Source organism: Martes martes (assembly GCF_963455335.1).
Source record: "Martes martes genome assembly, chromosome: 9".
In the NCBI taxonomy this organism is placed as follows: domain Eukaryota; kingdom Metazoa; phylum Chordata; class Mammalia; order Carnivora; family Mustelidae; genus Martes; species Martes martes.
Window position 1 is genome coordinate 114,597,732 of NC_137896.1, and position 287,683 is coordinate 114,885,414.

General features: G+C 48.5%; 1 protein-coding gene across 1 annotated transcript; it reads left to right on the top strand.

Moving 5' to 3' along the window:
• Nucleotides 1-14,518: 14,518 nt before the first annotated feature.
• On the top strand, nt 14,519-222,867 carry GALNT14 (polypeptide N-acetylgalactosaminyltransferase 14). The gene is made up of 15 exons (XM_080814691.1): nt 14,519-14,676; nt 149,957-150,126; nt 177,139-177,237; nt 184,689-184,756; nt 185,917-185,982; nt 186,137-186,258; nt 194,702-194,789; nt 195,496-195,580; nt 198,240-198,343; nt 205,605-205,731; nt 207,721-207,813; nt 211,352-211,435; nt 211,869-212,013; nt 221,010-221,129; nt 222,296-222,867. Exons 1-15 carry the CDS (start codon nt 14,548-14,550, stop codon nt 222,452-222,454), a joined length of 1,659 nt encoding a protein of 552 aa, XP_080670817.1. The 5' UTR covers nt 14,519-14,547; the 3' UTR covers nt 222,455-222,867.
• The last annotated feature ends 64,816 nt before the right edge of the window (nt 222,868-287,683 follow it).

The window sequence follows — 287,683 nt, forward strand, 5'->3', positions numbered from 1 at the left end:
GAGATTTGGCTGTCCTTATCGTCCTTACTGTCCTTCTGTTAGCTACTCAGCTACATATCCAATGAATTCTTCCTTTTTGCTTAAGCCAGTATGAGTGGTTTTCCTTTCTTGCAGTTAACAAATTTCAAAGTCATCTACAAATCCACAAGGTGAGTCTACAACAGTGATAAGCTCTCTAGAATTTCTGTTAAGGCTCCCTGGTCAGAGCACAGGCTCTTTATCACCACTGATGATGGCCGTAAAGGGCAGGGGCCTTAACCAAGGGGCAAAAACCAACCAGTCTGTGAGTAAAAGAGGTGTCAAGAGGTAATAACTCTGCAACCGTTTTTTTTTAATGCCAGTTCAGCAAATCTTAAAAATGCAAGGAATTAGAGTCTCGAAAGCATTAAAAGAATATTTGTACTAGGATCATCCCATTTCATCTGGGGGACTTGGGGAAACTTAGATATATTAGCTGTGTTTTTCTTTTTTTTTTAATGAGGGCCACTGTTGGTCCTCAGCCTGGGTGCATCTCATACAGATCGCTGTTGATGGCTCCAAGTGATGCGACATAGAAATGCGTATGGTTTATTTGACGTACAAATGTGTACGTGGTATGATTTATTCTTGGCCTCATGACCTCACTCTAGCTAGAGAACCAACTGACAAGATGGGATCCCTCTACAACTATGTGGACCCCCAGGGTACACCAATACCCCAAAGTCAAAAAAGGAACACAAGGCAATTTTGTGGCTGCCTCCGGAGTTACGCTATAGGAAAATAATATTTATTGAGCCCTCTGGTGCCGGACACTTGGCATATGGAGTATTATGCCTCCATCAGAAAGGACGAATACCCAACTTTTGTAGCAACATGGACAGGACTGGAAGAGATTATGCTGAGTGAAATAAGTCAAACAGAGAAAGTCAAGTATCATATGGTTTCACTTATTGGTGGAGCATAACAAATAATATAGAGGACAAGGGTAGATGGAGAGGAGAAGGGAGTTGAGGGAAATTGGAAGGGGAGGTGAACCATGAGAGACTATGGACTCTGAAAAACAACCTGAGGGTTTTGAAGGGACGGGGTGGGAGGGTGGGGGAACCAGGTGGTGGGTATTAGGGAGGGCACAGATTGCATGGAGCACTGGGTGTGGTGAAAAAACAATGAATACTGTTACGCTGAAAATAAATTAAAAAAAAAAAAAAAAGATTTCCTCTTCCTGTCCCTAAGGCATGAACCTCCTTCTAAAGATGAGGAAACTGAACTGCAGAGATTCTGTCCCTTGTTAGATCTGTCAAGTTTGGGGTTGGCAGCTACAGGAGATTACTGTGACTGGTAGAGCAGAAACAGAATATTGAGAGGAGTTGGGGTGAAGCTTCCAGGGTTCGCCGAGCATCGCACTGCAGAGCTGGTCCACAGAGCAAAGCTACTGCTGCCCTGACAGAACCGGGTGCCAGTGTGCGCCTGCTGCCACGTCCGGCAGGCATGCGGCCACCACTGCTCCGGCCACCGCTGCCACCACCATGCCTCTTTTGCCCCCTGAAATTCAACCTTCCTGCTCTCACGACTCCCACCGTTCTCTTGTCTTATCGGCTCCCACGGAAAACTTTGGCAAACTGGTTTCTGGTTTTGAGATTGTAAATGTGGACTCTCATTGCAAGGGAGGCTAGGAAGGGAAGTGGCTGGTCTTTTCGACTCCCAAGGCAGACCGGTTCAGTCCCTCATGGAGGTGGGGGAATTCCTCTGAAATAGAAAGTGGTTCAGATGTAGGTAGCCTGACACAAGTCACATGCCTACCAGAGTTGTCAATATGGCTTATCCCCCGAGGGGTGGAGTGGGTGCTCCATTTCCAGAACCTACCACTTCCCATTCCCTCCTGTAGGGCTGTCAATGGGGTAGAAGGAGATGCTCACTTTAAAAAAAATGTATTGAACAGGAGTGCCTGGGTGGCTCAGTCGGTTAAGCATCGGCTTTCGGCTCAGTTCATGAACCCCGGGGTCCTGGGATCAAGCCCCGTATCGGGCTCCCTGCTCAGCAGTGAATCTGTTTCTCCCTCTCCCTCTGTCCCTCCACCTGCTTGTGCTCTCTCTTTTTCTGTCAAATGAATAAACAAAATCTTTTAAAAAAATGTATTGAACAAACAGTGTGCTGAGTATTTTCATTGTGTCACTACGTGGCGAGGGATGCAAAGGTGCAGAAGACATGGTCCTTGTCCTCAGGATGCCAGCCCCTCTAGCCAGCCTCACATGGTCCTGAGCAGCAATGACGGGTGATGAACGTATTGATTACCTTCTGTACCAGGGACGTCATATCCACTGTCTCTAAACCCTGACAACAACCTACCAGGAGACATTCTGAATGCCATTTTGTTTTTCAGATGGCGACACTGACACGCAGAGAGGCTACGTAACATGCCCACATCACACAGATAAGCAACAGCAAGTCCCAGACGAGAACCAGAGGTTCTGTCCGACCAACTCCAACCTGGGGACCCTGGGGGACAGAGAGATCAGTAGTCACAGCTGCTGGCTGAGCTGGGATTTGAACACAGGCCTCTGACTCCAGCACCCGCAAGCTAAACCACTAAGTAAGACTGACTCCACAGGTCAGTGGTCTGCCCCTTTTGCCTTTGTTGGTCTGGATGCCTTTTTTTCAGTCTTGAGGTTATAGAACTTGTCCTTTCCAGTTCCATCTTTTTGAGAGATGGTGAGCACCTCAGCTGATTCTAGGATGGGGGGTGTCACTAAACCAGACCACCCAACGCTCCTCTGAAGGCAGGCTAGAAAGAATCAGGGCACCGGCCAGCTGACCTTGAAGGTCACTTCCCTGTCTGACTCTCCGTGAAGAGGGCTCATTCCTGGAGTGTGTGGCTTCTCTAGGACAGAAAGGTCTAGATTTAACTCTCATCTGTGAGACTGTAGGCTTTCCGATCTCAGGCCAGTCACCCTGACCACTGGCAAGTTCCATCCCTAAAGGCTGAGGACAGGCTGCTAGTGGTGACAAAGTTTGTAATGAGGGAAAAGAATTGTGAAGAAGGAACATGCTCAGCGCCTCTGGTGGGTTTGTCGAGAGCGACGTGAGGGCCCGGCTCCCAGCTGGACAGGCCTGGCTGTGCTGAGGGTAAGAAGAGCGGATAGTCTACGAGAGGTCATGAGAGGTTGAGAGACAGAGACAGAGACCCAGAGAATCAGGCAGCCTTGGTCCTTTAGTCCACATCTTTTCTCCCATCTTGCACGGCTGGTCCAGGGTCCGCCATTGTTGTGCAGCCTCAGTTCTCCTGTTGCTCCTCACGTGCACCGATGTGGTCTGCATACGCGCACTTAAGCACTTCCGTTGTCCTGTTAGCACTACCCGTTCCTGTAAGCCGGAGCCCACACCACCCCCCACCCCCAGCGTACACACACAGGTGCACACACACACACCACCCCACACCTCCTACACATACTCCCACACCACACACACCACATCATCACACCATACTGCCCTACATCCCCCCACACATCCCCACACACACCCCACATCCCCCCCACACTACACCCCCACGTACACCCGCCCACACCACACACACGTCATCCACCACACACATCACATCCCCTTGCCACACATATCACATCCCCCGAACCGCCCCACCACATGCACACACACCACACACATGCTACTAACCACACCACACACATCATACCCCACCCACTGTACCCACCAAAACCACATACATATCCCTCACCACACCACACACAACATACCCACCATGGCACATACACACACTGCACACCCCCCACACCCCCCCACAGATACCCCCCATCACACCCCCACCCCCCCAACACACACACACACACACACACACACACACCCCTGCTCGCCACCCCCAACCACACATCCTACCCGTAAAAAACTCGGAGCCATGGCTGTACCCTGGAGATTGCTTTGTCTTTGAAGAGTCTGAAAAGAAAAACCTATCAGCCATCAAAGATTTTAATTATTTATTTTTAATTACACAAGCAATGCATGAATATGTTCGACTTGTAAAAAATTCACACAATACATATAAAATCAAAGTCTCCCTCAAGTGAAGAATTTTAAGTAGTTGCGGTCCTCACTTGTCAGACAGCAGTCTGCTGCAGAGCAGCTCTGGGGAACACTGGGGAGCTTGGCAGGGGGTTAAGGAAACACGGAGCCCTTGTCAGACAGGCAAGGGTGAGGACACTGGGGTCTCTCATAAAATAGAATGGGGGTCTCAAGCTAACTAGCTCCTTTCTGCTTAGAAGCTGCTGACTCTGCCAGGAACATGCTCTTAGATTTTTTTGAGTTTGCTTTTTAAAGAACGAGGAAAAGGAGGCTCGGACTCCACAGAGATGTGCCCTTTTCTCTTACACTTGTGGCCTCAGGCCGGCCAGCACCACAAGGAAAGGCCCAGCCTCCCGGCCTCCTGCCTTCTGCTCTGCGAGGCTGCCTTCCCAGCCTGGGCAGATGAGAGAGAATCTTCCTCAGGCTCACCCTGTCCCACCTAACTTACTGAAATGTTTCTCAGTATTGGCTCACACCCTCCTTGAGCTTAAGGGACCCGGCTATATTTGGCCATCGCAAGTGGGAGAAATTTTGTCAACTCCACCCCTTTCTTCACAACATTCTATTAGTGGGTGTTTCCTGATGACTCAATAAACCCGTGTATACATTTGCTATGGAACTGAGTGGAGATGGATCAAGGGTTTTGAAAGAGGACTCAGAGATACGTTGAATTGAAGGAAGGTGGAAGCAGAAAGAATCTTAGAGACCATCGGTTTAGTTCTTCCGTTTACTGCTAAAGACTCCAGAGAAGGGCGGAGGCGGGGGGGGGGGGGTCCGATGCCCTGCGTCCCATAGGCAGAGTGAGAACTAGGCTTCCCGGGGTCAGACCCTCCGCTCGGTGCTCTCTGTCCACCACACCAGAGTAGGAATCCACGCGGCCGCTGTGATCTACCTGCAATGATTCTTGTCCCCGCCTGCTTCATCACTTCTATCCACCTTAGAGTAGCTTGGCAAAGAGATCACATGAAATAAGGACTGTTGAGTGCCATACAAATCGCCCAGCAATTTCCCAGTATAAACAGTGAACCGCAGCTCAGCTATTAGAAAGACAAGCGTTCTTAATTAGTCACCTTACAATAGTGTCTCTCAGAGCACGGTTGTCACCTCCCTGGATAAACATTTTTGGGAATTTGGACAGGAAACTTCGTTGTTTTGTTTTGGTCTGTCTTTTTAAGTCCCCCAGAAATTTGCTTACGGAAGAAATGTCCAATTATCTTAGGAAACCATTTTTAATTCAGTTAGGCGTGATAATGGTGTTGTGGTTCTGCCCAGGATGTCACTAATTTTCAAAACTGTGTGAAGTATTTGGGGGTGATTCAGGGTTATTGTTTTAGTGTTGTGTATCCTGATGTCTGTAATTTATTTTTTAAGGGTTCAGGAACTGTGGGTGCACGCGTGTACAGGCCCACGTGCATATGGCCAAACGTTAACCACTTCTGAATCTTGGTGGTGGGTATGTTACAGGTGTGGCTGTTGAGAGGATATAATCTATCTGTGTGTTTGAGAACTTCTATAGTAAAATGACTAGTAAAACTTTCTCCAGATGATTCTGATTCGCTCTGCTGGTTCGAGAACCATTATGGAGCTTCACTTATCAATGACAGTGTGTGAGTGGAAAAGTCTTTTTAATTCCCTCCTTGGTGTCTCATTAGAATTGGATCCACTTTTCCCCAGCAATACTGGCAAGGTTCTATTTCCTTTTTCTTTGTTTTGCCTGTCTGAGTCATCAGCAGAGCCAAAATATTGATCTAATAGGCCATCTTTCTCAATTCCAGGCAGGGCTAGAAGGGTAATGAACTCAATTAGAACCTAGGGACTAGGCCAGTAGTTCCCAAACTTGGGAGCCTAGAAACATCACCCAGGGAATTTCAGCAGGCTTAGGGGGAGACACAGCTATCTGATTTGACAGCCATCAGAGGTAATTCTAACAATGTGCATCTGGGTTTGAGACCCATATTTTTGATAATAATGACCACAAAGCCAAGGTCACGGGTTTGATTTCCAACTTAAGAGGTACTGAACTTTGCATGAAGAAAAGTTCCATTCCTTAATGACGTCTTGCACACCTTACCTTATTCTACCATTTTTACTATTTATTTTTATTTTTTAAAGATTTTATTTATTTGACAGAGAGAGAGACAGTGAGAGAGGAACACAAGCAGGGTGAGTGGGAGAGAGAGAAGCAGGCTTCCCACCAAGAAGGGAGCCCGATGCGTGGCTCCATCCCAGAACCCTGGGATCATGACCTGAGCCAAAGGCAGACACTTAATGACTGAGCCTCCCAGGTTCTCCTGTTCTACCATTTTTAAATGAAGGTTTTGGTGGAAGAAATTTTTAAAAAATGAACCAGGATAAAGAAGATAAATGATCAGGGGCGCCTGGGTGGCTCAGTGGGTTAAGCCTCTGCTTTCTGATCAGGTCATGATCCCAGGGTCCTGGGATCGAGCCCCGCATCGGGCTCTCTGCTCAGCAGGGAGCCTGCTTCCCCCCTCTCTCTTTGCCTGCTTCGCTGCCTACTTGTGATCTCTGTCTGTCAAATAAATAAATAAAATCTTAAAAAAAAAAGAAGATAAATGATCAGAGCAATTTACTGTTGCAAATACATATACAGTTTTCATTCTTCTTCTGAGGACCTGCTACATTCTATTGTAGAGGGGGCTATATTTTATTGTTGGGTGAAAAGAGACCTTTATTCATCATTCTCGGATTACCCTACGTATCAACTACTTCAGGAATTTTGGATGGAAAGGTGAAAAGTTTTGTCAGCATCAGTGAATTGTAATCAAAATGAATGAGGCTTTTAATGAAATACACCTGATAAAAAGTCCCCCCCGCAAGACTGAAAGGAGAAATTGAATGTCAGGAGACAGAAAAATGAACCACTCCCCCACCTCCCCCAACCACCTTTACGGTGAACACTTTCTGGGGCTCCTTCTTCCATGAAGGAAGGTGGGAGCAGCCCTTCAGTGGAGCCCTGATTCCTGCGGCACAAGGCAGCTTCCCTTGTTCTTACGTAATACGTCTTTGCAGCTTAAACCTTTAATTAACCAGAGATGTCATCAAGAAAAGTTTGCCAAGGAAGAGGATGCCTGGTTTAATTAAAAAGATCTTTAATAGTTATTAAGGAAATCAATTTGGAAGTCAGGCCTGGAGAGCCGTGATGGGGGCAGAAATCGGTGAGAGGAACTTGGCCATCTCTCGGGGTAATGGATTTTAACCCTTGGATCCTCGTGGCCTCAGAGTCCCTGGGGCAGTGGTGCAGGGATGGAGAGGAAATCTTATCAGCTCTCATCGCTTTAGAATTTACATTCAGGATGCAAGAGGCAGGTCTGCCTTACGGACTCGAAGCCTAACCTTTCTGGAACGCAGTTATCCTGGCAATTGAAGGAAATAGGAAACCTTTATAAATTGAAAATCTCCTACCTCATAAGTATAAGCTATTTTTTTTTCAAAGAGATGCATTATTTCTCCCTGGGGATTTGTGCTTGGACTGTACATCAGGCTTCTTTCCATTACCGTGCAATCCCGCCTTCTTCAGATCAAGCTAGAAAAAGGGATTTGGCTCTTTGGAGCACAAGAGAAATATTATTTTCACTTGTCTCATGAAAATGATGACACAAAAGGTGAAATAGCCAGAGGATGGGCAAAATAAATTGTCTGTGTGGAGGAAAACTGCAAAAGGAAAGGAGTTTTTCTTTTTAAAAAATAGCATTTTGCCAACAGGGGGATGATATTAATACCATCCTCTGATGCAACCCAGTTGAGTTCAAATGCTAAAAGCACTTTTCAAATAGTCTATGTTTAATTAATATTTGTACAGCACTTAGAGAGAGAAACTGAAGACAGGTGCAGAGTATGGCTACAAAAATAATTTTTCCTGTTGCAATGTAGCTATTTCTCTGGTGGGCCTAAGAGCCTGTCCCTGAGACTCCTGTTCTCACTCACTGGAAACTCAACAGAGAGGAGGTACAAGGTCTTTGAACCCTCAAGCCTGCTCCCTAATGGCAGTTTCCACTTTCTCGAGAGCTGGATACAGTCCTCATATTTCTATTCCTTGCAGCAAATTGTCCAGAATCTGCACTCCCGATGGATTTGTTGATTGCTCTACTCATTACCTGGAAATCTCTGGGCTTAGCAGTGCCCCCCTGCAAAGTGCCTTAGCTCCCTGTTTCACTCGAAGGACATGGCTTGGGGAATTTGGGGGGGGTGGGGTGGGGTGGATCTGGCTAGATACATGATAACCCAAGCTTTAGTAACAAACTTGTTTTCTTGCTGTAGCTAGATCATGTAGCTTCTCAGGCTCCACTTTTCTTAATTACAAAGCAAGGAGCATTGAACTAGATGTTCTCCAAGGCCCCTTCTGACCCTAACATAGTGCAATCCATTATTTCCCCTTGGCCTGAACGGCTTATATCTGTTCTAAGTCAATAGAATGACGGTGCATGGGAAATATCAGGGCTTATTAAAACATTGACGGCTGAAGGATGGGTTGTAAACCGGCCAGCAGCGGGCTGGCTCTGGACTGGACATCTGTTTAACTTAGCCTACCTGACTGTCTTCCCCCTCCCCAAGGGTGGGAATTGAATTAGTTACCAATAGTTAAAATCCAGGAGATGTCTCATAGTTGTCTGGACTTCTGTTTCTGTTGAGAAGTTAGAAAACTCTGGCAATGATCAGTTGGAACTGCCTCCCTGTGTGGCTTGCACTCCCCCTGCCCCCAAATCTGTGTCCTCAGCACGAAGGTTGAATGTCAGCTCCATTGCTCCCACTTTATTTTTTTATTTTTTTAAGATTTTTATTTATTTATTTGACAGAGATCACAAGTAGGCAGAGAGGCATGCAGAGAGAGAGAGAGGGAAGCAGGCTCCCTGCTGAGCAGAGAGCCCGATGCGGGGCTCGATCCCAGGACCCTGAGATCATGACCTGAGCCGAAGGCAGAGGCTTAATCCACTGAGCCACCCAGGCGCCCCGTTGTTCCCACTTTACTTATGCTCTTGTGTCCCTGACCCTATCCTATTGTACTCGTTCATGTTTCTTTCGTGGCCTGTGGAGGTACAGGGGTGACAGGAAGAGGTGGTTGGAGGGGTAATTAGGGTCTGATGTCAGGAAGCCCTGCCCTCTGAAGGGACACCTGGCTGCTTTCTGGGATGTGTGAGCGGCTAGGTGCGTAAAATGCCTTTAGACGGTAAACGGGATCGGACCCTGATGTGGGCCATAGAATTGTTTCCTATTTAAAGCTCGCTCAGTTTGTCCACATTGCCTCCTCTTTGGAGAAACGTCTTGAATATCATTTACTCCTAGAAGTGCCCCACGTGAACATTTAGATTGCCTTGAGCTCAGCACCCACACAAAAGAACTTTTAACAGCAAAGACTCCCATGTTCAGTCACCTAAGAAAAGCAATCTTGTGTTTGGCAACATCATCAGAAGCCCTCCTGTCCATTAGCGTGGCCATCGAATGTATTGTCTAAAATAGCAATTTCTTATCAGTCAAAGGGGGCACTGTTAATAATCACTCCGGGGAAATAGGAATAAACCAGGATTTTCTCATGCAACCTGAGACATGTGGTCACCATGCTCGACATCTGACATCCACTAATGACCTGGTTACAGAATCTGCCATTGACCCCTGGAAGTTGTCCTGGGAAGGCAGTTTGTCCCCTTTCTCCCCCTGGGGCATGCTGGGTTCCTCTCACTGTTGATGTTCCTGCCAGATTGGAAAGAACCCAAACAGTTCTGTTCCTTCTGGGCCTCCAGCCCTTCTACCTTTCGCAGGTGCCTCTAAGCATAAGCCTCCGAAGAACTGTCTTTGACAGTCAGAGATGATGCAGATGGCCGTCAGAGCTGGCCATCTGAAATTCTGGGGACCTGGGGAGTAAATGACAGCTGTCTTCGAATCCCTCCATTTCTTCTGCTTGTGCTCGCCTCTTTCAGAGACCTTTCTAGGTAATTCAGGTTAAAGAATTTTCCTCTACTTTTCTTCAAGTTAATTGGGTCACCCCTTCATGTAACTAGAACTTCGCACTTCCTTGGGGGTAGGAGGGTGGTGGTGGTTCATGGCTCAGGTCACGGCAGGACACTACCACTGGAGACCGAATCACTTTCTACAACCGGTGAAGACCTATCACTGTGGCAATGGTAAGTTCTCTGCTTGGTATTTGGGGAAGAAGCAGAAAGTTTGGGGGCATTTCAAATAATGAAAGAAGAAGCAGGCTTTTGAAATGCAAAGATATAAATCCCTTTCTAGGAAGCAAATTACACCTAGGGAACAAAAGGGAGGAGGGGTGGAAGGTAGTGGGATGGTGAAGAGTTGTTTAATGGATAGAGAAAGATCCAGAAAGGTGATTCTCAGATGTCTTAGATAAAGCCACCCATCTACTCATCAAAGATGAGAGGAAAAGCCAGTGGCTTTATTCTTCTGACAAAGATGCACCGATGTGGCAGAGAGAGGAGGGAGGAAGGTTGGCAATGGCTCACGCTCATTTCCCATGCAGCTGAAACTATTCTCTCACTCACTTTATCAAAAGGCCTTGCAGGAGACTCGGGGCATGTGGTTGTGACAGAATTTGCAGTGGCAGGGAAAAGGGAGAGGAACACAGAGGAAAAGGGGCTGATGTATTATTTACAGTTGGAGAACTCGAACAGAGCAGACTGCAGGGGTCGGCCCAAAGACCTATGTCTGTACGACTGTGGAATAAAGACAAGACATCTCTGAATTCTTGGTGTGCTCCTTCTGCTGCCAGGGCCCCCTGCCAGGGCTGGGCCAGTAGGCGCACATCCCCTCTCTCCACTGTGCCACAGTCTGCCCTTCCCATTTACCTCTCCCCATGGCCCAAAAGGGGGAAAGACCTCAACAGAAAGCCGCCCAGGGCCTCGGTGGGTAAAAATCTCATTAGGTTGGCACAGAGGGCATCTCGCTGGTGGTGACAGGTCTAATAAGCATGCAGATGGGAGACCCGCGTGCACGCACACTCTCTCCCTTAAGTGACACAGTGGGCAGAGAGGAAGGATGCAGGAAACCGGATCTGAAAGGAACAAAAGGCTGCAGGCTCTGCAGCGAGCTCAGCGAGAATGACGGGAGGACGGCTCAAGGAAACCAGAAGGAAAAGTGTGAAAGCCCAAAGCCAAAGCCACTGGAGAGCATGTGCCCTGGACTTCCCAGCTTCTTCCTGTTTCCAGCTTACATTTGCTCCATATGCTGCTTTACACAGCTTTCCGGGGCCATAATGGGTTTTATTCCATAGTTTTTATACGAACATGAATGACTCACATCTGCTCCAATACCCAATTTCCTCTCTAATGTCTTCGGCTGTGAGGAGAGAACAGCTTACACGGAACTTGCCAACGACAGGAGTAGCAGAAAAGTCCTGATCCAGGGGCGAGGAAGGTTAGGACCCTCCATGTGTGGCTGGAAGGGCCTTTGAGAGGGTATGATGTTATGGATGGGGAAACTGAGACCCAGAGAAATGAGGAACTGGCTCAGGAACGTCAGGACCAGGGAGGCAGATCTGTTTTAGGGCAGGGGAATCTTCCTAATTCCTTATTCCTAATGAGTGTACTTGTTTAATTCATCTTATTTCCTGCTATGTTAAATCTTTTGCTAGGAGCTTTTCCTCCCCGTATAAACTGTGATGAGAAAAAAAGTAACTTGGATTAATCACCAATGATAGCTAATCCCCCACTGCGATCAACTGTGCTCTGCATTACCTAAGCTAGTTATTAAAGTTTTAAATATCTGCCAGAGCGCGGGGGACCCGGTGCTGGGTCCTGGAAGAGACCTATGGGGCTGGGTCCTGTGCGGGGACTCACCTGACTTCCAGATGTTTCAAGTCCCATCTGAAGTGGATTTCAATCCTGATGACAGTTATTGGTATGACAACCCAGACTAATGTGGCTTTTGGCTGGATCAGGTAATGACACTTGGCAAAACTGGATTCCCTTGACAGCTTCCACAGGCCCAGGGAATCGTCTCCACTCGAGTAGAGGACAAAATAATGATTCAAGAAGTAGGTGCCTCGGAAGGCACTCTCTGCTCTCCCAGACATTGTAGTCCCTGTGTGGAGCTGCTGCAGGAAATCTGGGGCCTCAGTTTCCCCAGATGCCCAACACAGTGATGCACCTCAGCCCCTCGCAGCAGGCACCATCTCTAAAGCTTGGCGGTTGTGTAACTGTCGACCATCTGTTACCCAGAAGCAGCGTCACAAAGCGCTGAGCAATGGACTACGGGCCGGTGCGGCAGCTCCCGCCTGGAGCCAAGAGCATCTCCGTGGCTTGCCTGGGGGTCCCCTGCAGAGCCCGCGGAGCACACTGCGCCAGCCTGAGCCTGCAGGGCCTGAGGTGAGGCCCCTGGAAGAGATGCAGAGAGCTCGAGATGCTGCAGGGATGGGTTCTCCTTCTGCCCCCCTCACCCCTCCCATTACAGTGATCAACCTGGATTTTCGCCCAGCCAGAGCGGCGGCTGGGGAGCCTACCCCAACACTTCAGTGTGCAGAGTTCTAATAAAGTTGAGTCCTGGAACCCCCCTCCCTGCCCCCACCCTTCCCCCTGCCCCACACCCCACCCGGCCCCCAGGTTCTATGTGATGGTCTGAGAGTTCAGCCAGACCTTAGGACAGGCTGCCAAGAGTGTTCAGCTTTTGTGGGCTCTTTGATTTCCACCTCTGTTCCCAACCCAAAATTTGTATCCACAGCCTGGCCAAGGACTCGTTGGGGCCGTGAGACAGGACTGCCCTGTGGTTGGATGAGCAGGTACCAAGCACAGGGTGCTTTCGGCAGATTCCTCCATATCTGACTCCACTTCTTGGGGGGCTCTATTTTACTGGAGAATGATTTCCACAGTCCTGCTCCACACCTGCCCCACCTCCAGACAGGGTATGGGGCTCCCCCTCTGCCAAGCTCTGCAGGGAGAGGCAGGTGGTGGGGGCTAGACAGTGCTAGTTACATCATCCGCGCCTGTCCATCAGTCAGCTCTCCTCCAACTCTGGCTGGGGACATGAAAATGGCACTGGCATTTTCTGGCAGCCGCTGTCCCCCAGGCAGGACAGAGTTTTTCATACCCCTCTTTGAGGGATCAGATGATCAGAATAACACCAGCACCTCGAATTCAGCTTTCACAACTATTCCCTCATTGTCAGAAGTATTACCATCCCCACCACTGTATAGGTGAAGAATCCAAGGCTGGGGAAAGGTAAAGGACTTGCCCAATATTCACACGTCTGGCTCTTAAGTCTGACCCAGTCCAGGAACCCCTCGTCCAGTGATAGCACCATGATTCCAGCCCAGCGGAGGCCTACACGGGAATCCAATCCCTAATTTGCTCTGCATCTAGACCCAAATAGTTTGCATCTGCAAAAAGGAGGAACGCACTTTCCAAGGGCGTTTGGGAAAAGGGGGCTTTCCCAGGGTCATTTTCCAGGTACACCAAGAGTTGGCGCAACTTTGGACCCCTGCTTCCTTACAGGCACAGAGCCCTGATGCTTACAGGGAGAGAAAACTAAGGGAGATAATTGCGCCTTAATTTTAAAACAGATTTCTTTAAAGTTAATTTTAGACCTGCTCAGCGTTCCATCGTTCCATTAAGCGGAAAAAGTTGCCAGGCACCTGCAGGCAGGCGTAGAAACACCCTGGGGAGCCGGCCGAACTCGGCCTCGGGCCTGAGCGGCCCAGGACAGCGAACCACGGTTGGGGGAGCAGCTCCTCCAGCGCCCGCGTCCCACGGTCCCACGGTCCCACGGTCCCACGCCGGCTCCCGGAAGGCAGGTGCATTGGGGGCGGGCCCCGGGAGTGAGCGCCACGTGCAGCCCCCGCGGCGAGCGGGAAAGTCCTCCCAGGCCCCGCTCTGCCCGGCGCGGGCAGGCCCCGAGGTCCCAGCTCGCTGCTGGGGTGGCGGGGCTGCGGGGGCGCCTTTCCTGCCCGGCCCCGCCCCAACCCAGGCCGGCCTGCGAGCTGCGTCCGGGGCTTGGCTCGGGCGGCCCCAGAGCAGCACGGTGCGCCTCGGTCGGCGGGCGGCGGTAGCGCCCCCTTGCAGAGCCCCGCTCGCTCCCGCCCGGGCTTCCTCGGAGTAGCTCTGTCGGGCCCACGCTCTCCCTTCGCTCCCTCTCCTCCCTCCTCCCTTGTGTTCCTCCCGGGGTGCCGGGCACAGCCTCGGATTCCTCCCTCCCCGCAGCTCCAGTCCGTTTCCCTCGCGGCGGCGGTGGCGGGCGAGGCTGCGGCGGCGGCGGCGGCGGCTCGGGGAGCATCTCGGCTGCCACTGCGCTTCTCCGGCGGGAGCGGGTGTCCAGCTTGGCTGCCCTTCGGTCCTTCCCTGCCGCTCTGCGCCGCGAGACCCCTGCCCCTGCTCCGTTTTCTCCGAAGCGGGCGGGGCCCCTGCCTAGCAGCTTCCCGCCGGCCCTGCACCGGGATCCCGGGGCCGCGGCTCTCGCGGACTCCTGCCCCTCCGACCCTGACCGCCAGGGGGTGCCCCAGGGGCGTAGCGCCGCTGAGAAGCCGAGGCAAACCGGACCATGCGGCGCCTGACTCGCCGCCTGGCGCTGCCGATCTTCGGGGTGCTCTGGATCACCGTGCTGCTGTTCTTCTGGGTAACCAAGAAGAAGTTGGAGGTGCCGCCGGGACCTGAAGTGCCGACCCCCAAGGTACGGGCTTGGACGGCGTGGTGGGCGCGGGGCACTGGTTTGCAGGAGTGCGCGCAGCCCGCGCGCCGGGCTCGCGGGCTCCCGGGAAGCCGGGGAGAGGGTCTGGGTGCCGCGAGCAGGTAACGGGGCGCCGGATGCGGCCACAGGGCGATATTTCTGGATTTTAAGAAGCTCTGGGCACCTCGGGACCCGCGGAGCGTGGGAGTGGGTGTGGGTCGCGGGCGCGCGCTCGCGGACAGAGAGGGGCGCCGAACTTGGGCAGCGCGCGGGGGTCCCGGGGCGGAGGGGGCGCTGCAGACCAGCCGCCCAGGGGTGGCGGTCCGTGGACGACGCGGCGAGTCGCGGGCGGTCGGCTCGGGGGGCAGGGCAGGCGGGTGCTGGCGCCCGCGAGAAGTCTGGCCGCGGCGCTGACCTCCTTCTTTCCCGCGGCTGCCAGGCCCGACCAGGGGAGGCTGGAGGCCCAGGGTGCGCCGTGCGCGCGTGTGCATCGCGGGCGAGCGCGTGCAGCCTCCCGCAAGCTTGCTGCCGGGGCCCGCCGGCCTGTCGCCACCCGGCTTTCTAATTGTCCCCGAGCTCTCCAGCTGCGTGGGAAGTTGAATGTGCCCTGAACGCCACTGAGGAGCCTGTAAAAGCAGACGCCTTGGTGTTGGTGGGGAATTGGGGAAATGAGGATCGAAGTGGCTTTTCCAACTCCTGCCCAGCCCGTTCCTCCCAGCGCAGGCAGAAGGTTCTCCCTTCGGGCTCACTCGTACCTGTCGTTCCGAGCCCCCATTCCTCCTGCTCCTCTTTCACAGACCTCGCCACGGGACACAGAAGGAGGCCTGGGGGTTCATCATTTATGAAAGGGGTCCAGAGCAGCCCTCCAGGGACTGGGAAAAAGCCCTTGGAGGAGATTATGGTCTAAAGCAGGGAGCTAGCTAATAAAAGGGGAGAGGGAGAGAGAGGGGAGTCTCCCCAGTAAGTTTGGTAAGTAAGTAAGTAAGTAAGTAAGAGGACCCACTCTGTGTCTGGTACACTGTGGGTGCTTCTTCGTAAGTCATTGTGTAAGTTGGGTGGTATCCTAATTTCATAGATTAAGAAGCAAGTTCAGTCTTTGTACCTTGCCTTAGTCACTCTGATTCGAACTCAGACCTCAGAAATTCAGAATCTTTCCACTATATCAAGCTGTGTCAGATCCCCTTTTAGCTAAGTGTTCTGGCATGTAGGTTTTGGGATCTCGCTAATGTCTAGTTTGTTGGTAGTGTGCTGTGTGCCAAATAGTGTGTTAGGGGTTATGGGTACAGAGATGCAGAACTTCCTCTCTGGGCATAGGAGATTTGCTCAGAAAGGGCCCAGGACCCTCCAGTTTGCAGAGGGCCAGCAGGGTTCATGTCTCTGGGTGTCATGGGAGCCTGGGGCCTTCCTGGAGGAGGAGGATGTAACAGAACTGAGTTGAGAAGGATGAACAGTAGGTTTGCCAGGAGGTAGGGAGGGCATTCCAGGTAGAGGTTAACTGTACCCAACAGGCTCAGAGGAATGACACAGCAGGTTGTGTGAGTTTGGCATAATTTGAGCATAGACCACGTGGCTGATGGCACGAATGAGACTGAGGGCAGGTGGATAAGGGTCGGATTGAGTAGGACCTTGTGGGTGCTAGGGGCCCTTCCTTGGAGGGGTAGCAAGCAGGGGAGTGACGAGATCAGACTGGTGATTTCAAGCAGCCTTTGGAGCACTGGATCAATTTTCTCACCTCAGTCCTGCCTGTAGATCTGGAGAGCTTTTCTTCTTTTTCCCCCGGGGTGGGTCTGCTCCTTGTGATGCGGTTAATGAAGCCTGCAGGGACATGAACTCTCTCCTGTTTTGCGTTGAACCTCATTACCTTAAGCTTACTTATTCTTAGTTTACACCAGGGAGCTGGGACAAGAAATCTCTATCCCTCTTTGTGCACTCTGTCTTTCGTCCTTACCCGCCTCTCCTTCTCGTGTGCACTAAACACACAATTATCGAATGCAGCTGTGTGCCCGGCTCTGTGCTAGGTTTGAAGGTTGCTGGGATGAGGTCACTGGGTCCCCGCCCCTTTGCAGGGAGGTGGGAAGCTTCACACATTCCTGGTTGAGGCAGAATTACAAACAAATGAGTAGTGGGTGGGGTGGAGGGAGTAGTCTGATATTGGAATTCTGGGCACAGTGCTGTGCAGGCATGGAAGAGGGGGGTCTTCTGGCTTTGACCCCTTGCTTTTTGTCTTTATTGCTTATTTCTGTTTTCCCCCCATTTTCTGTGTTCTTTAGAAACACAAATTCTATAGACTTCTAAAATCGTGATTCCTTGTATTATCCGGCACCCTGATTAGTCTATTTCACCTGTTTGTCTGACTTCACATGTCCACATATATTTGTTGTGTGTATTTGTGTCTGGTACACGGATCTGGAGAAAGAGACGGAGAGACAAAGAGTCCTTGGCGCCAGAACGATTTTATTGCCGTGACGGATCTATTTCTGAAATTTGCACATCTTGCCCAGAGGAGTGTGGTTGGTTCCCAGACCCGAGTGCGTGTCAGAATCCCCCGGAGAGCTCGTTGAACACACGAGCTTTGGGGGTTATTGCCGTGATTAGGATTCTGTGGGTCTGGGAGAAGGTCCCAGAATCACTGTCTTTACAAGTGTTCCATGTAAGTCAGAAGCCGCCTATTGATGGATAACATTTGGAGCTAGAAGAGGAATAGGAAGTATATTGATTTTTTTCTTTTCTTTACTTTTTTTTTGGAGTTTATCTGGCCCCATGTAAATATGGCCAAGTGAGTTCCTTCTTCTGGAGCTCCTCAAGGACCGTGCTGGCGTGAGCGTACGCACACATGTGAAATAACAGTAGCTGGAATTTGTGTAGGGTTTCACACGTTCACAAACTCTAGTTCATGCATATTAGCTCATTTAATCTCCACAACAACTGCATGGGGAGGAAAATACTTTTATGCAGTTAAGACTGGATGATGAAATTTTACAATCAGCCCAAGCTAACAAGATTATTATTAAGTGGCCATATCAGAGCTCAGAATGGAACCTGGATCCCTTAGGGAACTGCCCACTCAAAGCCTCAGTCCATGGTGCTCACTATGCTGTGTGGACTGCCCGGGTCTACACTGGTGGGTGATGGGGGGAGGCTGGGGTATTTATAGCATGTGCTTCCCGACCTACTGTCTAGCATTTCCATGGCTCAGCCCTAGATGCTTGCCTTTGGAAAGCTCCAGGGAAGGCAGAGGGTGTTGGTGTACTTTGTGGGGGAACCACCTTGGAGGGAAGTCTGGCTCTGCCCTTAGAGGAGACCTGCTGGGGCAGAGGAGGCTTCTCCGACTGGACTCACTGTGGCGGGGAGGGTCCCCTGGGAGGCTGCATCCGATGGTTGGAGCACCCCTGGTTTAGGAATCATTGCCAAGATAGAGATTGTTTCCTCAACAGCAGAGACTCTGATGGGACATTTGTCTATTGTAGGGAAAAAACTCAGTTTTGAGCGAGTGCAGTACCCTGGCCTTTCCTAAGAAATAGTCCTGGGGAAGCTCTTGCCTTGGGTGTGTGGAAGCCTTCAGGAACTTTTCGTCTTGCCTGGGCACCTTCCCACTGTGGGAGAGGGTGTCAGCTTATTTTCCAAAGTGCAAGCAGTGGGCTCCCTTCCTTTAAACAATTTAGAGAGGTCAGGGGATTGGTGGAGGGACCAGAGACTGTGGCCGGGGCTTCTGGGCCTGGGTCCCCTCTGTGTAGCTTCCGTGTAGCAAGCTGCCTTCCCTGGGGTCTGGGACAGTCTCTTATTCCCAGGCCCTTCCTTGCCTTCCCTCCCAGCTTTGGGAAGCATCCTTATTCACCTAGTGATGGGATCTCTAAAGTGGGCCTGATAATAAAATAAAACCCATGCCCTGTCACAATCCAGCTGATGTAGAGAAGGCATGCTGCACTCCTAGTTTAAGGAAATTAATTGGATTTCTTTCTTTCTTTCTTTCTTTTTTTTTTTAGTTCCAAGAAGGGCTGGTTCTATTAATAGCTCAAGTAAAGATTTCTTGAAGTTTGACTTTTTAATGTTGATTTGATTCTTTTACTGGCCCCCCCACCAAATTCTGCAGAGCTCTAATTCTTAATTGAAAATCATAGAACAAGTTGGATGTCTTAATTCAAGCTATATTTCAGTGATAAATACTGTACCACTAAAAATATGTGAAACATGTTTTTATTTCTTCTCTCCCCTATCATTTGTTTGCCATTTGGAGAATTATACAATAACCGACAGAATTTAAAAAAAAAAAAAGGCAGCAAATTTGTCTCTGACTTCCAAGAAACTAAATTTAGTCCAGGGGCTTAGGGCTTAGTAAAAGCAAAAGAATTTGAGGCCTGAGGGTACTTTTTGAGGAAGGTACTGGAAATGTGAAGGCTTTGAATAAAGTGCCTCGGGCCCATGTAGATGTATTTGTGCTCTACTAGAAATAGAGCAAACACTATTAGAAAGGAGCTTGTCTCTCTGTAATATTTGCATACCACAAATGCCTAGAGTATGTGACACTGTTATTTTATTCCCCATTTAGTAGATCATTTTTCCCGTTTAAAAAAGAATTATGAATTTTAGAAAGAGCGACCCTATTAATCTGCGGATACTCAGTGCATGCATGTTGGACTCTGTCCAGGGAATTTTGACTCTGGCACGACCAGAAGTAGCCCACTTGTCAGAGGAATGTTCATCCTTTCATTCATTCCTCTGTGTGGGTGCCTGTGCCCTGTGCTGGGCTGTTTTCCCCCCACTGTGGAGTTTCCTAGAGCAGGTGGAGGGTGCTTCGGGGTCCAGCAGGGGTCGCTATAAGAGGATGGGAAATAAGAAAGGAGCAGGTTGGACTGTCAGGTGTCCAAAAATGGCATATCTTTGCTTTGCAGATATGAACAAGCTGCTTTTTTTTTAAACCCTGCCCTCTCCCCCAGTCCCCCAAATCCAGGCCATTAGGCTGGTAAGAATCTCTTCACCCTGGGTTGTTTTTGGCCTGCCCAGGTTGTACCTGTGTCCCAGCTTGCTTTCCCAGCCGGCAGCCCCCCGCCAAACCCCCCCACCCCGCCCGGACCCGGCAAGAGGCCCTGTCCTAGGGACCGATGGATCTGTTCTGAGGGACCCTCTTTGAGTCAGTCTGGGGAGCTCTCTGTTTCCCTAAACCCTGTTCCCCTGAGTGGCCTCATGCCTTTGGAAACAAAGACCAGGAATCCCTGTCTCAAATGTTCCTGTTGGCGTAGAATGATGCCAGCTCAAATCAGAGAAGACAAGGGGGCAAAACCAAGAAGAGACATTAATGTCCCTGTCACAAGCCTCCCCAGCCTGTCTAGAGACGGACCCTTTTTCCAGGTTGCTCATGTGTTCGTATCATTTTAAAGTGTTAATTTCCACTCATCAGAGGTCATTTGTAAACTAAACAGGGACAGAATGAGGCTGCTGGTGCTGGTGCCCGAGGCCCAGGGTTTCCGCACGGCCTGCTTCGCAGCCGTCTCGTCTACCTCCCTTGCCTGCATCCTCTCCCACAGCTTTCCATCCCAAATTTCCTAAGCAATCTTAGCCATTTCCAGGCATGTGGGAAGGAATGTGTTGCCATGCCCTTGTTGAGGGTCTAATGTGTACGGTTCTGTCACTCTTCCAGAGCATCTCCAAGTCCCCATTGCATTTCTGGAAAAGCATCTGAATTAGAGAGCGGGGACCTGTCCCCTCCCCGCTCCTCTCTTCAGGGCAGTCTGTGAACCCTGCCATGGCTTTGCACATTCCGCCCCAGAGACCAACACTCTAGATCCACCATCTGCTGGGGAAGTGAGCGTGGCCGTGCCCGCTGCCCGCACCGGCTGGCTGCTGACTCTTGCCACGGGCTGTAGCGCCCCGAGAGGGTGATTGGCCTCCTGCTCCCCAGCAGCCTCAGAGACACGCATGGCTCGCTGGAGTCGGGAGACAGAGTCCCCATCCTCTCCTGGGAGCTCCCGTCCCGTAATCACGTGCGGTTTCACCTTCTGGCTTTTCTTTTATGTGTGGCAGCCCGTCGGCAGGTGCAAGGGGTAACTCAGGTCCTTTCTCCCGGGCTCAGTCTCCCCAGCTGTGAAATGGGGGTGGCGTGCCATGGCCCGGGGCCCGTCTGCTACTTGCTCCACCAGCAGTCTCTGTCGATTCGGGTGACTTGCGAATAACTCCAAAGTGAGACCTCATGGCTATAAATAATTATGCCACAGATACTCCGTGTCTATTACTTATCTTTTAATTATTTTACCAGAAACGCTAGATTAACCAAAAAAATAAATCAGTCTCCGAGTCCTCAGATGTTGAGCTGATTAAGAAAGAACCCCTTTGGGATATGCGAGAACACACGTGCGTACTCGGGTGCCCTGGGGAATTCTGCAGAAGCTCTGGAAATCTGCTGGCTCTGGTATTTTGGTATTTCAGAATAAATGGCCTGATGTGACCTTCTAGGGCAGCAGCCTTTGCATTTGGCAGCAGCTGCTGCCATCATAGGACCTAATGAACGCGAGGAAGCCGAGACGGGGGAGAGAGGAAGAGGTCTCTGTGGTGTGAGCAGGGGGTCCTCCGTCCTCCTGCTGTCTTCCCTGCACCATGTTCTCCCTCCTCTTATTTGCATCTCCTGAAGAGCTGGTGGGGTCCAGAGCACAGAGCCCTGGGATACTTGGCTGGGAGCCCCAGGAAGAAGTCTGGAGGGACAGGAGCCTGGGACTTCCCTTGCAAGGCTCTAGCCAAGGTCAGGAGCAGCCTGCGTCCCTGCCACTCTGGGTGAAAAAGCAGTTCTTCATGAAGGAGGGTAGTGGCTGCCTTGCCCTGGGCCACCCTGGACCATTCCGCTTGGATACCCTGAGAGGGGCACCAGCCCTCCCCCGGGGGAAACGGGGAGCCCGCTGACCCCGCTGCCTCCTGGACACTGCCGCTTCCGAGTAGCACGTCTCTTCCTCGTACCACTCCCAGAGACAAGATTAGGCACTTAAAAAAATAATTAAATTCTCCTCATGTCACTTGTCTTCTTAACTGTAAGCACTACAGAGATCTTTCAAGGAAATGCAGGGGAGAGCGGCACACTCACATGTTCCTGCCATTGGGTTTGAATTCCCAGATGAAGAGAACAGCCACCCAGCTGCCTCCTTCCTAATGATCCCGGCTGTTCAAAGCCAATTTGCATCTCATTCCGGCCCAGGAGAGAGAGGGAAGCATCTACAGACCGGGTAGGACCACCCTGTCTCGACAGGATCTCTCCGAAAGAGGCCCGCTGTCTCTTTCTCTTGTCTCACTCACTAAGGTTTAGAAATTAGGATTTTCTTCCCTGTGTCAGGACTGGCGATTTATGTAGCTTCTCTTGTTCCTCAGAGAACAAGGTAGTCATTCATTACTTCCCTAACCTCCCCCCTGCCACCCCGAGCCACAGAGAGACTGGTCCAATCAATATTTATGCGCCCATCGCTCGCAGCTGCGACATGCAGGCATCGAGGACGCCGTATTCCTTGATGGCCCTGGAAGAATTAGCGGGTGCCTGTAGATCAGGCTCATTGTTTTCCGGGATCTCGGGGAGATCAGAGCACGTGGTGCACAGATCAATTAAGCTGCCCAGATAATTGGCTGCTAATAGATGGCCAATTGATGGCTGCCAGCTGGGAGCTGAGTGACTGGCGTCCTTACGGTGGGACTGGGGTCTTCATCGGCAGAGGAACGGGCTCAAAGCCTTGATTAATTAACGGTGAATCAGGAACAGGACGTTAGCTGAGTGGGAGCTTCTTTCCCATACCACGTCCTGTGATGTTTTATGGTTTACACAGTGTTTGCATTTGCAGATGCCTCATTTGATCTTTCCTGCCGCCCCATGGGGTGGACGTTATTATTACTCTCCCTTTCTGAAGTGTGATGAAGCCACAGTTGTAAGGGGCAGGAGGCTCTGGCAAGCACCCCCAACCAGTAAGCGGACTTGAACTCACTCTTTTGACTCTAAAGCTTGCGCTCGCTCTCTCTATTATGGCCATGCTCAACTTCTGGTTAGCTCCCTGCTCCGGGGGAAATGAAACCTGTTTTATGTATGTGTATATCGTATGTATGTTTTCTTGTGGACGAGAAGTTAATGCTCTTCCTAAGATATGACTCCCGACCTCTCAAACACCAGCATTACTTTTCTGCATGCAGAAGGGAACTGAGAAGTGGATTTTAGGCGCACCAAGGAGCCCATCTCAGGAGGGCCACTGGAGGGCCAAGAGGACTTTGGGTTTTCTTCCAGGATGGGCCAAGTGTAACTTGCCCATAGGCCCTACAGAACCGTTCCATAGGATGTGGGAAGATGCTCGGCCTGAGTGGCTCTGTCCTCGTGCAGGTGAGCCCATGCTCCCCACCCGGGTCCCTTCTGGGTTGGCGGGGGGGTTGACAGCAGGAAATGAAGCTCTGCCGTCATTCACAAGTCAACAGGACTGTGCAATTAAGACAGACACCGTTGCTCTGAATCCCTTTCGTGATGAATGTAGTCCTTAAACAATCAGAAGCAATTCCCCTCTAAGAGGAAAAATGTCATTTGAAAGAACCTCATAGGTCCTGTTGGAGGTGCAAGGCAGGCGAATGGGGGATGACTCTGGGGAAGGGTCTTTAGGAGACGGGACACATCACCTGAGCCTCTTTCTGGACAACGGAGGGCGCTCTGCCTGTGTCGTGCTCTTGGGCTGTGAGGACCCTGATGACTGACTGCTTCCTTCTGCACTGTAGTTGGGCTGCTGGCTGGACCTAGCACGGGACTCAGCTGCTTTGTGGCTGCTTGAGAGGACCGGCGTGAGTTACAGTTGCTGCCCTGTGTGCGTGGTTCAGGGGCCGAAAGCATAAAATCAGGAGCTGCTAATGTCTTCCTGGATATTTTGTCTGCAATTGTGATGAACTACCGGAGGGCTCCTGGTGGTGCTTTTCTTATGTGGCCTGAATGACAAAGTCAGTGTCTGCTCCGAGATCCCAAGCAGAAACACGACTTTTCCACTCCTGTCAATTTCCGCTGAGCGCGGCAACATTAAAGGGAACTGCATTTTTAAAGCGCCTGCGTGGAGTAAGAAGGAAAAAATGGAAACCTCGTGCCTGATATTTTCCCCTCTGCACTCGTAGGTCCCCATGATTTTCTAAGCATATTTGCTCAATTCTGGATAAGATAACTTGCTGTAATTCTCCCTGCCTCTTTTAAAACTGACATTACGATTTCTGCTCCAGGTTTTAGCTTTTCCCTTAAAACCGAGGAATATTTTTGGAAAGCTTCTTGGTAGCGTCTGCGAAAGCCTAGCATATGTAGACACCTCTATCCTTGCAGTGTCACTCCTAGTTGTGAGCCCAAGAGAAGCACATTCGTATTTCAGTGAATGTCACGCACCTGAGTAGGAGTTGGCGGGCTTTTTCTGGAAAGGGCCAGATAGTAAGTATTTTTGGTTTTTTAGGTTATACAGCTTCTGCTGTATCCACTCCACAGTGCTCTATCTACTCAACAGTGCTCTTGTAGAGCAACAGTATGTAAACAAATGGGTGTGGCTGTGTCCCCAAAAACTTTATTTATGGACACTGAAATTTGAATTCCATAGCTCTTCCACATCTCATGAAGTATTCTCCTTTTAGGATTACGTATTTTCAAATATTTGTGCATGTAAGCTGCTGTCTTGGTTTGCAGGATGTGCTCAAACAGGTCGGGGGCAGGCCAGGCTTGACACTGTGGTTCTCTTTCTAGTCAGTATGGAAACAGGCAAAACTCATCTGTGATGTTAGAAGTCAGTTTCCCAGGGACCTTTGGTTGGAGTCGGTGACAGGAAGGAGGCAGGGGAGGGATGCCTGGGTGGCACAGTCAGTGAAGCATCTGCCTTCTCCTCAGGTCATGATCTCAAGGTCCGGAAATCGAGCCCCCCGTTGGGCTCCCTGCTCGGGGCGGGGGAGTCTCTTTCCTCACTCTGCCTCCCCCCATCCCACTCATGTTCTCTCTCTCTCTCTCAAATAAATAAATAAATAAGATCTTTAAAAAAAAAAAGGGCAGGGGACATTTGGGGAGAACTGGTTCTATTCAGTTTCTTCATCTGGGTACTGGTTACTCAGGGGTGTTTACTTTGTGAAAATCCATCCAATGCGTGTCCTTTTCTGTGTGGATTTCACTTCAGTGAAAAGTTAAAAAAAAATCTGGACTGCATGTGTGGCTTCTGACTCAGATTTTAGCACCTTCTCTGGGGTCAGAGCATAGTGGTTGTTATTCTTTTGGCAGCTCTTGGTTCCTGTTTCCTGGATGAGACCATCTCTGGAGAAAGGTCTTGGTATGTCTTTCCGGTTTCCCAAATCTCATTCCCTTTTATAATCAGGGAGATGTTTAACAGCTGGTGTGGTCCAGCCAACCAACATTTTTCTTGATCCCAACTTATTCCCAACATATACGTTCCATTTCCTCAGTAATTTGAATTACTGGTTCAGCAGGAACCAGGAAGAACAATAACTTTGTAGTCAGAATGTCATCCAACTCTGTATTGTTTACTTTAGTGTAAATACTGGTCCACAGGGGTCAATCATATAGTTTTATATTCCTTAAAGAAGAACAACCAAAATATGTGCTGAGTGTTAATCCCTTCATTGCTGGATCATAAGAAGATGGGGAGGAGCCCAGGAGGGTTGGTGTGGCTAGAAGGCTTTCAGGGCTGTGGGAACTGTGAGTAGGACGTTGGCTGGTGTCACTGTCCCATACTGAATCCATAGCGCTTCTGGGAATGAGACACATCTTGTTTCGACCAGAAGCTATTGGATGCAGTGGTTTTATGTCGGAAGCCAGCTCTTCTAGGACAAGTCATTTTATAACAATATTCAAGGAAGAAACTTTACAACATTTTCAAAAGAGAAATATATTGCGCTTTCGGTACCGTTTGACAGCCTTATGAGCACTTCGCTCCTGTGGATGACTGGGAATGTTTCTGGTCCCAGGGTTGAACTTGAAAAAAGGACGTCTGCAAGTATCGTGTTCTTGTGAGCACGGAGGCGTGCTTTAGGACTGATCGGAGAGGGGGCAGTGAGAATTGATCCACAGATAGGAAAATGCACAGGCCGCTGTAGATGGTTAGCCGCTCCCAACATCATCTCTCGGAGAGGAGGAGTCCCTCATCCCGCATAATAGCACCAATTATTCCGTTGTTTGTGCTAAGGAGTTGAAAGCTATCATGTGCCGGGGAAAATACTCAGCACAGAGCAGTAATTACGGATCAGCTGATGATAAAAGATGCATTGGATTGACTGCTAATTAGATTATTAGCACCAAAAACAAATATCTGCTATTAATACCATAAATAAGCGACGTTTACGATATTTTCTGCTGCAAGTGCATATTCCTTTTTATAATGTGCAATTGCCTTTCTTCTCTTTCTGGGCCACGACTTCCAGTTTTCTCCAGCCATACTAAGCACATTTGTTCATTGAGCTGTAATCTGGTCATCTTCTTGTTTTCTTCCAGTCTCAAGGAGCGGGGTCGAGAGAGCTGGTAAGTGTAGTCAGTGCCACACATCAGGCCCTGAAGTGTGTTAGATCCTTCCAGGGAAAAAGCATCCAGGTCTTTCCCACCGGGCACCGCATCATTGTGAAGGGTAAGGAAGGAATTGTAGACTTTTCCCTGTGACATCAGGGCTGGAGTTCACTGCCAAAGAAATGACCCAGTTGTTTTTTTGGTGGCATTTTAAGATTTGGTCCTTTTTATCTTGGGCTCGAGGTGGATGGGACAGACACTTGGGTGTTTCAGTTGCCAGCACCCCCCTCCCCCCCACTGAGTTGGCCGTCTTTCTACAAGTAGGTTGATGGTGTGTGCCCAGCAGTGTGAGACTCCAGCTGTCTTCCCATCTTGGGTGGCTTTGAGTTTCGAGGGTAGGACCATTGGAAAGAGCCCTCGGGAGCTTCTTGGGTTGCCTGGAGAGAGAGGCCCACTCCGGCAAGAGCCAAGGGGCAGCTCTGGCCATGACCTTGGTAAGCGGTACAAGTGACTGTCAAGTGTCCTGCGTGAAATTGTAGAGATGGATTTGGTTCGAGACCACCATTATGTGCCAGGAGTCTTTGCAGGAAGGAGAGTTTTCTGTGGGGAGGGGTGCATGACTGCCTGTTGGGAGAAATGCTAGATGCTTATCTGAGGTAAGACATTCATTCTTAAAACCATCCTAGGAGGTGGGCAGGCTCATCGGCACAGTCACACTGGGTGTTGAAGGCTGGTGCCCTTCTTATTCCACGGTGTCTGAACCATACAGGTTGTTCAGATGTTCTCTGGATGATACTGATTAGCCTTATTTTACCGATGAAGAACTTGAGGTTCAAGTTCCAATAACTTGAACTTCCAAAATTAGTAGAGCTGGTAAGTGGCGGAGCTGAGACGGGTCTGGGTGATTCTGGAGCCCATACTGGGGCACCATCAGGATGGTTCACAAGGTGGGCAGTGAGCTCCTTGAAGGAGTTCTCTCTTGTGAGTGCCTCGCCAGTGTGGAGTGACAGAGTGAGCAAATGCCCCTGTCCCTGGGTCACACTCGTCAGTTCATCCTGCAAGCCCCTGTGGGGTGAGTGTGAAGCCCACTGCAGGCGGTGTCCCAGCTGAGTGCTGCCCTCCTTGCCCAGGGCAGATTTGGGTCAATCGTGGAGTATGGAGCTGTGGCTGTCTTCTGGCTCCTGGCCGCCCTTCTAGAACTGTCTCCCTCCTGGATTTTATATCATGTTGTGTATTATTGGAAGGATACAGCTGTGTCTCTAGGATGGCTTTTTCACAGTGAAAGGGACTGCAAGAATCTTTTCTCTCTTTTGAGTCAAAGTGGAACGTGAGGCCAAGGGGAGAGAGAGAAACCTTATTCGACTTCACGGGATAAAGGTTTGAGAAGATTGCCTTTGAATTTACTAGTTGTCTTTGCAAGGTTGACTTTCTTCCCTTGATCATGTCCCTCTTCTGTTAGCTCAGAAAACTCTAGTTGAAGGTCAGTTTCATCCTGAAAAGCTGTTTCACTGAAACAGGAACCTGTTATTCCACAAGGCCTCTTATTAGAAGCTGCAGCATTTAGGGGATGGTCTTTTAAAGTCATTTCAGTGATTTTTGAAGAAGTACATTTGCTTGGATCTACTCATCCCCAAAGTGTTTGCTGTTTGAAAAGCATAGGGGCATCTAGGTGGCTCATTTGATTAAGCGTCTGCTTTCGGCTGGGGTCATGATCCCAGTGTACTGGGATCGAGCCCCACATCAGGCTCCCTGCTTCTCCCTCTCCCACGCCCCTTGCTTGTGTTGTCTGTCTCACTCTCTTTCTCTCTGTCAAATAAATAAATAAAATCTTAAAAAAAAAAAAAGGAAAGCATAACACTAGTTTCAGGAGGACAGGAAAGGAAAACCAACTTCAGGATAGAAAATAGGGTGACGGAGCAACCCAGTTTGATTGAATTTGTCAGGCATGCCTGTTGGGGTTCTCTACTTTTGGGGCACCCAAGACGTGGACCACAGCCAGTCCCTTCTTCCTGTTGTTTATGGATGGCCTTGGAAGTAAGAATGGCTTTTTTTTAAAATAAATATTTTTTAATGGTTGGAAAAAAACTTGGAAGAAAAACAATATTTTGTGACACATGAAAGCTATATGAGATTCAAATTCCAGTGTCCATAAATACAGTTTTATGGGAACACAGTCATGCTGGCTCCTTTATGTGGCAGCCTTCGTGCTAGTGTGGCAGAGCTGAGTGGTGAGGGAGGCTGGATGGGTTACAAAGCCAACGGTTTAAGGGGCCCTTGAGAGGAAACGTTCGCTAACCCCTGCCCCAGACCTTTGCTTCTTCAAGTATGACTTCTGGGCAGGGACGTTGGTTCCCCTGGAAGTTGGTTAGAAATGCCAAATCTCAGGCCACCCCTACTGATTTTACACCTGCATTGAGGCACAGCCCCCACGTGGTTTCTGTACAATTAAAGTTTGAGAAACGCTGGGTTAGAGGTCAACTAACTCTTCCAGAAAGCTTGTGTGGGACAAACTGAGGTCTAGAGTCGGTGCCATTATTTCCCTATTTATTGTGAATTCCACCGGATTGGATTATTCAGGACTAAACTCCTATCCTTCTCCCCTCCCCCACGTTGGACTGGGGATTCTTCTGCTACTTTTAGCTGCACAAAGAGCCAGGAGGTTTCCTCCGTGCCCTGAAACAGGATAGGAGCCTTGAATCTTCTAGGCATTGTGGTCATAGCAGGAACATCATTGATCAAGCCTTCATCGTTGTGCTGCTCCTGGGCTGGTGGGTTCTGTGTGACGTCAGAGGCCCCCACACTCAGGGTCCTGCCTCCTTAGGGGCAGCAGCGAGCCATTCTTCTTGGATCTTGTGACACTTTGGGCACCCCCCCCCCCAGCTTTTAGGACTGGCTGCCTTCATTGTCTTTCCAAGTTGGAGGAATTCCCTTTTCCCATTACACCCTGGGATACTTATTCATTCGAGGACTTTGGCTTTTACATACCACCTCCATGGAAGCAAGGGAGCATCAAGCCCTGGTTATGTGCTGAGATGGGGGGGTTAGGGTAGGGCTAGGGTGGGAGAAAGTGGGTAGAATGCAGTGGAGAAGAAATATAGTGAATATCCCAATATAGTATCCTACCACAACTGCAGTATATTATGATACAGTTGATGGGACAACCCATGGCATCTAAGACAGTAGTAAACAGATTGTCTTCCTGTAGAAAAAGAGGTGACTCCTACGGGAATTTAGAGAGAGGGAGACTGTGTGGGTAGCAGGGGCAAGGGAAGTCTTCTGAGGTGCTGGGACTCCAACAAGAGTGACCAGAGGTCAGTGGAAACCAGAAGGCCAGGTGTGGAAGAGTTTGGAAATAAAGTCATTTGCTTATTTTTGTCTAAGATGCATGTTATGTCTGAAGGTAAACAGTTATCCCCAGTTGAGAATATTATACCCTACCCACTGGCGACTTGGTTCAGTAAATGTTTTGGGTTTGAAAGTTTTAACTGCTCAGAGTATCCTCATTGCTTTTAAAGTAGCAATTTTGTGGAATTTGAACTTTTACGCTTTTGGCCTGAATGAGAGTGACTGTGTATGTTCTCCATTTCTCACCAGTGTCCATTCTGGTTTTTCCTGACCACCTGTTTTCATCTTTAATTCATGTGGCTGCTCTTAAAGAAATGCTCCCTGGAAAAATCTATCTCACCTGTCTACATTTCCTTGAGTGAAGGCTTGGCAGGGCTGTGGCCAAAAGTCACCTAGAACAGTCATGTCCTCTGAAGGGTATGCTTGGGGTCCTGAGTCCTGGAGACTTGAGTCCATGTACATTAGTTGGAGGCATGGAGGAATGATGACATCCTGGCTGGTTTCTGGGAGGACGGATCACAGTCAGGATCTAAAGCTTCCCTCCTTCTTGTATATACCAGGTAGCCCAAGGCTGATGACGCTTTTGTATTAACTGTGATGTGTGGCTGATCCACTGTGCCTCTCTCCATATTACCCTCTTGGGAAGGTAGATTAGGAAAGAACCTAATTCAGTGGACACACAAATAGGTTCATGATGTACCACGTTAAAAAAAAAAAAAAAGTAGGATTCAAAATTGTGTCCATAGTAGGACCTTATTTTGTTTAACACAAGATGTATATGGAGGAAAAAAAAAAAAACTTAGAACATCAAAAGGGGTGATTTACCTAAATGGGATATTGTCTAGGCTGTGTTTCTCATTGCTGCTAATTAATTAATTATTGGATTGATTGATTTTGACTTATCTGCTCCCCAGTTCCCTCCACTCCCACTTCCCCCCACTTTTACATAACAATGTAGGAACCTGGATATGTAAACTTCAGTGTCTTTCTCTGTGCACCTGTCATGGGTACAGAAACAGAGATAAGCCTTTACAGATCTGTTAATGGACATTAGTACAAAGGAGAGGAGAAATTGATCATGCTGTATATGTCTTTGCATTTTACTCAGCATTTAATCACATAGCCTAGAAATCCTCAGGTCAGCCAGCTTGTTTTTAATGACCGCCTAATAATCTGTGGTATGGATGTGCTTTATTTCATTCCGTTGTTTCCCTTTGGTGGGTATCTACTTTGTCTCTTAGCTTTGTCACCAAACACAGTGTTGCAGTAAATATCTCTGCACACACATTCTCCCATGTTGGGGCTTTTGTTTCTACGTGATGGATTTTGAGGAATGGGAATTCTGAGTCAAAGGGAATCTGATTTTTATGTTAATGGGCATATATTAAGATTGCTTTTAGAAGTGGTGTAATCATGCACATTTCCACCAGCAAAGTGTGAGTACTCTTTTCTCGGCATCCTCTTTAACATAAATGTTCTTCTTTTCCCTTTGCCATTTGAAAGGGTGGGAAACAGGATCCTATTTTAACGTTACATTCCTCTGACCACCAGGGAAGTTGGATATGTTCTCGGATGTTCATTGTCCTAAGGATCTGCACTTCTGTGACGGATCTGTTCATATCCTCTGCTCCTTTTCCCCTGGGCTGTTTAGCCTTTTCTTGTTAGTTACAAGAGCTCTTTGTATGTGGTAGACAGCTTTTTATAGGTCATATGTATTACAGATTTTTCAGATTTTTTTTTTCTAATCATTTGTTACACTGTTGATTTTGTTTATAGTATATATTGCCATATACTTTTTTTTGCTTGTTTTCATATAGTTAAATATGTCTTTTTAATAATAGCTAATGACCATTCTGTCTCACTAAAAAGATCTTCCTGATGTCTAGGTTGTATATAGAACATCCTAAATTTCCTCTTCTACATGACTTAAAATATTTTTAAATCTTAAGTCTATCTGGAATTAATGTTTATGTCTAGTTTGAGGTAGGGACTCAACTCTGTTTTCTCCTAAATGGGTATTCATTTGTGTCAATATCAGTAATTAAAGAAAATATCATTTCCTCCAGTGACTGACACACTACTTTTGTCATATGTTTGTTTCCCATAGATAATTGAGTTTTAGTTCTGGGAAATCCATTCTGTTCTGTTGACCTGTATATCTCTTACTATGCCAATATCCGACTTTTACTGGAATTTTTAAATTAAATCCAGTGGTTACTTGAATAATCCATTGGATTTCCTAGGTATAAAATCATATCATTATCAAAATGAATTAAGTGTATCTCTCTTTTGGAATATCTCTTGATTATTTCATTATCTTGTTTTGCATTAATGAGAACATTCAAAATGCCACATCTTGCTAATACAGGACTTTTTCTTGATTTTGATGCAAATGGCTCTAATGTTTCACTATTTACTATCCACTTTTCTGAAATACTCTTTATTGTATTTTAGTAATTTCCTTTTCCTGTTTTACCTCATTTTTTAAAAATTAGAAATGATTTTTTAATTTTTCCATATTTTGATTGAATTATATAACTTGAATTATATAACTTTTCTCTTTTTGATGCAGTGAATTATTTTGATTTCCTTATTTAAACCATCTTTGCATTCCTGGAATAAACTCTATGCAGTCATGGTTTATTTTTATTTATGCTGCTGGATTTTATTTGTTGGTGTTTATTTGGAATTTTAACATTTGCATTCATGACTTAGATTGATTTATGGTTTTTTGGTACTCTATCAGAATGTGTATTTAGGACTATACTGCTTCCATACAACGAATTAGGAAGACTTTTTCAAATATGTGGGGATAGTTAAATAATTCGGATGTTATCTGTTCTTTAATGGCCACATGAAACTCAGCTCTGAAATGATCTGGTCCTGATGACTTCTCCAGTGGTACCCCTTGACTACCTTAGGAACCTATTTTTTTTTAAAGATTTTATTTATTTATTTAAGAGAGAGAGAGAGAATGCACAAGCAGGGGGAAAAGCAGAGGGAGAAACAGACTCCTCCCTGAGCAGGGAACCTACAACGCAGGGCTTGATCCCAGGACCATGAGATCATGACCTGAGCTGAAGGCAGATGCTTAACCAACTGAGCCACTCAGGCACCCCTCCTGGCATGCCTATTTTTATTTTCAGTCCAGTATGGTAATGTTTGTATTTTAATAGGAATATTCAACATATCATAATTTGTGGACTAATTCATATATTGAAATTTACTATTTATTTTTATCTTTGTCCTTTATGTTATATTATTTTCACTAGTTCGGCCAATGGTCATTGGCCATTTCAATTCCTCTGTCCTTTTTCCATTGGGACATCTTACTGTGCCATCAACACTGACTGTTACCTTCCTTTTCAGGGCACTGAAATACCTATTTCTATGAAAACAAGATATCAGCGGGTCTTCCCTGCCAAGATGTTTTCCTCGCCCACTCATCATCAGCCTGAGGAGTTGAGCCTTGTGTGACAATTTTTACTTCCTTAGGCTTGCTTCTGCTGAAAGCAGGTGGAACTTCAGAAGGCTTTTACTCCCTTAATCTTCTACCACCCTAATTTCCAGGCTTTGCTGAGATAATTTAACACCTCTAGAACTAAATGTCAGGTTTTCTTTGCATAATCCCTCTTTTTCAAGTACTCTTATTTGTGACTTACATTACACGTTCCAAGCACTTTATTACTCTTTAGACATAACAACTCACAAGGTTCACCACTGTGTTCTCTTGACCTTGCCTATCTTGAGATTTCTGTAATTGCCTTGCATACCCATGAATATTCTGCAGCTTGAACAGGTGAGTAACATCTGGCTTGGCTACCTGCCAGTCGGTGGATGGCTTCCCACTGTCTTTCTGATTCCGGTTTTGCAAATGGCAGGTACATTTGAAGCCTGATTATTTTTCCTTTGTGAGTTACCTGTTCTTTCTGATTGGGGCCTGGGGAGATTTTCTGTTTCTCCTTGGAACTTAGGAACACACCTTGGGACATGTCCTTTTCCACAACTCTTACGAGCTCGGTACCATTTGTAGACTTGGGTCTTCCTTCAAGGGAAATTCTCTACTTTTATTAATTTAATTCTTGTCTATTCTTTTTCTGTTCATTTTTCTTTTACTGTTATCCACAGATTAGGTCTTTGGGGGTGGATCTGTTCTCCCGAAATCTTTTTGCGCCTGATTTTTAGGTCTTTGTGGTTCTGCTCTTGTGATATTTTTTCCCATTTGATCTTCCAGGACACTGATTCAGGTCTCTACAGCAACGATCCCTTTTGTCAACTCATCTGATGAACTTTTTAGTATGAAGATCATATTTTTGGTTCCAGGGAGTCTATCTGGATGTGTGTGTTGGGAATGAACATCGGGAAGTGCTGTTATTTTTGTTCTTTGGCCCCTCCAGCTGCTCTGTTTCAGCAGCAGCCTCCCCTTTCTAAATGTTTTGCTCCTTCTTCCCTCTGGCTTCTGGTCCCCTCTGTGGGTGGCTCTTTCCCTTTGTCTATTGGATGAGGCTTAGGACCAGCTGTCTGGCTATCTTCAGATAGGAACAGCAGGGAGTGGTGATGGTCTTGTCATCTTGACTTCTGTACTTTAGACTGTTTCCATTTGGTTGGTGTCATTTCCCTGAGACAACAGAAGGAACCTGCTGAATCGCTCTTACTCCAGGCTAGAGAGGCGTTGGTGGGCCTGTTCAGCTTCCAGCCCTACCTCTGGGCCAGGGAGATGGAAAGCCCTCTCCAGAGTGCTCGTGGCAGGGAGAGCTGCCTTCCTTCCCAGGCTCCATCTCACTCTTGGCTGAGCTGTCCATGGGATTTGGGGGCTCTGCCCTTGCTCTGCACCTCTGTGCTCTTGTTCCCTATGCTGTCTTTGCTGTCTGTGATGTCCTGCCTCAGCTTTCTCCATCCAGCTCTGCAGGACCCTCGCTCACCTCTCATAGGGGACTCTCACAGATGCCCCACCACCCCTGTGTGCTGGCCTCTGGGCCCGCCAGGCTCACGAGAGCACCCTGCAGTTGGACTGGAATTGAGAGAGATGAAAGCTCCGGATGTTAGCAGGCACACATTCAAGACTCTGCTGTCCCAAATGGCTTCCTCAGTTTCTGAATTTTCAGTTGTGAATTTTCAGAAACGTCCGTGGAAGTTCTGTTCTAAGATTTAGGTTTCTTTGAATGTAATTGAGTTCTGGTAGGAGGTAGAGTCTTTGCATCAACTTTCGTATCCTTCCACATTCTGGGAGAGGGGTTTTGCTTTGATTTTCACTGGGAAATGTTGCTGTGATTCTATCACTGCTGCATAGAGTAACACTACTGGATAGACCTCACTCATCTGGACTGAAATGGCTTTCTTATGGGGCCAGTTGGGAACTTCTAGGCTTCATCCATCACAAAGTAAGAGCTCCAGAAGGATATGAGGATGATATTCTATAACCAGAGAAAGAAGGATTTGGTGTAACATGGGCATCAAAGGCAAGAATGAGATTTGAAGTAAAATCAGGGGCAAACTCCATGGTGTTGTGGGCTGATGAGCATAGTATCAGATCTTTTTCCCTAGAGAGGACAGAATGCTGCGTGGACCCTGGATTGCTGGGAAATCAGTAGGCCAAGTTCTTACCAGATGTCCCTTCAAGTGAGGAGAACTGGGATGAATGGTCATGAATAGGTCATGAATGTTGGCCATTTTTCTTTGAAGACTGGGGCATATTCCAAAGATTAGCTCATGAAGAATTCAGGAGATCCTCCCCCCTTTCAAAATTTATTAAATAACTCTTGCATACAGAATAGTGTTCCCAGTGCTGTCCGATCTCATTTGATTTCCACCTGACACACTGAGGCAGCCTTTTCACACTTCATATGACTAAGAAGGGAGTGACTTATTCAAGGTCATGTGTCTGTAAATGCCTATGGCACGCCTTTGTGAGTGATTAGGGGGCCTGACTCAGATGGGGCAGTGTTGTTGAAAAGCATAGGTTTGGCTGTGCCTGGGTGGCTCAGTCAGTTAAGCATCCAACTTCAGCTCAGGTCCTGATCTCAGGGTCCTGGGATCCAGCCCCGTGTTGGGCTCCCTGCTCAGTGGGGAGTCTGCTTCTCTCTCTCCCTCTCCCCTCCCCCAGCTTGTGCTAGCTCTCACTCTCAAACAAATAAATAAATACAATCTTTAAAAGGAGAAAAAAAAAAAGAGCATTGGTTTTGGTTCAGGATTTGTTCAAACAGTGCTTAGAGTAAGAAAGCAAGGGTGGTGTGTTTGCTGTCCTGCTCGTTCCTCCCGGCAGGAGCATTTCAGGGAACACTTCTGCTGGTTGGGCAGAGTGTGACCATTGGCCTTCTCTAAAGGGTGGTCTCTTAGGGAATTTGAGACTAAAATGGGAGCTCAAGTCCCCTGTGGAACAGGAAGGGATACAAAGAAGGAGAAAGAAGCAAACACACAGAGCTCTAGGGAGAGGAGGCACCCAGCCCCCCAGCTGGAGGCAGCTACCGTCTGTGGCACTGGCCTGTTGCTAATGGTGCTTCTGGTGGCCTGTTTAACACATTGAAAGAGAAATAAGCTAGGAGAAAGAAGCAAAATAGATGGAGGAGGAGGGGGAGGAGGGGGGTGAAGGGGATGGGGAGGGAGAAAGGATCAAATGGAAACTCAGCTTACCTAGAAAAAGTGACCGTAACCAGGTGGGGACCTCCATTTGGACCAAGGCTGTAAGCAAGTCCCTGTTGACCTGTATCCTCTTGCTTCACGTGGAAAGATGAAGGGCGCTTGGGGTGCACTCATGCTCACAGGGACACAGCCGGGATTCTCTGGGGCCGGGCTCGGGGCTGAGCTTGGTGCAGCCGGTGGTATTTTGTTATGGTTTACTTGCTATTTGATGGGTTGTAGTTTGAAGTCCTGGATGAAAGCCACAAATGGAGTTCACACAAAAGATGTCCCAGACACATCCGTCTGGGGAACAATCAGACTGTCCTCCCTGACCCCCCTTCCCCCCGCCTTTGGTTTTCCTGCTGTGGATTCAATGAACAAATTGAATTCGACCCCTGTTTAGAGAATATCTGCCGTGTGACGAGCGCTGAACTCATGTTGTGGGAATAAAAGTACAAGCAGGCCCTTTGCCCTGGAGTCTTATGGCCTCTAGCAGGGTAGCCTTCCTGGGAGGCATTGTCCTGGTGTCCTCGGAGCTTGCTCATGTGGGCTTCCTGGATCTGCATGCTGGGCTGCTCAGCCGTGGCCTTTCCTCAACCGCAGTCCGGAAGGTTCCCTGGAGTTTCAGAGCTGAAGTGAGAGGCAGCGTTGTATTCTCAACCTTGCCTTGGTTTGTGGTCTTTGAGGCTCTGGAGTGCTCGCTGTTTAAAATTCTCAGGCTCTGCTGGAGAATACACCCTAAGAGTGAGGGGTAGTTTGGCCACCTGTCTTACAACTGGGGTACACCCCTCTCAGTTGGTCAAGGATGTGGTGTTCTGGTCCAGGCTCCCACCTTTTCCTTAATCCCCCTGAGTCCAGTTGAGTCATATCCTTGAAAATTGGACTAAGAAGATTTTTCTGCCTGAATCCAGCGCTTGTGGAAGTTGCTACAAGGCTCGCCAATTCAGTTTTTCCCACTCAGAGAAAAAGACCAATCAGCTTGACATTAATTCCCTGGAATTTGAGAACAGATGGTTTTCTGAGCACTTGGGAAAAAATGGGGTGGTTGCCAGAGCTAGCCTGCCCCCCCACCAAGAACATAGCATGCTTTCTTCCCTGTGGGAGGTCCACTGGGAGGTCAAGAGAAGGACATAGCAAGAGATGGCCAACACCTAGCCCAGGGGCCGTGGCTCCCTCCCCTGGCAGTCCAAGGAGCCATCTCCAGCTGTCCCGTGCCAGCATTCATCCACAGTTTTCATGGAAGCCAGCACATGCTTGGCATCTCCTGTTACACTGTGATTTTGCTTGTTAAAGATTGCCTTCTGGATTCAAAAAACAGGGTTCTTTTGTGACTTTTAAAATCCCTGGCCTGTTCCATCTCCAAGATGCCTCGTGTTTGAGAGACCTGTCCCCCAGAATCACTACGAGTGGGACACCCTTTGGCTTGACGAGCCAGTGAGTGGAGTGCCTAGAAATGGGAGGATCTGTGTGCTTCTTGCATTTATAGGGAATACAAGCATTTAGGAAGTAAGAAGGGGAGAAAGAAGGATCTCGTCTAGGTGTTCAGAGACCTGGAATATTGTTTCAGAGAAAGGCAATAGAGAAATTAAACCTTTTTTTTTTTTTTTGGAAAGATGGGACTCAAAGACAAGGAAAGAATGGATTTGTTTTTAACGATTTCAAGTAGAATTGAGGCTGTTCCTGCAATTGTTGGAAATAAAATTGGTTAGAAATGATGTCAGCAGAGAGTGGGGACTGTGAACCAGGAAAATAAATGAGCTCTGAAATCACCTTCTATTTTATAAATATTGTTTCTGGAGCTGAGAAAATTGAGACAGATTATTCCTCTTTCTCTCTCCCAAGCTATGGGTGGAAGAAGCCCTGAGTATCCCATTTGGACCTCGCAAGGAGCATCTCATCTTGTCCTGGCGCGCTAAGTAGCTTTGTCTGCATTTAGACACACTCCATTTCCCCTTCAAGGACCACTATCAGCAGTAGCCAATTACAAACACACCTCATAACACATTATTGAGACACACTGCACGCAAATAAGCTGGAGAGATGTTTAATGAATGTACTGCGTCGTGTCCGTGACAATCTGTCCGCACTGCCGTAGGACAGAGGGGCCGGGTCCTGCGTGCGTGCATCTCTGTGTCTATGTGCGTATGAGCGTTGCATTTTCAGTGCGTCCTAATTAGACATAATTCGAGCCAAAGCGGTTCACACTTTCAAGGAAGGAGAAAGGGCATCGTTTCCCATTCTGACAGGCTCCTTTGAAGCCTCCGATTCCTTGTCTTTGGTTTTCTAAAGCTATCAGCGCTATTAGCTGCCTGAATTCATCTCAGAATGAGGAACGATGCATTTTCAGACTCACTGGGTGGCTTCTTTCTTTTCGCTGTTTCTCATGGAGAGGCGAAAGGTGGGCAATTGCGAGAAATGTTATTTAGGCAGTCACTTCCTTCCCTTGTGCTGCTGCTGGCTTGGTTGTACAGTGCAAGTTTGCTGGGTTTTATTTTTCTTTGCCGTTTGCCGTTGCTGTTGGTCTTGGAGCGATGATGGCATTTTACCATGGTGACAGCTGCATTCCAAGCCGGGGTGGAGTGGCAGCTGATTCACAAAGGCTCCAGGCCTTCCCTTATGGTGTCGGGGGTCTTGGTTCTGGGGGTGACATTACAGTCAGGCTCAGGGGACAGACCAGAGTCTTCATTTGTTAAGGCAGGGAGCCTTTGAGTTTATCAGACCTGCTTGCTCCCTAGGTTTGAGGATGCGGACCCTGGGGAAAGGAAGTGACTTTCTCAGGAATACTCAGCAGGCTTATGGCAGAACTCACTTGGAACCTGGAACCTGGCCTTTTGGCCACTACTCCAAATTCTTTGCATTCTGTCTGTTCCAAGCTGACTGCTTTTGTATCTTGAAATGGGAAGCTGCTCCCTAGGTTTGAGGATGGGGATCCTGGGGAAAGGAAGTGACTTTCTCAGGAATACTCAGCTGGCTCATGGCAGAACTTACCTGGAGCCTGGCCTCTTGGCCCCTACTCCAAATTCTTTGCATTCTGGCTGTTCTAAGCTGCCTGCTTTTGTGTCTTGAAATGTGAAGCTCAGTAGGGAGCTGCCCGCAGGGATGCTGGGTGCCTGCTGGACCTTCCAGCTGTGAAACCCATCACATCTGTGAGAGAGCATGCAAATGATTAACACTTGTCTGGTGCTTATTCCCCCGGGAAGCCCTTCCCCTTCCAAAGAGCCTTCTGAAGGAGGACATGGGATTTCAAAGAACTGTTTTATCAAAGGATTGTTCTTGTCCTCATGCTTTTGGAAAAACTGAATGCCCAGTGTCCCCACCCGTGTTGCCTTTCTCGAGTTTCGCTCCTGTAGTTCTTTGAGGAGGTAGCAGAGGGAAGAGAGAGCTAGCCTTTGTGTTTGCCTTTAAGCCAGCCTGAAATGTTTTCAGCCAGATGGAAAACTAGGTTGGGTCTTCCAGAGTCTGTTTGTATAGTTGAGTGGGTGACGTGTCCAGCCTCCCAAACTTGGAAAAATTTACTGTTCACACTTCATTCATATGTTCCTTAGTCCTTGGCAAGCGAATTGCTTTTGAAGAATTTATGTTCCCATCTGCCACTTCTATTAGTAAGGGTGATATTTGTGACTGATGCAGGGATGGTGGAGCCCTGGGTCTCGGTGATTGAGTGCTGCCCATCTGCAGCCTGAAACCTTGGGGTTCACGGGGGGTCAGAGGCAGGAGTCTGGGTCTGGTATTTCCTGAAACACTGCCTGGCTGAGAGAGCCTGTGTTTGCTCACAGCCAAGCGGAGGGTGCCAAGTAGTGGCACATTCCTACTGTTACTTTTGCAGCCAGCAAGAGAAATGAGACAGGGCAGCCAGCAAATTGGTATTTTGAAGAAGCTGCTGTGTCTTTGGGTGTGAGTGGGGGTGTGGGTGGGGAGGTGGTGAGAGTCTGAGGCGTGGGGTACGCGTCTAGTCCTAAAGAACCAGCTGTTTCCTGGCTCATGGTTGGGGAAGAGCAGATGCTAAAGGAGTAAGAGGATGAGAGGTAAAATGATCAGCACCATGGAAAGCGCCGTGTTTCTTGCCTTGGAGGAAAGCCTTCCTAACAGCAGGGAGACTAGCCTTGTGTTCTCCGCGTTGATCATCCTCAGAAGGAGCGAGGAGAGGGGCAGCTGTTTCTTCTGGCAGTTCTGCTAATGGCGGACCGAGGCTTAAGGCACGACTGGTTTGGCATGTTGTGGTGATCCAGTAGAACCAGCAAATAGGACTTACAGCATGATACGGTTTGTGCGAGACAACCTCTTTTGCTTTCTTCTCTGGGATATCCTACAAGAACAACAAGAAGAACAATTAAAAAAAAAAACAACCTAAATGTCATTTTCAGTGAAATTAGAGAATAGATATAACCTCTGGAATCTGAAGTTGGTGTAAGGGCGACCCAAGCTGCTAGGTTTGGGAGGGACCACTGGATCGGGATAGGGTGGGGAATGTGTGTGTGGAGATGTAGGGAAGAGTGGTAGGAAGGCTTTGGGGCAGCAGGTGGCCGAGGGTGCCAGGGGAGTGTGTGACCTGGAGGTGCAAGGACATCCTGATGAACCCCAGCCATATCCCTTATTTGCAAACACTGGCGTGAGCAGGATTGAAGGAAGGTGCCTCCTGAGTCTCTTTTGCTTCAGAGAAGCAGAGGACGTGGGTCAATACAAAACATCCTCTGGAAAGGCCTAGTTGCAGGAAGTAAAGTTTGTGACAGTAGGGAAGAAAATCATCCTTCCCTCCCTTCTTTCCTTCCTGCTTTTTTTTTTTTAAATTTCTTTTTTATGTTTTTAAAATTATTTATTTATTTGACAGAGAGAGAGAGAGAGAGAGAGAGGGAGAGAGAGAGACCGGGAATACAGCAGAGGGAGAGGGAGTGGGAGAAGCAGACTTCCCACTGAGCAGGGAGCTCAATGTGGGGCTCAATCCCAGGACCCTGGGATCATGACCTGAGCCAAAGTCAAACACTCAATGACTGAGCCACTCAGGTGCCCCTCCTTACTATTTTTCTTGAGGTATAACATGCAGACAAAAAAGTATACAAATATTCTTTAGCTTTCCAGAATTTACACATGTGTGTCCTTGTCGAACCACCACCCAGATCAAGATGTAGAGCTTTTTTGGCGTCCCAGAGGTCTCCCTGGGCTTCCTCCCAGTCCTTACCCCTCCCACAAAGAGAATTTTCTTTTAATAATGAAATGCTGCCCTGGTCCTCCCTCCTATTCCACGGGAACTTCCTGCAAAAAACCAGACCAAGAAAGTCCACCTTGCAAAGTAAGAAAAGAGAAACTGAGAGCATTGGTAAAATAGAAGCAAAGATATTACAGTGAAAAAATGTCAACAGTAGCCACAAAAGTTAAGGAACTCTGAAATAATGAACACTCCTAGGAAAATGTTCTTAGGGAGCAGATGAAAATTGCAGTCAAGGATTTCACAAAGAATTTAAAGACCTCAATGAAGCAATCGTTTCTATGAAGAAAAACTACAAAGCAGAAAAAAGAATTCTGGAAGGGATGACAGGATGGCAAGAGGTAAGGAAACGTGAGCTGTCAGTGCTCGAGGAGGAAAAAGGCAAATCTATCTCAGAAATGAAGATCAAGTCTGAAGGGTCTCAAGGGAAAATAGACGCTGGAAAATACGGTGTGGAACACAGACAATAGAAATGAGAAAGGTGAATAAATGGAATTGAAATAAAGAAAGCCTTCATGAGGATTAGAAAGAACATAATAGATACAGAAGACAAGCAATGGAAATTCAGCATACGTGTAATTTCAGTCCCTGAAGGAAAACACAAAATGATTGAGTAGAACAAGTATTTGAACTATAAATTAGGAAAGCTTTCAGGATGTAAAAGAAGACTTAAATCTAAATGTTAAGGAACATAAATTTGGGTGTTGGGGAAAATGACCCAAAACAGTTAACACCAAGATATAGCCTTGCAGAGTTTTGACATTGAAGATAGGGAATAATTCTCTCCCCCCACCCTTTTCTCCCTTCCTTCTTTCTTTCTTTCCTCCCTCCCTTCCTCCCTTCCTTCTTTCTTCCCTTTCTTCTTTCCTTCCTCATTCTCGTCTTCCTTCCCCTTCCCTCCCTTCCCCTTCTTTTCCCAGCAGGGTAGAGGGTGGGCATGGAGTTAGCTTGCATAGAAGATGGCCAGAATGACTGGAAGGTTCGTTATGGGGGCAAATAGGTTAATTTGTTGAGCAAGTAAATAAATATAGAGAGGTTAGTAGGACCCATGTTTTTCACTGTTTGAGAAGAGATTTATAAACATGTAAAGAGGGAAGATTGGAAAGAACCGGGGATGCTGGACTGGAACTAGAAGCATCCGTATGTGTGAATATACATACATACATACATACATACATACATACATACATACATACATTTCCTTACTCATTGTGGTGAAATGGTCTAGAAGCAGGGGAACTGCAGTAGCCCTGAGTGCACACTGAGTACTCATGTCTTTCTAAATATCATCCCCCACTAAAAATTACTGGAGCTCCTCAGAGAGGTGGCTGGCTTGCAGGGTGGGGCAGAGAAAGGATAAAATGAACCTGCAATGTTCTGTTTTGCAGAAAGTCAGGAAGAGATTAGAACGTTCGAAGAGGACACAGAAGCCAGCTTGGAGTTTCCACAGGACACATTGAGGAATAAGAGCATGAGTGTCAGATTACGATCTATTGACTAAAGCAGGAATCCATGAGTTCATACTGTTATAAATGAATGAATGAACATATAGATAGATAAGTTAGTAAACACATACGCAGGAGAGAAGAAAAACTTCCTTAGAATGGAGTGGGAATACATTCTGATAAATGGAGCTGGTATATGTAGAAGGAACAGTGGAAATAGATACTCACCTCTTGGCAACTATCGTAATGGTAGTTGAAACAGGCAGGCGTTGTCAGTGGAAGCTAAATCATGTGGTGGAGGTGTCTGAGAAGGACCAGTCTATTGGCATAATATTGGAATAGCCTCCGACAAAATTTTAATCAAACACAATGGAAAGATGGTGAATTGTCGGTGGTAAAACCTGGCAGACAACACTGCTGCAAGTCAATGTCACTGGCCGTAGGATGGTTTGACCTGGCGTTCCCTGGGTGGGGTATGCTAATACAGCAACATTTCTGTAGTATTTCCACCAAGAATGCGTGGCTTCCATCTGGTCATGAGGAAATACAAGATGGGCCTGGACCCTACAGAATGAAAGGTCCGTAACTTGTTTGAGCTCTTTAAGGACTTAAGAAGCAGAGAAGGACTGAAGCAGAGAAGTGTTCCAGACGGGAGCAGACTGATGAGACATGACAGCTAACTGGAATGTGTGTTGATGGATAGGATCCTGGACCAAGAAGGAAAAAGAGACATTGTTCCAGCTGTTGGAGAAATCTGAGTGGGTTTGTGGGTGGGTCTGTGCTGGACCCATGTTGGTGTTATGGCTCAGAGGGCTGTATGGTGGTCATATGGGAGAAAGGTTCCTGTCTTTGGGGGGCATATACTGGACGATTTAGAGGTGATAGACATCCTGCCAAAAGAAGAATCCTTCTCCATCCAAAAATGAGGAAAATAGACTTAAACGTTATCATCTAGAGACTTGGCGTGGAGGAGGTGTAAACATTTGTATTGTTCTTGCAAAAAAATTTTTTTTAAGGTTTGGAATTCCTTCAAAAATTAACAAAAAGACCATAAAAAAGACATAGTAAATAAAAAGAAGGAATTCATTGGGAATCTGGGCAAAGAAATCAAATTACTTGTGGGGGGAAAAATATCAGGTTGGTCCCAGTTTCCTTAGCAGCAACATCCAATGCCCCAAAGACAGTGAAGCATCTGAAAGATAAGCAAAGAAAGAAAGTGTGAGCCAAAATTTATATCCATCTTAGCCATCTTTTAAGTATAAAGAGTTTTGAGCCTGAGATAACTCAGGGAATATTGTTCCCATGAGCCCTTCTTGAGCAAACTAGCAGAGGATGAACTTCAGCCAGCAAAGAGAAGACTGAGGGTGAATGCTGAATATTTCCAACCATACAATCTACACTAAAACTAAGACAAAAACAAATATAAGCATTAGAGCAAGAGAGGAGAATGTTCTGTGCCCTGTGATGATGAAATGACACAACCATCACATTTGGGAAGGCTGGGGGGAGGGAGAGTAAATTCTCTGAATGCCTCATTCTATAATAACAGGGACTCAAAGGATGTAATTTAGAGCTGACAAAAGGAGTAATGTGAGCATAATTATATTTAACAATAAATGGTAAACATTAAGAAAGATAATATTATTGCCCAAAATCAGGTGGTGGAAGAGAGAGGCAGCATAGCCAGAGTCAGTGGTACCCAGGGGCTATGTCATGTGTTTATTGTCTCTCTCCCCACGTGCAGCAGACACTGTGTTAACATCTCCATGGTCTTTCATAACTGCCACCCGGGGCATGTGTGTCTCTCTGTCCCTACTCCAACGATGCTTTTGCTTTGCCTCTACAGAAAGAGGTGAGGGGGGAGAAGAGAAAATAGACCAATTTTATCTTTGCTTGTAGTAAAAGATTAATCAGTTACGTCTAAAGACATAGGTTAAGATTATTAGCATTGCAGTTATGAATGCAACCGCTAGAAAAAAAACCATGAACACTCTCAGAAGACCCACAACAGGGGAAACAATCATAGGAAGACTAAAAATAATGCCAAGAAACCAGAAAACATGATATAAAATGAGAACCAGGAACAAACCTATTTGTCATGTTGCTAAATATAAATGAGTTTATTTTAAAAAGGTTTTCAGATCAGATCACAAATCACAACCCAATTGTATATTATCTGTAGAGACGCCCCTAAAGTAAAGTGATGCAGGAAGGTTGGAAATACAGGAAGGATAAGTAAAGGAATGCTAGGGAAATACGAAAATAAATAGTAATGATGAGCTTGCATCAAAGGAAGTAGAATTCAGTTTAGGGTGCATCTGATGAAATAAAGGAACTTCATAAGGCTAAAGTGTACATTTCACAATGAAAAAAAAATGTAGCAGCAATATTGAAAGGTCGGATTTCAGGAGATGCACGGAGAAATAGACCAAAGCACATTAGTAACAGATCACTTTAATTCACATGTTTCAATCTCCAGATAACTGGACAAAGAATAAAAATCAATATTGAAGACCTAGTTAACATAATAAAAGAAGATCCCATGGATAAATAGCAAACCCTGTAGACTAAATGAAGAGAACACATCTTTCAGGGGCCCATGGCACATTCACAAATATTGACCATCTATTAAGGAACAAAGATAACTTCAGCAAATCCCAAAAGATGGGAAAAAAATAGAAGCAGTATTCTTTGATACAATTAAGCTAGAAATTAATATGAAATCAGAAAAGCAAAAGACCATCACACTGAATGTAAAATCAAATCAAATAAAAAAAAACAAAGCACTTAACGCATGGCTTAAAGAGGAATATAAAAACTGAAATCACAGATTTTCTAGAAAACAATGATTAATGAAAATACCATCAGAACAGATGTGTGATAGCTAAAGCCGTACTCAGAGGAAAAATGATGGTCTTAAGTATTTACACAAAAGAATGATAACATATAAATTAATCATCTGAGTCAAGGAATTACAACAGAATAAAACAGATTATGGCAGAGGGAAAGCAGAAGGAAAACATAGATAAAAGTAAAATTAATGAGTTAGAAAGGAAACAGTTGAAATAAATTTCAAAGCTGATTTTGGGGAAAAGCAACAGTAAAATAGATAAACCACTAGTTAATCTAATCAAGAGAATGTGGAAGCAAGTACAGATACATAAAATAAGAAATGATATGTGGGAAATAATCATGTAAACAGGAAATTAAAGGAGTCCCAAGAGACTGACTCAGCTGTATGCAAATACATTTTTTTTTGAAAGAGTCCTTTTGTTTATTTATTTATTTATTTGACAGAGGGTTAGAGAGCCAGAGTGTACAAGCAGGGGGAGCAGCAGAGGGAAAAGGAGAAGCAAGCTTGCAGCTGAGCAGGGAGCCCAGTGCGGGGCTTGATCCCAGGATCCTGGGATCATGACTTGAGCTAAAGGCAGCAGCTTAACTGACTGAGCCAACCAGGTGCCCTATGCAAATACATCTGAAAGTCTAAGTGAACTAGATTTTCTTCCAGGAAAATAAAATTTACTCAACTGATCCCAGAAAGGAGTCCAGAATTTCCGAAGTGGACATTAAAATGCAAAAGTCAGGGCGCCGGGTGGCTTAGTCATTAAGCGTCTGCCTTCGGCTCAGGTCATGATCCCAGGGTCCTGGGATAGAGCCCTGCCTCGGGCTCCCTGCTTGGCAGGAAGCCTGCTTCTCCCTTTCCCACTCCCCCTGCTTGTGTTCCCTCTCTCGCTGTCTCTCTCTCTCTGTCAAATAAAATCTTCAATAAAATAAAATAAAATGCTAAAAACAAAACAAAACAAAACAAAAAAACAAAACCCAAACTTTCAAACAGGCATACCTACCCCAAAGAAGAAATCACCAGTCCAAATGATTTTACAGGGAAAATTTACCCAAAGAACAGACAGTTCTAATATGTTCCAGAGCACAGACAAAGAGAAACAGTTATAAGTTTGACAAAGAAGGCACAAAGAGAAAATCAAAGACTAATCCCATTATGAATATTAATTCAGAATTTCAAGAAAAAAACTTCAGCAAGACAACTTCAGCAATACATTTGAATACATATGTCATAATCAAGAGGGTTTTATTCCTAGAATGCAGATACAGTCATACACTAGTGAACATTAGCAGAAAAAATATTCATGGTTATCTTCATAGATTCTGAAAAGGCTTTTGAGAAATTTCAATGATCATGTTTTAATTAAAAAAAAAAAAACACCCAAGACAACAGAACAGCTGGGTACTTTCTTAACAGGCTAAAAATACATCCACCTCAGACTAAAAGCCAGCATCAGGCTTCATGGGGAAACGACAAAGGATTCCACTAAAGTAAAGAACAGGGATCTACACTATTAGTACGAGGATTCCTTTTGCACTAGTGATGCTTACCAATGCACTAGACAAGAGAAATCAATTCGGAGAGAGATGTGCAGAGGAGGTGAGGGTCAGTATATGTGCAGGTATTAGGATTGTATAGCTGGAGAACATAAGAGAAATCTTTGGAAAACTATTCCAAACAATAAAAGAATCCCATAAGGTAACTGTGCAAAAATTAGTAAAAAGAAATTAATACCTTCCATATATACAGACATCAGATAGAATATACATAGGAGGAAAAGCTCAGTTACAGTAACCTCAAAAAACATAAAATGGTGATGAGCTTGGCAGATATGTCAGACACGTAAGTTTATTTAAAAGCAAACTGAAAGATATGAAAGGAACCTTGAGCAAACGGAGGGATGTATCATGTTCATGGATAGAAAAACAATAGATGTCATTCTCTTTCATTTGTAAATATAATGCAATCTAAATAAAAGTACCAGATGCCCTTTTTTTCTTTAATCAGCTAAGTTTTAAAATTCACATGCACAGAAATGAGAATACTCCAAAAAAATTCTGAAAAAGAAAAGCAATATGGGAAGACTGACCCTTCTAGATGCTACTACTTATTTTTTAAAGACACAGTTCTTTTTCCCTAAGGTTTATTTATTATTTTAGAGAGAGACAGGGAACACAGACAGGGGGAGGAGTAGAGGGAGAGAGAGAATCTGAAGCAGACTCCCTGTGGAGTGTGGAGTCCAATGCAGGGCTTTTTCTCATGACCTTGAGATCATGACCTGAGCTGAAATTAGGAGGTGGACACTTAGCTGACTGAGCCATCCAGGTGCTATGATGCTAGAACTTATTATAGTGCCTTATGTATTGAAACAGAATGTTATAGGCACATGCACCAACCGTTAAAAAGGAACAGAGTGAATAATCTATAAAAAGATCTAATTGCATGTGATCATTTAGTATTTGGTAAAGGTGGCATCTCAAATCACTGGAGGAAAAGTTTAAATATGTGCTGTTAGGATAACTGGTTGCCCTGTGAGGGAGAAATAACACTGGATCCATACCTCACACCATACAGACACTGGGATGAAATTCAAAACAAAAATAAACTCTAAATGTTAAAACTATAAAAGTACTGAAAAAAAAAGTACCAGAAGATAGCACAGAGGAGGCCTTTTTAACCAAGATTTCAATCCAGAATCCATAAAAGAAAAAAACTGATATCTATGATAATATAAAGATGGAAAGAAAAAAAAAACCAACAAAATCATCTGACTGGTAAAAAAAATCAACATAAAGTAAACTGAAAAGACAAATGGCAAAGGACTAATCATCTTAATAAAGAACTCCAAAGAGTCAATTAGATAAAACCCTTCAATCTAATAGGAAAAAAAAAATAGGCAGAGTATATAACCAGATAGATCATGGAAAAGGAAATACAAAGTCCTAAATGTGGTAAGAGATATGCTCAACCTTACCTCAAAAAATCTATTTAAATTTATATCTAAATACCTTACTTTATGTATCGGATTGCCAGATGAAAAATAAGATGGAGAACAAGGTGTGTACAATACTAATTTTATATGAAAGATGATGGAGTGGGTGTGGGGCAGAATTAGAATGTATTTACATTTGCATCTATATGCATAAGAAATTCTGGAAAGATATACAACAAACTAACAATGGTTTGTTTGTCTTTAGGGGTGGTGATGTGAACTAGGGATGAACCAGTGTAGAAGGAAACTTTTAACTGTACACCTCTTTTTTTTTTTTAAATAAACCATGTAAATGCATTTTTTTTAAAGAAGAAGATTATCACACTCACAGGATTTTGACATAGTCACTGATACATTTGTCACAAGATGACGCATGCCCCCTTGGCTGCACGTACAGAAGAGGGTGTAAATGCTTCGAATCCAGCCAAATGTGATTTGCTCCAATCCTTTCCCCTCCCTAGTAAGCTGTGAAGGATAGAAGCAGAACTCTGAGCTCGGAGTTCGCCATGAGCATTGCAGGTAAAATCAGCATCATCTCGAAGCGCTAACTTTCACAGGCACTGGAGTGTTTGTTTGTAGAATGCATGTGCTGAGCGTGCAGTTTGCATCTTCCTTGACAATTTGGTATGGATCCGAATCGAATGTTAGTTGCTTGTTTTGCAGCTTTTTAATAGAAATGTAGGATGGTGATTGATACCGGCTTGAGATTACTCAGCTCCCTCTTAAGATGTACGTCTGAGCAGCTCCTACAAATGGAACATAGGACATAACGTGACGGAAGCGAATGGATCATAGGGATTGATGCAAGAAACTCCCCCAGTTCACTGGTGAGGAAATGCTCCGGGCCAGGTGGAAGGTACTCGGCTCATCAGTGGTGAGCTAGAGATTGAACCTGAGGTTCTGAGCTGGAACCTGCCAGTTCTGGGTTCTTTCCCGTCTGCCCATTCCCCATGATCATAGAGGTCTTGGCTGGGTCAGTGCGGGCTTACCACGGGGACAGCGCAGTACTGGGGTGGCGGGTGAGGGCCACTATGTTAGGAGGCTTGGGCTAGGACCAACAGGAATCCTGACCTAAACAGGCTTTTAGAAAGGAGAAAATCGCTAGTCAAGCTGCATAGCCGGTTAGCACCTTTGGTTTCTCTCTGTTACAAAAACCCTATTTTATTTTCTCATAGCCTGTAACACTCTTGAAAGGGTCTTCTTGGGTTTGCTTATTTGGTAGCTCCGTGACAGCGGGAGCCTTTTATGGCTCATCCAGTCTCGTGTCTCCCATTTTAGGTGCACATTTTAGGTGTTCCGTACTTGAATGCTTGTGGAAGGAGTTAATTCCCTGCCCTTGGGATGTAAGGTGAAGGAGGGTCTGGGTCAGAGAGAGACTGCTCTCAGAAAACGCTGATGTGACAGTTCACGCCAGGGGCCAAAAAACCAAAGTCCGCTGTACCTCAGAAACCGGGGCAGCCTTTAGCTCGCTTCTCTTTCCTTGTTCCCTAGAAAATATCTTCACTCTTCATGTTTTCCCTTCCACAGAAGCTCAGGGAGAAGCTTTTGTAACTGTGATTAGCGAACCTATCTTACAGGAGCAGCAGGGCCTCGAGACCTCTCAACTCCATAGAGAGGATGGCAGACTCTCCCCCAGTCCTGCCCCAGCTAGAGGCTCCTGATGGTTTCTCCTTGGGTTAGAACCAGGATTATGCTTGATGGTGTGCCATCTCATAGCATGAGAGGAGGAGTCTGGTTTGGGGAGGACACTTTCAATGGGACACAGACGGACAGAGGACAGGAATCCAAAGTGGGAGTCCTGACTTAGTGGTAGAGACTGGCGCCTGCCATCGCCATACCTCTCTAGTTAGGTCAGGTTGTGCTTTGGCTGAATGGCTGTAATGGTGGTTGTGGTGGTGGTGACCGTCTTCCCTGTGTGTGCATTTCCGTGGTGGTCACATAGGTTTTCACCTAGGGCAGGTGTAGTCAGCAGATTCTAACTTGAAAACGCAATTGTCATTTGCTAGTTGCATGACCTTGGGTGAATCATTTAACTTCCTAGTCTCAGATTACACACTTACAAAGTGGGCATCAGAGCCCTCTTTCCTGTGTGTTTCCCAGGATTGATGCAAGAGTTTAATGAGACAAAGCAGAGACAGAAGCTAGTCTTTCAGTGACCTTGTTTTATCCCCCCAAAGCAATAGATCTTGAAGATCTTCTTAGACTAAAGCCCTCGGTTTTAGAAGGAAACCAAAATGACAGGAGGTTTGGCCAGGGTCCTAGGCTTAGCTAGTAGAGGGAACTGTTTCTCAGCCTCCCTGAGAGTACCGTGGTAAGTAAAATAATGCCCTCTCTCCCCCATGCTCCCCCTGAAAAGATGTCCTCTCCCATTCTCCAGAAATTGTACAAGTCTGTTACACGACAAAGGGGACTTAAGTTGCTAATCAGTTCACCTTAAAATAAGGACAGGGTCCTGGATTACCCAGGTGAGTCCAGGGTACTCAGAAGTCTTTAAAATGGAAGAAGGATGGGGCTTTTGGCTGGCTAGATTGGTAGAGCACACAACTCTTGATCTCAGGGTTGTAAGTTTGAGCCCCATATTGGGTGTCGAGATTACTTAAAAATAAAATCTTAAAAAAAAGTGGAAGAAGGAAGCAGATGAAAGGATCAGAGTGATTCACTGTGAGGTCTCTACCCTCTGTTGCTGGCTTTGAAGGTGGAGAGGCAGGAAAGAGGCCAAGGAATGCAAGAAGCTTCTAGAAGCTGGATGAGGGAAGGAAACCAGTTCTCCCCCAGAGCCTCCAGAAGGAAGGCACCCTTGCCGACACCTTGATTTCAGCTTCACTGTGACTTGTGGGACTTCTAACCTAGGGAACTGTAGGTAAATCATTGGCATTGTTTTATGCTACTAAGCTTGAGGTATTTTGTTACAGCAGCCCTAGAAAATGGATACAGGTATGATTACAAATGAGAGAACTGAGCAGAGAAAGGTAGAGACTTTTTCTAAGTCATAAATCTCAGCTACTTCGGGAACTTTTTCTAGAGAAAGAAATTGATGTGTTGAGTGTATTTAATAATGGCTCTGAGAGATGGCCTGGAAGAGATTAGGATATTAAATAGATGGTCTTGGAAAGAAATCTTCCTCTCTTTCTGGCTAGCCAGCATTCCACCCATGGAGGGTCAAGAGTTTTAAAATCAATTATGTTTTCAGTGACCTGGTGTAATCATTACTTGTCCTGATGAGGAGGCGGTTTGCCTTTCTTTTTTTCCCCAAGACCAGAGAACATTTTAGTGGGAAGGTAAAAAATAAGAAGTTGGAGCAGAAACCATTTGTGTGTAATTGGAAGTAGAGACTTTGGTGTACATCCTTTTTCAGGATGATTTCCCCTGTGCCCAATTAGCCCTAGGTAGGAAGGAGTAGCTTAATGCAGAGCCCACGCTGTGCCAGAAACTTCTCTTGCTGTTGTTCTCTTGTTGGGGCTGATGCACGTTTGTGAGCGCATCTGAGCAACGTTGCCGTTCATAGACACCGAATGCTGGCTGGGATCCTGGTGGGCATTCTACCTAGTGGTATTTGTGTTGGTGGCATTAAGCTATTAAGGTGACAACATCTCTACCAAAATTAAGTCACTGCTGTGTTGTCTGGACTCTTCTATTTATACCTCTTTAACTCAGCACGTTGTCTGTACCCTTAGTGACTCAGCTAGGATGTGCTCATTGATCCCACTCCAGACTTGACATTTGCCTGGTGGTTCTTTTGCATCAGCTCTTGGCCTCTTCCTCATTTTGATCTCGCTAGTCCTGCCCCGTGGCTCTGACCTTGCTCCCGGGCCAGTCTGCTCCCTGGAAAGACAAGCTACTAAAGCCAGGAAGGAGAAATAGCCTGCCTGGGGCCCGGTATCTCCGGGACAGCAAAGGGGCCAGAGCTCAGCCTCTTGGACTCCCTTCCTTGCCCCTAAACCATATTCCCCTCCAGCCAGTCTGCGTGGGGACATCACCGCTGGACCGGGCACGGCCTATGCCTTCCAGTCTCCAAGCCAGCCTCATCGTTCTTCGGGGGAAACTAATCATGAATTTCTGTTCTCTCTGTGCTAAATGCTGAGCGCAGAGAATCTGAGACACCTGGGAGATGGTGACGTCTGGCATGTGGAATAAAATGGATCAAAGGAGACCCAAGGCCAGACAGTGACTGAGGGCACCTGACCACCTGGTACCAAAAGTCCAGTTCCGGTGGCTCCCTGATCACACAAATAGCCCGCAGCTGAGTGGATCTTACTGTACCAAAACAGATGTGAATTACCTACGTTCTGTGGGTTTCTGGCCAATCAATGTGCTTGAGAGAGGTTTCTCAAGTCCTGCTCAGGATAGTTGAACCCAGGGTCATGGACCAACCTGGCATCTTTACTGTTCTGTGCTCACGGATGGTTTTCTTTCTGAGCAGAGGCAAGCCTGCAGAAGTTTCTCAGGCCATTTGCATTCAACACCTGCTGGAGGCTATGGAAATAAAATGATGTATACATGATAGATAATAATAAGAGATGTAACACTTGTCATTTGCTAACAGTGCTATTCATTATTCTTTGCAGCAGCGGGATGTGATAGACTCACGTTATCCTCTTCCTGACGAGGAAAGACACAAGCACGGTGTGTGGGAATCACATTTTGTGTCTTTGCTCCCTGCTCGGGACGTGAAGTTGCAGAACCCCTCAGACACTGCTTGGAGAGGTGGCCTGGCCTCTCCTCTAGGTTGGCTGAAAAGATCTGAAGTCCTCAGTCCTGGCAGAGCCTGGCCAGGCCCTCAGGCTTCAACCTGGTCCCCTGAGCTGTGGCCGAAGCATGTTGCCCAAACACGGCATCCCAGGATGTCCTGCCCTGTGGATGCTTGTGGGGTAGTTAAGGAGGTCTTGGCGAGAGGAGTACTTTTCCGGTGGTCACCAATCACTAAGTTTCATACTTACGACATTGTGCATTCCCTACTGTGAATATGTGTAGTGTTAGGGAACTCAGGGCTTGAGACAGCTCAGACAGCCCGGGCACTTCTTGATACGGAGCTGGAATGGGTCTCCGGCCCCGTGTTTACTCCCTGCAGCCAGAGAGAAGGACCCTTATCTCCTTCCCTCGTGACACATCTTGGACAGTTGAAGGCACCCCCTTAATTAACTCTCTAACAGTTCTTCCTCTGACACACACATGTCTGAATCCCAACATATTCCTTTTTGCCCTCCTGAATAGGATCCGTTTCGTCTGTAATGTCTCTTAAACTGGAATTCCCAGCCCAGCATCAAATCCCAGCTCATTCTAGATCTTCTTCTAGGAGTAGCCTTGGGGCAGGTGGAAAAATGGTCTATATCAGGGTTTGGCGAACTTTCTAACTAAAGGGCCAATTAGTAAATAATTTGGCTTTACAGATCAAATTTACAGGCTTTGACAGGTCTTTGTTGCATCCTCTCCAGTAGCTTTCTCGTGTAGCATGAAGGCAGCCACAGACAGTATGTAAACAAGTGAGTGTGGCTGTATTTCAATCAGTCTTGATTCACGGATGCTCTAATTTGAATTTCATGTAACTTTCATGCGTCACGAAATACTCTTCTTTTGACTTTTTTTTCCATCCGCTTAAAAAAAAAATGTAAAGACTGCTCTTAGCTCATCTGTCATACAGAAACAGGTGGTAGGTTAGATTTGGGTGGTCGGCCGCATTTTGCTGACCTCTAGTCTGTGTACTGTCAGTAAGGTCCCTCAGTCGAAACAAAGACAGTTGCTTTCACCCAAGCCTGAAGTAACACCCCTGCTGAAAGAGGAAAACATGGCCCTCTGCGGAAGAGGAGAAGGGGAGGTCAGAGGGCCAGGTAATGTAGTCTTTATAACTTTAGTATGAATTAGCTCTAATGACTTCCCATTGTAAAAAAACACTTGCCAGTTTCTAAAACGTGGATTATTTGATTCTGTCCTCAGAGCATCTGTGTAGTGAATACTTTCATATCTACCTTCACGGGTGAGGAGAAAGTCCCTTAAAGCTTAAGTGACTATCTTGGGCTCCACAGTTCAGACAGATCTGAGGCTCGATTCACATTCTCTTCCTACCTGTGTTAGTGTATAACAGACCATTCCTTGGGCACCTGCTTGTGCCTGGAACACTGCCAGAGAAGGAAATACGGATGGGTAAGATACAGCCCCAGACACAGAGAGCTCAGAGCCTCATGGGTGAAATATCTGGTGACAGTTTAGCACTTGGTTAGAAGTTCCTGGAAGCTCAGAAAAGGGGACCCTCCCCTAGCCTGGCTATGGGCTAGAGCACTTCTTGAGGGCCATTTTGCTCTGACAGAGGACGTGGGGTGGGCAGGCTTGCGATTCTGGTGTCTGGAAATGATGACAACTTGGGGGGTTAGAATGGAAGTCTTGGGAGGGGGATGGAAAGTGAGTGCCTTTCCCCGCCTCATGAGCTTGCCTGTGGCAGCCCCGTTGTCAAGCAAGAGTTCTCTAGACCAAACCTGTTTTCTTCACGTATAACTGGTGGGTGTTGAAGAGGGCGGTGCGGGACCTTCTGAAACTGATGGGTTCCTGGAACGGAGGCTTCAGGGTGCACTCAGCCCCCCAGGCTCAGGCTGGGAAGGCCCTCGAGAGTGAGCTCCTTCTGTTCTCCCTCAGTTATAAATAAGATCCGCGTCGTTGGGATGGAGGGAGCATGCCGGCTGCTTGTTATTTCTGGGACCCCTTGCATGAAATACAGACTCCCTAGCATCACCTGTCAGATCTGGCAGTTTTTGTTTCATTAAAAATAAAACAGAAAGCCCTCTAAGCAGTGGCATTAAAGAACATCTGGAAAATAACCCTCTGCTTTCCCAGGGAAGATGTCAGTACGTCCAAGGCAGGATTGATGAAAGAATTTTTGAAGCAGTCAAGAAAAGAAAACGGCTCAGGCTTCAGGGAAGTTGGCATAAGAAGTGAGGGGAGGGGGAAAAAAACCCAACTGAATAGAAAACATGTCTGTCTTCAAAAACAGTAGTTCTGGTGGCTAACTCTTACCAGCTGATCTTGCTTGATTTGTTTTGGTCCAAGTTGGCTGTCCTAGCAGACAGTAACAGATACTTTTCCTTTGTGAGCCGGTTAACAAGTCATTAAGCCTCCTTGGCATGAACATCAGTGGCCATCGGTATGGTGGGGGGTTCAGAAGAAGCAGATGGCCTGACCCGCCCCTCCCCCCACCATGGCTCATTGAACTTAGTCCAGCAGAGGAAACGGGTGAGTTACGTCCTGCACCGGACAAGGGAAGGCTAACCAAGGATTGGGCCGAGGTGGAGATTCCAGATGCTGTAGGACAAGGGAAGGGTCGTGGTAGGCTAGAGTTGTTAGTGGAGGCCTTCGAGGAGAATGTGGGACTTGATAGAATTTACATCAGTGGAGAAAATCAAAAGGACATTTAAGCAAACAGTGCAACAAGATACCCTCTTCTCCCTGCCAGCCCCATTCCCCACCCATGACCTTGCCTCGTCATTCCTTGAGAAGACTGAGTCCATTCGATCTGAATTCATGTTTCCCCTCCCGGGCTTTAGAACCTTCTGGCATCTGCGTCCACCTCTCTCCCTCCTGTAACAAAGGAGGATGCAGGCCCCTGCTGGTCTAAGGCCTGCTCCTCCCCGTCTTGGGGTCCTCATCCCTTCTTGCTCTTTTCATCCACGTTGCCCTTCCAGAGCCAGCTCACCTCCCCCGGGCACTGAAATCCTCTTTCATTGCGATAGATCATTTTCCTGTTAGTATATAAATATATCTGCATCACCTATGTTAAAAATAACCCCATCTAACTACACATCCCCCCTTGCGTCAGTCAGCTCTGTCCTCCATAGTCCTGGGCAACAGATACCCGCAGCATCACGCGGGCGGGCAAGAAGGATGTGTGTTCTTGCTCCTCGGCCCGTGGGCTGGCTAGGGCTCCACAGATCCAGGCTGGGCTCCGTCCAAGCTGTGGGTTGTGTTCTAGTCTGTGCCACAGGTCATTCATCCTCCCTCGTCCAGAGGCTCCCCAAAGTATGTGCTGCTTGTGGAGGAGGACAGGAGCCCAAGAGAGCAAGCCCAAGCAGGCAAGCACATCTTAAGCCCTTGCTGAGGGCTTATCTGCACCTCTCATGGGCCAAGTCACATCCGATGTCCAAGCCCAGCATCAGTGGCCTGGGAATTACACTCCTCTCTTGGAGACCGAGAGAGGGAGCGAATGCTTGCTGAACGTAATAGACCATGTTCTTTCTTCTTCAGTGCCTTTGTTCTGGTTCTCTGGATAGCCAAACTTTTGGAAGGGGTTGCCTACGCACCATGTCCTCAATTCCTCCCGTCCCTTTTTCTCTTCCTCTCACTCCAGTGGTTCTGCCACAGCGACCCCTCCTGGGCCCATCCTGTCAAGGTCAGCAACATTGTCCCTACTGTCAAAGCCAATGCATGTGTTTCCATCCTTGTCTTATTTCCTCCACCTAGTGGGTCCCTCCCTCTTCCTCTTTCTCTAGAGCAGCTCCTGGTTTTTCTCCTCTTTCCCTGACTCCTCATCGGCCCCCAGCTCCGTGGTCGCATTTCTAATAAGTTGGCCTGGAGCTCCTCTTCTTTGCTTTCTCTAAACCCCATCGCTGTTCACAGAGTTTGAACACATTCTCTCTGTTGGTGACTCCTGAATGAATGTTTGTAATGCAGGAATCTGATTTCTAACCTCTTCCCCCATTCACCCATTGTGACATTGACATTTGGATGTCACAGTCACTCCTAAACTTAACACTTCCACACGGAATTGTTTCTTCCTCTATAATTTGCCACTCAGTGTCTTCACCCTCAGCTAAATGGACCACGATGGCACCTGCCTTAGAGCCTTTGTGAAGACTGTTTCTTAAGCCTGAAATGCCTTTTCCTCTTCTCCCGATCCCTGCTCTCCTCTCATGACTGGTGTCTGGTCCTTATCTGGGTCCTGAAGACACTTGTCATTACCCCAGAGAAGCCTTCCGTCTCCCTTCAGTCCCCCACCATGCTGCCTCATTTTTGTAGGTGTCCTCCCAGTTAGCATCATTGGTCTTTTTTTTTTTTTTTTGATGTTTTCTGTCTCTCTTTGAAGGATGTACACTTCTTAGTTAGCAGGCAGTCAGTAAATATTGGTTGAATTAATGAATTCGAAAGGCCCTTGGAGAGTGTCGAGCTCACCGTCTGCCAGCTTGCAGGCCGTGGGCCCCCGGAGGGCTCTGGAAATGTGACCCTGGGTCAGAGGAGCCACATAGAACACCAGTCCTTGCTTTGCTGTTGGATCACTAAGAAATAAATCTCCCTCAGAGGTGGATTATTGTTTTTCAAACGATGGCATTGTAACGAATAACGTCCAAATTCATTTGAAGGTGGTCCTAAATTCACAGGGCTATTTTATCCCACCTGTGAACATAATTTGTATAACTTCTATCTTTATAGCTCATAACCACAGCTGCAGAAGGAGGAAGGTACTTGCTCAAGGTCACATTCTTCTGCAGTAGAAAGGCCTGGAGGGGGTTGGAAAGGAAAGGTCAATGGACTGGGGAGCTGGAGAGCCTGGTGATTAAGAACGTGGCCGAGAGGCAGACACTCTGAAGGTACCTAGGTGAGCGGGGCGGTCCCCTGCCCGCGGGCCTGAGCTGGTGTGTGTGGTTGAAACAATGGGCCCGGGAGGGCGGTAGCAGGTGTCCAGGTCGAAGAGCTAGTGACTCCGTGTGCCTGAAAAGCAAGGTTAGCCTGGAATAGAGTGTGGTCCCAGTTCACTGAAGGCCTGACAGCCAGGGTAGCCTGCGGTGGTGGCTGAGCCGATGTCACCTGTGGGCGAGAACTGAGCGCGTCAGTGAGAAGAGCCTCCGGAAGCAGGAGAGAGCTGAGGGGTCACGGTCATGTATGGAGTGGGGAGGGCATGGCTGCTCACGAGCACAGGGCAAGGCAGAGGCGTGGCCAGGAGGGAGATCTGGCAGAGGTGGCAGCGTCTCGTGTGGGACTTGGGATTCCCTGGTGAGCACAGGGGTGCCCAGGCCAGGGTGTGGGAGAGACTGAGTTTCTGGCCTCGCTCTCTGTGCCTCCGGCTCCATCCCTGTTGCTGTCCCGTGGGTAAGGCTCCCTCATTGTCTTTTGGCTCAGGTTTGAACTCAACTGTGGCTATTCCCGGGGCATCTTTTTTTTTTTTTTTTAAGATTCTATTTATTTATTTGACATAGAGAGATCACAAGTAGGCAGAGAGGCAGGCAGAGAGAGGGGGAAGCAGGCTCCCCACCAAGCAGAGAGCCCCATGCGGGGCTCGATCCCAGGACCCTGAGATCATGACCTGAGCCCAAGACAGAGGCTTAACCCACTGGGCCACCCATGTGTCCAGGGGCATCTTTTTGAAGCACCGGCTCCGTCCTTTCTCTAGAAGTCTCTCTCTTGCTCCTGGACCGCTTCTCCGGATGCCTGGAAGATGGGGAGCGAGGAGTGGAGGAGACTCTGAGTCAGGCTCCTCGCCAGACAAGTCAGTCTGGTCTGGTTCAATGCCATCAATGGGGGCGCAGGCTCTCCTCTGTCTGTCTTGTGGGCCTGGCACCCTCGCCCGTTAGCAGATGTCTGCTTCAAGTGGCGTCCCCCGCGTGTGGAGGGCTGCACTGTACCCCCTGCAGGGCGGAGCGTGACACACGCGCTGTCTTGACCGCTCCCACTGGTGATGGCTGAGCCGGCTTGGAGAGAAGAGACTGAGGTGAAGCGAGGTTAAGTGACTTGCTTCAAGCACTAAGTTATCAAGGAGCAGAGCCATTATCCCGGTCCACATGCATGCTGCTCCTCTGCCGCCGCCTGAGCCCTGTTCCCAAGGAGGTCACCAGCCCCACGTCTGTGGTCTGTGACCCAGGCACGCCGAGCTTCGGCTCAGAACGTCGAAGCCCTTCATAAACGTGGAGGAGCTGGTCATGTCTCCTGCGGCGCTTCCAGTGCCACACTGGACGGCTGGCCCCGTGGTTTCTGCTTTCTTGCGTCAGCCATCATTAGTTCGGTGCACATTCTGGTCCCCCGTCCCTGTCCAGAGCCACACCTTCAGGGTTCCAGAATTGACTGTTTGAGCTTCAGCCAACACACCGAACCACCTGACAGCTTCCTTGTCCCAAACAGCCGTCCTCTGTTAGCCTTGTCTTCCACTTTTCTGAGACTCTCTCACCAAAAAAAAAAAAAAAAAAAAAAAAAGGAGGAAGGATAGTAATGCAAATTTTGGAATTTTGTGTTGAGGACTGAGGACGAGGGTGAGCTGAGGCTGAATTGGAGGTTTGGAACCCAGTGCACTTTCCCCTCTGCTGCGTGCTGCCTGCCGTCAGCCTGGAGAAACGGTGCACCTCAGTCCATCCCCAAGCCCCTCGGGGAGCTAAGGGGGTCCCTGGCTGCTTCCCCGGAAACAGCCTGTCACCAGGATTTTCCAGGCCTTCCGTGCTCCCCCTGTCTGAAGGGTCACACAGCAGCAAGGGAGGAAGCAGGCACCTACAGCCGGGTGACCACCCTTCCCTTGGGTCACCCAGGGGGCTTGGTGACAGGGTTGTGGGGAAGGTCTTGGCCCGCGGCTGCCTGACATGGGGGTGCAAGGCTGCCCGCAGAACCACGGTGTCCTGAGCCTGTTCCTGGCCAGGCGCCCAGGCCTTTCCACAGACGGACGGGCAGAGGCGAACACTCGGGGAAGGGTAGGGAGACCCGCTGAAAGTCCATGATCCCAGGCCCTGTCAGTCCCCACCTCCTCACTGTCCCCTCCTGCCTCCTGTTCTGTTTTCTTTAACCAGAACCGTCAGGAGGAAATGATCAGACTGATGTTAACAGTCATCAATTCACTGCGTTCCCTTCACCAGGTGCTGTGAAGGGACAAGCTAGATGCGGGCCTCAAACGAGAAAACCCTGCTTGGCCCCGGAGCAGATGCGTGCCTGGTTCCCTGACTCTACTGGCCTTTGATCCCCACAGCTACAGGCTCTTGGGGCCCCCTGCAGCTTCTGGCCCACCTCCAGGCTCTGTGATCCATCTGGGTCCTTCTCAGGAAGAGAAGGTCCCACCGCCCCAGTCTGCCTGGCTCTATCTGGCTTTGGCCCTGGATGCCCCACGTCTTGGGAATCCCATCAGTCGTGGGCAGGCTAGACAGTCGGTTACGCTAGCAGGAACACTTGATCACCATCATCACCAGTAATAATACATACCGAGCACTTCCTCATGCGCCAAGGTGACCCAGGCCACGTGTTCTAAAGCTTTGGGAGGCCAATCCATACTCCCTTTTAGGAAGCTGAGACAGAAGTTGCAGCTAATTTATCTGGCTAACCTACCATTTCCCTGAACCCCTAACTTGTGTATTGAGCATCTATCTGGTCAGGTTCCTGTGGGGCCCCCCCAGTCCTCTTGTCCTAAAAACGGGTCTCCTCCTAGCTTCTGCCTTGTCCTGGTCTGTGGCTGTCAGCCTCTCCTCTGGCTGAGGTCCAGTGAGTGCTACAGTCCAGTGTGACCAAGGTCAGCCTTGTTCCTGACCTCCATCCCGGAATTCTGTAAGAGCCTTGAGTGTCTCACATGAACTTCAGTCCCCAGGCTTGGCCTTGACACCTGCATTCTGGATCCTGCTGGCTGTTTTCACCTGTGCCTGCTCATTGACATCTCATGTAATTTATGGAATATTGACCTGACAGTGAAAAACAGAATGGTTGTTCAGGGGCGAGGTGGGGGGGAGTTCTAAGTCTGTGGGTGGTTCACCCTCGTGGTCGCGTGGCTGACCGGGAGCTGTGCTCACTGCCGCTGCCCAGCATCACGAGAGTATCGTACTGCATATTGCTAGCCTGAGAAAAGATCAAAGTTCAAAATGTAAAGTATGCTTTCTGTTGAATGCATATCGCTTCGCACCAGGGAAAAGTCAAAGGGGTGCCAGTGAACCCGCCGTACATCAGGGACTGTCCGTAGCTGGTGCTTGGTTGGCCTTCCCGGGATTATCTGCTCCTTGTCTTGTTGGCATGGTATGGGGGACAAGTTCTTTTCATATCAGCCTCAGCATCGCGTCACTAGGCCAGGAGACCACTGAAAATAACCTCATGCGCTCCAGAAGCCTGTATAAATGACTTTTGGGTAGGGTGGGCGCGATTAAAATCGAATTGATTCAGATCATGATTTGAATCACTAGTCAGGAAGAGTCGATTAAATCAATATTTTCCCTTCAAAAATGCATTCGTTTTTGATATAATTTTAATGCATAGTCTTCACAACTCTGACAGAGATAGATGTGGTTTTCATTTTTAGAAGTTACATACCATGCATTTTTAAGCCGTGATTTATTTTGACATTTCATTGAATCAATTTTGCAGCCACTTCTGAGTCTTGAGTGATGACTTGGTTATTTTATTTACCAAAGCTAATCAAACAAATGTGTATAATTTTCCCAACAAAATAAGCATGTGCACTTTTGAATGTTTTAACTATTTTTTTGCTGTACATGTAAAAATGTGTCTTTGCTGAGATAAATTAGACTGTTTTGGGGGCAGATCCAACCCAAAACACTTATCTGTTTTGGAGTTAACTCAGTCTTTACCTTTACTTTCTGCTTATTTACATATTAGAAGAGAAAGGCAAGCTTTCGTGGTTCCCAGATGATTTTTATTTTTATTTATTTTTATTTTTTCAAAGATTTTATTTACTAATTTGAGAGAGAGAGAGAGTACACACAAGTGGGAGGAAGGGGCAGAGGGAGAAGCACACTCCCCACTGAGCGGAGAGCCTGGTGTGGGGCTTGAACCCAGGATCCTGAGATCATGACCTGAGCCAAAGGCAGATGCTGAACTGACTGAGCCACCCAAGGCATCCCCCAAATGATTTTTAAATTTATAATGAATTCGTCTTCTCTGGAAGACATTCTTGGATGTGTAGAGAAGAGATAGTTGTGGTCACATGAACTTGATTGATACTCTTCTTCAACATTGTTGAGAATCCATGTGCTTGACGTCTGCGAGCCATTGGCATGGCCTTCTGGAAACCTTACCAGTATCTTTTGTGAATGAGCTTTACCCTATCTGAAACAAATTCTCTTTATGGCGACCAGTGGATTTTATTTTAAGAAAGTATTTTCACAGTAACAAATCATTTTTAGGGTACACATTTGGAGTCAGACACAGTCTTAGAGAAAACTGTCTTCTGGGAGGACTACTTCTCTTCTGTCAGCATTAGAATGTTTGGGATGCATACGGCTTTAGAGGCCCAGACGACGTACTTGGGTTTATGAGTTCATCTCTGTATTTTCTGATCCTGCTTATGGCATCATCTCTTAGAACTTGGTCGTATGCATTCTCTGCCTGCTGGAAAGTTAAGTGTCTGTTGTTACCTGAATGGATAAAGAAAATGTGATACAAATATACAATGGAATGTTATTTGGACGTAAAAAAGGAAATTCTGTCATTTGTGACAGTATGAATGAACCTTGAAGACGTTACACTCAGTGAAATATGCTAGACACAGAAAGAGAAATCTACGTGATCTTACTTGTGTGTGGAATCTAAAATAGTCAAAGTCACAGAGGCAGAGTAGAATGGTGGCAGCCAGGGAAAGGGAAATAGGGACATAGTGGCCAAGGGTACAAAGTTCCAGGTGTAAGGATGAATGAATTCTGGGCACCCAGTGTACAGTGTGATGACTGTACTTAATAATGCTTTATTTTTAATTAACATTATTATTATTATTATTTATTATGTTCAGTTAGCCAGCATATAGGCCTGGAATTTGCTGAGAGTAGACCTTAATTGTTCTCAACAGAAAAAAAAAAAAAAGGGAACTATGTGACATGATGGTATATTATGTTAACAAAAGAAAAAAAGGACCTGTATTTTCCAAGCTGTTTAGTTTTTTTTGTTTTTGTTTTTGTTTTAGGACTTGGAATATAAAAACATTTGTGTTTACCCTTTCCATATAGTCCTAATTGAATAGAATCATATTATTTTAGAGTTGGAAAGAACGCAGTGATTTCCTAGTCCCGTCCTCAAACTAACTCTTTAATGTAAAGATTCAGTGACTTACACAGGCGACAGGCCTGGGGTGGGAAACCATGTCCTCTGAGTCTCCTGGAAGAGGGTGTTTTCTGTAATAAATCATGCCTGGCCTTGGGTAATTTCCCCTCACAGTCTTCCTTTTCCGGAAAGAAATGATTCTTTAAAACTCTTCTGCATATACCAGCATCTAACTTTTATTCCTTTACAGCTGTCCTTTGCTGGACTTTGATGGTGCTGTGCGTTGAGTCTAAGCACGGAATGGTTTCTTAGCAGGGACGCCAGATTCAGCAAATAGGACTAGAAGACACCAGTTATAGTTGTATTTCAGATAAACAATGAATATGTTTTTAGCATAAGTATGTCCCAAATATGGCATGGGACATACTTTTACTAAAAACTGAACAGGGTGCCCTGTATTTTATCTTGTGATCCTATTCTCCCTGTTATTCGGGGTATTGTCTTTTGTTTGGTTTCCCGTGATGTCTGTAAGGTGTCAGGTAACGTACAGAATCCACCTTCCAGGTGGCCAGACATCTTGAGTTGTACTTTCAAAATATACTCTACTCTTCTTTGTTGTTTCATTAAAAAACAAAACAAAACCACTTACTTTGGTCCACTCTGGTTTTGCCCCCTGTAACATTTTCATGAACATGCACCACTGGAGCCCTTCCAGAAGGGATCCTGATGCTTGCAGAGCCCATCCCTGCCCAATGCAGCCTTCGAGGCCCCAGACTGCAGGGGGCTGGCGCGATGCGGGACTGCCAGGGGCTGGAGCGGTACCTAGAGTGTACCGCCTGGGCCCTCCTGGGAGCAGCAGGAGGTTCGGTGATATGGGGGCTGAGTGACCTGAACCTTACTGGGCCCAGAATGGGAGACCGAGACCCCTGTGACCCAAGAAGCCTGCGGAAAGCTCGTGCTGACACACTCCGTCAGCTGGTGGATGGGAACCTCACCGGGAGGCTGATTATTGTGAGATGCGTAGCTTTCTCAATAGAGGGGCTCCTCTTGTCTGTCTGTCTTCCCTCCTGAGGTGGGGGCCTGGGCAGGGCTCCGGGTTCAGAAAAGCTGTTTTCCCGGAGGTGTGGTCCCCTCAGCCATAGGTCTTGGTATGCATTTCCATTTCTTGTCTGTTTCCTTGAGTTGAAAATGCTCTGCACCTGAGGCCTGGGCCCAGCCATCTTGCTCAGAAGCCACCCCCAGCCCCCCTGGTGTAGCTCCCCTGCTCTCCCTCCAAGGCCTGAATTTGCAGACTCATGCTCCTCTGCTCTGTGAGCTCCCTGTTCTCTCTCCAAGCCCAGTGCTCCCAGATATAGATCCTGTTCCTGGCCTTGATATTAGGTGCTGGTGCCACTCCCTGCTGCTTTATCCTGATGGTCTCTCCACATTGTCCAGCTTCTAGACCATGGCCATGGGTGAAAAGCCTGCCTTGAGTGCAGAGCATGGCCCCCAGGAGCTGGGGCCTATGACCTCCCTGGTCAGGGCGCTCTGCAGGACTGGGCAGGGCAGGGTATGTGGGACTGATCTGAAGGGGGTCTGCCAGATCCTTCCAGGATGGCTTTGATAAGAACTTCAGACATAGGCCTTTAATTCTAAAGTCATCTAGTTGGCGTTGATGCTGGACACAATTTTCGGGGAACCTTTAAAATGATAGGGTTTCTTTACCAGTCTGTGTTCCTTTAATGAGAGAAGGGCTGATTGAGACTGGAGTTAGGCAGCAGACCCAGTGAGCTTCTGATTGATTCATGTTATCAAACCTAATTACTATTTTCAAAGCCTTGCCGAACCTCAGAACGTCATCGAGGAGGATCATTACTGATCGAGTTTTCTCAAACGGAGCCTCAGCTGGGCTTTCCAGAGCCAGCGCCTGGCATGTTCCACCTGTTGCCACTGTTGACTGCAGCATGGAATTGGTCCTGGCCTTTGTCAAGCCTCCGCATTCCAGACCCAACCCAGTCTCCCCTGCAGCCAGGCTCCTCCACATTACCCCGCCCCTTCCCACTTCCCTTCTGGTCACTTTCGCTGGGACAGAGCAGCACTCCTAGCTCCTTGAGGGCTACCCCAGCCTCTGGGTGTGCGCTGACCTGTCCCAGACCCAGGGCCCCCATGGGCCTGGAGTGACCAAACCTGGTTGCGTTCCTTGGCCAGGGCACTGCAGCCTCTCCCTCTGGCCTGTCCTTGGACTGCGTGTGGATGGGAGGCCATGGTGCAGCTGCCCTGCCCATTATGCGTTGAAACCCAGAAGTGAGGAAATGGAGTGAGACATGTGTGTGGTGTGGGGTGTGTGTGTGTGTGTTTTGCCAATACTTAGGAAAAGCCAGTTTAATTAAAGGCAGATCAGGAGGTAAATAAGGATTTCTGGGGATCGTGGAAGGGGACTTCTGGGCACCTTTGATGTCATTATTGGATGACAGAACTGTTTATTATTTTAAAGTTTATTTTACAACTTAAGCTTTCATTTGCCTTCATAGAGGAACTCTTAGACATCAAATGAGATTAGCTGGTGTCTTTGGAGGTTTGTAACAGGAATAGAAATGGGGAAAGAAATATTTAGAGAGAAGGAAGAAGTCTATCCTGAGATAATTGAGGGGAGAAGCGGGACAGATGTTGCAAAGGGAAGCAGATGTTAAAATGGAGAGAAAGAAACCACTGGAGATGCCAGGAGCTGAGCTATGGATCGTAAGAGATGGGTGTGGATATTGGATTTCAGAGCCTCCTTGAGGAATACAGGAGAAACTAACAGGGCCCCCACAGCTTGCAATTAAGGCCCTTTAAATTCAGACAGTTCCTGGGGCATCTGGATGGCTCAGTTGGTTGTGACTGCCTTCAGCTCATGTCACAATCTCAGGGTCCTGGGTTGGGGTCCCACATCAGGCTCCTTGCTTAGCAGAGAGCCTGCTTCTTCCTCGTCTACTCACCCTGCTTGTGCTCTCTCTCTTTGTGTCAAATAAATACAATCTTTAAATAAAATGCAGACAGTTCTTGAGGACTCAATTTTGTGACCATTGGCATGTTACTTAACCTAAACTCTGCACCTGCTTTGACTGTCTGTAAAATGGGTTTCATTATGCCCACCCCTCATCATTGCAACAATCAAATGAGATGATGCTTGTAATGGCTCAGCACAGTACTTGGCGTATCGAAGGAAGAGAAGCTGTAGTTATTAAAGGGCCATTGCTATAACAGTACAAATAAGAGTGATCGTTAGTGCTTTTGTCATAAGGGATACGGTGTCATTGTGCAGAATTCACATTTGCCTAGGACCCCTGAAACCTGGGTTTACATAAGTTGCTGGAGCTCAGATGGTCTAGTTACCCTAGGTGACCTAATGTCTTGGCTCACTTGGCCAGTCCCATTTATATGTGTTGTCCCAGTGTACTTGTTAGCAATGGCTCCTTTCATTCTTTTTTAAAATTTTTTTATTTTTATTTTTTTAAGATTTTTAAAAATTTATTTATCTGACAAAGAGCAGCATAGTGAGAGAGGGAATGCAAGCAGGAGGAGTGGGAGAGGGAGAAGCAGGCTTCCCGCTGAGAAGGGAGCCTGATGCGGGGCTCTATCCAAGGACCCTGGGATCATGACCTGAGCCAAAGGCAGACGCTTAATGACTGAGCCACCCAGGTGCCCCTCATTCTTTTTTTTTTTTTTTAAGATTTTATTTCTTTATTTTATTTTATTTTTTTAAAAGATTTTATTTATTTGACAGACAGATCACAAGTAGGCAGAGAGGCAGGCAGAGAGAGAGAGAGGGAGGAGGAAGCAGGCTCCCCGCCGGGCAGAGAGCCCGATGCGGGACTTGATCCCAGGACCCTGGGATCATGACCTGAGCTGAAGGCAGAGGCTTTAATCCACTGAGCCACCCAGGAGCCCCTATTTCTTTATTTTAGCGAGAGAGCATTCAGGGACACGAGAAGGGGAGAGGCCAGAGGGGGAGGGAGGAGCAGACCCTTCAATGAGCAGGACCTGAGCTGAAGGTAGATGCTTAACTGAGTGAGCTACCCAGGTGCCCCCCTTTCATTCTGAAATGTTCCAGTTGGATGACAAGTCACGGAGTTACTCTATGTATGGCTCTTACTGTCTAAATCGGTAAGACAGTGTTTTTGCATTATTCATGGTTTCCTATTTTCTCAAAGAGATTTTGAGTTTCTTGAGGCCACTATATACGTGTGTGTGTGGGTTTATATACATACATACGTGGATCTGTGAATGTGTACACACACATACACACACACTATTTCCACATCTGCATTGGTGTTTCGACAGTGCGTGTCCCATAGCGGTGTTGGTGACCTCATCCTTCGGGGGTCATCTCTGCAGGACCCCCTTTTGCCCCTCTATGGGCCTCTCACAGAGAGGGGTCATTAGAAGATGGGGGGGTGCTGAGAGGAGAGCTGGAGAGAGGGTGTTCATAGGAACAGAGCTGGTTCTAAAGCGTGAAGCTGGTTTGCTTCCTTCCTTCCTACCTCAGAACTGCAGGCTCCTGGGCGGTCTGAACTTTCGGAGGCTCTGTTTGTTCAGAAAGAAACTGGGGGTCACAAATGAGATCCTGAAGGCTTGTTAGAAAGGCGACCTGGCATGGTTCCTGACTGGGTGCCCAGCGGACAGGAACCTTGAGCAGGGCAGATCTCTGTGGGTACGTGGGCAGCCTTGCATCCCTGCCTGTTCCTGGTCCGCTCCTTTCTCCTGTTCTTCTAGCTGATGGTTACACACCAGTTCGCAGGCTCGTGGGTGACCTGAGCATTCGCAAGTTCAGGCAGCTTCTGGCCAGGTGGATGGATGGGTCAGTTCCTTCGTGCAGTAAGTATTTACAGAAGGGGCCTGTGGGCGTTGTCCTGGGCATGGGGAATTCTCTGGCTGATTGCTGGATGCAGTCTCTTGTCTTCCAGAACTCATAACTGCCAGAGTTTTTCATAGGGTGCTTTAGGAAGGTTGCTTTCCCTAACTCATGAATGCATAGAATTTTCCAGAGTCGCAGAGCCCAACCTCTGGGAGGAGTTTTCCTACCACAGGCTTTGAACTTCTTGCCTGCCTGGAAGTTGAATCATGTTATTCAAATGGGATATTTGTGATTCAATAATCAATTCAACAGTGAAAGGAAAAAGAGCAGCTTGCCAGTCCCGGCAGAGTAAATCCTCCCGTAAGCATATGAGGAACAGCGGCCCCTAATAGCTCTTGTAAACATGCTGTCACTCTCGGGGCTGGGCCGAGTCCAGCCAAACCTCTCCTTGCCACGCGTCTCCGTTTCCCAGAAGCACTGTGAGAGCCTGCTGTGACACTCTGTGTCCATCAGGAAGCCCTTCTCAGACCTGCGTCTCCAGGCCCCAGAGATGGTTTCTGATTGTTTCCAGAGCAGTCCACCAGCCTTTTTGGATGGCGCATCTTCTGGATGGGCGAAAGGTAGAGGCTCAGAGAAGCGTGAGACACATTTGCATGTGGCAGATGTGTGGGGACCGTGGGACCCCTATTGTGTGCCAAGCCCCCGTTTTACTGTCCCGCATGCTCACGGCAGCTGTCCCTTGTTAGCTTCATTTCTCAGGCGAAGCAGCTCAGACTTGGGAGGTCAAGGGAATTCTCCAAGGTCATGGAGCTGAGATTTAGATCCAGATCTGTTTCTGCTGTGTTCTTTGCTCAGCGTATAGTGACCTGAACATCTCCGTTAGACCTGTCTCCATTCGATCTCACTGTGTGTAAACCCCAACTGATTATTATTATGCGCAGAGAGCTCAGGGCCCCTATAATACACAGGAAGGCGGGTAGTCTTAGGGACGGCAGAGGGCCCCAGGTGGCTATAGAAAGGCATTCCACCCCAGATGTTGCTCTTCTCTTCCTTTTGAGTCTCTGGATTTGCTTTATTTTTTTCACAGCAAAGGCAGTTTATCTGTGATTTGTCTATCTTCTGCCTAGAATGCAGACGCCAAGAGGGCAAAGGCTTTGTCGGTTTTCTTGAGCATTGTATCCCCTGTGCCTAAACAAACACCTGCATAGGGCCAGTGTGCAACAAATGTATCTGTGTTTAAAGAGTTTTTTATTAGAGAGAGTGAGTGAGCGGGTGCAGAGGAAGGAGAGGGCGAGGGGGAATCTCCAGCAGAACCCCCACTGAGCCCAGAGCCTGACTCGGGGCTCCATCTCACGACCCTGAGATCATGACATGAGCTGAAATCCAAGAGTCGGATGCTGAAGTGACAGAGCGACCCAGGTGCCCCGCTAATGTATTTTTCACGTCTCATCTTGATTTTGAACTTGTTCGGAGTGCATATAATATGCCAGGCACAGGGCAGAGTTATTTATGTTATCCAGATCTCCAAATCCCCACGGAGTGAGTCCTATAAATATCCCCATTGGGCAGACAAGGACTCTGGAGCACAAAGTGGTTAAACAGCTTGCCCAAGATCCTGCAGCTGCTTAGCCCAGGAGCCGGGCTGTTGACTCCGGATCAGATGCCCTCAGATGCCACCCCTGGGGGACCCCAGGCTCCCGGCACTGAAGCCGCTGGGGGAGGGGCGTGCCCAGCAGAGGTGGTCTGACCCCTGCGGTTCCTGCTGCTTCCTCTGAATGTGGTGTTTTTCTTACGTCTTCCGTGTACCCAGCACTTAGCTTTCCAGGGCAAAAGCCGGTATCTCATTGTGTGTTGAGAACATAGGGTTCAAATAAGACACATAGACTGTCAGCAAGCCCAGTGCGGGAAATGTGCGGTCATGGCAGGAGCCCTGGGCCAGAGTCTGGTGGCTTGTGTCACGCTGTCCTGCACATCTCTCGTGCGGTCCTAGGGTGCAGAGCTTCCCTCGTCCTCTTGCCCCATGGAGAGTGCTGAGGGGCAAGTCCCGCCATCCCGGTGCACTGAGGCGAGGGTTCCTGTAGTGGGAGCAGGTGTCCCCCGGGTCTCCTTCAGCTCCAAGAACCTGTGTCTGTGAGTCCAGTGAGGGGGAAGCAAAGGAAGGCAGAATCTCCCAGGGAACCCAGGGCAGGGGGGCGGGGACATGGGTAGGAGAAGAGAGAGAGCAGGAAGCAGGGTGGGATGAGGACAGAGAGGAGATAGGCCAGGAGCCCAGAGGAGGGTGAGGACGAGAGAGAGAGAGGAAGGCCACAAAGGGACAAAGAAGACAGAGAAGGGGAGCAGGAAAGGAAAGTATGTGTGTATGTGCTGTGTGTGTGTGTGTGTGTGCACACGCATGTGCATGAGAGAGAGAGAGAGAGAGAGAGAGAGAGACGGAGAGAGACACGGTGGAGGAAAGAGCCTGGAAGGAGGGAGGGGAGTGAGCTCCTGCCAGACTGAGCTCACCCCTTGCCCAGCGTCCGCATGCCCACCTCACAGCTCAGGTTCAAGGCCAGGCCTCCGTGCTTCTGTCCCGAGATGCTGGGTCTGCCCAGGTTCACCCGTTCTTCCATGTGTCTCTCTCATCCCTCCCTTCCTGGCCCCTTCCGATTCCCTCTCTCCTTTCTCCCACACAAGGGTGGTTCCCCCACGGCAGCCCTGGGTGTCTCCTGGTGATGTCTCCGCTGGGGTTGCTGATGGGCGCCTCTAGTTTGGATCTGCGTGTCGGGGCAGCCCCTAGATCACAGCTGGCCTCCCAGAGCGTGACGGGAGGGTGCACAGCGAGCTGTTGTCATCTTGTTATTTATAGTGAATTTTGAACCAGGAGCTAGCATTTTCATGTCGAGGTAGGCCTTACCAGTTTTGTTCCCCCAGAGCCCAGACACCCCCTGGGGGCCTGAAGGGACAGAGAGAGACACAGAGTTTGGAGTTAAGAGGAAGGGAGGCCGGGGCAGACCTCATCAGGTGAGGAGAGAGCAGCAAGGGAACAGCTGGGAAGCTTGGGGGGTGGGATTCCTGGACCCTGGGGGGCCAGGAGATCTTGTAACGCAGGAGGGGCCGGCTAGGGGCGCACAGAGTCAGAGCCTACAGAGCCTCCACCCCGAGGCCACGGTGCCACTTTAGGTTCGGCTGGGTGGGCAAAGAAGGAAGTTGGAATGGCCGTGATGAGGGAGGCGGTGTCACTCGATGCCAGTTTCAGAACCAAGCTGCTCTGTCTACCCTTGGTGTCACCTCCGAGATGGCTGCCCTCAGAGCTTTTGGCTCTCCACTGGGCTCTGCTGTCCTCTGGACTGTGTTCAAGAAATAGCTGCAGAAGGTCAAGTGCAGGGAGAACTCAGAGTCAGGATGGTCATCCTTGGTTGAGTCTGCGTCTGCTTTTATCCCAGTCCAAGGAGGTCATGAGATCTTTCTGCCAATAACGACAGCCCTCACTGCTCCCGCGAGCCCAGGATCCAGCCCCGAGGAGGGCCTGCCATTCTCCATCCCTCGAACAGCAAATCACCCCAACTTGCAAATCTGCATTTTTGCCATTGGACGAAGGGATTTTGGATTGTCCAACCAATGCAGTGCTTTGCGCATTTGCCTCCATGCTGGAATTTGAATGCACCTGAGAAAAAACATTGAGAATCAGGATGTAGGATTTCAAATTAAAATTAAAAGTGTGGCTGTGCTGGCTCATGGCTGTCAGCCGCCTCCCCGAGAGCACGCTTGATAAATCACTGCTGAGCCTTTCCTCAGGCCGGTAGAAAACAGATGAGTCACGGGCCTTTGAGAGCCTAACTACAAGCTTGTTTATGGTCATTGTCAAATGGGCAGGTGGAAGAAGATGACCTTTGACTAGGGCCCTCCTGGTGAAGGGGGGGCTATAAGCATCTCTGTTCCTAAAGACAAGACAGCCAGGGCAAGCCCAGCATGCTGTTGCCATTTCTGTGTTTCTTCTGTCATCAGAAGAACATGGGACCTAACCCCAAACTGACCTCCTGGATTTGTTATGAGATCCTAGGGACAAGTGCTGGGCCCCTACTGGATTTGTGACAGGTGCATGGTGAATAAGCATGTGTGCGGAGGGGTCCCTGGTTAACCCAGGGAAGAAGACCTTGAACGTGGGTCAGAGTGTGCGTCCTGCCGGATGGGGGCAGGGCCTGCCTGGACGTCACTCGGGCTGCGGCTCACAGTTTGTGTCTTTCCTCCCGGAGGTTCTTGGAGGATGCTCTGCGCATCCTGGAGGGGAGGTGCAGGTGGACGGAGGGACGACTGCGGCTCTGCTGTTGATTGACTGATTAAGCCAGCTCCCTTTCTTCACCCGGGTTTGGGCTAGCCTTGATGGATTTCTCTCCTCCCTGTCACAATGCCTGCTTCTCACCGAGCAAGGCAGTTCATCACCCCATTGGGATGGGGGGAGACAAATGACAGCAGTGATATGAACTGGGGAGGATTAGATAAAACCAAAGAGCTATCACACACAACAGTGGACAGTCATTTAAGAGGAAATCCATCTCGATGTTGCCTGAGGCCTCTTGGGAAGAAAAAGACATCTTTGTACTGCGAGTTCCGTTTTTACTGCTGGGGTCGGCCTCCGGGGAGTCCGGGCCCTGCTCCTGCGGTTGGGCATGACCCTGGATTAACAGGGAGAAGCCTTAACACTCTTTTTGAGGTACTGATCTTCCTCCTGCCCTTCTCCAAAAGGGCAGATTAAGTGGGGAGTCATTCTGGCATCTTATTTTTTTTTTTTTTAAAGAGCTCTATCGAGATGTAATTTACATACCATGAGATCCGCCCCTGTAATGTGCATAGCTCAATGGTTTTGGTGTGTTCATAGGGTTATACGACCATCACCGTAATATAATTTTAGTGCATCTTCCTCCTCAGAGAAGAAGCCATGTACCCATTAGCATTCCCTCCCCATGCCCCCCCCCACCCCCGCCAGCCCCTCGAGACCACTGGTCTGGTTTCTGTCTCGGTGGATTTGCCTGTTCTGGGTAGCACGTGCAAACGGAATCCTCCAATGGGGCCCCCTTTGTGACAGCCTTCTATCCCTTAGCATCCTGTCCTCCAGCTCCGTCTCCGTGAGTCAGTCCTTCAGTCTTTTTAGCGGGCAGATAGCATTTCCTTGTATGGATGTGCGTTTCGTTCACCCATTCATTAGCTGGCGGACGTCTGGATTGTTTTCACTTTATTATGAATAACCCAGCCTCGGCTTCGATGCTCCGGGGCCCCATTGCTGTCCTGGGCTGCCGGGGACTTGCTTCTGGTTTGGATCCTCAGGGGTTGGGAGGGGAACAGGGGTAACTCTGCATTTCTTGTTCCTACTTGGAGCCAAGTTTGCCGTCAGTCACAGACCTTTCTTGGGGTGTAGCCCTTTCTGTTCCTTCAGGAGCAACGATAATATAGGTACAGGGCTGGGTCCCTGGTGATGACCGGAGGTTCCTATTTGGGAAATGACTTGGGAATCCCTGTCTGGGTGGCAGGAGGGGCAGGGTGGGGGGCAGGATGGGAAGTGGAGGCTCCTGGGCTTTGATGCTGTTGCAGAATCCACACCCACACAAAGGAAGAGCAGACTTGGGGGGGGCACCCCTCACCTTTCTGTCTGCATCTCCCCCAGATGGTGACCCATGCAGATAGGAATTCTGTACCCGTCCGAACTGCCTGGGTTTGGCTCAGCCACAAGGTGACATTGAGCAGGTCACTGAGCACATGTGAGCCCCAGCCCTTGTCTGAAAAATGGGGTGAGGCATGCCCACTTCATAAAATGTTAATGAGAATTAAGGGAGCGGATGGTCCTGGAAGCAGAGCACGGCAGCGACATGAAAGGTCATCTTTATCGCATGAGTAGGCATGGACTCCTAAGCCCTCCCTCTGCAGTAGGGACAGGCTCCTCTGTCTTTGAAGCTGGTAAACTGAGGCAAGGGAAGCAACCTCAGTCTCAGAGCCACTGGGGACAGAGCTGGAGACCATGCCCGGTTTCACAACAGATCTGGTGTCCTGTGGCCACCCTGCCTTCCCAAGCCAATGTGGTATCTGTCTTCACAGAAGCCCCTGGAAGGAGGACTCTGGAGAATCTTTACTGTCTGTGCTTAGGATGTGGTACAGAAAGCCTAGGCCTTGGGTCTGTGCTGTCCCTCTGCGTCACTGCTGTTGCTGGGGTGGGTGTCCCAGCCCTGAGGGGATTAGATGTCCCTGCCCCGAGGGGGTTAGGGCTGGTGCCCCAGCACCTCAGCGGGGCCATGGGAGAGATAAGGGGTGGCCAGTGCCCCTCCTAGCCTCCCCCTTCTCAGCCTGACTGGACCTGGGAACTGGATTTCCACAGACCTGGGGCCTCCCGCTTGGACTTGATTTCTCTGCTGTTTCTGGAGAGTGGCCCAGCCTGGGAGGGCCGGCATGTTGTGTCATAGGGGTAGGCCGGCCTTTGGAAGGCCAGGCAGCTGGCGCAGGAGGTCCACGGTAGGGGAAACCTCCCACCTGCAGCCGAGCCCACAGGCCACTCTGTGCTCCGCCTCTGTGTGGAGACCCATTTTTGTAGCCAATTTTATCTTTCCGGCAGGATCATTGGGATGACGACGTTTGGGCCAAGATGTAGCTGCTGTCCAGCCTGTGTCAGCACTTCCGAGGTGAAGAGCTCTAATTAAAGGCTTCCCTGCACGGCCCCCTCCCTGCGTGCTCAGCAGAAGTGACATAAATAAGCCCCTTGTTTCTCTTTCACAAGCTAACTGAGACCCTTAAAGGTGGCTGGCCACCCCCCCAGCCGGGCCCCTGGCAGCTACCCGGAGTCCTCAGGTAGAGCAGGTGAATAATGGCCGTTGTCCAAGCCACAGCCTCGCTCCTCTGCTTCTGACAGGCTCCCCGGTACTTTACAGTGGGGGCGGGGGCTATGAATTCTTCCTCATCTCCCTCTGCCCATGCTGCTCTGGCCCCTAGGGGGGGTCTAAAAACGGCTTAGTTGAGGAGCGGCTGGAAAGCAGCTAACGGTAGGCACACACAGAATGGAACTTCCACAGACTGATGATAAGGGGAAACAGGGTCATGGGTAGGGAGTACAGTTCCCCCCACCAATGCAGTCAGATGCTGTGTGGTATCCAGCTCTGGGCTAGGCACCTGACAGCTATGAATTAATCTCGCCTACATGTCAATTGTGTGAGCAAGATAAAGTAAGTAAGGCCCAGAGAGGTTGAACCACTTGCCCTAGGTAACACAGCTAGGGAGAGCAGGGATTTGAGTCTTGCGTTGAAAGCCTGTGCTCTGGTCGTTGTGCTCTACTGCCTTCCCATGGGCTGCGTTTTCAGCAGTTTGTGGGGACATTTAGGTCAGTGATAAGGCACAAATGTGTCAGAGCTGGAGCTCAAATCCAGCTCAGCCTCTGGCCTTTGGTCCTGCTGTTCTGCTTTCCCTGGGCACCCAGGAACGGTTTGTTGGACACCCATGATTTATTGGGCATCTAGGGAGGAGACGCAGGAGGTTTGCTATAGTCATTCTCAAAGCAGGAGGCTCCCCAACGCGCTTGGAGGGTGATTCATTTCGCGATGCTTCGATTCACATAATTTTAAAAATCCGGTGTGGTGAGCAGGATCTGTAAATCTGAGACCCAGGAGGGGCCATTACCAAGTTGACGGGACTGGGAGGTATACAGCAGCATTCACTCATCCAGGGCCTTCCTCGTGGCCCCAGACGGGGTCTGGGTAAGCCAAGCCAGCACTCTGCTGGCGGTGCCTGTGTCTTGTTCCCTGGGATTTGCCAGGCACTGAGCTGAGTGTTTTACCTATGGTATCTGCTTTGCCTTAATTCTTACTCTGCTTCCAAATATTCTCCCTATTTTTGCTCTGCAGAAAACGGAGCTCAGAGAGTGTCAAAGATGCATCTAAGTTTACGCAGCTATTACATAGAAGGGAGGGATCTGGACTGATTCACAGAGGTCCTTTTCCCGTGATTGCGTTAGCCTCTTGTGGAGGGAGGGGAGAGGACCGGGGTGGGGAGGGCTGCGGCTTGAAGACAGAGTGTAGAACATCAGACACCCTCTCTGCCCTTAGGGCCCTGAGGACTTAGAGCATTCACGTAAAAATAGTCAAAATAATAAAACAGAAGAGAGGATGATAAAGGACCAGGAGGGACGCACAGACTGCAAATTTTGTGGGAGTCCAGAGCGGGGCGGTCTTCAGGGCTGATCTGGAAGGGAGAGGTCGTTGTGGGACTTGCTCCAGCCTCCTTCCTCGCCCCCACTTTTCATCCCTCGAGTTGAAGCATAGCCAGCCTGAAAGTGTGAGCGCTTAATCTGCCGGCAATGAAGGAGGAGATGAATCTCTTTAACCGTGCTCACAGTTTTTCACGGCTCTCTCTCTCCTCGTCCCTGTTTATTCTGGAGATCGATACAGACAAAGGCAAAGTTGTTCCCTGGGAGGGCCTGGCTGTGCGGTTTGAAAAAAAAATATCCTTCGTCCTTCTTACCCGGGCTCCTTGCCTGTCCCCCACAGCATTTATTTAGAGCAGAGCCATTTCCGGCCAGCGGTACCAGGTAGTGATGTTGAACTGGGAGCTGTAATGGCTGCAGCCTGGTCCGTGGCTGGGCTAGTGGAGGACCCGGACGCCCAGATGGCATGGACATCGGACACAAGGCACTCTCTTTCCTTTAGATAGGGATGTTTGCTTTCTGATCTGGAAACAGGAGAGGGCTGCCCTCTGGAGACAGAGGACCCCCTGGTGGGTAGAGGAGCAGATCCCCTGGTGGGTGGGGCAGAGGACCCCCTGGTGGGTAGAGGAGCAGACCCCCTGGTGGGTGGGGCAGAGGACCCCCTGGTGGGTGGGGCAGAGGACCCCCTGGTGGGTAGGTATTCTTCTGGCTTCAGGTCTCGGGGTGTGGGGGTGTCTGGCAAGATCCAAAGGACTATCTAAATTGTACCAATCCAACAGGAATCAGTATCCTCCGTATCACACATTTTGATGTGTGAACATAGCCTCTGCTGTTCTGTAAGCTGGTTGAATGATCTGGAGAATTAGAATAGACATTAACTTGCAACTCTTTTCCCTGGCGGAATCCTTTTAGTTGGCTGGAAGTCTATGCCAGGCTGCAAATGTGAACTGTATATTGGGGGGCTCTGCTTTGGGGGGACCGGGGTTTGGGGAGGTGCTACTGCCCCCCACTCCTCTCTGTGCTACCATGAGACCTGGGGCTCTGAGGGAGGTCAGGGAAGCATCAGAGGAGTCAGCCCCAGAGGTTGTTTTTCCAGTTCTGAGGTTCTAGAAATGGACGATCTCATGTTATTCTCCTCTTGGGTTTGTGCCCGTGTCTGCACTCTCCAGGGAGTCAGGGGAAGCCGCGGTGGCAGGGACTCTGTCTTGCCTTTGTTGTGTGTCCTCACACACCATAGGAACATAAAAGCAGATTTGTACCCAACTGAGTTGCAGTCTCCATTCTCCCTAACATCGGGTGTTTGCAGCAGGGGTTCCGGGGGGACAGAGCTGCTCCCCGCCCCCCCCCCAGTGTGGATGTGACATTGTTCTGAGCTCTGGAGGAGTTGGTCTGGGCCGTGCCGTTCCTCCCGCTGCCATTGGGAGAGAGAACACTCGGCCCGATTGGGAGAAAATGAGAATAAAACCTCAATAAAAGTAACACCCTCAGCCTGGGTGTTTCCTTCTGTCGAATTGTCTTTTCAAATCTTTTCCATCCAGGCAAAATTACTCTTAAGTACTATGAGGCAGGGATTCAGTTCATTCTCGAGATTTTATTGGAACCGTGTGGTTTGGGCACTGCGTTCAACGTTGGGGGTATGAGTCACTTCAGCTGTGATCCTGTTCCGGGACTGTTCAGTGTGGTTGGCGACAGGAGGCGCCTTGGGACAGAGGGGGGAGGTTAGGAGAGGTCGTGGTCAGTGCTCAGAAAAGAGTCAGGTATGGAGAAATTTGCAAGGCTTTCCTCTGAAAGGGCCCAGGGAACCAGGCTCAAAGTGTAAGGGGTAAGGGAAAGAGCCTTCTTCCTGGCCAGCGAGTGTGGGTCCCAAATGGAAAAAGGCCATATATGCTACAGGACGAAGAGTTTGTTTCCGGGAGGAGAAATCTATGGTCATCGCTGTTGTAGGTAGATTGCTCTGGTATTTTAGAGGAAGCACACTGGAGTGAGGAGGAAGGGGGACTCCGCTGTCCTTGGGGGTGTCGATGGGAGCCCAGACTGAGACGGGGAGCGTTCCTCTCAAGCGAGAGAGAGGGGAAGGCATGGATGCCAGAGATCTCTGGAAATAGATTTAATACCTCCATCAATGCACGTGAGGGTTGAGAAGACAAATTAAGAGGCCAGATGTTTGGCCTGAGACACTGGGCAGAGGAAGGAATTTGGTGGTTTCGTTGACTGGAGTCAGGTGCAGAAAGAGTGCTGTGGGAGTGGGAGGTGGTCGTGAGGCGGCCAGAGTGCACGGGGTAGGCAGGGCGTCCCCGTGGGGTGTCCTGGAGGGGGTCCGGGGGGCTCTGGGACCCTTGGCATAGGGATGAAGGCTGACTGGGTGTGGATGGGCCCTTAGCACTTGAAGGATGGGAAGAGAAACACCGACACTTAAAATGGAAAGGGAGAGGAGGCCGGGAAGAAAGGCCGAAGGAAAAAGTGGAGGAGGGGTCTCCTGTTTCTCAGAGACCCGGATTCCTGCTGGGGGCAGCCCAACATGGCGGGATGGCCTGGGGCTTCCCTGGAAAGGGACGTCGAGTCAGGACTCCAGCCGGAGCAGAGCCAGGGGACTCCGCAGAATTGTCTGCCTTCCGGGCTGCACTGGCTACCCTTGAAGAGAGGTGACCTGCTGGGCCCAGAGCACCGAGACTAATGGAGAGGGCTGTTTAACTTAAACACGTCACCCCCACTGAGCCCGTGGCTGGGCCCCCAGGGGGGGCACGGTGACAGCCACTGGCCCATTAAAGTTGCAGCTCCCCGGTGGGGTGGGGGGCACAGTTGCGAGGAGCTGCTCTTAACACCATTTAGTAGCAGGACTGTAGCTAATGGTGAGCAAATGTTTTATGAACAGGTTCCTCGTGCTCTGTGAAGGCAGATTCAATTTATTCGGAATGGATTTGCTTTCCCCTATTAAAGCTCAAGAGTGTATAATCAGTTTCTTCCCTCCACTGGAGGGCTTTCTCTCCGGCAGGAGTGGGACCTGTTTCAGTTAAATAGGGAGCCCTGGGGGGTAGGCGTGTGTGTCGGGGGGTCTCGTGTGCACTGCTGGCAGAGCGGGGACCCGAGTGACTGGTGTGCAGGGGGCAGAGAAAGACAACCTGAATGAGCTCTGGGGTCCTGATAGATGCTTCCCAGCCCCGGTGGAAAAAATCGTGACCTCCTTGATTCCAGTGCTGGCTGGAATACTGGCTTCCCTGTCACTCGTGGGCAAAGCCATTTAACCTTCCTGCCTCTGGTCTCTTCATCTGTGAAGTTCAGCTAATAACACCTCTCTTCCTCTCAAGTGTATTGTAGGAATTAATGGCCATGAAGCATTTCAAGGGTCGGGGCGAGGAAAGGCTCAGGATCGCGTCCACACTAAGCATTCAAGGAGAGTCGGGAATTCCCGGTGATGGGGAGGGGAAGTATAATTTGACTTTACCAATAAATCAGACATGAAGTTGGACTTCTGAGGGTATTTATTCAGAAAAAGTAACATTCTGGGTTAAGTACGTAAAGCGTTGAGCTGTTTCTGTTCAGGCTAGGAGCGGGCCATGGTTTCTGTTTTTAATTCGGAGGAAACGAGTGCTTTTCTCATGGATGCTGGACCACCAGGCTGGCTCACCTCCCCTTTAAAACGAAGGTTAAAAAAAAAAGTATCTGTCTTTTGGCAGATAAACAGGCCACGCTTTCCAGCCCTTCAACTTTTACTTAAACGTAAGATGTTTCTTTCATCTTTCTGCGTTTCCTGGAATTATTTTCTCTAAATTACACAATTAAACCAGAAACGCTCAATGACCAGTAGATGGATGACGTCCGGGCCATTTCTGTTCTTCCGTGAAGGGCCTGTCTTTCCAGACGATTGCTGGGTAGGAGGGGGGAGTTGTTGAGTCATTTATATCTGCTGTCTTAGGTCATTTTGTTGGGAAAGAAACGAAGACGCTTAGAAAATGGGAGAGCTAGGTCTGGTTCTGGTAGTTAGTGAACGTGAGACTTTGGACAAGTTTCTTAGTATCTCTGAACTCGGTCTCATCCAGCAAAGAAGTCATGTCCTCAGGCCCACTTGGTGATGGACAGATCAGATGGGACATCCTCCGTGAAAGCTGTGTGCTCTCAGCTGTGGGCATTTATTGCCAAGGGGAAAGAGGAAGGAAATGACGAGGACATCTGGAGGGGGTCTCCAGGTGTCTACCCCGGGTGACTCCCCTGGGGTCAGCCTGACCTCCTTCCTTGTCCCTCGAGGGTCGTCCCCCTGGCGGCTGATTCTTGGCCCCTGAGTCCTCTGTGCCACCAAAAAGATGCCCCCCACCCCTGCCCAGAGTGGTTTTGGCTGTTCTAGACGAGGGATATTCTTGATCTGCTCACCAAGGACAAGCTGCACATAACCTGTCCTTGGAGTTCATCGCTAGTTCTAAAATGGGAGGTGATTCCCCTGGCTTCCGTGGACCAGGCATCCTGCTATGTCTGTTATACACTGTCCCCCTGAACCCTCACGACCCCCGATGATGAGGCAGGTGTTGGGATTCCCCTTTCATGGACCAGTAGGCTCAGACTTGCTCAAAGTCATGGAGCTAGGGACGGGTTTTATCAGTGGGGCTCTTGCAAGACACAGCGGACACACTTGGAGACTATGGCTGAGGGGGCCTTGATGAAGGGGCTTCTGAAAGATCTGTGGGCAGGGCAAGGGAGCCAGCAGAGGGCAGAGCAGGCCTCAGGGACCAGCAAGAGTGGGAAGCAGTTACCCACTTGGGCAGGACAGGGGAGGGTCCGTGTTCCTGGAGCGGGTTAGGGTTAGGTTAGGGTTAGCGGCTGGGCAGGCCACAGAGCGGGATGGAAAATTTCAGAGATAATATATTTGGGGTCACAAATGGAGAATGACCAGGATGTAGACTCCAGACTCTGATGTCAAAATCAGGGCCCATTCCATTTCACTAAGCTGACCAGTATTTCCCACTCCTAGTGGAGTGCTATTGTCCTGTGATGTCCTAAACCTCCATGACAAAAAAGAGAAGCGCCTGGTGATCTTTCTGGCATTATAAAGAGGGCTGTTGCGGGGCCCTGGCTGACTCAGTTGGTGGAGCGTGCGGCTTGAGTTCAAGCCCCACATTGGGGGTAGAGTTCACTTAAAAAAAAAAAAAAAGAATGAAATTTATGTTAAAAAAAAAATAGGAGAGGCACCTGTGTGGCTCAGGAAGTTAAGCATCTGCCTTTGGCTCAGGTCATGATATCAGGGTCCTGAGATCAAGCCCTGTGTCAGGTTCCTTGCTCAGCTTGGAGTCTGCTTCTCCCTCTCCTTCTGCCCTCCCTCCCATGTGTGCTCTCTCTCTCTGAAATACATAAATAAAATCTTAAAAAAAAAAAAAAAGAAAAGAGGTCTGTTTCTTCTCCCTTGGTGTCCAAGCCAGGCCCGGTGCCCCTTTGGGCTGAGTTGGCTGTTCTGGGCCCCAACTTCACACGTACACAGTTACAGGTGTTTGGAATTGTTTTTTCCATCTTTGTTACTACCTCAAAATTACAGCAGTTATTAGACTACTGTAGGATCTTGTTGTTGAAAGCATTAATAAAGTAATACAAACATTACTCTATTAAGTTTTTTTAAATTTATTTTTTATTAACATTTCATGTATTATTAGCCCCAGGGGTACAGGTCTGTGACTCGTCAGGCTTACACACTTCACAGCACTCACCATAGCACATACCCTCCCCAGTGTCCATAACCCAACCACCCTCTCTATCTCCCTCTACCCAGCAACCCTCAGTTTGTTTTGTGAGATTAAGAGTCTCTTTTGGTTTGTCTCCCTCCCAATCCCATCTTGTTAAATTTTTTCTTTCTCTACCCTCCAAACCCCCCATGTTGCCTCTCAAATTCCTCATATCAGGGAGATCATATGATAATTGTATTTCTCTGATTGATTTATTTCACTCAGCATAATACCCTCTAGATCCATCCATGTCATTGCAAATGGCAAGATTTCATTTCCTTTGATGGCTGCATAATATTCCATTGTATCTATACCCAATATTCTTTATCCATTCATCTGTTGATGGACATCTAGGTTCTTTCCATAGTTTGGCTATTATGGATATTGATGCTATAAACATTCGGGTGCATGTACCCCTTCAGATCACTACATTTGTATCTTTGGGGTAAATACCCAGTAGTGTGATTGCTGGATCATAGGGTAGCTCTGTTTTCAACTTTTTGTGGAACCTCCATGCTGTTTTCCAGAGTGGTTGCACCAGCTTGCATTCCCACCAACAGTATAGGAGGGTTCCCCTTTCTCTGCATCCTTGCCAGCATCTGTCATTTCCGGACTTGTCAATTTTAGCCATTTTGACTGGTGTGAGGTGGTATCTCATTGTGGTTTTGATTTGTATTTCCCTGATGCCGAGTGATGTGGAGTACTTTTTCATGTATCTGTTGGCCATCTGGATGTCTTCTTTGCAGAAATGTCTGTTCATGTCTTCTGCTCATTTCTTGATTGGATTCTTTGTTCTTTGGGTGTTGAGTTTGGTAAGCTCTTTATAGATTTTGGATACTAGCCCTTTATCTGATATGTCATCTGCAAATATTTTCTCCCATTCTGTCAGTTGTCTTTTGGTTTTGTTGACTATTTCCTTTGCTGTGCGAAAGCTTTTGATCTTGACGAAGTCCCAATAGTTCATTTTTGCCCTGTTTCCCTTGCCTTTGACTGTGTTTCTAGGAAGAAGTTGCTGCAGCTGAGGTCGCAGAGGTTGCTGCCTATGTTCTCCTCAAGGATTTTGATGGATTCCTTTCTCACATTGAGGTCCTTCATCCATTTGGAGTCTGTTTTTGTGTGTGGTGTAAGGAAATGGTCCAGTTTCATTTTTCTGCATGTGGCTGTCCAATTTTCCCAACACCATTTGTTGACGAGACTGTCTTTTTTCCATTGGACATTCTTTCCCGGTTTGTCAAAGTTTAGTTGACCATAGAGTTGAGGGTCTATTTCTGGGCTCTCTACTCTGTTCCACTGATTTATATGTCTGTTTTTGTGCCAGTACCATACTGTCTTGATGATGACAGCTTTGTAATAGAGCTTGAAGTCTGGAATTGTGATGCCACCAACTTTGGTGTTCTTTTTCAACATTTCTCTGGCTATTCGAGGTCTTTTCTGGTTCCATATAAATTTTAAGATTATTTGTTCCATTTCTTTGAAAAAAATGGATGGTTTTGATCAGGATTGCATTAAATGTGTACATTGCTTTAGGTAGCATAGACATTTTCACAATATTTGTTCTAATCCATGAGCATGGAATATTTTTCCATTTCTTTGTGTCTTCCTCAATTTCTTTCATGAGTACTTTATAGTTTTCTGAGTACAGATTCTTTGCCTCTTTGGTTAGGTTTATTCCCAGGTATCTTATGGTTTTGGGTGTAATTGTAAATGGGATTGACTCCTTAATTTTTCTTTCTTCTGTCTTGCTGTTGGTGTATAGAAATGCAACTGATTTCTGTGCATTGATTTTATACCCTGACACTTTACTGAATTCCTGTACAAGTTCTAGCAGATTTGGAGTGGAGTCTTTTGGGTTTTCCACAAAAGTATCATATCATTTGCAAAGAGTGATAGTTTGACTTTTTCTTTGCCGATTTGGATGCCTTTAATTTCTTTTTGTTGTCTGATTGCTGAGGCTAGTACTTCTAGTACTATGTTGAATAGCAGTGGTGATAATGGACATACCTGCTGTGTTCCTGACCTTAGCAGAAAAGCTGTTTTTCTCCATTGAGAATGATAGTCACGGTGAGTTTTTCATAGATGGCTTTGATGATATTGAGATATGTACCCTCTATCCCTACACTTTGAAGAGTTTTGATCAAGAAAGGATGCTGTACTTTATCAAATGCTTTTTCAGCATCTGTTGAGAGTATCCTGTGGTTTTTGTTCTTTCTTTTATTAATGTATTGTATCACATCAATTGATTTGCAGATGTTGAACGAACCTTGCAGCCCAGGAATAAATCTCGCTTGGTCATGGTGAATAATCCTTTTAATGTACTGTTGAATCCTATTGGCTAGTATTTTGGTGAGAATTTTTGTACCCATGTTTATCAAGGATATTGGTCTGTAATTCTTCTTTTTGATGGGGTCTTTGTCTGGTTTTGGGATCAAGGTAATGCTGGCCTCATAAAGTGAGTTTGGCAGTTTTTCTTCCATTTATATTTTTTGGAACAGTTTCAGGAGAATAGGTATTAATTCTTCTTTAAATGTTTGGTAGAATTCCCCTGGGAAGCCGTCTGGGCCTGGGCTCTTGTTTGTTGGGAGATTTTTTATGACTGCTTCAATTTCCTTACTGGTTATGGGTCTGTTCAGGTTTTCTCTTCCTGGTTCAGTTTTGGTAGTTTATACATCTCTATGAATGCATCCATTTCTTCCAGATTGTCAAATTTGCTGGCATATTGTTTCTCATAATATGTTCTTATAATTATTTGTATTTTTTTGGTGCTGGTTGTGATCTCTCCTCTTTCATTCATGATTTTATTTATTTGGATCCTTTCTCTTTTCTTTTTGATAAGTCTGGCCAGGGGTTTATCAATCTTATTAATTCTTTCAAAGAACCATCTCCTAGTTTTGTTGATTTATTCTACTGTTTTTTTGGTTTCTATTTCATTGATTTCTGCTCTGATCTTTATTATTTCTCTTCTGCTGGGTTTAGGCTTTCTTTGCTGTTCTTTCTCCAGCTCCTTTAGGTATAGGGTTAGGTTGTGTAATTGAGACCTTTCTTGTTTCTTGAGAAAGGCTTGTATCACTATATATTTTCCTCTCAGGACTGCCTTTGCTGTGTCCCACAGATTTTGAACCGTTGTGTTTTCATTATCATTTGTTTCCATGAATTTTTTTCAATTCTTCTTTAATTTCCTGGTTGACCCATTCATTCATTCTTTAGTAGGATGCTTTTTAGCCTCCATGTATTTGGGTTTTTTCCAACTTCCCTCTTGTGATTGAGTTCTAGCTTCAGAGCACTGTGGTCTGAAAATATTCAGGGAATGATCCCAATCTTTTGGTACCAGTTGAGACCTGATTTGTGACCCAGGATGTGATATATTCTAGAGAATGTTCCCTGTGCACTAGAGAAGAATGTGTATTCTGTTGCTTTGGGATGGAATGTTCTGAATAGATCTGTGATGTCCATCTGGTCCAGTGTGTCATTTAAGGCCTTGATTTCCTTGTTGATCTTTTGCTTGGATGATCTGTCCATTTCAATGAGGTTGAACATCCCCTACTATTATTGTATTATTGTCAGTGTGTTTCTTTGATTTTGTTATTAATTGGTTTATATAGTTGGCTGCTCCCATGTTAGGGGCATAGATATTTAAAATTGTTAGATCTTCTTGTTGGACAGACCCTTTGATTATGATATATGTCCTTCCTCATCTCTTATTAGAGTCTTTGACTTAAAATCTAATTGATCTGATGTAAGGATTGCCACCCCAGCTTTCTTTTGATGTCCATTAGCATGGTAAATTTTTTCCACCCCCTCACTTTAAATCTGGAGGTGTCTTTGGGTCTAAAATGAGTTTCTTGTAGACAGCATATTGATGGATTTTGTTTTTTTATCCATACTGATACCCTGTATCTTTTGATTGGGGCATTTAGCCCATTTACATTCAGGGTAACTATTGAAAGATATGAATTTAGTGCCATTGTATTGCCTATAAGGCGACTTTTACTGTATATTGTCTCTGTTCCTTTCTGCTCTACTACTTTTAGGCCCTCTCTTTGCTTAGAGGGCCCCTTTCAATAATTCCTGTAGGGATGGTTTGGTGTTTACAGATTCTTTTAGTTTTTGTTTGTCCTGGAAGCTTTTTCTCTCTCCTTCTATTTTCAATGGTAGCCTCGCTAGATACACTATTCTTGGCTGCATGTTTTTCTCATTTAGTGCTCTGAATATATCACACCAGTTCTTTCTGGCTTGCCAGGTCTTTGTGGATAAGTCTGCTGCCAATCTAATATTTTTACCATTGTATATTACAGACTTGTCCTGGGCTGCTTTCAGGATTTTCTCTTTGTCAGTAAGACTTGTAAGTTTTACTAGTAGATAATGGGTTCTGGACCTAATTTTATCGATTTTGAGGGGGATTCTCTGTGCCTGCTGGATTTTGATGCTTGTTCCCTTTGCCATATTAGGGAAATTCTCTATTATAATTTGCTTCAATATACCTTCTGCCCCACTCTCTCTTTCTTCTTCTGGAATCCCAATAATTCTAATATTGTTTCATCTTATGGTATCACTTATCTCTCGAATTCTCCCCTTGTGGTCCAGGAGTTGTTTGTCTCTCTTTTGCTCAGCTTCTTTATTTGGTCTGCTATATCACTAATTCTCTCTTCTGCCTCATTTGTCATAGCAGTAAGAGCCTCCATTTTTGATTGTACCTCATTAATAGGTTTTTGATTTCAGCTTGGTTAGATTTTAGTTCTTTTATTTCTCCAGAAAGGGCTTTTCTTTCTCCAGACAGAGTTTCTTTAATATCTTCCATGCCTTTTTCAAGCCCAGCTAGCACCTTGAGAATTGTCATTCTGAACTCTAGATCTGACATATTTCCAATGTCTGTATTGATTAGGTCCCAAGCCTTCAGTACTGCCTCTTTTTTTGTGTGTGTGGTGATTTTTTCCACCTTATCATTTTATCCAGATAAGAATATATGAATGAGAGAATAAAATACTAATAGAGTGGCAAAGACTCCAGAAAAATGTATGCTAACCAAATCAGAAGAGACCCCCAAATTGGGGGGAGAAGAAAGGGAGTAAAAGGAAGTTTAAAAAAAGTTTAAAAAAATTAAAATATATATGTATATTAGACTGGTGAATAGAACAGAGCCACCCTCTTGATTTGGGGTGTATTTTGGTCTCTTAGAAGAAACTACCTCCTAAAATTTTAAAGAAGGAAAAACATATATATAGAAAAATAAGGGTAAACACAATGAAGGGATGGAATATGACTGTAAAGATGAAAATTAAAAAAAATTCTGAAAAAGGAATTGATAAGATAAGTTGGTTGGAAAAAGAAAGAAAAAGAAAGTGGAGAGAATTTGCTCAGGCTGGATACTAGAACAGAACTCTGTGCCAGATTTAGGGTATATTTTGATCTGTTAGAAGAAATTATATCCCAGAATTTTTTAGAAGAAATAACCCTACATGTATACAAAAAATAAAGTTGGATACAATGAAGGATAAGATATGACTGTAATAATGAAGGTTTAAAAAGTTTTTTTTTAGAAAGGTATTGTTAAGATAAACCAGTTAAAAAACTTTGAAAGAGGAAAAGTTTAAAAAATTAGAATAAGAAAAATATAAAATAAAAAAAAATTAATTAACTTTGCAAGACTAAAGAATCATGGGGAAAAAGCCTTGAATTCTATGCATTGCTTTCCCCTATCTCTGGAGTTCTGTGAGCTCCTTGATCTGTGAGCTTAGTCTTGGCTGGATGTTCTTGTTGATCTTCTGTGGGAGGGTCCTCCTGTCATGATTCTCAAACGTCTTTGCCCAAGGTGGAATTGCACCGCCCTTGCCAGGGGCTGGACTAAGTAATCTGCTCGGGTTCGCTATTGGGAGCTTTTGTTCCCTGAACGCTTTCCGTAGAGTTCCGGAGGACAGGAATGAAGATGGCGGCCTCCAATCTCCGGCCAGGAGGAGCTGAGAGCTCAAGGCCCCACTCCTCAGTGCGCCCTTGGAGAAAAGTGCTCAATCACTCCTGTCTCCCTGGTCTCTGGCCGAGCTCCAGGCTCACCCAGCCTGTGACCGAGCATTTCTGTCTCTGATGCACGGCCCCATTTGGAGTCTCCAAATCCAGCAGATTCCTGCCTCCAGAGAAGGAAGGTGAGTCTCCCCAGATCTGCCACTTGTGGGTTCTCTGCTCAAAGAGCAGTGGCCTGACTGTGCCTTAGATCATTGTTTAAGATAACCCTGAGCTGAGAGCTCACTCCTCAGCTCCATCTCTGTAGCCGGCTTCCCCACTCTGATACCTGCGAGCTCTGCCACACTCAGACACCCCCAATCCTTCTGTGACCCTGCGGGACCTGAGACCACGCTGTCCCCATGAGGGCTCCACCCCTGCTTAGCCTCTGGAGCGCTGGAGCAGACTTCTGAACATTTGGATTTTGTGCTCGTTGCTCCACCGCTTGCTGGCCCCTCCCCCCAAGGTCTATCTTCCCGTCTCTTCGGATTCACTTCTCCCACATCCTACCTTCCAGAAAGTGGTTGATTTTCTGTTTCAAGAATTGTTGCTCTTCTTCTCTTTGATCTTCTGTTGGATTTGTAGGTGTTTGGAATGGTTTGATACCTGTCTAGCTGAACTCCTGCAACCAGATGTCGTCTCAGTTTGCTACTCCTCCGCCACCTTGACTCCTCTCCTACTCTATTAAGTTTTAAAAAAACATTTTGGAAAACCACATTTGAATATGGTTTGTTTCCTTTGTATCAGTGTGCACTTTATTTTATGCATTTATAAGCATTATTTTGAGAAGGGTTTCCAGCAGTCCGCATACTCACAGAAGGTTCCAAAGGCCCCGGCCTGGAGGGTTGTGACCCTAAGCATGTTCCTCCCTGTGGAGGTACCAGACTGTGGTCGGTGATACCTCAAAGGTCTCAGTCATAGGACCTGACCAGTGATTCCCTGAGACCCAAGGCCAAGAGCCCTGGACAAATTCTGTGGTCATTCTGGTGCTTTCTGTCTCTGGATTCACTGACCTCAACACTGATCCTTACAGAGAATCAGGCTTCTGAGACAAGTGCTTCCTCAGAGTGTGAACTCTTCATCCCCTTCCTACCCCAGAACCACTAGGGGAACTTATTAAAATGTAGACTTCCAAGACCCCACCCCAGGGCTAAGGATTCAGAATTAGGGGAACAGGGCCTAGTAATTTGCGTTTGATATGTTTCTTGGGTGATTCGTGGGCGTATTGCTGTTTGAGATCCAGAACCATGGCTTTAGATGGCTTGTGCCCTGGGCTTCTAATTTGACCCAAATTTCAGAATCGTAAATTGAATTTTTAAGAACACATCTAACTTTTAAACCAGGCTACACTCTGTTTGAAGAAAAGCACACAGATGAGGAGACTCATGGCTTTTCACATTGTACATACATACCTCTCCGGGTCCCGTCCGGCATTGCTGAAGTTCTTCTGCTTAGGACAGGCTGTGGCTCTTTGCCGTCCTCTCTGGCTGGGCCACTCTTCATAGGAGAAATAAAGCAGCTAGCTGCTGTGCTATGGGGGTCTCTTCCCCTGCTGGAAGGTCGGAGATGTTATAGATCCACTGTCCAGTTCTTCAGGTGGCCAGTGGTGGTCAGGGGCTGGCCAGGTGGGAGCCTGTCCATTAGCCAAGTCCTTCTGTGATATGGGGAGCACCCCCCCACCTCATGACCCGGTGCTCTGCAGGCAAGTGACACAGACACTCGAGTAGCAGGGGTTGCGCCAGGGCTCTGAGAGCAGATAATGACACAGTGGCCCCTTTGGCCTCTAGCAGCTAGAGTATCAGCTGACCTGGGCTCTTCTGTTCCAACCCTGAAGTTTTGCATTGCAAAGGCCAGTCTGTGGATCAAGGGAAATGACAAGGTTGTGGCTTATCCAGCACCTTTAGCCCTGACATTTCAAGTGCTGCCCAAAGGTCAGCTTTCAAGGGATAACTGCCTGTGTCATTGACGCTCTTTGAAATATACTAGAATAAGTGGAAAGAAGTATGCTGGCACCTTGCTAATGGGGGTGCACTTTCCAAATTTTCATTAGCCCTTCTGAAGCTTGCCAGTGTTCCATGGATGGTCCCTTCGATAGCAGTGAGCCTGAAGACACATTGTATCTGTGCTGTGAATGATAATTTCAGCTTTCATTTAAATTACTCTGTTTCCAGAGCATGATTTCTTTTATGATCACTATTTTCATGGCTGAATCCCCCACTGCTCAGATGGTTTGGTGGACAGAACTCTGGCTCGGAGTTTCCTGCCTGTGGTTCTACAGGGGCCCACGCCTCAGACTTGCTGCCCAGAAAATATTCCACCCCAAGGACCTGTTAGTACTTCTGCTTTCTACGGTTTCCTGTCTTGAAGGACGTTATCCACTAAATAAGCAGCTCTGATGTTACGATGCTTTTGTTTTCCCACTTTCAGGAACCAAAATGTATTTACTAATTAGAGTTTCTGATTGGTATGGGAACCAGGAACACTAACGGCATTGGTATCATTCCAGTCAAAGGCAAAGAAATGTGACGTCTTATTTCTCCTATGGGGCTTTATCAAGCAGATGCAGTCTCCTAGGCTTTGGAATCTATGCGGATGGCTTGCGGTGCCCCATCACTACATTCAAGGGCCCCTGGAGGCTGGGAACCCCTGGGCGGTTGTTCTCTCTCTGTTCATTCATTCATTCATTCATTCACTGATGCAGCCCACTTCCATGGCGTGGGCATGGGCAGGGTACTTGTGCTGATGGGGTAGCATCGAGTGAGCCAGACCAGAGTCTGCTCTAGGCAGAGACAGAGAACAGGGAAGGAGAGGCCAGGCAGTGATAAATGCCATAATAGGGATAACATGGGGTGATGGGTGCAGAGTGGCATTTCAGGTCAGGCATATGGGAGAGCCTCTTGGAGGAGGGGCCCTCTGAGACAAGAGTGGGCTATACCAAGGCTGTCTTTGGTCACGTTGACATAATGGCCAGAGTAAGTCCACCCAAAAGTTATTGGGACTTCCATCTTATCTCTAACCACTAAAACAAAAAACAAAAAACAAACAAACAAACAAACAAGAATAGCCATTAAGTAGCGCATCCCAGGGAATCCAAGCATTTGTCACACTTCCTTGAATTGGCCGGTATATTTGTTTCTCTCCCTTAATCAGGCAGGACACTGACTTGCTCTGCTCAGATGCACAGAGCCTAATGCAGTGCCTGGCTCAGAGGGCGGCCTGCGCTAAATTCAGCAGGTGAGGGAAGGATGGAGAAATGAATGGTGTTCATTCGCACTCTCCTCGGACTTTGCCTAATGACCCCATGATGGGCTTCTTACTCAGCAGTGACAGGCTCTCCAAGGTGGGCAGGAACTAGTACGAGAGGTCTTCCTAGCCTCGATCGGATTTGCTAATCACTCGAACACTATGGTCTGAAGACCAGCATAAGAAGACAAAGATCAGTCCTTTGTAAAATAGGAATGCCCTGCCGTGTCTCTTGTTCTGCAAGCAAGGTAGCTAAGAAGCCAGTGTAATCAGAACAAAATTGTGTTTGGACTCAGGCCATCCATGGAACAGGTGCCTCAGGGGAAGTGATGGACGATCCCATGTGGGATGGTCCCTCGATGTATTTTGCGGGGGGGGGGGGTCTTCTTTTGAAGGGTGGTCCTGCTCCGGAACCACACCTGGCTAAGATCTGACCCATGGCTATCAGTGTTGGAGATGAGCAGACAGGAGAGCCTGACAAGGCTGGTGGGGACCGATGGGCCAAGAAGAGTCCCACTCCCCTGGTGGAGAGCTTACCCAGCTGTAGGTGCCGGTGGATGAGTTTCCACCTGCAGTCAGCACAGGGGTCAGGGCTGGAGGTGTCTTCAGTCACACGCCCACCAGGAAGGGTGTGGTACCCAAGGGCAAGTGGCTGGGATTTATGCTGGGATTTAGGCACTGGACCTGGGGATGTGCAAAGGTTCTCAGAAAGGTCCTGGGCAGAGCACTAGCCCAGGCCTGCAGGCACAGGAAGTGGGATGCAGGGCTCAAGCCTGGAGCCCAGTGGGGGGCTGGTCGGGACCTCTGAGGCTCTGCTTTTGTGTGCGTATCAGGCTCGGTCCCTCAGCTTCGGGTTGGGCCTGGGCTGAGTGAGGAACAGGAAGGTGAGGCCCAGAGGCTGGCAACCACCTCGGGCCTGATGTTGTAGCTCTCAGGCCTCTCCTCTCTTGGAAGTAGGGAGGCCAGGTAAGATCGAGGATTCCCGTTTAGAGGCTCTGAATTTCAGAGAAACAACAATTTTTTAAAACTATAAGCGTGTCCCAAATCCTGCATGAGATGCATTTGTAGTTGATCTGAAATTAAAATTTAATTGGGCATGCCGTATTTTTATTTGGTAAGTACGCCAATCCTAATTTGAAGGCCAAAGGCAGAAGCTCACAAAGAGGACCACATTTCTACAGCGTGTGCTACTCAGCTGTCCTCTGTGGGCGAGGTGGACGGAGTTGGGGTGTCTCCTCTGCCTCCCGAGCACACGCTCCTCTGAGCTGGTAGTAGATCTGGGGGAAGGGGCCCAGGTGGCTTGCGCTGATGCCAAGGGACGGGGTGTCTCGGCTAAGTGGAGGAAGGGTGTCCTATGTCTTCCAGGGGACCGGGCGTCTCCAGAGAGCAGTCAGCTGCCCTTTGCTACCCATCCTTGAACAAGTGAACCAGGTGAAATGCTCAGATTTCCACTCTGTTGTTTGACCTTGAGTGTGTCCTCTGGCAGCACGAAGGATGTGACCTCGAGATGTCATGCACCCAACGGTATGGGTCAGCGTTTCTGTCGGGTGAAGGTTCTCTGCTTCCCAGAGAGGGGGGCCTAAGGCTTATAGAGTACAGGAAGATAAGTGGCTCAGGGTCATGTGGGGGGCAGGGGATGCAGCCCAGGCCTGGGGTCTCTTGGGTCAGCTTAGTGCCCACAGGCCCTGGGCTGTCTCCCAGATGCCACTCCTTTCCTCAGCCCTGTGAGAACTGTGGGCCGGACAACGTACAAGGACCCGCGGCCTGCCCCCGGGAGGTGGCTAACTCAGCACACCTCTGAGCACCCCTCCTCTGGCAGACGGAGTATTTGTTCTTCTCACTGAGGAGAATCCGCCAGCCCAGGGGCGCACGTGAGTGAGGGAGGGGGGAGTAGGACGTTGACTGATGTGTTGTTATTTTGGAGCTGAAAATGAAAGGCGGGGGGGGGGGTGGGGAATGTCCACTGAGCTATTTTCTGAAATGTTTGTCATTTCCTGTCACTTCTGAGTTCAGGGAAAGACATCCTCTTTAAGACAGTCAATACGAACTCTTTATTTCGGTGACCGAACGCTGCAGCTGTGGAAGCGCCCATGGTGGGGTGTCACAGCCCCTAAACCGCAGAGGGACGTCGGCAGGATAATGAAGGCCGCGGGTGCCTCTGCCCCTGCCTCTGACGTTCTGGACTCCCTGCTTCCCGTGTATCAGTCAAGGCTTTCTAGAGAACCAGTGTTGGCCTATGTGTGTGTCTGTAGCTCTGCATCGACATCCATCTCTCTTTCTGAAAGAGATTAATTTTAAGGCATTGGCTCACATGATTGTGGGACTGGTGAGACTGAAATCTACAGGCCTGGAAATTCAGGGGAGAGCCGATGCTGCAGTCTTGGGTTTGAAATTCCTTGGGCAGGCCAGGCAGGATGGAAACGAGGGGAGGGTTTCTGGGTGGCCGTCTTAAGGAGAATTCCTTCATCTTTGGGAAGCCTCAGAACCTTGGTCTTTGTTCTTTAATTCATTAGGTGAGGCCCACCCATGTGAGCGAGGGCAATCTGCTAGACTCAGTCTGTTGAGCTAAGTGTGAATCTTCACTCAGAGTCTACTGATTTAAATGTTAATCACATGGTTAACATACTTTCTCAGCAACATTGAGACTGTTGGTGTTGGCCGGAAAACTGGGCCCCATAGCCTTGCCCAGCTGACTCAGAACAGATACATCACCATGAACTTGGCCAGACACGCTGAGTGTGCAGAGCCAGCCAGAGGTGCAGGGGGAATGTCGGCCACTTTCAGGAGAACATTTCTCTCTGGTAAGGGGCTGGGCCACTGGCTTTTCTAAAGGAGGTTTGCAAAGGTCAGAGTGTCCATCTTGATTTCCCCTTCTCTTCTTATTACTATGTCACAGTCTTTTTTGCTTGGGAGAGATCTCTCTGCGTTCTCTTAAGACCTTCAACTGATTGGACACAGCCCACCCACACGACAGAGGGTCATCCGCTTGACACAGTCTACTGATGGTAAATGTGAATCTCATGTAAAACGTACTTTCATGGCAACAGGCAACATCTAGGCTGGTGTTTGGCCAACTGGGCACCGTAGCCTAGCCTGGTTTAAACACAAAATTAACTGTATACCTTCCCTATGCCACATTCTGGAAATTGAGAGACTCTGCTGTTGCCTTTGGTAAGAAGGATATGACCACCTGTATTCAGAGCAGAGATTTGGCATGGTGGGAGCAGACCAGGAGCTGGAGAGACAGGGAGGGTACATACCTCAGTGGTCACCACCCCTGCCCAACAGAAGCTGGTACAAGATAGGAGACATTGGGAAAGCCCAAAGCCAATTTCAGCAGTGGGGGAGGTAAAGGGGGGTGGGGAATGACTGCCAGTTTTCCCCTCCCTGGTCAGGGATGTTACTGTTTCTTCATGGGCCCTGGTTGAGAATTCCAAACACAGCCAGCTGGGTGGAGGGTTTCTGGGACACCCCTAGAGGCAGGTTCAAAAGGATTCTGTTGATGGACTTCCTGATGGGAGTCCAGAGTATTCCATGTGGCTCAAGACTTTCTACCCAGTTCATTCTACCCTCCATCCAGAGGCCTTTTCTTGGGATGAAATGGTTTCTCTGTATTGTGTTCTTGTCTGATTCCTTGGGCTGCCCCCAGACCCCACTCCTGGGATATGGAAACCCTTTTATCTCTAGATATCTGCACACTTTTTCAAAAATTAAACTTTTTAGTTTAGAATCCTCGTAGATGCACAGGAAAGTTGCAAAGCGAGTACAGAGAGTCCCTGTACACCCCTCACCTAGTCCCCCGCTAACGTGATCATCTCACGTCCCGTGGAACATTTGTCACAATTCGGAAACCAACACAGGTGCGTCACTACTCACTCCAGACCTGATTTGGCTTTCACTCGTTTTTCGGTTCCAGGCTCTAGTGCAGGATGTCACATTGCCTTTAGTGCCTCGGCAGGCGTGGTCTGTGTGCCACTCACTCTGTTGGCCGGGCCCTGCTCTCCCCTCTTCCGCTCTCCAGCCCGCAAGTCTTTCCTGGTTGATCGTCACTGACCAGAAGCTCGTGGTGCTGTCTGTTGATCTTCATTCATTCAGAGGCCTGCCTGGAGCTTTCTTCGCTCTGGCATGCTGGGAGGAAGGAAGCCATCCTGGCCACCTGGTAAATATTTTACAACATCTAATGGAATCGAGTTGTTCAGTCTGCAGAAAATAGAAACGCATTAGTTAAAGAAAGTAACAAGCTGGCGGGTTGCTGAGTCTTCAGGTTTAGTGAGAGGTCTGGGAGCCTGAATGATTTCCATTTAAGGGGTTTTATTTATTTATTTATTTATTTTATTATTATTATTATTTTTTTTTTTAGATTTTATTTGTTTGACAGACAGAGATCACAAATAGGCAGAGAGGCAGGCAGAGAGAGAGGAAGGGAAGCAGGCTCCCCGCCGAGCAGAGAGCCCGATGTGGGGCTCCATCCCAGAACTCCGGGATCATGACCTGAGCCGAAGGCAGAGGCTTTAACCCACTGAGCCACCCAGGCGCCCCTCCATTTAAGGGGTTTTAGTGCTGACCTAGAACATCCCAGAAGCAATTGGCTTCTGTTGCTTCTCAGGGTGGTGCCCTTGCCAGGAGCCAGGCTCCTATAACCTCAAACTCATGAGGGACCTTGCTGGGGTCCTGCTCAGTTCTGTTCCTAGAATGTCCCCCACAAACCTCATTCCCAGGTAGTCCTCCCCTCAGCTTCTTCCTCCCCAGCTTGACTTTGGCCCATGCCCCTTGGACACATCTTATGGGGCTGTGGAGCCTATCCTGAGCCTGTCATGTCTGTGCGCTTCTGGAACGCTGGTGAGCTGGGCCCAGCCACCCAGCCCCTTGCCCACAGGACCCGGCCTGTGGCACTCAGTACTTGGCCCAGAGACAGAGCAAAACAGGGCCCCTGGTGGTGGCTAGCCAAGGGGATGGCCTACATCCCCACACGGCCACGTGCGACATTCATTTCCTGCTCCTTCGAGCAGCCCCCCCACCTCCTGGTCCCGCTCCTACTTTTTCACACTTTGCCCCCCAAGAGTTTCATTTCACAGAAGAGTGAGATAAAAATGTTTATTATTTAAACCAAGGCATATAAAGGCTGTAGTAAATTGTTTTGATGCCATTTACAAGCTGTGCATTGTAGTAAAGTTTAATGTGAAGTCAGAAGGGAATCAGTGAAGGAGGTCTGAGCAGAATCTCGAATGAGGGGGAATGGATTTCAGAGGCCCATGGGTCTGTGGTTTGCTCTCTTCCTGGTTCGCCATTCTTAGAGGAGCACTGTCTGCTTCGGTCCTCCCTGCTCTGCCCTGTGGCTTCCTCTGCCCCGCTCAGCCTGCAGACCTCCTCTGCCCTGGACCCCTTCACCCCCCTCACCCCTGCACCCCTCACATGCACATCACAGTTCAGGGCTTCTCCATGACCAAGGGCCAGAGACTGAGCCACCAGCGTGGTTCCAGGCCTCTACCCAGTGCCGTAAGGCCCCGCTAGCCCCTGGTCACTTGAGAGCCAGGGCCTGGAGCCAGCTCAGTCCTGGCCTGGAGCAGTAAGGAGCATTTGACTGGACTTTGGAGATTTCTGAGGAACCTCGGGTCATCTTTCTTGGTTCGATAATCATTCCCACTTTGAGCGTTTAATGAGTTTTGTGTGTGACACCTGAATGAGCTGAAGACACTGACCCTCACCTGAGATGGGGGGGTGGTCTGAGGCGGATGACACTGAAGTGGACAGTCAGATGCCCGAGTAGGGCAGACGAGGATTGTCAAGGAAGTAAGGAAGTGGGTATCTGTGTTCCATGATGGAGAGTGAGCTGGGTAAAATACACTTTATGAGATCACGCAGGGTTTGCAAGGACAGCGCAGGATCTCTGTAATGGCTGGGCTCCTCCTTTCTCATTTATGAGGGGGGGCTGGCTGGGCAGGGGGAAGGGGGAAGGGATAGGAGGGTAAGGAAGAAGGGAGACCTGTGGGCTGGAAGGAGCATTTGTCCAGTGAAGAGGTCCTGGCGGGAATGAGCAGGTCAGGGGAAGGGCCTTGACTTCTGAGGAGCAGTAGGGCTTGAGTTCAGTCTTGATCATGAGGGCAGGAGGGGCTTCTCTGGGGTCTGGGGCAGGGCATTGCCTGACCCAAGATCGAGAGAGGAACAGCAGCAGCACAGAGTGAAGGTGTCAGCTCAGAGCTCTTGGACCTTCAGTAAGGAGAGGATGAGACCGTGGTTCCTAGTGGGCCTTTCCGTGTGGAGGGTTGATGGCAGAGCTGCACGGGAGGATGCCGGTATTGGTGTCGGAGGAGAAACAAGGCAGGAGCTGGCCTGGGAGGCTGTTCCAGGGCCTGGTCAGCTCTGGCTCCTGAGGATCTGGCCATTCGCGGCTTCAGTGCCCACAGGCTGGTGAGTAGTCCCTGTTGAAATTGGATGGGGCGGGGAGAGGTCTTCCCTTATCCTTGGGCTTTCCAGAGCAGATTTTGCAGCCCAGGTCCCAGTAGGGGTTATCAGCTACCAGAGTAGAGCCCTGTCTTCCCGAGTCAGGATCCTCACAGGGGAGAAGTGGGTGGTTTGAGGCACATTGGGGCATTCCTGTGTCCCCTAGCCAAAAGCCACAGAGCCAATTGATTCTTGATAGAAATCAGGAAGAGCAGAGCATCATGGGTCTCCTGACCCCAGCCCTCCTGCCTGGTGTGGGCAGCACATACGCCCAGAAGTCCTCCTCGGGCATTGAGGAGGTTATCCCTGCCGCTGAGCATGCCTGTCTAGACCCTGGCCAGGTGGTTTCAGGGCCCCACGTGTCGGGGCGGTCTCTCCCAGAGGGCCGGGAGCCGGTTCTCGGATGTTTGGAGGCATCCCACATGCTCAGCAGCTTTGGATGAGAATGTTCTAAATCTACCTATTATAGACCCTAAGCCGGAACCCCGAGGGACTGGTGTTGGCTGCCAGCCTGCGCTCCCAGAATAGGTCGGGCGCTGGAACTGGAAACGAGCCTGGAGATGAGGTGGGTGGGCGAGCTCTGGCTCCCATAGCTCATCTGTGGCTGGATGTGCCCCTCTTTCCAGTCGTGGAGAGTAAGAAGTTTCTGGCACAACTTTGTCCCCTTACGGCATGTGACTCACCCTGCGGAGATGGCCAACACGTGGATTCCAGGGCCTACTGGCAGAGTTTATGAGCCGCTGGGGCCCGGGAATCTGCATTTTGGACGCACTCTCCTGGGCGATCGTGTCCTGCTGCCGGATTTGGGACCCCTGGCTCTGGTGCCCTCTCTGCTGGAGAAAGGAGCCCTTCAAGATCACTGGACTGGGCCCTCGAGAATTTGGATATGGAAGGGAGACTGGGGAATACCTCAGGCTCCTGGCCCTTGTTTTGAGTTATGCTGTGGTAAGACCTGTTACCTTGTTGGGTCTGATTGGGGGTGTGCTGGGGGTGGGGCAGCAAGGAGGGGCTCCTCCACGCTTCTCTGGGCAGCCTGAGGTCTGCAGCTCAGCCTTAGGCTGGGCAGACCCAGCCCTGTCCTCTCGTGGGGGAGTGTTCATTCCCCCCCGCTGATGGCGGGCACTGTGCACCCTGTGTTCGTCAGAGTTCTGCGGGGAGGGTGATCTGCGCTGCGGGATTAGCCGTGAACAGGGGGGAAGACCCGGATGGAGTCTGTTTCTGGCCACGCCGCCTCCTTGCATCTGACCCCAGGTGAGGGGCTCAGCCATCGTGATTGAGCTTCTCCATTTGCAGAAGATGATTTTGATGTTTGCCCTGCCTTCCTTCTAGAAAGATTTTAAAACGAGCTGAGAGATGGGGGAAGATCTTGAGAATTCTGAAGCAAGGCCTGTGAACTTGAAATGAGGGACATCCATGACTGGGCTGGGCAGTCATGAAGAATCCTGAGAGCAGCAAACTGGAGGGCAAAATTCGATTCAATTAGAAAAAATTGGTAGCGGAGTCTCCAAATTATGCAAATTTAAGGGCCAAATATGGCTCGTAAGCCAACAATGAATCCTACGGTAAAGCACCTTTCAAAAGCCAGGTGGCCGTCATGAATTTCCATACCACACATGTGACCTTTTCCAATCAGTGCCCTGCCTAGTTTATGCCTGTGTGTGTATGTGTGCAGGGGCTGTGAGAGTGTGGGCTCCTGGATCGGCCTCCTGAGATCCAAACCCATCTCTGGTGCTTGGCCACATTATTTCAACTTCCTCTGCTTTCTCTCTCTCTCTCTCGATCTTTCCATGTCAAATGTGGATGATAATAACACCTATTATCGGCAAGGATTAAATAGGATACCCATGAAAAGCTTAACCTAATGACAGTTTGTAACCTAACCTGCCCAATGAAAGTATCATACTTTTATTATTATTATTATTATTATTATCACTCTTGTAATATTATTCTCTGCTTTGTTGCACAAATGGTTGAGAGGCGCATACCGTAAGAGCGGCATGATGGTAATACAGAATAAGAGATGGAGGTAGAGGGTAGGAAGTTAAGAGCAGACAGAGGTCACCACGGAGGTCATTAGTGGTTCCTGCTGCAAGGTGTGACCTTCTACTTTCAGTTTCCAGATAACCACAGAGAACGGGAGAAATAGGCAGTTGCAAGCTTCTTATCGACACGGGGGAGGGATCACGAAAGTTCTTTCTGGATCTGGGCTTGTTTTTTGTTCAAGAAGTAGAAAAGACTTCCATCCTTGAATAATGGGCTGCCTGGGAAACCCAGGGACGTGGGGTTAGTTAACAGGCATCTCCTCGTTGGTGGACCTGAGCCCCGTTTGGCACCTCAAGTGTTGTTGAACCTCAGTTGGACAAGCTCCTAATCCTGGCTGGGGATGATGGCGATGCTTATGTCCCTGGGTGCTGGGATGTAGAAATGGCCCCCTCGTGGCTTACCACTTTAGAGTTCAAAGTTTGGGCTAGTTTTCTCATCTACCCACATGCTCCAGATCATGGGTGCTGTTCACAGATTTCGGCGGTCCCTTCCTCACCTGCACCTGTACCTGAGCCTCTGCCTGCACAGCCTCGTTATTCTTCTCGTCCCAGCATGCACATAGCTCCTGACGTCTGCCTCACCTCCCTTCCTGAAGCCTTTCTGAAGGTTTTCTAGATGGTGATTTTCTATGACCCTATTGGTTTGAATTTCCAGTGCCTTTGATGGATCAGACCCGCCATGCTTCTAACTACCCAAATGCACCTGAGATAGAGTGTAGTGAGGATGCCATTTCTAGAAGACTCCTTTCTGGTTTGTGCACTGCTAATGTAGAGTACTGAAGTAAAAGCTTCTAGAATACAGAGACTATGCCTCTGTTGTCTTGCTCTGAATTACATCCTGGGCCCAGAGGGACACTTAATAAATCAATGTCTCGATGAAAATGGGGGTGTTGTCAGTAGATGATAATAATCGGGAATGCGAGAGAGAAAACGTTACTTGATTTGAATGTGAACCTTGGGTTTTCAGGGGAAAGCAAGCTCTATGCAAGTTTCAAGGGGTGCATATTTTAAGGGGGCGGCGTGTTGAGTTTGCAAGCACAACGCCGTTGCTGGATGAAATGAGCCCTGTGCTATATTGCTGAGTCCTTGTGTTTCTGCAAACTCCGATGTGTCAGGACAAAAGGCCTGTCTTTTCACAACACCGTGTGGCTTTCAAGGGTTTACAAATGGGAACACCAAGAAATGATCCCATGCAAAAATTGATCTTTGAATGATTAAATGGTCTTCTAAGAAGTTGCTAATCCTTGGCTCTGTTGTTGTAGTGGATAGTGTATGAAATTGGCAGGCAGGAAACTTGACCGCATTCTCAGAGCGAGGTTCTCCTGGTGCTGCTCTCCAAGGTGCAGCGAGCCCCCCTACAGCCTGGAAGGCCCATCCCCTGGTCACCTTTTACCTTTGGCCTTCCCCCTATTATTTCATCATTGTTGTGGCTGTGATTCCACGACACCTTGTAGAGACGTCTGAAACCATATTCTGTTACCATTCTTTGTCTACATAGTGGTCTCTCTGGACTGTGGGAAGGGACTGGTGTGGTGTCTTACTAATCTTCATACACACAGGACCTCCCATGTAGTGGGTCCTCAATTTGTATCTGTGGAATGAATGAAATAATTTGGGGAACGCACCAAGAATAAAATCACGTGGTCCCTCCCTGGTAAGGTGGAGGGCCCCAGCAAGTTTTAAGCCCCCTTGTCTGGAGCCCCACGGGCCACGGGCAGATGTGGCCCTGCGGGTATTGGGTCCTTTGTCTTCCGTCTCCAAGGAAGTGTTTCTCGGGTTGGAATTATTGAACTGTGGTTTTTCTCCCCTTGTTTGTATGCATGGGTTTTGGTTTTTTTTTTTTCATCTTCATTCATCCATTCATTGACTCATTCCTATGTTTGTTTCTTGAACGGCTTACATTGAGTTAGGTACAAAACAACACAGATAAAGAACTCTAACAGAGCTTTTATTTTAGCAAGGGAAGATAGCCTGTAAATAATAAGCATGTTCGAGAAGGCAAGTATACGGTATGTCAGAAGGAAATAAGTGCTGTGTAAAAAGGAAACAGGAGAGCAAAGTGGGGGATTGGAAATACCGAGGCGGTAGGCTGCAGCATTTCAGGGGGTGAGAGTGACAAAGGTTTGAGGTTTGAACAAAGACTGGAAGGAGGTGAGGGATTCAGTCTTGCCAATACCTGGGGGAGAGTGTTCCAGGCAGAGGAAAGAACCAAGGCAATGGCTCTCGCATGAGAGTGCACAGGAAAGCTCAAAGAACAGCAATGGGTTGGCGTCATTGCTGTGGTGAGGCCAGGAGAGGGTAGGGGGGGAGCAGGTGGGGATGACATGAGACAGGTCACCAGAACCATGTCAGGTAAGGCCTTGTAAGCCAGAAGAAGGACTTTGGGTTAGATCCAGAAGAAAGGAGGAACCACTCACTGGTGGTTTGGAGGAAAGGAATGAGATAACCTGACTTATATTTGAGAAGGACCATCCTGACTTTTGCACTAAAATAGGCTTTAGGAGGGGAAGGTAGAAGCAGTGAGACCTATTAGGAGGCTGTTAGAAGAATCCAGGCCAAAGTGGTGGTGGCTTGGTTCAAGATGGCAGCCCCAGAGAAGTGGAGAGCTGGGCAGATGCTAGATATGCTTGTCAGGGAGAGCCAGTGGGGTTTCCCAATGGGTTGGATACAGAGTGCAAGAAAGAGGATGGGAGTGAAGGAGACTTCAAAGCTTCCACCTCAGTGGATAGGTAGATGGAGTTGCCCACCTCCCAGCACCCCCCCCAACTGGTTCCATGCCTGGGGTGGAAGAGAAGTGGGAGAGTATGGGAGGCTGTTCATCCCAGTGAGACTACGGTCCACCCCTGCTTTTTGAGCCCTCAGTCTTTCTTCTTCACCAATTCAAACACCACCTTTTTTGTAATCCCTTTAAGATCCATCACCTCCTTTATGACATCTACCTGGATTAATTTTACCTGGCTGAAGTCTCCCAGGTCATTCCATATTCATACATAGATTTGCTTTACTTAACACAGTAGATGAGTTTGTGAAAAGAGAGGTGCAAGTCACCTTTCCAAAAAAATATTGAAGCCTATTTTATATTCACCAGAGGAGCTAACTATTTAAAGTGCCCTATTATTAACGCTTTTGTAAGGTGACGAATCCCTTTGTTCAATGATTATGGATCTCCACTAATTTATCAGTTATGAAAGATCAGGGTATAAATGTATAAAACTGAGCACGCACTTGTATAATATGTCTCTACACATGAGGTACATGCTAAGCATCTCATCTGAGAGCCTCTTGGGACCTCAGGCTCAGTGCACTCTCACTTGAGCTCATCATGTTCCTTCTGAATCATCTTCCTCTTGTACTCCCTGTTTCACACAGGCCTGAAGCCCAGAGTCATCTCTTGACATCTGCCCTCCTTCTCTCCCTGCCCCCAGCTCACCTTCTCCACCTTTGCAAACTCTCTTGCATCTCCTGCATTCTCTCCATGACCCTCTATGCTTCTGTTATAGTTCAAGTGCCCAAGACATTTTGGTGGACTTCTCAACACTTCGCCCTGGAACTGCTTCATCCATGTTCTCCGAGGCATCATCCCACATTCAGCTATTCAAGTCAGCTGCTCCAAGCATCCTTCTTACCCTGAGCCTTCTCTGTTCAAACATCTGTCACCTCCCCATCACCTTGCCTGGAGCTTACAGCCTAAACCCCTGAGATGACGTCCAAACCCTGTCTGTGATCAACCTGCACATACCTTTCTGGTCTTCTCACTGCCACTTCTCCCATTCATCCTCGTGCACCATAAGGGGCATCCATGAATAAGCACTTCGCACACCCCTACAGCCCTGAGCATGAGCAGGTGGGGGCCCGCACCTTCACCACCCCTGGCCTGCGGTGCCCCTCCGGCCACCTTATTCTGCTCAGGTCCTTTCCATTTTCCAAGACCAGCCTGAACACACCTTCCTCTTTGATGCCTTCTCACTCTTCAGACAGAAATGACCCCTCCTTTCATAGTACTTAGCAAGTCACTTTTATAGCACATGTCACTCTTCTAGTGTTTTGTTATTCTACCTGTCATGCCTTCTTCACCAGCCTGCATCCCTCCTGCCCGCTGGGTGCTGTCTTAATCCTCACCTTTCTGTTTTGTGCCTTATGTGTAGTGAGCACGTAATAATAACGTGTAGCATGACACTAAGGCTGTCCTTGTTCTGACTGTGTTTTATGGTTGACATGGGAGGCCCACATTTAATCGTAAGGTTTGTGAAGTCTGGAACTATCTTTGGCTTTTTTTTGTGCCCTCATCCCTTACCATGCAGTCGCCACAGATGGCATTTATTGGGCTAATTCTCCATTAGCCTTTGTTTTTCAAGGTTGCGTGATCCTAACGGTAGAAACGCAGCAAATTGGGAATTCATCCCAGGGACTCTGGCCTCTGGTTTATTTATTTATTCATTCATTCATTTATATCTCACGTAGCAGGTGTAAATTCCAGGCCACAACAGTAGGGTGCAAGAAATGTCACATTTCTTTATTTCTCTAAATCAAATTTAATCGGTGCCAAGCTTCCACGTGCTGAGCTGGCAGGAAATTTAATCTGTCTTTTGAGAGACCCCTGCCCCCAACCGCTCCCTGAGGACTGTACAGAAGAAGCCTTAGGGCTCTCACTAGTTCTGAAGAGCTGCATGAAGGACCCTCTTGCTTGGGATCCATACTGGTCATGTCCTACCCGACGTGGCCTGCAGGCCAGTGTCTCCTCTGCTTCCATATAGAGAGAGCTTAAGGGCCCAGGCTGGAAGCACCAGGTTTTTGTTTTGTTTTGTTTTGTTTTTCTGAGAGCCACTCGCATAGTCCCAGGGCACTGCAGGGAGAAAAGCCCCAATGCCCACTCATCGTACCTTCACAAACCAGGCCCATCTCAGTTTCGAAGGACATTCTCATCTTCCTCCAGATGACAGGGAGAATACCTCTCATTCCTTTTAGCCTCTTTCAGGATGGTCAAAAAATTAATAGAACGATTTTCCTATCTTAGTAAATTGATTCAGGCCCAGTATACATCAGAAATCAGTGACAGTAGAGAAATAGAAAGAATTTGGGAGGAAATCAGGGAAAGAATGCAAGGTTTCAAATAAAAAACTCAATAACTATTATAGTTAGGCTTCACATATGACTCTAAGCTTCCTGGTTGCCAAAGTGAAAAGGGAAATGTGGTCTCATACCTGTTATCGGAAAGGGAAGAAAATTAGTTTCTCAAGAGAAGCAAAGCTTTTTATATTACTTGGTTCTAAAATAAATTTTTCATGTGATGAAACATTATAAAGGGATCATGACTCAGAGGTATTGCATACAGGCCTCTGTTTCTTGCAGCCTGTAGCTCTCGATAACCACTCCCAAGGATAAGTGTGCCTGTGGGCCTGCACATAGGAGCATTGACCACACACATTGATCTGTACTTTTGCTACTACCTTTATATCCTGTTCAGACTTTTAAATATGACCAGATATTACTGACATCACCAGCACACCACAGCCTAAGCAGAACAAAGATTGAAATAAACATCTACTGAAGATCGTAATCTAAGTGACAGAGAAGGATGATTGGTGTGATCAAGCAGGTTTTGCTCCTGATGTTTCCTTGGTCTGCTGATGGTTTTGGCCATTTCCTTCCCCTGTTAACATCTCTTTGAGCAAAGGGGCTAGGACTTTATATTCATCACTGAATTGCCAATGCCAGGCATGGTGTCTGATTTTCACGAGTGGTAAACAAATCATTGTTGAATTAATATGCTTGTTTATTGCCTCTCTTTCATATCTATAACATCATATTTTAAGTTACTCTCCTGTATTTCAAGAATAATATGGAGGGGCGCCTGGGTCACTCACTGGGTTAAACCTCTGCCTTCAGCTCAGGTCATGATCTCAGGGTCCTGGGATCGAGCCCCACGTCAAGCTCTCTCCTCAGTGGGGAGCCTGCTCCCCCCTCTCTCTCTGCCTGCCTCTCTGCCTACTTGTGATTTCTCTCTCTGTGTGTCAAATAAATAAAATCTTAAAAAATAATATGGAGCCAAATGAGAAAAGAGTTCCTCCAGGGTGGACCCTTCCCCACCTCATACATGACAGAACTAAGGAAATAGGCTTAATGATCCATCAGTGACTTAGGGGACATGGGAGGAAGAGCATATAATACTGTCAACGAGGACAGTGAAAACTGGTGGTCTGCTGGGTAGAAAACATGAAGTTGTGGTATATAAAGCAATAATTATGGTATTAGAAAGCACGAACCCTCATTCAAGTCTTAGAGTAATTCTTTACTTGCTGTGAGACCTTGGTCAGATCATTTCATTTCCTCATCTGTAAAATGAGGAGGGTAGCATCTATTTCAGTTGTTCTTTTCTGTAATAAAAAGTCTCCTTATAAACTAAGAATTCAACGGGGATGTTGCTTATTATCCTTGTAGTTGCCTGTTGTAAGTGAGGGGTAGGCATCTCAGGAAACAAAATTGTATGAGCAGAATCTTACTAACCAGAATGAACTTGATATATTCAAAAATCAGTGACTGTGTTAGAATAAATAAATCCAGCAAAGTTGCAGGATACAAAAGCAACACACAGAAATGAGTTGTGTTTCTGTACATTAACAATAAGCACTTTGAAGGAGAAATCAAGAAAACAATTTTATTTATAATAGCATCAAAAAGAATAAAAAATTTAGGATTAGACCTAACTGGGGTAAAGACTTGCACACTGAGAACTACAAAACATTCCTGCAAGAAATTAAGGAAGGCACAAGTAAATGGAAAGACATCCCCTGTTTGTGGACTGGAAGACTTAATATTGTTAAGATGTCAGTACTACCCAAAGTGGTCTGTGAATCTGTTGGGTCAGATTTTAAGATTTCCATCAAAATCCCCATGACATTGTTTGCAGAAACAGAAAAACCCATCTTAAAATTCATATGTAATCTCAAGGGACCCTTAATCCCCAATACACTCTTTTTTTCAAAATTTTCAAGAAAAACAGAATCGAATGACTCATGGTTCTTGAGTTCAAAACATATTATAAAGCACAATAATCCAGTGTGGTACTGGCATGAAAGGCACATATAGGCCAATGGAATAGAATAGTGGGTTCAAAAATATATCCTTTTGTATGTGGTCATAAGCTCTTCAACAGTGGTGCCAAGACCTCTCAATGCAGAAAGGACAATCTCTTCAACAGAGGGTGCTGGGAAAACTGTACACCTGCCCACAAAAGAATGCATATGGACTCTTACCTTATACCATAGACAACATTTAACTCAAAATGTGTTGAGGACATAAACATAGGATCCTAAACTATAAAACTCTTAGAAGAAAACAGGGGAAATCTTCATGACATTGGACTTGGCAGTGAGTTCTTGGATAGGACATGAAAAAAATAGGCAACAACAAAAAAATAGATGAATAAGACTACCTCAGCTTAAAAACCTGTACATCCAAGGCCACAACAGAGTGAAAAGAAAACCTATAGAATGGGAGGAAATATTTGCCATTCTTTTATCTCACAAGGATTTAATATCCAGCATATGCAAAGAACTCTTACAGCTTAACAATAAAAAGATCAAATAACCTGATTTAAAAATAGGCAAAAGGCTTGGATAAACACTGCTCCCAAATGATATGCAAGTGGCCAACAAGCATATGAAAAGATACTCAAAATCACTAATTATTAAAAAAATTAAAATAAAAACACAGTGAGATATCACCTCACACCTAGTGGGATGGCTACCATTAAAAAAAAAAAAAGAAGGCGCTCACAAAAGCAGAAAGTAACAAATATGGTTGAGGAAGAAGAAGTGCTGTGGGTGGAATTGTAAAACGGTGCAGTCACTATGGAAAACAGTATGGTAGTTACTAAAAAATTAAAAATAGATCATGTGGTAATGTGATTCAGCAATCTTTCTTCTGGATACATATCCAAAAGAATTGAAAGCAGGGTCTTGAAGAGATACTTGTGCACCCGTGCTCATGGCAGGCACTATTCGTGATAGCCAAGAGGTGGAAGCAACCGAAGCAATCTAATGTCCATTCACAGATGAATAGAAAAGCAAAATGTATACAATGGAGTATATATATTGGAGGGCTGTGCAGCCTTAAAAAGGAAAGAAATCCTATCACAAGCTCCAGTATGGTTGATCCTTGAAGATACTATGCTAAAGGAAATAAGCCATCATGAAAAGGAAAAATGACTTATGATTCTGCTTATGTGAGGTATTTAAAATAGTCAAATTCATAGAAATAGAAAGTAGAGGGGAGGGGAGTGTTGTTTAATGAGTATATGATACAGCATTTCAGTTCTGCAAGGTGAAAAAGTTCAAGCTGTGTTTCACAACAAGATACAAATTCTTAACACTATTGAACTGTGGACTTAAAATAGTTAAGCTGATTAAACTGTATATGCTCTTTATCATGATTAAAATAGCAATTAAAAAAAAAAAGCCAGCCATTGGAGCACTTTCAAAATGGCAGAGTAGTAATTTCAAAAAAAAACCAGCTTTGCCATAAAAACAATGAGAATGCTGGCAAAAATTGTCAAGACCAACTTTTCTAGAGTTCTAGAAATTAACTGAAGGCTTGCAACAATTTCAGGAACATTTTTTTTTTCCAAGAAAAGTAACTGAATATTAGTAAGGACAATGAATTTTGTGACATTTTAACTTGCCCTGTTCCCATTTGCTTCAGCTCTGCAATATTCTTAAAAACCAACAGCCTAGAAACTACAGTAGCTATGCAAACCAGCGGACTAGCTGCTCTGGAGGGAGCAGAATGCAGTTGGAGCTTCCCCCCACCTCCCCCTCGCCCCACCGTAGCCCCATCTCCTAAGAGTTATCACTATGTGACCTGTCTGGCAGCTCCTTGGAAATGCCCCATTCTTGGAGCTTGTCTTTATTTGGCCTGACTCAGGGAGCACTTAATGCAAACATCCCTATCACCATCTGTAAAAAAAAAAAAAAAAAAAAAAAAAAAAAGCATCAATTATTTAGCAACACTGTGGCATGAAACAGTGACACCAGTTGGGGAAAATAAGAAGCTAACCAAAATACTTAAAAGAAAAATCTGTGGAGTGAGATGTCAACAGGGGGCTGACATATTCTCGTTAACCTAGAAAGCCACACACATATGCAGACCTGTGTGCATGACCAAGAAATATCTGAGGAGACCTTAATTTCTCACCCTTGGCTGATTTTGAGACTTTGTGCAGGCAGAAAGTGAAGGAAGAGGCAGAGTTGTAATGTTGAAGGCATGCCCCAACACATACAGAGTCTCTCAGGAAAGGCTGGGACTTCATTGGTTGCACTGATTAAAAAAAAAAAAAATACAGATTTTATAGAATCAGTCCAGGAAAGTCACTAAACACACAAATAGCCACAACAGCAGCAACCACAAATCCTGAAGAACGAAGTTACCTGATTTCCAGAGTTGCCACATTATATAATTTAAATATCCAATTTTCAGTAACACCAAAAATTGTGAGGTGTTCAAAGAAATAGTGAAACATGGCTCATACACAGAGGCACGAAAGGAATCAATAGAAATTGCTGGCGAGGGACCTCAGATTTTAGACTTAACAGACAAAGACTTTAAATCAGCAGTTATAAATATGTTTAAAGAACTAAAGGAAACTGTGTCTAAATAATTAAAGGAAAGTATGCAAACATTTGTTCATTAAATACAGAATATCATAAAGAAGTAGAAATTTCTGGAGTTGGAAGATGTAAGAACTGAAAAATAAAATTCACTAGAGAAGCTCAACAATAGTTGGCAGAAGAAGGAATCAACAAGGGGCACCTGGGTGGCTCAATGTGTTAAGCCTCTGCCTTCAGCTCAGGTCATGATCTCAGGGTCCTGGGATCGAGCCCCACATCTGGCTCTCTGCTCAACGGGGACCATGCTTCCCCCCACCCCCCACTGCCTGCTGCTCTTCCTACTTATGATCTCTCTCTGTCTATCAAATAAATAAATAAAATTAAAAAAAAAGAAAGAAAGAACCAACACACTTAAAAGTAAACCAATCAAGACTATCCAGGCTGAGGAATAGGGTGAAAAAAGAATTAAGAAGAATAGACAAAATATGAGAGACCTGTGGGACACCGTAAAGCATACCAATATATGGACTATAGGAATCTCAGAAGAAGAGAAAAGAATGTGGCAGAAAGATTTCAAGAAGTGATGTGTAGAAATTCCAAATTTATGAAAAATATTAATCTGCACATCCAAGAAGCTCAACAAATCCAAGTAGAATAAACTCAGATCCACACCTAGACACATCGTAATTACACTGTCAAAAGACAGAGACAAAGCAAGCATCTTGAAGGCAGCAAGAGAGAAGAGACTTGTCACATGGAAGAGATCCTACTAAGATTAACAGCTGACTTCTCACAAGAAATCTTGGAGATTAGAAATCGGTGGTATGAAATATTCAAAATGCTGAAAGAGAAAGACTGTCACTCAAGCATTTTACATTCAGTAAAAGCTATCATTCAAAGGTGAAGGAGAAATTAAGATATTCTCAGATAGACAAAAACTGAGGGAGTTGGTAATTAGAAGACCTGCCCTATGAGAAATATTAAAAAGAGTCTTTCAGGCTGAAATGAAAGCACACTTGATGTAATTCAAATCCACATGAAAAAATAAAGAGTAGTAGTAAAAGCTACTACAGTGTAAATGTATTTTTATCTGTCACCCTTTTAATCTCCTATTTCCTTCAAAAGACAGCTGTACAAAGTAATTATAAAACCATGTTGAAAGGCTTATAATGCATTAAGATGTAATTTGTACTGCAAAACTAGAAGCAAAAGGGGGGGTTGGATGGAGCAATGTTGGAGCAAAGATTTTCTATCCTATTGAAAATAAGTTAGTATTAATCTGAATGAGGTTGTTAAAAATTAAGACATTAATTATAACCTATAGGGAACCCACCAGGAAAATAACTTTAAAAAAAAACTGGAAAAATGAAAGGAAGAGAGAATAAATATGGTGCACTAGAAACATCCATTTAACATAAAAGAAGGCAGAGATGCAAAAATAGAGGAATAAAGATATAAGATATATAGAAAACAAATAGCAAAATGGCAGTCATAAATCCTACCTTATTACTAATTACATTAAATTTAAATGGACTAAACACTCCAATAACATGGCAAGATGGATTTTTAAAAAATCCAACTATATGCTATGTACAAGAAGGCACTTTAGATTTAAAGACAAAAAGAGGTTGGAAGTAAAAGGATGGTTAAAAATAGAACATGCAATCAAGAACAAGAAGGTGGTATACTAATATCAGGCATAATAGACTTTAAAACAGCATTTTTTAATAGTGACCAAGAAGAACATTTTTTAAAAAAGATTTTATTTATTTATTTGACAGAGATCACAAGTAGGCAGAGAGGAAGGCAGAGAGAGAGAGGAGGAAGCAGTCTCCCCGCGGAGCACAGAGCCCGATGTGGGGCTCAATCCCAGGACCCTGGGATCATGACCTGAGCTGAAGTCAGAGGCTTTAACCCACTGAGCCACTCAGGCACCCCCAAGAAGAACATTTTATAATGATGGACGAGTCAATTTATCAGGAAGACGTAGCAGATGTAAGCATGTAATCACCTAACAGCAGAGCCCCCAAGATACGTGAAGCAATAACTAATGGAATTAAAAGAAAAAAGACAGTTTGACAATAATAGTTGGAGACTACTCCACTTTCAATAATGGATAAAGTCAGCACATGACCAAAAACGAGATAGAAGGTTTGAACACTCTAAGCTAGCTAGGTCTAACATATCTGTAGAACGCCTCACCCAACAATAGCAGAATACACATTCTTCTCAAATACACCTGAGACGTCCTCCAGGTAGACCAGATGCCAGGCCATGAAAGAACCTCAGTGCGTTTAAAACGGTTGAAATCATGCAAAGTAGTTGCTCCAACCACAGTGGAGTGAAATTGGAAATCAATGACAGAAAGGCATCTGGGAAATTATACTCCTGCATAACCAGCGGGTTAGAGAAGACATTCCAGGGAAGGTAGAAAATACTTTGGAAAGCATGAAAACAAATACACAACATATTTGGAGCAGCCACTCTGGAGAACAGTATGAGAACAGGTTCCTCAACAGTATGAGAACAGGTCCCTCAAGAAGTTAAAAATAGAGCTACCCTACAATCCAGCATTTGCAGTACTAGGTATTGACCCAAAGAATACAAAAATCTGAATTCAAGGGGATGCACGCACCCTGATGTTTATAGCAGCATAATCTATGATAGCCATATTATGTAAACAGCCCGTGTCCATCAACAGATGAATGGGTAAAGAAGAGATGAGGATAAAGAAGATAGGAGAGTATCTACCTATCTCTAAAGATAGATATAGATACAGGTATACATATATGGAGAGAGAGAATAGAATACTACTCAGCCATAAAAATGAGTGAAATTTTGCCAATTTGCAATGGCATGGATCAATCTAGAGAGTATTATGCTAGGCAAAACAAGTCAGAGAAAGACAAATACCATATGATTTCACCCATATGTGAAATTTAAGAAACAAAACAGATGAACAAAGGGAAAAAGTGAGAGAGGCAAACCAAGAAACAGACTCTTAACCATAGAGAACAAACTGCTGGTTACCAGAGGGGGCTTGGCTGGGGCGATGGGTTAAGAAGATGGTGGGGATAAAGGAAGGCACTTGTGCTGAGCACCAGGTGTTGTATGCAAGTGTTGAATCCCTACATTGTACACCTGAAACTATTAGAACACTGTACGTTCACTACTTGGGAATTTAAATAAAAACTTTTTAAAAATGTGTGAACCCCCCTAAAAAAAGAAAAGAAAAGACAACATACCAAAACTTAGGAGATGCTGCTAAACCATTGCTTAGACAGAAATTTCTGGCTGTACGGGCTTATATTTAAAAATAAGAAATATCTCGTCAATAACATAAACCTCTACCTTAAGAAAGTAGAAAAAAAATCAGACAAAAGGAGAGAAATTAGTAACGATTAGAGCAGAAATGAATCAGACAAACAATCACAAAGATCAAAAGTCAGTGGTTGGGCAAGCGGCAGGAGCTCTCCAGGAACTCTCCAGGCAAAGGTTCAGACAGTGGGGCCATTTTGCAAGGCCCTGGTACTGGACTAAAGCACTGTATTTTGACATATGGGCTGGGCAGAGTCCTTAAAACTTTCCCCTCGAAGAGTAGCAACATGAAATAAGTGTGCAAAAGGATTATTCGGTGTCAGTCTTCATTCCTGGGAGGCGGTGTTCAGTGCTTTATAACGGCTGAGGAATGAGATAGGCAAGGTGGAGAAGCAGCTACTGTGCTAATCCAGGGAGCTAGAGACAAAAGCCTAGAGCAGAGAAGGACGTGGAAGGACAGGTCCAGTATAAAAGGGTTTAGGGAGGAAAGTAGACTTCATAGTATTTTTTTCTATTTTTACGATTTTTAAGTAATCTCTAGTCGCAACATGGGGCTCGAACTCACAACCTGGAGATCAAAAGTCACGTGCTCTACTGACTGAGCCAGCCAGGCGTCCTGACTTCATAGGATTTGATAGCTGTTTGGGTCTTTGATCTGAGAAGTAGGAAAGGAGAAAAACTGAGTGAATCTTGGCTCCATAATTTACTAGCATTTTGATCTTAGGCAGGTCTTTAGAGTCCTGATCCCTTCATCTATGAAATAATAGCAATGCCTGCCTGGCCTACATTTTAGGGCTTTGTGTATGATTTAAATGGGATAATGGGTATAAAATAGGTGTAGAAGCCACTTGTGAATGCTCGATCTCTTGACAAGTATGAGGGCCTGTTTGCTATTATCATATAATGAGTTCAGTTTCTGACGTGCATTTTCAATAATGAGAACATCTCAGTGGAGACGTTGTGCGGATGGTTGGAAACGTGGGAGGGAATTCTGCAGAGAAATTAGTGCCAGAACTAACATTTGGGCATCACCTGCCTGTCTCAGGAGGGGAGGGGAGTGGGGGCGGCGTGGGCAAGAACTCAGCCAGTGGAGAAATCCAGACGGTTGGGGCAGAGGCAGGCTAGGGTAGAGCTGGAAAGGAAGTCCCAGGTGCCCCAAGGTGCAGCTTGTTATTACCCCTGAGGCGTGAAAGAGAGGCTAGCGGATCCTGGGATAAGCCGATGTCTGTGATCTGTACACGGGAGTTTCCTTAGGAAATCAAGCAGGCAAAACAGTATTGTCGGAATTTAGCTGGAGAATCCGGCGTAAGGAATGGTAGGCAACAGGGTAGCCTGTTCATTCTAAACCACTGGCTTTGGGGGATAGAATCGGGACAATTTCAGAGTCTTGTGTTGAAATCTCATGCTTTCTTATTTTAATAGAAACTCCGTTGTGGTTCTGTTGTTGGAGGTGTCAGGGTCCTGACAGAGGCCACCAAGGAAGACAGGGCACCCCCTCTAATCCCTGCCTCTGGTGCATTGCATTTTACAAGTAGGAACCGTGCTACACAGGATGGGTAGAGGGGAACCCTCTCCATGGAGGCAGGAAGGAAGGGCCTGGCAAATCGGAGATACCCCAAAGGCTCAGGAGCTCATCTCTTCCCCATGACTCAGCCCAAGCACCTGCAGAAGCAGCCCATCCAAGCCAGCAGAGCTCATTTCGGAGACCTGATTCTTTTATGGCCATCTGTCCCTTTACGTGCAGCACCAGCTAGATTACGCCCAGTCCTTTCCCCAACCCGAGGATGTCCTCGGTTGTGTGGCACTAAACTTGGGGGTGAGGTGTGACTCCGGGCCCCTCCCAGCTCAGGGCTGCTTTGGGGGTTGACTGATCCAGGAGTCCCTGAGAGGATGAGAGGCAGCCCGCCCCGGCACCCTCTCCCACAGAGCACAGCTGTTTTTCCAGCATGGGCTAAGTGCCGCTCAAGGCAGGGCTTCCTGGCTTCCAAGTGAGGGACACACCTTCTGCTCTTGACAGTAGATCTGTGGGAGGCTGATACGGCTTTAATCACTCAGCAGTGCTGCTGAGCTATGCCAAGGAGAGGCCTCCTGGCCTGGAAAGAGAGAAAATCTCAGGGCAGCAGCGGGAATATTCTCAACAGCTAACCCAGCAGGAAGATTGCAGAATCAAGTTGTGCACTTACTTGCACAGACCCTGGGCTGCTTCACTTTCTTCCTGGCCCCAAGATGCTTCTTAATATGCTTGACCTCAGAAGGCACTAGAAAAGTAAAAGCAGCAAAAGTCATCCAGCCCAGCTCCCCAGAACTGCCGACTTCATTGGTTTCTTGCAGCCTGGAATGAAAATCACCCTGCCTTTGGTTGCTATTCAGGATCTTCTGGAGCCCGGGGCTCCGGTCCTTGTGCCTGTGGTCACTCTTGTTCTCCCTGCATCCCATCCTGACTTTCTCATCTGCAACCCTGAGCCCTGGTGAGGATGGTCGTTCTGGGATGTCATGGCTTGGGGTTATCTCGAGTAGGTGAATCCTCAACCAGCCATCCCCACCAGTTCCCTGGGGACCACGAGCACAGAAGACTTTCTGAGAAAAATCACTCTTCTATGTGTGTGGGCTTGGGCCTGAGCCTCTGCTGGGTCACCCATCCTGGGGAGCTGGCCTGTTCACAATGGGCCTCGGGGACTCCTGTGTATCCATCAATCTGGCCCCTGGGTGTTCCTTCCAAAATCCCATATGACCTTCCCGAAGGACAAGGCTGCCTTGTTCCACATGAAGGAAGGTCCCTGGCAGGTTAGGATGGCAGCTACAAGGACCTCCTAAAGGTACAGGGAGAGGGAGCAGAGACAGAGCCCCAAACAGGAAGATGCTTACTGGAGAGAGAACATACTGTGTGTCTGTCTCATGCTCTGCTCCTCCGTGAGGGTGTGGAGAGAGGGGAGAAAGCCTCTGTCCTTCCCTACAAGTTGGAAGGTATAGCCAAGATCCTGCACCCAAAGCCACATTTCCTTATGGGGTTCTAAGGGTGCTGGCTCTTCCCAAGGCTTAGGCAGGGCATTCAAAGCCTTTTTCTCCACATGATAGTGTCTGGATGGAACCCAGTGTTGCAAATGTGTGCCAATAAGCCGATGTTGGTGGCCAAGGTGGCACAGGGACGTTGGTCTCTGTAAGAACCACAGAGCTTGTCTAACCCTTCGTTTTACAAATGGTGGGTTGGGTGGAGAGGAGAAAGCAATGAGCCCAGGTGGGGAGTCGTGGTGGCATTGGTAGATGAGCGGCTAATCAAAGAATCTGCAGCGCCATATGCAAAGGTAGACTGGGTCCAAGTAGGGTTCACTACTTTAGTGAGCCTGAAAAGAGTTTCCTCATTACAAGTTGTGATGATGATATCATACCTAAATCTAGTCGTTTGGAAACAATTGCTCTGGTGACCTCAGAACAAAAGTGTGTCTGAGTCATGTGCTTTATTTTGTTATTATTTAAACATCTTTATTTATCATTCGCGTGTGCTTGCTTTCATGAGCATTTCCAGTCACCTGTGGGAGGCAGTGGGAGGCAGGAAGTAATGGCACTTGCTCCCTAGCCCTGGGGCCACCTGATGGGACTCCTACAACCATGCAGGCATTCACCCCCGAAGGGATCTTCAGGTGTCCGGACCAGACTTGGATGTCTGGAGTTTTGAGAAAGGGCGGGCAGTCCCTTAAAGATTATGATGTTAAGTTCCCTGAACACAGAGTGATCTCCGTTAGAGAAAACTACATTCTCATGTGAGCACTACATAATTTGAGCTCTCTGGCTTGAGGTGTGAGGTTTTGCCAGTGTTTCGGGATGTCCTCCTAACGGTGACAGAAGTGTCCCCCCACTCTGCACTGTCGGCAGCAGAGACCATTGGTGGCGGTTTCTAGAATTCCTACATTTTCTGGTTTTCTGAACATCAACCGTGACTTTCTTAACTTTTGCTTTCTCAGCCTTTTCAACAATTTCGTGAGCTTCTAAATGCCTCTGTCAGATCGCTTTGGTTTCTAATACATGGTGTGGTCTCTGACTCACACCCTTTGTTTTCTCTTCTGTCCCACCCTGGTGCCCGGCCTGTGTGATTTCCAGGAGCGGGGGTGGACAAACGCTGCCCTGTCAGGGAGCCTCTCCTCCATGGGCCTCTAGGAACAGCCGCAGTCCCCACAAGTCTCGTTGGCTCCAGTCCCAGCACGGCAGGTGGGTGCTGGAGGCCCACTGCTTCCTCCCATGCTCTTCTGAAAACTCAGAGCGGGCAGGCCCGTCCCTCTGTAAGGGATTTCTGATATGCTTCTGCAGCGATGAGGGCCCTTGAAGTCGTCTGATGGAGACTTTATTCATTCATTTAGCTACTTTTCGGCTGCTCACCGTCCAGAAATCACACATGTAATAACCCAGGACGTTTGTACGAGAGGCTCTCACAGAGTGCTGTCCTACGGACGGCAAGCTGTGGCTACACAGCGATGGCCTCAAGCTGCGGCCTCTCCCTGGAAGGACTGTGGGAGGCGTGTTGCTTAGGTTGTGGACTGTGGTTCCACCAAGAGAGAAGCTCCTTTCCTCTCTCTATAATCCAAAGGTGGGCCGGGCTGGGGGGACTCTGTGGCATGAGGTCACATGGAGAGATGGGCTCTGCCTTCTCGCTCCCTCCTTCGTGTCTTAGAGTGTCACCCTTGTCGTTCCGTCCATGTCCCAGTCGAGGAGCGAGGGATACTCAGTATCCTTTTTGAAGGTCATGACCTATATGTGGCCCACAGAATGTCCATTCCCCTTCCATTCGTGATGTGGTTCCCTCTGGCTGTGGGGCCGACAAGGGAGAACAGTCGCTGGCCAAGCAGCCGTGCCTCGCTGGCACTCAGGGGGTCTGGTACCGAACGGACAATGTAGGGCAAGAGTCAAGGCCAGGGGGCTTCCCTGGGAGGGGACACAAGACCTGCTGCCGCCGGTGTGAGGCTGGCTTGGTGGAAGACCCGAGGCCGGTGCTGGTGGTGGAGGCCAGTGTTGGTGGCCAAGGTGACGCAGAGACGGTGGTCTCTAGAAGAACCACAGAGCTTGCCTGTCTCTTCATTTTACAAATGACAACACAGTTCCAGAGACTTGAAGTGACTTGCCCGGGTCCCCCTGCTAGTGAGTCGTTGACAAGAAGCCGAGCTTCAACTCTGCACCTGTCTGGGCCTATGGTCTTCACGGTGGGAATGTTGGCATTTTGCTGGGGTGGGGCAGCTTGGTGAATGGGGGCTCTGCATGAGAGCTGAGGGGGGCAGGAGCACGGGAGAACAGCTGACAGTCCCTCTGCCTTCTTTCTGGAAAGCAGTGTTTCTGATTTTGTTTTTGCTTTGTTTTTTAACCTGGCCAGTCTCTCTGCTCCGGGCTCCTCCCAGCCATGGCTGCTTAGCCTGCGAGCTGTCCTTCCCTCTCCCCACCTTCCCTTCCCCGCCAGAGATCCCAGCAATGAAATACCACCTTGGCCGAGGCGGGACATTCGTCATTTTTACATCTCTACGTCCTAGTGTCTTCTGCTCCCGGTGACAAATAAATCCCCGGGCTGATGGCTGGCCCCGGCCATTCATTAAGCAAATAAAGCCCCAGTGTGTGAGTCGGGGACTCGTAAATAATCCCTGGTGTTTTATCCCGTCGCCGGCTGCCTCCCCAGTTTTGCATATTTATAATATAGGAGCAGTAGTTCTGACGCAGACTATTATGTGTGGGAGACACTGGGGAGAAGGACGGGCAGCTGCCGGCTCTAACCTGGATGGAGCTGGCCTGTGGGCTCTGACCCTGAAACTCTGACTCTGTCGTGTTGGGCCCAGAGCTGGTCCCGGATGGACTGGGTTCTGGTCTGGCTCCGAGTCGAGGTGAGGAAGAGCAGGGAGACCTGAGGCAGGTGGCGGGTTCAGCCCATTCTGTCATGCGGGTAGAGGACCAGTGGAGGAGGGCAGTGGCTGGAGCACAGGGAGGCCTCCCTCGGCGATATTGGTGGTCGAATGTGTCCCCCTCAGAGAGGCCAAACACCCTCACGCCTGTCCCTCTGGGCAGCCTCCTGTGTGAGGGGTCAGTCTTCTGCCCCCGAGGAGCTGAAGGAAGATCAGGAAAAGTTCACACTAGCAACAGGGAGGATGGGGAGGATCACTAACCGGAAGATTTAACGTTAAAGAAGGGGTTCACTTGTCCAAGTGCACTGACATGTGTTATTCACCTGACTGCATATGTGCCTGAGCAGTGGACTCAGCAAGCCTTGCTCTCCTGTGCAAGATGCTACCGCTGCAGCCACCTTGCCCCCAGCACACATGCGTGAGCACCCGTGTGCATGTGTGTGCATGCACGCACGCACACACACACACAAATACCCATGGCTCTCTGCGTGTCATATCCCCCAGGCAGCCATGGTTGCCTAAAGCCTTCCAAAGTCAAAGATTATGGTTTATAGAGGTGTGTGGTCTTCGTGGGTTCGTAATGGTGGATGTGAATTTCATTTTAACTCCCATTTAACTACATAGGGTGGACCCGTGAGATTCTGGCGATAAACAGAAACAGAGGATGGGCATCTAATACCATATCCCTGTCCTGAACGGGAGGCTTGGGAATACCGTTAAGCTACTGGTATCCAGGTACCAGGTTTCTTCCTAAATTTGCCAAGGGTTGGCCGATCTCTCCTATCACCCCTTTTGTCTGGGGTCTGTGTGTACTGTGCTAGCACCCCCGAGGTTGAAGATTGGAGCTCTACCTGGGCCCGTGACGTCTCAGAGTAGGAAAGACTGAAAGCAGAGCCTGTCCGTTAGCCCCGGGGAGAGTACGTGGAAGTCCACTTTGCCATGGGGCCCAGGGACTGTCAGGTGGACCAAAGTGCTTTTCTTTAAATATGGATTATGGAGCATCAGTGAATTATACATTTTAAGGGGTGGGACAAAGTGAGAGGGCATTACAAGCAGAAAGGGAGAGTGTCATTCATAAAAGGTTAGTCTCTCTCATACTGGTCACTGTATGTGCTGTGTGGATGTTCTCCTCACAGTGCAAAATGCATTTCTCACCTTAGGCTGCACTCGAAAAGGTGGGTAGCATGGGGAAGACTGGAGAGGAAAGGGCTCTGGACTCAGAGTTGAGGGTCCTGGGTTGGCTTCCCAGCTGTGGCCTTAAGTTCTTGTGTACATATTTGCAAACCCTGCCTCGGGCCAGACCCCTGTATTTGTACATAAGCATGGTGGAAACGACCAGCCATGATGGCATAGGTGGGATGCTAGAGCCGGAAGACACCTCGAAAATTACCCAGGTCTTCGTGGGATCTCAAGGTTGGAGGTCGGAAAAGACCTGTGTACAGTCACCTGGCAGGTTAGCGACAGAGGCAGGACTGGAGCCCATTGTGATTTTGGGGGCAGGCCCCCTTCTGATAAGTGATAGGCACAGGGGCCTTGGCAATCTCCTTAGAAGCAAACGTCTTCATGTGGCAGCCAGGATCGGAGCCGGTGTCACCCCGTTCTAGGTCCCATTCATCTCTGAGCCAGGGCAGGATGGCCCCTTAGGCATCACAGGCCACACTCTGGCATCTGTCTGGGGAGAGAAGACAAGATACTCTGCACCCGATTAAAAGCAACAGGAGGGTGTCAGGGAGACAGAACGTAGCTTTCCGTCTTGGAAGCCAGCCAAGGCATCCTTGTGCCAAGATTAAGAAGGATAATAACAACAGCCATAATAGTGGGAAGGAAAACACTTCTACAAGGCCTCAGAGACCTGGCAAAGTAATAGGAGAAGGGAAATCAAGATGGACACTCTGACCTTAGCAAAGCTGTGGAAAAGCCAGTGGCCCAGCCCCTTACCGGAGAGAAGTGTCCTCTCGAAAGTGCCTGATACTCCACGTGGATCTCTGGCTGGCTCTGCATACACGGGACATCTAAGGATAAGCTCACAGCAATGGGGGAATCTGTGTGTCCAGTTGGGGGGAGGCTGTGGGCCCCAATTATTTGTTCAACACCGGTCTAGATGTTACTACGAAGGTATTTGAAACATGTGATAAACATTTAAATCAACAGATTTTCAGTCAAGCAGATTACTCTCCATCGCATGGTGGGCCTTGTCCAATCAGTTGAAGGCCTTCAGAGCAAAGAGTGAGGTTTACTGAAGAAGAAGGAATTCTCCTCAAGGTGGGAGCACAGAAACCCTGCCTGAGTTTCCAGTCTTCAGACTCAAGATGACAGCACCAACTCTTGCTGGAGCCAATTCCTTAAAATCTCCACCTCTCTCTCCATATTACAGAATGGTAGTGATGGGAGGGCCCCTTGCACATCCTGATGCCAGCCCCTCTGACAGACTAACAGAATGAGGTGGGGAGGGACTCAAGCTCTAGAATCAGACCTCCTGCATGAGGATCTAGGCTTGACAACTTCTTGGCATTATAATAAATCTTTCTGCCGTAGTTTTTTCACCTCTGAAATAGGTACAATAGTGAATTATGAGAAAGATTAAATGTAAAGTATTTAACCTAAGTGCTTAAGTCACTAGTGGCTAGTTTCATTATTATCACAGAATTTTAAAAAAAAAGAAGTTTCCCCAAATGGGTGAAGTGTGTGGCCTGCTGCATATGGAGTGTCTACGTGATAGCTGAATCACATGTTATATATTTTGACTTCCTGTCTCGGAACTGCTGTACAGCTCCACAAGCCTGCTGTCACCGCTGGGAAGATGGTCCCAGAGACTGCTATGTGGGATCACTCTCCTCAGAGGTTTTCAGTGGCTCCCCACTGCTTCTCCAAATAAAATCCTTACTTTCGGGCTTAGCAGTAACTCAGCAAGTGTTTATTGCAAAGGATCACATACGAAGCTCTAGACTGGGTGCCAGGGATACCCAGTGAAGCTTCTGCCCTCATGGGGTTCACATTCTAGTGAGAGAAGATAGAAAGCAAAGGGATACATAATCTGAATGAATTAATATGTAGAAAAACCGAACAGAATAAGGGGAAGGTGGTCCAGATGAGTCCTCTAAAGAGGTGAGGTAAGATCTGAGCAGAAGGGAGTGAGCTAGGCAGTTACCTGAGGGGAAGGCATTCCAGATGGAAGGAACAGCAAGTGCAAAGGTTCTGAGGTTCCCGGGAGCTTGGTGGGCAGCAGAAAGAAATAGTGAGGAGCCCAGGATGACTGGAGTAGAGTAAATAAGAGAGGAGAGAACATCGGAATCTTTGGACCAGTGTAAGGACTTTGTCCGTGAGTGAGGTGTGCAGCCAGGAGAAAGTTTTGGGCAGAAGTGCCGTGTAATCTGCCTTTTGTGCTTAAAGGATGACCCTTGTTGGTTTCTGTGTGGAGAAAGACCTCTAAGGAGAAAGAGAAGAAATGGGGAGACCGGTTAGAACTCAGGTGAGACAGGATGGTGTGGGCCAGGTGTAGTGGTGGGGGCACTGAATCATGTGGGTTATGTTACAAGTTTGACAGAAAGGATGTGAAGAGTGAGACAAGGAAGAGAATGGGGTGACCTGTACACTGAAGGCTGGAGAAGTGGGATAAACAGATTCGCTTCTTACTGAGTGGAGAAGGCTCAGAGGAGCAGGTTTGAAGAAGAAATCAAGACCTGGGTTGGAGACTTATGTCAGAAAATAAATTAGATCTTCCAGTGGAAGGTGCTGGGTAAGCAGTTGGACGTGAAGAGGGAGAGAGGTTGGAGGTAAAAATAGAAATTTAGGAGTCCTCTTTATGTTGAAATCCTTGGTTCTAGAGGAGATCATGAAAGGAGTATGTGTGGATACAGAGGAGAAGATGGCAGAGGGCTTCAGTGCTTAGCAGGGAGGAGACTGAGCAGGGGCAGCCACAGGTGGGAAGGAACCCAGGAGAAAGCGGTGTCCCAGAGGCAAAGGAGGAGAGCATCCCAGTGGAAGGGCTGAAGCTACCATGCAGTGAAGCTGCTGGGTCAAGAATGAAAGAACTAATGGGGCACCTGGGTGGCTCAGTGGGTTAAAGCCTCTGCCTTCGGCTCAGGTCATGATCTCAGGGTCCTGGGATCGAGCCCCACATCGGGCTCTCTGCTCTGCAGGGAGCCTGTTTCCTCCTCTCTCTATGCCTGCCTCTCTGCCTACTTGTGATCTCTGTCTGTCAAATAAATAAATAAAAATCTTAAAAAAAAAAAGAATGAAAGAACTAATAATTGTGGATTGTCTTCAACCATGTGGAAGTCATGGATGACCTCCATAAGGATCATTCGTAAATCATGGATGACCTCCATAAGGATCTTTCATAAATCATGCATGGCTTCCATAAGGATCATTCATAAATCATGCATGGCTTCCATAAGGATCATTCATAAATCATGGGTGACCTCCATAAAGATCATGTATAAATCATGGATGACCTCCATAAAGGCCATTTTGGTGGAGACATGGGGTGAGAGCCTGATGGGCTGGAGCTCAGCAGAGAAGAGGAAGAGAGAATGAAAGCAGGATTCTTTGTATAAAGGCAAGCCAAGAAAGGTGGTGTTTGCTGGAGAGGGATCTGGGGTCAAGGGAGCGTTTTTAAAAAATAATTTTATCACTTAAGTATAGTTGGCATACAATGTTATATTAGTTTCAGGTGTACAACATGGCGGTTCAACAGTTCTATACATTACGTATGTTCACATCATACTACAATAGTATTGACAATTCCCTATGCTGTACTTTTCAACTCTCTGTGACTTATCTTATAACCGGGAGTTTGTACCTCTTAATCCCCTTCACCTATTTCGTCCATCTCCCCACCCCCCTTCTCCCCTCTGGCAACCACCAGTTTGTTCTCTGTATTTATGAGTCTGTTTCTGTTTTTTCATTTGTTTTGCTTTTTAGATTCTGCATGTAAGTGAAATCGTACGGTATTTGTCTTTCTTTGTCTGACTTACTTCACTGAGCATTATACCCTCTGGGTCCATCCATGTTGTCGGCAAGGTCTCATTTTCCTAATGGCTGAGTAATATCCCATTCCATTCCACCACATCTTCTTTATCCATTCATCTACTGATGGACACTTGGGTTGCTTTGATATCTTGACTGTTGAAAATAGGCTGTAATAAACATGGGGGTGCATAGACCCTTTCAAATTAGCGCTTTCATTTTCTTTGGCTAAATACCCAGTAGCGTAATTGCTAGATCATATGGCACTTTTATTTTTAATTTTTTGAGGAAACCTCCATACTGTTTTCCACAATGGTTGCACCAATTTATGTTCCCACCAATAGTGTACGAGGGTTCCCTCACTCCGCATCCTCACCGACATCTATTATTTCTTGTCTTTTTGATACTGGCCATTCTCACAGGTGTGAGGTGGTGTCTCCTTGTCGTTTTGATTTGCATTTTCCTGATGATGAGTGATGTTGAGTGTCTTTCCATGTGTCTGTTGGCCACGGGTATGTCTTGTTTGGAAAAATGTCTGTTCAGGCCCCCTGCCCATTTTTAACCAGATTATCTGGTCTTATTTTTTGTTTTTTTTTGTTTTGTTTTGTTTTGTTTTTTGTTTTTTGGGGGTTTCTTTGGTGTTGAGTCGTAGAAGTTCATTACCTACTTTGGATATTAACCCCTTACTGGATATATCACTTGCAAATATCTTTTCCCATTCAGTAGGTTGCCTTTTGTTTTATGGATGGCAAAGGAGGGTTTTTGAAAGACAGTAAATATTGTTCCAGGATTGTGTGGTGATGGAGACAAATGATCCAGCAGAGAGGGGAAATGTGATGATGTAAGACAGAGAGGACAGTTACAGGAAAAAATTCCTTGAGGGGCCAAGAGGGAAGGAGATCTAAGTAATATTCCCATACTCTACCTCACTAGTGTTATTTTTCAGCCACCAGAACCTTTCCCAGACAAGATTTAGAATTTTACTATTCCTTCAAAGATGTCTTTTTTCCCCCCCCTCCATACTTTGGTCAGATCCTTAACTAAAAAACTGTCTCCTACATTTCAATCTGTTGAAATGTCCCTGTTCTTCAAGGCCCGCTGAAGCATCCACAAGTCCCCTTTCAGACGTGGTCCCTCTTGACCATCTGTGCCCTTTGCTGGGGAGGTCTAGAGCATGAGCATCAGGGTTGACTTCTCCGCTAAGCAGACAGCTGCACACCAGGGCCGCCGGTGGCTGGGGAGCGAACAGAAGAAGTCAACTCCCATGAGCTTACTCTGGCATCTGAAAAGATACAAAGGACCTCTGTCCATATCACGGTATCTGTAGGTCTTGGATGTCAATGTGTCATGTTTTAATTGAGAGTTACCTATGGGGAGGGGCACCATAATTTCTTCTCTGCTTAGATCCTAAAGATCCTTCAAGATCCTTCCTTACCTGGCCCTGCTTGCTCCCCTTTTGCACGGAGGAAGCCAGAAGCCCCTTGAACTATCATTGTGTCCCACCAGTCTTGGGACCGCTCAGTACTTCCTTGGCCCCTCAGGACTCATTGGCTAAGTGTGAGGACACTGTCTGGTACAAGCGTTATATGGCAACTGAAGGCCCATGCATTCTGACTTTCAGGAACATGGGGTGTTGCTAAAAGGGGGCCTCATTTGAGAACCGGGGTTGAGAGCACACTGCAAGGTGAGTACGGGTCAAGATCCATAATTCTCAGCCCAGGGGGAAACCGACCCAAGCCAGGTGGTACGACAGGGCTGGGGCCCAGCATCCTGTCCTCCCCCACTGAGGGGGCCCCTGGGGGCTCAGTGGCCATACTTTGGGTCTGGCAGCATCCGCATTAAAAAAGAAAGCAGGCTTTGATTCAGCTGCTTTATCAGTATTTCTCTTGGTCTAATCAAGTGGGTGACAAAGAATGGCTCTCCCGTCATCACTCCTTTCCTCCCCTTTCTGACCCACACCTAACATTTATACGCATATTTGCAAGAGCACACGCAGCGTCTCTGAAGCAAGTCCAGCTGTGAAGACAAAGGTTATTTCAGGACCACAGAGGAAGAACACCGACTTCCTCGTCTACGCACCTGCCTTTGAAGCCTTCACTGGACACACGGCTTGTCCAGGTTTTACTCATTGTGGCAACAGCCCTGTAAACGGTCTATCCCCATTTGATAGACGAGAAACTCAGCTGCTGATCCGCAGAGACATGAAAACCGCTCCCAGGGGCAGGCAGCAAGGGCAGGGCAGGGTACATGCTGTGTCTCCAGTCTGCCACTTCTAGGCTCGGGCTCCGGTGCCTTTCCGACGACACCAGGGGTTGGCAGGCTTTTTCTCCAAAGGGCCTGGTAGGTAGTAAATATTTTAGGTTTTGCAGGCCATATGGTCTCAGCTCTGCTGTTGTAGTGAGAGAGCCCTGGACAGCTCGCTAACGAGGGGATGTGGCCGTGTCTCCATAAAACTTTATTTATCAGAGCAGGTGGCCGGCTGGACCTGGCTCACAGGTCTGAGAGGGAGGCCCTCGGACCTCCTCCAAAGCCGCCCTCACCTTGACGCCCTTTTGTGATCACTGCTTCTCATGAACCCTGGAGGGTCCCTCTCTTGCTTGCAAACCCGCTCATCTGTGCCATGCCCGCGTGCATTTCCAGCTCTTGCGTGAATCTCTTTTGGCTCCAAGATGGGAATTCGTGCTCCTGCCTTCCCTCCAGGCCCATTGGCAGGTGATTAAGAGCCCAGCTAGACATTTCTGACAGCAGTGGCTGGTAGGAGGGACCGTGTGGCGGAGATAAGCGAGTGTGTGCTGGGGAAGGGGATGGCCATGTGGGACGTGGGTTTCATTCCTGGAGAGGAGTAATAAGCATGTAATTGCCTTTTCAGAAATGCTCAGGCTGCTGGAAAGCCTGTTTCTCCTACACGCTGTACGCTCTTCAGAGCAGCAGAGACTGGCTCACCCAGAACCGGGATGAGCCAGATGAGTTCTGGATCGGCAGGTGGGGCTGCCTTGTCCCAGATGATCACTATAAGCTGTGTGATGTTTGGGAGCCAAGAGGCCGAGTAGGACAAGACGGAGAATGTAGGCTGATCCCACCAGCAGCACGCTTCCCCTCCCGAGGGGGGCAGAAACACATCTCCGGGGCGCCAGTCCCAGACCCAGCGCAACTGTTGACGGGTAGAGAATTCAACAGGGGCCCCTGCCTGGCATCTATAGATGAGAGCATCTTTATGTCCTGCCGAGGCCACCTGGAAATCCAAACACAGGTGGGAATTGTCCAACCTTCAGCTTTGTCCTGTCCAGAGGGGTGGTCTGATGGTCTCCGAGGCAGGGAGACCAGGGGCTGCTGGGGGTCCCCTGCTTCTTCCTAAACCTCTCTGTTCCCTGCTATATTGTTGACCCATGTGGAGGTATGAACGTCAGTAGCCAGGTTTTAGATAGAACAGTTACAGAAAAATCAGCTTTTACTTTGAGTTCAGTCCCCTTTTGATGAGCACCATGCAAACGTACAGGTCTGTAGATGGAGTGTATTTTTCTGTCGTGGGAGAAGATCTAACACCGCTTTGCTGGGTTATAGTAGCAAAGCACATCCCTCCGGTGTGTGTGTTCCCTAATCCCTGGCCGTTTCCCTCGTCCGTTCTGCAGAGACGCTGTCTGCTGGGGGCACTGCCTGAGCACCTCTCCCCCCAGCTCCAGTCTGGTTCTGTACCGAGTCTCTGGTACACTTGCAATGCTGCTAGGTTGTCAGGGCACTTCGGCTCACATCCTTTTACTTCACTCCCATGATGACCCCGTGACCTAGGCGGCTCCGGTATCATGCTCTCCGTTTTACAGAGTGGGGGAACAGAGACGGCAAGCTCAGTATTTGGAGTCACCCAGGATGCCAGCTCTCTTGCCTCTGCCCCAAGCTGCCACTGTCAGGACGGTCTGGGCTCCGGGCTGGGGTGCGGGCCTCTGGACAGGGAGGCAGGAGCCCCTTGCATCCCCTGGACCTGCCCGGTCGTGACCATCATGACGTGTCGCTGTCGACTGCAGGTTCCTGATGTGGGACTGGGCTGTGTGATTGTGTGGGGGACCCCGCAGCCTCCTGCCTAGCCCAGACCCTACAGGGCGCAGAGAGAGTCCCTGTAAGTGGTCATTAAACGAGTGAATGTCAGGTGATCCTCGGCCCTCACAAATGATAGCAATGACAGGAGCTGGTAAGGTGTGTCAGGTGTCAGAGCCTGGGCATGGCCGGTCCTGGAGGGAGGGTTCTTTACCAATGAAAATGAAAGTAAAACCCGCTCAAAATAGGCTCCGGGGCTGACACATTCTCAGCCTGAGCCCCATCCTGAACCGAGACAGCGCTGTTGTGTGCTGACCCAGAGCTTCCACTGTAGGGAGGCATGGCATCTAACACCTCTCTTCCCCTCTGTCCGTCCCTGAGGTCCTCTGCCTTGCGGGTGTCGTTCATGCCAGATTCCCATTCCTGCGGACTCTGCAGCCAGAGCGAAGCGTATGTGGCCATCATTCTTCCCGAGTCCTTCGGAGCCGGTGTTCTCGGGCACTGGAGATGGCAGGGGACAGAGCTGCTGGCCTCCCCGCCCTGTCCCTGCTCCCGAGGCTGCTGTCCCCCGCCCGTGCAGACCCAGAGCCGTGCTGCCCCCGAGGCCCAGGGCGGTGGGGAGGCTAACCTCACCCTTGTCGCTGTAACTACACATGCCCTTATTACTCACGCAGACGGCTCACCCTTGTTTAACAACATATTAAACCATTAGTCTCCGTGCCAGTGGGTTCAGCTAGTTCATAGTGGCAAAAGCTGATCATTAAATCCCCTTTTCCCTGCTTAATCTCTTTTAAATTGGTTGCTTTTTAATTTCATCAAGTGCCCTCTTTCTCAACCATTCCGTCACCCGCCCGGTGTCTCAGCACGGGCTTGTTCCCAGGTGAGGGGAGCCGGGCCCTCTGCGTCTTCCCAAGGTGGAGAGTGTCGGGGGGCCCTCTTCGTGACTTCAGGGTCACCGGAGCAGGACGTAAACAGGACCCTCTCCCTGCAGAATGGGCCCCCAGTCCAGGGGCTATGAATGGGTTACCTGTCCTGCTTCCCTCTCGCTCAACTCTGGCTCGCTCCTGGGGCAGAAGATTCCAGTCTTGAAACATTTGCTTGGTCAAGAACCTGGGTCCCCTGCAGGTAGAAATAAAAATCTTGTGTTTTCTTAGCAGGAAATCCAAATACTTATAAAAACGGATAGTGCGTTATGTGCATTATTACTTGCAGTAACTTCGCATGTCGTTAGGGCTGTAGTGGAGTCTGGAGATTTCGTATTGCTGGGCCTGTGCGAAATGCTTGTGGTGGGCGGGGAGGGAAGGTGGTGGTGGGGGGGTGGCGGTGCTCAGGGTCCACTGCGGCTCCTGAGCAGGCCCTGTGGGCCATGGGACAGGACGTTCCAGCTCTCAAGGTCCCAGGGCTCAGGGCATGGGGATGGAGGGGTTAGAGTCATAGGAAGTTTCTGAAAATGTGGGGGGAGAATGGATATATGAGACAGAAGTGCCATTAGCAGGATGACCACAGGGCCAGAGAGAATGGGGTACAAATGAAAAGTCTGCCACGGTCAGCTGGGAGGCCTTTGCTCATCCAGGAAGCGGTCATGGGTTTACTCCCATTGCAGGGCTGCTCGAGGGGTCAGGGGAAAATGCGCATCGCTCACCTAGCGCAGAGCCTGGCTCGTTGAGGGCTGATGGCTGACGTCCACTGAGCAATGCCTGCATGCCAGGGATGGTTCTAAACGGGACAGATATTACCTTGGGTCTTGGGTCAGGATCCACGCTGCGGAACGTTGTGAAAGTGACATAAGCCAGAGCTCTCCCTGGAGCAGGGGCACGAGGGAAGGCGGCAGGGCAGGGGGAGGGTAATTGCCCTTGCTTTGCAAAGCTGGGGCCTTGGAAACGAGCTTGGGTCTGGTCCCATGAGGAGCCCAGAGCAAAGTCTGCTTCGCCTTGGCACTGGCTGCTCCCTGGGACCCGGGACAGAAGCTCCAGGAGACGCTGGTCCCACTCTGCCAAGGGCAGTTCTCTGAGGAGTCGGCAGCCAGCGCCCTCAGTTGCTGGAGGATGGGGGATACAAGCACAGTGGATGGGAGGGGCCTCCATGCACCCACCACCGTCCACTGCTCCATCCAGTACAACCCATACACCATCCGAGTGTCTTTGGGATTCATGTTGGGTAATTTCTAGGGAAACCTGTGAGGGAGGGGCTCGTGGAACAAACTAGGGTTGTTCCTGGGGCTGGACCTGACCCCTCGTGTCTCCTTCCCCACCAGGCATCCTGGATTCCCCCCACTCCATCTGCCCTGAGGGCCGGTCTAGGTGGCCTGCCTGGCGAAGTGACCTGGACTCTCAACCCTGAAGCCCTGGTTCTGTTCAGTTGGGACTTGCAGTTTCTGCTTATTACCCAACCTCTCAGCACCCAGGGAGTCAGGCACAGGCTCCCTGAGTGCGGAGCAGTGATTCTGTCCACTCCCACCTCTATTCCTTGGTACTCAGGCCCGTGAACCTCACCTACTGACCATAAAGCCCCATACCCTGGCCGCTGGTGCCTGGCAGCTCCCCGAGGGATGGTGTCCTGTCCCCTAGGGCATCATCTCCCTGTTGGTGTCTCCGCGACACTCCCAACAGGCTGGCCAGTTCTGGATGGCCTGGTATGTTTTAGGATCAGTGGATCTGTAGTCTTGTACCTACAGCTTTCCCCCTCTTTGACATAAAACATGTCCCTTGGTTTGAGACCATGGCATGGGGAATTCCGGCTGAGAGATCAGATAGCCCGAGAGCCTCCTCGAATGGCACCTTTATGACCCTAGACACAGCCCTGCTATATTACTGAAAAGACAGTCGACAATCTCACTGGTGTTCCTGCTGATGCACTTTGTCTTTTCTGGGATCCAATTCCAGATCCAATTCCAGATCCATTTGGTTATGTCTCCTTAGTCTCCTTCCACGTGTGACAGCTTCTCTGTCTTTCCTTGTCTTCCCTGACCTTGACACTTTGAAGAGTACTAGTCGGTTATTTTGTACAATGTCTCTCAATTGGGTTTGTCTGATGTTTCCTCCTGATTAGATTGAGCCTTTGTCAAGAAGGCCGTGGAGGTGATGCCGACCGCCCACCCCCACCCCGCCCCAAGTGCACCATTTCGGGGGAAATGTGATACCGGTGTCTGAGTACCATGGTGGGCACCACGCTTGGCTAAGGTGATGCCTGCCAGGTTTCTCCATTTAAAAATATCATATGTTCCCTTTGTAGTTAATGAAAATCTTGAAGGAATGTACTTTGAAATTCTGAAAAAATCCTGTTTCTTTTCAAAATTTTTTTTAAGATTTTATTTATTTATTTGACAGACAGAGATCATAAGTAGGCAGAGAGGCAGGCGGTGGCGGGGGGGGGGGCGGGAAGCAGGCTCCCCTCTGAGCAGAGAGCCCGATGTGGGGCTCCATCCCAGGACCCTGGGACCATGACCTGAGCCGAAGGCAGAGGCTTAACCCACTGAGCTACCCAGGCACCCTCTGTTTCTTCTCAAATTTTAACCCCCCCATTTTAAGACAGACGATTGTAGTTTTTATGCTCTTTCATGGACACTTTTCAGAACGTGGTGTTGACTTCTTTGTGCAGTGCTCCTGTTGGGAGAGGAATTTGGGGCGCCCCACGCAGGGGGAGGCAGCTACCTCTCCGCTTTCACAGGCGGGGAGTGCCCTGACACCCTGCAGAGCCTTTCTCCCTGAGTCCTTCTCTCACCCCCTCCCCTGCTGATTTACGCTTGCTCGGTCTCCTGTTTCCCATGCTGTTCTTCCTCCTGCCTTCATCTGCTCGTTGATTATTTGTGATCCAAAGACTTCATGCTAGGGATGCCGCCCGCTCAGAAGTCTGCACTCTCTGGGCATGTGGTAGACCCAGAGAACTTGGGAGAGACCCATCCCCGTATTTTCCTGATGAGGACATAGACCCTGATCCGTGAAGAGGAGCAGTTGGGTCCGGAGGACCCAGTGCCAGGTCTAGAACTCCGCTTCCCGACCTGTCGGGATGGCGCTCTGTTCATTCCTCAGGGCTGGTCACACGGAGATTCCCCCCAGACTGTCAGGAGCTGGCTGCTACCTGTCACCGGCTCCTGGCGGGAGGTGACGTCCTCACATTCGGTCTTGACCTTCTCGACCTCCATCCTGAGGAAAGGGGGCTGCTGTCTGGCTGGTTGGAAACTGGGGGCCCCACACCCCTCTGTGGGGAAGGCTTCTCCCTGCTCTGACTTGCAGCACCAGGACAGGGACTTTTGTGAGAGCCCAGAGTACCGCCTGAGCTCTCTAGACCCAAACCGTCCTCCTCTTGCCTTTTTCCTGGTGGGGGGGAGTTGGTGCACCCATTTCCATTCTAGTTTTTATCCTCTTCTTTGGTCACCTTGACCTCTCAGTGAATTGTGATGTGCAAGTCCCTGCTTTTCGCAGACGGAATTTTCATTTAATCCTTGAACCCTGTGAGACGGGCATGATTCTCCTGCTTTGCAAGTGAGGGAAACTGAGGCTCAAGTCGGTTAAGTAGCTTACTCCAGATTGCATCAATAGTAAGTTTAATGACTGTTCCCATGGCTGTTTGGGTTTGTTTTCAGCACGAAGTAGACTCAGTGCTCTACTGGTTCTTATCCTTCATTCCCTTTCCATTTCGAACCGTTTCTTCACTGGCCGGAAGTTATCATCTAGCAGATTCTTCAAAACAGGCTCACGTATGCTGTTGTCCCTGCTTTCTCTGATGGCGAGAACGTCAGCCTCTCGCCTTCACACCCGAGCCTCACCCTAACGGGGGAAGGTGCTCTCCGGTCGCATGTGAAGTGAGCCTCTTTGGCATCTGTCCTTTGTCCTCTGATGGCAGATGCTGCTCTAAGCGAGTCTGAGGTCAGCCGGGGTTCTCCCTTTCGCAGGTGACTCGTCAGGTCTGCCCGGATGTTTGCTGACCTCTGCCTTGCTTTTCCGAGCTCAGAACCTAAGTCAGGACATGGCTTTGCCTCCGCTGGTCCACATCAGTGTTTCATGGAACCGTGCAGCAAGCTCTTCCCTTGTGCACTTTCTGTCCTTGACTCATAGCAGGAGTGTCGTTTAGAAAAAGACAAATACCTTGCGTGTGTTTCGCCCGTGTCTCTGCTTCACGTTCACCAGCTTTCTGATGTTGGCCACCTTTGCTGTCTCTACCTGGCTTTTGTCCCCTCCGGTTGCGTTGATAATGGAAGCCTTTCTCCCGGGCCATCACAGAGACTCACCCCGGACCCAGCGCTAGCAGGTGGCAGAGCAGAACTGGGACCCTTTCGCCCGTACAATTAATTAGATTCTCTGCAGAGTCTGCCCCTGCTTCTTGAAATTTCTACACGTATTTATGGGCTCTGCAAAAGTGTGTAGTGGTTCTCAACTGTATAAATAACCCTTCGTGTCGTTCTTTGTTTTATCATCTAACCTCTTAGCTCTTGTCTTAGTGAATTCATATTCTTAGGTTGTTCTAGAACATGAAGCATATTCAGGTAATTTCTTTCTGTTCCTTAGGTCCTGTTTTCTTTCACACTGGGGTTTCTGTGTGTGTGTGTATATGTATGTGTGTGGTGGTGTTTATTATTATTATTGTTATTGTTGTTGTTATTGTTATTTTCATGCTATGCTCCCCTTCTGTTTTTGTTTTCTCCTCCCAGCAACATGACTGCATTGTGGCCATGCCCTTGGTCTTCGTCTTGTTTGACTTTCTGACCCTGATTTACGGCAGGACATTTCTTGACCGCTTTCCTAGCATGTCTGAGCCCATTCACTTCCTTCCACAAGGCAGAGTTGGAGGGCTGGGGGGAGCTCTGTGTTCTACTTCCTGCAGCCTGAGTGTGCTGGCCGGGGAAGGGTGGAACGACCGAGCTGGTCTGGGGCCGTGAGCCGTTTTTATGAGGACACCCCACCCCGCCCGTGCCAGATGCCAGAATCCACAGGGAAAACCCACACTCCTACCTCTGAGGCACACACAGCTTGGGGTGGGAAGACCCGGTAAGCAGGTAATTCTAGTAAGTGCTATGACACAAGGGGGACATTTTTAGATTGCTGGGGTCAGATCCTCTCAACTTTCTTCGAGCACAGGTGGTGGCAGTTTAAGATTAAAGATTCCAGTAAGGACACCTGTGTGTGGGGTCCAGAACCGAGCCAGATGAGGCTGGAAGTCGAGGGAAGGACTTACAGTCCATGGGAAGGGATGGGACCTGACTGTATTTCAGAAGAGTCACTCCAGCAGCACTGTGAAAAATTAAATGCGGGTCTAAAGACTTCAGTTCCCCAGAGCATATCTTTGGGGCACCCCTGCAAAGAGACCAAGGAAATATATTTCATAGTCGGAGCTGAGGCATCAAGGAGTTGAAAAGTTCCTAAAATGGGCTGACATCCCCACCCTTCTTGTCCTCGCCCCATTTCACACACCCTCGGCTTCTGGGCAGGTGCTGAGACCCCCGACTTTCTCTCCCAGGGCTGTTCCTCATGGACCTCTGCAGACACTTTCCAGGTGGCAGCCGGGGCTGGGGCTGTGCATCTGGACAGTATGTCAAGACTGTTGTCTTATTACAGCGCAGCCCAGGCCAGGGACCAATTACAGGGTCCCTCTGCACAGCATCCTCATTACTGCGCTCAGCAGGAAACAGGCAGAGGTTGGCAGAGCCGGGAACTGGCTTCCACCCCCTGAAGGCTAGCCGGGCAGGAGGAAGGAGGGCATCATTGATTTCTTCCCTTTCAGGCAGGTTTGCCCCTGTGAGCCCATCTTCACAGGGAGGCACCCACGCCTCCACATTGGGCCTGACAGCCAGGGGCCTCCTGGGGCTCCAGGGTAGCACTGGATCTGGGATGCTCTGAGCAGAAATTTGCATCTGTGTATCCAAGGACGTTTCTCTGGGGAGAAGGCCCATGGCTCCCATCACTTTGCAGAGGGGGCCGTATGTTGTCGGAGTAGTTAAGAAGACCTCTTTCTCTCACCCCTACATCTGATGGCCGGGGGAACTCAGCAGAGACCCAGAGAGCAGACATGATTTGCCCAAGGACACAAGGACACCCACTTCCGGGGTGGTGGCAGAGGCCGATCTCCAAGTCAGATCTCCTGGCTCCCTCCAGGACCCTCCTCACTGCCTCCTTGGTGAGACCACTTCCTTCCTGTGCTGCGGACTCACGTGTTTCTGTACTTTGTTAACACGTGAACATGTAGCTGCTCTGTATTGAGTGCTTGGTGTATGCCCAGCGCAGGGCTCTATAGTTGACTTGTGGTATTCCACAACTGGTATTCATTCATAAACCTGCATCATGGTTTCAGAGCGTAGGCCGCTGTGGTACTCTCCGTTGCCAGGGAGAGGTTAAACCACTTGCCCGAGGTCACAGAGGTAGAAACCAGAGGAGAGCAATGGCAGACCCAGCCCTGTAGGGCATCTACTCTTCCCAGGCCCCACTGGCCACTTCCGTGTTAGAATCCTGTCAGCCTGGCCCATCCCTGCAGGCCCAAGCCAGGACCTGCGTGCTTCCCAAAGGGTTCTGACGAGCCCAGCCCTTGCCGCCTTCCCTCCTCTGGGCAGGTGGGGCCGTGACAAGTCCTCTGTAGGCAGATGGCCCTGATTCCCCAGCCAGGCCTGCTCCTTCCTCGCTGGCTGCCCTCGGGCGTGTCTCCTTCTCCCCCTCTAGCCTCTGCTTCTCTATGACACGGGAATTGTGGCATCCAAATCCTGGGGCTCTTAATGGGATAATTCATGTCCGCAGAGTCATTTATTTAACAAATATTTGAGAATCTGCCATGTGCCAGGAACCGTGCAGGTGATCCCCGTGGTGAGGGAGAAGACATGGTTCTGGCTCTCAGGACGTCAATGGCTGATCAGAGAGGCAGACGGGAAAGAGATGCTTAGTCAGAGTGAGCTGGTGTAGGCCGGAGTGTCCAGATGCCTTCAAGGAGCAGTACAAGGGTCTAGGAGAGTATAAGGAGAGACTGATTCAACCTGAGGTCCGGGGAAAGCCTCTTTAAAGAGGCAGCACTTTGTCTGAGGCTGAGGGATGAGTAGGAGTGGGTCAGATAAAGACTGGTCCAGGCGGAGAGCCCCACAGGCATAGAGGCCGTACACCGGGGTTGCCGTAGCAAAATACCACTCACTGGGGGGCTTAAACAACAGAAATTCCTCCTCTTGAGGTTCTGGAGGCCTGGAGCCCAAGATCAAAGTGTTGGCAGTGACATTTTTCCTTGAGGCCCCTCTCCTTGGCTTGCCACCTTCCTGCTGTGTCCTCACACGGCCTCTTCTCTATGTGAGGACACCCCTGGTGTCTCTGCCTCTTTTTATAAGGACACCAGTCATGGGGGATCAGGGCTCCACTCTGATAGCTATTTTAACATAATCCCCTCTTTGAAGGCCCTATCTCCAACCAGTAGCACGAATTAGCCCCCTCCCCAGATGACCTCCTTTAACCTTCATTACTTCTTTAAAGGTGCTATCTCCAGCTATGGTCATATTCTGAGGTCTCAGAGACCTCAACAGATGAATCTTGGGAGGGGGGAGAGACAACTCAGCCCAGAACAGGTAGGAAAGAGCCGGTCTTGTTTTAGAAGCTGAAGAGGCCAGGGAGCTGGAGGAGAATGACCAAAGGGGACGGGAGAGTGGGATTGGGCTAGAGACTTGGCAGGGCTTGGGGTGGGGGGGTGAGGGCACAGCAGAATGGGGACAATATTCCAAGTGCTGAGGGAGCCACTGGAGAGGTTTGGAGCTAGAATGGGAGACAGAGGATCGGGTGTGATTTTAAAAATATGTCTCTGGAAAATGGGTGCTTGGGGGCAAGAGTTGAAGTTCAGAGTTGGGTCTTCTTGCACTCAAGGGTTGGGGGAGGGAAGGAGGATAGATGGAGACCCGTGTTAGGATGTGGTGTTGGGTTAGGTATGGGGGAGGGGCGGTTCAGGTGATCAGGCTGAGGGCAAAGGTGAGAGAGAAATAAGCGTCACGAAGAAAGATGGTCGGATTCCTCTGGGAGTCACTTCACAGATAATGGCGCCATTCCTTCCGGTGGGAAGGACAGGGGGAGGTGCCGGTTGGGATGGGAAGATCGAGCATTCCATTTGGAACCTACTTGGGGGGAGACACCCCAGTGGGCATGTCAGGCAGGCCTTTGTGTAGTGCAGAGGCAGAGCAAGGAGGTCCAGGCTGGGAAGCTATATGGGGAGTTGGCCACCTATGGGAGGAGCTGGAGGCACAGGAGTAGAAGAAAGTCACCTATGGTGAGCAGATAAGGAAGCAGGATTTAATCCATGAGGATTCCAACGTTTCGAAGCCAGGGAGGGGAGGAAGCCAGCAAAGGAGATGGAGAAGAGGCCAGAGCATGAGGAGGAGGATGAGGAAGCCAGGAGACCTTGGCTGATAGGCAGCCAGTCACTGTGGACCTCTTTCCTTGACATTCTCTCCTTCTTACTGAATTTTTTCTTTTTTTAAAAAATTTTATTTATTTATCTGACAGACCAAGGTTACAAGTAGGCAGAGAGGCAGGCAGAGAGAGGAGGAAGCAGGCTTCCCGCCGAGCGGAGAGCCCGATTCAAGGCTCGATCCCAAGACCCTGAGATCATGACCTGAGCCGAAGGCAGAGGCTTTAACCCACTGAGCCACCCAGGTGACCCTGTCTTTTTTTTCTGAATAGCTGTTGGCAGTTTTCCTCAGGTGACAGAACTCAGGAAATAACGAGTGAATGAATGAACACACATGCTCAGAGCAAAGGAAGAATTGCAGGTCTTATGAATGGGCCTTGGTGGTGGGAGTGGGGGGGTAGAGGACGGGTAACTACCCTTACCTCCCTCCTGCAGCCCCGGGCACTGATTCTGTCCAGGTGGCTAGGCTGGGCTCGAGTCTGCTGGAAACCCACAGTCCTGTGGAGCAGAGGGCCCTCTGGGGAGCCACATCTCATGCCTGTCAGTGTCCTGGCCTGAGCAGGACTGAGCTAGTCGCCTTGGCTGCTCGTGCAGGGAGCCGCCTCCCCCAGCAGGTCGCCGGAGTCCCTGTCGCCTTTCCTCCCCGAGCAGTGTCGACTGCACTGTAATCACACAATTATGATGCCATTAAAATGTCACATTTGGAGAAATCCATATAAACAAAGCATTAACAACCCCTTGAAAATTGCAGTCTTTACCACTAATGACCTACTTTCTCTACACACCGCGCCCTCCCGCCACCCCCACTCGGCTGCTGCTTTCCCCAGCCCTGCGTTCAGAGGTTCTCCAGAGGGTACGGTCTGTCGTCTCTCCTGCCGGGAAACCCTTGATGTCTGATGTGCCGGCAGAAGCTCTGTGACGGGGCCAAAGGCAGCCAGGCCAGGGGAGCCCAGCACTGAGCCACTTAGTGAAGGTGACCAAAGGAAGCCACACCCAGGCAGCGCCAGGGTCCTGCAGGAAGGGCCCGAAGAGAGAAGCCGGCCCTTGGGAAGTCGAAGAAAGAAGATGATGTTGAAAAATCTGAAAGGTCACTTCATGCCTTGGCTTGGACCTCCCTTCCCCGCCCCATCTTGGGGCACTGAGCTAGAACCAGACAGGTAGTGCTCAGATTCACAGCGTAACACAACAGAGGAGGAAAGTGTCCTGCTCTGGGACTGTGGGCCAGAGCGCTCTGGATCCCTGCTGCCTCGAGTCCAGGAGGAGACATAGGTGGGCTGGGCAGAGAGGCCCTGGCCAAGAGAGACTTGATGGTTTTAACTTCGTTTCCCAGAAGAGTGCTCTGGGAAATGTCACATACTGAATTTTCTTTGTCACCAGAATCTAATTTTAATGCATGAAGAAAATGGATTACTTAGAGGAAGGTTATATATGAGTGCTCTTATAAAATAAAGTGAATGAGTGCTCTTATAAAGTAAAACATAAACCAAAACAGCTCTGGCAAGTAATTAATCTCTTCCAATGTATCTGAATTGCAAATCTGGATTCCCATAGAGTCCGGATGTGATTAAAGTGAGAGGATGCCTAATTCTGACAAAGCAAAGAGGAGGTCACCGTGGATTAGAAGCAGCTGGGTTAGCATGTAGGTGTTTTAAATAGGGCTCTGGCACTTTCCACCTCCTCTCAGGTCAGGGCTCACCTGCAGAAGGGATCAGGCCCCATACACTCTGATGAGTGGACAAGAATGGTTGGTGACCATCATGTCATCTGGGGAAAGCAGTTATTGGTGCTTCCTAAGTGAGGGAGATGGGGGGGGGTTCTTGTTTACAAGCAAGTGCATCATAAACTCCCTTTTTATAGTTCCTGTGACAGGGCAGGGACCGTGTTCCCACTGCTTCCTGAAGATGGTCAGTATTTAGGACAGGCTCAGGAGGGTCTCTGTTTTTCAGCCCACTGCGATGATCACTGGCTGTGTCGCCTGCAGCATTCAGCTTGCCCTCGGCCAACACAGGCCTCCCACCCTCACCCAGATTCAGCAGGCAAGCCGTCTGGGTACTCGGGTCTGTTTTTGACGAAAAGATCTCCTTTCATAAAAGCCGACCAGCGGCCCCCCATGGGGTGCTGCCGGATAAAGTCATTTCAAAGTCATGCACACCAACCCCACACCTACATATTCAGCAGCTGACCTAGTTTTGAAGAAGCTGGAGGGTATCTGGATGTCACCTTATTTACAGAGCAGATAGAAAACGCGCTAAGCTCTGGGCCCCTGCTGCACGCGGTATCTGGGGAGATCTAGCCTGCACATTGGAGGTGTGGAAGAGAAGGGAACAAATTCTCCTCAGCCAAGAGCTCGAGGCTTCTTGCTAATGTCACCTTTGGGGAATGAATGACAGGGCTTAGGGAATACTGGAGCCTGAAACTCCTTTTCTAGCCAGAACGCAGTTTAGCGTGCAGATTAGGAAAGGTGTTTCCAGGCTAACCTGGCAGAAAGCATAGGACTGATCTGGTGGAATTCCTCCTCCCTTCACCCTCCTCCTCTCTAGGTGGTACTGGGCAGTGGCCACTCCGCCAGTGACCCCCTGCCATCGCAGGTCCCTCTTAAGGACCCAACAGCGCCCCCCTGTCTGGGCTTCATCCCAGCATCTCTACTTACTTGGCCAAGTCCCTTGAGACTCTCAAACCTCGGTTTCCCCTTCCATAACATAAGATTCATAATAGCACCTGCTTTGGGTTTGTCCTGAGCGTGCAGTGAGTGACCTTTCAGGACAGAGCCTGGTGCACAGTAAACGTTACAGACTCTTCGCTGTGGGTCTTCTGAGCTGCGTCAGGTGTGAGAATTGATCACCGTTTCAAGTCAGCCCTTTCCCTGGCCTCCCATAGCCATCTCCATCTTGATTTCTCCAAGGTTGCCTTTGCCTGGGCAGAACACAGAGGGAGATTTGGGGAAGCTGCAAACCTTGCCAAAAACACTTCTTGTGAGTATAGCTGTAAAGACTAGCCAGTCCAGCCCTCAGAAGCCAAGTCCCAGGAGGCCTGGAGAAGACACTCTGGGACTGATGTGTCCGGTGGTAGAGACAGGCCCGCAGTGGAGCAGAGAGTCCTGGCAACCAGGTTCCTTGGCTTGTTGGGAAACTTGGGGTGTTAAGCAGGCTCAGGCTTCTGACCTCACCCCCAAGATTCCCCAGTTCTCTCCTCAGAATCGTCCACATTGTTCTGTGCTGTCCCAGTTCCCACCTGCACACCTGTAAAAGGGGGGTTAGCTCAGAAGTCCTGCAAAGTTCCGTTTATGTCCTTCCAAATGAAAGGGAACCCTTAGCTATTACACTTCTTTTTCTTTTTTTAAGATTTTATTTATTTATTTGACAAAGAGAGAGAGATCACAAGTAGGCAGAGGGGCAGACACAGAGAGGGAGGGAAGCAGGCCCCCTGCTGAGCAGAGAGCCCGATGCAGGACTCGATCCCAGGACCCCGGGATCATGACCTGAGCCGAAGGCAGAGGCTTAACGCACTGAGCCACCCAGGCGCCCAGCTATTACACTTCTTAAAATAGTTTTCTGTCTTATCATTTGCATAGCCCTTGGGTAGGCCCGCCCTGCCGGGTCCCAAGACACATGACTTTGGTAATGACCTAGGGCTTTCCTCCCAGTGGACAGCCAGGTGACAACGTACAGTCAGTCACCCGTGGATGCTGTCAGAGACCCCATTTCTGCCACAGGGAAGGAAGAAGCTAAACGTAGATTGGCTGACTATAAATTGCTTTTTCTCTCCATTAGCATTCAGTACCCCCCCAAATAATAGTAACTGTAGCAATGTTGACAATAATAATATGTTACATACGCATTATGTTCTGCCAAGCAATTTTCCAGGCCATATCTCATTTCTGAGATCTCATTTGGGCCTGTAAAGTTGTGTGGGGTACCCTCAGGATGGAGGGAAGGACTGACCACAAGCAGTTGAAAGGACGCATGGAACACAGCCAGGCTCCGGACCCAGTGTTTCCTGACTTGCATTCTCTTTGTGACATCAAAGAAACGGTGGAGAAGGATTATAGGGTCATCCCTAGTGCGGTGCTCCCCCTTCTCTGCCCGTCTTTATTCTCCCAAACACAAACCCTCTGGTGGCTGCGATTCTGTCTGGTGAAATTGAGTTGAAATATACAAGGAGCCCCCTGAAGGAGAAAAGAAATCACAGAAGCGTCCTCTGTAGTAAGAGCACTGTTCCCTTCCCGTCATCCTTCCCACCTTTATCTTTCTTTACTTTTCTCCTTTTATTCCATTACTGCCCCAGGGTCACACTTTGGTGGCCTTCAGGCCAAATGCAGCCTGTGGGCATATTTTTCCCAAAGAGGAGATTGAAAGACCTTAAGTAGACAGGTTTTGTGTGGTATATACAAGGTATTCACTGGCATTTCTGTTCTCAGTGACCCTGAAGGCCTGTTCTTTTGGGACCCCTGCTAGATCACCTTTGTTCAGTAGTGTCCCTTGACAATTGCCTGGGTCCATAGCTGTTCCCTGAGGCAAAAGAGCTTTCTGATGATGCCTGGTGATACTTCCCAGCCCTGCTGGGGCAAGGGAGGGGAGAGGAGTCTGACTTGGAGGAGAGATTTCTTCTGTCACTGAGAAATGCAAATCTTGTTTTTAGTGTTTTATTCTTTCTTTGGAGAACTTGCTTCCCTTGGGGTGAAGTCCTGACCTTGAGGCCCCATCTCAATCCTGCAGGAGGCCACTGGGGCCACGTTGAAATATGGCTGCAGCATCCCCTTGCAGGCCCGCCCTCAGTCTGATGAGGTGACCGTGCACCTAAGATGACTCAGTGTCCATGCCAGAGACCGTGTTGCATGTCCTGTCCTGTCCGGCTGGAGGCTTCCCCTCCCGAGCCCACTTCCGGTTCTGCTCTTCCCAACTCCAGATTCTCTGCTCAGTCTCTCCTGGGCACAGTTCCATCTCTTGGTGCATTTTCTCCTCCAGCATCAACCTCCTGGTTGGGGGCAAATCCAACTGCCTGTGTCACGGACAAATCCTCTTTCTCCTGAGCCCTGTGGGGGTACCTGGCTCCCTCCCCTTCTGATCTCCTGCTTTCTGGGTTCCAGACCTGGAAGGGATGAGGCGTCTGCTGTTCCGGGGGTTGGCTTACTGCTCTAGTCTTTGAACACAGAGAAGAGCATGCAGAAATGAATGCTGTGGGCTGGGCCAGCTCTCTCTCAATCCTCATGCCCACCAGCAATTGGGAGGGATTCTTTAAGCAAGCTATAAGCTATTTGAGATGCCTGTCCACCTAAAGGAGCTCTGGGTTGAGTCTTTCTTTGGTGGTGGAATTTATAGGACTTTGGGTGGGAAGGGAGCAGACACGTCGGCATTGCTCACGCTCCCTGGCACCTGCGGGGGAGACAGGCCCTCCTCCCCAGTCACGCAGACTTAAATCTCCCTGGTACCTCCCTCTCATGCTAATTAGTAAGCAAATTAATCCCCATATAAGGTCCAAATTGTGTGAGTTTGGTTTTTTTCTATTCCAGAAACAAAAGCTGGGCTGCTGTCCATTCCATTAATCATATTATATTTCACAGTTGGAGTTTTTAGGCAATTATAATAATTATCAGAACTTCTCCTCTTCCAGGAAGCTCGAAGCCTCCCCCCAAAATCCCTATTAGCACGTGGTGTGCAGTTGGGATACAGGTGGTGTGTGTATGTTGGGGCATGGCAGGGAGGAGAGAGCTGGGCAGTAGTGGCTCTTGCTGTCAGAGCCTCAGTGACACTAATTGGAGGCAGATGGAGAAAGAGACCAGTGTTCAAGAGGGTTCTAGGCATGGCGTCCAGGCTGGCAGACCTTCCAGGGGTGCAGAGAAGCCATAACAAGCAGCTCCCAGCAGACCCATTTTGTAGGTGCCTGGCTCTAGGGCAGGGGCGGGGGGTGAGAGGAAAGTAGGGGAAGAAATGGAAGGAGCAGGACTAGAAGAGTAAACTCATCCCTGCTGATCACACGCTACCTCATTGGGTCCAAGAAATAGCCTTTTCCCCTCCATTATATGTCCATTCCATCCTCCACATTCTTTAAGGAGTGACTTTCGTATAATTAATACTAACCATTAAACTACAGCATTAAAGGAGCAATTGCCTAATTCTGAGGAAAATTTAAATTTATTACCAGCACCCGAGATAAAATGAATACTGAAGAGAAGGAGAGAAAACCCTGCAGAAGATAAATAGAAAGCCAAGTGGGATATTGACTTGATCCTTCTCCAGTGCAGGGTAATTTGGCTTCTAAAGTGAGTTAGATCATAATAAATTAAATTTAGATTTCTGCACATCAGTTAAATAACTCCCAAGACAGAATTCCAGCCAGAGAAAGAGGTGATAATACATGGTGGAAATATTAAAATGAAGATCTTATCTAATAATCCATAATTGATGTGCTGTCCCTAGATGAGGGAGAAGGATTTTCCAGCTCTTTCCTTTGCCATGAGCCCAGGTGAGCAAGGGAGGGGCTGGCCGGCCCTCCCTTCTTCTTCTTTTTTTTTTTTTTTTAATTTTTTATTTCTTTTCAGCATAACAGTATTCATTGTTTTTTCACCACACCCAGTGCTCCATGCAATCCATGCCCTCCCTAAGACCCACCACCTGGTTCCCCCAACCTCCCACCCCCCGCCCCTTCAAACCCCTCAGGTTGTTTTTCAGAGTCCATAGTCTCTCATGGTTCACCTCCCCTTCCAATTTCCCTCAACTCCTTTCTCCTCTCCATCTACCCTTGTCCTCCATATTACTTGTTATGCTCCACAAATAAGCGAAACCATATCATACTTGACTCTCTCTGCTTGACTTATTTCACTCAGCATAATCTCTTCCAGTCCCGTCCATGTTGCTATAAAAGTTGGGTATTCGTCCTTTCTGATGGAAACAGTCAACAAAACAAAGAGGCAACCCACAGAATGGGAGAAGATATTTGCAAATGACAGTACAGACAAAAGGTTGATATCCAGGATCTATAAAGAACTCCTCAAACTCAACACACACAAAACAGACAATCATATTAAAAAATGGGCAGAAGATATGAACAGACACTTCTCCAATGAAGACACAAATGGCTATCAGACACATGAAAAAATGTTCATCATCACTAGCCATCAGGGAGATTCAAATCAAAACCACATTGAGATACCACCTTACACCAGTTAGAATGGCCAAAATTAGCAAGACAGGAAACAACATGTGTTGGAGAGGATGTGGAGAAAGGGGAACCCTCTTCCACTGTTGGTGGGAATGCAAACTGGTGCGGCCCTCCCTTCTTTGCTGGAGTTCATCTTATATGCCGTAGCAGGAGGGAGTCCATTCCCAGGATCATTCCTTTCCCAGCCCATTCACTCTGGGCAGGATTTGCATAGAGATGTGCTGTCCTCTTCACTCTCTGGACTGGCCCTTGGGAAAATAAGGCCCATCCCCAGCTGGGTGGGCATTAGAATAATACTGGTGAGAGCAGATAACTTCTACATGTTTGGTTATCACCATCCAGCAAGGGGGTAAAAAGTGGCCATGGATGAATGAAACTCCTTGATGATATTGAAGGAACGTGAGCTTTGAAGCCAGAAGTCCTGGGTCAGAGTCTCAGTAGCGGACTCACTATGTCCGTGGTCTTAAGCAGGCTCCTTTGTTTCCTTGACCCTCAGTTTTCTCACCTGTGAAATGGGAACAACACAACTGGCTTGCCTCCCTCACAGAGGTAATACAGATGCAGCATTCCGGTCAGAAACTTTGCAGATAAGAGTAAACTTTTCTGTTTGGCCTGTTTGATATTGACCATCAATTGTTATTATATTTTTTTCATTTCTGAAAGTGATGCTCAGTTCTTTTTCAGTGAACTTTGGTTCTTTGCTAATTTTTTGTTCCATAGTTTAACCATTTTATCTACAGTTATGCTTTCTTTTGTATTTGTAATTCTTGTATCTGAAGTCTTTGGAAGACCTAAATCTGTTGTTTATGGTTTCTACTAAAAAAAAGGACTTATTTCACTTATTTTGGAAAGCAAGAGAGAGAGTGCAGTGGGGAGGGGCAGAGGAGGGAGAGGGAGAGAGAAACGCAAGTAGACTAATGCTGGGTACAGAGTCCAACACGGGCTCATTCTCACAACCCTGAGTTCAGGACCCTGAGATCAGATCTGAGCTGAAACCAAGAGTCGGACGCTCAACTGACTGAGCCAACCAGATGCCCCTGATCTTTTTTATTGTGATTTCGCCTTTCAGGGAGCTTTGTGGAACTCCTGAGGATGTAAATCGGTGATGGTTTTCTCCAGATAGGATTTACATTTGCTTCTGGCAGGAGACAGATTCTGGTTTAATAGTAGAAGGAAACTTCTAGAAGTTGCAGGCTTTCAAAGTTTGGAGTGGGTTCCTTGGGAACTGTGTCCCTGGCTGGACCCAGGAGGGATGTCTACTGGACAGTGGAATATTATGCTGGAGTATCAAATATTGGATGGATAGATGAATTCTGTCATCTTTAAATAAGCTCTATCATTATTTTCAGTTCTGACCTTCTGTGTGTTAGCCTGGCGTCTTCCAACCTTCCTGCAGGAATCTGCCCATGGAGTTGGATCCTTTCTGCCCTGGCTGGGGGGAGACCAGTCTTCCACCCAGGAAGAAGAGTGATGGACCAGTGGGGGGATGGTGAAGGAGACACAGAGATCCTCTGGGGTGGGGGGGAGATCCCAATCAGAGAAAGAAGTTGGCTGAGAAAAATAATGGGAAACACATAGATAGTCTTTGAAGATGGCCAAAGGAAATGGCAGGGAGGCTCTGGGAAGACAGTGTCACCTCATGGTCAGGAGCATGGCAGTAGAGCCAGGCTCCATGGGTTCAAACACTGGCCCAAGTGTGTACTACCTGTGTGACATTGGCCAAGTCACCTAATTGCTCTCTGCCTTGGTTTCCCCAGTTGTAAAATGGGAATGGTAAAATCGGCATCTGTGATTGTGAGGATTAGATGTAAACGTTTATGACATGTGATAGGTACCCCCAGAGTGTTAGTTGTTTTATCATAGGGTAAGTTTGACAAGTTTTATTAAGGATCAGCACAGTTCAGAGAAGGATGGAAGTTTCTTCAAGAAATAGAGACATTCTCATTCTAATGTTGGGTGGGGGGAAGACCTAGGGTAATGAGAGAACTAGTATCTGGAGGAAGAGGAGAGGGAGACGAACACATTAAAATCAGAGAGAGCCCCATAATCAGTTCTAATAGCGCTGGAGCCAAATAATCAGCCTGCACGAGAAATGAGAGCAACAGGCCAGGGAAGGTCGGAGGAAAGGGGACTCGGGGCGTCTCCTGAAAGCACAGTGGGAGGAAAGAAACAAAGCCTCTCAGATGTGCTTCTGCGTGTTCCATTTTTGGTGCCCAGTTATTTAAGCTGGTCTTTGGGTGACATAATCAGATACATTCTGTTGAAAAGATCATCTTGGTTTTCTGTGCGTGACATCAAACTTACAGTTGGAAACGCACACACTCTAGGTTGAGTAAATTCTGGTCAGAGAGGGAAGGGAGATTTTGCCTGTGGGTCCTGGGTGGTGGTGGGGGCCACAAAGGAGAGGTCAGAGCCCTGGGGCGGGACCTTGGGGGGTGCGGTTCCTGGTGGGAGAGAGCCGTATCATCACTTCCTGTAACAGCAAAGTTTGCGAAGTTGCACGTGCGGGTTCAGGCAGTGCCCCGGGTGGTCACAGGAGCCAGGAAGCAAGGAATCCAAAGCCTGGGTACCATGTGCCGCCCTCCAGGTCCTCAGACCTGAATATGGGGCCTCGTGAATTGAAGAGCTTGGAAGCCAACTCCAAATTAGTACTAGAAGTATCTGGGAGAGTCTGGGGCCCTTTAGAAATCCTGGGAGGGCCATAGCCACTTTCCTCTGCGGACCAGCGGGGAAGGAGTTGCTGGTCCTTCCCGTGGGCTTGGCCCCCACCTCGCTCTTCTCCACTCATTCTCCGCAGAGGACATGCCCCCGATTGGTTTCCGTGGTAGAGCAGACCGAGGCGTTGAGAGGTTCGGGAAGGATTCAATCAGCAGTCCCTTCACTTTCTAGCCATCAAGCTTGGGCAAGCCAGCCAGCTAGCCTCTCTTCCTGCTGATCCCTCCCTGTACAGATGGGGTTGTGTTTGCATTCTGAGGCAATATGTGTGGGCCGCCTTGTAAAACAGAAATTATTATTCAGATGGTTAATGTTAGTATTTTAAACACAGTGTCAGTATTATTTAATACATCCAGATATTGTTGTAGGAAAACCAAGCTCCCAGGCCAGGGAGATCCCCCCTCCCCCCCCGCCAGTGGATCTCAGTGCAGTTAAGTGTGAACCCGCTCTGTGCACGAGACCATCGGAGGGAGCAGTCTCCTCCAGGCAAGCTTTGAGTGATTGTTCAGTTTTCCTCACCAGCCAGGCTGTTACTCTGGCTCTGGGCTTTCTGGGGTCCAGAATCACAGCTGAGTTCCCAAGGCCCCCTCGCCAAGGAGGCAGAATCTGCCGGGGATGGTTCGCTGCCTGTAGGGTGGTGATTGCTGGCCTTGAGCCTGGTCTGGTGTGAATAGAGAGTAGGGGAAGAGGCCAAGAGGTCTCTACCTGCCCTTTCTCCAGTCCGTCCCTGGGGCCTGCTCCTCCGTCTGCTTCCCCAGCTGATGCATGGAAACTTCTGTCAGTGCCCCAGCACCACCCCTGTTCAGCCCTCCCTTTCCACCAGCCTCAATTCCTGAGCTCCCCTCCCAGCTGGGCTCCTTGTGGCAATCTCTTCCCTCCACTTGTGGCCAAAGGCCCTTCCCCCTGACCTGCTTCATACAGACCCAGCTATGTTGCAGAGCTTGCTTTCACTCATACGCTCTTTGCGATCCACGTTCTGGCTGCCCCATTCCTGAGCTAGCCCTGTCCTCAGCAGATTCTCCCTTCCCCAGGTCTTCCTGCCCTTTATCTGGGTTTTCACTACACACGTATTTCCTCTCCCACATCCTCCTAAGCAAAGCAAACTGCCTGCTCATCCTTCCAGCACAAACTGATTTGACGCTTCTTCCAGGCAGCCCTCCCCATTTCCCTCACTCCTCTGGTAGAAGCGGCAAAGGAGTCTTCATGCATGTCTCTCTGCAACCTTGCAACCCCCTTGAGGGCTGGGACCTTGCATCTCTGCATCTCCCCTCCATAGCACAGAGCATTGGAGGAGCTCAGCCCTGATTGAGAAACTTGCAGTGAATCTAACTGGGAACAAGCCAGTGGGAGATGGTACTGGGTCCCATGATTTCAAGGGTGACAGCTGTCAGGCTGTGACATTGCACAGCTCAGGCTGGGTGGGGCGTGGGGGTGTCTCACACTCCACCCCCTGTGTAGCAGCAGTATCCCAGCACATTCATAAAATCAATTATTGGGTAAAAACTGCTGGTTTCCAAAGCTTCATTTTGTGCTATTAGCAGGAGAATGCTGTTTCAAAAGGAGATAACAGAGAGAGAGAGGCAGATCAATTACCAGATAAGATCGAGTGGTGTGTGAGATAAATGTGCACATCGTGAACCACCCCACAGAGCCACTTTCTGGGGGTGGGGGGCACCTGGCCAGCCATTGCGGGGCCTGTCCTGAGCCTTTCCATCAGGTTCTGCACGTCCAGGAGGGCTTCCTGGTCAGCGACAGGAGGGACGGGGTCCACATTTGCACCGCAACCAGAGGCCAGTAACACACGAGTGAGCATCCCATCCTTGGGGACGTTGCTAGCCCCAGGGCCCCAGCCCTCACATTCTAGGGCAGTACCTGGTCAGTGGGTTCTCCCCAGAGATAGAGTGCCAGCCTCCCCTGGCAGGGACCATTAAGGGAAGCAGCCAGCGTGCAGAGGCTCCGAAGCCGAGAGCTGGCGTGGTCGGGACAGCCGAGGCAGCCCGGCTCTGGGCTCGAGCCACCCCCTTGCTGTGTGCATCCCCTTGCCTTCTCTGCTGTGCAAATGCACTGGTGGGCCTAGGAGGCTGAGCTCTGCTTTCAGCTCAATCCCGGTCCCACCTGTGCAGACAAGCCTGGAACTTTGGTGAGAACTTGTCTTCCCAGCTCAGCACAGAGCGTCTGGGGAAGACGGAACAAGGTCATGAGTACACAAGCTACCTTGTACATATTTCTAAAGCACTGTTCCTGCACTGATGCTTCTTAAAAATAACCCCAGCTTTAGGGGCGCCTGCGTGGCTCAGTTAGTTCAGGGTCTGACTCTTGATTTTGGCTCAGGCCATGATCTCAGGGATGGAGGCCCCTTTGGGGCCCCGAACACACAGAGCCTGCTTGGGATTCTCTCTCTCCCTCTGCCCTTCCCTCTGCATGCTCTTTCTCTCTCAAATAAATAAATAATCTTAAAAAAAGTAATCACAGATTTCTGGGTCGGGTCAGAGGAAGAGGGGAACACGCAGGCATCCATCCGGTGGGGAGCACACTCTTACAGATGGATCGCCTGCGTCCTATGGCAGAGGGGGGATGACGGTCCTAGTCGTTTTGTACCTGCTTCTGTGCCATCACTTTTCAGCCAGGTATTCTCAGATTACCCTGGCGAGGTGGCCTGCGGGCTCAGGGTGCTAGAACCCAAGTCCCAGCCTTGCCAACTTCCTGCGGGTGGGATCCTGAGCAAGGTACTTAGCCCATGGAGGCTGTTTCCTTGTGTTGGTCCTGTGACCATATCCTGGGATGACCAGGGGAGTGAATAAAGGTTCTAGCATAGCGCCTCGTGCACAGTGCTCAGCAAACGGCGGCTGTCCTCACCGCGTCGTCCTGTGTGTTATCATCGTTGCTGAGGTTTCATTAACCTCTTACCTCTGGCCGCATCCTTGGGCTAAACTGTGCCAGGGAAAACCTGTTCTCTGCAGCTGGGCAGCAACAGACAGACAGGGCTGGGGGAGGGCTGGGAGCTCTTCTCACTGACTTCGCATTTGTGCTCCGCAGACTTTGGACTCTGACTGGGAAGACCCATGGGACCAGTTTGATGAGCGGCAGTATCTGAATGCCAAAAAGTGGCGCGTGGGTGACGATCCCTATAAGCTGTATGCTTTCAACCAGCGGGAGAGCGAGCGGATCTCCAGCAGCCGGGCCGTGCCCGACACCCGCCATCTGAGGTACCTCTCCCTACTCCCACTTGTTACTCTCTCCCCTACCCGGTGATGATGACAGAGCAAGGGCAGGGTGGATTCGGGGGATGGGTGCGAGCTGTGCTAAGGATCGGGGCAGGCACACGCAATCTGCAGGCTGGACTCGGGGTGGGGGGGACCCGGGCCAAAGATCGGGGCAGGCACGTACCATCTGCAGGCTGGATTGGGGGTGCCCAGGCCAAGGATCGAGGCAGGCACGTGCCGTCTGCAGGCTGGATTCGGGGGACGCCCGGGCCAAGGATCGGGGCAGGCATACGCCGTCTGTTGCCAGCCAGACAGTAGTTAACGCTCTCTGCGCTCCTCACGGCTGTGAGCCACCCCCCAGGTGCCTCCAGGGGAAATGGAGGAGGCCCCTTCGCCTGCACTTTGCCCCCCTCGCCCGGTGTCTACCCCGAAATCATGGAGCACTAGAGACCCTATAGCCTGGGCCTGGTTTCCCTGCCAGATTCCCATGGCCTGGCAACGCACAGCTTTCAAAGGGAGGGAGGGCAAGACTGGCGGATCCCTGGGAAGTCAGGTTGGTAGCATCGTCTGTCGCTGGGAGGGGTCATTTCCTCCGACAGCCCAGTTTTGTCATGCGAGCTGCAGGGCTTCTTCACATGCCCCTGCTGTCTGCTGCGGAGTGCCCTGTTCCCCAGCTTCTGTTCTGCCATCTCCTCCGAGGGAGGTCAGGCCTGACACAATGCAGAAAGCTTCATTTCTTGGGGGGGAAAGAGCCTTTGTGAAGGTCGGTTGCCTCATTACCAGTCCCTCCTAGAGTCACTACAGTCCTTTGCTTCCTCATGAGGCCCGAGTAAGCTGGTCCATCTCTACCCCAGCCCCTCCGTGCTGGCCTCCCTGCCTACAACGGGGAGGCCCAGCTGCGCCAAAGGTCCCCAGGGTCGTGTTTCTGTCTCCCATGGGAAATGCACTTTGCACCAGCTCCAAAGAGCAGACAGGTGTCTTTGGGGTGGAGGGGCTTGGAGGCGTGGTTAAACTGAGAGGCTGGTGGACTGGGGGGAGCTTCTCAGCTTTCTGTCTTTGTTTGGGTCTGTGGAGACCCGCTTGTGGACACGGGTTTATGAGCAGGACGGTAAGAGTTTTCATGACTTAGGATGCCGGTCAGTCTGGTGGTGCTTAAGTTGTCAGTCTGTGAAGGGGGGTGGACTCAGTTTCCCCAGCTAGGCTGTACAACCCAGAGACCTTGACTTACATAACATGCATCTCATGGAGGGGCTCATGTCAGTCACCATCATTCATAAAAGGAGCCAGAGCCCCATGCCCCCATAGGGCCCTGAGCCATAAGGCATCTGTGGCTTTAGAAGTCTTCAGAAGACTCCAAGAGTCTGCAAACTGAACACACACACACACACACACACACACCCGCCTCGAGGTACCCACGACAGTCTCCTTAGCAGCAGGAAATGCCCCACAGCCAGAGATCTGGGGCACTGGCTCTACCTCGAACATTCCCAACTGCTGGCCTGAAAGCTTCTTCAAGTCAGAGTCTCATAGTATTTCTGTCAGAATTCTGCAGCCCTTATCATGGCCCTTGGCATCTGATAAAATTTTCTTTAAAACTTAGGTAACCTGGGGGCAGCTGGGTGGCTCAGTTGGTTAAATGTCTGCCTTCGGCTCAGGTCATGATCTTGGGGTCCTGGGATTGAGGCCCGTGTCAAGCTCCCTGCTCAGCAGAGAGTCTGCTTCTCCCTCTCCCTCTGCCCCTCCCCTCCTGCTTGTGCACTTTCTCTCAAATAAATAAATAAATAAATAAAATCTTTTAAAAAGGATTAAGTAATTTTATTTCCCTGAGCAGAGACTACAGGTAGAATGGAGAAGGCTGATAAGTTCCCCGTCTTAGGCACCTGGTCCCTCCCTTGTCCTGAGTCCTGATGGTGAGAACCTCTAGAAGGAGGAAAGCGAAGGCTGCCTCCCAGCCAGGAAAGGAGCCGGTACATCGGGACACGGGCTCTGCAGAAGGGAGGCATGGAGTGGGGGGTTCACTGAGCAGGCAGGTTCCAGGGGACACTCTGAGCAGGACGAATTTCTGTGTTCACCCTCATCTGTGATCCAAGAGGCAGAAATGAAAGTGGTTTAAGAGGACTGGACATAGGTGCGGGATGCGGGGGAGGAACTGAGACCATCCGCCAGGATTCCGGTTTACCGGGTCCTGTTCGGGGTTCTCTCCCAGTGTGTCGTATCTGTCAGGTAAGTGTGATCTGCTGGCAGGGTGGCAAGAGGGACGGACAGGATTTAGATGGAATCTAAGGCCCCTTTGGGGAAGACAAAGAGGAAAAGTCTGTCAGCCACATGTCTGCCTCCGGGCGCTCACCTTGCCCTGTGGGAGCGGGGATTGTGTGACTCGGAGAATTTCAGATCTAGGGATCCTGATCCAGAAAAGCAGAGAGAGTAGAGGACAGGGGAATGGGAACAAGGGCAGGCACATGGGACCAGGCAGCCATGGCGGGGCTGTTGAGCGCCGACTGTGTACAAAGACCCAGGCTAGTGCAATGGCATCAGCCATCTCCAGGCTGAGCGTGGTACGGGGCTGACTCTGTGCCCAGATCACTCTTGTGCTAAAGAGAGTTCCAGAGACTGCCAGCAAAGCCCAGGGTGCTTCCCTCAGATGGGCTCCCCCGGGGATTGACTTTCTGTCTACAGGATCTCGTTCTTCCAGCCCTCGATTCCCAGGGAATTGGTGTCCGAGAAGTTAAAACCACCAGCTAAATCCCTTAATCCTGTGACGCCAGCCTTCCTGTATCCTGACTTCATCCTGAGGTAATGCCTGGGGCCCGCCTGCCTGGGCTGCCAGAACGCTGGGACCCTTCTTGGGGCCTGCCCGTCCCCGTTCTAACCAGCTGTGGCTGCTGGTGACCTGTCTCCCGTCGCCCAGGGACTCAATCAGTGGCTGGCATTTGCTGCGAGGGATGTGCTGTGCATTGTAGGATGCTGGGCAGCCTCTCTGGGCTCCACCCACCAGATGCCAGTAGCACCCCTCCCCTCCCCATGTGACAGGGCCAGCTGTCACCGGAGGGGCAGAGCGGCAGCGAGAGCAAACCCCTACTGCAGAGCCAGCCCCACTTTTTACCTCAAGACTGAAACATCAACAACCCCAGCAACAGAACGAGGCCTTCCACCCTCTAGGGGGAGACATCTTTGCTGGCTTCTAGTACCGTACCTGGCAGGTGATAGAATTCCGAGAAACGTTTGTTGAACGAAGGAGAGGGAGAGGAAATCTGCAAAGACACTTGATTACTTTGCCCCACCTGTCTTCTGTGCAAAGAGGGAAAGAGGACAGAGAAGCAGCCCCCTTCCTCCTCTCCTTCCATCCTTGGGGGCTTCAGATGAGGAGGCAGGAGAACGGAGTCCGTGAAGGCAGTTCTCATTACTGGGAAGAGAAGAGCAAAGAAATAGCATGGGGGAGTGGCCTGAGCTTATTAAATTTGCTTCCAATTTTCTTACCACCATAATTGGATTCTGATTTATAGGACGCGTGTGGACGAGCGCCTGAGATGGAGCTATTAGCTGAGCATTAGAGCACACGCTGCGGGGAGGCCGGCGTTGGGGGGCATCGCCCAGGAATTCAGAAATGCCGCGAGGCCGGAGGAGGCAGCGGGTTGGGGGAGGGGACAAGACCATGGAAGTTTTCGCCCAATAGGCAGCTGGGCCGATGGAAAAGCCAAGCACATTGGCAGTTACGGAAGCCCTCCTAAGCACATCATGGCCCGGCCCTGAGCGAAAGCAGCCCCATAGAGGCCGGGGCTTCATTTTCCCATGTGGAATAGAACCATCACCTTGTCTTCTTGGTCCTCCATGCCAGGGAACCCCAGGTGTTTTGTGGGGATGGCTGGAGTGACCTGGAGAGCAGAGTGACCACAGCAAGGAGGTAGGCTTGAAACTCCCCATTCCCAGGCTTTATTGGGGGGGGGGCAGTGAGGGATGTCCACATCCAGGCTAGTTAAGAAAGCGAGTATCTCTGGTTTCCAAAGGATCCGCTTCACATTCACCCTTTGGGGTTGACAACCAGAACTTCTCTTGCCCACCCACCCCTGACCCAACATGCGACATTTTCACAGTCTCGAGATAGACAGCTGCTGTCATTGGCCTTTCAATACATCTTGGCTGTGGCTCAGTTTCCTCATCCCTGATCCAGGGCCAGTGGGAGGCATGGGGACCAGGTGCCCATCAGTGGCCTTCCCTCTGCACGTCCTCTCCCAGCTTTGTTCTCTCTTTGCGTTGGGACTAGAAGGCCTTGAAGCTGCACAGTCACTGCACCTTGCAAGTCCATGTATCCTCTGCGGCCGGTCTTCTCATTCTGGAAGTATCCACGTCCATGTGCTCGGCTCTCCCACCTGCCTCCGTGGAAATCTCTTGGTTGTGCTGGTGTCGGAACAACCTCGTGCCACCTTGTCCCCTGAGACCCGCAATCCTGTTAACATGGATGAGAGCCCTAACTCCTGGGGCCCTGCCGAGGTCCACTGGTGTTGTGAGGATGACGACGTGTCTGTCAATATCGGGATGGCAATGGTGTAACTGTGTCAGTGTAACAAAGGGATGGCGTCTAGCCAGGGTGAGTCTGAGATGATTTCCCAACAGAGTTCTCCTGTTTATCTATCGAGCACGGACTGGTCCAACAAACAGTCCTTGTTTTCCAGTTGTCCTGCCCCCACCACTGTCCCCACATTTGGGTGACAGCAGTTGGCCCTGCCCTCATCCAAGCAGCACAGAAAACATTTAGCAGACAAGAAGCCACTCGATAGAGGCACCCCCCCTGGGGAGGGGAGGGCAGTATTTTGGTAAAGCAAATATATATTTTTGCTGTTGCCTAGCAATACTTATTATGGGGTTGCTTTGACTGTGGGGGAGCAGGTGGCAAGGTGGACTGCACCCAGGAGCTGCGAGCTGGAAGACCTTCCTTGCCGCTGGGAAGCCTCATTAGGTCATGTCCTCCTGGCTGGCTGGCGCTGACTGTTCCCCTCAGCCTACTCTCCCAGCCTCTGTCCAGGGCGCGGTGCTAAATGGTTCAAACAGTGGGATACCCATCGCTTGCCTGGAGGGAAAATTCCACACTTCGATACGTCTCACCAGGAAGACATTTTTCCTTTGCTCCTTTTCATCCTGGGAAATGAAGGGGCAGCAGCCCAGTTCTGGGATCGCCAGTCTCCCTCCTCGTATTTACTCAGTTGGAATGGCTGCCAAAGATCATCATCATTTCTCTCCTTGTACTCGTCACTTAGCAGTAATAGGATAAAAATCTTTACGGCTGGAACGGCTAAGCATAAAAAATGTTCATATTCCCTCAGAGTCAAGGCTTTTCCACTAGCTTAGCACAGAGTTGGTGATTGCGCATCAAGGCGGAGGGGACGAGAGAGGAAACCCATCACAGACACTTAGCTTTTGCAAACATGCTCTCCCCATCTGCTACGTTCTGGTCCCTCCTGTGCACCATTTTTCAATACAGGAGTTTGTGAGCCTGTTGATAGTAGCTGTGAGCGCGCTTCCCTCTAGAGCATCCTGGAGTCCCAGGGAGCCTTGGAGGGGGGCAGCAGAATGAGTTTCTGCACATCCTAGAAGTGGCTTTCCAGAAGAACGGAGTCTGCTGCCCCGGGGGGCTGTCTGAGTCCCCAGCGCAAGGTGTAGGAGCAGGTTCTCTCCAGGGGGGAGGGGAAGAGAAACCACAGAAGCAGAGATGGGAGGTGCCTCTGGGCCAGGATTCCACTCCTGGGCCCATAGGTCCTTGTTTGCTACCCCTGTCCCTCCGCCACTGCCTCCTCTGTGAGTTTCGGGCAGATTTCCCAAAGAGGCAGCATCTCAGCCTTTGAAAGGGGACTGGTCAAGAAAATTGTGGATGAGAATTCATCTGAACGAGCTTCCTTCACTAATGTCTTCTCACACCTTGTTTGAGCTCATTCCCACCAGCTTTGACATTGTGTGTCATGTTCATTCATGCATTTTCCTGTTCTTTCACTCATTCATCCACTGGACAGGTTTATTGAGCAATAACCACATGCCAAGCTCTATGCTAGGAATTGGTCCTTCCTCCCAGGGAGCTCGTGGTCTATGGAAAAAATGCACATGGGACTGATTCCTGGTGCTCAGCTGCGAATTGCTCCGAAGCCTGTCGTTGAATCTGGAGCTAATGCATGGACTTCCTGTCCTCAATTCCCAAGTGCCTATCTCCCGCCCTGTCCTGGTTTTGGTGTCACTATTTCTGTCTTGGCCATGGAGCAAACCATATGAGTTGGGAGCTTTCCTGTAAAAAAAAAAAAAAAAAAAGTCGAAACAGCATTAAGCTGGTCTATCCAGGAGAAGGCATTTACACTTGGATGGGAGGCAGAGGCTTTTGGAAGGAAATGGCATTTGAGCTGGAATTGGGGGCGACAGGTAGGATTTTAACTGGTGGCAGGCATCCCAGATTGAGGGAGCAGCATACGCAAAGACAAGGAGGTGGGAGAGCCACACTGTTTTGCAGGAGTCAGTCCAATTTCCTTGGAGTGTGGGTGATGGAGGGGAGAATAATTCTGGATGGGAAACTTGGGGTCGGGTGGTAGCCAAGTCTTGAATTCAAGGTAAGGAATTTAGAGTCAGTTCAGTCAACACTGGAATGCTTAGACTTTCATCCTGTCATAGCCTCATCGTCTCAGTAACCCCAGGAGATCTCCTAAGCAACACATCCCTGGCCAGTCCAGGGTCAGTGGAGCTCCTGCCGAGATGGACGGGAGGCCATGGGGAATACTAAGGTAGGTCCGAGCAGAACAGTACCAGGTGGCAGTGATGCCCTCTGCACCCCCAAAACCATCCCAAGGGAGTAGATTGTGATGTAGGATCTTGGCTCTAAGGCATTGGCATCCTCAGGTTGGGGGTGCTGGCTCCTACACTGGGGAATTTGTTCCAGGGTGAGGTGGGAGAGAAGCAAGAACTGGTGTGGAGGGAAGAGGAGCTGGTGAGGTCTGGGAAGAGGAGTCTGCCCCATCTGACTGTTGGGTTTGGGACTAAGTACCAGTACTGGCTACGAAGACTTGGGCAGAAAAGCAAGACTAGCAGATGGAGCACATACCTAGGTAAAGAGATCTAGGCTCAGAGGGGTTAAGGGATGTGTCCAGGATCACACAGCTTAGTCAGTGTTTGGCTGAAACTCAAAACCCAAGTTTTCGGGTTCTAGGTCTGTATGTAGATAAATATATATATGTACATATTCTGTCCCAATTAGGAAGCCTGTATTATGTCCAAGTTCACTGAGTGTGTGCATGTTTTACTGGTGCTTGTAGGGCAAGGAGAAGAGATGATGTGTGAGGGTTCGGTTCTGTTTCCCAGTTGAGATAGTTTGATACTTCTATTTGAGCTTTGCTTGGGGCATTGATATAACATATTTCAGGCAGCTAACGGAGTCAGTAGTTTCTTGTGTTCTGTCGCCAAGACCAAGAAGAACCTGTGTGCCTTTGAAAGACACTAAATGGCTTTAGCTGTGGAGGCACATTTCCCTCCCTCCCGCCCTGGGTTTGCCTCCTTTATTACATGTTGCCTGAGGAAGGAGATGATGGAAAGGGATGTGGAAAGACACAGAGAAGTGTGTTCAGTGCCCAGAATTGGGAAACTGGTTTGGAATTAAATATTTCCCTTGCAGAATTCATCCTGCCAATTATTGAGTCTTAGGTTATTAGGTGTTAATCTTAAAAATCGAACCACAAAGGTGTCAAGCAGCAAATGAGTTTGTTCAGGAAGAGCAACGACATCGCAGTTTGGGATCTACAGTCTCGGGGGAACCACAGGCAAGTCTGGAGAACAAAGGGGAGAGCGTCCTCCAGTGGGAGAAGGAAGGAAGATGGCGAGGTCATTCTGAACAAACGTTCATTAGAGGAGAAAGAGAGTTTGAAGTGGTGGCAGCTTCTCATTGGCTGCAGGCAAAGACAGCTTGAGGTTTCCTTTACTCATTTTCACATCGGGACGTATCCGTCAATAAGCAGTCCAAACACTTGCTCTCATGGGGCTTCCTCAAGGAGGCAGATCTGCCAGCTGGGTGGCTGGGGACTCCTCACTGCCCCCCGCAGGCCACCAGTCCCTTCTCACCAGAGGGCCACTCCCCTGGGAAGAATGTTCCCTTCACTAGCCTTGAAAACAAGCCCTGACCCGTGGACTTGGGGGCCAGTAACACCAAGGAGAAGCTGCCATCATGGCTGTCTCCTCTAAGTCATCCTTTTTCTCCTCATTGTTTTTGGAATATACATTTTTAAGAAAGCAGAAGGCTGAAGAGGGGACCCTGGACTTCCACTGTGCATCCTGGAATGTTCTCTTTAGTGCTAGACAGCTGGAGTGCTCAGGGGAAGAGAAAGCATTGCAGAGTTTGGCTGTGGCTCTTGCCTCTGGTCGTGGGCTGTATTGAATCCTTCCACTTCAGTGACTTTTGAAATACGTCTGCAAGACCAAAATATTCCTCAAGACCCAGAACCTCTCTTCGTCTTAAGTAAACTTAGAATCAGAGTCCCACATACCTACAGAAAGGTTGACACTTCATACATATGCCACTTGAAGAAATTTCCAGAGAGAACACGCCTGCATTCCCATATCAAGCACCTCCGTCAAGGGAAGGGTGACTGTTAGTTTGCCAGAAGCACCCTGTTTTCCCTGCACCTACTCCCCACCGTAGGTAACAATGTCCCGACTTCAAATGCCAGAGTCTAGCATTGCTTGTTTTTGAACTTTAAATAAACAGACTTACACAGTGTGTGCTCTTGTGTGCCTGGCTTCCCTCAAAATTAAGTGTGTGAAACCAGCCACGTTTTCCGAGACATGGTGTGTTTATTTTCACTGCTGTGTAGTATTCCTTTGGTGTGAGTCTGTTACAATTTACGTATCTGTTCCACCGTTAATCCTCGTTTGGGGTTTTTCCAGTGTGGGGCTCTGATGAATGATGTTCCTTTGATTAATCTTGTGAACATGCGTGTCGACCCCACCAGCCGTGTACGTGTCTGAGAGTTCCATGGCTCTACATCTTTGCGGTCAGTCACTGGCTGTTGTCTGTTTCGCTCGAGCCTTTGAGAGGCTGAGTCGTGGTATCTTCCTGTGGTTGAGGTTCGCCTCTCCCTGACGACTGAGGCGGGGCACCTTTCAGAAGTTCGTGGGCCATACCAGTCGCCGATCAAGTGTTTTACACCTGCTCTCTTCACTTCTCTAGGCCCTTTGCCCAAGAACCGAGCACAACACCTGACTCTTAGTCTGTCCGCAATAATTTCTCTACAGAGTGCTTTTGACATTTTCTCCCACATCATGGCGGTGCACGATAAACGGGAGGGAAGCCACTAGACGGAGCGTGAGAAGCCATGGGTCCTGTCTAAGATAGTGCCCAACACTTCAGCCCCCAGGGTGTCTATTTCCTCACAAGTAAGAAGAAAGACGTAGCTCGGAGATGCTTATTAAGGTCACTTCCAGCCCTGTCTGCTGGTTGAAAATACTTGTGCTGATAAGAATGTGCAGGAACTGATTGAGGGACTGAATCTGATTGGAGGCTATTTCCAGAAGCACGACTCCCTCCAGCTCAGCAGCACAACACCCCCCTCCACCCCCCACCCCCGCACCATGGCCCTGGTTGAATCCTTCCCCTCGTACACTTCTCTTCCTAAGGAGACTTGAGGGCCTGCAGGACCACGAGAGCTGTCCTTTATTGTCGGCTCGCCCATTTCTTTGGGCCCTCATGCCTTCCGCTGGGTGGAGGTCCCCAGACCCCCCACCCGGCTTGCGATGCCAGCGTAAGCTGCTTTGATACCATCTTTCAACAACAGAGCTGTTTGCTCCTGGAGTGGGCGCGTCACACGGGTGGCAGCTTGACTGAAAACTGGTGACCTGCCCACGGTTTTCAGCGTGGAATAAGGAGTCGGAACATAAGAACTTTCTCCCTTTATACCACAGAACGCTGTTGTCTTGGGTTCCCATTACCCCCCAGCGCTTCGAAGAACCATCGGCTGGGGTGACATGCCCCTTCTCTGCACCTCTAATGCCAGAAAGAAACGGGGCTGACAGGACGGGCCCCAGGTCCTCCTGAGGGGCTCGGGCACCTGGTATGATTCCTCAGTAAAACCTGAACCTTGGCCACGCTCAGAGTAAGAGTAACCACACCTTGTTGCTCCAGGAGACTGCACAGAGTGTTCTCACAAACCCTTTAAAAAAAAAAAAAAGATTTTATTTATTATTTGACTGAGAGAGAGAGAGAGAGAGACAACAAGAGAGGGAACACAAGTGGGGGAGCAGGATAGGGAAAAAGCAGGCTTCCCACCGGATGCGGGGCTCGATCTCAGGACCCTGGGATCATGACCTGAGCCAAAGGCAGACACTTAATGACTGAGCCACCCAGGTGCCCCCCCACATCGCTTTCTTAGCAGTGCTTGGGGTGAAGGGGTCACCGCCATCGGGCAGGGGAGGGAGGGAACGGAGCCCCGGCACCATAGCTGGTTAAGGAGTGGCAGAGCGAGGTATCCTAGCCCTGTGAGCTTTGAGATCAGGCCTGCCTCTCACGTATCAGCTGCTCCTTGGGCGAGTTACTCAAACTCCCTGAGCCCCAGTGCCTCATCTTGAAATGGAAATAATAGTAAAAGCCAGGGTTGCCCTCAGGGGGAGGGAAATAATCCATGCCGGAGGCCAAGCACAGTTTTTAGCCCCGGGACAGCTCTGTCTGTTAGCTGTTGCGCTGAGTGTCCGGTGGGCCCGAGTCCCAGGATCCCTGGGAGCACCCGGGCCCTGGGATCTTTCCACGGCTCTCGGCAGCAGGCCCGGGAGGCAGGGCAGAGAGGGGGCCGGCCCTGAAGGAGCAAGGAGCTACGTGAATGAGTTTGGAGAGGCCCTGGCTCTGTGCCCAGTCCCCCACCTCTGAGCTGGGGTGTGCTCCAGGAACAGGGTGGTGCGGGGGCGGGGAGGGTGCGGGCAGAGAAGTTCTGCACGGCGCTTCCTGCCTCTCAGCCTTGGCTCCTGGCGCCGAAACACTTCACTTGCCTGAATGTCAAACTTAACTTAAAAAACCGGAGCGCAAAATAAGCAATGAGGCAAGCGCGATGCCGCGTCTGGTGAAATGTGTACTTTTAAAATAGTGGGGAGAGAAGCCAAGGCCAGCAGAGGGAGTGATTTCAGGGCCGGGGGCCAGGAAGCAGAACTGTGTCTGACAGCAGATGAAAAGAGCAGAGGAGGTGACAGCTGGGGGCGGGTGGCTGTGGAAAGCCGGTGCTGGCCAGGGTGACAGACAGTGGGATGGAGTGACGCGAGCGGTGGGCCTGGGGGCGGCTGGAAAAGCAGCTGAAGTAAGGCACAATGTGACAGAAGAAGGGGGCCCTGTGGAGTCACGTCGCAGCGGGGTTCCGTCTGGGCTAGCAAGGGCACGGTCAGCTAGTGTCCCTGTGGTTGTCCTTGGTGTCCCTGGGGCAGCAGGGAAACACTGATAATTGACTGAAGCAGGGGTGTCTGGATAGCTCTCACCTTCTGCCCCCACCTGACCCTCACCATGACCCTGACACCGGCCAGAGCCGGCATCGTTCCTCTGCTCTCCTTCCCTTCTCTGCCACGTCTCTCCTTGATGCATCATATGGACACATCTTTTTTTTTTTAAGATTTTATTAATTTGTTAGAGCAGAGGAAGGGGCACAGGGAGAAGGAGAATCTAGCAGATTCTGAGCTGAGCATGGAGCCTGATGCGGGGCTCCATCCCACAACCCCAAGCTCATGACCTGAGCTAAAATCAGGAGTTGGGCTTTCACCTACTGAGCCACCCAGGCACCCCTGGACACATCATTTGTTCCTTACCCCAAGCCTCACCGAGCCTGCCTGTACCACCTCTTGAGACAGCAGGCACCCACTTTGCTCTCACCTGTTCCATCTCAGGACAGGTCCCACTGTTGACCTTGGACCCAAGCCCACACCTGTGGAGTCTGACTTGTCCCACCCTCATTCTGTTGAGTGTGCCTCCTCCATAGCCCTTGGACCTTGGCCTTGCTTGATCCTCAGCGGCTGTCCCCTCTCACCAGGATGACTCCTGCAGCAGCCCCCACCGCCCTCCAACATGCATCTGGTCCCCTACCAGTCTGTCCTCCGCTTTTCCTCCATGGAGAGCTTTCCAAATGCAGACACTTGGCTTCCCATCTAAAATCTTTCAAATGTCATTGGCTCGCTTCTTCCAGAAGGCTGGTCCACCCCAGCTAGTCAGGGGCTGGGGCTCCCTGACGGTGCTCAAGGCATCATGGCTTTTCATCTGTGCTGCTCTGTCTGTGCAGTATACTCCCTCATCTTTCAGGAACCTGGGGTGGGGTGAAGAGGGTCTTTTCCAGGAAGACATCTCACCCCTCTCGCTGAGTTCAGTGGCTCCCCCGCACTCCTGTGCTCACTGTGAGCACTCATTACCCCAAGGGCACACATCCACCCCTGCCCGCCCGTGACCTAGAGAGACCTGGGGAAGGTGTGCCAGCAGTGTGCCTGACACGCGGCCTCTCATCGGTACACGTTGAGGGACTGTGGACCCAAAGTGTACCTCGCTGGCTTCCCTGTCAAACTGTCTCCTGAAAACATGAGGGTTTGGGAGCGCAGGTATGGAAAAGAATCCTCGAAACAGAGGGAGAGAATCAAATCCTGGGAAATTTAAACCCACCTTCACTCAACAAAAGATTCTCCGTGTTAGCCCATAAATCCGGGACCATAATCAGCCAATGTGTATTGATCAAAGTATTCCCCTGGCATGTGACAAGCACCTTGTATGTGTTCTCCCAGCCCAGCAGCCTTGCTGTGATTCTGGTTTAGAGATGAGGACATCGACTCCAGTCGGTTGACTAAGTTGCCCTTAAGAAACGTAAAGAATTAGAAAAGTGGGCTCTGCCCATGGAGGAGACAGCACAGCGTTGCAGACAGGGGAGTAACTCCCATGAGAAGCTTGGTGGGGGACGCTGATGTGGGTGGCATAAGGCTGGCATTTAGGCAGCCCTGGACAGGAAGATGGGGTGTGGGGGATGAGGAGGCGTGTGGAGGTTGTGCTCAAGGGAGAAATGAATGGACCAGCTTAGCAGGACTGGAAGGCTCAGGCTGGGGAGCTATGGGGCAGGGCTGGGCGTTAGCGTGATTGGGGGGCCTTGGGATGCGGTCAGGGCTTGGCTTCAAGGAACCAAGTGAGGCTGGGGAGAGCAGGGAGGAAGGAGATGGTGGAGCGGCTCTGCAGGAGAGAAGAACAGCCAGGGGGCTTTGCAAGGGTGCAGACCCAGCTTGGGCAGGTGGAAGTGAGAATAAAGGAGGTGAATGTGGGGCAGGACTGACTCGGGATGAATGGGTGAACTGGCTAGGAGGAGGGCTCGGGAAGGTGTGAGAAGCCTTTGCTTTTTACCTCCCGCTTCAGACCTCCCGGAAGGGCACACTGTTGTGAGTCTGCAGGAGAAGAAGTGGGGAACACTTGGCCCTCAAGCAGATGGTCCCTGAGCTCAGTGGCCACATCCCTGGATTCACTAGGGCTACAGGTTTTATCTCAGCTGCTTCAGTCTGAGGATTGAAGGTGAAAGGTAAAAGGAAGGACTGACTATTCTCTGATCCTTGAGCTGGAGAGTCTGAGAAGTATCAGGGAATTGCTCAGGGAGCATCAAAGGGAGCCACTGTTCTTTAGCAAGTGAGGGACAGCCCAGACTTGTGATTTTTTCCATCTTTCCAGAACCTTCTAGCCTGTGCCCTTCAAGACCAAAGGCAGGGAGAAAGGTGAAAGAAAGGCTGAGAGCCGCTGAGTCGGATGACCATCCAGGGGTCGCCAAGACGAGCGTGAGAGCACCGAGTCGGGAGCCGGCCCATCTGGTTTTATCTCGAGGCTCTGCCGCTCACTGACCTGCCCTCACAGTCCCCTCTGCGATGAGAGAGGAGGACTTCAGAGAATCACTGTGCGGATCTCAGGCTCTCGGGAGAAGACCTGAGGCAGAACCAGGGGTCAGTAGGTGGTGTGTGTTATTACTATTGTGTAATGTGATTCCGGCAGGGCTAAAATAAGACTTGAAGGAACCCTTGTCCCAGACACTGAGGAAATCTTTTTCTGAAACATTGCAAAAATAGGCCTTGGCCCAGCTCCACACTTCCTGGTCCCAACTACACTCTGCCTTTGTCTTTTGAGAACATTCCCCTCTGCGTGTGTGCACACACACGTTAAGCACACGAGCACAGGCGCACACGGCTGCCATCTGGGTCGTGCTTGGTACCAGCGAACGCAGGTCCTGGCAGTGTCCCAAGAGAAGCCTCTTGGCTGTGTCCCGAGAGCCGTCGTGCTTCCTGGAGGGACGGTCCTGCCGCCTCCCTGTGGCTTTCCCCCAAACTCCGGGCTCCCACTTGTTTCAAAGGAGCTAGTCCACGTTACAGAGCAAAATCGGTTGTCTGGGCCAACAAGGGGGTCCTCTCTAGAGGGGAGCAGTGGCGGGTTCCAGGAGGCCTAAGTTCAGCCTGACGTGTCTGCATCCCCCAGTCAGATGCGAGTTCTGAGCCAGTTGCACGGGCAGCAAAATTATGTGAAGAGATAAGTGGGGACCCGAGATCATAAAAACTATCGTGAGGTGTGAGGCTCAGTAGCCCCAAGAACAGACCTGGAGCTGTTAGTTCTGGAGGCTTCCTGTCCTCCAAGTTCAGTGTGCATGGCACAGGGGGTGGGAGGGGGAGGGAGTGTCAAACCCAGGCACGTCATAATTTAGTGGGCGGATCTCTGAGCTGTACTTTCACGTGTGAATTAGTGCAAATCTCATCCTTGGTGTTGGGGCAAGAGGGGTGACCGTGAGTGAGATGTTCTTAAAGCTTAATTCTGCAATTTAAAGGGTTTTTAATGGTTCTGAAATGGCAGCCTTTTCTAGTGTTTAAACAGCCTTTTATGAAAGGATGATATTGGATGATGGGATTTTTAAAATATGTTCTCTCCCACAAAATAAAATGTTGCAAACCTAATAATGGTCTTTATAAATTTTTTAAGGTTTTATTTTACTCGTATGAAAGAACCCAGCATCTAGAAACCATTGTCTGGCACTAAGGCTACAATTTGAAATCGGATTGTATACAAGCTAAGCTTGAGGAATATCTAGAACAACGATGTGCATTAGAAATAGACGTAAGCCACGTAGGTAACGTGAAATCTAGTCATCACGTTTTAAAAAGCAAAAGAAACAAGTGAAATTAATTTTAATAATACATTTTAACTCAGTACACCCAAATATGACCATTTTGACATACAGTGAGTACGATGAGCTATTCTACGTTCTTTTTCATACAAAGTCTTTGCAATCTTGCACATATTTCACACTCCAATGCCCAGTGGGTACCGCATTGGACAGTGCGGATCTGGACGAAGAGGGTGTCCGAGCCACATCTCACAACCCCGTCCAGGTAGGATTCAATCTGTTTCCCCTCATTTGAGAGAGCAAGTGTTCATCATCCTTGAAAAGTGTTCGATGGACACCTCGATGAACAGTGTTTTCACCCCCATGAACAGTGTTCATCGTCCCTGGGACTTTGGTAAACAAGGAGATACAGATGGGTATTTCCAATTCCAACATGTCAGAGCTCTCCACAGGCATCAGATGACTGTCCCCGGTGTCTCCCAGGACACCCTTCATGCAAGGCTCCCTGTTTGTGCCACTGGGGCTCCATATTCCAACTTCAGCCTTAGTGACTTGTTTGGTCTCTCTTCTCTGTATGATTGACCTTGCTCAGCTTAGAGCTCAGGAGTTCCCTCGAGCTGGTGTAACTCATAACTTGTCAAGCCGGGGACACTGTCCCCTCCGACTTCACCTCAGTGGGCGCCCACCTGCTTCCTCCCCCACGCATGCATCCACTCATTCTTCAGACCTGTGTTGTATGTCTTCTGTGCTAGGTTCTGAGGTCCCAACTACAAATGAGTCCTTGCCTTTGGTGCAGCCAATAGTAGAGGGGACAGATAAGTGAGTTCACAATGTTTGGTAATCAATTACGAAGATGTCCTAGGAGAGCACCTTGGAAAAGCCTGGGGAGATCAAGAATGCTTTCCAGGGAAAGTAACTTCCAAGCCAAGATTAGAAGAACAGAAAATTGCCTGACCTTGAAAGAGAGGAGAGTGCATTTCAGACACGGGGAGGGAGGCCATGCCTATAGAGGTCCATAGAAGAGTGGGTCAGGCAGAACGTGGCCGAAACTTGGAGCGTGCAGGGGAGGAGTCAGAAGTGGTGCTGGGTCACCAGGATAGGAAGCCGTGATTAGGGGTTTCAGCTTCATTTTGTGAGCAGTTAGGTAGCATTGAAACATGTTAAAAATTTGCAGTTTGGAAAGATCGTTTTAGCTGCAGCATGCTGGATAGATTGTAAGGGGATAAAGCTGGCTGGGAAGTTGCTGCGGTAATGCAGACAAGACATGATGGGAATGTGAAGAAACAGCCAGGTCATGAGATAAGTAAGAGGGATTGACAGGCCTAGGCCTTTAGTTAGGTTAGGGGGCTGGGGAGAGGCAGGATTCAAGAATATCTCTTGGGTTGGGGCACATCATAGATAGTGTGTTGGGGAACACAAAAGGCACAGCAGCCTTGGCCAAGGTGCTGAAGGCAGAGTGTAGGTGAAGAGGTCACCTCATGGGGACCTCCAAGGGAAGGTGCCCTTCAGGATTAGGAATAAGGTTGGGGTCATTATCAAATAGATAGGAAATTGAAGCCTTGGGGAAAAGTTGAGTAATCCAAAGAGAAGAAGACTGAGAAGAAGATGGTTTACTAGAATTTGCAGGGGACACTAGAATTTCAGATGAGGGAAAGAAGAGGAAAACCCAAAAGAGACAGCTTAAGGAGAGGATAGCCACACTAAGGTGATTTCACCAAAGCCAAGGGCAAAGAACCAAGTATTTAATAAAATGTGTGACCTTCCATGTCACATTTTACAGAGATAACAAGTAAAGCAAAGACTGAAAAGTTTCCATTAGTTTAGCGACATGGAGGAGCAGTAGAGATGTTGGTAGTGGGATTTGGTAGGGAGAAAGGGTAAGAGGGCACTGGAAGGCAGAGGTGGACAGAAACCCTATGTGGACTGGAGCCTGGGGTCATCTGATAAGGGCCCAATCTTGGTTCCTTGAAGGAAAGAGCAGGTTCAGTGGTAAGGCCCAGAAGATCCTCGCCGGACCACTAATAGCAGGGTGGCCTTGGGCAGGTCAGTTCACTGTTATGGGCCTCAGTTTCCTCATCGGTGAATAAAGAGGGAGCCGGAAGCAATGTGTTCTAAACCTGTGTCCCACACAGTCCTCCGTGTATATCCGGTAAACACGCACGTTCCCGCTATGTGTAAGGTACTGTGTGCTAGAAGAAAAGAAAAAATGCATGGGTGGGAGGGGGCAGGTTTTGAGGTCAAAGCTGGGTAAAAAGTAGGCTAGCAGGTCTCAGAACCTGTAACACGTTCATGTGTATTGGCCATCACCAGAAAGGTGATCTAGTAGTTTTCCAGTATTTCTCATTTGCCCAACTGACTTGACTTGTGCCAACTGTGCTCACAGACCACGTGTAGGCCTCTCCTGGAGACACTGTTCACCAGCTGGCAGTGTAGGGGGTGCCCAGCCAGATGCTGTCTGTGGTACTTTCTAGTGTTGCAGCAACTCAGGGGTTCGTCTGGAGTCAAGGAGAGAAAGGTCTTCCAGCTGCCAAGGGCTACAAAACAAAGTAGAAGCAGAGACTGGGCGTTTAGGGGAGTCTAGATATCATGGCTTCTTTTTTTTTCTTTGAGAGAGAGAGAGAGAGAATGCATAGGAGGGAGAGGAAGGGAGAATCCGAAGCTGACTCCACGCTGAGTGCAGAGCCTGATGCAGGGCTCGAGCCCATGACCGCGAGATCATGGCCTGACCCAAAACGAGGAGCTACCCAGGTGTTCGATATCATGGCCTTTTATATCATACTGCCCTCTTCCCCAGTTCGCATCCCAGTCTGTCAGCAGAGATGCTTGGGAGACTTCTTACATTGCCAGAAAAATGGGCTTGTAGCGCTATTTTCTGGAAACGCTGTTCTGATCTATGGGTTGCCGTTAATCTGATGGCAGAACTGCCCTCGAATGGTCAACATGTGGATTGTCTTAGAAATATGACGCCATAGGGAGTCGGTGGCTGAGAAATCCAGGGGGATATCCTGAGGAGGTAGAAATGAACTGCAGGTCCTGAGCTGGCGTCAACTCCCATCCATGGGAGAAGTGAGCAAAGAGACAATTTCTTAATGTATTGTATGGTTAATATTAAGGGAGTTGAATCATAAAGATTGGGACAAGCCCAAAAGGTACTACTGGAGAACTTTTCTGTGTGTGTAGGGTCCCCGGGCATCCATATCTAGCATCATCTTGGGGGATGGAGGCCACCAGAGGGTCCTGTAGGGGCTCTGGGAGGACCTTGTGGGGACAGCTACCAACTGCCCAAGAGGATTTACCATTGACCCCTGGGGACTGAGAAATGCTGCTGACCTTGTTTCTTCAGGTAGCTAAGGGGGCCTATATTCATTGTCTCTTGTTGCATAACAAATTACCCACAATTTAGTGGCTTAATAGGACATTTATCATCTCAGTTTCTGGGGGTCAGGCTTTCAGGCGTGGCTCAGGTGTGTCCTTGACCGCAGGCTCTCCCAGGCGGGAATCCAGGGGTCAGCTGGAGCTGCTGGCATCTGAGGGCAAAACCAGGCTGGACCCTCATCCCAGCTCCCTTGTGTGGTTCTGGGCAGGATTCCAGTCCTCACGAGCGATTGACCCGAGGCCGTGCTCACTCAGTTCCTAGCCATGTGGGACAGCCCCGCATGGCAGCTTGCTTCACCAGCGTGTATAAACCACAAGGATGGATGTCCTGGTCTTTCCTAACCTGATCACAGACGTGGCATCCCAACACTTTAGCTGTGTTCTGTTCCTGAGAAGCCACTCACCGGGGTCAGCCCATGCTCTGGGGGAGGGGACGACATGAGGACTTGGGAGTTGGAGGCCATCTGCTGCCCACCACAGTACCCGACCAGGCTTCAAGGCAGCTCATTCCCCAGCCCTGGCCCACGAACCCCCTTCCCAGCATAAAGGAATTTAATAATGCATTCAGCAATTAAAATGTGGCAGCACAATGGAGTAACAGATCTCACTGTTATTCTTAGTATCATTTATGAGATGCAGGATTTCTGTAATCCTAAATGAGGACAGCTGTTGAGGCAAGACCTAGGAGCACTCTATGTTTATGTGGATGAACAAATTAATCTGCATGTGAAATCCCAGTGAAATTGACATGAAATAAAAATTTCATGCCTTACAGTGTATCCGGGTTGCCCATGAAATGAGATTAAAAGGAATTTCTGATTCTGCCGTTGTCATACTTTTTATAACTGCTCGCATTTTTCTCTTCTAAAGACTCGAGTTTGAACCCAGAGGCCAGGTGCAGGTTTGGCATTTTGTACCTTTTGGCCATCTTCCTTCTCCGCTTGGCTGGGAGGCGGCTTCCTTACAGAGAACTGATTCGGGAATGTATTAGCTCTAAATGTATTAGCTCTCAGCTCTAAATACAGAACCTGTGATTCTCAATGCAGATAGCATGTTCGCTGTCCCTGTCCCAGGGCAGCTGACATTCTGGAAAGGTCCCTGGGTCTTGAGCTTTGCCCCCCTCATCCTTCTGCACACCCAGCTTTGGGGTGGGTGTTCGTGTCCTGGGGTCTGAGGGGAGGAGATGCTGGTCTCATCAAGGCTGGAGCCATGACATGGGGAGATGAGACGAAAGTGTGGGAGGGACAGAGGATGTGCCCCCATGCCCTTGCACCTGGAAATCCTCAAATTGTCACTCCCTCGGGGACAGACAGTGTTCTCCCAGGAAACGGGTCCCACCCCCATGCTATGCCTGTGTTTCTCTTGGCCCTTGTGTCCATAAAGCTTGGGAAATGGAACACACAGAGAAGACAGCCCATTCGTTCTCTCTGCCCGAGTCTGCCCTCGGCCACGTGGGCAGGACTGTAAGAGTCACGGTCACTAGCTGTTTAGAAATAGGTGTGCACGGTTTGTCCCTCCCCCGCCCAGGGCCTCATTGAAATCACACCTCTGCTGGCTGCATCCAGGCAGAAAGTGGGAGCCCCTGTCAGGATCTCCCAGTGGCGGCTCAGTCAGCCATTTCCCTGTCCTCCTCTAACTGCCCGGGAGCGGCATCCTGTCTGTCCCCTCTGGGCAGGTGGCTGCAACAGCTAGGTTCCAGAGCTCCGTAGAAACTGCTTCTTGGGTTGGTGACTTGAGTGGGGATACATGGGTCCGCAGGGCATAGGGCACACAGATGGGACTTAGCAGCAGCTGGAGGCTTTTGGATATCCTAGTGCTTGGAACAGTGCTGGCGTGGAGAGGTAGTGGCATGGTGACAAGGACAGCTAGCAGGCCTAGGTTCAAATCTCTGCACTGGCTATAAGTTACTTAACCTCCCTATGCCTCAGTCTCCTCCTGAGTGAGTCCATCAAGCAGTGGCCCGTCATAAGTTTGTAGTGAGCATTTAAATACACAAGGTGCCTGGCAGCAGGCGTCCCTAAGTAGTAGGGGTTTTTTTGTTTTTTATTTATTTATTTATTTGATGGGGGGGGAGAGAGAGCGAGCACATGCACCCATAAGCGGGGGTTGTATGCGGGGGGAGAGAGGGAGAGACAGAATCCCTGGCCAGCTCCACGCACAGCACGGAGCCGGACACAGGGCTTGATCTCCCTACCCCGAAATCATGACCTGAGTGGAAACCAAGAGCCGGATGCTTACCGACTGAGCTACCCAGGTGCCCCAGAAGTAGTAGTTTAAAAACATGATGGGGTGGAATTTTCATCACTGTAGACCAGGAGCTGAGGCTTAGAGAAGGGAGGTCACTGCCAAGCCCCTGAGTGGTAACACACCCAGGTGTCCCACCGCAGGCCTCTGTGATCTCCTTTACATTCTGCAGCATATCTGTGTGACCTTTGCCCTTTTCCTAACTGCCCTCTGTCTCCCCTCTGGGATGTCGGAGCCCCCCTCCAGGAGCCTCTCTTCTCGTATTTGGTGCCATTGTCAATTGTGGGGAAGTCCAGGGACCTGCCTTTCCATCAACATTTTGGTGACAATAATTATTATTATTATCTGAGTTCCGGGGTCTTCCTCTCCTTCACTCCTTCCCGTTTTGACTTTCCAGAGTCAAACAACAGATGTTTATAATTTATGGCCATGTCTTTTCTTCCATAAGGGTAGCATGCTGTAGGAGGAAGGTGTGTATCCAGGAGTCAGAGGACCTGGTTACCAGCCCCAGCAGGCCCACATGGGACCATCAGGAGCCTCTGTTACCCACTGATAATTTGGGGATGGTGATGAGATCATAACAATGCTTAGAGGCAGCTGTCCATTTCATGAGTTTCGGCAACAAAATAAAAGGCAGGTGCATGGGGCGCCTGGGTGACTCAGTTGGTTAAGCATCTGCCTTCGGCTCAGGTTGTGATCCCAGGGTCCTATGTCAGGCTCTGAGCTCAGCGGTGTGGAGTCTGCTTCTCTCTCTCCCTCTGCCCCTCCCTGCCTCCTTGTGTGCTCGCTGTCTCTCTTTTTCCCTCTCTCAAATAAATAAATAAAATAATGAATTTTTTAAAAAATCATGTGCACATTACATATCTATGGGAACTGACAGCGACCTTCACTTAGCATGTTTCTGACATGCCCGCCTTGGCACCTGTTGGAGTGTAGGGACAGGGTAGGGGTGGGTAGGGGAGCAGGGACTGATGATGGAGAGCTGGAAAGAGATGGAAGAGGAGGAAGTTCCTTCCTGCGCCTGGGGCTGGCGTCTCAGGAGCTCCAGGAAGTGACTCGGCCGGTAAGTGGTACTAAGCACTCAAAAAGTTGATGGTTCAGGAAGACACACCTGAACTTGGGGACATCGAGAGCCTCAGCTGAATTTTTCAGAAAGAAAAAAGAGAAGCACAGAACAAAAAAACTGCACTTGGGGAGTGAGCTCAGCGGAGCATATGTTATTCAGGAGGTCCTGGGGTCGTTGGGACAGCAGCCCCGGCGGACGGGTTGGCGTCAGTCTCCCCACACTGTGTGGTCCGCCTTTCCTCCTGGCTCTGTCCCCACCGCAATCTTTCCTGCTCGCTCGCTCTTCTCGCCAGTAAAACCCCTGAATCTTTAATAAATTATAAACATGCTTTCCTGTCCGTCTGCGGGCACCAGATCTCAGCATTGGCAGCTTTTGACATTCCCCCAGAGTCCTAATAGATCTTGCCATTTGATTAATCTTTTAGAACCTTCTCCCAGAGAGCCCAACCTCTGAGCCGACTCCTCACGGCGCCCAGTCTGAAGGATTTTTCTCCACCTCTTGGCCTTGTTGCTGCCAGTGCCAATGTCCCCAAGCAGGATGGTGGGGTGCTGGGATCGGGGGGCAGTTAGAAGTCACCGGACCTGGGTTCAGCTCGCCTGAGTCACTCTCCAGGTGTGTGACCCTGAGTGAGATTCAGAGCCCCCAGGTCCTCTTTTCTGGGGAGTGGAGGTTCTCAGAAGCTGTTTTGAGGGTCTGATGAGACAATGGAAACTCTGTGACCAGGATCAGAGGGAAGAATCCGTGAAGTCCCAGGAGCCGGGCTGCCTACACCATCGAGGTCAGAGCAGTGCCCTGCTGCCCACTCTCCTTGGGTATGCTGGAGTTCTTGGGGGGATCGCCACCCCCCAGATAGGAACCGCCCCCATCCTTTATCCTGCAGGAGGGGGGAGGGGAATGAGGTCCCAGAGCCTTATTGCCTGGCCTCCCGCCAGCATCTGTCACACCACCAAGTTCTGCCCAGTATAGGAGGTTGAAATGGGTCGTCTCCAAGGCCTCTTCCTTTTCGGAATCATGAGTTCATGGTTCTAGTCCCTAAGCACAGAACAGGGCATGGACGCTGGTTCAGCGCCCGGAGCCGTGCCAGTAAGAATTCTCGTGGCCATTTACTCGGCTTCTGTTAAACACCTCGCACGTTGTCTGCAGTCTGTGGTCTTCACAGAAAGCCTGTAAGAGAGGTATCTGTCTGCATTTTAGAGGTGACACACCGAGGCTCTGAGAAGGCAAATGATGTGCCCGAGGGCCCACAACACAGTTCTCGGCAGAGTCAGGGTTCAGACTGACATCACAGCCCAGCTTCCTTTCTCTAACACTGATGCTGGCTGCTTTGCTCTCCCTGCATTCTCGCACCGCTCGGGGCCTCTCAGGGCCCCTCGTCCTCTGTCAGGACAGAACCACCCAACGGGAGGAGTACTCTGCACATTTCAACTCTCTCTTGAAAATAACGGCCCCGACGGGTTTGTCAAGCTTGGACTATTCCCTAACAACATAGTAATAATCTAGGGGGAAAACTACGCAAGTTAAAAATTTCCAGAAGGAAGAATGGAGGCTCGGAAAGGTCAATTCAATGTCCAGCCACACAGTCGAGCTCATGCTGCAGGACGGTCTTTGTGGGGTTCTGTCACATCAACCATCTTTTTTTGGGGTCAGCTACAGTTAGAGCTTCTGATTCCTGTGCTCCCTTAAGCAGGAGAGCCCAGCCCCTGTCCTACAGATGAGCAGACAGCAAGCTGGAGAGGAGGTGCCTGGTCCATAGTCCCACAGCCGGTTGGTGGGGTATGACCCCCCAGCAAATATTCTTTTTTTTTAAATTTTTTTTAAATTGTTTATTTTTTTGACAGACAGAGATCACAAATAGGCAGAGAGGCAGGCAGAGAGAGAGAGGAAGGGAAGCAGGCTTCCCACTGAGCAGAGAGCCCGACATGGGGCTCGATTCCAGGACCCTGGGATCATGACCTGAGCCAAAGGCAGAGGACCCAACCCACTGAGCAACCCAGGCGCCCCAAATATTCTATGAACCCTCTCATGCGGCACTCAACCTGGGGGTCCAGAACCGTGCCTGGGTTGGGACACTGTACCCCATTTCTCTCTGTCCATCCCTACTTCACCCAGCACCTCCTTGTCCGTGAAGACTTCAGCAGCCCAGGCGGCGTCATGTCTGTGTCTCTGGTCTGCGGAAGCCCGTGTGTGCGTGCTGCTGGGTCATCGTACATTTACACACCTGCCTCCCCCAGCCGCATTGGCCAAGGCAGGAGAAATGGCCTCTGTCCCTGGAAGCTCTCTGAGTGGCTCCCACTACCGCCCTCCCGCACCAACTTGCTCTAAAGAACTTCCATCACCAAGGCTGGGGTTTGGGGTCCCTTGGCCATCCCCAAGGTAGTGCCCAGCACCTGAGCCTTGGCCCAGCCCTGCCAGTCGTGGTCTTGGGAGTCACTCGGGTCAGTCTTTCTTTTTGTCCCCTCTCTGACGGAGACGAGGAGGTCCTGCAAAGCTCTCAGCTTTATTACCTTCCTGGAAAAGACAGATGATCACCCCTCGTCTCCCTGACATCCACCTCCTTCCGTTCGGAGCTCACCATGCTCACTGCTGCCTCCCCCACTGCCTGGGCCTCCCAACCCCCTCCACGCCCTCACGGACCCTGTAGCACAGCAGCCGAGGGCCTCCCTCCCCACCCCATCAACGAAGTCCATCTCAACTAGCCTCCCGCCCTTCTCCCTCATTGCTCCTAATTTAAACTCAGGTCTCTATATAAAGATAGGCAAGTTCAAGACCTCTTCTCCCTGGGGGCCATGTCCAAGCATGGACATGGCCCCCTTCCTGTTTGATAACAGTTAGCAAATGCATATAAATCACCGCCAAGACTCAGTAGCTTAAAACCACAGGAATCGTTGCTTATCTTCATAGTATTTGTGGGTCCGGAGTTCTGGGAGGTCCGGCGTGGACCACTGGGACTACTGTCATCTGCTGGCTGGGCTAGAGTCGGGGGACTCCCTCCTGGGGTGGCTCATTCACGAGGCTGGCAAGTTGGTGGTGGCGGGGGCAAGAGGCCTCAGTTCTCCCACGCATGAGCATCTCTCCACGGGTCTGTTTGCGTGTCCTCGGCAGCTGGTTTCCCTCCAGGTGGCCAAAGCAGAGCCTGCACTGTTTCTACGAATTAGCCTTGGAGGTGTCACCCACGGTCACTTCCGTCATATTCTGTTGGTCATGGGAGCTAGCCCCGATTCAGTGAGGGACAGAACTAAGCAAGGCATGAGGACCAGTAGGTGAGATTCACTGGACGCCTTCGGGGATGCTGGTGGCCACACCTTCAAAAACCATCAGTTCTTAAGTCAGCAGCTGAGCTAGGAATGCATTTCCCAAATCTCTTTCTCCCTTTCCCCGTGAATGGGCATCTAGTATGCTGAACTCTTGTTCTGGGGACGTGGAGAGAGACAAGCACCCTTCCCTAGAGATAGGGAACTAGTTCCCTAGAACTCATAGTCAGGTGCGGAAGACTGTCCCATCTCCAAAAGTTCTAGAAGAGAGATCTCTACAGAATTACAGGAACACAAAGGACAGGTCATTGCTTATGTGGGGGGAATGTGGAAGGCCTTCACGGCAGGAGGGCCATTTGCTCTAGTTCTTGAAGGATGAGTAGGAGCTCATTAGGTGGAGAAAGGAGGAAGGACGCTGCTCCATACAGAAGTCCGAGGATGAGCAGTGAAAGAGAGTTCTGGAAGCATATGATGCTGCCACCAAGGGAGGTCTCAGGGGACTGTGATAGGGAGTTTGGACCTTCTGCATCAAGAGCCACGGAGGGCTTCTGGCCAGAGGAAGGCCTGCACATAGCTGTGTGGTGGACAGGATGTGAGGGTCAGGGGCAGAGGGTGGAGGCAGGAAGACCAGTCAATAGGTTGCCCCAGGGATGGGAACAACAGAACAGGAGTGGATTCTGGAGGGTTTTCATAGTAGAGGGAGCTCACAGGATGTGGTGAGGCATTGTCTCTGAGGGGGGCGGGGCACGGGGAAGGCCTGAAGTCATGGCTGAACCTTTCCACTATCTTTTCCCCTGGGCCTTCCTTTCCTAATTCTTGACTCCTGGCAGGTGACCCAAGCCCAGCTGTGCTCAGGCCCTGAGCACGAGGGCCCCGCTTTCTCTGTGCAAATTCTCCTGTTCAGTGTTTGCTTTTGGAGGAACGTGTTCAAGTCTCAGGGAGGCCAAAGGAACGTCAGGCTCGTTGGCCTAGGATTGAGATGAAGTGTTTTCAGCCACAGACTTCTTTGAGAATCCAGTGAAAACTATGAATCATCTTCTCAGAGAAAAACAAAACCAAACCACGAACAACCCACACATTTGCATACACTGCTTTGCAAACGGTATCAGCGGGCTCCCGGGGCCCTGGAAGTCCAGCCTTGGATCTCCAGACCCCCAAACTCAAAGCCCCGAGCCGAGGACAAAATTAGAAAATGAAGAGAAGAAACATTTGACTCCCCAAATGTCTGTTATTTACTTCCTCGTTTAATACCACTCCGCGTAATTGGACAGCCCCTGGAAGAGCTGGAAACAGGAGGAAGCACTTACCCAGGGATAGTCCCTGGTGGCACCAGCATCACTTGGCGGGTTTATTTTCATTATTATAGTAATTTTCGGGCTGCGGGCTACAATTTTCCCTTGCAGCGAGGTATTAAATTGAAATTACCCCAGATGTAATTGTCACACGAAATGATCCTGGACACGTGGAAATGAAAGCTTTTTCAAGATGGAGTTTTATTGTCTGTGCCAGGGTGTTAGGGCTCTGCCTGGTTAAACTTGCCAGATTTCCGCCTGTGTGGCAGGAGGTCAGGAGTCAGCATGGGGGGGATGGGCTGGAGCTGCTGGCCCAGGACACGGTGAAGCCTCTGTCGACCTGGATGGACACAGACCAGGGAGCAGAGCCCAAGACGTGGGGGAGGCTTGTTTTGGCCACTGGGAGCTCCTGTGCATGAACTCATCCCATGTTTATGTTCTATGTGCTAACTTAGCTTGGATCCAAGCCCAGGTTCCCCTGTGGAGGTGGGCAGTTTAGCTTCAGTCATTCTGGGCTCTCCCTGCTCTGGGGTCTTCACCTGTGCTGTGCAGCTGGGGTGGTCCCCCCAGACGCCAGGCCTCTGTCTGTATTGGGGGCGGCCGCAGTGTCCTTGGTTCCAGCCCTTTAGGTCTGCTTTGCCCCCAAGGCCTTATGTGTCCTCCTGCCTTTCCTCCCCCAGATGCACCCTGCTGGTCTACTGCGCTGACCTCCCCCCGACCAGCATCATCATCACCTTCCACAATGAGGCCCGCTCCACCCTGCTCAGAACCATCCGCAGGTAAGATGACCCTCCTCGTTGGCCACACTAGGCCCCTCCCTCAGGAGGGGGCCTGGCCCTGCTGGAAAAACATCGGGCATTTCTGACTCTGTGCCCATATTGTCTGACACACTCATGCATCCATTCTGTCAATCCCCGCACTCCTGTGGGGGCGGCGCATACCCTGTTTCATGGGGGAGAGACAGAGGCCCGCGGTGTTCAGTAGCTTGCCTCTCACTGGCAGCCACAGAGAACCTGGAGCTCTCACCCTTGACCATGGTACTAGACTGCCTCTGGAATGAGTTCTAACTCCCACAGCTGCCAAGGCTGCGGAGGCTGGTGAGGCTGAGTCCATACCCAACCCCAGCATCAGGCTGGGATTAGAACTTGCGTCTGCCAAGTGCCGCCTCTCCCAGCACCCACCTCACCACAGCTTCCCACATAGCCAGGAGCTGTGGTACACATCAGAGCAGCCTGAGGGCGGTGGCTGACCTTTGCTTTGCTGGCCATCTCCCTTCTGTTCCAGCCCCAGCCCCACTCTGCCTCTCCACCCGCCCTCAGTTCTGAGTCTGGGCCCCACTCTTGCTCTAACAGGTGCATCCTTCCTTCGGCCCATGGCCTGCATGAATCTGAGACATGCAAAAGTCGCAGCACTAGCTCCCAGCAGAACTCTCCTCAGAACACAGACCGGGCCCTGGGGGCTTGGCCCTGGGTGTTTCGGCTCCCCTTCTGCATACCATGTCCTTCTGTAACTCTGGAGCCCCCAAACCCCTCCTCCCCTCCCTCCATCTGTCCCCCCTTCCTCTTTTGGGTCTTGGACTTCATTGGCATCTCAGATGGTGGCAATGGTGACCATTAGTCATGAGGCCCCTGGTGTACAGACATGCCTGGGCTTATGCTCTCAGCTGGGGAGGGGGGAGTTTGCTGCTGTACCCAGTCTACAGCTGAGGAAACTGAGGCTCGGAGACACTAAATCAAAGCCTCCTGTTGCTCAGCTAATGGTGGTGAAGCTGGATTCAATCTCTTGCTCTCTGACCTCAGTTCTCAGCCGTCTCCATAGGCCAGGCTGGTCTCCGGGTGGTGGTCAGCAGCCCTGGTGTTGGGGCTGACCCTGGGACAGAGCACGTGCATACCTTCATGCCCCTAGGACACACGGCCTGCATGAGCCCATCCCTGTCTGATAGGCAGCACAGCACAGGGTCGCCTGATCCTACAGGGAGGGAGGGCCTAGAAGAGTACAGCCAAGCATGGCAAAATCTCTGGTCATTTCCATCACGAAGCCACACTTTCTTGTTCCTGGTTGGGGGCAGACAGGGAAGCTCCAGGTGGTGGGAGGGAGTCAGTAATAGGCTCACCCTGATGGCAGGCACCAAGTCTTGGGGGCCACCTGTCACTTACAATGAATGACCTCTGTGCAGTGTCTGTGCATCCCATGGAAATGCAGGGATGGACCTGCCCAAATGCACGTTGTTTCCCCCTGTCCACAGGGGCAGCTCTGTCTGCTGCCCAGATGTCCTTGGCAGCTGGCTGGCTCATTCCTTCTGCCAGCTCTTGCCCTGTCTGTCCTGCCTGCTGCATTCATCCCACCGGTCCAGAGATCCGCACCTGATTTCCCAAAAAGGCTTCAGATCTTAATGCGAAGATGTCTTGAGTCACTGTCGGGAGTCACCGTGAGCCTCACAGTAGATGAATAAAGTACCTTTTAGATTTGTAAACCTGAGCGGGGGTGTGTAGGGGCAGGGGTCTGGGGACCTCCGATTTACCTAGGTCTTTTCTGGTGTGGGGAGAGCGTGGTTCCTGGGCCGGGCAGGGTGAGCAGGTTGCACTGTCAGAGTTGACTGCTTTGACAAAATGCCAGACCACAGCACCACTGCCGTCATGGTCTGCCTGGGCATGAGGTAGTTTCTAGAACAGACTTAGGGCAGCCTCTGCCTTTCCCACCATGGTGGTTGTTCCACAAGGTCATGTCTGGGCATGTATGCCAGATGTTTCCATGAGGACACTATAGGAGCAGAGAGAGGCTCCTTGCCTTCTGGGCTGGCCTCTCTTCTTCCTTGCAGGAGTCCTCTGACACCACACACCTCCACCCCCTCAACACAAACACACACACACATTTAGGGCGTTCTTCTGGTCTCCTTACTGCCCATCTCAACTCTAACACTTAAGGCATTTTTCCCAGATGTCATCTTCAGGGAGCTCCTATAGGGCAAGGACTGGATCTTATTCATCTCTAAGTTCCCTGTGACTCAGTTGCCTGGTCAGGGAAATGGGAATCATGACCATAGCTACCGCACGGAGTTGCTTTGGGTTCAGCCAGCTAAGGGACTGACCACTGTGGCTAGCAGACATTAGCTATGTCCGTATCTGCACAGCGACTGGGCTTTCAAAAGCAAAGAGACTGTGGGTCCCTGGGATTCAGTCCTTCCTTTGCCACCTCCTAGCCGTGTGACCTTGTGTAGGTCACTGACACCATCCGTAAGGACGGGGATAAAAATATCTCAGATTTCCAGTGTTCACGGTTCTATCACATTTCCCACAAGAAGACATTACCTTAGGACGTTGGGGGTGTTTCAGGACCCCATGGAGCTCCCAGCCCCCCCCATATTTCCTATACAGGGTCACTTTAGCTGCTGCCCGTAGACTCATCCCTTCCATCTCTATCACATACTTTCCCTTCTCCTCCCGCCGCTCCTCCTTCTCTTTATAATTGTAATAATGATGCATTATAATAATGTTATTAATATTTTATATGTATGCTGAGCTTTATGGTCTCCAGAACACATTTCTTCTCACTTTAACTGCAGTCCCATCCGGAACCTGTGAAGTCAGGGGTGCATGAGGTGAATGGAGACCCCAGGGCACTGGGCTAGAAGGCACGGAAGCCAAGACTTGGGTTTCAGACTCCCTGGGGAGTGGGGGCGGGGACAGCTAAGGGCGCAGCCCCAGTGCCTCTGTCTGCCAGCCCGATGGGGGCTGCCCCGAGGCCTGGTGCACTGTGTTCTGAAAGGGGGCTTGAGGCCCATCAACACCATACTTTTTAGGAGGCCCCCAGGAAGTCCCAGGCCATACACCAAACTGGGTGCTTTGCCAGGAGAGCCCATGGACCTATTTCCCACCTCTGAGGAACTTCTGATATAAACCAGGCCCCCGGGCTCCGATCCAAGCATAATACACAAAAACCTTAGAATGAGGGGGGACCTGTGTGTGAACAGACAGGCTTTTCTCTCCTAAGCAGGGTAAAGGGGAATTTTAGCGGGGGAAGCAAGGAAGATGACTTCTAGAAATTTCCATGGCAGGTGTTATTTCCTTGGGATTCTCTGCCGTCCTCACACTCCCTATCCTGAGGCACAAATAAATTGGTAGCCCTGAGATGGGACTGAATGAGGATCACTTCCTCTCCTGTTGTCCCCAGTGCAAGGATCTTCTCTAAGGTATCCTCCATCTTTCATGTTCCAGAATTCTGATGGCTTTGCTGCCAGGCTCTCACAAAAAGGCGCTCAAGGGTAGGACTGAATGTACCTTCTCTTCTCCCTCCCTTCCCCCAGCACTTGGCCAAGCCTTCATCCCTCTGTTCATTCCTGCCCGAGCCCTCTTGCCCATTGAGCTTCTGAGTTAGCTGTGGGACTGGGGGCTGGAAGGGCACACATGGTGGCACTCAGAGCCAGCAGAAGCCTGATGGGGATGCTGACGGGGGGAGGAAAAGAGTCACAACCCAGATCAACGAGGGTACTTCTTTCACTTAAGGAGAGAGAAGACAAGCCCTGAGGAAAGGTTTATCTTGTCTGGTACTGCAGGGGGTCCCTGTGTATATGTGAGACCCAAGGCTTTCCCCTTCCTTTTGGGGCATCCTTCAACCTGCACACCCCCGTGGGGCCTCTAGAGCTTGTGCAATTGATCTCCTTATATCCCAAATCTCCTTACCATTGCTGTTTTGTAAAACTACCCTGGATTTCAAGGAGCAATGTCTTAGATTAAGGTGGATAAGAAATGGGACCCTGGAGCCAGATTTGCCTGCTCTGCTACCAACCATGTGACCCTGGACAAGCTCCTTGACCTCTCTGCCTCAGTTTCCTTTTCTATAAAACAAGAGCTACTGATAACTGCCTCACATGGTGATGGGGAAGAGTGAGTTCAGGTGGGTAAAGGCCTTGATGCAGCACATGGCACAGAGGGAGCCTGTGCAAGTGACAGCAGGTGTCATGATGGCCCTCCAGCCTGGGTAGGCAGCCGCCTTGTGTGGTTCTCCGACCGGAGCCCACATCAGAAAGCCCTGAAGCTTCCCATCCCCCATATGCTAACTCAGTAAGTCCAGAGTAGGGCCCAAGCACTTGCCTTTCTAACGAGTCCCTGGGTGACGTAGACGCTGCTGGCCCCGGGATCACCCTTTGAGAACCAGAATCTTCCTTATTATCCATACGCAGATTCTGAAAGCAGCCACGGGGCCAAGCTCAGCGCTCAGCACCTTCCACGCAGCTGAGGAAGTTGGGTGCTGCAGGTTCAGTAGCTAAGTACCTAAGCACCTTGGCACTGAAGCTCTCGAGCCGGCGTGGGTAGCGTACTTGACCCCAAGTCATCCGGGCTGCAGAGCGCCCAAACTCAACTGCCAGCCGGGCCCCAGGTCTTCATTCCGCTGGTATTTATGGAGCAGTTGATAAACCCAGCCCGCATAGAGCACCTCGGAGTTCACAAAGCAATTTCAAATGCATTTCCTCATTTCAGACGCACAAAAGCCTGTGAAGTAGGTCAAGTATTAATATCGCCTGCCTTTACAAGGAAAATGTAATTACAGATGAAAACGAAGGCTAGGAGCAGCCTGGCGTCTTGTTCGGGATGGCGGACCGCCGGGCCTCCCACGCTGCTCACACGGCCGTGCCCGCCGCCCTCCCCCCCACCCGGGAGGCTCCGTGTGGGCCCTGCCGCGTGGGCACGGCCGCAGCGAAGTGGAAGGTGAAGGTCGGTGCTGGCTGCACAGCCCCTCTCTGGCAGAGAAGTGAGCTGTGGCAAGGGAGGCTCTGTTCTAGAACAGTTCCCAGGCAGAGTGGGCCCCGGGTACACCAGTGAGGCGAGTACTCACTCCCAGGCTGAGGCTGTCACGAAAGGGCATGGAGCGAGAGGCTTATCCGAAGCTGGAGAAAAGGGAGGGTTGGCTCGGTGGCAGAGGGGCTAGTGAAGCGTCCTGGCGGACAAACTGGGGACAGCAGCGTTGGGAGGGGGAGCACAGAGCAACCAGAGGCGGGGTGGTGGGAGTGGCAGTGGATGTGCTGAAGGAGGGCCCTGGGGGGGCACCATCTGGGGCCAGGCCAGCGCCCCTGGGCTACACTTGACCTTCCTCCTCCAGCCACCCCAGGAGCCCAGAACACCTGCCCTTCGCAGGCCCTCCCAGTCCAGACCCATGTTCCTGGAGCCCCCCGCGCTCACTCCAATTGCTCTGATTAGAGGAGCAAAAACAAGCCAGGTGTTACCAGGAAATGGTCTAATTAGCACTTAGTGCTGACGATTTCTGGGTTGTTTTCTTTTTTAAACCCTGGACATTTTTTATTCGCTAATCATCTCTCAGTTCAACCAGCACAGAGCTGCACACGATTTACCTTTTGATGTTCACAGAAGAGAACTCTTGAATTTCAAAGAGCCGGCAGGGATTTGGGGGGAATCGCATGCAGAAGCTGCAGCCTTAATCAAACCTCATTAGAGGCTATTCTTCAAGCAGGTTTTCCCTCTCTTGGTGCCTCCCTCCCTACCCCCTTTCCCTGTCTGATTACAGGACTGGTTATTGGGTCGGTGTGTGTTTTCTTTGGGACTCTCAATTGATCCCATGTGGTGAGGGTCTCCTCCCATCACCGCCTGCCCCTTCCTGTCCCCACCTCCCAACAGCAGAGCTCAGGGCTTGGAGTCAGGGTTCCTCTCCCACCTTATACTAGTTGCCATGGTGAGAATTAAGGCTTCATAAATAAAAGTAGCTCCAGGCAAAGTTCTCCTCCTGGAGTCTCTGCACCCTGCTTAGATAGGGAGGCTAACCAGAAACAGGGCTCAGATCTGCCCTCCTGAGGGAACTCACAGCACGTCCACCAGCAGCACCACGTGAACCCCTCTCCGACCCGCACAGGGCCATGGGTACCCCACAGTGAGTGGTGTGGCCCCGGAAGTTGTCTGAGGAACTATACAGTCCGGGGGTCTTTGGAAGTGGGTTACAGCCCCCTTTGGGAGACCCCAAAGGAACATGGAAACCCAGCCTCGCCCTGGGAGTCCAGATCCGCAGCCCAGGCCAGCACATGAAGTCAATCCCAAGATCTTTCATTCCTGCCACCCCAAAATAGCAGTAATTGCCGCTTCGAGCCAGACATGGTGCTGAATCCTCTAGAAACAGTTTCTCTCCAATTCTCCCAACAGCCCGGTGAAGTAGGTACGGATGTTCTTATCCCCGTTTTACAGATGGGGCTTCTTACTACATGAAACGGTAACTAGCCTCAGATCACACAGCTTGTAAGAAGGAGCTCCTAGACAGTGGGCTGCTGGCAGGCAGAGAGGACACCCCTTTGTTCCTCATGGACCCAGTGCTGAGCGCGTAGGAGGTGGGCACTACACATCCCTGGAGGGAGTGATGGGCCACGGCTCTGGGCTGGCCTCTGGCAGCACAGAGAGTCCTGACAGGGACCCTGCCCCCAGGGACACGACCGTCCCTGTGGGGCCAGCAAACCAGCCCTCAGAGTCTGGCACGATGAAGGCCGCGGGAAGAGGAAAGAGTCAGTGCTCGCTAAGTAGCAGGTGGCTGTGGGGGAGGGGTGCATTGAACCGGTCCTTGTGGCACAGGAGGGGCATTGCAGACCATGGCATCGAGGGAGACAGGGGGCCCCATTAGGAACAAGCAGGATGCCACCGGACGAGGGTCCTGGGCATGAGGAGGCTGCCAACGGGGGCCATGGCCACACGGTGAAGAGCGAGCGTGCTGAGGGTTTGGGCGGGGCTGGTGGGGAGCCACTGTGCAGGCTCTGTCAGCTGGTCTGTCTGCGTTAGTGAGGGAAGTCTCACCATGAGCCATCCGATCGAGCCTTCGAAGGCTCACTCCAGAGTTCCTGCGAGGACAGCCCGGTCAGGTCAAGGCTGCTGCAAAATGTGGGGCAGAAGTTGACCGCGGCAGAGGTGGATGAGGTGGAAGTGGTTTGAGTGACCTTCTCTCATAGACGGGCAGGTCTGGGTCACTGACCTGGTACGGGGTTTGGGCCAGTGGCGGGGGAGGGCAGTCACTGAGGATGACTCCTGGGTTCCCGTCTCGGCATGGGGCACCCGCGGCCGCACTCACTAGGAGGAGCCAGGGTCATGTCCCAGGGGTTCGCGGGTGAGCCGTGTGACAGCATGAGCCCTTTGGGCTTCCCTGAGTTTTCATTCCTCAAATACAATGGTGTCTGGGTAAAGCTCAGTTAATACAGGCATTTGCTGCTAGACGTCATAATTATCTCCCTCCTTCCGCCTTGCAGCGTGTTAAACCGCACGCCAATGAATCTGATCCAGGAGATCATATTAGTGGATGACTTCAGCAATGACCGTAAGTAGCTTTGCCCCCTTGCTCTGTAGATGCAAGTTTCTGCTCCTGCGTAACAGGCAGAGGCCAGGCCACCGGTTCTCCGGGGAGGGGGGAAAGCCTGGGTTTATAGCACGTGTGGAAGACTTTGAGTGTCCATCAGGGGCTCAGGAGGGAGACAAACCTTACATTTTAAAAACAATGTCTTGGATTCCCAGTTGCGAGTCTTTGAGGACTTACACAGTAGATTTAGTTGATCCTTGATTGGGTTGGTGTGTGTGTGTGCGTATGTGTGTCATTGTCACCTAACCTACATTCCTGGACATGGAAACCTTTGGAGGATTGACCCTGGGACCTAGAGCCCAGAGCAATTTCTATCGCTAGAGGTTCCTGACTTGTATCTGTGGTCATCTGCTAGCTTGATCGCAGCCAGAAATACCCTCTCCTTTCATTCTTGTGAAGGGCTGGGTGTGCTCCACAGGAGAGAGGCTAAGGCTGGTAGACCAGTGAAGTGAAACCAATATGGTGGCATCCCAGTATGCAGTTCAGAGGGTTGATAAATCCAGCAAGGGATGGGGTAAGCAGGCAAGCCAGAGATAGATCTGGGGTGATTCCTAAGATGGGGTCTCCTCCTGCCCATCCTGGCACATTCCCCTGAATGGGGAGAGTTAGGCAAGCTCTGTGTGATGGGGCACAGTGGACAGATCACTCAACAGATAAGGTCTCCAGTATCAGAAGTCCACGATCAAAAAGGAAACTCCAACATTCATCTCATCCATTATGTGGTCTCCCAGCAGTTTTTGCTAGACCCCACTAGAGTGAGCCGGACTCTGGTCTCATATTTTTAATGGTCTATGGAAAAGGAAAAGAGTCTCCAGGTGACCATACCATACCAGGTGTCCCCATCAGGAAGTGCTTCCTAGTAAGCACACAGGTGCTGCTGTGGGACTGACCTGCTCCAAAGAGGGCCCCTTGCGGTCGCTTTGCACAGAGTGGGCCACATTGCATATGGATAGAAGTGGTGGGTCAGCCTCATCCCAAACCCACAACCATGCTGGCATCGGGACAGGGCTCTGTGGTTGGGAGCAGGGATGGCAGGCTGGGTTGCCTTGCCTAATCTTCGGGTTCACATCGCTCCTGCGAGTCCCGGGGCATTCACGCCACATAACCTTCTGTCTTCGCAGCTGAGGACTGCTTACAGCTCATCAAGTTGCCCAAGGTGAAGTGCATACGCAATAGCGAGCGGCAAGGTGGGTCTGTGCAGAGGGGCGTGAGTGGGGTGGGGATTGGGGGTGTGTGTCCAGCTGTGTGTTCAGCATGCAGGGGCTGTCCTTTGGCTCCTCCGTGAACTCTCTGGAAGACAGAAGGACGGGGCACCCACGTGCCTGTTTGTCCCTACCACAGGTCTGGTCCGGTCCCGGATCCGGGGTGCTAATGTGGCCAAGGGCACCACTCTGACTTTCCTGGACAGCCATTGCGAGGTGAACAGGGACTGGCTCCAGCCGTTGCTGCACAGAGTCAAAGAGGTGAGTGGGGCAGACTGAGGGTCAGAGGCTGTGTCCCCACCTTCTCTAGGCTCTCTCAAGCCCATACTTCACATATGCCCCCACCCAGGCCCTCTGGGAGGGGCATGAGACTCATCGCTGGCCCCATGTTATATAGATGGAGACACTGAGATCCACGGTCACACAGCAGGCAGTGGTGGGGCAAAGTTGGGGACCTGTTTCCTTTTCATGCTGTCACCCGCGGCAGGCCTGTGAGTAGGGCTAATGGTAGCTGCTGATACGTGACGCCTGCAGCTTCCTGGGTGAGAGAACTACCCAGGAACTATTTCTCCCAGACAATAGAATGTTCCAGAAAGGGAGCCCTGATGAGTGCCTTTTGTGACAAGGAGGCAGCGGAGTTAACTGGTTCTTGTCCCCAATTCCTGAGGCTTCTGTCTTCCCTCCACCCATGCATCACCCTTGCCCGGAGGCTGAGGCAGGTGGACGGGATGCTGAGAAACCTGAGCTCCTGGCCTCTGCCTGCCCTTAAATTGCTCCAGAATTCTGCATGCTTCCTCTCTCCATTCTCAGTCACTCCTTTTGAAAGTGAAAAAAACCTTAATGTTCCCCATTCGTTCGATATTCCACAAAGACCGTCCACCCCTGTCCTGATCTAGAGAAGGCGCTGTGTTGTAGGAGCCTAGCATTTGGGCTGTTGCTGTCCTCCCTGAGTTTCTGACTCCTGAGGCTGCTCTGTGAAGTACGAGGCCGGGTATTTTTCAGATACCCGTCTCGCAAATGAGGACACGGCGTGGGGGGAGTGGTGTGACTTGGGCTGATTTTTCCTGACGGGCACCACGCACACCAGAGCCCCCACACCGTCTCCCCTGAGGTGTGGTGATTTCCTCCTGGCTCTCTGCGGCAGCTACCCTGCTTCCCCCGCTCCCCCCCCCCGCCCCGCAAAATGACAGCATTGACCAAAGAATCCCTGTGTGTGAACCACTCAGAGAAGTGGGAAATCCTTCCCGACTCCGTTCTGGTGAGAGAACCTCGGTGGGTGTGCAGAGCTCTCACACGGTGGCCCAGACGAGATCCCACGGGATCACCTGCCCTGAGATTGAGAGGGACACTTAGTGCTCTTTAGGAAAATCCTCTCTTCCCCTCCTTCTGCCACAATCCAGGTGAAGAGGTCTGCATTGAGAAATAGATTAGGAACAGACCATTTAGTTGAAGGGCTGTGCCTGGCCCTGGAGCCCCTTCCAGATCTTCCCCTCTCTGTGTCCCAGAGGGGCGGGGCGCTGGGGGTGGGGCGGAAAGTGCCAGCCCTCCGTCACGTGGTTGGTCCATGCCCCCCACCCCGGAACAGTCGCCTCATTAGCATAAACTCAGGTCTGGTGAGAGAGGATTGCCGTGGATCACACAGATGCCCCGTCACCCCATCACTCACGAAATCCCAAAGGTTTCAGAAGCTCTTGTTTGATGAACCACAAACAAAGACCACATGGAGATTTTGTCTTGTATCGCAACATCACGGTATATACCACATTGTTAATTTTTTTAATTCGAGTATTGTTAGCATACAGTGTTCTATTAGTTTCAGGTGTACCACATGGTGACTCAACAGTTCTATCTGTTGATCACTGCTCATCCCAACAGGTGTGCTCCAAATCCCCTTCACCTGTGTCACCCATCCTCCCCCCCCCCCCCAACCCACCTTCCCCTCTGGTGGCCATCAGTTTGTTCCCGGCAGCTAAAGGTCTGTCTCTTGGTTTTTCTCTCTCTCTCCTTTTTCCTCCCTTTGCTCATTTGTTTTATTTTTTAAATTCCACATGTGAGTGAAATCACACGGCATTTGACTTTCTCTGACTGACTTATTTCACTTAGTGTTATACTAAGATCCATCCATGATGTTGCAAATGGCAAGGTTTCATTTTTTTGTGGCTGAGTACTATTCCACTGGATCTATCTCTCTCTCTCTCTCTCCACCACATCTTCTTTATCCATTCAGCAGTTGGTGGCCACTTGGGCTGCTTCCACAGTTTGGCTATTGTAGATAATGCTGCAATAAACATAGGGGTGCATGTATCCCTTTGAATTAGTGTTTCTGTATTTTGGAGCGTAAATACATGGTGGTGGATGGCCAACAGACACATGAAAAAGTGCTCTACATCGCTCGGCATCAGGGAAATACAAATCAAAACCACAATGAGATACCACCTCACACCAGTCAGAATGGCTAAAATTAACAAGTTAGGAAATGACAGATGCTGGCGAGGATGCGGAGAAAGGGGAACCCTCCTACACTGCTGGTGGGAATGCAAGCTGGTGCAACCACTCTGGAAAACAGCATGGAGGTTCCTCAAAAAGTTGAAAATAGAGCTACCCTATGACCCAGCAATTGCACTGCTGGGTATTTACCCTAAAGATACAAACGTAGTGATCCGAAGGGGCACGTGCACCCGAATGTTTATAGCAGCAATATCCACAATAGCCAAACTATGGAAAGAACCTAGATGTCCATCAACAGATGAATGGATAAAGAAGATGTGGTATAGATCTACAATGGAATACTATGCAGCCATCAAAAGAAATGAAATCTTGCCATTTGCGATGATGTGAATGGAACTAGAGGGTATCATGCTTAGTGAAATAAGTCAATCGGGGAAAGACAACTATCATATGATCTCCCTGATGTGAGGAAGTGGAGATGCAACATGAGGGGTTTGAGGTGTAGGAAAAGAATAAATGAAACAAGATGGGATCGGGAGGGAGACAAACCATAAGTAACTCTTAATCTCACAAAACAAATTGAGGGTTACTGGGGGTAGGGGGGTAGGGAGAGGGGGGTGGGGTTATAGACATTGGGGAGGGTATGTGCTATGGTGAGTGCTGTGAAGTGTGTAAACCTGGCGATTCACAGACCTGTACCCTTGGGGATAAAAATACATTATATGTTTATAAAAAAATTAAATTAAAAAAAATACATGGTGGTGTGATGACTGATTGTAGGGTAGCTCCATTTTTAGTTTTTCGAGGAACCTCCATACTGTTTCCCAGAGAGGCTGCACCAGCTTGCATTCCCACCAACAGTGCACGAGGCTTCCTACTTCTCCACATCCTCTCCAACAGTTGCTCCTTGCCTTGTTGATTGTAGCCATTCTCACAGCTGTGGAATTGTATCTCATTGTGGTTTTGATTTGCATTTGCTCGATGATGAGTGATGCTGAGCATCTTTTCACGTGTCTGTTGTTCATTCGTACGTCTTTTTTGGAGAAATGTCTGCTTGGGTCCTCTGCCCATTTTTTAATTGATTGTTTTTTGTTTTTTTGTTTGTTTGTTTGTTTTTTGGTATTGAGTTTTATAAGTTCTTTATATATTTTGGAGACTAACTATCAGATAGGTCGTTTGCAAATGTATTCTCTCATTCAGTGGCTTATATTTTAGTTTGGTTGATTGTTTCCTTCCCTGTGCAGAAGCTTTTATATTTTGATGTAGTTCCAGTAGTTTATTTTGGCTTTTGTTTCCCTGGCCTCAGGAGACGTATCTAGAAAGAAGTTGTCCGATGTCGCAGAAATTACTGCCTGAATACCACAGTTTGTTTACGCATTCCTCTGCTAATAGACATTTTGGGTTGTTTCCACCTTTTTACTCTTGTGAATAGCACTGCTGTGAACATTAGTATGTAAGTTTAAGTACCAGTTTAAGAACTGCTCCCAGTTCTTTGAGGTCCATCCCAATGAGCGTATGATGGGGTCATGTGGCAGTTCAGGGTTTGACCTTTAGGACACCTGCCTCCCCCCACACCCCCGCCAGCTGATGTGGCCCTGCGGGATATGTTGGGGAGACTTGCTTTCCTCGGACAGCCTTAATGAAGCTTGTATCTTCTTCCTCCGTGTGAGTGCTCCTTGCAGTCCAGTGCTCCTGTGGGAGGCATTTGGCTCCACAGTAGGGCTCACCCTCCCAGGCTGAGTTCCCGGTCCCCACTACTGTCTGACCTAAAGCTTTGGTAGCAGAGGACTGGTTGGACAGACCTGGGGCTATGGTTGGACTCTGCCCCTTGCAGGGGCCACAGCAGCCTCTGTGGGCTGCGGAGGTTTTTATCAGATGCTGACTCCTGTTGATGGAACATTCAACTGAGACTTCCCCTTCAGGACAGGGATGTGGGCGTGTGTCAGCCTGTGTTAACACGTGCCTTTGTGTCTTGTCTCAGAGTAAAACGTGATTTGTCTTGTAAGTGGAAGTGGAAATTTTAAGCTGTAATTGGACTTTGGGATTTTCAAAAATAGAAAAAGATAAGAAAGAGCTCGGTTTGGGCTGTCAGAAGCCGTCCTCAGCTGGTCTTGTCCGCATGGAACCCTCTCGACGTCCCGTTTCTTCCCTTCAGTTACTCGATGATACTTGAAACAAGCACCAGGTTGGTTTTAATTTTTTTTAACAGAGGCTCTTTTCCCCCCCCACTCCTTATCTACATATTTCTTTAGTGGGAAAAAAAATGATTTTGAGAAATTTCAGTCCCTGTAACATTTGGCAAATTTATATAAATAATGGCTTACATATGCTTCAAAGTCTTTCACACGCCTCCCTCCCTTGTTCCATCCAAAAGCCCTGTGAGGAAGGCGAGATAGTTTTTCAGATAATAATTTGTCTTTGCTTTATAGTGTGTGCTGGTGTGTTTAAGGTGACATGGATTCTAGGTGGCAGTCAGGACAAGAACCCAGATCTCCTGTCACCTCCTCGAGGACCCGTCCTTCTCCTGCACCCCTCCCTCCCGGCTGCCTTAGAGGCCCCATCGTAATCCTCTGTCCCCTGTTCCCCACCTCCCTAGACCGTGAGGCCTTATTCATCTTTGTACCTGTCAGAATTCCTAAACTATCAGAAGTGCTCTGTAAAGCTGGTTGATCAAATGAGTGATGATCTATCTCTCTAGCAGATTTTGTTTTTAATTATTCTTATAATTTTTTACTATTTTTTAAGAGGGGTGGCAAGGGGCAGAGGGAGAGGGAGAGAGAGAATCTTAAGCAGGCTCCACACCCAGTGCAGAGCCTGACATGGGGCTCAGTCTCACGACCCTGAGATTATGACCTGGGCTGAAATCAAGAGTTGGACACTTCACCAGCTGAGCCTGCCACGTCGCCATCTCTCGCGGGATGTTTTCAGGGCCTGTTCCCAGTATGGTTTTAATTATATGAACGGTATGAACGGGTGGAGAATGGAGAGGTTTACTGCAGGGAGCACTAATGGCCATTGGCTGGTGCCTTCAGTCTCTGTCATTGCTGGGCTCCTGTCCGTGGGGCAGGGCTGGGGCCTGGGCTCTGATTTGTGTTGGGGACGGGGGAAGAAGGGGTACAGTCCTGGGTCTGTTAGGGGTTCGTCCAGCTGCCTGATTACGCCTACCTCTGGGCCCAGCCTTAGAGACCAGCCTCCTGGAGCACACAAGCAGGGACCTGTGGTGGGTCTGGGTATCTTTATGGAGAGTCCCTCTATCCCTGAACCTGTAGGAGGAGGGGCCATCTTTCTCAGCAGGAACCGACCTGCCCACTCTGCTGCCAGCCTTTGACCTGTGTCCTCAGAGGGGGTTGACAGACAGCTTCTTCAGCCAGTGCCAGAGGATTATCTGTGCCCAGCAGGCTGAGGGCTGGTGCTGAGGGCTACATAGGCGGAGTGAGCAGGAATAACCCCCTAGGTCCCTCAGAAGGGTTTGTGTCTTGGCTTCAAGGCCCATGCATACAGCCTCGTGCAGCTTCTTTTGAAGGTCGTGTCTCCACACAGCTCTTAGCCACAAAGGTCCCTCATCACCTATCTGGTCTCCATGACCCAAGCAGACACCACACATGAGCTGTGGGCAGGGGTAAGAGAAGGGCAGAAGCCCTCAGAACCTATAGGGAGAGGGTACGAAGCCCGTGCACCCCGGAGGCTGAGTCCCTGGGAGGCTTCCCGGAAAGGTTGTGGCTGGAGGTAAGCAACCGGCATTTTATTTCATATTTCGGTTTCCAAATATTGAGGAGAAATTAAAAAACCAGGATTGCAGTTAGGGGACCCCCTGAGACCACCCTCAGGCTCAGTAATTCACTAGAAGGACTTGGAACTTAGCGAAGCTGTTCTAGTCACCATTGCTGTTTAGTATAGCAAATGGATCCAGGTGAGACTCCGCAGTGGGGAAAGGCACACAGAGAAAGTTCCAGACACAAGCTTCCGGTGCACCACCCTCGGTGGGGTTGGACAGACAGCACTTCCTTCTCCCAGCAACGGTGTAGAACACGTACAGATCACTGAGGAACAGGGAAGCCCACCCAAGCCTTGGAGTCTGGGCTTTGTGTTTGTTTTGAGGGATCAGTCTTAGAAACATGGCTGACCCCCCCCATGGTCTCCATGCTCCTCCAGAGGTCAGGATGAGCTGGCCCCACGTAGCCCAAGGCCCTTAGCCTAAGTCACACTGTTAACATAGACTGTCTGGTATATCCCAAGGCACGCGGGTAAACAGAGGCAGGATGTTCTGAGGGCTCAGAAATTACTGCCCAGAAGCCGGGCAAGGGCCAAGCATACCTGTGGGCAAGGTGAATCCTTGACCACACAAGCGTCCGCGTAAGGACTTCATAAAGCTACAGAAACCCCGAAGCTCAACAAGCAAAGGCAAAAAAGGGAGAACTTTGTCCGTCCGACTCACGAAAGTTCAGTCTCTGAACTTGTGACAATGTGTCAGAATTCAAGTCCCGGGAGTGTCTTTGGGGTCGTGTCCATGGGTGGGAATGGGTGTGGACGGCTGGACGTGCACACACACGCACACACAGACACATGGGGTGACCGTGCCCAAGGAGAGCCCGGAGAGTGGAGGCAGCTGGGCAGGTGTCGTGCCGGCTGCAGAAGAAGCATCTGTGCATGTCCCCGAGGTAGAAGCAATGCATTGAAAATGAGCATTTCTTTCCACACGGGCCACTCGGCTTCCGAGGTACCTTGTCACTGTCAGGATGAGTCACACGTGGAAGCTGAGGGCCGGACCAAGTCTGCGAACATAAAAGTAGGCACCTGGTGAGTCTGAGCTTAAAATAAGAGGACAGCCTCATTTGGGAGAGAGATTGAACCAGGAAATGAAATGGCTGTAAGGAGAAGCAAAGGCTTGTACCCGTGCCAGGGGTGGGAGTGGGGGCAGGGGGGGCGAGGGGAGGTGGGGGTGCGGAAGACTGCAAAAGAGGCCCTGCCTGACTTGCCCACACCTGCTGGTACTCCTGGGCTGCCTGATTCCTGCTTGGCTGAGGAGTGGCCTTCCCACGGCACCCCGTCCCTCCTCCTGCGAGCCAGGTACAAGCCGTTCACCCAGAGCGGGGAAGACTTTAGAAACCCATGCAATGCCCTGACAGCCCCCAGGCACTGGCGAATATGTCTTGCATATTTGGAAAACATTTCCTGGGTGGCTTTGATGACTGTGGACGGGATAGTCTGTGGGATGCAGCAAGTGAGGAGCCTGGAGAGTGAGAGACGGGCTTTTTGTGGATGGTCCCGCATGCCAGGCTAAGGAGCGTGAGCCCTATCTTCTGGGCAGTTCAGGGGTTTAGCAACTGAGCCGCAGAGTGAGATTTTCCCATCCAAATGACAACTTCCCCGGCCACCAAAGGGCAGAGGGTGAGCTGAGGTCAGGAGCCCGCCGTGGTCCACCAGGTGTGAGGGAAAAGGAGAAGCGTGCCGCGCTCAGAGGAGTAGTTCTGGAGCTCGAATGGGCAGGACCGATCGGGGTGATGGGCGGAGGCAAAACTTCTTGGCGCTGGGAAGCAGAGGGCTGCGCGACTGTTCTGTTAGCAGAAATAGGCAACCCGAGGGAAAGGAGCACGTTTGGAGAGAAGATAAAGAAGCTGTCCCTGAAAGCCCATGTGAAATCCCCATGGAAGGGGCCTGTGGCCTAGTCGCTCCGAGTCTGGGAGCAAGGGGGTGTAAGTCAGGGCTGGAGGCACAGATCTCTGAGGACCACAGATGACATCTGAAGGACGGATGCTGTTCCTCACCTTGCCTAGAAACATACGCATCAAATGAAAATATTTGGAAATTCCAAGGTGTTCTTCCTGTGCGGGTGTGGCTTTGCTTCATGTGACTACAGACTGAGGTCACCTTCCCGGCTGCCTGTGGCTTCTGCCTCCTTGGAGCCCACCAGGGGTGGAGGACTTCTAGAGCCCCCTTCTTCCTGCCTTCCCCTTCCTCAGTGTCCTCACTCTTTGGCCCCTGCTGGGTCCCTGCCATGCTCCAATGGCTTTGGGGGCTGAGGAAGCCACCAGAAGTCAGAGAAAGGTTCTTAGCATTTTAGGCATTAGAACCACGGCAGTCACAGTCTCCAGTGCTCTATTTTATAGATGAGAAAATTGAGATCCAAAGATAGAAGTTCTTGGTCAAGGCCACAACACCAGCCTGGCATTATGAGGGCAAGGCCCTCCCGTGCCTGCTGACACCTGGCCTGGCTCCTTGATGCCCCAGACTGAGCCCGGAGTCTGCTGTCTTCCAGGACTACACGCGGGTGGTGTGCCCTGTGATTGACATCATCAGCTTGGACAACTTCAACTACATCGAGTCCGCCACGGAGCTCAGAGGGGGTGAGTGGGAACAACGCCTTCTCCCCAGCAAGAAACCACCACTCCCCCTGGTCAGATCTTTCTAGGGGAAGAATGGGGAGAGGTCTCTAGTTGTTTGTCTGGAACGTCCAGCCCTGTGTCCTCTAATGTCAGTAGCCCAGTGGTAGCCTTTCCACTGAGACTGTGAATGCAATGGCCAGGGTCCCGTGCAGGATGCATCCAGACCCCAGAGCTCTGGCTCCGACATGGGCTCACCCTGGGATGAGGAGGGAAGCCGAGGACGTCCTGGCTTAGGGGGGGCCTGACCTGTTCTGACACCACAGTCTTGGGCACCATGCACTCTCTGAGACCCACCATGGTTGTGCTCAGGGCCTAGTGCTGGTCCCCCAAGACTGATTTGAGGTGACTCAGCCCCATAAAAACCTGCTTGCACCTTCCCAAGACTCCTGACCAAGGGTCACACCCATGACTGTCCATTCAGTGCCCCCCTGGGTTCTGTTGAACCTGACTCTATCGTCTGCCCTTTATCCCCTCACCGTGCCCAGCAGGGAAGGCTCAGAGAGGCAGTGGGAGGTAGAAAGAAACTGTGAGAGGGACATCCGACTGCCTCCTTGCTGATGAGCCTGGGTGAGACCTGCTATCTTCAGGCCCACCTTCCCTGGATGTGTTCACAAGCTTCTAGAAAAGGGATGTGTCGTGCACATCAGCTGAGTGGGTGTTGTTCTAGGGTTTGACTGGAGCCTCCACTTCCAATGGGAGCAACTCTCCCCAGAGCAGAAGGCTCGGCGTCTGGACCCTGCTGAGCCCATAAGGTAAGTCAGGTCAGGGGTGGGTAGCGTCACCACTAGGTCCTTCCCTCTGCCACATCGTGCAGGAGGCATTTCACATTAGATGCTCAAAAGATTGAGAAGAAACCAAAAGAACTCTTTGGCAGGCCATCCCTCCTTTACCCTTACTTTAGGAGTTTCTGTCTTCAAGGAGACTTCTCCTAAGGGGACAGAGGCCTGATAAGACCCGTGCTAAGGAGCTGCTCAGTGTGGTCCTCCCACACACGTGCTACCATGTACTTATACTTTCCATTAAATGCTGGAGGGTCCCAGATGGTCCTGCTTGAGCCTCTGACAGAGGGAAAGATGGTCCATTCAGGCCAGAGCAGGACCGCTACGTCTTGGATGTCAGGATTCAGCCAAAGAAGGTCAGTTCACTTACCGCCAGCCCCTGCTGCTTAGTAACGCCCACGTTGGCTCGGCCTCATGCGAGGACGTGATGTCGCATCGACTCTGGGTTCTTCAGCAGGGCCGCAGATGCTTTCTACTGGTCTGCATTCTCCCTTCACGTGGGAGGCTCCCAGCACACGGGTTGGGGCCTTGGGCCGGGGTAGACTGGAGCATGATGTCCACCCCATGGGGGAGCCTGGGTTCTCAGCTTGGAGGGCGTATGGTCTGGATGTTCCTACCAAAGATGGACACACCTGCCCCAGAACCATGGATCTCCACACTGACCCTTGTAGGCCTCAGGTGGGGTGTCAGGGGTCCAAAGTGCTTGCAGAAGTATGCAAAAGGCCCCTAGGGTGCACTTTCTCCAGCCAGTGACTTAGGGATGCCCCGGATTCTTCGTGGGCATCTCTGTATCTCCGGACCTGCTGTATGATAAACATTGGATCATTTGCACTGAATCAGCTTAAGTCAGATGGGAAGCAAGAAGCTAGGAAGTTGGAATGCTGACGCTTCCGACAAATGTGTATGGCTAGGAGGACTTCGCCGGGGACCAATGTCTCACCCACCTGCCGGCCTCTTCCCCCTCCCCAGCCTTCATGAGCTGGAGCGGTGCCAAGAGGGAGATTGGAGCCAGACAACATGCTGGCTAATGGCTTCTACTTCTGGACCTCTTTATCACGTGAGGCAGCTTCTCAGTTCCCCACTGTGGGCAGCCCCTGATGGGGCAGCCGACCAAGTCAAGGACAAGGGCGGCTGTGCTGGTGCAGCTTACCTTCTCTGGGCCAGTGTGGGGGTGTCTCAGGGCTGCTTCTGTTCTTGTGGGAATATCTCTCTCATCAGAGAGCGAGCGTTTCCCAGGATCGGCCTAGGGAATGCTCGGGGGTCATGGCCCTGGGAGACCGGGTTTCTTGACCTGTTGTCCGTCAACTACCTGACATGGGAGAAAACTCCCTTCGCCCTCTGGCCCTGCTGGATGAGGGGCCAGGTCCCCGCAGGCTCACCTGCCTCTCCCCACTGTTGATCCTTCTAGATATAGTCCTGGTGCTCACTGGGTTATCTGGTTGGACTCTGCTGGGCTCGCCTGCTTTCCTTGGCAGCAGTTTGCTTTCCGAGTGGCTTCTCTGGCTTCTCTCTCAGTGGCCAGAGGCAGGGGAGGTGGGGGCAGGACCCCAAGGAAGAAGACGAAGGTGAGGATGTGCTAGTTTGTTGGGGCTGTAGCAATGCGTCACCCACAAAGTGGCTTATCGACAGAAACGTACCGTCCTGCAGGTCCGGAGGCTAGAACCACAGAATCAAGGTATCGGTGGGGTTGTTTCCTTCTGAGGGCTATACTGGCCTCTCTCCTTGGCTTGCTTTCTTTTCTTGTCTCTTTTTAAAGAATTATTTGTTTATTTTAGAGAGACTACAGGAGTGTGGGGGAAGGGCAGAGGGCGAGAGGGAGGGGAAGTGCATTTCTTGATGAGCGGGAAGCCCGATGCAGGACTAGATCCCAGGACCCTGAGATCATGACCTGAGCTGAAACCAAGAGTTGGATGCTTAACCCACTGAGCCACCCGGCCTCCCCCTCCTTGACTTTCAGATGGCCGTCTTCTCTGTGTCTCTTCCCATTATGTGCTCTCTGTGCACGTCTGTCTCTCTGGCTCCACGTTTCCTTTGTGTAAGGACACTAGGCATGTGGGGTTGGGGTCCACCCTAATAACCTCATTTTAACTTGATTACCTCTACAGTGACTTTCTTCCCAAATAAGGCCACATTCCAAGGTACTGGGGGTTAGGACCCAAATATATTATTTTAGGGTGACATAACCCCTCACCAAGAGTTAAGGGGGGAAGAAAAGGGAGAGAGCCCAATCTTAAAACATGGGTGTGCCATTTACGGGTGATGCCTCAGTCCTCCTCCTCTGCCTGGGCTCCCAACAGTGGAGCCCCCAAAGAGAGCCACGCTGGGCAGAGCCTATGAGAGAGTCCGGCAGAGGATCCCCGGACCCTCAGAACAGCGGGCTTCTAAGCAAGTTCTGGCCCCCTACAGAAGGCATGCTGATGAGAAAATGAGCCTGTCTGTGAGGTCAGGAGTTTTAAAATCAAAAGGAAAAACCCTGGAGTCTGTTCTTGTTTTAGGTAATGCATTGACCCTCGTAAAGTGGAAAAGCAGTGGAGAGAGAAGTGTGTGGGGTTCTGCCTGGTGGGGCAGATGACTGGGATGGTGACCCCTCTCTGCTCTCCCATAACTTTCTCTTTCCCTTCCGAATGCACAGGACTCCCATCATAGCTGGAGGGCTCTTCGTGATGGACAAATCCTGGTTCGATTACCTGGGGAAGTACGACACGGACATGGACATCTGGGGTGGAGAGAATTTCGGTGAGTCACTGTCTGCATCCAGGGGCCAGCGGCGTCTCTGTGTCCTGGGCCCACACGCACCTGGGATGAGGGCCTGAGGGAGGCAGTAGATCACTCCTTGGGGGCAAGGCCAGGTAGGGCACGAGAGGAGTGGTTGCTGGGAAGCTGGAGGTAACGGGGCATTTCTCCAGGAGGAAAGCCTCCCCGGGAAGACCATCAGAGGCAAGTTGACAACAGGCCAGCTGGGAGCAGGGAAAGGGAAGGAACATTGGTCATGCCAGGAGGGGGCTGGGAGTTTGACAGACCTAACTCCACGGATTTTCACAACAACCCCAAGAAGCAGCCCCATGTCATACTCTTAACACACGAGGCGGCTGTAGGGTAGCTCAGTGTTACGAGCTCCTTGGGTGGGTCCCAGACTTCTCTCTTTCCTGGGGCTGCAGAATGAGCTCTATACCACTGGGTTTGGGAACCTGTGCACCCTGCCACCCTCACCCCTTCTTCTTTCACTGAGATAAGGGCCACACGCTCCCAGGCTTCCGTCGCGACTACCCCAGACCCTCTTCATTAACCCGCTGCTGAGAGCTGTGTGCACGGGGCGGCCAACAGATGTTTACCAAATGTTACAGGGGTCGCCATCAATCCTCTTCACCCCCAGGCGCCTACCCCCAAATCCCTGGGTTCAGTGCTCCCAGCTCAAGCCTGCCTCAGGAAGGGATTCGGCTCTGTTTTGTTCCCAGCCGTCTCCGGGGCTTCAAACAGTGCCTCCATGAAGGAGGCTTCTGTAACTACTTGTTGAATGAAGCATTAGAGGAGGACAGCAAGAGGCAGGCGTGTCACCAGGCACTGTTCGGCACAGGTCCCCAGACGGTGGCACAGCCCCGAGAATGGATGACCCATGGGGCCCGTCTGGGCGCTCAGCAAAAATCCCAAGCATCGTCCTCTGCCATTGTTTTCTCCTGTCCCTGCCTCCAGAGTATTTTATGGCTTTCTTCCTCAGTCACTAAGAGTTATTTTCCAGAAATTTATGGCTGCCAGCCTGACCCACAGCATCTGTTCTCCCAAACTGGGCAGTGTAGAGAAATCCATCAGACAAGTACCATTCGGGGCCCAGATTAGAAGCTCAGCAACAAGCAGGAAAAAAAAAAAAACAACAACAACAAAACCCAAGCCCCCGAAACCAAACTGAGTCCCCTTTTTGGCACTGAGTCCTGGAACATAACAGGGAAATCAGTTACAGGTTCGAGATCAGCGCTGCCTGCACAGGCCCAGGAGGACTTGGGGCCCCGTAGGGCCTTGTCCTCCCCTCTCGTGATCCGTAGCAATGTGCTCTGGCCTTTCCTCCCGTCGTCAAGTGACTCCTTCCTGCAGCCCGTTTGATCGACGGCAGTCATCTCGTTTCTGCTCCAGTGCCGTTTATGACAACAGCGTTCACCGCTTCACAGTTCGGCACACTGAGTCGTTGCGAATTTGTGTGTTGAATTGTTAGAAAATGCTTCTAGCCCATCTCGCTCTAGCCTGTGTCTGGCAGGGCTGACACAGCCTCCCTCAACCTTGTGGAGGGAGTGTGACCTTTCCGCCACGTGGCAGTCACTTTGGGATTCAGGTGGCACGTCTTTTTTCATGATGGCCCGTTCTGGTCCAGCCTGCCGGTCCCTTCTGTTGATGGTGGTGTGGACGCACGCCTGAGCCTGTCCAGGGGCAACCTCGGCTGGTGCCTCCCAGTCGTCTGACGCTCCCAAGTGCGGATTTGAATGGGGAACGAGGGAGGGGCTTCTGGGAAGCTGTGAAAGAGGCATTTTACAGTCCATCTCAGAATTTTTTAAACCACAAAAAAGCACTGCAGACGGCTATCCCAGGAGACACTGTTTTCTCCCATCCCACCATTCCGTTATGTTATAGCCCGCTCCCAGCGCTTTGAAAGCCATTTTTAGATTTTTTTTTTTTTTTTTAGCATTTTATATGTCAGAAGATGCAGTGCTTTTCTGATAGTACATAGATCATGTGGGGCAGTCCAGCTCTGCCGGAGAGCATAGGTAGGCACCTGAGGGCAAGAATGTGGGGATTTGGAAGAGCCCGTCAGAAGAGTGACGATCAGGGGTTTGCTGGGACTGGGGAGCACTGCTTCACCTTCAGAGGAGAGACGATACTGGGGGAAGGAGTTCTTCTCCAGGGGGTGGCAGGGTCCCCTCTGCACCCCCCAGCTCACCACGTCCTGAGAGCCGCAGCCCCGGTGTCGTTCACGTCCACCCCTCTCTCCATCCCCAGAACTGTTCTGTTCCCCTCAAAGCCAGCCTCCCACTGGGCCAGGGAGTACGATCTGAAATGCAGTTCCCTCCTTCTTCCCAGACCAGGCAGCTACCGAGGCTGCAGCTTGTCCTGTTCCGTAGGGAGTATGGGAAGTTAAGGACACCCCCTTGGCATTTGCGGTCTATGGCCCTGGGTGACCACAGTGGGCCTGTGGCTAGTCCTTGTTTGGCAGGAGAGCTGGATGCAACGTGATTGCCCCAGATGGTGTGAAGTACAGTGTTATGGACCAATCAGATGATCTCTGCTCAAGTCCCATGTGTTCATTGCGAAATAATAACAGAGCTTCTAGGCCCAGGGGTCCTGAGAACTTAAAAGATCATTTAAAGGAAGAGTCTCTATTGGTGCATTTCTATGTGTGGACTTAAGGATAACAGTAGCCACCTCGTGCCCACCGCGGCCCGTGCCACGTCCCCTGTCCTGAGCTGGCTAGGGGTACAGTGGGTCCTGCTGCTGTGGGTACAGTGTGTGTTCGTACACGGAGCGTGTGGCTCTGTGCAAGCTGGAGTCATTGCATTCAGCGGAGCCTGTGTCTCAAGCTCCCTCCACCTTTGCTCAGAAACCAGATTAGAAAATGGAATTGGAACCTTGGTGGGTCTGGCCGAGCTATGGTGTGTGAATAGCTATAGTTTGGCTTCCAGGGAGAAAGCATCCCTTTTCCCGTCTAGCAGTCGTGGGCTTGGTGCAGAGACACTAGGCTGGTGCAGGGCGGGGACAGAGTGCCCCTGGGGCCCTGGTCAGACAGCCAGTGGGTTGATGAGGACACAGGAGAAAAGAAGTGAGGGTGGAGGGTGGGGAGATTTGCCCTCAAGTAGGAGTCTGCCGTCTAAAGAAAATAAGATAGCGGTGCCCCCCATGAGGATAGAATAATTACCCGTCTCCCTGTCTGCAATTCAAAGTGGATTAGGGCCTGCGTGACGCTCATCACCGGGGAGGTTGTGGCGGCGCTGACTCAGCGAGAACCCCCTACAGATTCCTTCCATCGTCCTTTCGCCCCATCCCCCTCACTTAAGAAAGTGATGACTTGGCAGGAGCCACAGACGAGGAAAGCAGAGGGTTTGGGCGGTGCCCCACACCTCCCCGCATGGCACTTCTGATGCATGAGCCCCCGCCGCCCGGCGCCTCTGGATTATGAGACTTTCCCCAGAGTCAGCACATCCCTGGGAGGACAGTCATCCTGATGTCAGTGGTGTAGACGAGGGCAGGGCAACTCAATGCCTGGGTGTTAAATATCCCACAGGCTATCCCTGTGATCCATTACACTCATCTGCACACTCCAGGCTGCACCACCCCGACTGCCCGAGTCAGGCTCTGGGTCTCCGGTCACCACCTTTCTAACACGCAGGACCCTGGAGCCTAGAAGCTGTTCCTGCGTCTCGGGGTGCAGGCACCTTGGCGAGGCATCTGCTGCACTGAGGAGGCGTGAAGACAGACGTTTGTCCGGACTAGATGGAGGTGCTGGTGGTGGCTGGTCATAGAGGAGCCTCTCTTGTTGGCCTCTGAAAGCTCGAAGGCAGTGTCTTTGTACCCGCAGCGGCACTGGTCGACGGAGGGCTGAGTTCTGGGGTGGGGAGCGGTGCTTCAGCCCCCAGGCACTGGACGGCAGGGGTCAGGTTGGACTGCTGCTGATCATAACATAAGGACATCTGCAACCATGAGCACGGTCATTAGGATGACTAACCAGCTACCACCTGAGGGAGGGGGACCAAACAGAGTGCAGCCCAGTCTCACCAGGGGTGGATGAAGAAGTCATTTTCCTCCCATGACTCAACGTTTGCAGAGTTGAGATACCGGGCAGTTTTCAGCTAAAGCACCAGACACAAGACCATGAGGAGGGGGAGGGCGGGTTTGACAGGTGGGGGAGAGAAGGCAGGCAGCAGTGGGCTGTGGACGGGTGGCCGGGGGCAGAAGGTGCACATTATCTGCTGGTGTCCAGCGCCCTTCAGTCGAGCATCACATGGCCCCTGGAAGCCGGTGCTGGAGCCAGGACAGAGCTGGGGCTGCGGAGGGATGAAGGGGGGCCCTCAGCATCAAGTGAACCATGAGGTCAGCCGAGGAAACAGGGTCAGGGGGACTGGTAAAGACAGAGCCTTGGGGTGGAAGACTGCGAGCAGACCGGAAGGAAGGTGAGGGACTGGGGTCAGACGGCTATTTTCCAAGGTGGGTCCTGTGCCTATGGTGACAGAAGGCAGGACTCAGGGATGTGGAGGGAAGCGAGATGGCAGGCAAGGGGAGCGCAGAGAGAGAAACAGGTTGCCGGGGTGGGAGGGGGTGGGGGAGGAAGCGAGGCATCGTTTGGAGGGATTCGCTTTATAAATGAGGAGGGACATATGTCTTATTTGAATACATGGAAAGGAAGAGACCACGGCCAAAGCGTATGCGTATTTTTGGGAAGAGGGCTGGCACCAAATTTGTAGGTTATATCTAGTAAACCAGATCTCCGTCTCTAGTTTTGAAAGATGAGATGGTTTTCCTTTTTTGGAATTGGAGCAGACCGTATTTTGAGATCCTGGGGAGGAAGGGATTGGAGCACAGCAGACTTTTGGAGCACACTGTTTAGGAAGACGTCCTGAGACTGAAGTCACACACGCACTGACAGTCCCACAGGCTGACCCCTGCAGCCAGGCCCGCAGTGCGCTCATAGCAAGGTGGAGTGGCGGGTGGTGGCGGTCAGCTAAGCTCTCTCATGCTCCATGTCCCACCCCCACCCCCACAAACACCAGTCTGGGACACGTGATCTCCACAGCGCCCCAGCCAAACACCACATTGCTACATATTGGGGGCTTGATGGAAAGTCAAAATCTGGAATGTTATGCCCACAAATTTCAAGTGGCACTGGTGGCGGAAGAAGAAAGCTGGAAGCAGGCACAGGAGGCCAGTGCTAACGGGGTCTTTGTTTCAGAGACTGGCTTCAGGGACGTCTGATCGTAGCTGTGGCTCATCTTTCCATCCTACTTAAGTGTTCCCCATAGTCTCAAAATTCGGTTTCATTTGACGTGGATGGCCATCCTGCAGAATGGACCCTCAGTGAGGTGAAGCAGGTTTCCCCATGGACACGGCCCAGGGGCTGCTGCAGACTTGGGGCTGCAGACCCCAAGGCCAAGCTCTTCCTGTCTCCCTCCCTCCGTGTTCTTGCCATCATTTGGAAGCAATCCTGAAAAGTTCTTTCTTTATCCTAGCGCACACACATTGTCCCTACCGTGTCCCCGAACTTCCTGGGAATGAGCCGTAGCCCATTTGGGATAGCACCTGGGCATGCAGAAGGCCAGGTGTCAAGAAGGTGTCAGCAGGGGCGCCTGGGTGGCTCAGTGGGTTAAGCCTCTGCCTTCAGCTCAGGTCATGATCTCAGGGTCCTGGGATCGAGCCCCACATCGGGCTCTCTGCTCAGCAGGGAGCCTGCTTCCCCCTCTTTCTCTGCCTGCATCTCTGCCTACTTGTGATCTCTGTCTGTCAAATAAATAAAATAAAATCTTTAAAAAAAAAAAAGTTGACAGCAATGGGGTTGGTGTCCACAGAGCCCTACCTGCAGCTCAGGTACACAGGGCAGGAGGCAGTAGGGGATAGGGAGAGGCTGGCTGAGGACAGGTAAGTGAGAGAGCCGGTGAGGATCGCGATGAAGACATTGTGTCCAGACACCTGCTTGGAGAGCTGGACAGGAAGGAGACACAGAGCAGGAAGTGGAAACAGAGAGAGAGGACCCAGGTGAAGGAACCCAGGGAGGTGGGGCCCAAGGAGCTGGAGGGTGCCATGCGTGTATATGGTAAGAAGGCACTAGAATACTCACATCCTCCTTTCCTGCTCCTGGACCGCAGCCTGCTTCCACGTACCCCTCCCCTCCACCTGCAGGAGTCACCCAGGGGCATGGATGTCTCCTGAGCCAGCCTGCCCTCCTATTTGAGCTTGACTGCAGAAGCACGAACCAGGCAGGAATTCCCAAACGGGAAACTGACGTTTCCCACCAGCGGCGTACCCCGTGGGATGCACAGGGTGCAGTCAGTAAGGAAATGCACTGTCTGTAGAGAAGTTAAAGCCCTCACAACACTGTTGAGCAGTCACTGATACTCCCCTCCACCACCTTGGTCTGCCATTGCCTCCTTCTGGGGCAGGGGCACTGCCTCAAGCCGGTGAGGACACGGCCCCAGGGGAGAGAGGCACACCCCAGCATAATCCTGGCTGCCTCTGGGGACTCCTCTCCTCCTGCAGCTGCAGCAGCCAACCAGGAAGAAATGGGCATGTGTGCAACATTCCCACGGTGGGGAACAACCCCAGCAACAGCTCAGAGGCTTCCAGCATTTTCTAGGCTACTGCCAAGACGTCTCCCCCCAAGGTATAATTCAGGCGCCCTTACGGAGGGGCAGAATTGTGGTCCGGGAGTTGGGAGCTGCTCTCCTGGGTGCCTCGTCCAGGAGCTTGCTGGGAATCCTGTCCGTGGGTATTGCTGGCCGGTCAGAGTGTGAACCTCACCACCTCCATGACAGTCTCTTCTATCTGGGTCTTGACTGTCAGGAAAGTCTCCTGTATTCTTGAACGGAAAATTCTTTCTCCTTGATCCTGGTTCTTACCCTCCGGGGTCATCCAAGCATGTCTAATCCATCTTCAGTGTGTCCCAAAGCAGCAGTCTGGGTCACCTGAAGGCTGTAGCAGGGCCCTGCGCCAGTCTGGTCCCCAAATACGGCCCTCCCCCCATGAACGTGCTCCTCCAAGCCAGTGCCTGTGTGTTTCCATATTCACGCGCATCACCCTCCCAGCTGTGTTATCATCAGCCCCGGTTGCCGAGAGGGAAACTGAGGTCACCCAGCCAGCAGAGCACACAGTCTGACTGTGGAACCAGCTCTTGACCCCCCAGCCCCAGGCTGGATGCAGCGGAGGGGGGCCCTGACCCTTCTTGGGCCTGGAGTCCCCGATGCTGCCATCCTGTGTCCCCTCCCCTCCGGAGAGCACAGAGCCGTGCTGAGGGGGCACGACTGTCTTGCAGAAATCTCCTTCAGAGTGTGGATGTGCGGCGGCAGCCTCGAGATCGTCCCCTGCAGCCGAGTGGGCCATGTCTTCCGCAAGAAACACCCGTATGTTTTCCCAGATGGAAACGCCAACACGTATATAAAGTAAGTGCGAGTCCCAGGGGTTCTGTGGGGGCAGCAGAAAGCCAAGGGTTTTCCTGGTGATGGGTTGTGGCTGTCCCCAGTTCTCTGGTAGGTTACCTGAGTGTTCTGGGCGCTCAGAAGCCACAGTCGTGCTCCTTGGGACTCTGCCTAAGCAAGCGAGGTTGGACTGGCCCCCCCAGCAGCAGGAGGAGGGCTGAAGCTCTTCTCCCCCACGGACATCCCCGCGGCTTGCCGAGGCCTGCGAGTCACTGGGCAGCACTGTCCTGTTGGGCTTTGGATGTTTGGGGTTGTTTGGGATTGGGGGAGAAGATTCCATTTTTGCATCCAAGTTCTAGAATATCTGCAGCTCCCCCTTTGAGCCTGGGTCACCAAGGGAAAGTCCGTTGGAAGGATTTGAGAAGGCGGGCGGGCGCACAAGTGGCTACTGCTCACATGCTTGGCCCTGGGCTTCTTCCCTAGGGTGTCCGCACTTCCTGCTAGGGGACAAGATGAAGATCCCGAGGTCTCAGTACGCCCGTGGTGTCCACTTGCTCATTCCTGCTCTGTCCCTTCATACACATTCTGTGATTCCTTCTCCTTCAGGCTCCTTCCTGTTTTAGGAACATTTCCTGTATGTCCCGCTTTCCTCCAGCTTCTTACCTTTTCCCTTTATCCCCTTTGTCGCTCATCATCTGACGGATTCACTTACCCATTCATCCTTCTTTTCCCTTTTTTCTTGTCCATTTCGGGGAGGGAGGAGCTAAGCATTTCTTCATGTGGGGTGTCATTTTCCTCATCTGTGTTCTTCTGTCCTCGGTTTTCACATGAATGGGTGGGTATGGGTTATATCCTGACACGAGCATCCTGGGGCTGGCGTGGTTCTGACCAGAGGGAAAGTTAACAACACCTTTCGCAGAAACCTCTGGGCGAGGGTGGGGTGGTGAGAAATCCAGCAGGCACTGAAGACAGGGCTGCCTCAGGCCTTGGGTTTCCAGGAGGAAAACGTGAGCAGGCAACACCTGGTATAGGAGAACGATGGCTACAGCCCTGGACTCCAGAACATTCTCTGTCTTTGAGTCTGGGCCCTGGCCAGTGGGTCAGGCGACATGCAGTTTGCTGATGGTTAGGCCCCGGGCAAGGAGCCGGCAAGGCGCTAGTAACTGCCTTCCCTGCACCAAGCCAGTGGGTGACTGTCATTTCGGGTCCACTGGCTGGGAAGGGCTTGGCATAGACTTCCACGGAAGACCTCTGCCCCAGACAGAACGGGAAATCTGCAGGGACATGCCCTGTTGAGTGAGGCCCCAAGGTCACGGATGTGGGCCCCAGCGGGGACTGCTCCTCCACTGCCCCTGGTGTCTGTTTTCTGATGGCCTCTTTCTTGCCCTGGGGCTCTTCTGGTACCGCTGCCTCCCTGCCCGCTGCACAGGGACACACATCCTCCATGGCAGTCTCTCTCGTTTTCCGTGACCTTTGAGGTCAGCCCCAGAGCAAACACCTGGTGGAAAAGCCTAGTGAGCTGGCCAGATAGCTGACAGCTGGCTTAATTACTTGATTCTTGACACCTGCACCTTGCTCTCGGACGCTGTATGTGATCGGCTGTCCTGCCCAGAGCTGGGATCCCAGCCCTTGCCCTGCAGAAAAGGGGAGCACCTGGATTGGGAGCCTGTGTGCAGAGGGAGGCGAGGTGGCCACCGCCGGCCCTGCCTCTCTCCTCTTGGTTCCTGGCAACATGGGCCTGTGTGGTGTGTGGACTCTCCTCTCCCAGCCCCCTCCTCCTTTTTCTTTTTGAGCTGCAAAAGTTCCATTTCTGGCACAATTTTTCAGGTGTTACCTTTTGGGGAAGAGTTTGTCTTGTGTCTTGGAGTAAAAGCCCCTTGGGAGGTTGGGTGGGACATGGCCGGGCTCAGCCCCCGCGGAGGAGAGCTATTACTGGATCGTGGGGGCCCCCAGCTGCGTGATGTTGCCTGCGTATGCATACTGACTGCTCTTGGACACCCCCTGTCTCCCCAGGAACACCAAGCGGACGGCTGAGGTGTGGATGGATGAGTACAAGCAGTACTACTACGCTGCCCGGCCGTTCGCTCTGGAGAGGCCCTTTGGGAAGTAAGTGTCCCTTCTGGCTGCTTTGTGCAGGGGGTCAGGAGGAGTGCTGGCTCCTGACAGCCAGTGTATCTGGTCGCCCAGGCAGGGGCCACTCTCTTTCGCGTCCCTTCTTGCTCCTGCCCTCCTGGGCAGGGTTTTCCACAGCTCCTGTGGAACAAGTGGCAACCTGGGCCTCTGCCCTGGGGGATGAGCTGTGCCTTGCACCGTGGAAGGACATTTCTAACTTTTTCCAGAAAGGTGGGGTGCAGGACAGGACAGCCTTAGTCCCTCCAGCTCAGAGCTCCTCTTCCTGGTTCTGGGTCCCCCAAGGCCAAAGCACCCTCCTTCCTCCATGGAGCAGTATCCTACAGGTGTCCCCAAGAGCCGTGCTCCGACTTCATCCAAGTAGATGGGAACAGGGAAAGAATTCTGTGCCAAGGCCACGAAGGCTCTCATGGGAGTGCTCCCCAGACTCTGAGAAGTGGGTTTCATTGCCTCCATTTCACAGGACAGGAGACTGAGTTTTCTGCAGGTTAAGCTCCTTGCCCTGATCACATCACCCAACCAGGGGCATGAGGCTCTAACCACACCTGTCCAATCCCCAAAACCATATGTTGCATTCTCCAGCACAGAACTGATGAGAGAAAAATGGAAACTTCATCTGTGTTAGCATCTGATTATTTGGAGGGACACCCAGTGGCTTTTTGTCATGCTGATGTCCCTTTGCCAGACTAAAGCTGGGGAGTGGATGGGTTTCTGCCCCTACACCGTGTTGGAGGAGCCCGTCCCTGCTCCAGAGGATTAAATCAGACTCGGCCAAAATGGCTCGTGTCTCTGAAATTGTAACTCCGTGCTTTCCCCCCGGTTCAGTCTCTCAGAACCTCACAAGGCATTCGTCCTGAGTCCTCATCAAACTCCTGGCCCACTGACCGTGGCTATGTGCCTCCCTTTCCTCACCTCCCTCCATCCCTCCCTCCCCTGCTTGGTTTTGGCTCTCTTGCTTAGAGAGAAGCCTTAAAAGACATCATCATCCTCAGATCTTTGGCCCTGTTGTGCATCTGTCAGCCCCTCAGGCAAAGTTTTCTCAATCCTGGATGCACCTGACTTTGTGCCTTTCCCTCCCCTGTGCACAGGCTGCTGAAGATTCTGGAAAGTATCAGCAGGTGCTACTAACACACCGTTGGCCATCAGGCTCAGGCAGGCCCTTAGTAGACTTGTCAGTCGTGCTGCCTTTCCCGCCGGCCATCATTGTCCCCAGTCCCCATTTAAAACTCTCTGTCTCCCCACCCCTCCCCCCAAGTCCACCCGTCACTCACAGCAGATGACACCTGTTTTATAGCTGAGAGAGATGGCATTGACTTCCCGAGACAAACTGACCCGGAAACTTCACTCTCTCTGCCCCACTCTTCTTCCATCTCCTGAGACAGGTGTGCCCCCTGCCGTGTTAGACCAGCCCTCCACTTGTAATGGGGACCACCCTTCATCTGCATTCATTTGTAAATCAACACTTGTCCAGTTCCCTCTGCCTGGATTCCTCCTCTCCTGCCTCCTGGCTCAGGGCTTCTTAAACTTTAATACACACAAATCTGCGGCTTTTGTTAAAATGTGGTTGCTGATTCCCTAGGGTTGCATTTCCAGGAAGTTCCCAGGTAGCGTCCTGCTGCAGGTCTGAGGGCCTGTCCGGACAGAGCGGAGCTCCAGGCCGGGCCAGTGCTTCCCAAACTAGCCTGCACACTGCAGTCACCCAGCGGGTTTCGGAAGCTATGGGTGCCACTCCCAGAGAACTACTCGGGTCTGGGGTACAGCCTGGGCTGGAGAATTGTTGAAAGGCAGCCCCCTGCCCGCACTCCCCAGGACTCTGATGTGCAGCCGGTGTGGGAACCAGTGTTCTAGGAGACCCTGCCCTCTACTTCCTCGTCCCTGATCTGTCTTTGCTAATGCACGGTCCCCATCAGCATTTAAACTGGTTCAGGGTCTCACATCTTAAAACTTAAATGATTTAAAAAGGAACAGGAGGGAAGAAAAGAAAGTGTGTGCTGTGGGGAGCTCATGCCCCGCCTCTCCTGAGTGTGCTTGGAGACCTCCCCTGTCCCTGGGAGCCCCTTCCTGACCACGGTGACTGTGCCTACAGTCTCCGCCTGCCTGGTCCCATTGTAGCCTCACTTTTCTCTCTCCCACCGTGTTTGTGGTCCTCCCTGAGGGTCCATCATCACCATCTCTGTACTGCACATTCCCCCTGGCGTTCACCACCGCTTCTGTGCTGCTGACTCTTGGGTCTCTGTCCCTGACCTGGACCTCTCATTCTGAGCCGTAGCCCCTTCCATCCCACTGCAAACTGGACATCTCCACTTGGACACCTCCCAGGCTGCTCCAACTCCAATCCTAAAGGGAACTCAGCCATGGTGCTTCGAAACGTGCTCCCCAGCCTGTCTCCCCCATCTCCAGGGACACTCTTCCTTGTGTCCTCTGGCCCAAGTCACAGGTCTGGGTGTGGACCTTGACTCTTCCCTCTCCCACCTGCCCATGTCAAACAGCCCCCGAGCCCTGGTGCTTTGGCCTCCTTCATGCATGCAGCACCAAGGTTTTTGCTAAACTCTGAACATTCAACTCTAAAGAAAAAAAACTGACATCATTCTTTGGCTCATGTTGCTTTGCGTCTGGTGAGGAAAGGTGGTTAGCGCTAACTAAGAAGCCCAGTGTGGGCTGGAAGGAGGTGAGGCTGGCCGAGCAGGGCCAGTCCTTTGGGCTCACCCAGGAAGGACAAGGTGCAAATGGGGTAAGGAAGGTGGTGGCGGTGGCAGGGATAAATGGAGGGACTTGGACCTGTCCCTTCTCTCCATTCCGCCCCCAACTTCCCTGCCTGAGAGCACGACCAGCAGCAGGCTGTCTGCAACCCCCTCCCACAGCTGTCCCTGTCTCCAGCCTTGCCCTGCCAGACCCAATCGCCCCTGGTGAGATGCTCTTAAAGTTCAGAGGTCCCCACATCATGCTTTGCTTAAGCCCAGAATGTACATACATTCATGCGTGCACACAGCTCAGCCTCGTGCAACACTGTTCTCTGTTGTTCAGAAGCCCACCGTTGGGCCGGCACACAGTAGGTGCTCAATAAATATCTGATGAGTAAAGGTGTGACTGGGCCCCAGAACCAGCCACAGAAGCTGATCCTTTGAGGCTCGGGTGGGCAGGAGTGGTATTCTTTGGCTGCAGAAGCCAAAGAGAGATTTGTGGGTAAGTAGACTCAGGGCCCCAGTGGTGAATCAGTGACAGACATACTACACGTTCTCCTAGCCTTGTTTTGAAAGAAAAGTAAAACATCCCTGAATTCTGTTTTTGAATGAAAGCGCAAACCCTCCGTGTGAGTACCACACCATCGTGAGCTCCTGCTGTGGGCTTCCATATCTCTGCCTGGAGCTCTGGAACTCTCCCTGGGTGAGTTTCTCCATCACCTTCGGGAGAGACATGGGCGCACAGCCTGGGCACAGCATGTGCATTTGTCTCTCAGCCTCGTCCCTGCCTCTGACCCGTCTCTCTGTGTCTCCCCCGCCCCGCGTCCTGCCAGCATTGAGAGCAGACTGGACCTGAGGAAGAATCTTCAGTGCCAGAGCTTCAAGTGGTACCTGGAGAACGTCTATCCGGAACTCAGGTACCCACCCTGCCTTCTGACTTGTCAGGAAAGGCCCTCAGCTGACTGGGTCTGGACAAGGGACATCCCGTGGCCAGCTGGATACAGGGGGTTAAGTATAGGGAGGTCTGAAGAGACCAGTTGGCTCCCCTTATTCCTGAAATCAGAAGAGGAATTAAGTTCATCAGTACCTTAAGGGCTGGAGGTTAGCAGCATTTCGCAGGTGCTAGGGTTTGAGTCCTGGGTGTGACCTGAGGCTAGTGCTGTCTCCGCGTCAGGCTCCATCTGCCGTGGTGGCTCCTGGGTCTCTCCTTGCTGCCTTGTGCCCAGAGGCAGCCGCCACCCCGGGCGAAATGCCCCTGACATCCTCAGAACCCTGCCTCTACCTCTCCAGTGGCTCGTGTCACTCAGCCAAAGGGCAGTTGGTTCTCACGTCTCTGTGGCTTTCCTCCAGAATCCCCAGCGATTCCTCCATCCAGAAGGGCAGTATCCGACAGAGGCAGAAGTGCCTAGAGTCTCAAAGGCAGAAAAACACGGAGACCTACAACCTCAGGTTAAGCCCCTGTGCCAAGACCAAAGGCGAGGACGTAAAATCCCAGGTACGTAACAGGCTGGGAGTGCGAGAACGTGTGCAGGGACTCCGCCTCCGCCACCTGCTTTTATATGACACCAGGTGTCCTGTTATACCCAGAGCCTAGCCACAGAGCAGGAGAAGTACGACTTCCCCTCACTCTGGGACCCACACCGCTCCACTGGGTTTCCAGAGGTGTCGAGTTTCTCTGAAGGACAGAGATTCTGCTGCAATCCTCTATTCTCTCTCTTTTCTTTGCTGGCTCCCCTGCCCCACTTTCATGGGTTTGTGGTGAGTGTTCACGAAGGTTCTTAGGTCATTGTTTTTTTCTCTGGAAACAGTGTCTTGGAGATTTTTTTCCAAGCTTCCAGCTTTGGCCGCGTCCTCTTTGTTTCATTGATGCACAAATCCTAGTTTTCATCCCTCCACAAATTGATCCATTCACTCCATAACCATCTCTGTTCTCTGCTCACTGTGAAGACACGGAGATGAATGGCTGGTTCGCAGGTCTCTGTGGGTCCTCGGGGGATCAAATGCAGGAACAAGCAAGCAAGCAGCTGTTCTGTTCCACTCTGTCCTGGATGGAGTTCAGTCCAGCCTGCTCTAGAAGCAGTGAGAGACGGTTTTCATCATATGCACGAGAGTCAGGGACGTCTTCCTGGAGTACTTGATAATAAGCTGCATCCTGAGAAAGGAGTAGAAATGGGCCCTGTGAGGAGGGGGGGAAGGAGCAGCCCAGGAAGCAGAGCATGCATGAAGGCCTGGGCTGGGCTGGGTGGCCAGCGCGAGCCCATGGCCACTGCAGCATCATCTGTGGTTCTAGTAGATGGACGGCTACGAGCAGCAGCCTGGCACCACAGCCTCCTCCCTGTCCCAGTCCTTCCCTCCATGTTACTGTGTTTGCCCAAGCTCCACGGCTCCAGTCCCCACTGTCTACCCTGGCTCCGTTTTCTCCTGGTCTCCATTTCTGCAGGTCCCTATTCCTTCTGCCCTCAGACACCTCTTGGACCCCGCCTCCACTCCTCCGTGCCTGGTCGGCCTTCCTCAGCAGTGGCATTGGTGATGTTTTGGGCCCGATGGTTCTTTGTGCGGGAGGCTGTCCCTGCTCCGTGGCCCACCTAGCAGCATCCCTGGCCTCTGCCCCCCAGGAGTACCCCACACACCCAGCCCTGACTAGCAAGCTGTCTCCAGGCTACACCAGACACCCCAGGGCCAATAAAACCACCTGGATTGGGGGGGTTGTCTGAGTGGCTCAGTCGTTAAGTGTCTGCCTTTGGCTCAAGTCATGTTCCCAGGATTCTGGGATCTGAGCCCCGCATTGGGCTCCCTGCTCATTGGGAAGCCTGCTTCTCCCTCTCCCACTCTCCCTGCTTATCTTCCTGCTCTCACTATCTCTCTCTGTCTAATAAATAAATAAAATCTTAAAACAAAACAAAACAAAAAAACACCCGAATTGGGAACCACCATGTTAGGTTCAAACCCCAGCCTCTAGTCACTGCCCCTCGTCTCCCTGCGGACACATCACCATCAGACCATTGTTCTCCACCTCAATACAGCCTTCGGGGGCCCCCGTGGCCTCCCTCAGAAACACAACCCCTGGCGTTCTAGGCCATGCAACCCCGGCCTCCCACTCGCAGTGACTTTTCCCAGACCGGTCTCTCAGCTCCAGCAGGACTTGGGAGGGGCTGCCTGAGCCGGACAGGAAAAGGGGAAGCCAGCAGAGGCCTCGGTCTGGCTTTAGGGATGGCCGTGGGCTGAGAACAACACTGTTCGCTCAAGCAGTGTTTTATAAATCGTTGTGAAGAGCTGAGGCATGTCCCTATCTTTCTGAAGCCGTGTGTGGGCGCTGTTCATAGGGGATCCCAACGGCCAGAATGTTGTCACCCACCCTTTCCGTGGGACGGAAGCTTGCTCGACCTGCCTTCAGCAAAGCACTGGCTTTCCTGGTACTTAATGCCTTTGGCTGCACAAGGAAGTGGAAAGAGGGGAGCCATAGTTAAATCTGGGTCTCGGGAGGGGCTCTCCAGTCTCCCAAAGATGCCAGGCCTTTACTTGAATGGAGAGTAATAGTACCCATTGCACCTGACCTTCCAATGGCACGAGAAAGGGGAGGAAAAGCAGTCATCTGTGGGAAACTAAGGGTGATCCTAGTAACAGTCTTCGACTGAGCCAAGAGTCCTTTCCTTCTTGCTTTGGAGAGAGCAGTTGGGTTTGCGCAGCAGGAGTGTAAATTCTGGAAAAATGGAAGAAGACTCTGAGATCGATGTTCCACCTGCTTACACAGAGGACAGTGAGGGCCCGCGGTGCTCCTGGCTCCTGGCTGCGTGTCGGGGGACAGGGAGGGGCCGGGCGGGATTAGACTCAGCTCCCTTCTAAAGCGGCCCATGGCCAATCCCTGGGCTGGGATGCACGTCCAGGTTTTTTGAAGGTGTAAACCCGCTTTAGACAGATGGGAATCTACATAAGTATTTCAGCTAGAATAATCCCCCAGTGGGCATGTGTGTGCATGTGCGTTTACACATGCGTGTGAGTGCTACACCCTTGTAGGGCTGACCTGTTTCCCTTTCTCGTCCTTCCAGTAGCCCTCCCTCCTTCCGGCATAAGAAAGACAGTCCCGTCTTGGTGCTTGCCAGCCCTTTCTGCCACCGCGGTCGGGCTCCAGGAGCGCGCTCTCTCTCTCTGACCCTGCTCTGCCTTCTTGGCCCCTCTTACATTTCGTTTCTTCTCTTGCACAGCCTCTTGGCCTGTCCAGAAGGGGTCTCGTCTGTCCCTATGAGAAAGGGAAACGAGGGTCACACCCCATGTCAGGCCTGGGGAGGGGGCAGGCCAGACAGCAGGCCCCTCCCCAACATTGATGGGAACTGGGGAAGAGTATGTATGGAGGCCCACATTCTGGACTCCACACCAGAGCAGGGTGGGGTTGAGGTGGGGAGCACACACAGCACTGGCTTCCAGCCTGGGCCTGCTCCCCTCTACTTCCTGTCCCCCCAACTCGTAGCCTGCATATCCACCTCGGTCACTCTCTTCTAAATGTCCCCTTTGGGCCCGGCAGTGTGTAGCAGGAACTCAGTCTGCCTTTGGGAGGACTGACGCAGGGTAAGATCTACACAGATCCTGCAATCCGGTTCAGGCCATTTGGGTGGAGGATTCCAGGGTTCCTGGATATCTGGAGTAAAAGAAAATCACGGGGTTCAACCCAGGAGCTCAGAGTTGTGCTTCCAGCTGGCTACGTGCTCTCAGGGGTGTGTCCTCTGCGATCAGGTCAGTGTCCTCATTGCTAAAAGGAGACAATTAGACCGTGGTTGTCCTCTGCCTCGGATGCAGGTTCACGCCCCTGCCCCACCCCCAGCCCATCCATCCTTACCCCTGTCTTACTTCTCTTTCTTGGCCGGCTTGTCAACCTTGGGAACAAAATGTTTAATCTTGGTGTGCACGGAAGACGTCGGCGGGCTCTTGCCTTGGGTGGAGTACAAGAGAAATACATCATCAGTTTGCAAACCCGCTAAGCCCAAGAAGCCTCCAGGTTAACGAGTTTCCCCTTAACTTTATTGGATTCTCTGGGAAAATATGTGTGTGAAGGATGGAAGGAAGACAGGTACACCAATCTCACTGCTATCCCCAATTTAAAGACAGGGAGAAAAACAGAAAAACTTCACAGTGTGTTCATCTACCTGCATTCCGGGCAGTTTGGGCTCCTGGCTTGTGAAGGATGCACGTGGGCAGCTGGACATTTGGGTGGGCGAGAGACAGTGGGCTTCCTTCTCCAGCCCCGGCAGCCACACCCCAGCTCGGCAGCAGGACCCAACGACAGATGTACTGGGTGTGGGTTTTTAATCATATGCCTATAAAGTGTATCCTGACAGCTTGGGGGCGAAGGGATAGGATGAATCAGAAATAAAAGACCCCAACAGTGAGTCCAGCAAAGGTCCCCGTCAAAGGCAGGAAGCATGTCTCTGAGCCCACTGGGTCACCCTGCTGCCACTGGTCAGCAGGGAGAGGCAGCAGTCTGTGTCTTTGCAGCTGACACTGTCCCCAGCAGGGCCGGTCAGTGTGTTTGCATGATCCTTTGGGAACCGGGTGCACCAAGAGGCTGGCTGAACTAAAGTGTAACTTGCTCCCTCTCGTTCGTTCCAGACACTGTGTCTGAAGAGGGCTGCAGGGGCGTGTGTGGCTGTCAGTGTGACCTAAGTTCTTCAAGGCCAGCAGTGGCCCCAGATGCTCTCAGCTCAGGTCCATTCTCACCGAGAGGCCTGTGTTCATAGTCAACCCTGTGGTCTGCTCCTGGTGTTGCCCAGACTGACCCCTGCTCTCTGTTCCCTTCCATGAAGTCGTACTTGCCTCCCAGGATCACCTTGTGACTGTGAAGCATCTAGAACTGGAGGCCCTCAGAAATGAGCTAGTTTGCCGTCTAACCACAACACACCGGGAAGTGTTGCTTGGCATTGGGGGTCTTGTCCCCGTTGGGTGTAGTTCCCCACACAGAAGAGCGCGTGGACGAGGAGCTCACCACCATCAGTAACGGACTCAGTGTGAAAACACAGCCCCTGCCTTCTCCCCACGTGTGACTGTTTGTCCCCTCACCCAACCACGGCTCCTCCCACGTGTCACCAAAGCACTGTCCCCAGAGACTGCGCCGGAGCCAGCCACTAGCCTGTGGGTTCCACAAGCCTCATCTGGGTTAGTTATCCCATGGCCCTCCGAGCCCTGTCCTGTTGGCCCCGCCGTCCCACAGATGCAGTAAGCAAGGCTGAGAGAGGCGGACCCGCGCTACCTGGGTCAGACAGGAGGAATGGCGGTCCTTCCTCTTCCAGGGACCAGGCCCTTCCCACGAGGCAACGGTGTTTCAACCCCAGAGCTGTTGACATTGATACCAGATAATTCTGTGTTGTGGGGACTGTCTGTGCACTGTAGGGGTTTGCCAGTGTCTTTCGCCCCACCTGTTGGGTACCAGTAACACAAACCCCCCCCCCCCAAGTCATAGTCATCAGAAAATCATGCCTCCAAATAAAAAAAAAATGCCTCCAAACATTGGCACATGGTGGGTGGATGGATGGAGGGATGGAGGGTTGGATAGAAAACAAAAGCAAGATCAGCCCAGTCGAGAGCGGCTGCCCCAGGCTGGGTGCTTGTTGCCTATTAGTGGTGGCCCTGGGTCCCTCCTAGGTCAGCCCTGTGCCTGGGCCCTGACTCCTCTCACGCCTGCCTCCTTCAGAACTTGGCTCCTTTAGACATGTCCTCTTGACACCATTTTTCCTCTCTGCTGCTCCATCCAGTGGACCCACCCCAGCTGGGTGCTGCGGCCTGCTTCATCCCAGCCCACAAGGCTGCAGCTGGATGGGCATTGCCCAGAGAGAAGTCTCCTGCCCGCACCTGCCAGGCCGCTCCCTTCTCTACACACAGGGGCTGTCCTCCAGAGACTCCCGCTAAGCACAGAAGGCCGTTAGCCTGTCCAACCTGGACCACCCCGCCCCATCGTCGGCTCCCCTCTTCCAGGGCAGGGGCAAAGGAGCTAGAGGACTAGGAGTGAACCTTCTCCTCAGCCCCTTACTGGCCTGCCCATGAGAGGGTGAGGCTGCCCGTGCCGCCTCTGGGTTACCTCCCGTGGGTATGGCTGTGTCTGTGTTCTGTGGGCAGGGGAGGGCTGCGACTTGGCCAGACCCCCCTAATGAAGCCGTCAGCCTGTGGCCCAGTGTACACTGATCTCTGCCGGGCCAGCCTGAGCAGCCCCTGCTACCTTCCTGAATCCATTTCTGACTCTGGGATTCATTTAATAAACCCATTCATCACAGGCCGTTCTGGAAGCCTGACAGGCTGCAGAGTGGGAATCGGAAAGCCTCTCGTCGCTCCCTGCCCCACCTGCTTCTGTGTTCTGCTTCCCTCGCTCCTGTCTTGCAGATGTGGCCAGAGAGCTGTGTTCCTCTGAGAAATTGTGAGCCTGAATTAGTTCACTGCCAGTAAAGCACCAGCTAATGGAAAGTCCACTTGGTGTGAAGGCTTCGATCCCCTCTCTCTGCATGTGCGCCTTCTCCCCTTGGGGATCTTAAGGTGATTTCTTCCGAGCCCAGCCCCAGTCGGGTACCATCTGCGCTCCTTCCCGAAAGGCATTAGTGGATGGCGCGTCTCAGATGTCAAAAGAAGGACCGCTCCCCTCCCACCGTCACAGCACCCCCAGCACGTCCAGTTTCTAAAGCCCCTAGGTTTTTATAAAAGAAGAAATGCCAAGATGAGATTTTCAGAAATTGTGGTATATTTCAAGTGTTTATGTTTAATTAATGCTTTTAACGTAAAAAACACAGAGTCAGTGTGTTGTAGTAATCAAAATAAGTACAGGATTTATTTTTTAAATGCTAATTCATGGCTCACAGCAGCCGTGTGGGGGGTCATGGGTCAGAGAGATGGACCTTACCTTCTTGCCACATCTCTGACTGTTTAGGCTCATTTCTCGACAATGGCAGAAATCTAAAGCTGAGGCCAGTTGTATGGTGGGCCTGGGCAGCGGCTGGCTCCCTGGCAGACCCGCCCTTGGACTCAGGCCTGGGCTTCAGGCCTCTCTCGCCCCTTCCTGTGCGGAATTCTCTGGACACACACCCAAGACCGGCTCCCACCTTCTAGATCACACTCCTGAAGGCCAGAATCCCCCATCCAGTTGGCCCTAGCCTGATATCAGGCTCTGCATGGATCTCCGGAGGGCAGACTGTGTCCCTAGCACACACCTAGGCCCAAAGGGGGCTTTTAAAGGGGAGTGGTCAAGCGAGCGTGGGTAGGCATATAGGGGAGCTGATGATGGGGCATGGAGCCAGGGTGGGGAGAAGAGGGGAGCAGGCCCAGGAAGCCAGCTGTGTGTGCCCCTCTGATGCGGAGTCCGTAGAATGTGGGCCTCTGTTCATACTCTTCCCCAGCGCTCACCCGTGTCGGGGAGGGGCCTGCTTTCTCCGCTGCCCCCTCCCTCGTCCCCCACACAGGGTGTGACCTTTGTTCCCAGTCTCGTGGGGCTACCAGTGGGAACTGGGCGGCTCTCCGCTGTGGAGGTAGAGGTGATCTATAGTATTCTTGTTTACAACCCAGAAGAGGGAGCTCGGGGACAGGCATTACCTGTGATTAAACTGGGATAGAAGGAGCTGGGACTCTGGGGGCAGCAGCAGCAAAGGAGCCAGAGACAGTCTGTCGGAGAGAATTGTATGATTTCTGTGAGCCTCTCGTCATGCAGAATGGGAACGATAATAGTAATAGCTATTTGGGATTCTTATGAAAGGCAGGATTCTTATGAAGACTAAAGTCATCTGTGCTAAGCACCCAGGACAGCGCCTAGACATAGTCAGTGCTCAGGAAATGCTGGCCATCGGTAACAAGCTCGTGATTACTGCATCACCTCTGTGCACACAGACGTCTCTCCCCTTCAGCTAATCCTGGAGGGAAGGAAATGGCATACATAGCATGGTGATGTTCAAGTCCAGAGGAGAACTTCTTGATACGTCCCAAGGAGTACATTTCATTACATTTAGTATTAAAAATTTTAAATAGATATAGATCTAGAACTAGATGGAAGAGTAGCCTGTAGCCATCCCTAGGCTTCAAGAATTCTCAACTCACGGCCAGTGTTTTATCCGTCTGTATTTCCATCCCCCCTGACCCCAGGGAGTGCCTTCTGGTCTAGGTCTTCTCCCAACACTGGCAGTTTGAAAAGGGACATGAGAATACACATGCAGGACGGTGGCCCCCCCTGGGCTGGTGGCACCATCCAGGTGTCAGGGACAGGGAAGGTCTCAGATCAGGAGAGGCAGGGTTCTGCATCCAGGTGGTCTGGTGAGGCACCAGAAGGACGCAAGCCTGAGGGCAAGGGCCCCCAGGGCACAGAAAGACATCGAAGATGTCACCAGATGGTGGAAGTCAGGAGGGGTGCGGGGGCTGGGGAGGGGTGCTGCTGTGAGCTAGAGAATGTGCAGAATGAGGAGCACATGACAACAGTTAGCTTACGGGACACGTGGGCCTAGAGCAAGGGCCCCAGCTAAGGGACCCTTTTTTCATTCTCAGGCCAAGGAGAAGTAGCTGACCAGCGGCCTGGTCCAGAGGCTGAGGGTCAGCTGGCCAGCACGCATGGAGTGGAGAAGGTGTCCGGCACTTGACGGGTCCTCTCTGCAGCTCTCCCCAGGGTATCCAATTCACCGGTCACCTTCTTTGCCCCATGATAAGGCTCCTTCTTCACAGCCTGGGAAAGACCTTACGGAGGCTTCCATTTTTTTCCTTCTAACCTAAGAACTAGAAATACTTTGGGCGCCGTAGCAGCTTGTCGCTCTCTGATCTCTGGCATTGCATGGAATAACCGAGAAACATTCTTTGTAATGACCCTCAGATGGAATGCCCCTTTCTTCTCCCCACACTCCTTGTCCATGGACTTTCTCAGCTTCCCTCCCTGCAGGGGCTCTGGGGCCCAATGTTCTGTTCTCCTGGAGTGCTGGAGTGCACGCATCTGCAGGGATCATTTTCTGTCCCGTGACCTGCTGTCCCTCTGCTCTCTTCCACTCCCTCCCTTGGCACGCTCCCTGTTACCTTCGTCCTGCCATCTACCTCTTCTGATAACACTCCTGTTCTCAAGCCACTGATTGGACTCCTTTTCAAAGAAGGGACGCTCTAAAGACAGCTGGGGGTGGCCTGCCGGGCAGCTGCTTGCACTGTCAAGTGTGGGCAATAGACACGCATCCAAACAGAGAAACTAGAGACCCCACGGCTGGGCTGGAGCATAGTTCAGGCTTCCCTGCCTCAAGCCCAGAATTGTTCAGCAGCCCCCAGAGGTGGCCTGTGTGCCCAGGCTGGTCCCCTTCCCAGGTGTGGGGATGGGAGACTTCAACGGGGGCATGACCTGGGAGTTTCTGGCTAGTGGGTCCCATTTTCCAAGGCAACCTTGTTGATGGTCTGTTCCTGCTGGGACCTCCAGTGCTTTTTACTCTAATTCTCACATAGTCCCAGATGTGTCTCACGAGGTTTCCAAGGATCCTAATGTGAACCTTCTGGCCTCTTCCCCTCCAGATATGGGCCTTCACATACACCCAGCAGATCCTCCAGGAGGAGCTGTGCCTGTCCGTCATCACCGTGTTCCCGGGAGCCCCGGTGGTTCTTGTCCTCTGCAAGAACGGAGATGACAAGCAGGTGAGAGGTCAGCAGGTGCCCTCGGGGCATGGTCGCCTTCAGTGACAGGCAGTCCCGTGTAGGTCCAGGTCTCGTGTGCAAGACCAGGGAGAAACTCTAGAGGTGGAGGGGCTGATCAGAAAGAGGCCCTTCTGGTTAGGGGACGAGGGCAGGGGCACCAGCAGCAGCGGTCAGCTTGGCTCCGGATGCCTGTGGACCTGGCCGGACCCCAGTGGGCACGTGCACCTCGTACTTGCCTGTCCAGTGCCGACACCAACCTGGCATCCCTGAGCAGGAAGGCATAGGGGCAAAGCCTTCAGGACTGCAGGATGAGCAGTACCGGAATCTTGGCCTTTGGGGGGCCTTGGGCCCTAGCAGGATGTCCACTCTGGGTGTGCCCTGTGCCCTGTCGGGCCCAAGCTGTTGACCCCATGCAGTCACCTGCTCACTGGGCGTTGGCATGAGAGAGACAGACATTCAGATGCCATTGTCTGGCTCACCGGCTGCGTGACACTGGACTTGGTTTCCTTCCTCTCTGAAATGGAGGTGACGAGGCCCACCACACGGGGCAGCTGTTGAGAGAGATTAACGGAAGTGGGCCATTGTCCCTGTGCCGTGGTGGCTCCCCAAACCATGTTTGTCCCCTCCTTCTTTGTCACGTGAGGTAAAGTCTCGGGGGGCAGTGGCACAAGACCCCTCTCTCTGTTTGGGTCCTTTGTGAGCCGAACGGCTATGGAGGAGTCCAGGCTGCTGGCCTCGGGTGCTGCCCAGAAGCCCCACTGCCATCCTGCGCCCCTCCCCTGCTCGCTCCCACATCTTCCCGACGTGCAGACACTGAGTGCACATCGTTTCTTTGGTTGTTCCCATGACTCACGTGCTTCCCGTTCTCTGGCCTGTTGCTTGGAAAGCTATTACCTTCTAATGAGTTTTTCTACCAGACATATTGATTTTGCTTTTACTTTTTTATCCAAAAACAAAAAAACAAACCAAAACCAACAGCAATGCCTGGAAAAGCAATTAGTTGCAATTTTATTCCTCCACGAGACTGTGAAAGTCAAGTCTCTGGGGGACCCTAGCCATGCTCTGTAAACATGCCTGATTGTTCTGGAACTCCTGACATCATGGGTAGAACCTGGGCCCTTAGCCAAAGAATCCTGGTTCATGCTCTCTCCTCTCCATCTTCTCAGCAATGGACCAAGACTGGTTCCCGCATCGAACACATAGCGTCCCATCTCTGCCTAGACACGGACATGTTTGGTGACGGCTCTGAGAATAGCAGGGACGTCGTGGTCAACCCGTGCGAGTCATCACTTATGAGCCAGCACTGGGACCTGGTGAGCTCTTGAGGACCCGAGCCAGAACCAGTGGAGCTGTGGGTGCCGTTTCCCCGGATGCCAGGCAGACTGGAAATCAGGCTACAAGCAGCCCACAGCTTCCGTAGATGCTCTGAACTGGGAGGTGGAGGCAGAGCCCCCGGACAGGAGCAGATGTCTCAGGGAGGATGGAGGAAGGGATTGTAAGCCAAGTGGGGCTCAGAGACAGACCCCCGTGTTCTCCACGCTGTTCTGTTCCAGTCCTGGCCTGGTCGGCTCCTGCCTGAGATCTGGGGAGAGAGCTCACTCGGGGAGTATTACCTTGTTCCCTTTCCTACAGAGGAGGCCAAGGAGAAAAGCATTTTTTGTCACGAGGCCAGGACTAAATTGAGAGAGAAAGAATAGAGGTTGTTTTCAAAACAAATAAAGGAACCTTAGAAGTTTTCTCTGTGCATCTCTTTGTTTCCACTGATGTTAGCACCGCGCTGAGCTGAGTTCTCCATTCAGAGGGGACGCTGGCTGCCATGACAGGCCGTGTGACCTTAAAAAGACACACAACTTCTCTGGCCCTTCATCTCCCGGTACGTCATGTTGGGGAACAGGAGCAAGTCCGTGGTTCTTAACCAGGATTACAGTCTCTCACCTGGAGAAATCATGTCTGTTCAGGGCTCCAGGTTCCTGCTTCAGGAGATCCCAGTGGGGTCCAGACTCCTCCACTGATTCTTCTTTTTTTTTTAATAGTTTTTTTTTTTAAGATTTTATTTATTCATTTGACAGAGAGAGAGATCACAAGTAGGCAGAGAGGCAGGAGAGAGAGGGGGGGAAGCAGGCTCCCCGCTGAGCACAGAGCCTGATGCGGGGCTCGATCCGAGGACCCCGAGATCATGACCTGAGCCGAAGGCAGAGGCTTAACCCACTGAGCCACCCAGGTGCCCCTCCTCAGCTGATTCTGATGCCCCCCTCAACCCCCCAGTTGGAACCACTGCCCTAAATATCTCCCTGGGCCCTCGTGGCTTTATAGTCTGTGGCCACTAGCCAGGTGTTTCTTACTCTAATAAATCCCCACTGTGTCCTGGGAATTGGGTACTGTGTTTTTCCACTCTTATTAGCTAGGGTTTAAGAAAAAAACCAACCCAGGGGCACCTGGGTGGCTCAGTGGGTTAAGCCTCTGCCTTTAGCTCAGATCATGATCTCAGGGTCCTGGGATGGAGCCCCACATCTGGCTTCCTGCTCAACTGGGAGCCTGCTTCTCCCTCTGCATCCCCCAGCCTGTGCTCATTCTCTCTCTCTCAAATAAATAAATAAAACCTTTAAAGAAAAAAGGACCAATCCATGTTGTTGAAAAATTCCCAAAATAGGCCCCTTCATTCTCTGCCAAGGTTCACTTGCCACAAGCTCTTTGGGAATGGTCTTAGCTATCTACTGCTGAGTGACAAATGACCCCCCCCCCCAAACAGCAGCTTAAAGCGACACACATTTGTTATCAAACAGTTTCAATGGGCCAAGAATCTAGGCACAGCTTCGTGGGGTCCCCGGCTTCAGAGCGACTAAAAGGACTGCAGTCAAGGTGTTGTCAGGGGCCCTCATCATCTCAAGGTTCAACCAGGAGGCTCTGTCCCAGGCTCACTCCATGCTTGTTGGCAGCATTTGGTTCGCACGGCCTGCTGACCAGAGGCCGCTCTCAGCTCCTTGCTATACAGGCCTCTCCAAGCTGACCACTCAGTTGCCCGGAGCAAGCAAGCCCAGGAGCAGGAGGTGAGGACGCCAGCAAGATGCAAGGTACTGTCTTCTAGAACCTAATCTCACAATAGTCTGTCCATCGCTTTTACCACCTTCTGTGAAATATAAGCAAACCACTAGGCTCGGCCTACACTTAAGGGGAGGGAATTACACAAGAGAGCTGATGCCAGGAGGTGGAATCATTGGGAGCCATTTTGGATTCTGGTTGTCGCAGTAACTACTATGCCCTACACAGGTGTCCGTCTCCCCTTCATCCAGAAAGCCTTCAATGAGGGCCATGTTCAAGCTCATCATTACTGAGGACTACTGCAGGGTAGGAAGTCACAGGCCGAATGTGCACACCCAGAATCTTCTCTACGGGTTGTTATTTGTTTATACAATCTTCCTATGACCTTCTTTAGTCATGCTTTGGCTCTTTTGTGGGGTTATTTCATTCCCTGCTGTGAAAAGGAGAGAAGGCCATGGGACAGACAGAGAAATTCACTGAAGAAGAGGATCGGGCGGCTCCTTGAGCTGTGTCCACAGGGTTTAAACTGGCCTTGCAGAGAGGAAGGAAGTCCAGATAGGTTCAACAGCACCCCTCCCCCGAGGAGGGGAAACAGGCACCGTGCCAAGACAACCCAAGGACCCGATGCCCTCACCCATTCTTGGTCTCCCTCTGTGTCTCTGCCTGTCCTTGAGCTCCCTGGTGGCAGCAAGGCTGTCTCTTGTCTTATTCCCACCACCGGGCTGGGCACATTAAGCTCTCAGTGAAAGCTTCCCTAAATGGATGCCTGAAAAAACTCTTCCTTGCCCAAGATGAAGTAACTTTACTCACATTTTACTACCCCTATAAAGTCACAGGGTGTAGGTGGCTCTAAGTCCCTCCTTGAACACCCAAGGAAATGGGGAAACATTGCCCAGGAAGAGAAACATTTTTTATCTGGGCTGCTTTGATGTGGCCAACGAGCTAGCCCTCAGCAATGCCATTGACTTCAGCCATCCTCCCAACCTCCCTCTTTTTTTTTTTTTTTAAAGATTTTATTTTTATTTATTTGACACAGAGAAAGATCACAAGTAGGCAGAGAGGCAGGCAGAGAGAGGGGGGGAAGCAGGCTCCCTGCTGAGCTGAGAGCCTGATGCGGGGCTCGATCCCAGGACCCTGAGATCATGACCTGAGCCGAAGGCAGAGGCTTTAACCCACTGAGCCACCCAGGCGCCCCACCCAACCTCCCTCTTACTAGTGAAAGGTCTTGGGATAATAATAAAGTATGTGGACAGTAATCTACTAATGGAGACGTGGATGGTTCACATGTGAGCTATAGGGCACGTGTCTTAAAGCTACTCTAGCCGGTTGTGGGGTTTACAACTCTGATGAGACAAACAGGAATCCCGACAACCATGTAGAGTTACCCATCTGTTCGCTGAGCTATTGATGGTGAAGCCAAAGCAAGAGTAATTTATGATTTGAAAGCAGAAATAGCAGTAGTTCCAAACCTCCCCCAGCACAAGACAATGCTAACGAGGCCCTCACGGGACAGTGACCCGCTCTAGAACGCCACGGCCTGCAGTTGCATAGCTGACTGAGTGTGGCCAACCTTTGCCTGGCGGTCAAGTCTTTCGGTGGATGTAGAACAGAGCCCTCTGTCAACTTGATCGAGTTCGGTGCCAAATTTCAGTAACCTGGAAGAGCTCACTCAGTCGGCCACCAGTAGTCATAGGTGAAAGTTTAAGTTTGTCAAATGACAACAGCCTATGAAAACAGAAGGGACCTACACTCTTCATATTCTAAGGGCTCACAAAATTGAGACCCCAAGCTTGGGGTCACTACCCTGGAACAGCCTCACCACACTGCCTGATGAGGAGGTGACCAGGTGTGGTAGAAGCTCGCTCACCTGGGATCACGTCTGGCTAGCGGACTCAGATACAAACAATAAGGGCTGCCAGGGGGCGCCTGGGTGGCTCAGTCGATTAAGTGTCTGCTTCCAGCTCAGGTCATGATCTCAGCGTCCACAGGGAGCCTGCTTCCCCCTCCCCCTCTGCCTGCTACTCCCCGTGCTTGTACTCTCCCTCTCTGTCAGATAAATAAAATCTTAAAAAAAAAAAAAAAAAAGGGACTGCTAAGTTATCTTAATGGTGTGTGTGCAAATTAAGTGGGAGGGATTTTATACATATGTTTTTTTATATGTACTGGAAAGAAAAGAAGCAGGGGCTCTGGGCATGCTCAAGTGTCTGGATTAGAGTTGGAAGGATGATGATATTGAGTGGACGGGCAGAAATGGGAGCTTTTGGATAATCCTGGGAGGAGCATAGGTGGTCAAGCTGGTGCCATATCAAATCTGAGCCTTGCTCTCTTGCCAGTTTGTTTCTTTATGTGCCATGCAATTCCTTCGTGTGAGCTCATCTTCAACAGGAATCATTTTCTCTGGGCATCCCAGGTGCCCGGGTTGTGGAGGCATGTGTCAGGGAAGGTTTGAGTCTGCCTCTGTTGGTTCTCATTGATTTTAAACCAGTTTATACATTGATTTCTCTGATTGTGGTTTCCACTCTGTAAAAGTGATGGGAATTTGGACCCCACATCTACACTTGGCGCCAGCTTGATTTCCGATCTTTTGCAAATTATCTTTTCCCTACCCCGGTTATTGTCCTGCTGTCATGCCATCACCATTCGCCCAGCTGGTGAGTAGGGACTATTAGCCCTTATAAGCCACCAACTGTATGTAGGGTCTTGTTTCTGGTCCCAGCCACCCAGGAGCCCGTGGCCTTCACATCTTGCCTCTTCTTGGGGGTTGGAACCCCAGCCATCTGGATTCAGTTCCCCTCCAGCTCACACTTACCACCCTGGCTTTGAATTTGCACTCATTTTTTAAATCTGGGATTTCCCATTTCTTTCAAGTGCAGCTGCAATTTCAAATTGTTTTATTGTATTTTATACAATATTTACATATGTGTGTGGGAGGGGGCTGCCTATATCCGCTCAGACCAAAATTCCTTAGTGTTGTAATTAGCTGTCACCACTGTCTTTCCTGCTGGCTGTGGGACACCATATCTTAGTGCAGACACTCAATAAATTTCTGTGAATGAGTGAGAGAATAAGCCTCTGATTCTTTAGTACCACTTCCTAATTACCTCCTGGCTATAGCTATCAGACATTAGGGCTTTAAAAAGACAGCAAAGACAGAAACGGAGGACCAAGAAGACAAATTTATAACAATGAAATCTTGTTATAATACCCATAGATTTAGGGATCATGCATATTTTACTTCGTAATGACAGAATTTAATACTGAAAGTGCTAACTGGAAAGAACTATCAGTAATGGAAATCTTTAATACTGCCGTAGAGCCCAGCAAGAGAGAAACTGTTCTCATAAACTCTGGGGGATGGTGACAGAAGAGTAGACGGGCAGCGCCTGCCTTTCATCTGCAAGAATTTGGGGCATTTTCCCCGGCAGCTGGCAGCGTGAGTCCTGGCTGGCCTTCACGGACAGGCTCACCCTTGATCTCTGGTCCATGTGGTTTACCTCTACAGATTTAAGGCCCCTTCCTTCCCCCACTCCACTCGCTGAGCCGCTGCCCACCGCACATCCCTGGAGACCCAGTGCCCTAACCTGTCCATTCCCTCAGCGGGCGACCACAGCCTGGGCAGCGGCAGGGGCTCCCAGATGAGACACTGAAGGTTTGAGGGTTCCAGGAAAAGTCTAGCAGCTGCGTGGACACGGAGGCCTCTGGGGCCTCGCAGGGGGCGAGCGGGAGCCTCTTTCCAACACTCAGAGCCGAACCTCACAGGCACCCTGGTGGTCTGAGGTCTCGGGCAGCCCGACTCGGATTAGCACCCTCCGAAGCTCCGAGCACTTTCCCATTTGCCATGGAGCCGACTAATTTAATGAAGCCGTCACAGCACACACCTCAGGGCTTATTGGAAAAGGACTGGAGCACGACATTATTTCTCAGCAGTAGATTGCATCATTTTCATTTCACGGCTTTCCAATGGGAAATAATAAAACAAAATTACAAACATAATGAAGAAAGAAAGGAGGGCAAAAAGAAAAAAAAAAACAACCACCACCACCACCAAAACCCTGGGCGAGAGACGCCTCGTCTGTGCGGCGACAGGGCTGGTTACCTTGTTCATCTGAGCTGGTAAATATTGTGTGGCTTGGCTCGGCAGGAGGTAGCAGCCCAGGATGCCTCCACCTGCTGCTGGAGATAACGGGCAGCAATAACTCACTGTCCAGCCCGGCCAGGAGGGCTGAGCTCCCCTGCAGGAGGCTCGCTGCGTGGCCTTGTGAGACGTGCCAGCTGCCGAGGGCATCTCCCGCCCCAGGCCGGCCGCAGCGCCGGGGTGAAGGGCCTTCGGTGACAGGAGGGCAAGCTGGGTGGGGGAGGGGCGCTGTGTGCAGAGTGCCACCCTGCACCTGCTGGAAGACAGCTTCCCGCCGGGCCTTCAAGCGTCCCCAGAAACAGAGGGGAGAAAGAGTCCCCACCCCCATCCTTTTCTGCAGGGTGCTTTTGTGGGACAAGGTGAGCTGACAACCAGAGGCTGGGACAAGAGACAGACCAAGCTCTGTTCCAGAAGTGTTCTCCTCCAGTGAGCGTGTGGAGGGGGAAGATCAAGGGAGGCGGCCGGCTCAGCCGGGCCTCTTGGTCTTTCTGGCAGGCCCGTCCTTCAACTTGAGGAGATGCCCTGGACCTGACCCCACGTGGAGGAGACCAAACTCCTTCACTCCACCCACACCCAGGTCCTCTCTTGCCTTTTACTGAAAATAACTTTTCTCGTCCATGAATGCAGGAGTCGGAGGCCGTGTGGAATGAGCTGCTTCTCTCCGCCATAGCCTCCTTCGAGGCCGCCCCCTCGCCTGTGCCTTGGGCCTCCTCCAACCCTCAGTTGGTGCTGTCCCTTCAGCCAACCCTTCCCCAGTCACTGCACAGTGCCCTATTTTCTCCTTCCCTGCCTTAGAGGCAAAAGCCTTCCCTTGAGCCTGATCTCCCCCTTTTCTTTGCTCCGTGCTCTCCTCTAAAGCACCACAGTTAGCCCCATAGGCTGGGGTCAGATAACAGAGCTTCGGATTCTGACTCCTCTAATTCCTGGCTGTGTGACTAGGGACAAATTACTTGGCTTCTCTGAGCTCAATGTCCTCTTCTGTCAATGGGGCAATAGTCCTACCTATCTCATCATTTTAGTGTGAGATTAAGTGAAATTGGGAATTCTCAGCACAGAGACAGGAATATAACATAGCTTTAAAAATGTTTGTCGTCTTTATCATTTTATTGTGAGGATTGAACATCCATGTCCCAGACAGAGAGCAGAATGTCGAAGGCTGAGCTCAATCCTCAGAGGTCATACAGCGATTAGGCTGGGCCTCAGACTCCCCTGTAGGGTTGCCTAGGGTCACAGAGGACCTGACCCCCAGCAGCACCTCTCTTGGGTTTAGAATTGGTGGCGAGCCCAGGAGGGGAAGGAAGCAGAGGAGAGCAGTTGGGAAATGCAGTCCCTCTGGCCAGTCTTCGCCCTTTGTTGTCTGCGGCTCTTGGCCATTCCCCTGGGCTGGGCATCTCATCATCGTCTGTGTTCATTCCGGGGAGTGTGGAGCAGGTCAACCAGCCGGTGGTGTAGAAGACACAGAAGAGAGTGTGGGTCAGAAAGGAGGACTCAAATGACAGGTAGAAGATTCTGAACTTGATTGGGCAGGTAGCTGTGAGCCACTGAAGGTGGTAGAGCAAGAGAGTAATAGTGACCAGAGTGTAAGGGGAGGAAGATGGATTAAGTAGCAGGAATAAGGAGCTTTGGAGGTGAGATTCTATGGAGAAGGGCCAATGTGGGACTCCAGAAATAGTCCGAGAGAGATTACGGGGCCTAAACCATGTCACTGTCAGTCAGAGTGGAAGTATACCATGATTCTGAGCGACTGGGGTGGCGGCCAGGGGAGGAGAGCAGAAGGTGAGGGCAGCCAGTGGAGAACAGCCCTCATGCCAAGGGGATCCTGTTCTGCCTCCTGAACAAATGCGCTCATTGTCCCACACTTAATTGTTCTATTTGAGTATCTGATAACCAGGCTTAATTAGTTAATTATAAAACATTTTAGACACACAAAGGAAGAACAGTAACATAGCAACCACTTACATAGCCCTTAACTCTGTGCTCGGCATTGTTCGGAGAGCTTTAAAGATTTTAACTGAGTCCGTCCTCATGAAAGTAATAGCTATGTGATAACAATACTACTATTATCTCTCTCTCTTACAAACGAGTAACTTGGGGGCCAAGAAGGTGAAGTCATTTGCCCAAAGCCATACAACTGGTAGTGGGCATGAGATTCAGGTCCAAGAAGTCCGCTCCAAGAGCTCAGGGTTCCTAACCACTAGGCTCAGCTGCTCCTTGCATTGATTATAAAATCACAAATATTTGTGTTCCTGCCAGAAAGAAAAAATAATGGGGGGAGCTTGGAGTTCACTAGTTTTGCACTTTGAACAACTGGTGAGCCACACTGACCTCAGATTCGTTTACCCACCAACCATTTGTTCAGTAAAGAAGGGAGAAAGGAAATTAGCATTTAGTGAGCTATTATTATGTGCCAACTGTATGCCTATGTGCTCTGCAGTCCCTGCTTTGCTGGATGCTAACAGCAGTCCACGAAGGTAGGTATTACCCTCATGATTTCACAGATGAGGAACTTGAGTCTCAGAGAAGTTAGATGATGGATCAAGATTGCCCGACTTCTGTAAGTGGCAGAGTGGCCTGCCTCTTCTCAGTGACCATGCTGCCTCACAAAGTACATGGCAGGTCAGCCCCCCAAATGTATATGGAGATCACCAAGCAAGAGGTATTTACCAGGCACCTGTTGTATGGCTGGCACTATGCCCGGAGCTGGCCACCCCACCTTGCCTTCGAGAACAAGAAACGGAGGGAGAAACAGATTTTATTTCGAGGAGAGTTGGGACAGGGGAATGATGTGCTTCCGGCTGTAACAGAGGTCACTGGCATGCAAGGGGCACCAGGGAGGGGATGGGAAAGCTTCGCAGGGGAGGGGATGGGATGGCTGAGAGGACAGGAGGAAGAGAGGGTACAGTCCCTTCCCCCAGGAACCCACTTTGGCTTCTCCACACTGTGTTTCAGTGTGGCTCAACCCAGGCTGTAACACTATGGGTTCATTATCAGGCGTCAGTTAAGCGTCTGTCTGCCTTCTGCTAAAGTCATGATCCCAGGTGCTGGGTTTGAGTCCTACAGTGGGGTCCCTGCTCAGTGGAGAGTCTGAGTCTCCCTCTGCCCCTCCCTTTTGCTTGCGATCTCTCTCTCTCTCTCTCATGCTCTTTCTCTCTCTCATATAAATAGAATCTTTTTAAAAAATGGACTCATTATCTTTATGAACTTTTGACAGTTTTGAGATTGGAGAAGAACATGGAGCTAAAGGAAGACAGAGTCAGCCCCTAGGAAATCCCTTCTAGGCTCCCCAGCCCAAGGGCCATGGGGAGGCTAGCTCTCCTGTGTCCCTACACAAGTGGATTGTGTCCTTATGGAACATCTCGGGTCTGCCTGGGCTCCTGCGTTCCCACTGCGCCCTCTGCAAAGCTGATGTAGCTCTTGCTGCATGAGGAGCACCCCCATTTATGTGTCTGCCCTCCCACTGCCGTTTCTTTATAAGATCCTTGAAGGATGGGGCCCGCACGGCATCTGGCAGGGTCTGGCTCTCAGAGTGGGCTTGCCGAACCTTCTGAACTGCCCTGAGTGGACCAAACCAGATTTTCCAGATGAAGCCACCCCTCCGCTTGCTTCCTGTGTCTAGTAGCTGTCTGGGATCATACACATCTTTCTTTACAGAACAGGCCCTGGCAACTTGGACAGCACAAAGAGGCCATAGTTCATTCTAACCACCAAGAATTCCTTCTGTTGGATCATGAAGCAAATGAAAAACTCTCAAATCTAACCTCTGCTGATGGAAAATCGGCCCTTCTGTCCCGCCGCCCTGGGGAATTGATGCTACAAATCTAGAGCATTCAGAAGCTGCCTTGAGGGAGCTCCCAGCTGCCCTCGGGGTTATATGGCCCCCCCGAGCAGGACTGGCCCATCTGAGAAGGACAAGGCAGCAGGCCAAGAGTCAGAGGAATGGCCTCTTATCGCCCTCTCCTGTGACAGGTGACTTTGGGACATCCTGACCAAGTGGGCTTCAGGGTGACAGCCCACCTATGAAGTGGGGCCTGGGGAGGGGAACTTTCAAGAAGGCAACGTGGGCCCTGGCACACACATTCCAACCACAGGACATAGTCCACACTCCAGAACCAGAAGCTCCATTGTGGGAATATGTCTTGAAGTTCAAGTCCTTATACCTGCTGGTGACCCCATGCAGTCAGACAGGAATTCTGTTACAAAACAGAGTCATTCCTTGGAAAATGGGTTTGATGACCAGTGCCTCTTCTCTAGCTGTTCTTTCTCATTGCAACAGCCCAGCCATATGGCCTTGAATTCTGTATTTCTATGGCAGAATGGAAGAAAAGTCTAGATTACTGAGCATGGACGGAACTTGGAAAGAGCATTTCCCGTCCAGCTCCAACTTCTCGGCAAACCTGTACCCAAATCATCACAGCCACTTGCTTCCATTTTGAAATGTCTTTAGAAATTGCGCTCAAATCAGTACTCAGCAGGTGCCTACTTTGTGTAGGTAGCCAGGTCTTCTCGGACTGCAGTGAGATAAAATGGACACACTCTCCTGTCCGTGAGTACCCCGCAAGGACGGTGTTGGTTTCCTTCCTCATCTACAGAGCAGGACTCCGCGTTTCCGAGCAGAGTGGTAACCAGTCCGAGGACACGAGCGAGCGCTGAGAGCCAGCCCAAGCAGGATGAACCCCACTTCCTTCAGCTCCAGATCCCAGGCCCCTGTTCTGGTTTACTTTCTCCAAGGAAGTTTAACCTTTTGGAAATCTAGTCAGGAAAAACAGGAGAACGATGTTATATAGAGTGTAACTAAGAAGTTCAAAATGTCACACATTTTAAAAGTTATCTTTTCTGTTCATGATGAGAAGAGCTGAGGTTTTGAATTGATAATGTCTGGGCCAGTGGATTGAAAGGAAAAAAAGAGAGTGAGGCCACTAAGGGCTATACCAGCTATCTTTGTCTTTTTAAAAAACTTGATTTTACATTTAATTATTTTTTTTATCAAAAGAATACTTATTTGAAGTATTGTTTACATACAGAGATCTCCTATTTCTTACGCACCCCCTTTCCCCAGAGGCGTCCATCCTTCACACTTGCAGGGTTTTCCCCTTGCGTTTACCTCTATAATTGAATATTACACAGCTGTTTCTTGAAATATCAATTGTAGACATTATCTATTGACTTTGTGCCATGGGAGATAAGGACTTCGTTTTTCCACACCATTGCCCACATTTCTCTCCTTTTATCCCAGTGACATATTTATAAAATAAATTTTGGCAAAATCAATAATCAGCACTTACACACTGAGCCAAATGATAAATTATGACCAACCTCCTTTCTTTTACAATCTTTTGTTTTTCCCAGAATTAATAATTGCTTCCTCTTTTTCATTTCCTTGGTTTTCTGTGAACCTCTCACACTTTTCTCTAAGTTTTCCAACATGTCTTCATAATACTTCCTATGATTTCAAGCAAATCCTCATTCCCTTTGATTTTCTTCTTCTTTCCTTAAGAATTTTCACTCAAGAGGCTCTCTGTCCAAATGTCCCCAGTGTTCCTGGTAGTGCTCTCTACAGGTTGTACAACATTCTGGAGATTCTCTTCTCTAATCTCTAATTTTGGTTTCCCTCTTTCCTGGCTCAGAGATCTCATTTCTTGATTTCCTTTCTTTTTCTCTTCCTTTCTTTTTCTTTTTCTTTTTTCTTTTTCCTAGACTACATCCTAGAGGACATTCTTGAGAATGGGAAGTAAACTTTTTTAGATTTGGTTTTGTAAAGGTAAAATTCCTGAATTGTAAGAATGTCTTTATTCCGCTTCACATGTATTCTGTACTTCGGTTCTGTATAAAATACTCACATAAAGGTCCATTTCCTTCTGCATTCTGAAGGCATTGCTGTCAAGAACTATCTAAAGCTTTGCTTCCACTGATATCAGGGTAATCATTTCCTTTAGTTTCTTGCCTTTTTTTCCCTCCCTTCCTGGAAGACTTGGGACCATCTCCTTATACCTGGTCTTCTGATACTTCCACATATCAATTTGGAGATTCCTGTATCCTACACTTCTGGAGATTTTTCTGACATATTTCTTCAGTTATTAGATGGTTTTCTTCTCCATTGAACCCTCTTATGGAATTCTCTAGTTTTCTTTGGATTTGTTTGTTTGGTTCGTTCTCTGTCCTTTAGTTTGGAGGGTTTCCTCAAATTTCCAGCCACTGTGAACGTAAGGGTATATTTAAGAAAGAGACACTAACAGCCTGTCATCCTGTGTGCATGGACAGGGCATGCCACCTGGTGAGCTGAAACATAAGGTGATTAAAAGTGATCTGGGCTTTTCATTGTGAGGAGATCCTCATGGTCGGTTGGTCAATATTAGTAGGTATTTGCTCTTGGTTCCTCTAGTTTCTCTAAAAACATCTGATGTCAGGTTTGGATTTCTGGATGTAAGTCAGGAGAAGGAGCTGAGCCACCACCTTTCAGCAAGCATATTTTTGTGAAGGAAAAGAAATAAATATGTGTGGTAAACCAATTCCCCATGACCCTCGTGTCCTCACAGTCGTCCCGTCCCCATCTCCATTCCCACTGTCTCAGGGGGTGGGCCTTAGCTTAGAGCCTGAGACTCTTACTATGGTACAGAGGAAATTCACTAGAAATTGATCAGATCAGCAGGATGTATGATTCAAATACTCACTGATTCACCTTACCTGCGCTCTCTCTCACACAGACATTGCCAGTCTTCGTGGGTCGGTCTAGGGGGAGTATCTGGCACAGGACATTGTCACGGGAGATCCAGAGATCCTGGTAGAAACATTTCTGCATGGAGCTTTGTGAAGAAAATGACTGCTTTTCCTTTTTCTTTTTATGTCATTTGACTTTGATTTCTTGATCCTCAAGGTGGTGTTTGCCCTTCTTTTTACAAATTTTTCTTCACGGAGTGTTTGTGAACTCATCACACTCACTTCCTGAGCTCCATGCAGACCTCCTGCCTCTTGCTAAAACTTCATTAAGTCCTAAGTTTCAAGGTCACTTCCTTAGCCATCATCTGCACGTGTGCTTGCAGAGTGGGGAAGCCCATAATCTCTTCCAGCAGTACCTCTGACTTACTCCATCCCCAATCTCAGTGGCTGGGGCCTGGGAAGCTGTATTTTGGGAAATTCCGCTAAGTGATTCTGGTGTCCTTCTAGCTGATGGGGATCTGTATATTTTTTTTATTTTTTTTATTTATTTTTTTAAAATTTATTTATTTGACAGAGAGAGATCACAAGTAGGCAGAGAGTCAGGCAGAGAGAGAGAGGGAAGCAGGCTCCCCGCTGAGCAGAAAGCCCGATGCAGGACTTGATCCCAGGACCCTGAGATCATGACCTGAGCTGAAGGCAGTGGCTTAACCCACTGAGCCACCCAGGTGCCCCAGGGATCTGTATATTTTTGCCTGTCATGACTGATGCCTGAATTTGGAATTCTGATGACGTAGGCCTCCGGTCCCTGCAGACTGTCTGCAGACTATCTGCCCGCTGGAACCTCGGCCAATCCACTGCCCTGCTGGACAGAGCCTAAATACCAGACCCTAAACCTCACATCACCCCACAGCTATGATCCTCCCACCCTGACTCTTTTCGGTCCTCACCCTTGCCCCTGGTCTCAGGTTGGCTTTGTGGACTCAACTTGCCCTCACCAAGAGTCTTGTCCTCCCTCCCCCTTCCTCCCCCTACTCTACCCCTACCCCCACACCCACATCCTGGTATCTTGCCCCACTCTGTCTGGACCATCCGGATCTGCCCATGCCACGGGTCCCGTAAATAGAAAGGATGCTATTGAGGGTTACAATACTCAGTCTAATGAGAGATGCAGACAAAGGAGGAAGACATGGCTTTCGGGCATGTCACACTAAAAGAGGATTTCAGCCAGACTTTTTGTATATTCATAGAGGAGAGCAAAGTCAAATCTAGAAAATACTTACAAATGTCTCCTGCTGTTACAGTACAACTATAATTACTCTTCCTACTGATAATCAAATATGTTATTGAATCCCTCCTCTAAGATAAACCCTGCATATGTATGTGTTTATACATATACACCCATATATAGTTACATATACTTCTGTATACATATATAAACAATAATATATTTCCATATATTATTTGAGATTTTTCAACAACCTGACAAGGCATGATTATCCCCATTTTAGAGAGGTAAGAAATGAGGCACAGAGAATCATTCTCTCAGGATGAGTAAGTGCTCAAAGGAAGCCTGGCAGCCCAGTCTCCTGACTGGTTTCTTCTCCCCTTGCCGTCCACTCCCTGTCGCTTCCCTGTAATTAAAGCATCAGCTCCTCTCTCTGAGGGAAGCCACCTCCCCTCTCTCTTCCCAGGGAGACATCTGCAAATAAAACTCAAATCAAATCACTCCGTGTCTCCCCTTCAGCATGTAGACCGCGGGCTCCTCCCTCGCGGGTGTCCATTATTCTGGGAGGTGAAGTGTGGCTAATCGTGGTGGTGATAATGGGACGGCCAGGAGAGTGGTGTGAAAGCGAGGTGGCACAGAAAGCCTGCAGGCCCATTTCACTCGACACCCTTTCTTTTCATCCCCCACAGCTGTCTGAGGCATTTGCTCAGAAACTGAAAACATTTATGGTTCGATGCAGCCCCAGATCTGAATTACTCTGTAAAAATTAAGTGCTTTTAGAGTTAGGCAAGCAAGAAAATATTTGACTTTTGCTCTAATGAAAGCCAGTTGTTAACATTTAAGGTACAGAAAATAACCACACATTTGCACTTCAGACTCTAGGATTTGCCAGCATGCTGGGGTACACAGTCTTTCAAGTGTGCAATACACGAGAATCTAGGTTTCTGGGAAAGTTAAACAACAGGAGATTATTTAACTCTTGACAAGAATGCCTCTGTACAGGAATTCCAACTGTTCAAAAACCTGAATCCTTCATCAGGCCCTACAACTTACTGGCAGAACTGCTCGGCACCTCAGTGTTCATGTCTGTAAAATGGAGAGACATGGGATGAACATGTCTCACCTGTACTGTGAGACTGGCATGAGGGTGCAGGGGGAGGCTGGCTGGTGGGGGGAGGAGAAGGTTCTGGTCCAGAAGTGGTACCCCAGGTGGTTGGGGGACCAGCCTCCCATCCAGATAAGCTGCATGTATTCTGCCCTTCGCCTACAGCAAAATCCGAGCTGTCCCATTATGCTACGCAGTATCACCCTGCGCCCTGCTATTTGGTTAAAAGTAAAGCTCCTGAGTACATTTTAATTTCTGATCATTAGTTACAAGATTTTCTTGTTAATTCTGATTCAGCAGGTTTGCTGAGACAGCTCTATTTCGTTCCCTTTTATTTTGGTCGTGCTGCACAGAGCCTGTTCAGACAGACAGTAAATCCGAGTGGCTAACCTCCCTCCTGGGGATGAATCAGCAGCAGCTCTGTAAAGGACACAGCCAAGAGGGTGGTGACAGGGAAGGGTCCTTCTCCCCGGCTTCTTTACAGGAGACTCTGGGGGGCCTTTGGGATTCTGGCCCCACGATACAAACCAGCCCATGGATTAAATCCGGGATAACAAGATTCCCTCCAGAGCTCAATAGCAGGCAGATCGGGGTTAAAAAAAAAAAAAAAAAATAGAACAACCGAGGACAAGTCAGCAAAATCAGTTCCTGCTTTCTGCAGCTTTTATTAGATCATAGGTATCATGCGTCTGAATTTGCTGTAGATTGATCTAGCCTGGAGGCTCTGAAAGAATTTTGCAACCAGCAAAATTGGTTTGGGGCCCTGCTCCTCCTCCTCTTTCCTTCCCCCTGTGCCTCCCTGTGGCCACTGGCATGAGCAGGTTTATTGTTCTCCTTGGTCTGGTAGGTAGCCTCTTCCTGACCTTGGACCTGGGACAACAATGAACTCATCCATGCTAAAATGTTGTACGGGTCAGTTGTAATACCCTTCCCAGGGACCAGGGGTATTTTTAGACATTCTTGAGAAAAGCTAACACTCGTGGAAGTTTTAGCTTGTGCGGGGCACTCTTCATAATGCTTTTTACATATTAACTCACCAAAATGCCATATCAACCCCATGAGGTAGGTGTAATTATTATCCCCAGAAACAGATGGGGAAACCGAGGCATAGAAAGGTTCAAGAGCTCTCTGTAGTCACCCTTGTGGTCAGTGGCAGAGCTGGGATTTGGTCACCAGTTCTAGAGTCCACACCCTTAGCAACTGCACTTTGCTGGTGAAACTTGATTTTGTCACAAGACATGGCCAGAGTGGCATGCTGGCAATAGCGAGAGAGCTCTGTCTCAGGGGAGAGAGAGCACCTGGGTTAGACCTGTGACAAGGATAAGACGGGAGCTGGAGGAACAGACCTCGCTGGTCGGCCGAGAGGAAGTCCTATATAATGGTATCCAATCCAGGGCTAGAGGTAGCAGGGCCAACAAGCAATCCACATCACGGAGACTGAATAGAATGGAAGAGTGTCCCCAACCTACAGGTAATCCAGGGCAAGAAACACTGGGCTGTGTGGCTGTCAGGGACCACTGGCAGTGGGCCATGGGACCCAGGCTGGACCCCAAGCTGAGGTGGGCTGGAGTGCAGGAGTGAAGAGTCAGTTGGGAATCTCTGCTTCACGCCATATACAAAAATGAACTCCACATGAACCAATGACACAAATATAAGGGCTGAAACCATAAAACTCCTAGGAGAAAACTTTGGGTAAATATTCATGGCCTCAGTTTTGGTAATGATTTCTTGGATAGGACACCAAGAGCACAGGCAACACAAGAACAAAAACAGATAAATCAGACTACATCAGAATTCAAAGCTCTTGTGCATCAAAGGGCACCATCAAGAAGGTGAAAAGACAACTTACGGAACGGGAGAAAATATTTGCGTGTCAAATATCCAATAAGAGCCCGGTATCCAGAATATATAAAGAACTCTTAGAACTCAACAACAAAGGGGCAAACAATCCAATTTGAAAATAGAGGAAGGAATTACATCAACATTTCTCCAAGGAAGGTCTACAGATGGCTAACAAGCACCTGAAAAGATGCCCCCTCTCGCTAGTCATTGGAAAACTACAAATCAAAAGCACAAGGAGATAGCCTTCATACCCCTGGGATGGCTATCATCCAAAAAAAAAAAAAAAAAAAAAAAAACAAAAAACAAAAAAACAATTTGGGACAAGGATGTCGAGAAACTGGAACCCTCGTACTTTGCTGGTGAGAATATAAATGCTCAGCTCCTATGGAAAACAGTTGGTGGTTCCTCAGAAAGTTGAGCATAGAGTTTATCATAGGACCCAGGCATGCCGCTCCTGGATATATGCCCCAAAGAGAGGAAAACAGCTACTCAAATAAATAGACACACACACACACACACGTGCGTCTTCATGGCAGCCCTATTCACCACAGCCAAGGATGGAAATGATAAGTGTGTTCAGCAACGGAGGAATGGACACACAAGTTGTGTTACAAGCGTACAATGAGACGTTATCCCAGACACACAAATTGCGTTACAAGCGTACAATGAGACGTTATCCCACGTAAAATGAAACATAACACCAATAACCGCTATAGCGGGGATGAGGCTTGAGAACATAATGCTAAGTGAAAAAAAAGCCAGACACAAAAGTTCTCATATTGCGCGATTCCATTTATATGAAATTTCCAGAATAGGTAAATCCGGGGAGACAGCAGATTGGTGGTTGCCAGGCAATGTGGGGAGAAGGAAATGAAAAGTAACTGCTTAATGGATATGGAGTTTCCTTTTGGAGTGATGAAAATATTTTGGAACAAGATAGTAGTGGTTATACAATATTTTGGATGTACTAAATACTACTGAATTGCTCACTTGAAAATGGTGAGTTTTACATGATGTGAATTTCACCTCAATTAAAAAGAAAATAAAATAAGGGAGGCCCCTAGGATGACCTTTGGCACCAGGCAAGACCAGGTTGCCAGGTACTTGAGCAGAGATATAGATGATGGGGGCTAAGTCTTGGGCCAGGAGATAGGGCCAGGTCTCCCGAGCAGGTGTAGTCTGGAAGATGGTCAAGTGAGGAGCAAAGCCAGCAGAGGAGATGGACTGTGTCCGCCTGGGCAGGGAGGAACCAGGGATCCCTTTCCAGGTGGGAGGTGATCCCCAGCAAGGAGAGCAGAGGTGAGTAACCATGGGACGCGGAGCTTCCTGGGATGACGGACATTTCTGGCCTCCCTCCCTGAAGCGGCATTAGCCCGGAGGTTTCGATGAATGCATTTGGCTCCTAATGGATCCTAAACACAAAGAAACAAGCAGGAGGCGTGGTGAAGGAGGGAATGTTCTGTTGTTGTTTAGAAAATGAACAAAACAGCTGGAGGTAAAGCTTTTGTTCCGGGCTGCCATCTCTGATTCATGGGCCTTTATAATCCTGACTGCGGTCTGAATGAGCCAGGAAGAGCGATCGCACGAGCAGCACCCACCAGCGTGGGCTTTATTGGGAGTAGACGGGCGGTTAGCAATGTCAGGAGCGTGCCCATCGTGCCGCGGAATGGGCCACAGCCTGGACGGAGAGCCACGGCGACTCCTCGGATGCCCAAGGAGACGTGTTCACGGGGGCTTGGGGTCGGGAGGGAGGGGGGTCCAGGCTGAACCGTGCAGGGAAGACTTCGCATCTGAGCGGAGGCTGACTTTGAGGGCAGTGAGAGGGAGCCCACTAATTTCCCTCTTGGCCGTGGGCTGGGAGGAGCGGGAAAGGCCAGGAAATTCTGAAAAGAAACAACAGGCCTTGGACACCTGCACACACACCCCAACCCCGTGCTCCTGCCCTTCCCCCACTCCTTCCTATGCTCCTCCTTTTTCTCACAGACCCTCAGGCTGCCTTGGGCCTACAAAGCTCTCCAAAATGGTCAACCTCTTCTCTACCCACACTCTAACGCCAAACTGAATGCCACTGTCCACTGTCCCCGAGGACTGTGCAGGTCCCTCCACGGTGGGCCCTTCTCTCTGCCCCTACCTGCTGCCATCCTTCCCTGCTTGGAAGGCCCAGCTTGCATGGTCTCCGTTTTGAGGTCTTTCTTGATTGCCCACCCAGATGTGCTCTCCCTATCTCTAAATAACCTAGAACCCACTTGTGTCTCTCCGAAGGCTTCTCCTGCTCTGTCTCACATGGTTATTTCTAGACTTGTCTTACGCTCTTCGGTAGGCTGGATGGGCCCACCTCTGAATCATCTCCCAGGGCCTCGCGCACAAGAGCTGATATGTGCTTGCATGAAGGAATCCAGAAATGAACGAATCCTTCCCCCCTGATCAAATGTAAGAGTCTCCAAGACACTGCTGACCCATCCCGGAATCCCCGCGCCACCCACCGTGTCTCCTGGTGCAGGAAGCCCATCCTCAGGGTTTTACTGAGAATGTGCGTGGGGAGGAAGGAGGCCAGAGGCTGGGGGGCGCGGGGGATGGCAGGAGAAAGTCAGGTGGAGCTGGCAGCCCACAAGGCAAGGAATTGGTTTGCGAGATATCAGGCCCCCAGCCAGGAGAGCCGGGACTCTTGATGGGGGTCCTCTTAGTGCAGGACACAGGGCAGCTGCCCGTCCACCTCATAAACTGAGCAACTCCAGCAGGCCAGGGAGGGGCAGGCCCCAACACACCTGGCCCAGGCAGACACCTGGTAAGCGTGGGCAGCTTAACTCCGGCCCCGGGGAGCTAGTGGTTGAGGCTGGGTACCCAACTGGGAATTAGGACTGGTTCAGCTCTGACGGGGCCAGGCTTATGCTCACGGCAGATCTGGAGGGCTGGTAAGGCAGGGATTGCCCCCCAGCACCCATCCTCTATGACTTTTCCTCCCTTGGGCCCTTTTCTCCCACCCTGAATTCCTAGGAACAGAGCTGGAAGGTAGAGGATCAAAGGCTCAAAGGAGGGGGAGGGGAAAGGGGGAAGAGTAACGGGCAGCTGTAGGTTCTTAGGATTTGGTGGGCTCCCTTAAAAAAGGACAAATGCTGCACTGGGTAGGGAGCCATGTGAGAGATCATGCCAGAGAGTGGCCTGAGCCTAAGATTTATCCTCCCTAAGGAAGTCAGCCTCTGCCCAGTCTGGAGCGATTATACAGACAGGGCGGGGTGGGGGTTGGGTGGGGGCTAAGATGTCCCAAAGAAGTACAGGCAGCCTCCTCCCAGCTTGTGTTTCTCTTCTCTGGCGAACCTGGCCAGGCTCCCCAGGCGGCCTCCCTCCCAGCCTTCCCCCCCCCCCCTTCCAATTAAAACATCTATTCTGTATTTCCTGCATGCAGCACCCTTAATATTAGGTCTGAAAACAATTTGCAATCAGTTGTACTAATTAATCTAATTGAATTTAATTTCCCTTTCTTGGTGTTAGGGGTGAGCGAACTCCATATGCTGACTTATGTAAAGCAATATGCAAATTTGTATCTTGAGCCCAGAGCCCTGCAAATGTTTTTGATTACAAAAAAGGCTGTGCTGAGGCCCTAGGGAAATGAACCACTGCGGTTTCTGGCCTGACACCCCTGTATTCCGGCTGCCTGGGCACAGTATCCCCTCGCTCTGCCACCTGTGTCTCGGTCACCCTTGTTCCTGCCCCAGACAGCACTGTTGGGTCCCTCCAAGGGATTCTTAGAAACCCGGATACCATATTTTCACTTTAATTCTGGGTTCCTTCCCTTTATTATGCTGCCGCTCCTTCTCCCTCAGCCTCCCATTAAGCTCAAGAATGGATTCTAACTTTTGCTGCAAAGTCTGATGAGCCCCCATTTGGTGAGACATCCGCTTGGGGAGGTGGTGGGCAGTGTTTTGCCAGCTGCCCCAGATCCCTCCAGCAGAGGGCAGTGTAGGGCTTGGTAGGGAACCCCATGCTGGGACACCAGGTATGTGACCCCAATGAGCCCTCTGCTCCAAAGGAGAGAATGTGGTATCGCCCACAGAGGACAGTAGAGCAGAGTGTCATGAGCCATGATTAGCCACGGCCAAGTCCCACAGTCCCTTGCAGTGCCCTGTCCCCATGAGCTGTCACACTGAGAGGTGCTGAGGACAAACACAGGCACCAACATTGTCAATCCCCGACGGGCTTGCGTCCCTGGTGCTTTCACTCTGTTAAAACCCAACATCTTAAATTTGGGTTTGCTTCAAAATAACCCAGGGTGGGGAGAGGGGGATTTCACCGAGTAGAGAAAAATCAAGATGAGCCATGAGTTAAAAATCGTTGGAGCGATGTAATGGCTCATTGGGGTTTATTATACTTTTCTATTTCCATATATGTTTGAAATTTTCAGTCCTAGTTCTGACACTGGTTCTAAGAGCTGGCTTTTTGCTTCCACTCGAGTGGGAGCTTACAGTGGGAATGAGGAAGAGAAAGGAAGCTTTACTGTTAGCTCCTGCCATGCAGATACCCAGTGTGGACAGAAGCTCTATCTTCCCACCTCCCCAGGCAGGGTAAGGGAGCTGCAGTGGGAGGGGGGCAGGGGAGCAGCGTGGGACTGTCCCAGGCACTTGCTGGTCCCATGGCTCCATGGGTCCATTCATTTGGCCGGTGAAGAACAATGATCCCAGCAGCAGGTTTTAAATGGTCAAACAGCAATGAAATGGACCCAGTGGTGGAGGACAGATTGGAAAAGTAGGAGGCTGAGGGGAGGAAGACCCATTTTGGGGGATGTGCCAAGTTTTTACAAGAGAAAAAAAAAAGTGAGGGTTGGAATAGAGCAGAGATAATGGCTATGGAGAGGAGGAAGACAGATTACACATACTCTCAAAACCAACCCATAGGGGCGCCTGGGTGGCTCAGTGGGTTAAGCTTCTGCTTTCGACTCGGGTTGTGATCTCAGGGTCCTGGGATCGAGCCCCACATTGGGCTCTCTGCTCAGTGGGGAACCTACTTCCCCTTCTTTCTCTGCCTGCCTCTCTCTGTCTACTTATAATCTCTGTCTGTCAAATAGATAAGCAAAATCTTTAAAAAAAAAAAAAAACCCAACCCATAACCCATCTGGGAGAGATGAGCAGGCAAGAAGCATCAAAGATTGCTCTAGCCTGCCTAAATCAGTGGTGAAATCATCACCCGAGACAAAAAATCCAGGTTGGAGGAGAAGGTTAGGGGGTGGAGAGGAAAAGCCATTTTTTTTTTCTCAGTCATATCTAATTTTGGACACAATAAAAACCCAAACGGGGTTGTCCGAGGAGGTTGGGAATATGAACTTGGAGCCCCAGGATGAAGTAGAAGCAGGAGGGAAAGGGGTGGAAATCACAGGCAGATCAGTGACAGCCCAGGGCACAAGGACAGTGAGGCCAGCCCGGGAGAGGATCCCGGGGAATTCCGGTGTTCACAGGGCAGGAGGAGGAAACAGAGACAGCAGGCTGAGAGAGGAAATCAAAAGAGCATTTCAGATGGAAGAAAGAGAATCAGAACTTTAATCGTGGCAACCAGGAGAGGAGAGGATTCTGGAAAAAGAGTATAATGATGCCACATCCTGTAGAGAAGACTCATGCAATGAGGTCTGCACAAGATTTCACACGAAATTTGTGTGCTGGGTTTCCTACAAAGAGGTCACCATCGACCGTGGCAAGAGTGGGAGGAATTTGCGTGAGTGCATATCCCTGGCACTCAGAAGTTACATAATACTTAAAAAACCATTAGGAAAAGGGTAAAAGCAATTTCTAAGCCTAGGTCTGTTGTGCATGAAATCCATATTCTTTCTAAATCCAGCTTCCCCTCCAGTATATTAACTACACCTGAGACGTTATTCAAAGTTCTTTAAGAACAAAGAATTTTCCAATTCAGCCTCTGATGGGACAAAGAGTTTATTAGTAAGAATACGTCCAGCTGAGAAGGTAGGGAGAAGACAAGGATTAATGAGTTAAGGACAATTGAAAGGATCCCCAGGGTGCCTTCAGCCCCTTCTTCCTTGGTATAGGATTTCACTGCCCCCTTGGCAATTTTTGTTTTATCCTACACATCGTTCAACATTTCATGTAACCAAAATGTAGTAAGGATGCACTAGGTGCCGGGCACATAGCCTATGTGGAAGATTTAAAAAACAAGAAAAAAAAAAAGTGGTTAAGACATATTCTAGCCATTAAGGAGCCAGGGTCCAGTAGGGAATTAGGAAGCCTGAGTGGGGATTTTATCACAGAGACGTGGAGGTGTGAGATGGTGTGTGGCTGAGAAGATGAGACAGAGCTGAGCCCCAAGCTCCTGACCTAGCCAGGCTCCCCCTCGGGATGCTTCTGCCTCACCCAGCCTCTCCAACAAAGGCTTCTGTTTCACATGGGCGTCTTACTTACTTACCAGGAAATGTGCCAAGGTTTCAGAGGAACCGAGGTATAGACATCAAAATCCATGTCCACTTAGCATGTCCATGTCTACCTTGCTGGGTGTAGAGTTTACCAAAGGCCCTGTATTCAAAGCTCTCCTTCTTCTATGCCCTTCCCCAGACTCTGTTGGTTCCCTTATCTCTTCCAGGTAGAGATACCTCCCCTAAGATGGCTGTGCCCTGTGTGGGACAAGGGGCCTTTCAGCCAGCTCTGTAGGGCCACAGAGAAACCCTCTGCTGCCAGGTGTCTGAGAGTCTGGATTCCTGTGCTATCTTGTAGCTGTCCTTGCTTGCTGGCTTCTGGGGGTGACTGTGGTCATCTGGCTCCTCTGCACATAAGAGAGATCAGATGATGGAGAAAAGCTCTGTCTCTGTCCGCATGGGGTGACACACGGAGAAAAGTGCCCGGGTCGGGGAGGGGGGTTGACATTCTCGGCAGGAAAAGAAAAGCTGGGCCATCTACAACTCCCTACCCTTTGAGCCACATCTCATATTTGAAGGAGGAGAGTAAGGGGCCCAGGGGCCAGTGCTGCAACTAGCATGGGGAGAGTGAGGTACAGACTTCAGGCACAAAATTTAAGGGGGTGGCGAGAATGTAGTAATCAAGATAAATTGTGTTTTAGTCAATATTAGAGAAATAGCAAAATAAATGCAAACATTCATGATGAGGAAAAGATGAAAATTTTAAATAAAGACAGGATCAGTCAGGTAGGGAGAATTGTTCTAAACTAGATGGGAAGTGCTGAGACTGTCCACAGGACACACACTGGCTTTCTAACCATAAAACCCAGTGAGTTTCCTTCTCCCACTTAAACCCCCTACTCTTTTCCCAAATGTAGCAAGACAGCTCTTTACCATGCATCTCTGCTTCTGCCCTGCCCAGAATGCCTGATCTCTTCCCTGCCCCAGGACCTTTGCACCTGCTGATTCCTCCATCTGGAGCTTGTAAGAGACTTATTATCATCTTTCAAATGTCAGCCCAAATACCCCCTCCTGGAACACTTCCCCACCCACAGGATTTAAAATAGGCCTCCCCGACATAGGGACAATCACACTCCCCTCTTTACTTCTTCTATTGCCCATGTCACAATCTGTAATTGTCTTGTTTACTTGCTCACGATTTCTGTGGCTACACTGGAAGCTCCCTGAAAGCAGGAACCTTGCCGTCATCCCTGTGGTACTGCCGACCCGAGCACAGGGCCTGACACTTAGTAGGTGGTCACCAAATATTTGTGACCCGAATGGTTGAGTGGAACTCGGGTTCAGGTGTGGCCTTCTCTGCTGAGGTCCCTGGGATACGTGTTCTCACCATGGCCACCACGGAAGCCACTGCTTCATTCTCTGTGCCCTCTGAGCACTCCGTGGACATTTTCGGAAGAGCATTCTGGCTGTCAGCACACACGGCAGCTACCCCAGTAAACACCAATCTCTGGGGGTCAGGTACTGAGTCTGACTCCCCACCATATCATTGTGCCTAGCACAGTGCCTCCCACAGGACAAGAAATGCTCGAATGAATGTGACGGAAGGAATCTATGTCAAACCAGGGTAGCTAGGTACACAATAGAAGTGTTCTGGAAAAAGACCTAATTACAGTTTGTAAATCAAATAATATTTTAATGGCAGTCAGGGAGCACACTGCCTAAGGGAACCCTATGGAGAGTCTGACTGGAGAGAGAGAGAATCTCCCCCTTGATTATCTTTTCATTTTTAATTCTGGATTTTTGGAAGCTAGATGAGGTTTGTCCTATCCCAGTACATATTCTCCAAAGCTTTTAGGTGTGTCCTCAGTTTATTGTCAGACCCCACGGAACTTGGTCATTATCCCCATTTGTGTATTTGAGAGTATCCGTACGACGATCTGAGCTGTAGTTTTTTCCTTGTCTTAAAAACACAATCTTGGGGCGCCTGGTGGCTCAGTGGGTTAAAGCCTCTACCTTTGGCTTGGGTCATAGTCCCAGTGTCCTGGAAGCAAGCCCCACCAGCGGGCTCTGTGCTCAGCGGGGGGCCTGCTTCCCTTCCTCTCTCTCTGCCTGCCTCTCTGCCTACTTGTGATCTCTGTCAAATAGATAATAAATAAAATCTTTTTTAAAAAAACACACACAAGCTTATGGGCACCCTCTTGTCTACCAAGAGGCCTGGTTTGATCTCCACTCAGCAGAAAGAGTGGGCATCTTGGAACCAACCAAATACCTATAGTTTCTGAGCTGACTGGCCCAGCGCCAGGAGAGCTGGGCCCCCATCAGGCAGCCGAGGTCACAGAGCCCAAGGTTTGCTCTGGTCTTTCTGTTGCTTTCTGGCCCCCTTGGGTCCTCTCCTCTTCATTTCATGGCTCTGATTTTCCCATCTCTTATGGATTGAATTACGCCCCCTCCCAAAATTCATATGTTCAAACCCACCCCCCTGATATGACTGTATTTGGAGATAGAGCTTATAGGAGGAAGTAAGGGTTAAATGAGATCATAAAGGTGGGCTCTTAATCCGACAGGAGCGTAGCTGCCTGAGAAGAGGATGAAACCCCAAGAGCTCGCTCTTTTCTGTCTGTGCCCACTCAGAAGAAAAGCCATGTGAGGAGCCAGAGAGAAGGTGGCCCCCTCTAAGCCAGGAAGAGGAGCCTCACCAGAAACCAGCCCTGATGGCCCCTTGAGCTTGGACTTCCAGTCTCCAGAACTGTGAGAAACAAAGTTTCTGTTGTTTAAGCCATTGTCTGTAGGGTTCTGTTCTGACAGCTCAAGCCGACGGGGACACCAGCCTGCACTGTCACCCATGCCTTACGGGCCAGACAGCTGGGGAAGGTAGAGATGGACGAGAGCCGGATGCTATATCTCCCACCTAAGCGGGTTTCTTTCCCAGCACCCAGCCACCATCCCCATCCAGGGAAGCACTCAGCTCACTGGGTGCAGAGGAACATGGCGGCTTTTTGATGGAGATTGTCTAGGGTCCTCAGGTTCAGTTCCGTGTGGCCCAGTGGAAGTTACTGGCGAGGCAGGTCAGATTCAGACTCAGACTCAGACTCAGATTCACTGAGTGGCTCCTCTACACCAGGGACACTGTGTGGCAGATCCACATGTGTGCAAATGCTTGGTGTCATGGGTCAGAGAGGCCGGAAATTGAATCCAAACTTCCCCATACTAGCTGGGTTCAGGGCACCTATATTTGCTTGCCTTTTCCCACAGTAATTCTGCCCGATAGATCGTCTGACCCGTAATGGGTTAGAACAGTAGTTACTTGATCTTGCTCCAGTGAGTGAGTGCAAGCCCTCATGGTTAGAGGAGTCCGGTCCCAGGCACCCACCCTCTCTCCTCTCTCCCGTAGCCACGTGGGGCTGCTACCCCCACCCACATGCACACCGGACCCACAGTGGAATCTGTAGCACCCATAGCCAGGAGCCTTGGCCTCTCTTCTCCGTTGTTGGACAGGTGAGAGCTCGAGAAAGAACTCAAGTTCCTCTTTCGGGGAGCTTTGCCTGTGGGCTCCACATCTTGCTAGCTGGTATTTTCGCCCACGTTCTATCCACGGCACAATCCCCTTTCATTGTGACGGTTTTCAGGTGGAGAAACTGTTTCCTATAAACTGACTATGGTGTGATATGACATAGGTGTGACCATGATGAGCGCAATCACACTCTAGGTCTCTTGACCCGGTGCTCAGTGATGTTTGCTCTCTAGACACCGTGGTGAGGAAGTCTGCATTCACATCATGTGTAAAACATCACAATGGGAAAAAGAGCCTAAGCAAATTGGTCTGGGGACAGGCATAGTGTGTAGCCAGCAGCGAGGTCATGGTGCGAAGGTGGATCCCACCTTGAAGTGATTTCTAATTCCATATTTATGTTTGTTCTTGATCCAGTTGTAAATTTCTCTTGGCTATCCTTTACGTCCTGTTATAAGAGTGTGAAACAGGAGCCGTTCTACCAGCCGACTCAAATAGGTCGTGAACAGAACAGATGTGGAAATGAGCTCAGAGGAAGAGTTTATAAATTAATAAGAAAACATAAATATGTCAATAACAAAAGGGTGGAAGATGTAAAACAGGCAATCTGCATGCACACAAGTACAACCGGTGTTTAGTTTTGGTCATGGTAGGGTGTCTTGTCTAGACTATCCTCCAGGTAGACTTATAAACTCCAGAACAACCAAAAAGCCAGTGGAAGGCCCTGGAAAATGATTAAAAGGAGGCAGAAACTGGAGAACGATTAACCCTTGCAAGAAAAGATATGTGATAGTGAGATTCACATGTATACAAATTTTCACCTGATAGCTCCTCTTCTATACTCCCAGGTCAGGACACACATCAGAGCAAGACTACGGCTCAACCAGGAAGCCTGACTTATAAGCGTAAGGAGCCAAAAGAGTGATTTCAGGGCTGCCAGAGCACTTGGGAAGTGAAGAGGGAATCTTGGAAAGGAGAGAGCCACAAAGTGAGGAGACACAAAATATTCCTATAAATTCTGCCCAAATTCTTTTTTTTTTTTTAAGATTTTATTTATTTATTTGACAGATCACAAGCACGCAGAGAGGCCGGGAGAGAAGCGGGCTCCCTGCTGAGCAGAGAGCCCGATGTGGGGCTCAATCCCAGGACCCTGGGATCATGACCTGAGCCGAAGGCAGAGGCTTTAACCCACTGAGCCACCCAGGCACCCCCTGCCCAAATTCTTAATAGACCCCTGAATTGTTCATGGGTCTCCAAAAAGCCCAGCTAGAAAGTTAAAAGAACTGAGCATATGCTGGCCTACAAAGTAAGTCTCAATACGTTTCCTAAGACTTAAGTCTTTCAGAGTATGTTCTCTAATGATGACAACATTAATTAGGAATCCAATATAAGATACGTACAACAGCCTTAAATATTTAGAAGTTAACACTTCTAAATAAATAACGGACCAATGAAGAAACCATGGGAAAATGAGAAAATATTTCATACTAAATAGTAATGAAAATATAACATATCAAAACTTGTGTGACACATCTAAGACAGCACTGGAGGGAAATTCACTGATGTAGTGTTTCTATTAGAAAAGAAGAAAGGTTTAAAATTAATGATCTGAGTTTCTACCATGAGAAAAATGAGCAAATTAAACCCTAAGTACAGAGAAGAGAGAAAATAATAAAGATTTGAACAGAAATAAATAAAATATAAAACTAGCCATAAAGAAAACTAACAAAACCAAAAGTTGTTACTTTGTAAAGATTAATAAAATCAATAAAATCCCTGGCAATACTGGTCAAGAAAAAAAAAAAAGAGAGAGAGAGAAAACAAGTTACTAAATCATGAAAACACAAATAATCTATACTGAGGATCTGTTACCACTACAGACCCCACAAACATTCAAATGGTCATAAGGACCTATTATAAACAAGTTTATGCCAATAAATTTGATAACTTAGATGAAATGGCCAAATTCCTTCAAAAACAAAATTGACCAAAACTGACGCAACGAAATAGAAAATCTGAATAGCCCTAGCTATTAAAGCCTTCCCACCAAGAAAACTCTAAATCCAGATGCTTTGACTCTTGAAATTTATCTATCAAAATTAAAGAACGCGAAATGTCTATCTTCTACAAATGCTCTCAGAGAATAGAGGATGAGGGAACATCCCCCACTACATCGTGTGAAGTCACATAGGCCTCCTACAGAAATCAAAGCCCTTACAGAAAAGAGAATTACAGATGAATAGTCCTCATGAATACAGATATTAAAATCGTAAGCAGTCTATAGCAAGTAGAATCTAGCAAGAAGGATAATCCATTGTGACTAAGTGGAGTTTGTCCCAGGAATACAAGGTTGTTCCAACATTTGAAAATCAATGTATTTCACCATTTAAACAGAACAAAGGAGAAAAATAATCTGATCATCTCAATAGATGCAGAAAAAGAATTTAACAAAATTCAGCACCCATTCATGATTAAGATACTTGAAAATTAAGGAAAGGAACTTCTTCAGTTGAATAAAATACATGGACAAAAATTGCGTGGTTTACATTATACTTAATAGTAAACGTTGTATATTTAGGAAACAAAGAGTCTACAGTTTATGCAGGGAGTTTTCCAGTAGGACCCCGTGGGCCATGGGTCAGTCATTGGTTGATTATTTAAGACTGCAGGGGGAAATGTTCTAAACTCATGTTCTTAAGCTGAAATGTTTGTCTCTTCTTCAAACTGAAGAGACAGATATAGTATGGAAAAATTCCACATGAACAATGAGTTTGGGCAGAAACTTTGCTCCAAAAACTACTATGAACAATGAGACAGCTTAACCAAAATTTAAAACGCTCATGTCTAGAATATCCACTTCTAGATTTCTAGCCCACAGAAACAGGAATATGTACAAGGATGATCACTGTAGAATTATCTGTAATGGGGGGAAAAACTAGAGAAAAATTAAATTCTATCAATAGAATTTTCTCTCTTACTTTGCAATACTCTATAGCCATTAAAATGAATGAATGCAAAGACATGAAAAAACGTCCATAATATAGTTTTTTTTAAATTTTGGGTTTTTTTAATAATATAGTTTTTTATTTAAAAAAGCAAGTTGATATATAATATTTATAGTGCAAGCCCACTTTTCTTAAATAAAACTCTTTATAATTTATGCATAAAATAAAAGCCTGAAAGGATGCATACCAAAATTCTGATCATACTTCACTTTGGGTGATGATATTATAGGTGATTACAATTTTCTTTACACTCTTACAAGAAACATTTTTTAAGACGCGAGCCACCAGTTGTGCAAAATGAGTGCAATTATTCCCCTTACTGGGAGGGAGGGGGTGATTCCATTAGAAGCACACCTGTGTGACTTTGAGCAAGATACTTAATTTCTCTGAGGCTTTTTACCTCATCTCCAGTGACAATTAAGATAATAGTATATTCTGCAAAGTGTAATTGTAGACATATGCAAGTCCCTCCATGCTGATATCCATATTCCCATATGGGTCCCAGAAAGTCTCGTATGTCCATCAGTGAAGCTGGCAGAGCCTGAGGCCTCCCACACACCACACCCCTCATGTGCTCATGTACTAATGACGTTTGAACACCTGCCAGGAATGGAGTCCTATTGGGGATGCTTTACATCTATTATTTCGAATCCTCCACAAAGCCCTGAAAGACAGGTGTAATTCAACATCCATTTTATTTAATACTTATTTAGTGATTATCTACTATGTGCCAAGCACTTTTCTATGTGCTGGGGATAGAGCACTGGATAAAAATAACAAAAATCCCTGGCCATCAGGAGTCAAACATTCTCATGAGGAGAGACAGGCAATAAACGTAATGACCACCTGTAGGAGAAATGGTTAATGTCAGTATCTAGTATGGTTGAGGGTAGTTGTGCTAACAGAGAGAAACAGAGTGAGATAAGGCAAATTGGGAAGATCAGAGGGAGCTGAACTTGCAATTTTCAAAAGGATGGTGAGGATAGGTTTCCTTAAGAAGGATTATTGCAGCATTATTCACACTAGCCAAGAAATGGAAGCACCCAAGTGTCTATTGATAGAAAAATGGGTAAAGAAGAAGTGATATTTATATATAAGGGAATATTATTCAGCCATGAAAAAGAATGAAATCTTGCTGTTCACAATGACATGGATGGATCTAGAGTGTATAATGCTAAGTGAAGTAAGTTAGTCAGAGAAAGACAAATACCATATGATTTCACTCATTGTGAAATTCAAGAAACATAGAAAACAAACAAAGGAGAAAAGAGGCAAACTAAAAACAAACTTAAATACAGAGAACAAAATGGTGGTTGCCAGAAGGGAGGTGGGTGCAATGGGTAAATAAATAAAGGGGATTATACTTACCTTGAGCCCTGAGAAATGCACAGAACTGTCCTATCATTATATTGTACAGCTGAAACTAATATAACAATGTATTAATTACACTTGAATAAAAACTAATTTAAAAAGCACTTGAGGGAGTTGAGGGAGTAAGTCAGGCAAGTATCTGGGCCAAGGGGTTTTCCAGGCAGAGGGAATAGCCAGTGCAAAGGCACTGAGCCAGCGGGAAGGGCCAAGGAGGCTGAGTAGAACAAAGAGAGTGGGAGATGAGGTCAGAGAAGGAACAGGAACCTGGGAGGACTTTTAGGCCATCCTAAAGATGTGCTTTCTCAGGGAAATGGAAGCCATTGAGGGGTGAAGTACAGGAGTGTCATGATCTGACCATGTTTCAAAAGGCTCACTCCAACTCTGAAGAGGAGTAAAGGGAAAAGCAGGAGGTCAGGGGGCTATTGCAATAATTCAGGCTCAGACAGAGTCATATTGTCATGTTCCCATTTTAAAATCAGGGAATTGAAACTCAGCAAGCCCCTGTCTGGCTCATTATTGCACAGCTACTAAGTGGCTGCTCTGGGATTTGAATCCAGAACAACCTGATTCCAAATCCAATGTTCTTTTGTCTAGAAGGGAATGATGGGCTCAGGGGTATTGTGAGCTTTCCTTCACTGCCAGTGTCCTCATACTTGGGGAGCCCTTGCCTCCACCCTATTTCATGCCCCTCTCTCACTCCCTACTCTCTCCTTCCAACTCTCCAGCCCCCACACAACCTCTCTATGAAAATGTAGCCAATGTGGGCATTTCACCAGTATGGGCAATGCCATTTGACATCCTCATGTTAGTTGTTCAGTGTTTCCCAGCCCTGGGTGGCAAGTGAAACCATTACAGTTCAGGTAGAGAAACAGAGACATTGTTAAATCAGGAAAGCACCCCAAAGTCACATAACAGGTTGGAGATGGAACCTCCTCTCTCCCTCCCCCTTGTTGGTTTAGCATCTCCTGCCTCTACACACTGGTCTAGACATTGGGTGTTAAAAGTAGGCTGTGCTCTGTCCCCCGTGGCTCAGTTCCCCAATGGGTGCCGGTGCCCCTTGGCAAGGGTGAGCACCACAGCAATCCAGCAAAGCTACGGTGAATAATTGTTATTTCCTTGCACAACATCCATCAGGAGACAAGCCCTGGCATTTATCTAGCAGCAAGTGATCGTTATCTGGTGGCAATGTTCTTCCCACTGACAGTATCTTCTAAATAAGGGTCAGCAATCCAGCGGTCTGTCTGCTGCTGATTTCTTCCTGTGGAATAAGCCACATTCAAACCACGGCCGTGGGGGCCCTGGGGCTGGGGAGGAGGAAGAGAGAAGAAGGCAGTCAGGGAAGGAGGTCCTTCCACAGCTGAGCCAAAGAAACCGTTCTAGGCTTTTTGATTCTGACAAATATTTGTTGAACGAATGTTTGGGAGAAGATGGAAGATAATACCAGGGAGAATCCTCATTTCCACTTTAGCAAATGTTCATACATGAATGTGACAGAGCGCCTGGTAGGTTACATGGATGGTGAAGTTCTGGGTGTAAGGAAGGTGCAAGAAAAGGCTCTTGTGGCTTTTGATATCTGTCACTTTTCTTCCTGTCATCAAACCAGAATCTGGCATGGGGTTGAGTCACAGAGTTCAGCAAGAACTGTCATCAGATGAGCTGTGGACTTGGCATCAGAAGACCTAAGTCCAGGGTGCCTGGGTGGCTCTGTCTGCCTTTGGCTCAGGTCATGATCCCAGGATCCTGGGATCAAGTCCCTCATCCAGCTCCCTGCTCAGTGGGAAATCTGCTTCTCCCTCTGCCTCTGCCCTTCCCCCTGCTTGTGCTCTCTCTCTCACTCTCTCTCTCGAATAAATAAATAAAATCTTGAAGTAAAAGAAGGAGAAGGAGAAGAAGACTAAAGTCCAGACCGTACCAATTCCTGGATCCTGGACCTAAATTTCTCAGAGCCTTGATTTGCTCATCTGCCTAATAACAATGGGAATGACCCTTTCTCATGGGGCTGTTGTGAGGATTAGAGGAGATAATAATGCATAAGAAATGCTGTGTTGACCATAGGATGCTCTACATGTAAGCTACAGATATTTGGTTCAGGTCTAGCGATTCCACTGATGTTGTTCAAGTGGTTGGCTCTGTACTGCCCTCCCCCCCCCCCCGCCCCCTGAGTTTTGCTGACTTAGAGACTAGCCTTCTTTCTGTTGTTCAGCCTCTTATGGTCTTCAGTTGAAAGCCACTGTCCAAATACTAAGTCCATCAACTAATAGAGAGCCCAGGCTGAACTAGGCTACAGGGATTCCAAAGAAATACATGATTTTAGTCTGTGTGCCTTCATGGGATTTATAAATTTCATATTTGGACAAATTGAGCCCAGTAGAAGCCAAGGTACAATTATGAATATCTCTATAGTTGGATCCTATTAATGAGGGCCTGACATGTGCTAAACAGTGCCCGGTACTTCCATATCATCACATTATTTTACGTTCCATTCAGAGTACAGAGTGCCTTCATTTTACAGTTGCAAAAACTGAAATTTGGAGAGGTCAAGTGATCCATTCAAGACCAGCCCAATGACAAGATAGTGTTGAGGGCCATATCTGTTTTTTTCCCAAGTCTAGAATTCTCTCCCCCAGCACAACTAGATTATAACCTTGTGCTTTGACCCAGCTCTAAGGAGAAACAAAAATTCGTGGCTCACCTTCCAGACAGTTGAGGCTCTCGGAGGCTCCTACAGATGGATTCTGCCCCGTCTCTGGAGGCCTTGCTACCATAGCGTAGTAGGACCAGCAATCTCCTCTGGAGGGATTTGGATATTTAAAACCCCAGGGATAAATGCAAATCAAAACCGCAATGAGACACCATTTCACATCCATTAGCATGTTTATTGTTTTGTTTTGTTTTTTAAAGCAGAAAATAACAAGTGCAAGGAAGAATGTGAAAGAATTAAAACTCCTGTTCACTGCCGGTGGGAAGGTAAAATGGTGCAACCACTGTGGAAAATGGTATAGCAGTTTGCCGTAAGTTTCCAAAAAGTTAAACACAGAATTATGCCATGATCCTGTAATTCCACTTCTAGATATAACCTAAAGCATTAAAAGGGAACTGAAACATATAATTATATACCCATGTTTACCGTAGTATCATTCACGATAGCCAAAACACAGAAGCAACCTAAGTGTCCATTAATGGACAAAATGTAGTATAGCCACACAATGGAATATGATTCCCCATGGAATATTATTCAGTCTTAGAAAGGAAGGAGATTTGGACCCATGCTGCAACAACCTTGAGGACATTGTGCTAAGTGAAATAAGCCAGACACAAAAGACAAATGCTCTATGATTCCACTTATTTGAAGTACCTAGTCATCATATTCACAGAGAGAGAAAGTAGAAGGGAGGTTCCCTGGACTATAGGGGATGAGGGCAGTGGGTTTATTGTTTAACAGGGAGAGAGTTGCTATTTGGGATGATGAGAAAGTTCCAGAAATGGGTAACTGTGATGGTTGCACAACATCGTGAATACACTTATTGTCGTTGACTTGTACACTTGAAATGGCTAAAATGATAAATATTATGTTATGTGTATTTTACGACAATAAAAAAAAGCCCTCAGGGAGAAATTCTTCAGTTGAAGAAGAGGAATGTTTTGCTCCCAGAGTTCTATTCTCTAGCGAGTCCAGGATGATTATAACGTTTGTTTGGAAATCATTAACTGTTCATCAAAGAAGGGGCAGCCAAGAACACTCAAGAGGTGACAAGAGAATGAGAAACAGCTCAGCAGTGTCAACGTAAGTCAGTAGGAAATAAGGATTTGATTTACGAAAACTCTGTTTTTGTAAGATTTTCTTCAGAGCCCAACTATTGTCCAACACAGACAACCTGCATCATCAGTATTCAAAGGAGCTACAAGAAAGCCCGGTGGAATTTGACCACAGGTCCCTTTAAGTCATTCAAAGATGAACATTTATGCCACATGTTTCTTGGGCTTTTAAAAGGCAATGTTCTGTGCTGATGGTCCCCTTGGCTGTATAGATAATTGTAAAACAAACTCCATATTCCAGTGACACCTTTTCTAATTACATCTCACCTTCATTAGGCTATTAAAGTGATAGATGGTGGCAATTACATTGAATCCCACTGAAAACTCTCTATCTGTGACGCGCAGTGACGAGAACATGAGTTATTTACCCAGAAGCCAGGAAGAACTTGCAGCCTTGGGCACACTGGGGAAACAGAAACCCCATATGACCATTAGCAGCATATGGATTCCAGAAGCAATGTCAGGAGGCTGGGTGGCAGAGTACACAGTTGGCGTTCGCTTTTCTACAGACCTCACCAGATGCTGGGATGGAAAATAGAAGCTATTATCAGGTATTATAGAGTTACTTAAAACAACTCGAATATACTCAGAAGAGAGCCTGCAAAATACTTAATTACTCCTAGCCAATCTATATAAGAAATAGGTGAAGCAACCAAAGAAGTTGAACCTGGAGAAAAGAAGACACAAGAGTAGGGGGCACTATCTTTAGACATTCCAACGTAAATTAGACTCATTACATCTGCGTGGCCCCAGAAGAATTAGTGCAGATAACAGAACACCCTGTTCTAATAGTTTTAAATAACTGGAACATTTACTATTTGACATAGCTTGGAGGACCAGAGGAAGATGGGCTTCAGGTCTGGTTGATTCAGGTGCTCAATGATATAATCTAGGTCTCAGACTCTTTCATTCCTCCTCTCTGCTATCCACAGTGGCCTGCGAGGGCCACCAGTAACAGTAAAGGCTTCATGCTCTCTTGTTCACTATCAGTAGAAAAGCAAGAACTGACCTCCCACAATTCTCAAAAAAAATGAGGAAATCTCACAGAAGCTCTCAGCAAACATCGCTGATCACATCTCACTGGCTGGAATGGGATCACACCCTCATTTCTAAATTAACCGTTGTAATATGGGAGGTGGGACTATTTTGATTGGCCCGATGATCGTGTCCCAATCTGGAGCTGCTGCAGGGAAGAACATGGACTGATAGTTAGAAGCAGATGACTCATAGAAAGAAGAGCTTCTAGCATGGGTGGGGGTGGGGGTGGGGGCGTGCAGATACACTGCATCCATTCCACAGCTGCCCCCTTCGATATCAGTGACAAACATAGTTCATTAGTCTATCCTCTACCGCTGAGCCTGGATGGCCTCTGCATCCACCTTAACTTGTCCTCTAGGCAGTCACTAACAATAAATTAGGGACAGCTCTCAAAATCAGTTCTACTGGCTAGGCCAGCCTAAAGATGGAATGGGCCAGCATAGGAGGTTGTGAGCTCTTGGTCACTGGTGCTGTCTTAGCCCAGGCTATGTGACCTGTGTGCAGAGAGGTTGCCATGGGGATTCGATCACAGGTGAAGGTTGGAGCCCAACTATCCTGAAGATTCCATGGTTAGAGATAGCTAGGGAAGGAAGCTGGGGCATTCAAGCAGGTCTCAGATTTGTAGTAGAGGAAAGATTTGAGTGTCTTGTCCTAGCCTTTGGCTCTCTCTCCATGGTCCTGAAGCTCCAGGACCTATCCTATGTTTTCTTCCATAGGATAGTAGAACAGGCATTGGCAATTTTTCTCCAGAGCATCCTTTCCAGTCACAAAATACCAATATCTTTGCCTGAGGCTTAATTTGTAGGCAACTAATACACAAACCTGAGAGATTGGTTGCCTTGTCCAAGATCATTCAGCTAAGTGAATGGTAGGGCTGAAATAGGACCTTGGATCTCCTCTCCTCTAGCTCAGAACACTCCTCTAGAAACATCAGCTATGGAGCTGAGGGGTCCTCATTTGTTCTACACGTGACAGAAGCAGACCCACACTGATGTAGGCAGAAAGGGCCGGATGGGCCTCAGCACTTGAAGTGTGGTCCTCATGGCCCATGCTGGCTTCCTCAGGAGGCTGAGTACTAACAACCGTGAGTGCGATGGGTTTTCTATTCTGTCTGGGTTTCACTTCCTCCATCCACATCCTCCCTTATGTCCTGTAAATAGGAGATGCTTTTATGGCTAAGACGCTTGAGGCCCTAGATGTGATGTGGAGGCAATCCCTCCAGCTTCTCCCCCCAGAGCAGATACTCAATGTTCATCTGAGCAGGGTGGGAGGATAGACCTTGCCCAGACACAGAGCTTCTATATCCCTGCTCTGTTTTTCTCTAAGCCATTGTCCTCTTGCAAAAATGTGTAAAGACCAGAAAAATGTGAAAGGAAATCCAGAAAGAAGTTCTCTGGAAAGAGCTCTTTGTCCTCAGTGACTTCTGATAGCAGAGTTACCATCTTGAGCCCCTCCTGGGTGGTAAGCCCAGGGGAAGGCACTCAGTGCACATTATCTGGGAGTTTCTTGCTGGCAGTGCCATGACACTGCTTTCAATCAGGCTTGAGGGGTACTGCTAGAAATTCAGTGGAACATTGTCTTCACGTTAAGTCTATAGCACAGTTCCTCACCTTAGTAGGCATGAAAAAGTAATTAGCTGGGGGGCGCCTGGGTGGCTCAGTCAGTTGAGCATCCGACTCCTGATTTCGGCTCAGATCATGATCTCAAGCTTGTGAAATCGAGCCCCATGTCAGGCTCTCTGCTCAGCGCAGAGTCTGCTGGTCCTTTTCCCTCTGTGCCGTCCCCCCAGCTCATGCATACTCTTGCTCTCTAATGTAAATAAATAAATAAAAATCTCTTAAAAAAATACTTAGCTAACAGACTGAATGAGTGATTAAAGCCATTTTATAGATGAGAAAACCAAGGCGTGTGATCCTTAGTTGATAGGCCAAGGCAACGTGGGAGTTTTGGCAGCGCTGGGGTGGGAACTGGGTCTTCTGCTTCCTGTTTGGTTTGGAACAAGACTAGACGATCTCTAATATCTCTTGGTGCTCCCTAATATTTGGGGACTCAGCAAATTCGTCTCTAGACCTGTGCTGTGCGGTAGAGCTCTTTCTGCAGTAAGAGAAATGCTCTGTGGCCATGCTGGTACACTAGCCACTGGCCCACGTGGCTTGGAATGAGGAGCTGAGTTCTTCCTTCCTGTGGCCAGTGACTACCATGTGGGAGGGCACAGTGCTAACATTTTGCCTTCCCCAAGGCCCAGCACCCGAGCCTCTGCCAGACATTGATGCAGTGGAAGTTTGCAGTTGGCACTGACACTTAGAGATACTTGCCCATACCCCTTGGCAAAACACACCAGCCCCTCCCCTCCAGATGCACTAGTCATTCTTCAGTAGCTGTGCTTCTATCTGCAGAAGGGAGATGAAAACAAAATTGGGAGAGTTGAAGCAGAAAGACTATTGATTTTTAATCCTTTTTATCATCCAAGAATTTCAAGGTGTATTCCTCATGTCATTCCATTCCTCACCCGGGAGCTGGGAGAAACTGACCCGGAAGGCCTGGGCAGCACCAAGTCATGTGAATTAAACACACTTTAAAGGAAACCCCTCGGGTCAACATCACTTTTTCTCTGCAAATCATTTGAGTCTTTACTGCTATTTTCTGTTGGGCTCATCCCAGGAGGGGATTTTTTTTTTTTTCTAGATAGATTAAACCATGAATCCATTAACCACTGATTTAATTTCTGGGCCCTCATTCTTCTAAATTGTTATCGCATCCCATAATAGAAGCACGGCACAACTGAGCTAGAAGACAGTTCAGGCAATCTCCAGGCTGTAAAATTAATGAGGATGGAACAGTTACTGCTTATCCAAGCTTGTGCAACCATTGGACCGTGTTCCCTACACCGTCATTGCAGTCATCACCGTGATCCTCTGGGGTTTGTAAAATTCTTCCCCATTTTACAGGTAGATAAGTAGCCAAGCTAGAATTTACCTGGAGGTCTGGCTAGCTCCAGGGCTGGGACCCTTCCTCTGTACTCTAACCTTTCCAATCATCCCATGGATAAGGACACAGACACCCGGAGAGCTATAATTACACAGCAGTAGGGGCCTGACCTCCTGTCCATGTGCTCCATTCAGTTCTCTCCTTCGACCTCACATACAGAGCCCCACACCCAGTTTGCACATTCCGCCGTCCATTTCTCTTTGGCAATACCGTTTTGCTAAGAAAAAGGATCAAAATACCTTCAGGTGCCATTCAAGGCCCTCCACAATTTGGTCCCACCCTCCCCTGCAGTAGCCCCCATCCCCAATCAGTCAAGGGAGGTGTCTGAGCAAACCCAATGTTTATGCTCCTTCAACACTTTCAGGATGAGCTTTTTTTCTTGCCATCATTAAAAAAAAAAATTTAAAAACAAATTACATACCTGTATACTGAGAGAGATGTTTTGGCATTAAACCTAAAGATGTTTATTACAGCAATATATGCATTACAGTGAAAAGTGCAAAGGAAAAACAGTGTACATGGTCAAGCACAACAGAAATGTTAAGAATAGAGTAATTCTATTCTGTAGATTAATATAAAGCCACTACAATGGAAGTAGGAGCCCATGATTAGAGAGCCTCTGGCTGCCCACACAGCTGAGGGAGAGTAGACCGGATCTCTCTGATACTTCCTGGGCATATACGGCATTGAGCAAAACCAGAAATGACTGACTTGGGCCCCATAATAATAATATCAATAAAAACAGCCATAATGTAGATTAATCAACTTTGCATTATTTTATAAGCTCAAGTCTCCAGCACTTGCCAGCTCCTCCTTGAAGCAGTCCCTTGGGGGTAGCTGGGAGACAAAATATCACAATGGACTTGGAGTCTGAAACCATTAGTTCAAGGCCCAACAGGGTCACTGAGACTTCAGTGTGCCCCTCTGTAAAATGGGGAGGATGCTATCCACTGTGGGCAGCTGCATTGAGCACAGCTGGCAGCCGGGAACACTCCCACTCGTGTGTCCCCCTGCTGCCTCTTCGGTGAGTGAGCGACCCCATTCTGTGCTTCCTCCAAGCCCCAGGAGAGCGAGAGGCACTACATCATGGGGCCCCAGCAGAAGATGGGGTCAGCCCCTGTTCCCCTTGGACTTGCTGGCCCCCCCAGGCTCTTCCTTTACTTGAATCAAATTGATTTGCAGCTGTCTGTCCACAGGGTGGCTGGAGTGGAGAGGCAGGAACAGGCCCCAGCTCCCCCTGGAGTCCTGGTGTATCTGTGGATTCTGCTGAACCACAATATTAGAAGGGGGCCCTAACTGCAAGCATGGCCCAGGTCTGCCACACATACCTCAGGCGCCTCATGCAGTAGCAAGCATTCAGAGGGCCACTTCCAGCCCCCGGTCAATGCACGAGGCAATTACCATCTCCACGGAAGGTGACTGTCACCTAACGCTCTCACGAATTGAGAACCCTCAGCCTAGAACATGCCCTCCTGGGCCACAGAGCTTGGGACCTGGATCCCTACCTGATCTGATTTTTCAGTTCCTAATTCAGAATCTATGAGATGGCTAAAAACAGTGGCTTTTAAATGTTTGAAGCAGCAGAACACGTTTTCCCTCAAACAAAATCTCGTCTGAAACGTTTGTGTTTATTTTGTAATTTCTAATTAATATTTACCTTTTTTTATAGTCAATCAGTGACAATAATGTAGTTGTTTTGATTAAAAAATAAGATGAGATCAGGAACCAGGGATGACAGTTGCATTTTTTATACAGCTCCAGCTTCTGATTTATATCTGTATTTTATTTTGCTTGTATCATATTAATTATACCTAACAACTAATACATCAGCACTGCTCTGAGTGCTTCAAACATTTTAACTTATGACACCTTAGAACTCTAATAGATGATATTCTCATGCTCATATGAGGAAGCAGAGGCCCAGAGACCTGGAGAAGTGGCCCAAGATCACACAGCTAGGGAGTGGCCAGCGCTGGGGTTCAAACCCAGGCAGGCTAACTCCATTGTCTGTCATTAGAATAACTATTTTCTTGTGGCTCCCAGGGAAAAGCCTAATAGGGTCGACCCTTGAACAGTGGCGGGGGTTAGGAGTGCCGACCTCCATGCACACTCAAAAATCCACATGTAACCTTTGATTCCCCCAAAAGTTAACTACTAGTAGCCTACTGTTGACCAGAAGCCTTACCAAGAATGTAAACATTGATTAACACATGTTTTGTATGTTATATGTATTATAGTCTGGATTCTTACTATAAATAAAGCTAGAGAAAAGAAAATGCTAAGAAAGTCTGAAGAAAATTTACTTTTGCCGTACCACACTGTATTGAAAAAAATAATCCGATTATAAATGGACTTGTGCAGTTCAAACCCGTGTTGTTCAAGGGTCAAATGTATATATAGATATGTAGTTATAAATGATAACTTTTTATTAACATATAATGTATTATTTGTTTCAGGGGTACTGGTCTGTGAATCATCAGCCTTAAATAATTCATAGCGCTCCCCACAACTCATACCCACCCCAATGTCCATCACCCAGCCACCCCATCCTTCGCACCCCCCTCCCCTCCAGAAACCCTCAGTTTGTTTTCTGAGATAAGAGTCTCTTATGGTTTGTCTTGCCTGCCCTACAAAATTGGGCTATTCTTTAATTAAACTGGGAGGGTAGAAACAGTTTTATTATGTGTCTTAACCAAAAATAAATAAATGACCTAACCCGAGAAGCACCCCCATTAGGATTCAGGGAACAGTTTGAAAATTCCTGACCTAGAGCACCAGGGACATATTGAAGGGATGATCAGTCTGTCAAAACACACGCGCAGAGAACCTTCAGGGTGTAGCTGAGACAAAAGGCATTGGCTGGCATTTCACCAAATGGAAATCTCCAGTCTCTGGCACTACCAATATTCCCCATTACAAATCTTCCAGCTGGTAAACAGAATGATGCCACTGACATTTAATTGAAATGTCAGCACATTTAGAAAGAGCCCTGATGAAACTGCCAAGTTAAAGTTATCGCTGATGACTTAAGCTAAATGGAAACAGAAAATCACCACTAACGCCCCCCACCACCACCCCCACACACAGTATTGTATCAGACGGAGAAAAAGCGGAGAGCTTCAGCTGTCCAAGAAAAATTTATAGATCGTTTTTCAATGGAGTTTTATTTTAGCTCTGAAAAAACCATGGGACAATTGGAAAAACTTGTGAAAGTAATCAGGTCCAAGACAGGCCAGTGCTCATGCAAATCGATTCAACAAGCATACACTGATTAAATTGCCTTTGGATGGTAATATCACCTTACATTTATTTGCATAGCTTACAGTTTATAGAGGCCATGGTAGGTGGCGGAAATGGTCCTAATTCTGCAGCCCCTCCCCGCATCCTCCTCACTCTATGCCCCTGTAACTTTGCAGCTTCCTCCCATTCTGATGCCAGGTTTAACCATGGGATTTGCTTTAGCTAATGGGCTTGTAGAAGACATGATGTAGGCAGAGGGTTGAAAAGCACCTGTGTGTTTCCCTGTGTTCATTCCCTGTGCCATCTCTACTAGAAGGACGCACCCATGGAATAGAGCCAAGGATCCCAGTCGTCCCAAGGCCATCCTAGATCAGAAATAGCTAGCCAACTCTGAGTCATATGAGAGAGCCCAGTCCCAATCCACAGAGTCGATCTGGGGACCCCTGGCTGCCCATGGGCACTTGAGGAGCAGCTCAGCCCAGATCCACTGGACCCCACTATTGTAAGCCACTGAGGTTTTGAGGGTGTCGTTAAAGGTCACGATTGTAGCATCGCCCATCTGATGAAGAGACTTGCCTTGTATTAATCTCCTGTGTCTCCTCCTTGGGATGATGGAATGCTTACCTCACCCACTTTCTAAATGAGAACACTGTGATTCATACAGGTTAAGTGGATTGGCTTTATTTCCACAGCTGCTTCTGATGCCTGGTTCTCGGCTCAGACCAAATCAGGCAGCCTCTCTGAAATACTTAACCAACAGCATTAACCTAGAGGCTGAATCCGTTTTTTTCTTTTAGATCAAAGAGGCAGCTTTTATAGGTTGAAAGCACAGAGGGAGAGCAGATGTTTCAGAAGTCCTTGGGCCCAAAAGGCAGAAGCTGCAGACGTATTTGGCTCTGTGGGCCCCCTCCCACTCTCACCCTGGGACACCTCCCTCCTTCCCCAGGTTCTACTCTGCTTTGAAGAGATACAGGACACATCCACGGCAGCTGTGTGTTTCTCTTGTCATCTCTCTGTGGCTAGTTCTATTCACAGGCATTCTGCAAATGCTTCATGGGAATCCCCGCCAGATAGGGAAACCACTGGTGAGTTATGGAGAAATGATTTAAAATAATTTTTTTGACCTTGCCACACTCACCTTAAAAATCTACTCTTGCTCCCAATTTCCCCCAACTCAGGTTCAAAATCACGCCAGATCCTTTACAATCTGGAACCAACCTATAATTTAAATGTCACTGCTGCCTCCCACTTCCCTCCCCAAATTTCTGTTCCAGAATCAGAAATATCCTGCTCTTTTTGGACAAGCAGCCCAAGACTACGCATCGAGGGAGTGGCAGAGCTGGTCTTCGAACCCAGGCAGGCTAGCTCCACAGGCCATGATCTATGACTCAGGCAGCATTTTGAACTCATGCCTCTGTTTATACTCCCTGATCTGTTCCACATTATCTTCTGTTCCTTTTCCTTCATTTGCTGAACCTCTATTCTTAGGAAATCACACTCTTTAAACACTTACTCACTTATGTGTTTGTTGGTGCTTTTGTTTTATCTGCCTGAGGCTGTGAAGCATTGGCAGGTCCTACTGCCAAAACCTCATGGCAGCCAAGTCCATGCAGAGCCCTGAGAAATCACAAGATATCGTAGACTTTGTTCTACTTTGAGGTGCCCCCATGTTAAATATGATGGGCCCCAAGATGGTAAGCTTTACATATTCAGAGGGAGGGGCAGGACTACTCCCTTTCAGAAACAGGTAATTCTAAACAGACCCATTTATGTTATGTGGGTCTTTTGGGGGGAACAGAAGAGAGAGAGAGAATCCTAAATGGGCTCCACACCAAGCATGGAGCCCAACATGGGGCTCAGTCTCACAACCCTGAGATCATGACGTAAGCTGAAATCAGGAGTCAAATGTTCGACCAACTAAGCCACCCAGGTGGCCCCAATATGTGGATCTTAAATACCTGTTCACCGGGAGCCTTCACACTTGCTCACAGGTAAGATAAATCCTCAATTCCTTCGGTCTCTAAAGGTACCAGTCACATTGATTGCAAGTGCCTCTTTTCACTGATGTCCACCCACTAGCCACGTGCTCATCGGAAATAGATTCCCTGTTTTGTGTATGTTCGTATTTCCACATCTGTCCTTCAACTTCCTCACCCCCAGCTCCAAGCACTGTCATAATCCCTGGCACATATCACAAGCTCCGTGCTTCCTTGCAGAAAAGGGAAAAGTACAACAGGCTGTTGGGTAGTAGACCCCTCGGGGTTCCTCTAAAAAGTAAAGGCACCTCCTCAGAGCCTTTGGTGAATTCACCTAAAAAGCTGGGCATACAGAGGAAAGAGCATGTGCTCTGGAGTCAGAAGGTCCTAGGAATATCACTGAATTTCATTGACCCTTAGTTTCCTAGTCTGTAAAACTGAGATAGTAAATGGTATCATCTTAATGCTATCATTGGCTGGAAAGAAAGAAAAGAAAAGCTCATCTTTCCAGAACCTATGACACACTGGGGAGGAGAGCAGGCATGTGTATTTTGAAAATCTCTCCCCCAGAGGATTCTGATATGCTAATTCACCCCAATGTGAGAATCGCTAGTCTAGGTCTGAAGAAAAGAGAGTTGGGTTCGGATGGAGGAGTATATGCGGTTCTGAGAGATCTCAGAAGTTCAGATGGTGACAGAGTGGGGTTGACTCCAGAAGAAGGATGAAGACAGAAAACATGCAGAGGTAAAGGAAGACCATAGCTGGATGTCTTTATTATCCATATAGACCACAGATAAATAGAGGAAAAGGCCAGTAAGATATTATTTTAGATGTCTCATTGACCTGGTCTGTTTTTTGGGATTCCATGGTCCAAACTCACGGAGAATGTCAGCAGGATATGAAGGCATGCTCAGGACCATGACTAGGGCAAGCCTGGGGGCAGGCAGAAACAGTCAAAATGCTTTCATTCGGCCCTGGCCTTGTGGGAAAGAGAGAATCCAGGATGGAGGAATGGATGTTGGCCATGGAGCAGAAAACCAACAGGCCTGTGATCTAGTCTGCAGGAGAAAAGGTAAGCAGGAGCTCTGACCCCCAAAAGAGAGCCCCAGAGAGGATATCCCAGCAGAACTTTTGAGAGATGCTCAATCCCCTGGGCTCTGATATTGATTTAGTCAAGGTCTTAACCATGTCTTTCCTGGACTACAGCAGGAGTCTCCCAACCGGTCTCTGTACCTCCCATTTTTGCTTCCTGTGAAGTATCTTCCCAATCACTACCACCAGAGTGATCTTTTTCCCTGCTCTGTATTTATAGGTATATTAAAAGTATAATCATGTATAGATTTATATAGTCAATATATGCATATATACTATACTGCCCTTTTTAATTATTTTATTAAAAGGATATAGATTATATTATACATACCCTTCTGTATCTTTTCTCTTCCAATAAAACCCATTGAATTCCCTCTAAGTCAGCTGGCAGTTTTCCAATTCATTCTTTTTTGTGGATATATAATATTCCACAGTATAATACACCACAGTCTATTCTAGGGCCCACTATAGACATCAACGGCCAATTCAGCCATATATAAATATATATATATGTATATATATATTTGATTAATGTACATATATATACACACATATATACATATATATACACACATATATATACTTATATACACTTGTTCATATGGCCAATTCATATGAATTAAGAATTCATAATAGAAAGATACTGGTATTGGGGCGCCTGGGTGGCTCAGTGGGTTAAGCCTCTGCCTTTAGCTCAGGTCATGATCCCAGGGTCCTGGGATCGAGCCCCACATCGGGCTCTCTGCTCAGCAGGGAACCTGCTTCCCCCTCTCTCTCTGCCTGCCTCTCTGCCTGCTTGTGATCTCTGTCTGTCAAATAAATAAATAAATCTTTAAAGAAAGATATTGGTATTGAAAAAGATAACTTCATCAAATGATGAGAAAAGATATCTCATTCATATGAATTATGAATTGGCCTTAAGTACAAGTATGTATATGTATATCTCTGTGTCTGTGCCTTTAGAAAATATTATTTTTATTTTCATAGGATGGATTCACAGAAATGAGATTGCTAGGTCAATATATGTACTTTGAATCTTAATAATTGTTGCTTGCTAGCTTCCAGCATAGCTATAACTATATCACTATCCCAACTAGCAGTGCAGAGAACCCTCTGTTCCCCACATTCCTGCCAGCAATAGATAGGGGAGTGCTTTTTAATTTGTGCCAGTCCGATGGGTACAAAAAGATACCTCATTGTTATTTTAATTTAGACTTCTGCGACTATCAGTGAATTGAGTATATTTGGTGCCATTTGCATATGGCCTTCTCTGAATTATATTTTGGTATCATTTTTTTCTATTTATTGTGATTTATTCTTTTTGTCAACTTATAATTTCTCTCTGCAAGTAGAGGAATTAACCCCATATCTACCATCTGAATTACAAACATTTTTATGGATCTACCACATGTCTTATTACTTTATTTTTATCAAAATGCACAACTGAAATTTTTTGCTGAGATATCATTTGCCCACCATAAAATGTACATCTTTGAGTATACAAGTCATTCAGTTTTTAGTGTATTCACAAGGTTGTGCACCCGTCACCATTACCTAATTCCAGAACCTATCCATCACCTTGGAGAAACCTAGAACCATGAACAGTCACTCCCCATTTCCCTCTTTCTTCCAGACTCTGACAGTCACAAATCTGCTGGCTGTGTCTGTGGATTTGCCTATTCTTCCCATTTTATATAAACGGAATCCTGCAATATGTGGCCTTTTGTGTCTGTTTTACTTAGCATAATGGTTTTAGGGTCCATCCACACAGCATGTGTCAAAACTTCCTTTCTTTTTTATGGCTCAGTAGTGCATTGTATGGATCTCCTGTATTTACTTATTCATCAACTGATGGACATTTAGGTTACTTCCACCTATGGGCTATTGTGAATGTATGCTATGTGGATATATATTGTTAGGAACATCATATACAAGTCTTTACACAAACGTGTGTTTTCATTTCTCCTAGGTCTATACTTAGGAGTGTGACTGCTGGGTCATATGCTAACTCTATATTTAACTTCTGAGAAACTGCCACGCTAGTTGTTTTCCAAAGAAGCTGCATCGTTTTACATTCCCCCAGTAATGTATGAGGGTTCCAATTTCCTCCCTATTCTAATTTTTAGAAAACATTTGTAGAGGGATTAGTGTTAATTCTTCTCTATAACTTCAGTGGAATTCACCAATGAAGTCCTTGGTCCGGTCTTGTCTTGGGGAGAATTTTTTTAATTACTAATTCAATCTGTTTACTTGTTATTCAAGTAAACAAATTCAAATTTTTTGAATATTCAAATATTCAAATTTTTTTATTTCTTCTTGAGTCAGCATGAATTTTTCTAGAATTATGTCCATTTTACATGGATCATTTAGTTTGTTAGCCTACAATTGTTCATAGTATTCCCTTATAATCCTATTTATTATAAGGTCAATAGTAATGTTCCCTTTTGCATTCCTAATTTTAATAATTCGAGTCTTATTTCTTTTTTTTAAAAGATTTTAATTATTTATTTGACATGCTTTCTTTTTTTAATCAACGTGGTTAAAAATTAATCAATTTTATCGATTTTTTTAAACCAAAGAACCAACTTGTGCTTTTATTTACTTATTTATTTATTATTGTTTTTCCTATTTTCTATTTCATTTATTTCCATTCTAATCTTTATTATTTCCCTCCTCTGCTCATTTTACATTTTATTTACTCGATTTTTCCAGTTTCTTACTTAGGGTAGATTAGGTTTTCGTTTTGAAATCTTTTTTCTTTCTTTCTTTTTCTTTTTGCTTTTTTAATATAGTACTTTACAGATATAAATTTTCCTCTAACCACTGTGTTGTTGCATCCCATAAGTTTTAGAAAATTAGGTCTTCATTTTCATTTTTCTCAAACTATTTCTAATTTCTAATTTTTCTTGATTTCTTCTTTGACTAATTAGTTATTAGGGGTGTTGTTTAATGCCCACTGTTAGTGAATTTCTCAAATTTCCTTCTGGTTTTGATTTTTAATTCCTTCCATTGTAGATGGAGAACATGCTTTGTGTGATTTTAATCCTTTTAAACTTATTGAGGCTTGTCTTATGGCCTAACATATGGCCTGTTCTGGAGGATATTTCCAGTGCACTTGAGAATGTCTATTCTGCTCTGTTAGGTGTAATGTTCTATAGATGTCTGTTAGATCTGGTTGCCTTATAGTGTTGTTCAATATATAGAAGTCTTCTGTTTCCTTATTGTTCTTCTGTCTAGTTGTTCTATCCATTTTTATTTAATTTTTTATTTTGTTATGTTAGTCACCATACAGTACATTATTAGTTTTTAATGTAGTGTTCCATGATTCATTGTTTGCATATAACACCCAGTGCTCCGTGCAATATGTGCCCTCCTTAATACCCGTCACCAGGCCCACCCATCCCCCAACCCCCTCCCTTCTAAAACTCTCCATTTGTTTCCTGGAGTCCATAGTTTATCATGGTTCATCTTCCACTCTGATTTCTGCCCCTTCATTTTCCCTTTTCCTAATGTCCTCCATGCTATTCCTTATGTTCCACAAATAAGTGAAGCCATATGATAATTGACTTTTTCTGTCTGACTTATTTCACCTAGCATAATCTCCTCCAGTTCCATCCAGGTTGATGCAAAAGTTGGGTATTCATCTTTTCCGATGCCTGAGTAATATTCCATTTTCTTCTTTATCCATTCGTCCATTGAAGGGCATCTTGACTGGTCCACATTTTGGCTATTGTGGACATCGTTGCTATGAACATTAAAAGTGAGATATTGAGGGACCAACTATTATTATTATCTATTTTCCCCTTCAATTTGTCTGTATTTGCTTCAGGTATTTGGGGAGTAAGTCTGTTGTTAGGTGCATATGTGTTTACATTTGTCTTAGTAAGCTATCCTTATCTGTAATAACAATTTTTGTTCTGAAGTCTATTTTCTGATATTAGTATAGCCATAATAGCTCTTTAAGTTACTCTTTGCATAAGATACTTTTCCATCCTTATACTTTCAACCTATTTATATCTTTGAATCTAAAGTGTGTCCCTTGGGGTGCCTGGCTCGCTCACTCAGAAGAGCATGTGACTCTTGATCTCAAGGTTGTGAGTTCAAGCCCCACGTGGGGTGTAGAGATTACTTAAATAAATTAAGAAACTTAAAAAAGCAAAGTGTGTCTCTTGTAGGCAACATATAGTGGGTTTTTAAAAATCTTTTCTGCATTTACATCTGCCACTGTGCTATTTTTTTGTACACATCTAAGCCCTTTGGTTAGTCTGTTCCTTCATTTCTATGTCCTTTTGTATTAAACAGATATCTTCTGGTATACCTTAATTTCTTCGTCACACATTTTACTATATATTTTGTAGTTATTTCCAAAGTTGTGACCCTGGTGGCTGCCAGGCTGCTGGTTTCCATTATGATAGTGAGCTGTTGGTTTTCATGAATACTGCATGGGGAGAGGGAGATGAGAATAGGACAAGTTAAAATGTTTGCTGTTCTTACTAAATGTTAGCCATTTTTCTTATATAATTGCCCAATGAATTTCTGTAAGTCTTTGGTTAATTTTCAGAGCTCTGAAAAAGTTGATTCTGAACATTTGCTAGTGCTATTATTGCCTTTATGGAGGAGAGAGTTTTAGAGGTCCTTATTCTACCATTTTCACTGATATCTCTGTTATATCCTTGTTTTCATGTAAAGTTAATTTTAATTTGTATTTTCATATAAAATCTTACTTTAATTTGTACATAATCAAATATGTCTATGCCATATTTTGTTAATTCTGGGTGTCCACTTTCATTAGTAGAGTCTCTTCAATCTTAGAATGCAGTCTCCTAGGTTAATATTTATAGATATAGCTAAATACCAGGTATATTAATACCAGATATACTATATATGTATATGTGTATAAATATATATGTATATATGATACCTACAAACAATATACATCATATTTGTGCAGATATACATACATACACATATATATTAAATTTATGGATATAATAATATATAATGATATAATGGGCTGTTTTGATAGGTTCTTTCATATTAAACCACACTTACTATAAAATCTGCTTAATTATAATATATCATTCCTTAGGTCCTTGCCAAATCCTGTTTGCTAATATTTCACTTAGAATCTGTACCTAATTAAGTTATTAAGAATTTTACTCCTAATTAAGGCTTAAGAATTAAGTGATATTGGAATATGGTTTTCCTTCTTGTTGTCAAAATTCTTTCTAGTATCTGGAATAGTTAAATAGGAATTACCTATTCTTAAGTTATATAAAATCCCCTTTCTAAAGGGAGAGATCACAACTAATACCAAGGAAGTAGAAACAATCATCAGAAGTTATTATCAACAGTTATATGCCAATAAGCTAAGCAACCTAGATGAAATGGATGCATTCCTGGAAAACTATAAACTCCCAAAATTGAACCAGGAAGAAATTGACAACCTGAATAGACCAATATCTAGTAACGAGATTGAAGCAGTGATCAAAAACCTCCAAAAAAAAAAAAAAAAAAAAAGAGCCCAGGACCCGACGGATTCCCTGGGGAATTCTATCAAACTTTCAAAGAAGAAATAACACCTATTCTCCTGAAGCTGTTTCAAAAAATTGAAGCAGAAGGAAAACTTCCAGACTCTTTTTATGAAGCCAGCATTACCCTGATCCCCAAACCAGGCAAAGACCCTACCAAAAAGTAGAATTTCAGACCAATATCACTGATGAATATGGATGCCAAGATTCTCAACAAGATCCTAGCAAACAGGATCCAACAGCACATTAAAAAGATTATCCACCATGACCAGGTGGGATTCATCCCTGGGTTACAAGGATGGTTCAACATTCGCAAATCAATCAATGTGATAGAACAAATCAATAAGAGAAGAGAGAAGAACCACATGATCCTCTCAATTGATGCAGAAAAAGCTTTTGACAAAGTCCAGCATCCGTTCCTGATTAAAACGCTTCAAAGTATAGGGATAGAGGGAACATTCCTGAACTTCATCAAATCTATCTATGAAAGACCCACAGCAAATATCATCCTCAATGGGAAAAAGCTTGCAGCCTTCCCGTTGAGATCAGGAACACGACAAGGATGCCCACTCTCACCACTCTTGTTCAACATTGTATTAGAAGTCCTAGCAACAGCAATCAGACAACAAAGAGAAATAAAAGGTATCCAAATTGGCAAGGAAGAAGTCAAACTCTCTCTCTTTGCAGATGACATGATTCTTTATATGGAAAACCCGAAAGACTCCACCCCCAAACTACTAGAACTCATACAGCAATTCAGTAATGTGGCAGGATACAAAGTCAATGTCCAGAAATCAGTGGCTTTCTTATACACTAATAATGAAAATACAGAAAGGCAAATTAGAGAATCGATTCCATTTACTATAGCACCAAGAAACATAAGATACCTCGGAATAAACCTAACCAAAGAGGTTAAAGATCTGTACTCGAGGAACTACAGAACACTCCTAAAAAAAATTGAAGAAGACACAAAAAGATGGAAAACCATTCCATGCTCTTGGATCGGAAGAATAAACATCGTTAAAATGTCTATACTGCCCAGAGCAATCTATATTTTTAATGCCATTCCGGTCAAAATTCCACCAGTATTTTTCAAAGAGCTGGAGCAAATAATCCTAAAATTTGTATGGAATCAGAAGAGACCCTGAATTGCTAAGGAAATGTTGAAAAACAAAAATAAAACTGGCAGCATCACGTTACCTGATTTCAAGCTTTACTACAAAGCTGTGATCACCAAGACAGCATGGTACTGGCATAAAAACAGACACATGGACCAGTGGAACAGAGTAGAGAATCCAGATATGGACCCTCAACTCTATGGTCAAATAATCTTCGACAAAACAGGAAAAAATATCCAGTGGAAAAAAGACAGTCTCTTCAATAAATGGTGCTGGGAAAACTGGACAGCCATATGTAGAAGAATGAAACTCGACCATTCTCTTACACCGTACACAAAGATAAACTCGAAATGGATAAAAGACCTCAACATGAGACAGGAATCCATCAGAATCCTCGAGGAGAACATAGGCAGCAACCTCTTTGATATCAGCCACAGCAACTTCTTTCAAGATATGTCTCCAAAGGCGAAGGAAACAAAAGCGAAAATGAACTTTTGGGACTTCATCAAGATCAAAAGCTTCTGCACAGCAAAAGAAACAGTCAACAAAACAAAGAGGCAACCCACGGAATGGGAGAAGATATTTGCAAATGACAGTACAGACAAAAGGTTGATATCCAGGATCTATAAAGAACTCCTCAAACTCAACACACACAAAACAGATAAACATATTAAAAAATGGGCAGGAGATATGAACAGACACTTCACCAATGAAGACATACAAATGGCTACCAGACACATGAAAAAATGTTCATCATCACTAGCCATCAGGGAGATTCAAATCAAAACCACATTGAGATACCACCTTACACCAGTTAGAATGGCCAAAATTAGCAAGACAGGAAACAACGTGTGTTGGAGAGGATGTGGAGAAAGGGGAACCCTCTTCCACTGTTGGTGGGAATGCAAACTGGTGCAGCCACTTTGGAGAACAGTGTGGAGATTCCTCAGGAAATTAAAAATAGAGCTTCCCTATGACCCTGCAATTACACTACTGGGTATTTACCCCAAAGATACAGATGTAGTGAAAAGAAGGGCCATCTGTACCCCAATGTTTATAGCAGCAGTTTGGCCACGGTCGCCAAACTGTGGAAAGAACCAAGATGCCCTTCAACGGATGAATGGATAAGGAAGATGTGGTCCATATACACTATGGAGTATTATGCCTCCATCAGAAAGGACGAATACCCAACTTTTGTAGCAACATGGACAGGACTGGAAGAGATTATGCTGAGTGAAATAAGTCAAACAGAGAGAGTCAAGTATCATATGGTTTCACTTATTTGTGGAGCATAACAAATAACATGGAGGACATGGGGAGATGGAGTGGAGAAGGGAGTTGAGGGAAATTGGAAGGAGAGGTGAACCATGAGAGACTACAGACTCTGAAAAACAACCTGAGGGTTTTGAAGGGGCGGGGGGTGGGAGGTTGGGGGAACCAGGTGGTGGGTATTAGGGAGGGCACAGATTGCATGGAGCACTGGGTGTGGTGAAAAAACAATGAATACTGTTACGCTGAAAATAAGTAAATAAAAAAATGCTAAAAAAAAAAAAAATCCCCTTTTCTAGGCCAGGTGACTTCTCCAATGGAAACTCACTCATCAGTTTATTTCTTCTCTCATAATTGAGAGAAGTCAAGATTTCCGTTTCCTTTTAAATCAATTTTAATATGATATGTTTTGGGGCACCTGGGTGGCTCAGTGTGTTAGGCCTCTGCCTTCGGCTCAGGTCGTGGTCTCAGGGTCCTGGGATCGAGCCCCACAGCAGGCTCTCTGCTCAGCAGGGAGCCTGCTTCCCCCTCTCTCTCTGCCTGCCTCTCTGCCTACTTATGGTCACTCTCTCTCTGTCAAATAAATAAATAAAATCTTTAAAAAATATATGTTATGTTTTACCTAGAATTAATGCATTGACTCTAAATTTTCAATTTTGTTAGTATGTGATTCAAGCATGTGATCATGGCACATGTCTCATTTTCACTTTTAATCTTGTCTATTTTTACACTCTCTTCTTTTCTCCCTTAATAAGCTTGGAAGAGGTGTATCTGTTTTATTAGTTTTCTTAAAAAACCAGATTTTGGATTTATTTATTCTTTCTATTTTTAAAATTTCCATTTCATCAATTTCACAGAGGAAATTAAAAAAGAAATGACTTAATACCAACATACCAATGAAAAATGTAACACTCCATACAAAAACAATACAAGACACTATCCAAGCAGCACTTAATTATTCAAGGACACTAAAAAATAAAATGAAACCAAGCACTCATCTTAAACTAGAAGAACCATGAAATAAACCCATCAGGAAAAAAGAACCAATAAACCAAAAAGTTAAAAATCAAAGAGATTTTTCAAAACCCCAAGTCTTCCTTGATTATTTATTTTATCTCCATCTACAAGGTGAAGACCAACTTCTTAGCCTAAAGCATGGCACCTAAAGCCATTTATGATTTGCTCCCTGTTTGCCTTTTAGCCGCATCCTTTGGCAGTCCCCAACACACTTCATGCTCCAACAATACCACATGCTTGTAGTTCCTAAAATACATGACATTCTCTTTCTTGCCTTCATTTTATTGCACATACCATTCGGTCTCTGAAATGAATGTCCCATCTTCGTCCACCTGGCAAAATCCTTTCCATCTTTCAAAACTCAGCTTCATGGCACCTCTGCAGGAAGTTTCCTTGACTTCTCCACCAGAAGGACTCAATTTTTCTTTCTTCAATCTATATCTCCTTTCTATACCTCACACATATATAAAGAGATATAGATATCTTTTAGATATATAGATATATGCATGTGTGTATATTTGAGTGTGTGTATATATATTTTTCATGTAAATATTTCATATATATGTGTGTGTATGTGTGTATGTGTGTGTGTGTGTGTGTGTGTGTATATATTTCATATATATATTTCTTTCTTTGATTCTAGGACATTTTTCTCCCTGAGTGCTCATTCTGAATTTCTTCACTCATCTTCTGCATGAGTTTCATCAGGGTGGCTTAGTCTTCTTCATTCTTTTCTAGTGGACCCATGCATTCTCGTGACCTCAATTTATACCCCTGGCTTGATAATTCTTTAATCACCAGCCCTCACCTGGATCATCTGAGACCAAAGCTAACACTGCTAATTAGGAACTTACTAGCTGTCCCATAGGCACCTCCACTCCAACTGCATGATTTTCCTTCTGTATTCTCTATCTTTGAGAATGGTATAAATAGTTCCCAAGTCACTCAGTCTGTAAATGGTACCATCTCTGTCTTTTCTCATTCACTGCTCATGTCACCAGATCTTGTTCGTGCCTCTGAAATGCCTTTCCAATCTGTCTCCTTGTCTTCATTACCACAGCTATGGCCCTACGTCCATTCTCATCATCTTTTTCTTAGACTACAGTAATAACATTCTAATTGCTTTCTCAGCAGCCAGCCTCGTTCACACTAATGTATTCTTTGTTTGGTTTTAGTTCTTGTTTTAGTTCTAAAACATAAATCTGGTTATGTTCCTCTACTAAAAAAAAAATCTTGGTTAGTTCCCTACTACCTAAAGGACAAATGACAAGCTCCTAGGCACTGCACATTAGACCCTCCACAGTCTTTTAAGTTTGTATCTTATCAAGTTCATGTCCAGTTTTTCCTCACTATGTACCCCACACTTCAGGTACATGGGATTGTCCACTTCTTAAGACCACCTTATTCACTGATATATTTTACTATTTCATACCTGTCCCTACCCACTTGTTTGTAAACTCCATGAAATCAGACACCGTCTTATTTACTATTGATCCTCAGTTCCCCAAACCATTTCTGGTATGTTGGAGGTGAATGAACACACCTGCACTTCTCTACCTTTGCTGTTCCCTTTACCTTCCCTCCCCTCATTTTCTCAGTGGTGAATGTCTCTTCACTTACCTTCAAGGCCTAGTTCAAATACCGATGTCTCAATCGAGCCCAGCCTGCATGCATCTGTGCCCAACTCAAAATGAATGACTTTCCTTCTCCATACTCACTCCTTAATTACTTTCTCCAAAATGCCAGTTTAGCATTATTTAAGTCTGTGTCTTCTGTTTCACTAGATTTGAACACTGAGTGGGGAGGGGACTGAGTCTCACTCATGTGCAGTTTGGAACATCGACCTACACATTGAATAGACAGGTATTCAATCAATGTTTGAGCTGAAAGAAGATGGATTCAGGCTTCTGCCTTTGGGCGATGTAGTCTTGTCCCCAATTCACACAGGGATCCTCCTCCGTAGAGCATCTCTTCTGACTGTCTCTCTTGTTCACGTACTGTTCTCTTTCACTGAAGCATCAAACCACAGTGTCAGAACTGGAAGGGGAACCTGAGGCCCCAGCGTTGAAGTGACCTGTCCAAGGTCACACAATAAAGGTGAGAGCCAAGGCTGGGATCAGATCGGCTCTCTTTTAAGCTAGTATCTTTCACACTTTCCATCACTTCCAACCAGTTGCCTCCCTAACGGGAGACAAGGCAAAGTGTCAGGGAACGAGAGGCAATACACAGGCCAAGGGCAAGGAATGGCATGAAGTGTGTATGTGTGTGTATGTGTTTCTTATCACCTTTTTAAGCCACCCTCAGCCCACTGTGTAGTGGCACCGAGCTCAGAGAAGTGAGCAGAGAAGTCCCTGATCTTGACAGGAGCTGTGAGGAAAGAAGTCATCACTCCTGATTCTTCCCAAATCACTCACCTTCTAGAAGATACCCAAAACTCACCCAACATCTGCTCTGACATGCTGTACCACCCCAAGGTCAAAGGTAAGCCCTGAACAAGAAACCAAACAGCTTTGTAATGTCACTGTCACAAGGAACTTAGATCCTCAAACAGCATGGAAGATGATGAACCTGTGTCCATCTCACTCCATCAGTCTGGCAGACAGTAAAATGGCAGCCTCTGACCTCTGCCCTCCCATCTATGACCTAGACAGAGAGCAAAGAATAGCTCAAAGGGGTGTCAAGTACAGCCTCCTCCAATATCAAATTAAAAAAAAGAAAACCTACATTACCCTCAATAGACATGGTTTTATTGTAATTGCTTGAAATTTGAATAGCGTGCCATAACCATCCCCATAAATTGGACTTCTTTAGATTTATTAAGCTATTTATTGAATGGTGGGTAATAAACATTGAGGATTAACAGCTCTGCAACTGCTCTGAGCCAGTTACATACAGAGTTGCTAAACTCCCATAAAATAATTATGAATCAGTTACCATGCTGACAAACCGTAATTGTCAAAAGTTCAATGCAGACTCAGGGCCTTATTTAAAAGTTTGTTCTTGTTTGCAGCTTCGGATCTCATCTTCCTGGCTCCTAACCTTCTCTTTCTCTCCATTTCCCCCACTCCCTTTGTCTTTTTCCCATTCCCTCTTCCTCCATCCCTTCTCCTTCCTTTCATGTATACTAGCTGAAGGTAGTGTGGCATGAAGGAAAGAGCAGAGAGGTGGGCTCAGAGACATCTGAACTCAAGATAGGGCGTGGCCATCTGCAGCCTGGGACCCTGGACAAGTCACTTCTCTTGGCTTTTATCTCTTCACATGTCATTTAGATAATGGAGGCTTACCTAGAGCATCCAGGATATGAGGCTTTGGTAACTGTTGACTTCCTTTGCTTCTCCTCCTACTCTAGCTCGGTTCATCCCAGGCATGACTGCCAGGCTGGCTCCCTGGCAGCACCACCCTCCACTCTCCCTGCCCCCCTCATGGTTCCTCCTATGATACAGCTCAGCAGGGCTACCAAGACCTTCCATAATCTGATCCCCTGCCTTCTGACTTGATCACCAACTCCATCACTTTAACTGGGACCCTAGTATTATCTGGATTTTAATTCAAATCCAATAAAAGTAATTTTTAAAATTGTGGCACAAACATATATAACAAACATATATAACAAAATATGCCATTTAATAATTTCTTAACAATTCAGTGACATTAAGTACATTCATATCATTGTACAATGTTTACCACCCTCCTTTCCGGAACTCTGTTCATCTTGCAAAACTGAAACTCTCCATCCCCAAACATTGATTGCCCCCTTCCTCCAAGCCCCGGTAACCTCCATTCTTCTTTCTGTCTCTATGAATTTGACTACTCCAGGTGCCTCCTATCAGTGGAAGAATATAGTATTTGCCCTTTTGTGACTGGAACGTTTCACTTAGCATAATGTCTAAGGCTCATTCATGTAATATGAGTCAGAATTTCCTTCCTTTGAAAGGCTGAAGAGTATTTCATTTTACATGTAGAACACATTTTATATTTTTACTTATACACTGATAGACAGTTGGGTTGCTTCCATTTTTTGACTATTGTGACTGATGCTACTATAAACATGGGTATACAAATATCTGTTTGAGGGATGCCTGGGTGGCTCAGTCGGTTAACCGTCTGCCTTTGGCTTGGGTTATGATCCTGGGGTCCTAAGATCAAGCGCTGCTTCGGACTCCCTGCTCAGTGGGGAGCCTGCTTCTCCCTTTTTCTCTGCCCTTCCCCCACTTATACTCTCTCCGTTGCTTTGCTCTCTTTCTCTCAAATAAATAAATAAAATCTTAAAAACAAAACAAAACAAATAGCTGTTTGAGTCCCTGCTTTTAATTCTTTCAGATATATGCCTGGAATGGGATTACTGGATCATATGGTAATTTTATATTTAATTTTTTGAGGAAATGCCATACTGCTTTTTTCATAGTGGCCAAAAATATTTTAAAAATATCTTTTCATCAGTTTTAAGGATAATATACATTTTTATGAACAATTTACAAAATATAGAAATTGCTATAAAAGAAAATAGAAGTTACTCATAATATCACCATTCAGAGATAAACAATACATACATTTTGAAATAATTCTGTCTAATCTTTGTTCTCTGTAATTTTACCCTCATGAGCTTACTCATTTGATTTGTGTTTCTCAAACAGAATTACTTAGCACTATCTATGCAATGATAACTTTTTCTTTTATTCCACATTATATTGTGAGCATTTACCAGTGTTGTTAGATGTTGTTGTGCATGTGTGCATTTGTGTGTGTGTCTCTGTGTGTGTGAATGACTATAAATATTCCATTGTATTAATGTTCCATTATTTGTAGGGTATAGCTAAATTAGATCAATAAAAGCATCTATTAAAATTCATTCTTGTATAAAATTTTTAGCTTTATTAAGTTATAATTGACATATAAGATTGTGAAAGTTTAAGATTTACATAGTGTTGAAATGATACACTTACATATTGTGAAATAATTACCACTGTAGCATTAGTTAACACTTTAATCAACTCCCATAATTATCATTTCATTTTTGTGGCGAGTATTTAAGATCTACCCTCCTAGGAACTTCCAAGTGTACAATACAGAATTGTTAGCTATAATCACCATGCTGTATATTAGATCCCCAAAACTTATTTGGCTTGTAACTTTATAACTGACACTTTGTACTCTTTGACCAATATTTCCCCATTTCTCCCAGCCCCCAGCCCTTGATAGCAACCATTATAGTCTCTTTTTCAATGAGTTCAGCTTTTTTAGAGTCCACATTTGTCTTTCATTGACTTATTTCATTTTCTTTAATGGTCTCAAGTTCCATCCATTTTGTCACAAGTGGTGGGATTTCCTTCTTTCCCATGGTAAAATAACATTCTATTTTATATATGTATGTATATATATATAAAAGATATATGCATATATATAACATCATCTTTATCCTTTTATCCATGAATAGGAATTTGGGATGTTTCAATATCTTGGCTACTGTGAATAATGGAGCAGTGAACATGGGAAAGCAGATATCTCTTCAAGATCTTGATTTCATTTCTTTTGGATCTATATCCAGAAATGGGACCTCTGGATCATATGGTAATTCTCTTTATAACTTTTCAAGGAACCTGCATACTCTTTTCCATAATGGCTGAACCAATTTACATTCTCACCAATGGTACACATTTCCTACATCCTCACCAAAACTTATCTCTTGTGTTTTTAATGATAGTCATTCTAACAAGTGTGACAGGATATCCCATTGTGGTTTGGATTTTCTTTCCCTGATGATTAGCAATACAGTACATCTTTTTATGTACCTGTTAGATGTTTTCTTTGGAAAAGTGTCTGTTCAGTACATCTGCCCCTTTTTAAATTGGATTGTTTAGTTTTTTACTATTGAGTTGTATAAGTTCTTTATATATTTGGGATATTAACCCTTATCGGATATATGATTTGCAAGTATTTTTTCCTATTTGGAAGGTTGCCTTTTTACTTTATTGTTTCTTTTGCTGCATAGAAGCTTTTAGTTTGATATAGTTCCATTTATTAATTTTTTGCTTTTGTTGTTTGCATTTTGGTGTCATAGTCACATCCAAAAAAATCGTTGCTAAGTCCAGTGTCAAGGATCTTTCCCCCTATATTTTCCGCTAGGAGTTTTATGGTATCAATTCTCATGTTTAAGTCTTTAATTCCATTTCAAGTTAGTTTTTGTGAATGGTGTTACCAATTTCATTCTGCATGTAGTTATTCAATTTTCCCAGCACCATTTATTGAAGAGACTATCCTTTCCCCATTAAATATTCTTGGTTCCCTTGTCAAATATTAGTTGATGATATTTACATGGTTTTATTTCTGGGCTCTGGGTTCCATTGGTCTATGTGCCTAATTTTATACCAGGACCATGCTGTTTTGATTTCTATAGCTCTGTAATATGGTTTGAAATCAGGAACTGTGATGTCTCCATCTTTGGTCTTCTTTCTTAGGATTTCTTTGGTAATTAGGTGTCTTGTGGTTCCCTACAAATTTTAGGATTATTTTTTCTATTTCTATGAAAAATGCCAGTGGAATTTTGGCAGGAACTGCATTGAATATACAGATGGTTTTAGATAATATGAACATTTTAACAATATTAACTCTTCTAAGCCATAAATGTAGGATATCTTTCCATTTATTTTCTTCTTCCCCAATTTCTTTCATCAAAGTCTTAACAGTTTTCAGTATACATATCTCACCTCCTTGTTTAAATTTATTCTTCAGTATTTTGTTGCTTTTTGATGCTATTGTGTGTGAATGACATTGGAGTTTTTATTTCTTTTTTAGATATTTTGTTGTTAGTGTATAAAAATTCAACTGATTTCTTTTTTTTTAAAGATTTTATTTATTTATTTGACATAAAGAGATCACAAGTAGGCAAAGAGGCAGGCAGAGAGAGAGAGAGGGAAGCAGGCTCCCTGCTGAGCAGAAAGCCTGATGTGGGACTCAATCCCAGGACCCCGAGATCATGACCTGAGCTGAAGGCAGTGGCTCAACCCACTGAGCCATCCAGGCACCCTCAACTGATTTCTGTATGTTGATTTTGTATCCTGCAACTTTAGTGAATTCATTTATTCTAATACTTTTTGGATGCAGTCTTTAGAATTTTCTACATAAGGTCCTATCCTCTGCAAAGATAATTTTATATATTTTCTGGTTGGGTGTATTTTATTTCTTTTTCTTGCCTGATTGCTCTGCCTAGAATTTCAGTGCTATATATGAGTAGGAGTGGTGAGAGTGGGCACCCTTGTCTTGCTCATCACCTTAGATGAAAAGCTTTCAACATTTTACCATTGAGTATGATGTTAGCTATGGGGTTATCATATACAGCCTTTATTATTTTGAGATATGTTCCTTCTATACTCAGTTTGTGAGGGAAGAGTTTTTAACATGAAATGATGTTGTAGTTGTCAAATGCTTTTTCTGCATCTATGGAGATTATCATGTGATTTTTATCAGTTACTCTCTTAATGTGGTGTATCACATTTATTGATTTACATATGTTGAAACATCCTTGTATCCCAGGGATAAATTCTTCTTTATCATGATATCTGATCCTCTTGATGTGCTGTTAAATTCAGTTTGCTAATATTTTGTTGAGAGTTTTCACATTTATATTCATGGGGGATATTTGCCTGTAGTTCTTTTTTTTCTGTTTTTTTTTTTTTTTTCCTTTCCTTTTCTTTTTTTTTCTTCCCCCCACCCTTTTGTATGTCCTTATTTATCTGGCTTTGATATCAAGGTGATGCTGGCCTTGTGAAATTAGTTTGAAGTTTTCCTTCCCCTTCAGTTTTTTGGAAGTTAGAGAAGGACTGGCATTAATTCTTCTTAATGTTTGGTAGAATATACCAGTGAAATAATCTAGTCCTGGGCTTTTCTCTGTTGAGAGGTTTTAAATTACTGTTTAGATCTCCTTAGTCATTTTCTACTTCCTCATGGTTCACTCTTGTTAGATTGTATGCTTCTAGGAGTGTACCCATTTCTTCTAGGTTATCCAATTTATGGGTATATAATTGTTCATAATAATCTATTATGATCCTTTGTATTTTGTGGTATCAGTTATAATGTCTCTTCTTTCATTTTTTATTTTATTTATGTGAGCTTCCTCTTTTTTATTGTAGTCTAGCTCAACCTGTGTCAATTTTGCTTATTATTTTTTTTTTAAACTAACTTTTAGTTTAGTTGGTCTTTTCTCTTTTTTTCTGGTTTCTATTTCTTGTCTTTTCTTTCATTTTTTTTTCTTTCTTTTTTTTTTCCCCCTGCACTAATCTTTGTTATTTCCTTCCTTCTGCTAACTTAGGGCTTAGTTTATTCTTGTTCTAATTCTTTGAGGTGTAAAGTTAGATTGTTTATTTTATGTTATATGTCCTGATGAATTGATCCCTCTATCATTACATAATGACTTTCTTTATCTCCTGTTATCATTTTTGGCTTAAAGTCTATTTTGTCTGGTAAAAATATAGCTAGCTACCCCTACTCTCTTGATTTCCATTTGAATGGAATGTCTATTTCTATCCTCCCACTTCGAGCTTATGTGTGTCCTTAAAGCTAAAGTGAGTCCCTTGTGGACAACATATTTTAATCTTTTTGTTTTTTAGTCCATTCAGCTGCTCTGCCTTTTTATTGGAGAATTTAACCCATTTACATTTAAATTAATTATTGATTGATAAGGATTTAATAATGCTATCTTTTTTTAATAATGCTATCTTATTAATTGTTTTCTCACTTTTTATAGTTCCCTTGTTCCTTTCTTCCTCTATTGCTGCTTTCTTTTATGAGTTGATTATTTTCCATAGTGGTATGCTTTGATTCCCTTCTCTTTACCTTTGGTGAATATTATGTTTTTTGTTTTGCAGTTACCATGAACTTACATAAAACATCTTATAGACACAACAGTCTGGTTACATTGATAATGACTTTACCTCAGCCCCATTAAAAACACTACATTTTTGATGTCACAATTTACCTCTTTTTATGCTGTGTATCCATTAACAAATTATTGTAGCTATAGATATTTTTAGTACTCCTATCCTTTAACCTTTATGCCAGAGTTAAGCAGTAAATATAGCACTGTTATTACAGTATTAGGGTATTCTGAATTTGACTATATACTCACCTTTAACAGTGTGTTTTATATTTTCATAAGTTTTCATGTTACTGATTAGTGTTCTTTTCATTTTGACTTGAAGAACTCTTTTCAGCATTTCTCATAGCAGATTTAGTGGTGATGAATTCCATCCTTTTGTTGTTGTTGTTGTTGTTGTCATTGCTGTCTTGGCAAGTCTTTAATTCTCCTTCATTCCTAAGGATAACTTTGCCAGATAGAATTTTGTGGTTGGCAGGTGTTTTTTGTTTTTTGTTTTTTGTTTTCTCTCAGAACTTTGAATATATTATCCCAATCTTTCCTAGTCTGTATGGTTCCTAATGAGAAATCCACTGATAGCCTAATGGGGCTTCCTTTGGAAGTTGCAAGCTTTTTTTTTTTTTTCCTCTTCTTGCTCTAAGATTCTCTCTTTGTCCTTGATTTTTGGTGGTTTTATTATAAAGTGGCTTGGAGAGGATCTCTTTAAGTTGATTTTGTTTGGTGACCTATGAGCTTCGTAAATTTGGATATCCAAATCTCTCCCCAGATTTGGAAAGTTTTCAGCCATCATTTTTATAAATAAGCTTGCTGTCTCTCCCTCCCTCTCTTCTTTTTATAGAACTCCAACAATTTGCAAATTGGTTCATCTGAAGGTGTCCTACATATCATAGAGACTTATATTACTCTTTTCCATTCTTTTTCCTTGGTCCCCCTTGGACTGGATAATTGCAAAGTCCTTGTCTTCTAGCTCACAGATTCTTTATTAGGCTTGATCCATTCTTCTATTGGTGCTCTCTATAGTACTTTCACAGCATCCATTGTATTCTTTTGCTCCAGAATTTGTTTGGTCCTCTTCTGTGATTTCCATCTCTTTGCTAAACTTCTCATCTGGTTTGTTTATTGTTTTCCTGATATTGCTGAATTGTCTTTCTTTATTTCTTATAGATCGTTGAGTTTCTTTAAAATAGCTCTTTTGAATTCTTTATCAGTTAAATCACAAATCTCTGTCTTGAGCTAGGTTACTGAAATATTATTTTGATCTTTTGGTAGAATCACATATCCTTAAGTTTTCATGTTCCTTAAAATTTTGCATTGCTGCCTTCACATTTGAAGTAGTTTTCACTTCCTCCAGTCTTCACTAACTGCACTCTTCAGTACATCTAAACATTTTCTTTCTCTCTCTCTCTTTCTTTCTTTCATCTCTTTTTCTCTTTCTTTCCTCCCTCCCTTCCTTTCTCCCTCCCTTCCTCTCTTCCTTCCTTTTTTCTTTCTTTCTTCCTCTCCTCTCCTCTCCTCTCTTCTCCTTTCCTTTCTCCAGTAGTGTCCTGGAGATTCTCTTCTGGATACTTGGACTTCCACAAAGACTGTCTTGTCAGTGAATGATTATCTGAGAGAGTGTTTACCAGGTTTCCAGGAGTTCCCAGACAGCAGCTGAGAGGGACTGGAAGCCAGTTCATGGGCCACTGAATGTATCACAGCCAGGACCAATATCTGCATGCATATTACCTAATGTATAATGCACCTGTGGGCAAGACTCTTCCTAGTTTTCTTTGTGTATGTGTTGGATCCCATAACTCCCACAAGGCTATCTTTGTCCCTGGATAGATGTTGAATTATTTTTGTCTGGAGGAGGGACAAAAATGACAGACATTTATTCCACCATGATGCAAAACAATGTTCTCTTTCACAGACTTTCCACTTAAGGGATTATACACATATAAACAACCCAAACACCTGGGATCATCACAAAGAAGATAATCTAACAGTTGGAAAGGGATTACCTGCAAGTTAACCAATGCTATATCTTAAGTATCTACATATTTCTCTCCCAAGGTCCCAACTAGATTAAAAAACACATTTTTAGATAATGTACAGAAATTAAACATTGCACATTGGGAAATCTGCAAGCTTCCAACCAGCACCCAAATTCAGTCTAGCAAAATTTTACCATATCTTACAAAATAAATAAAATGAGATAAAACCAAATATTATAAAATAAAAAAGAAATGATTAAAAATTTAAAAGTATAGTTTCTCTCCAAAAAGTTTAAATCAGTAGATCACAGCTCTTTGAGCTGTCATGCTTACACTCAGTTCCTCACTCTTTTTTTTTTAACAGAAAAAATCCTTGATATGAAACCTTCAA

Excerpts from the sequence above, each read along its gene's own strand:
- GALNT14 (XM_080814691.1), top strand. The coding sequence starts at position 14,548 with ATGCGGCGCCTGACTCGCCGCCTGGCGCTGCCGATCTTCGGGGTGCTC. Across the intron at positions 14,677-149,956 it reads CTGAAGTGCCGACCCCCAAG|ACTTTGGACTCTGACTGGGA; the intron begins GTACGGGCTTGG and ends TGTGCTCCGCAG. Across the intron at positions 207,814-211,351 it reads CTGGAGAGGCCCTTTGGGAA|CATTGAGAGCAGACTGGACC; the intron begins GTAAGTGTCCCT and ends GCGTCCTGCCAG.